Source organism: Acartia tonsa, chromosome 5 (genome assembly GCF_053477335.1).
Source record: "Acartia tonsa isolate MP-2025a chromosome 5, ASM5347733v1, whole genome shotgun sequence".
In the NCBI taxonomy this organism is placed as follows: Eukaryota; Metazoa; Arthropoda; class Copepoda; order Calanoida; family Acartiidae; genus Acartia; species Acartia tonsa.
In genome coordinates, this window is record NC_137264.1 from 7451630 (window position 1) to 7720363 (window position 268734).

Consider the following 268734-nt stretch of genomic DNA (forward strand, 5'->3'; position numbering starts at 1 on the left):
TTTTTTATTCTTACTGTATTGTACTTTGCTGTTAGATTTTCATCGAAAATTGCGGGGTTTTTTACCATGGATATAAGTTTCCTTTTTGTACTTGATATTTTATATTGTGTTTTTAATACAAAAAAAGATATTTCACATTGGTTATTTATATTACATTAGTGGTCTTTTTAAAGCCATCATAAGCAAAAAAAAATTGTCATGGAAACGCAATTTGCTAATTCGCCTTTTTTATAGAGTAATATTTAGCCTAAAAATTGCTTGAAATTTTTTAGGATTTTCATATTTTTTATTAGTATATGTTTACAATACAAACTACAATATTATACATTATATGCTATTTAGTGTTACAAAAAATATAATATATGAATATTTGTTATTGTTCATAAGTTGAAAGGTTTTATAAGAAATAAGAGAATGACAACATTCAGTATAACAAAAAATAAGTGTGGGGGATTTTCTAGGCTTCTTTAGTTGTATATAACTTTCAATCGGACTTAAATTGGATGTTAGGACGTTTTTTCTTTAAGTTTTTCCGTTCCTCAAATTGCAATACAGACCTAAAAGTCCCTATTATCCTAATATTATGACGGACTGGCGCGCGAATTTTTATTATAGAAAAGCATGGCTTATAAAACAATGTTGACGTAGGTAAGAGTATCTAAATGTGTTTTTGTTTGTAATTTACCTAATTTTATCTACAGAAACAAATAAAGAGGGGGGGGGGATAATGCAACCATTCCGTAATCAGTGCACAAATGAATTTTCTTCAATTTATGGAAAATAGATTTACCAAGGATTACTCATGCCAAGTTTCATAACAATATTCGGATTCTAAGTGCCATTTGTGCACTGATTACGAGATGGTTGGATTAACTCTCCTCTCCCCCTCTTTATGTTTGATGATTTATATTCTTGTTAAACAAGTGTTTTCGACAAAGCTTAGCTTTTCTTAATCTGTATGTGTTTTTGAACCTCTAGTTATATTGATTCTCGGGATTTTCTCAGCTGCTAGTTTAGATATACAGCTGAAATATTTTAATGAAAATTCCTAGAATACAGTATATAATTTATTTGGTCCGTTTATTGTATAGTAGCGAAGCTACTCTATAATTTTCTTTCTTTGTCCGTAACTCTAGGGGGAAAATGCGAGTTTCTCATTTGCTTTTTAAGATAGACAACATAAATTTTTGAGAATATTACCTGTTTCAATAAACATTAGTGCATATAGAAAAGGTGATAAATTTTAAAACTTTTGGTCGAAAAATCCCGAATTACGTCATATTATAATAATGGACTATTATAATATGACCTCATTTTTTATAGGGACTGTAAAGAACTTCTGTTTGTAGAAAACAAAATGTCTGGAACTGAAATAACACTGCACAGAGATAAACCTGGACCCTGGGGGTTTAGGCTCCAGGTATAGTTGCATAGATAAATAGATAGATATTCTGAAATAACACTGCACAGAGATAAACCTGGACCCTGGGGGTTTAGGCTCCAGGTATAGTTGCATAGATAGATAGATAGATATTCTGAAATAACACTGCACAGAGATAAACCTGGAGCCTAGGGGTTTAGGCTCCAGGTATAGTTGCATAGATAGATATTCTGAAATAACACTGCACAGAGATAAACCTGGACCCTGGAGGGTTTAGGCTCCAGGTAGAGTTGCATAGATAGATAGATAGATAGATAGATAGATAGATAGATATTCTGAAATAACACTGCACAGAGATAAACCTGGAGCCTGGGGGTTTAGGCTCCAGGTATAGTTGCATAGATAGATAGATAGATATTCTGAAATAACACTGCACAGAGATAAACCTGGACCCTGGGGGTTTAGGCTCCAGGTATAGTTGCATAGATAGATAGATAGATAGATATTCTAAAATAACACTGCACAGAGATAAACCTGGACCCTGGGGGTTTAGGCTCCAGGTATAGTTGCATAGATAGATAGATAGATATTCTGAAATAACACTGCATAGAGATAAACCTGGACCCTGGGGGTTTAGGCTCCAGGTAGAGTTGCATAGATATATATTCTGAAGTAACACTGCACAGAGATAAACCTGGACCCTGGGGGTTTAGGCTCCAGGTATAGTTGCATAAATAGATAGACAGACAGACAGATAGAAATAGATAGATAAATAGAAATAAATAGATAGATAGATACATAAACATAACTTTCTACTGCGGATTTACTTTTTGCTTAAAAAACTATTAACATAGAAATTTTTGTTGTAAGTTTTATAGACACATTTTTTGTATAGAAATGTTGAAATTTACAGAAAACAATAATTCATTTTTAAAAAAAGTCATATAAAACAAACATTTTTTGAGATTGTCTTATGGCCAAAAATACCAATATATTATTTTTACATCTCGAGAAAAGAATTTACACTTAAAGGTTGAAAATAACGATGCACGTATTTAGAAATTATTTAGATTTGCCTGTGTTTGAGGAAATATTATTAAAATTTTAAATAATTAACTTAGATCTGAAGCTAAAGATATCGAAAGTTGCTGGTCCGAAAGGGTCGTACTTTTCTAGGAAGCTACATAAATGTTCTCTGATGGATTTAGGCTATAATTCTGACCTACCTCGCCTTCCCCTATAGGCTAAGGCCAAATCAACTAGTATATAAAAATGTGTGGTTTACCTATTTAGGTGCTAAATGAACTAGTAAATGAAAATTACCAGTGGCTTAGCCCCTAGTATGGATGTTGTCATCCTTGATTTTTAATTGGTGGGGATAGGGGGGGTGGGTTACGAGATATAATTGAACACACACACCCTGAAATATAACTTTACTGCAAAATATTCCTTACTTTTAAAGGGACTGTGAACGTAAATTTTTCTCATCTTAATATCAAATCTTAACATTATCTCATTCATAATATCTCACAGATAGAGCAAAGCGCGCTTTTGTTTGCTTAAAAAACGGCTTTTTCCAACGATTTTTATAAGGTAAAGGGAAAGGAAGAAATTTTCCGTATTATATAAAATGTGCATTAAATTGCTTTTTTCTCCCATTATAGCTAAAATTAAACTTTTTCACATAGTTCTTGATTTTTCCTAACGGTTAAGCTGACTTTTAACATAATCCTTGCTTTAAACCAATGTATACTTAGTTAGAAATTGATAAAATAAGCAATATTTTTTATTGAAAACCAAATACAATAACAAAGCTAGAAACAGGTTTTTTAATTAGTATACAATTAACTTTAGATGGCCCATCTCTCGCCCACCTTTAATTACAAATTTGTAAATAATAAAGACGCAATATTTTTTTATAAACAGTCTGATAAAAGTGTAAACTAATTCTCCAAAGTGGGTTATTTATTGTCCAACACAATAAAAAAGAATATTATTATTTTAAATAACCTATGAGATTCAAGCCTTTGTAGACAGTGAGGTATTTTTTTGTCAATAATATGAATTTAAAATAGGTGTTTATTACCTAATTACTACGTTATAAAAAAACTAATTGGCAATTTTATATCATAAAATAAATCCTTAACAGTAAGTAAATTGTTTCAACTATATATGACAAGTTAAATATCCCTACAAACATTATAAGAAACAAAAACGTTCAGATTTTCCCTGTTTTTTCCTTTTTCCCTTCCAAAATACCATAAAATCAAGGCATTATTCCTGGATATTTTTGTTAATAGGACGTTTTTGGTTGATCAGTGTAGTGAAATGTGCTTAGAAAATGTTAAGATTTGATAATCAGATGAGAAATTTTTACGTTCACACTCCCTTTAAGAAGACATTGCCTTTTCTGTGTTATATACAAAATATGTTAAAATTAAAAAATGAAACACTTTATATTGTATTCAAATAGAAATAATATGTTTGAATAATATGTGTTGATCACTCACAGTGCGATCTTTTGGCAAAAAAACGGGACATTAAGAGCAGACAAAAGTAAACTTCAATAAATAAGCTTGTATTTGAAGAAATGATGTAATTTTTTTGCTTTAACTCGGAAATAACTTAAATTTTGCCTCTGTTAACTTCCAATCTGCAATTGGTATGTACTACCTTTTTAAAAATGGCATAAATCCGCCAAAAATTAATAATTTTAAAAAAAATTCTTTTCTAGCTGTCTACTTACAGCCATTATTAATTCCTAGGATAGATTAAAGTCGATTTTAAATTTCTTGGATGTCCCACTAGATCGCACTGTGTCACTCTATGATGTTATAGTAACATATCCTTGTTGTAGAATGAGCGTCATTGTTTTGCTCTTATCTATTGTTGTGTTTTTGCAACTGTAATTACATCCACGGAAAAACAGATATATTTATTTTTGTTTTTTTTTAATACTTCCAAAATAATTTACAATATAGCTACGCCCTTAGCATAAGAACTGTACCCCTACAATAAAGTAAAATGATCTCTGTCTGTCTGCCTGTTAAATTGTCTGTCTGTACCAGAGGATCTCGCCAACCACTGAACCGATATGGTTCTCCTTTACAGTGTAGCTTCTCATATGTTCTGGAAAGGTTTATAGCTATTTTGAGGGAGGGTACCACCATCCTCTCAAGAGAAATCGTCCAAACTGCATATTAATGTAATAGAAACAAGGATGACAACATCCATAAAAGCAAAACCATGAAACGGTAGGACAAACGAACATCAACACTTGTAGAGTGTCATAACTGATTAAGCAGAATATTAATGCATAAGTCTAAACAAAATTTTAAGGAAATTTGTTGCAAAAGTTCTAAAATACAGAATACGATTATAGAGTTGCCAAGCTAATGAAATCGTTTCCCAATTGTTATAGGAATCAACATGCAAAGTTTGAAATTGATAGGATAATAATATGAAATTAATTTTTGATAAATATAGCATTAAGAACGAACAACCGTTTGATTTAACGATTCTTGTCGGGATGTCCTAACTGACCCCCCTTATTTTTAATTTATTTCAAAAATAAAAGGGAGTGTCAAGTGCTTCATAAATCTTTGAGAGATTTTTGTATCTATATATCCCTGATTAACACAATAAAAGGGGAAATGAGTGTGCACCCAGGGATCTAAAGGGATAAGACATTGGCCAATAAATTAATGTATATCCCCAATGATGATGCACAAAATTACTCCTTCTGTACAATTAGTGGTTAAAACGTTTGAACACTAAACTAAATGAACTAACTAATCAAACTTTAATAAGGTTGTTAAGACTACGAATATGAAAACGTTATTATAAAACTTTGGGGACCAGTGTGATTTAATGTCCAATGACCTCTCCCTCCCTGGTCTGCACCACATTTACTTATCATTCGCATTATGATACCATAGATAGATAGATAAGTAGATAGATAGATAAGTAGATATATTTATAAGTAGATAGATAGATAAGTAGAAAGATAGATAAGTAGAAAGATAGATAAGTAGATAGATAGATAAACAGATAGAAACAAGGATGACAACATCCATAAAAGCGAAGATCTGAAATAAAAGTACAAACGAACATTAACACATGTTGAGTGTCAGAACTTAATAAACTGAATATTAAGACATATTACTATACAAAATTGTCAGTAAATTTGTTGCAAAACTGATTAAATACATGTTACTGTACATACATACTGACCTTTTAAGGACTTGATTATAGAGATGCTTTGCTTATAACACTATACCTTGTTTTAATATTAATCAGTATTTAAAAAATCAGATGAATAGGATGATTTTAACATTCAAAAATTTGTTGTCTAAAAAAGGAAAAAACTGGCATGTTTACGGACTTTCTGGTAACGATAATAGAGTTGCGGCGCTTTCTAAGTCGTACCTAACTGTTATAGGAAACAGCATGCAAAGTTTGAAATCGATAGGAGAATTCTAACCTGTTTCAGTTAACGTGCCAGATGTAGTGTAATAGGGGTGAAGCATGAGGGGGGAGAGGCAACCCCTTTTCCCCGCTGGCGGCTGGCAGTTTTCACCGTGCTAATCTGTCGGTCAACAATAGAAAGGGTTGCTGAGGAATTTCTTGGGAGGAGATTAAACACCTGATATCTTATCAAGAGTGGCTAGGAGCAAAGCATGCTCTAGGAAGCGACAGTCTGTCGGACTACCACAATAGCAGCAGTATGCACCATATTTAACGTCTCTTGTATGACAAGGTGCGGACTTCAACACGACACCTCCGGCCCGACAGCAATACAATAGAAACATAGTATTAATTAATGAAACTTTGACTTTAACAAAACCTTTGATTTATAGAAAGTGGAAAAATAGATAGATAGATAATAAAGTAACAGGATGTTTGTCTGTTTGTCTGTGTGTTTGTACTTAAAGATCTCGCTAGCCGATCGGGTTCTCCTTAACAGGGTAGCTTCTCATAGGTCCCAGGAAGGTTTATAACTATTTTGGGGGAGGGTACCACCATATTCTCTTTTTCTCCCTGCGGTAGTCATTTATTTCCCTGAGGTAACATTTATTTTCCTGAGGTATCATTTATTTCCTGAGGTATCATTTATTTCCCTGAGGTATCATTTATTTCCCTGAGGTATCATTTATTTCCCTGAGGTAACATTTATTTTCCTGAGGTATCATTTATTTCCCGAGGTATCATTTATTTCCCTGATGTATCATTTATTCCCCTGAGGTATCATTTATTTCCCTGAGGTAACATTTATTTTCCTGAGGTATCATTTATTTCCCGAGGTATCATTTATTTCCCTGATGTATCATTTATTCCCCTGAGGTATCATTTATTTCCCTGAGGTAGTCATTTTTATCATCCCGAGCATCGCAACCGGTGAACAGAATCTTGGTGAATAAATGATGAGCTATCGCTCCATCATTTATTCCCTCGGGCAAAAAATATTCATTCCTAAACAAAAAAACTGGTTAGGGATACCCCATTTTTGCAATTAAGAACATAACTGACACCATCAATCGGCGAATAAAATAATTTTGGTAAATTGCTGATTTTAAAATAGATTTAAATGAAACAATTTTACGTGTTCCTAGAGGCCTCTAGGGTCGTAGCCGCTAGTACTATTAGATAGAAAGAAAGATAGATATATAGAATTAAAGGAAAATAAAGTTATATTTACATAGATAGATAACTAGTAGGGTGACTAAGCATGTAATAAGATATATGGAAAGATAAATGGATAGATAGATAGATTATGTTCCTAGAGGCCTCTAGGGTCGTAGCCGCTAGTACTATTAGATAGAAAGAAAGATAGATGTATAGAATTAAAGGAAATACAGTTATATTTACATAGATAGATAACTAGTAGGGTGACTAAACTTGTAATAAGATATATAGAAAGATAAATGGATAGATAGATAGATAGAATTAAAGAAAAAATAGATATATGTACATAGATAGATAACTAGTAGGGTGACTAAACTTGTAATAAGATATATAGAAAGATAAATGGATAGATAGATAGATAGAATTAAAGGAAATATAGATATATGTACATAGATAGATAACTAGTAGGGTGACTAAACATGTAATAAGATATATAGAAAGATAAATGGATAGATAGATAGATAGAATTAAAGAAAAAATAGATATATGTACATAGATAGATAACTAGTAGAGTGAATAAACATGTAATAAGATATATAGAAAGATAAATGGATAGATAGATAGATAGAATTAAAGGAAATACAGTTATATTTACATAGATAGATAACTAGTAGAGTGACTAAACATGTAATAAGATATATAGAAAGATAAATGGATAGATAGATAGATAGAATTAAAGGAAATATAGATATATGTACATAGATAGATAACTAGTAGGGTGACTAAACATGTAATAAGATATATAGAAAGATAAATGGATAGATAGATCATATATTGATAGAATTAAAGAAAAAACAGATATATGTACAATGTACATAACATATATAACTAAATAGGTGACTGGACAATGAGCATGGGCAAGGGATCTAAAGGGATAAGACAATGGCCGATAAATTGGTTTACATTCCAAATAATGATACACAAAATAACCCCTTCTGTAGATTACAATTGGTTGAACATACCAATATAAATTCAATAAAGTCACCAAAGTTATTAAGTCATCGAATAAGAAAACGTTATTATAAAACTTTGGAGACTAGTGTAATAAACAGCCCATTGTCCCCTCTCTCACTGTGGGCAAGCAAACAAAGGATTATTTCTTAGGCTAAAATATGTTTTTGCTCTTAACATATATGTTTTGTCATATTATGTGTATTTATAAATAACTTACTTTAACAGAAAATAGCAGGTGCGACCCTAGCATCTAGGGGCTCTGTATTCGAAAGGTTAAGGAAGGAAAGAAAAATAGCCTAAAAGCACATTAGGATTAAGATCTAAATACAAAATAGCCTAAAACCTCCCCGGGACATTTGTAAATCCTACTTAACTTGGAACCCTAAATCTAATCTGTATTTATTGAGATCTTAAGCTTAAAAAAAAACTCTTTTTACTTTATATAATAGAAAATTTAGGGTAAAAATAACTTTTTCCTAATAAATACAGAAGTTACAGACGGACAGACAATGACATAATTTTTAATTTTTTTTTAATACTTTTGCTTTTTTAGGGAGGTGTTGACTTTGAGAAAGCTTTGACTGTTGTTTTTGTAAATGAAGGATCTTTTAGCTATAACTCTGGCCTCAGGGTAAGTCAGTTTTTAGGAGCGAAGCTACTCCAAAATTCGAAATTCCGTTGATACATTGATGTACATCCCCAATGATGATACACAAAATTACCTCCTTCTGTACATAAAAATACTTTGAAATTAATCACTAACGTCCCCTAAGTTATTAAGCCAACGAATAAAAAAAAGTTATTTTAATAAATAAAAATAAACAGCCTCTCTCTCTGGTTCGTCTGAAAGAAACGGTTAGGCGGAAACGTAAATTACCCGGCTTCTATTTAAGATAGACTGCTGCAATTTTTTTAAAGATTCCCTATACCAATAAGCAGTGTTTCGGAGCCGGAGCCGGGAGCTGTGGAGCCGCCATATTTTGCTGGAGCCGGAGCCGTAATTTTTGTTAAAAAACGGCTCCGGTTCCGGACTATATAAATTATAATTTGGTAACTCTGTTTTGTCATGTGCAAATGCCCCTATTAAGTTTTTCAAGTACATTTTTATCAAAAATTGAACTTTTAAAACAATCAAAAGTCAAAAATAGACGTGGGAAAAAAATATGTCGAGTTTTTTCTTGATTTTAGGTCGGAGCCGTTGCCGGAGCCGCCATCATCACAGACGGCTCCGCGGAGCCGGAGCCAGAGCCGCACCAAAATCAAACGGCTCCGAAACGCTGCCAATAAGCATCCAGTATATGACTTACTTAGTCCGTCGGTCCCTCAGTCATGCTACAAAAGACCAATGCATATTTTATGCCAAAAAAGGTTCGGGTTTTATTACGATTATACCTGCATTTTAACTGACTTTGTCCGTTTGTCCAGACAATTTTTGTGCTTCGCCACTTGGCAGCTCGGCAGCCGCGCATTAGCTTTAAATTTAAAACCGCTTGTGTGTAAATAAAATTATGAACGGATGGATTGTCTGTTTAGAAACAGGTTGTTCACTTGCAGCTGAATTTTTATAATAATATGACGAGTGACTGCCGATCTCTGGTTAACATTGATGTGCTTTAATAAATTAGTTACTGACAAATTTTAATAGACCGACATTTTACCATCTTCTATATTAATAATAATTATAATATTTTCAGCTTTTATTGAATCCTTTATAAAAAAAAACAAATCTGGGAGATATTTTTGCACCATTTAACCTATTTTTTTCCTAAAAGTTTTTTTCCTTCAAAGATTTAGATCTAGATCGGAAAATTTTTTCAATTGTTATGAGGAATTCGAAATGTTTTGTAGTTGAGATTTTTAGGAAAATTTATCTTTTTAAGCGAAGCTTTTCTACAATCAGGATGTGTTTGAATGTACGGACAGACATAATAGCATGACAGATGCTATTTGGCATGATAAAATATTTATTTATTCAAACTATGGATGAGCATTCCTGTAGGGATAAGGTGCTACTATGTAATTTTTTTTCAGGAAATTTGTTCGAAGCCATTTTGAAATTGTAATTGAAAATCACATAAAAAATCTACAAAATTCAATAAAATCATAGAATGGTTATTATCATACGATTCTATTTAATTTTTGGTAGATTTTTTATGTGATTTTGGAGGATTTTTTCATAAAACATTTTTTTTAAGAATCTTCCTCTGTATTAAAATAATTTTCAACAGATATAGATTAATTTTTGTTCAGACTTCTGAAGGTTTACAAAATTAAAAGCCCATTTTCTTTTTAATTTTTTGTTTATATGATTGTCTTATAACATGTTACGCCTAATTTGTTCTTGTGTATGTTGTCATCCTTGTTTTCTCCTTAGATCCTAACTAACAAAGTTCATTTATATAAAATATTTTCCGCCATTGAGAAAAACAAGATTTTTTTCCAGGCACAAATAGTATTTTTATTGTATAAGGTAAACAAGGACAATTGGGTTCAGTTGCAGCTTTATGAGAAATAGAAAGAAAGAAAGAATAGAACTCTTGTTCTGTGCCGTTATAACTAATTGCACGAAAGAAGGAACAAACAGGCACATGCAGTTATAGATTACCATTGCTTCTTAAGTTTTCGCTTTGAAATTGTTAACAAAAAAGGGCTTTCCTTTAGAAGTGAATTCTTGAAAAATTAGACAAATGCATTATCAAAAGTTCTTGATCTAACAGAACAAAAGTTTCAAAGAAAAATCAAAATATAAAAAAATCTTTTAACTGGCAATTTCCTTTCCAGTATGGCTTCGAAACAGATTGATACCCGCTATGTTAGAACAGTAATACTGAAAAAACCTGTATAGCATCGTACTACAGACAATTTTGCACAAATATTGAATAAATCATAAAATCAATACTAGTTTTGTTAGCCCGGGCATTTTAATATCCGAGGAAAGCTGTCTATAATATGATGCGATAAATAACAATACTCATTTTTATCTGGTATTTTGCTTCGCACATATGGCTGTTTCATCCTTGTTTTATACTCTAGTAATATACATAAGTATATTCCTATATAACAAAATATTTTTTTTCTTTTGGTTCATTTCATTTATAAAACTTTTTTTGTGTTTTTTTGTGCAAAAGAATTCTACACAAACAATCTCTCACAAACATTCATTTCTGTTTGTTTTTTGAAGCCAAGCTACTCTATGATTAACTTTGTCTGTACGTCAGTCAGTCAGTCTGTCAGTCTGTAACGCTATGGGGGAAACTTGATTTTTCCGCTCCTATAGAAGATAGATAGCTGAAATTTTTAGTGTAAATTCCTATGACATATGCTCATCAAATCTATACCTAGATTTTTACATTTTTGTAATTTTCTTGACTGCGTTTCAAGATAGACGAACATTCTACTTATTTTCACCAAGTTTCATTAAGATTTATACATTAATTGGGGTGCTAGATCGATTCCTAGATTTAAGTTTTCATGATATTTTTTAACCCTATTCATGATAAACAAGATTGCATAAGTTTACACTCTATATATTTCCATCAAGTTGTATTAAGACATGCTAATTTGTTGGGCGGCTATTTCGATTCCTAGATTTTCACATTTTCCTTATTAGCTTAATGCTTTAAAAGACCATTGTACATTCTTAAAAGATTTCGTAATTTTATTCTATTTTATTTTTTATGACATACTCTATAGATTATTTATTCTGGATGTCCATCCATAACTTTCCAGCTTCGTTACTTATGGATGTTGTCATCCTTGTTAACATCCAAAGCATGTTCTATTAAACTTATATTCCCTCGTTTTGTCAGTAATTATGTAACACTAGGCTATATATATCATTCTACTCTTTGTAGTTACTTATTTAAACCTTTGTCTATTCTACACAACTATTTGTGACAATCTTTTAATGTTTCATATATTAAATATGATATAAAAATAAATTTTTAACATGTTGGGAGATTTTAATATCCTCAACTACAGAAGTTACATGTAATTACTATTTTTAAGTGTGAAGTTTCTATTCTTATATGAAAGCTTCTTATAGTTCATTTCATGTTTTTAAATAGATTGTTATAAGCATACCAGGAATAAGGTATAGCCAACAAGGATAACTTGAATGAAAGTGGAAAACAAAACTTTATCCTATTATAAAGTTATAGAATAGATAGACAGAGAGTCATATGTTCCCAGAACTTATTGAACCTCTAGTATTTAATGTAAGAATTAGCATCTTACAATAACATATACCCTTGACTTAGTTAGCATAACACTCCTGCTCGTGTAGGTGCTAGGTTTGTATATTTGCATAATAACATGTTGAATTTTTCCTACTTCTACAATGTCAGTTGCACGACATTACTAGTTAGAGAAGATGGGAATGCCTTGGCCCAAAACAGGCGCAAAACATTATCATTAACAGCTAGAAATATTTCGTAAAACAAATTTTGGGAATAGTGTAAATCTTCTGTTAAGAGGTTTCAGGTTAGGGTCTGGATTTCCCTGATTACCCAGCTAAAATTAACTCATATTTTCAGACAGGTGATGTCATACTGAAGGTTGCAGATTTAGAAGGGGCACTTCTCACCCACAAAGAGGTTAACAATTTTATTTATTTTGTTGATGATATCAAAGTTATTCTATAATTAGGCTCACTAGATAATTACGCCATCGGACAAGTAAAATGCAGTCGTCTAAAGGGCTAGGACAATGGGTAATGATTATACACAAAATAACCCTATCTGTAGATTTCAATTAGTGGTTAAAACGGATATCCGGCATTTTTCTAATGTCAGATATCACGTTATCCGGCCGGATATCTGAAAATTTCCGGATATCCGGCGTTGACCAGATTTCCGGCCAGATACCGGATATCCGGCATTATAAATCAGCCAGATATCCTAGTTTCGTGTATTTTGATGTCATCCCTCTCCTAGATATTAGATATAGAGAGCTTCCCTATTATGGATGTTTCTATCCAAGTTTAATTAGATTTTGTCTATTTGTATTAAAAGTGTTCTTGTATTTTACAGGTAAACCTAATATTTTCCTTATTCTTAATCATATAGGGTAATTAGATTATGTGTCTGTCTGTGTGTACGTAATTCGATATTTACTGGACCGATATTGCTCTCATTAAAAGTGTAGCTCCAAGTTAGAAGTGGGCACTTCAACCATAAATAAAAATTGCCCTAAAACATTTACGGGTATAAACTCTTTTGTAATAATGTTTCTTAAAGGGCAATTTTTCGTATTTTTACAGTAGCTTTTGGTAGGTTTTTTTTATGTTGGGTTAGATTACGTTAGGTTAGGTGATTGCCCCGCAGGGTTTGGCAATTGGCCTGCAGTGTTAGAGCCCCCCGCAGGGACTAGAAATAGAGGAAAAGCTACTTCAAAAATACAAAAAAATGCCCCTTTAGAGGCATTGTCACGAAAGGGACTATACCCAAATTTACTTCTTATGTTAATACTAAAAATTATGGATTGAGTGGGTGAACCCCTTCCCCTATTTGATGTGACTCTAGAAGCAACTAAATTACACATCATACAATGCAAATGACCAATGTTAGGTCAATACACAGACTAAATTACCAATGGTAGGCCAGTATACATTTTAATTGACCAATGGTATGCGAGTCTGAGTCATTTTTTAGGAGCACCATAAAAAGCTTCCACTAGGTGCTTATTAGCTAGGGGAAAAAATTACTTCAAACTATTTTTCTATGATCCACGCAATGTTTATTCTAACTAAATGACCTATGTAAAATCATACATACATTGATATTCTAATGTATTTTTCTTTGATTTAGGCCCAAGATGAAATTATTGCCCAGGGGAACAATGTGAGAATAACAATCAAGGAAAACATTTAACATGATTACATGAATCCAGGGCTCGCTACCCTATGATTACATGAATCCAGGGCTCGGCAGCCTATGTAACCAGCGACCAGAGTCATAATACGTAACGCATCTACTCGTCGTCGGAAAGATTCTAATCACGGTCCAAAACTGCGTCATAACTAAAGAGGTTGAAAGGGTCCCTACTGCTGCTATGTCAGATGCGAGACATGTAGAGTTCGGGAAATGTCTTGACCAAAAACAGACGCAACCAGGGAGCAAGGGAGGGGACAATGGATCAAATATTCAATTTTTAGGAGTCTCAGACTTTGGGTACTGGCTTAAAGGGAATGTGCAAGAATTTAGCAGGTTCTGCCTGACTTTGGGTACTAGTGCATCAATGCCCCGCTAACTAGCTGAGTTAGTTTTGAATATAGCAGACAGAAAAATTTGTTATTAGATGGCTGGTTTTAACAAATATTTTTCCCATGAAAATGTCATTTCATGTATAGAAACACTATTGTGATATTTATGTATTAAACAATCTAAGAACCCCTTGAATTTAGGTGGCATTTAAAAATATATGAGAAGGGTTAATGAAGTTCTAAACAAGATTTTTCTAGTGATTAATTACAGAATATTACTAGATTGTGATGTACTGGTAATTCAATTTTCAAGTAAATGATTTTTATCTTAGAACTAATTTTGTTCTAAATTATATTACCATGATCCCTTTACAATTTAGGTCAAATTTTCTGGATAAATCTGGTTTTCATTGCTTTTCAGCGAAAACTCTTATATTGAATTAATTGCCTATTGTCCCCTCCCTAACTCTCTGAGACGCAACTCCTTACCATGCAAAGTTAGGACTTCCAAGAAAAAAGTTGTGCAATCAAAGGGTTGGTTGTCTGATGGGTGTTACCCTAGGCGATTGAGCGCGTTACTCTGCAATTCAAAAATACAGAGTATGCTCAAAGGTGACGTGGAGAGGACTTGTACCCGAAGCGTCACCAAGCCCCCTAGTCATCCAACAGATTTAGTACTGCTCGGCTGATTTTTTTTTTAAGTACGGTTTGACTGGCACTTCAAATTGTTAAAATATTTTTAAAGTGTGGCGGCGATTAACTGCCATTTTCAGGTTTGGACGTGGCTAAAATATATGCAGCTGCTGCTTTTTAGCTGCTTTTTGTGGTTCCTGCAGCTGAAGGTTGTCTGGAAAATTTGGCTCTAGTGTTGGAAGTGCCTAAAAATGACGTCATACACTAAAAATGACTAATTATAGGCCAGTATACAGTTTACCATTGGTCAATAAAAATGTATACTGGCCTATCATTGGTCATTTGTATTTTATGACGTATTTTTTTTTTTTTGAGGCACTATAAGCTGCTTTTCAATGTTGAGCCCTGTCTGAAATTGTAAAAACTATTTCATTAATCCTATTCCTTTTACGTGATTAGAAACTCAATGTTGAAATAATAGTAACAAGAATGAATTCTTTTTAAGAAAAAAATTAAAGATTTAATAGGCCTATAATATTTTTAAGCTTCATTTCCTTGTTATAAAATTACTTAGAATGTTTTCATCCGTCCGTTATTTGTCTTGGTGAAAACTTGGTAAGTTGATAAAGGGAGGAGTAGGATGTGCTAAAAATCCATAAAGGTTGTAAGTTTTAAGTTAAAAAACAGTAGTAGTACGATAAAAAATTGTCTATAGTTCTTTTGAATAAGAGATACACATATTTAGTGAATATTATCGTTCTACTACTATTTTAAAGCCTTAAAACTCACACCTTTACGAATTTTTAGCACAACCTACTCCTCCCTTTCTTCTTTTTGTTGCTACATCGTTATACCCTAGCATAGAATATAACTATCACCATCTTCTAGAAAAGGCAATTCAATTAAATGATGTTTTTTTTAAAAATAATTAAGAATCGTTTTCTTCAACACAATTGTATAGATTTTTAAATTCAAGATTTAATTTAGACTTCCAACAAATTATAGATTACAATCAGCTAGGCGCTTAGAGGTCCTTAGGGGAACTTGAGAATTGAGGGGGGCGGGCTGCCCTCCAATTTCGATTTAAGTATTTAAAAGAAAAGGGGCGATTTTCTGGGAGGTTGGAGCTATTTTCTTTAATAAAGTAATAAACCCTGGACCTAGGTATGAATAAGAAGCTTCACTGTAAAGTCCAAACATATCGGTTCAGCGTTAAGCATGATCCTTAACTACAGACAGGCAGACATCCTACTACATATGGACTAGAAGAATATATTATCCTTTTTAGATATGCAACAATAATCTTACAGGCTAAAATGCAATCAGCGTCTAATGATAAATACACAAATACAAGCTGATTAGGATAATGGAATATAGTATAATCTTTTAAGATCTAAATTATAAAGAAATTCTGCCTTAAAAAGCGTATAATCATTATAAGTATTAGGTTAAAATTATCTTTAGGAGATCCTCTCCCTCCTTAACACCCTGATAATAAATAATTGATTGATAATTTACCCAATGAATAAGTAATCAAGATTCAGGTATGTAGAGGGATAAAACAAAGGTCCATAAATTAATGTACATTGTACATCCCCAATGATGATACAAAATCATGATGATTTAACTCCCCATTAAAGACAATGGCCGATTAATTGATGTACACCCCCAATAATGATACACAAGATCATCCCTTCTGTAGATTACAATTATTTGTTGAACTAATTTGAAACTCAACTTGATGAATCAACCAATCAAAAGACTGTAAAATTGTTTAGCAAACGAAAAAGAAAGCTTTGTTAAAAACTTTTGGGGCTAGTGTAATAAACATCCCATTGTCCTCTCTCTCTCTCTCTCTCTCTCTCTCTCTCTGATAAGGATTAGTTTCATAACAATCAAAGATGAAAGTAAATAGCCAGGATGTAGGGATAACCTCTAGTGGGAAGTTCACCTACAGATCTGATTTAAAGCTCTTTATAGTACCTATAAAAAAGGTGACAAATACAAGAGCTTTTGGCCGAAATATTCCGAATGACGTCATATTACAATAGTCAAATAATATAATATTTTTTTAATTTATCTCCTTTTTATAGGCTTAATCTGATTTTAGTGAATATCAATCAAATCTTTTTATGGTTTACTGGTAATCAACCATGGATAGGGTTAATAATCAACCCCCTTAAGTTTTTAGAGGCAATAAATTAAAAAACTTCTGGTCGAAAAATCCCGAATAACGTCATATTAGAATAATAGACTATTCTAATATGACGTCATTTTTTATATTCACTATAAGAGATTTCAACAACTACCCTAATATTAGATGTTATCGTCCTTTTTCCTTGTAACAAATGCGATTAATTTTTAGGGAGGGAGGGGACATTGAGCTGTTTATAACAAAATTCTCCAAAGTTTTATTCATCGGCTTAACAACTCTGGGGACTTTTACTGAATTTTGATTGGTTGGTTTATTAAGTTGAGTTTTAAAACGTTTCAACCACTAATTTTAATCTACAGTAGTGGTAAATTTGTGTATCATCATAGAGGATGTTAACGATTTATCGGCCGTTGTCATATCCCTTTAGATCTCTGGATTGATTTTCTCAATGTCCACGTGTAAATGGAGGAAAATTTATTGCCAAAAAATATTTGTCAATATTAAAATTGACAAATTAAAAATCTTTGAAAAGAAAAAACATTTATATTAAGATTTGTAATATTCTTGAATTGGGGGGATAATCCCAGATTACCTTTTTATAAAACTTTTAATATTTTTTCTCGTATTCATTCGAATCCGGTGGATAGGAATCGGTTCTCATCCATACGAAAAAACTATGTCTAGCATCGAATTATATCCAGCTTTCTACGAATATAAAAATGTACAATCATAAGATTAAAACCAGTTTTTTTTAGCCCGTGCCTTCGGCACCTCGGGGCTAAATAACTGGTTTTAATCTTATAATTGTACATTCTATATCCGCGTAAAGCCGTTTATAATACAATGAAAGAAATAACTATTCCAGTATAGCATCGAAACCGATTAATATCCAATGGATTTAAAACGGTTCTGAATCATACTGACAAATCATTTATCGTGTCGCATTACAAACACTACGAATTGTAAAATATAAATCATAAGGGCCAACATAACTCGAATAATTCGAAATTTTTCATTTTACTAACAGCGGAAAGTTGTTTATAATACAATAACTATTATTTAAATACCTTTTAATGGTTAGATTATCATGATATTTCATAGGTTTAGTTAAACAAGGAAAATCATTAATAGCGCAGCGACAACAAATTAGACAATAAAGGTTCATTAGTTAAAGTTTTAGCTTTTGTGTTATTTTCATGTATCTAAATGATGATAAATAATTTAACCCCTTTATACAATTTTCGGTTGAAAAGGTTGACTATAAACCTTTCTGAACTGACCAATTAGAATTCCAAAAAGTAGCCAAAGGTTTTAAGCCTCACTTGGGGTACCAACAGTCTAATATCCCCAACCCTCTCTAGTTATTTCAAAAGTAATTGTATTGGGGAGAATAAATTGAATAATTAGAATTTATAAAACTTACTGCCTTACTGCCAAATGTAGTTCAATTAAAGTGATGAATACAAAACTTTTAGATGAAAAGTACCTGGGTAATTTATTTAAGTTTGTCTTTATTCTTAAATTGCTAATTATCTCAATATACGAAATTATGAACCTCGTAAAAGTGTCGAACTATGACGTCAGAAAAAATTAACACTTAACCAATGAGAAGCCAGTATTCACTGTAATTGACCAATGGTAAAATATATAGCGGTCTCTCATTGGTTAATTGTTAATTTTTTCTGACGTCATAGTTCGACACTTTCACAAGGTTCCGAAATTATTAATATTTACAGTGATAGAGGTAATATTTAACTTTAAATTACACGACGAAGCCCAATCTGTACAACTTTTGCACCACTTTTGATGTCATATTCTCAATCTCTTTTTTAGGGGTTTCCTTTCCCACTTCTCCTCTCATCTCCCTCATTTTATGACGTCACAGGAATCAAAAGTGGTGCAAAAGTGATACAGATTGGGCTTCGTTAATTATACTGGTACCCAAAATTGTAAATCCAAATTAAATCATATGATTAGTTGGATCCAAATAAGTAGAGAACAAAAATTTTAACCAATAATTTTAATGTAAAGAAGGGGTAACTTTGTTTATCATTATTGGTGATATTTCGTCCATTGTCTTATCCTTATGATTCTAGACATATATTAGAAAATGTCTATGGTGGGCCTTAAAGAAGATTTTTAACATGGCATGGTAGAGGGAGAAAGTCACTCTCAAAAACCATTCACGTGACGTCAAAAAATGAAGGATTATCCATCACATTTTTAGGGGTTTTTTTCCCACTTCTCCTCTCACCTCCCTCATTTTTATGACGTCACATGGATGGATTTTGAGTAACTCTCTCCCCGTACATGGAATGTAAATGTTTAAATGACCACCAGAGACAAAATGGAGAGCCCGTACTTCCACCTCCCGGAGCTTGGAAACCATCAGTACAGGTATAGATAGATAGATAAGTATAACAATTACAAGAAACTTAACTTAAATAACAAAATGTTCTTACTTCTTATATTAGAGTAAAACAATAGAGGGGGAAGGGGATAAATAACTGTATATCCCTACCCCGAGGACCCTGTGACGATTTTTAATTGAATCTCGAAAAATCCACCCATTGCGTGGGGTATATTAACACAGCCAAGTCGCTACAAAAGAGATGGAAGCAATTTGCAGAAAGCACAGGAAATAGATCCCTAATAGAGGGGGGTTCAGTTAGTTGTCTGTTAATATATCTTTTTAAAAGCGAAGCTTTTCTATAATTAGGGTCGGTCCGTCCGTCCGTCCGTACGTCCGTCACGGATAGCTTTTTTCGTTAATTTAGACATGTTAGAATTGTCCTATCGATTTCAAATTTTGCATGGTGGTTCCTTTAGTAGTTAGGTACGATGTAGAAAGCGTAGCAACTCTATAATCATTACCAAAATGTCCGTACGTCCATTTTAAACATGTTGATTTTTTTACTTTTTTAAATAGCTTTTTTTTGTTAATTTAGGCATGTTAGAATTGTCCTATCGATTTCAAATTTTGCATGGTGATTTCTGTAATAGTTAGGTACGAGTTAGAAAGCGTAGCAACTCTTTAATCATTACCAGAATGTCCATACGTCCATTTTAAACATGTTGATTTTTTTACATTTTTAACAACAAATTTGTATGTGACCTAATTATCCGATTGGTCTGATTTTTGGTATACTGATTCCTGGGACAACAAAGTACAATATTATAAGCGAAGCAACTCTATAATCAAGTCCTAAAAATGTAAGTATGTCCATAATCATTATCCTGTATCAAGCAGTTTTTCAACAAATTTACTTACAATTTTGCTTTAACTCTTATACATTCGCATTTTGATTATTCAGTTCTGACATTATACAAGTGTCAATGTCCGTTTGTCCTACCGTTGCAGAGCTTCGCTTTTATGGATGTTGTCATCCTTGTTTATAGATTTATTCTTCATATAATTTTATTTATTTAGATAGTTGGTGGACCCGCTACAGTTCCCACTAGTGAACCACAAGTTTATACTAAAACATCATTGGCTGTTCAACCTCAATTTGAGGTAGGTTTGTAGTATAGATAGATAGGTAGATAGATAGTGGACCCGCTACAGTTCCAACTAGCGAACCTCAAGTTTATACTAAAACATCATTGGCTGTTCAACCTCAATTTGAGGTTGAACAGTAGTATAGATAGATAGTTAGATAGATAGTGGACCCGCTACAGTTCCAACTAGTGAACCTCAAGTTTATACTAAAACATCCTTGGCTGTTCAACCTCAATTTGAGGTAGGTTTTTAGTATAGATAGATAGGTAGATAGATAGTGGACCCACCACAGTTCCCACTAGTGAACCTCAAGTTTATACTATAACATCCTTGGCTGTTCAACCTCAATTTGAGGTAGGTTTGTAGTATAGATAGATAGTGGCCCCACCACAGTTCCCACTAGTGAACCTCAAGTCTATACTATAACATCCTTGGCTGTACAACCTCAATTTGAGGTAGGTTTGTAGTTTAGATAGATAGGTAGATAGATAGTGGACCCACCACAGTTCCCACTAGTGAACCTCAAGTCTATACTAAAACATAATTGGCAGTACAACCTCAATTTGAGGTAGGTTTGTAGTATAGATAGATAGGTAGATAGATAGTGGACCCACCACAGTTCCAACTAGTGAACCACAAGTCTATACTATAACATCCTTGGCTGTACAACCTCAATTTGAGGTAGGTTTGTAGTATATATAGATAGGTAGATAGATATATAGATAGATAGTGGACCCACCACAGTTCCCACTAGTGAACCACAAGTCTATACTATAACATCCTTGGCTGTACAACCTCAATTTGAGGTAGGTTTGTAGTATAGATAGATAGGTAGATAGATAGTGGACCCACCACAGTTCCCACTAGTGAACCTCAAGTCTATACTATAACATAATTGGCAGTACAACCTCAATTTGAGGTAGGTTTGTAGTATAGATAGATAGGTAGATAGATATATAAATAGATAGTGGACCCACCACAGTTCCCACTAGTGAACCACAAGTCTATACTATAACATCCTTGGCTGTACAACCTCAATTTGAGGTAGGTTTGTAGTATAGATAGATAGTTAGATAGATAGTGGACCCACCACAGTTCCCACTAGTGAACCTCAAGTCTATACTAAAACATCCTTGGCTGTTCAACCTCAATTTGAGGTAGGTTTGTAGTATAGATAGATAGGTAGATGATAGGTAGATAGATAGGTAGATAGATAGGTAGATAGATAGGAAGATAGATAGTGGACCCGCTACAGTTCCCACTAGTGAATTTCAAGTTTATACTAAAACATCATTGGCTGTTCAACCTCAATTTGAGGTAGGTTTTTAGTATAGATAGATAGGTAGATAGATAGTTGACCCGCCACAGTTCCCACCATTGAACCACAAGTTTATACTAAAACATCCTTGGCTGTTCAACCTAAATTTGAGGTAGGTTTGTAGTATAGATAGATAGTGGACCCGCCACAGTTCCAACTAGTGAACCTCAAGTTTATACTAAAACATCCTTGGCTGTACAACCTCAATTTGAGGTAGGTTTGTAGTATAGATAGATAGGTAGATAGATAGTGGACCCGCCAAAGTTTCAACTAGTGAACCTCAGGTTTATACTAAAACATCATTGGCTGTTCAACCTCAATTTGAGGTAGGTTTTTAGTATAGATAGATAGGTAGATAGATAGTTGACCCGCCACAGTTCCCACCATTGAACCACAAGTTTATACTAAAACATCCTTGGCTGTTCAACCTAAATTTGAGGTAGGTTTTTAGTATAGATAGATAGTGGACCCGCCACAGTTCCAACTAGTGAACCTCAAGTTTATACTAAAACATCCTTGGCTGTACAACCTCAATTTGAGGTAGGTTTGTAGTATAGATAGATTGGTAGATAGATAGTGGACCCGCCACAGTTTCAACTAGTGAACCTCAGGTTTATACTAAAACATCATTGGCTGTTCAACCTCAATTTGAGGTAGGTTTGTAGTATAGATAGATAGGTAGAAAGATAGTGGACCCGCCACAGTTCTAACTAGTAAACTACAAGTTTTTACTAAAACATCATTGGGTGTTCAACCTCAATTTGAGTTAGGTCTTAAGTAACACCTATTCCAGACTTTTCTTTTGTTTATTACACTAGTCCCAAAAGTTTAATAATAACATTTTCTTATTCGTTGGTTAAACTACAATGGGTAGTTTCATTGAATTTTGATTCTTTGTTTCATTATGTTCAATGTCCAAACGTTTCAACCATTAATTATGATCTACAGAGGGGGTAATTTTGTGTATTGTCATTGGAAATGTACATCAATTTATCGGCCATTGTCTTAACACTTTAGATGATGGATGCTTTGCTATTAATAAACGGCTACAACTTTTACTTACTTTTAAGTTCTTACTTTCCTGATATTCAATAAACTGATTTTATTCTATTTACTACAGGAGGAACATTTTGATGTGAAGCACAATGTGACCGCCAAGGGATTCCAGCCCGGGGCCCCTGCCAGCCAGATCAGATCTGTGGCCGCTCCTGTAACCAAGCCAGGTAAATTTATAGATAGATAGACAGATATACCGCCAAAGGATTCCAAAGGGGCCGCTGCCAGCCAGATCAGATCTGTGGCCGCTTCTGTATCCAAGCCAGGTAAATTTATACATAGATAGATAGACCGCCAAAGGATTCCAGCCCGGGGCTTCAGCCAGCTAGATTAGGTCTGTAGCCGCTCCTGTCACTAAGCCAGGTATATAGACTATATTCCAGCCTTGGGCTTCAGCCAGCCAGATCAGATCTGTGGCCGCTCCTGTCACTAAGCTAGATATATAGACTATATTCCAGCCTAGGGCTTCAGCCAGCTAGATTAGGTCTGTCGCAGCTCCTGTCACTAAGCCAGGTATATAGACTATATTCCAGCCTTGGGCTTCAGCCAGCCAGATCAGATCTGTGGCCGCTCCTGTCACTAAGCCAGGTAAACTAATACAACATACTATACCTGCTTAATTAATATAGAACTACATCTGATAGATTAATTTTAAAGATCTAGGTAAGATAGAGTTGTATTTAATAATTCTTGGACAAATATTGCTAACATTGGAAGGGTGAATACTTGGTTAGCTGAGCAAATAAACTGGAGGGGCAGGGTGCCTAGTTGAGCACACTCCTACCCTTATTTTAAAATAATTGATAGTAGAAGGGGGTTGCATTTTTTTTTAGTTTTTACTTTAGTTCAGATTAGATAAGGTTATGGTTTTTTTTAAAATAAGGAGCGGGGGTTTCTGTGTTTATTAGGTACTGTAAGTGAATAAGCAGCTTTGGTTGATCCTGACCAAACATATAGAAAGAGGCTGCGAGCCCTGTTACAATGTTCTTATTTAATATTTGCTAATTTTTAGGTCAAGAAGGAGGTGCAGGTCCAGCTATCAATGGATTCCGGTCAGTTGGAGCACCTGTACCTAATCCAAGTAAGTCAAGAAAATGACATCATACATTACAAATGACAAATGATAGGCCAAACACAGACTAAATTACCAATGGCAGGCAGTATACATTTTAATTGACTAATTGTAGGCCAGTATGATGTCATTTTTATAGGCAACTTTAAAATTTTAATTGAGAGATAATTAACCTATTGATTGCATGACCTTTGTCTGTAAAACATTTTTAAACAAGTTGGCCGAGATTAGAACCAATTAAGGAGATTTATACAATTTTATAAATCACAAATTATTTACACTTTTTACTAGACTTTTAAATAAGCATCAAATTTTTTCTTACTATAAATCATGCTTTTAAAATATTTTTTTAATGATACATTTATTTCGCGAATCATATTAAATAAGAAAGATGATGGTTTGATATTATATATTAATTCAAAAATATTTATATATGAGTATGGTTTTTCAGGTGGTAGTTTTGCCCCTCATCAGCCCCCAGTATGCTGGGTATGTTCTCAACCTATTTCTGGAGTTTTCCTTCAAGCTAAAGGTAAAATATATCATGGATCTAAAGGGATAAGACTATGGCCGATAATTTGATGTATATCCCTAATGATGATACATAAAGTTACCTCTTCTGTAGATTTCAATTAGTGGTTGAAACTTTTGGACACTCAACTAAATGAATCAACTAATCAAATTCAACAAAAGCCCCCAAGGTTTTCAAGCCAACGATAAAGACATCATTTTGTAAAACTTTGTGGACTAGTGTAATAAACAGCCCAATGTCCCCTGCCTCCCTGAAAATGTAAAGAAGCGGCGCCCTAGTCAATGGTAAAATATACCTGGAACCAACATAAAGGGGAGGGGGTGGGGTGTTTTTTAGTCTGCTTGTTTATTACATTCGGTAATGGCATGAAGGTTTATAATCCCCGCAGGGGTCAGGCAATAAAACTACACCCCTATTTATCAATTTTCTCTTAATGGGCACTTATTAGGATGGCACAAAAGGGTGATAAGAAAAGAAACATTAATGAGTTAACTACATCAATTTTAAATCTAAGCCATTTTAAAATACACTATACAATTATTGTTTATATTTTGTCATTCATGTTTAACGATTTTTTTAGGTCAACCACTGCATGCCGATTGTTTCAGCTGTACCACGTGCAAGTCATCACTCAGAAATGTCGGCCATTTTGTTATTGGCGGTCAGCTGTTCTGCCAAACCCATGCCCGGGACGCGCAGAATGCGTTGCAAGGTATGTGGTCTTAGAACTTTATAAAAAGATATGTTTGCACAAAAAGTTCGAGAGTCAATCACTACAAGAACGAAAGTTAAATTGTATGTGTTTTCCTTTATAGGGCTAGGTTTCAAGAAAAAACAACAACCCCTACTTAATTATTTTCAACAAAGGAGAGGGGGGATTCTTTGATCAATGGGCACTTTGTGAGAAACCACCGAAAAAAACATTTAAAAATTAGAATCTAGTCTACTGTTAATCATCTAATTTCTAATTGGCCAATTAGAATGTATACTGGCCTGCTATTGGTAATTTAGTCTGTGTATTAACCTATTATTGGTCCTTTATTTATAGGCAGTAAAAGAGCTTCTCTAATTCATTGCATAGCAATTTTTCTATTCTAACAAAAGTACATGTAACATTTTTTCGTTAATTGATTTCGGATATTAGGATTTTATTTTTAAATATCTAGGAATGAAATATTAACAATTTTAGATAACTATATAATTAACATATAATGTTTGGTATTTTTTTTGTACATAATTAAAATATCTAATGGATTTTTTCACAAAATTTTTTAATAATTTATGTAAAAGCTTTCAATTTAATAGAAATTCATTAATCTCTCATTTTAAACAGATAATATACAACTAGGGTCTGTCCATAAGTTAATACGTCAAAGATTTAAACTAATAAATTGATTTTAAACATTAAAATCATTACTGAATAAGCTAATAAATATGCAATATTTAGGAATTTCTTTACAGTACATTCATTTATATTTCTGATTATCCAGAAGCTCTTTATAGTGCCAATAAAAAAGAGGATAGATTTGAAAACTATTGGCTAAATTATCCCCAATGACTTCATGTTAGAATAATAGATTATTCTAATATGACGTCATTTAGGCCAAAAGTTTTCAAATATATCCCCTTTTCTATAGGCACTATAAAGAGCTTCAATAATCCATCTATCCCAACAATTTCAAAGTATGGAATGATAAAAAATTTCGGGTATAGTCCCTTTCGTGGCAACGCCCCTTAAGGGGCGATTCTTCGTATTTTCACAGTAGCTTTTTTCCTATTTCTAGCCCCTGCGGGGAGCTCTAAACCAGCGGGGCCAATTACCTAACCCTGCGGGGCAATCACCTAACCCAATATAACCTAAAATAACCTATTAAAAGCCGTTTTAAAACTACGCCGAATCGCCCCTTAAGGGGCGTTGCCACGAAAGGGACTATACCCAAAATTTCTATTGGTGCATTAATGCACTTGGAAGATCCTCTATTTTAAATTGTCAATTGTCTTATCCCTTTAGATTCCTGGTGCTTCCCATGTGTATGCCTGTCCTCGTTAATCATGTTTTACAAAACAATTTCATAATTTCTAAGAATAACAAGGATGACAACATCCATAAAAGCTAAGCACTGAAACGGTAGGACAAACAGACATTAACACTTGTATAGTGTCAGAACTGAATAATCAGAATATATATGTATAAGAGTCGAAGCAAATTTGTTGAAAAACTGCTTAACGAATAAAAGCTATCTATCTCGGACGGACGGACGGACCAACCTAATTATAGAAAAGCTTCGCTTTTAAAAACATTTTAATTCTAAAATATTTTACTTTTAAAAATTTTATTAATTTTTTTTTCAATGAAACATATTTGAATTAGTACCAAGAAAAATCTAATTAAAAATATTTTGTCCTAAGACCAAGGTAGAATGTGAGATAAGTTGGTTAGAACTTTTTTTGAGTGAGTAAGATCCTATCCTATTTGAGATAGATGGCTGAATTTTTTGCGACGAATTACAAACCATTATACATGTTATATATATTCTATTTATTGAACATATCATCTCTACCTTACCTTGAATCCATTATTTTTTAGGTTCTGCTACTTCTGTAGTAATTGAAACTGTTTATAGTGCCTATAAAAAATGACATCATACAATAAAAATACAACAATACAAAGACTAAATTAAAAATGCCTATAAAAAATGACATCATACAATAAAATGACCATATATAGGTCAATACCAATTACCAATTACCAATGTGAGGCCAGTATATATTTCAATTGACCAATTGTAGGTAGTATGATGTCATTTTTATCTGCTTATTAAAAGCTTCAATATTAACATAGTTATTTATCTTTCTCGTATTCATTTGAATCCGGTGGATAGGAACCGGTTCTCATGAATACGAAAAAACTATGTCTAGCATCGTATTATATCCAGTTTTCTACGAATATAGAAATGTACAATCATAAGATTAAAACTAGTTTTTTTAGCCGGTGCCTTCGGCACCACGGGGCTAAAAAAACTAGTTTTAATCTTATAATTGTACATTCTATATCCGCGGAAAGACGTTTATAATACGATACGAGAAATAACTATTCTGTGATGTTTAGGTAAAGGTGTTGATTCTAGTGACCCTAGGCCAGGGGGCAGCGGTCAAATGCCGCAGGGATTAGCCGCCAACCTTGCCCGCCTCTCAATTAGGCCTCAAGGTCAACAACCAAGGGTAAGTCGTTAAAAAAAAACAATTTTATGTCAATCCTATAAATGTACAAAGATGTTTGTCTGCAAATTGGTGGACCAATGTTACTCTCCTTTTCAGCGAAGGCTATTAGGACCATAGCTACTAAAGCAGACACAATTCATGACCCATTAAACTAAAATTTTCAAGAAAAAAAATAATTTTTCTTCAAGTATATTTTTGTAGGACATTAATCGCCTTCTGCAGATAGAGATTGTCTATAATACGATACGATACATGATTTTTAAGTGTGGCTTAGAATCGGTTCTAATAAAGTGGATATTAATCGGTTTCACAGCTATACTGGAAATGTTTTTCTACAAATTTATTTTGAGTTTTAGTTGTCAGATTGAAAACATTTTGAATGCAATTATAATACCTAGCTACTTTTCTAAATTATAGTTTTTTTTATTAAACATTAGTTAACTTTAACGTACATCCCCTTACTTGTCGCTTCTTCATGTTTAACAAATTGTAAATTTTTAGCCTGTTGGTCCTCCCCCACCAATGACAGCAGCCGCCGTCCAAGGCCAGCCATCTAACGATTGGAGTAACAGGTATACATAGTTTCAAGTGTGGCTTCGAAACGGATAAATATCTGCTGGATTAGAACCGATTCTCAGCCATATTAAAAAATCGTATATAGCATCGTATTACAGACATTTTCCACTAATATTAAAATAAAAATTGTGAAATTAACTTTTCATTTCAATATCCGCAGAAAGCTGTCTATAATACGATGCGATAAATAACTATTCTTAACATTATTACCAACAATCTATAATACAAAGTAGCTTGATGTCTTTCCGTCCGTCCGTCTGAAGCTTAAGATCTTGGTAACCACTGAACAAATTGGATTCTACTCTTCAGGGTATATACCTATTGGTCCTGTGGTGGTTTTAAGCTATTTTCTTGGGGGGTGGGACACCCCCAACCCTTCCAAAAATGAAAATTTCCCCCCCAAAAAAAAAAATTTTCATATTTTTTTCTAATTTTAATGTTTTTTATGTTTTTATATATTTTTATTAATTTTTATATTTTTTTATACTTTTTTATATTTTCAATTATTTTTCTTCTTTTTAAATTTCTTTTCTTCTTTTAAACTTTGTTTTATCAAATTCAAAAAGATTGTGAAAACTTCCTTCTCCTGTGGGGGAGAAGCCCCAAAAAGACTAATGGCAAAGAAATTTTAAAAAACAATAAAAAAAAGAAAAATTTCAAAGGTTTTAAATAATATAAATCAATATAAAAAGTTATAAAGGGTTATAAAATGTTATAAAATGTTATAAAGAGTTATAAAATGATATAAAGAGTAATAAAATGTTATAAAATACAAAAAATATCTAAAAATATGTAAACAAAATTTTTAAAATTCTTCCCTGAACCTTCAGAAATAAAGCCCCTAGAGGCTAGGGGCGAAGCCACTAGTTAGAAATATGATAATAAAAACTGCATCTAATTATCTTATTTTGATGCAGTAGTCAGGGTGAGGGGACATTGGGCTGTTTATTACACTAGTCCCTATTTTTATAATATCGTTTTCTTATTCGTTAGACTAACAACTTTGGGGACGTTCATCGAATTTGAATTGTTGGTTTATAAAGTTTAGTGTCCAAACGTTTCTACCACCAATTGTCATATACAAGTAGGGTAATTTTTTGCATCATCATTGGGGATGTACACTGTACAGTACATCAATTTATCGTTCATTGTCTTATCCTTTTAGATTCCTGTGAAGCAGTAGTAGGATGAAAATGATATAGATATAATTTCCCCCGTTTCTTGAAATAATTATACAGATGGATGCACACGTATATAGAAATAAAAAGCAGTCATCTAAAGGGATAAGACAATGGCTGATAGATTGATCTACTTCCTCAAAAATAATACTCAAAATTAACCCTTTTGTAGATTACAGTTAGTAGTTGACACGTTTGGACACTCAACTAAATGGACCAGCCAATTAAAATTTGATAAAAGTCTCCAAGGTTGTTAAGCAAACAAATAAGAAAACGTTATTATAATATTTTGGGGACTAGTGTAATAAACAGCCCAATGTTCCCTCCCTTCCTGAGAAATGAGAAGACAATGGGAAAGACTGCAGCGTGTCAAGGGGAAACTAAATAACACCCCCTAAACAATAAATGGACCCCCTGCAAAACTTCGTGTGATATAAAGGCACTAGCCAACAAAAAAAGGGATTAATCATATAAATTTTTTTTTCGTGGAAAATTCTTCTTCATGTTATACGATACATGATTTTTCTGTATGGCTTATAACTAGCTAAAATAAATCTGATTCTATTAATAATACTGGAAAATAAAAGAAAAAATTTAACTTTCTTAAATAGGCTAATTGCCAAAATTTGCATTAAATCGATAATACGAATGTAATAATAAGCTAAAACTCTGAGGGTAATTTATATAACTTAACAGTGCCGAATATATGCAAAATTAAATTTACTGTAGATACAGGTTTTAAGAAAAGTTATTATTATTGATTTGATACTATACAGGCCCCCATCACTAACCCCCCCCCCCCCCTTTCTCATATTTATAGAAGGTAGTTTAACAGAGATCTAAAGGATTAGGACAATGGCCTATAAAATGATATAATTACCAATGATGATACACAAAATTACCCCTTCAATAGATTACAATTAGAGTAGAGGAAGGGTTAAATAACTGTATTTCCCTTGACCTTGTTTCGACTCTCAATTGAGTCAACAAAAATCAACCAATGGTGTCGGGAATATTAACACAGCCAAGTAGCAGAAAACAATTTGCTAGCAGACGAGAAATGTCATTGAAAAAGGGGGGAGGTAGTTATCTGTATATACATCTATACTAGATATCTGTTGGCCACTTAACTTAATTAACCAACCAATCAAAGTCCCCAAAGTTGCTAAGCTAACGAATAAGAGAAATTTGAAGCTTTGGGGACTAGTGTAATAAAGATCACACTGACCCTCTCTCTCTCTGTAGTTTAAGGGTTGTCCAAGAAAGATTGTAAGGATATTACCAGAAATTGTAATCAACAAATTAGTATTAGTATCATATATGCATCTGCTCAAGGAGAGCAGGGAATTAGAAATAATGAAACAGCGTATAGTGTCCTTTAAAAATGACGTCATACAATACAAATGACCAGTGATAGGCCAGTAGTATACAATTTACCATTGGTCAATTAAAATGTCCAAAAACACTTACTTTTAGAGAAATAATAGATAAAATGCTTTTTTTGTATTGGCAAAAGTATTTTTTGACTCCATTCTTGATTCAAATTGTTTTAGATGCAAAATTAATAAAAAACTAATAATTTGACTTCCTAAAAAAAACTTCTTTTATCTTATTAGTGACTAACTTAACATTGATTGTACATTTCAAATTGATAAAAATATTTACTAGCTGCTGCGCCCCTTGCGTCCAGGGGATCTGTTTTAAAAGTGGCTACAAATATAACTTATACTACCCCAAGTCTTAAATCTAAAACTATCATGGGACCTATTTGAAGCCTACCTAAAATAAAGAACCCAATCTGTTATTAAGTAGTTATTAAGATCCTAGGCTTCAGACAAAAAAAACTTACTCTTTTATTTAATACTAGCGGCTACGCCCCTAGAGGCCTCTAGGATTACCTGAGGAGGGGAGAGTCAAATTTGATAACCAAATTTCTTAATTTAGATTTTAAAAGTAAAAAATAATTTTTTGGGGGGAAGGGAAGTTTTTTTTTAGGAGGGGGGGAGGTAATTTTTTTCTAGGGGCGATTTCTCTTGGGAGGGTGGTGGTACCCTCCCCAAAAATAGTTATAAACCTTTCCGGGACCTATGGGAAGCTACCCTGTTAAGGAGAACCCCACGGTTTAGCGGTTACCGAGATCCTTTGGTACAAACATACAAAAACACAGACAAACATACAGAAAAACGCTCAGACAAACACACAGACAAACATCCTGTTACTTTATTATAAGGATGATAAGAATATTAAAAATGTAGATTGGTATTACTTTTTATTTCTGAAGATATATATGTATGTATTGTATATATTGTACAATCATACAAGCACAAATTACAATACAATATATGCAATATTACATGCATACTTAGTGGTTCTCAAACCTATATGATTTTTTGGATTGATTTCTTAATGTAATTGTGTTCTTCTAGCTAGGTCAGATTTTACTATAACAGTTAAGATATATTATATGCACCTTCACCTTAGCAAAACATTTAACATAAAAATGTATATTTTAGGTTGAATGCTAACAATGCAGGAATGGCCGCAAATGCTGAAGATTTTACAAAGGTTTGTCATTATTAAAATCATCTCCAGTATGGCTTAGAAACCGATTAATATCCGTTGCGTAGGACTAACTATCCTACCTATAAAACCAAAAAGTTCAAGAAAACACCCACAGAACCTCAAACACTAATGGCTTTCACACAGCCAGAGGTGTGCATGAAACAAGAACCGTTGGAACTGATGCTCAGTTTACTGAGAATATGAAAGATGATGGTGAAATCCGAAAGGAAGCTATCAACTTGATGACAGGACCAATAAGTTCTAAGCAAAGCTGTAAGATAGGAACCTGGAATGTTAGAACAATGTATGAGTCAACTAAAACAGCCCAAGTAGTTAAAGAAATGACAAGTTACAATATTGCAATACTTGGAATTGCGGAATGTAGATGGACAGGACAAGGACAAACTACAACCAAAGATGGCCACCTAATACTTTATTCTGGTCATGAAAGCCAACATATGTATGGTGTTGCTATAATTATTCAAAAACGACATGTCAATTCACTAATAGACTGGAAACCTATATCAGACAGAATAATTAAGGCTAGATTCCAATTAAGGCACTGCAAGTTGACCATTATCCAATGCTTTGCCCCAACAAATGACAAAGATGAAGAAGTAAAACAAGAGTTTTATGATCAACTGCAATCAATCAGAAACTCAGTACCAAACATGACATGTGCCTAGTTCTTGGAGATATGAATGCTAAAATAGGAACTGACAGGACTGGAGTGGAGAATGCAATGGGACACTTTGGCATGGGTACAAGAAATGAAAATGGAGAACTTTTACTTGAATTCTGTTTAAATAATGATATGGTTGTAGGAGGTACATTATTCCAACACAAAAACATTCACAAATATACCTGGACAACACCTGATGGACAAACAAGAAACATGATTGACCACATCATGATCAATAGAAAATGGGTCAAATCAATGCAAGACTGTAGGAGCTATAGAGGAGCCGACATATTTAGTGACCATGAACTAGTTGTCAGTAAGATTAAATTAAAGCTGAAGCGTACTGGCCATGATAAAAAGAGTGAGATGGGTAGACAATATGATTCTTCAAGATTAAAGGACCCTGTGATAAAGAATGAATTTGTCTTAAAACTCAGAAATAGATTTCAAGTCTTAGAGGACCTAAATGACGAGACTGAGATCACATGGACTTCAATTAAAGAAAACTTTCAATCTACTGCTAAGGAAATCCTAGGACACAAGAAACCAGAGAAAAAGGACTGGATCTCTGAAGAAACATGGATCAAAATAGAAGAGAGAAAGAAGCTCAAAAACAAAATCCATAATGCTCAACATTTGGCTGACATGAGCAATTTAAAAGCTGAATATACTGCTAAAGACAAAGAAGTCAAAAAGTGCACAAGGAAAGACAAGAGAGATTACATTGACAATCTGGCTGAAAAGGCCCAGAGAGCAGCTGACTTTGGTAACATGAAAACAGTATACAACATAACCAAGCAATTAAGTGGCAAATATAGCAAAAAGAGTGGTGAAACTATCAAGGCTAAAGATGGTAAATTACTCACTACAGAAAAAGAAATTGCTGAAAGGTGGAAATCACATTTTGAAGAATTGTTGAACAGACCTGAACCAGAAATTACTGCTGAACCAGAACCAGGACATGAAATAAACATAGATATAAGACCACCAACTATTCAAGAAGTTAAAGCTGCTATACATAGCCTAAAGAATGACAAAGCACCAGGACCTGACTTGATAACTGCCGAAATGCTTAAGGCAGACATAGATCTTTCTGCTAGGACTCTAACTGATCTTTTTGATAAAATTTGGAGGCAAGAAAAGATACCAACGGACTGGTCTAAAGGTATAATCATAAAACTACCTAAGAAGGGAGATTTGAACAATTGTGATAATTGGAGAGGAATTATGCTGCTTTCTATCCCAAGCAAGGTCCTATGTAAAGTTATTTTAAACAGAATTGATGAGAAAATTGACAATAAACTGAGAGAAGAACAAGCTGGATTCCGTGCTGGAAGGGGCTGTGTTGACCAAATTTTCACCCTTAGGACAGTTATTGAACAATGTGTTGAATTTAACAAGCCACTTCACGTAAATTTTGTTGATTTCTCTAAGGCCTTTGACTCCATACACAGACAAACACTCTGGAAAATACTAAGAAGTTATGGTATACCAGAAAAGATGATAATTATGATAACTAAATTTTATGACAACTTCCAAGCCTGTGTTTCAGTTGGAAACAATAAGACATCTGATTTCTTTAAAATAAGCACTGGAGTTAGACAGGGATGCATTTTATCACCTATTCTATTTATATTGGTCATTGACTGGGTGATGAAGAAAACCACAGATGACAAAAAACGTGGTCTCCAGCTGGGCATACTAGGACACCTAGAAGATCTGGACTTTGCTGATGACCTGGCACTGATTTCAGAAACAATTAAACATCTACAAGCTAAGACAGATAGACTAGTCAAATATGCAGGACAAGTCGGGCTCTTTGTTAATGTCAAGAAGACTGAAATTATGAATATACCTACAGACCCTGATCAAACTATAACAATAAATGGTGAACAATTGAAACAAAGCAACAAATTCACCTATCTGGGGAGTGTTATCAGCAGTGAAAATGGCTCAAAAGCTGATATTAAAACCAGGATTGATAAGGCTAGGGTTGCTTTCAACAGTCTACACAACGTTTGGAATTCAAAGAAACTTGCTCTGAAAACAAATATCAGACTTTACAACAGTAATGTGAAATCAGTTCTTCTCTATGGAGCGGAATGCTGGAGAACTGTGAAAACTGAAACAAATCAACTTAATGCATTTCACAATAGCTGCCTAAGAAGAATTTGCAAAATATTCTGGCCAAACTAAATATCAAACCTTGAGCTGTATGCTAAGACCAAGTGCAATAGTTTTGAAGCAGAAGTAAAATATAAAAGACTAAGGTGGCTAGGACATGTGCTCAGAATGGAACAAAATAGGTTTCCAAAAAAGTGCTTAAAATGGAACCCCACCACTGGTAAACGTAATCGGGGACAACCTAAAATGACCTGGAGGCGGAGCACTGAAAAGGACCTCTTTAATTTGGAATTAACATGGGGAGAAGCTGAGAAACTTGCCAAAGACAGCAGGAATTCATGGAGGAACAAGGTGTCCGTATTCTCTGGCCTTCACAGTCAAATAGAGATATGCGTCTGATGATGATGATGAATATCCGTTGTATTAGAACCGGTTCTCAACCGTACTGAAAAATTATGTATCATATGGTATTGAAGACAATTTCTACAAATAGTAAAATCGTAAGATTAATATTAGTTTTGTTAGCCCGTGCCTTCGGCTTGTGTTTTTTTCATTTTAATGTCCGCAAAAAACTGTCTAAAAAATGATACTATAAATAACTATTCTAAATTTTAAGCATTTTAATCTGTGACTACTTTTAAAAAGATTAAATTTGCTAATTGTATATTGTTAAAAAATTTGGTTTCATAAAAGTTACTAAATTTATTCTATTCAGCATTTCTTGAAAACTATCAAAAGATGCTCTTTTGATAAAAAAACTTTATAAATTGATGCTTTGGCAAAATTTGGTAGATGCAAAACTTTTCCATGTAAAAGATATATCCGCATGTCAAGCATTTTTATTTATAAAATCTAGGGGCTCAGATGTTAATTCTATGATATAAAGAAGTAAAATATTATCTCGTCTGTTGCGAAGGATCTCGTTTCTTCTTTATAGTGTAACTTCTCATAGGTCCTGGGAGGGGTTATAGTTATTTTGGCGGAGGGTCGAGTGATTTCGAGATTATTTTCATCCAAATTGAAATGATTCACTACATTGATAACATGACCAAAAAAAGCTGCGAAAATTGTCATCCTTGTTAGTATAATTATACTTTTTATGTAATATTTATGTAACTCTAGTTTAGTAATCATAATTTATAGTATGGCTTCCAAACCGATTAATGTCCCTTGGATTAGAACCATACTGAAAAATTATGTATAGCATCGTATTACAGACAATTTTCTACGAATATTAAAATAAACATTATGAAATTAATACAAGTGTTGTTAGCCCGGGCCTTCGGCGCCTTTTGGCTAACAGAACTGGTTTTAATTAGGGTTGGACCGGATACTTTTTTGAACGGATACCGGATACCAGATATCCGGCTGATTTCTAATGCCGGATATCCGGTTCCGGCCGGAAATCTGGCCAACGTTCGATATCCGGCAAATTACCGGATAACCGGATATCCGGTGTCAAAAATCAGCCGGATATTATGTAACCGGATAGTTTTAACATCCGGTATCCGGCCGGATATTGAAAATTACCGGATATCCGGCCGGATAACCGGCCAGACCGGATATCCGGCCCAACCCTAGTTTTAATCTTATAAATATTCCTTTTTGATATCCGCGGAAAGTTGTCTATAATACGATGCGATAAATAACTTTTATTTGTTCAGGAGTTTATGAAAGAGCTGACAGGAGGAACCGGAGTTTAGTTCATCTCAAAAATATAGCAGAACTAAAACCAAAGAAATATTAGAACCCAATTTTTATTAAAAAACTACTTAAGAATTTTCTATCCATATATAATACATGTTCATTTTAATTTCATCTGTTCTTTTATATATTATTATAAAATAATTCTAATATAAAAAATTGTATCTACATTTTGTTAATTACTTATGGTATTTAAAATTGAAATTTTGTAATAAAGAATTTAATAACCTGTATTAGTTAATAAATAAATTTTAATAAAAATTTTGGGTATAGTACCTTTCGTGACAACGCCTCTTAAGGGGCAATTCATTATATTTTCACAGTAGCTTTTTATGTCATTTTAGGTGATTTCCCGGCAGGGTTAGGCAATTGGCCCCGCAGGGTTAGACCCCCCCCCCCGCATGTGCTAGAAATAACGGGAAAAGCTACTGTGAAAATATGACGAATCGCCCATCAAGAGGCATTGTCACGAAGGGACTATACCAGAAAATTGTCGTATCTTTAGAAATAATAATTTGTCTACAAGTAGCAAAATAAAATAAAAATAATATCCAATTGAATTCATCTTTTTTGTTTATGGACCTGTTTAAAATAAGAGTTATAGTCTTTACAATCATTAAAATATTAATAACAACTTCAAGACATCAATTTTTCAACTAAAAGCTGTTCTTTTTCCGCTTTTGCTTGTTTTTGCTGCTCTATTTATGGATTAAACTGTCCTTGTTTTTACTCATTTTTACTTTACTTGATGAAATGAAATTTTGTTTTTCTAAAGTTTATAAACCTTTTAAATGCAATGAAAGAAAAACAACAGATATTTGTTTGCAGAAAAATCCTTTTAATAGAATCACAATTCTTTTTAAAGCAGGGCTTAACAGCCGCAATTACAGACGAGACGCTGCGTAGACTACTTCCCAGGAAGGGAGGGTACATTGAAATATAAATTATATTGGTACTCAAAGTTTTTTTATAACCACGTTCTCTTATTCGTTTATTCAAGAATTCCGCTGGTTGGTTAAACAATCAATGATTTGAACCCACAGAAAGGAAAGTTTTGTTTATCATCATACATGATGTACTTTAATTCATTGTATTATTAGGTACACCAATTATTATATATGTAGGCTTTTTGTCTGAAGTGAAGGATCTCGCTAACCGCTGAACCGACATTGTTCTCTTTTACAGTGAAGCTTCTTTTAGGTCCTGAGATGGTTTTCAACTATTTTATTCTTATAAATGGTTTTTGGCTATTTTTTTGCCCTTCCATATCCCTCTGAATATTGAGACCCTAGATACTAGGGGCGAATCCGCTGGTATTTTAATAAAATAATATACCTTTAACATTTTCATTACAAAGTCAATGCTTTTTTTAAAATTTGGAGTAAAACATTTATATTTAACCTGCTATTTAGTATTTACCATTCCCTATTACCTTAATAAGTTGAAAATAAATGTATTTTTTTGCTGTTTTGAAAAAATGAGGTAAAAAATCATGAAAATCATGAAAACTGACAAAAAGTTTTTCTTTATCTTTTTAAAAATCACATAACTCTGCCAAAAATATTTTTTTCTCGAAATTCCTTTTCTGGCTGCCTACTGGCAGCCATTATTAATTGCTGGGATAGATAAAAGTTGATTTAAATTTTTTTGGATATCCCGATATTTGTCAAAAGATCTCACTGTGCCTGTCTCCTATAATTTTTTATTGCAACTGTTCCAACTTTGAAGGAAAATTGGGAATGACGGCCAATATCAAGTTTGAAAGAGAGGCGTGTACAGGGGGTGGTACAGACAACAAGTTAGGTTTATTTTATTGTCAAGGGGTTGGCTACATAAATATCAGGGATTTTGAAGGATAAGACAATGGACGATCAATTTATGTACATTCCCCTTGATGATGATACAAAAAATTACCCCCTCTGTAGATTACATTTATGGTGTTTAAACTTATGGACACTCAACTTAATGAACCAATCAATATTCAATAAAAGTACCCAAAGTTGTTAAGGCAACGTTTAAGAAAACGTTATGATAAAACTTTGGGGACTAGTGTAATAAAAAGCCAATGTCCCCTCCCTTTCTGATATGTAGTGCTTTGCAAACTCTAACTCTTAAAGTAAATGCAGTTTTATAATGGACATGCGGACATACTCTTGTTATAGAGTAGCTGGAATAACGTGGTAAGTTAAGAAAATTGACATAGAATCTACAGATTGTCCAACTGACCAAAATATTCATCAAAAACTGTTGATTATATTTTATTATATACGAGATACAGGCGATGAAATTTGAGACGAATCTATTCGATGATATCATTTTTACAAAGCTAACTTTATTTTAAAAAAATTATAACTCACTTAATATATGTTTTGTCATATTCTTTATATGCTTCATATTATAGGAAAGAAGAAATTTTTACACGAATCCTTTTACCTAGCAAAAGCTTAATCCTGAGATATGCGACAATTTATAGCTGACTCATAATGGAAACAAAATGAGAAAAAATGTCCTTACGTACCAAGATCTATAAAATGTTTCGGGTATAGTCCTTTCCACGACATCCCTCCATAAGGGGCGATTAGTCGTATTTTTAAAATGGCTTTTTATAGGTTATTTTAGGTTAGGTTAGGTTATATTGTGTTAGGTGATTGCCCCACAGGGTTAGGTAATTGGCCCCGCAGGGTTAGAGCCCCCCGCAGGGGCTAGAAATAGGAGAAAAGCTACTGTGAAAAATACGAAGAATCGCCCCTTATGGAGGGATGTCGTGGAAAGGACTATACCCAATGTTTCAACCAATGAGATCTCTTGTATGTTCCGTCAGTATTCTCCTATTGGCCCACTTAGACAATATGTCTCTAGAGTAACTCAATTGTTAAGAAGTCACTTGAGAACAATGACATATCACTTTCAACTATATTATTGCTTTCTTAAATGTGCTGCCAGTGTTTAATCAAAACAGAGAAAAAAAATTGATAGAGAGATCATTATTTTAGGCTGCTAGAAGGTTCCCTATATTAAAGAACATGAAAATTTGTTGTAAGATCCAGTCAATAATAAATCCATTATCCTATTATATAAGGAAGTAAGCGTTTTTTTGTCTGTCCCAAAGGATCTCACTAACCGCTGAACCGATATTGTTCTCCTTTACAGTGAAGCTTCTTATAGGTCCTGGGAAGGTTTTAAACTATTTTTGGGGAGGGTGTCTTAACCCCATTCCCCCAAAAAATTTTTTTTACTCTTTTAAAACTCTAATTTAAAATGGGATGAGGTCGACTTTTCTTCCTCAATTGCCCCTAGAGGCTTCTAGGGGCTTAGCCGCTAGTTGAAAATTAAAGTACTATCGTGGCCTTTTTAGTTAAACTAAAGCAGCCATGCTATTAAAAAAATTTGTATACTCTCCAACATATATTTTGAAATATCCAGGAAAGGAGGGAACATTGGGCTGTTTATATTACTAGTCCCTAAAGTCTTGTAATAGCGTTTTCTTAGTCGTTCACTTAACAACCTTGGGGACTTTTGTTGAATTTTGATTGGTTGGGTCATTTTGTTGAGTGTCCAAACATTTCAACCATTAATCTTGATCTAAGAAAGGGATAATTTTGTGTATCTTCATTAGGGATGTACATAAATTTATCGGCCATTTTCTTATCCCTTCAGATCCCTGAAAATATCTCAAGTGGAAAGAATTTTTAGATAAAAGCCAATATTGTTGTTCAAATTTGAGATGGTATTTGTGTATTGACAGACACAAAGCCAAGTATTCAAATAAACTTATGTAAAAAATATCAGGGGGGTAAGGATATTGTATAATACTGGTACCCAAAATTTTATCACTTTTATCTAAAAAGAAGTGTCCAAACTTTTCAACCAATAACCTTAATTTGCAGAAGAGGTAATTGTGTTTCTTTTTATTAGGATATACATCAAGACCAATTTATCGTCCATTGTCTTACTCCCTAAGATCACTGAAAAGTACAAACCTCTGAAATTTGATAAGTCAGTAAAATTTTAAAATCAATAAAGTTATAAAATTAACCCCACCGGGACTCAACCCCCAGAATTCAGCACACACAGGATTCAACAAAATAAATATATAAAGTTCTAAATTTTTTTTTAATTGTAGAAATTTTTTTTACTTTAATAAAAATTGTAGAATTTGGGTTGAATCTTGAGTTGGATGAATTCCGTGTGGGCTGAATTCCATAGGCTGATCCCTATGATGCTGGCTGACTATCGTGGGTTGAATCCTGTGTGGGCTGAATTACGTTGGTTGAATCTCATATGGGCTGTATCCCGTGTGGTCTGAATTCCAATGGAACCATTTTACATGTTGTGTCTATTTATCAAAAAAAATACTTTTCTTTTAATTTGTGTCATCAAATTTTATTCATTTGTCACGATTTCTCATGATCATTCAGGCTGAAACATTTATAAATCTACAGGGATTAGACAATGGCCGATAAATTAAGGAACATCCTCAGTTATGAAACACAAAATTAACCCATTTGTAGATTAGAATTAGTAGTTGAAACGTTTGGACACTCAACTTAATGAACCTACCCATCAAAATTCAAAACAAAAGTCCCCAAAGTTGTTAAACCAACGAATAAGAAAATTTTATTATAAAACTTTGGGGACTAGAGCAATAAACAGCCCAATAGACCCTTCCTCCCTGCCTAAAACAACACATTATTAAATTATTAAGATCAGGCAGACAAACAAATTGAATTACAGAGTAGATGCTCATTAGCCAGAGGTTTTAAGGTCCTTTAAATTTTAATTGTACACCGTTTCCTCGGTGTTTCCTCATCATATCTCAATATTTACTACTAGCTAAAAAAACTTCAAACTTTCCAAAATAAATCTAAATTTGAATGTATGAACGATTTATACATTAAATTTTTTTTAGAAGTTTGAAGCTTTTTTAGCTAACAGGAAATATTGAGATAGGATGGGGAAACACCGAGAAAACTGTGTACACATTTGGCAATTAAAATTCAACTGACCGGTTTTAATCATTCAAAATTTTAGACTATTCCTCAGACCGACGGACTAAGTTTGTTATGCACCGGGTACTTACTGGTATGGGTAAAGTTCACAAAGAAATTCAGATTTTGAATCAGGGAGCTAAAGGGATAAGATAATGGCCAAGAATATATGTACATCCCCAATGAGTTTCCACAAAATTATCCCTTCTGTAGCTTAGACTAGTGGTTTAAACGTTTGACACTCAATTTAATGAACCTACCAATCATAGTTGTTAAGCCAACGAATAAGAAAATTACTATCCGGTGGATTTGAACCGGTTCACAGCCATACTGAAAAATAAAGTATAGCACCATATTATATCCAGTTTTCTACGAATAAAAAAATGCACATTCATTAGATCAAAACCAGTCTTTTTAGCCCGTGCCTTTGGCAATAAATAGTACTACAAAATAAAAAATATCTTAATTGACTGTCTTTATGTTATTCTTGTTTACCTAATTAACTGTTTACGTTATCAGTGCATAGATTACAATATATGTATATCTAATGCGTACAATATATACATGAGAGTGTTCCAAAATCAATAACTTCCTAAAAAATCTGTGAATATTTTTGTTTCTCTAAATAATGTGAATATTTTTGTTTCTCTAAATAATAACAATCCTATTTAATTTTGGAGCAATTTTTTAGGTATAGCTTAAGATTTCGGCAACCGATTGAGTTCTTAATTTTATAAAGGCTTCACATGGGTCACAGAATGGTTTTGGGATATTTCGCTAACCGGTGAACCGATATGATTCTTTTTTACAGTGAAGCTTTTATAGGTCCTGAGATAGTTTTAGGCTATTTTATATTTATAAATAGGTCTTGGTTTGGTTTTAGGCTATTTTTCTGCCCTTCTTTATCCTTCGAATATAGAGCCCCTAAATGCTAGGGGGCGCATCCGCTATTTATGATATAAAAGATGTAGCTAAATCACTGCGTTCAGACAATTTCCTAGCCTAGTACTTGTTGCGCCCCTAGCATCTATTCTTATAGGCATGGAAGAGCAGAATAATAGCCTAAATCCATTTCAAGTCTTCAATTTAATATTATAATATACTAAAAGCAACCCTTTGCGAAAATGGAGAACTCAATCGGCTCAGTATTAATCGCAATCTTAGTTAAAATTGTTTTATATTTGTAGTTGAATTATAGAAATAAGTTTTGTCAAAAATTATTTCAGAAATCTTGAAATTATGAAAATTTGAAACTGTCTACCACACAAAGATATGTATTTGTTGTATAAATGTTGCCAATCTACGTGAATCCTAATATTGATGTTACATTCTTACTTACAGGGTCTTGTAACAATAGTTAGAAAATTAATGCATATGCACAGTGCCTTCGAAGGTGCTTTGACTTTTGTGTCAGAACCTAAATTGGGACATAGTGCATTTCATTACCCTAGGTTAGGTAACTTCATTTCACTTTTTAATAAAATCTAAAATGCAGCGGTTTTTGATAAAATTAGATTTAAAAATTTCAAGTTTAATTTTCACCCACTAGGAGTTACCGCATAATCATAACAAGAAAAGCAAAGATTATTTATTTAAAATTTTGAACAACTTTGCTTTTATAAAGTCAGTCATAAAACCTCTCTATATATGATTTATTTAAGGCTGAATTTCCGTGACCTTAGCAAAGCAATTGATAAAAATGGGCCATTAATTAACTCACTTCAGGAGTGGTTTTATGAAGAACTTTATGAAAGCAAAGTTGTTCAAAATTTTAAATAAATAATCTTTGCTTTTCTTGTCATGATTATGCGGTAACTCCTAGTGGGTGAAAATTGAACTTGAAATTTTCAAATTTAATTTTCTGAAAAACCGCTGCATTTTAGATTTTATTGAAAAGTGAAATGAAGTAACCTAACCTAGGGTAATGAAATGCACTATGTCCCAATTTAGGTTCTGACACAAAAGTCAAAGCACCTTCATTTGCACTGTGTATGATATGTAACAAGGATGACAACATCCATATAAGCGAAGCTCTGAAACGGAAGGACAAATGAACATTAACACTTGTAGAATAATTAGAATATAAATATATACAGGGCGACCACTCCAAAACAAAAAAAATATAGTATTTTTATAGTATATTTTTAAAATCCATATAGTATATATAGTATATTTTTTTGAACACATATAGTATGATATAGTATCGGACTTAGAATTATTTAGTAATACATAGTATATACATCATCATTAATAACTCAAAGCAAAGCTGTTATCAAAGCAATTTCACAAATAAGGGGCTTACTCTGTGATTATTAGGCTAGGTATTAATGTGAGACTATAGGTTATTTAGGATAAAAGTTTACTTTTGGTTAGTATTTCACATATATTTAATCATTTTTTGGATAGGTCTCAGGTTAAGGTGCTACAGGCTAGCTGGAAGGTGGTTTCTGGACAAGTAAAAAAATTAAAATTTCTGTTTGAAGGGTTAGAGATAAACTTATAAAACAAAATATGCATCTTTTTGGATGTTATTAACGTAAATGAAGAAAAAATTTAAATAGGCCTCCAAGTTTTGGTCTTACAGGCCTGCAGGTCCACTCTGGACAGGTTATACATAATTTTTTTAGTTGAAGAGTTAGAGGCCAACTTAAAAAACAGAATATGCATCTTTTTGAATGTTATTTACATATCTGAAGAAATCTAAAATCGGCCTCCAAGTTCTGGTCCTGTAGGCCTCTAGTTCCACTCTGTGGACAGGTAAAAAATTCAAATTTCTTTTTTAAAGAGCTATAGGTCAACTTATAAAACAGAATATGCATCTTTTTGGATGTTATTAACATAACTGAAGAAAAAAAAATCGACCTCAAAGTTCTGGTCCTGCAGACTCTGCATGGAGAGTTGAACAACAAACTTCCCTTAATTGAACAGTTAATGGTATATATTTGTAAACAAAATGAGCTTATATTTGGATGTTATTAATATATTTGAAGAAAAAATAAAATTGGCCTTCAGGTTTAGGTGCTGCAGGCCTCCAGGTGGACTCTGGACACGAATAAAATAAAAATTTTAAATTTAAGGAGTTGGAGGTTAATTCATTAAACAACATAAGCATCTTTATAGATGCTATTTATATGAAAAAATGACAATCGACCTCCAGGTTTTGATGCTGCAGGCCTCCAGGTGGACTCTGGACAGGTAAAAATTTAAATTTCTTATTTATAGAGTTAGAGGTAAGTTTATAAAACACCATAAGCATCTTTTTAGATGTTATTTAAATATCTGGAGAAAAAATACAATTGACCTCCAGGTCCAGGTGCTGCAGGCCTCCATGTAGACTCTGTCCAGGGAAGACCTAAAATTGATGGCAGATTTTAATTTTTTCTTCAGATATGTTAATAACATCCAAATAGATGCATATTCTGTTTTTAAGTTGACCTCTAACTTTTCAAATTATAAATTTGAATCTTTTACCTGTCCTGAATGAACCTGATCTTGGATCCCGATATGTTAATATTATCCAAATAAATGCATATTCTGTTATATAAATAGACCTCTAACTCTTCATCTAAGAAATTTTATTGTTTACCTGTTCAGAGTGGACCTAAAGGCCTGCAGGACCTGAACTTGGAGGCCTATTCAATATTCATATTGTATTTTCTTCAGATATGTTAATAATCCAAAATAATACATATTCTGTTTCATAAGTTGACCTCAAAAATAAGAAATTTGATTTTTTACCTGTCCAGAGGGGACCTGGAGGCCTGCAGGGCTTGACCCTGGTTGCTAATTTTCAATTTTTTTCAGATATGTTAATAAAATCCAAAAAAGATGCATATTCTGTTTTATAGGTTGACCTCTAACTCTTCAAACAAAAAAATTGAATTTTTACCTGTCCTAAGTGGACCTGGTGGCCTGTAAGACCAATAATTGGAGGCCAATTTTTAATTTTTTCTTCAGATAAGTTAATAACATCATAAAAGATGCATATTCTGTTTAATAAGTTGTTCTCTAAATTAAACAATTTTTCTACCTGTCCAGAAACCACCTTTTAGCCTGCAGCACCTGGACCTGGAGACTTATCAAAAAAATTATTAAATATAAGAGAACTACTACCCAAAAGTAAACTATTATCCCAAATAACCTATAGTCTCACATTAATACCTAGCCTAATAATCACAGAGTAAGCGAAAGTGGCAAAACTCCCCCCTCACCCTTAATTTAATTCAATGAAAAATAACTGATATTTATATAATAATCACAAACAAAAATATATTTTAAAGGATTTTCTTCATCTCTTTCTTACTGTAGAGCTTTATGCATTTTTGTCGTATCACAGTATATAATAAGCCCCCCGCAGGGGCTAGAAATAGGAGAAAACCTACTGTGAATATTAGACAAAACGCTCCTTAAGAGGCGTTGTCGAAAAACTGACAATATTCGTTTTTGTTATATAAATGTAATATTATATAGTATATATAGTAAATTTTGTTCAAATAAAGGTAATAATATATAGTATATATAGTAATTTTTTGTCATATAGTATGATATAGTATCCAAATTCATCCTATATAGTATAAATAGTATATATAGTATGCAGTGGTCTCCCTGTATATAAAAGTCGAGAGAAAAAAATTATAAATAAATTTGTTGAAAAAGTGCCTAAATACAGGATACTGTTTAGAAAAATACTTAAATTTCTAGTACTTGATATTAGAAATGCTTAGCTAATAACATTGTATCTTGTTATCCTAAAAATCATTATTTCAAAATCAAATAAATAGAATATTTGTATTATTTGACAAAATTGTTGTTAAAAAAGCTTTAAAATCATGTTCTAATTGGACTTTCTGGGCAACAATTATGGAGTTGCTACGCTTTCTTAAATATGTCTTACTCTTACAGGAATCTTTATAAAAAGTTTTAAATTGATAGAACAATTCAAATATTCCTGATAAAAGATAAGAGCTACTCGTTAAGGACGGACGTACAAACAAATCGTAAATGTATAAAAGCATTACTTTTAAAATCCTTAAACAACAAACAAACGTTTTGCTAAATTCAAACTTTCTAAAATAGACAGAGACCCCAGTAAGGAAGAGTTGTTTTTTTTACACTACTCCCTAAATTTTATACTAACATTTTCTTATTCGTTGTAATCTACAGAAGGAGTAATTTTGGGGATTTACATCAATTTATCAGCCATTGTCTAATCCCTTTGGAGACCCAGTATTATTGATGCGTCTTCAATATTGGCACTTGGGGTAAAAGGCATGACAATGGTTAGATTGATTTATCTATCTATTTACATACGGATAAATGGAGATTCAATAGTATGAAGAATTTGGATAGACTGTGCAGTTTGCAACCTATATGTTGATGATTAGAGTAAAACACTAGAAAGGGTTAACCCTTTTTTCAATCTCATTTTTTTTGTAGGTAAGATGGAGAGCTGTGACTTCATGACTTTTTAAGTTTAGTAATTATACGTCGACAAGAGTTGATTTTATTAGGATATCTGGTCTGTGTCGTGGTGTCCGGTCAAAGTCGGTTGGGTAGCACCAAAATTAGGAAAAATTCTAAATAAATCTTAATTTCTACATTATGACTTTTGTATAATTTAGAAACCTAAATTTTTTTGGTGAATACTTAGATATCAATGACCTTGTGAGAAAAGTGATAAGGTGGGAATTGGGGCCAGATCTGTAAGGGTTAAATAACTGTATCTCGCCATGGCACTGTCCTTGTGCCGTTTTTTCATTGAAAATCAACCAATTGTGTGCTGTGTATTATCACAGCCAAGTAGCAGGAAATAATTTGGTAGCAGACGAATAACTTGATTGAAAAAGAAAGGGGGGTAGTTATCTATTTATACTATAAATCTGTTTGTTGACGAAATCAATTCTTTAAACAAAACTAATAATTTTATACAGGTGATTTTTCGCGCATTTAATTCCGCTGCGAAATAAATGTACATTGTAGAGTACTGAATTTTAAGATTATTTGTAGATCTTGTACTAGTTGAAACAATGTGTTAAAACTTTAAATCGCCGTTTTCTCCGAAATTTGTTTTGCTTTTTCTCGCCAAATTAGACAATTTTAAATCATCTGAGATAAACTTTTTTTAAAAAGAATTTCCCTCCTACTTTCACTTCACACTTGTAATATATGAAACTTGCGATTATTTTTAATATTAACATGTTTGAAATGTTTGAAGTGAAAATATAAGGCAAATTTTTTGAAAAAAAAGCTTATCTCAGATGATTGAAAATTGTCTAATTTTGCGAAAAAAGGTTAGGAAAATTTCGGCGGGAGCGGCGGTTCCGCCACCGTTTAATATTGTACCTCTCTAAAGCAATTTCCATGCCAAATCTCAGAGCTGGAACTCTTTTTTCAGTTTAGTTCCTTTGACTTTTAGTTTTGGTTTCAAAAGTGTCACTTCCGCCTCCCCCCTCTTACTCTGCATTAATCTACTGTTTTGATTGATTGATTAGTTTCACCAAATGTGTTAAGCATACGTACCAAACCCTTTCTCCCTAGTTTACATATCTGTATGACAATGGGTAAGATTGATCTAATCATTGTCAGCTAGCTATTTTTATCAGGGATGGGATTTTGGACGAGAACACAATACTCTCCCAGAGTTTTGGTAAAGCTTTAAATGTTTTATGTTGTATGGGAGTATTTAAAAGTTTCTTTGCATTTGGCCTTTTCAGGGCTTCGCCCTTACAGGGGAAGATAAGTTTCCCAATCTTTTTTAAATTAATAAAAAGGTTTAAGAAAAGGAGGTACAAAGCAATGGTGACCATAATTCTCACAAAATTCGTAATAATCAATGCTACATAAGAATCACTAGCGGATTCGTCTCTAGCCGTTTTCTCTCCACAGGGGGAGCATAGGCCACTGCATAGTTCAGCCCCGGCTTATACCAATAACGAAATTAATTCGGAAAAAAATCACGAAACCTATACGTGTTTTTCAGCTGTCGTTGGGGGGCAACACATCGTAAAATTGACGACCTCTCCATTTGCCCCCCATATATTATTTTATATTTATTTGGCTTATTGGTTATACCTTATACCTGGGTCAGCCCTAAGCCCTATGATTTCGGTGTAAAGCGTCCATTTGTCCATCAGACAACCAACCCTTTGGTTGCACGACCTTTGTCTGAGGAGTCCTAACTATGCATGGTAGTGAGTTGCGCCTGTTTTGGGCCAAGGCATATCCCCCTACTCTAACTATTTATGTCTCGCACCTGACATTACAGCAGTAGGAACCATTTTTAACGTCTTTAGTTATGACGCAGTGTCGGGCCGATATTCGCACCGATCACCTTCCCGACGACGAGCGGACGAGCTACATGTTGAGTCCACGGTCGAAGGTTTTGCCCCAAGAGGTTATTGCAAAAAAATTTTGGTACTTAAAAAAAGGGGGGGGGGGAATAAGGAACCACAGGGCCAGTATGTGTATTCCCTGAAGAATAGAGCCCAATCCTTCTACTTCATATTATAGATGATGATAATAATAATAATCATGAAAAAAATATAAAAAAATGTAATAGCTGTTATGTTTATTAAATTTTCACAAATTAAAAAAAGAATGCTTATAAAAATAAAAACATTTTAGTAATAAAACTACATTATATGACTTTTAGAATTTATAAAAAAGATTTAAAAGTAGGCATTTTTTAAATATAAAAAAATATTGAGATTCCAATTTAAGTTTAAAATGCCATTAGTTGCTGTCAAAAATTATAAAAAGTAATAAAATACAAATTTCAAAAGTTAAAAAAATGTGAATTCATAAAATAATACAAAATTAATGTCAAAATAATCCCATAACATTTAAAGAAAATTGCAAAGCAAAAAATCCATGAAATTTTAATGTCATGAAATATCAAATCAAATAATAAAATACATTTTTACGTTTTAATTTATTAATTTTGTGTATCGATTTCGATAAACTTTTGATTTAAAAGAAGTTTAATTTGTCTTTTGATGTTCAAAAAGTAGCTCGTTTTTTTTCATTAACCGTTTGATCTGATTGCAGGGGTGTACACATTCTGCACAAGATTCATTTTTTCCCCGTCTGCAAAATATTTTATTCCCCCCCCCCCCCCCCACCCCCAGTTTTTTCCCTAAGAAGGGTGAAAAATAAAAAAATATATTTAGTATTCTTATTCATTAGTTTATCCATCCAACGAATGTTCAAGTTTTTCCCCCAAACATATTTTTTATCCCCCAATCCCTTTTAGCTTGGGATCCCATGCAAAATATACACCCCTGTCTGAAGGTCATTACAAATGACCCTTTTCGTCTGGTGTGACCGCTCAGATATCGCTGTGACCTGGCAGCCTGAAGTTGATCGCAAACTGTTCAACTTTGTTACGCAGGGCATCCACTTGGCTGCTGAATTCTTCCTCCTTCAACTTCACCTGAAATATTAATAAATTAGTATTTTCAGCCTTTGCAATGGCCAACCCAGAACCAAACTATGCATCATAATTATGTAAACATGTGTAATATTATTATTTTCTTGTATGTTTATGTTGAAATAAATATCTATCTATGTTGACATAAGGTTTTAATAAGCAAAGAAACGAGCTACTGTAGCGGGACAGACCGACTTTTAGAGTTGCTATACTACCACTGATAATAATGTGCTTGTATATAATTTGCTTAAATTCGCTATGCTTACTTAATGTAATCTATTTTTGTATTTTACCTTTTCTTCCCCTTAAATATATTAAGGAGAAGAAATCATGATAATTCTATTTAACCCATCCTAATATTTAAATCAGTATCATTTTGCCTAAGCCTGTCAATAAACTTGTATATAGTGACGACTCTATGTTTTTTTGGATTGAAGCGAAGCTTCTCTACAATTTATACATCAGGGAATACTTCCGTCGTGCCCGCCGCTCTGTGAGCTAGACTATAACCCATGGAGAGAGCGGACATGGGACTGTAAATCATACTAATACCCAACCCTTTATAAGGGGGGGGGGGGGTAATACAACCATCTCGTAATCAATGATTAAATGGCACTTAGAATTCAAATTTCGATCTGAAATTTTTCATGAGTAATCCTTGGTAGGTCTATTTTCCCTAAATGGAACAAAAAGTTGGAAAAATAACGGCTGGCGGCTCAGCCGTTTAGCCGTTTTTGCCTCTTTTCAGGGCAAAATCATCATTAATTACGTAGGAATCAACTTTTTAAAACATATTTTTGGTTTAATTCATGTTAAATGATAGTAATAACTATATGTTAAATTTCTAGTACCAACAGCTACCGGCTAGAACCGTTTGATAAGGTTTTTGAGCGAAAAAAAGTATTATGTGGAGATAGGTTTCGTGACTAATTTGCTATTAAGTTAAGGTAGCCCAAAAATGGCAAAACGGCTGAGCCGCCAGCCGTTAGCCGTTACTTTTCCAACTGTTTGTTCGATTTAGGGAAAATAGACCTAACAAGGATTATTGATGCAAAATTTCAGATCGAAATTCGAATTCTAAGTGCCATTTAATCATTGATTACGAGATGGTTGCATTAAACCCCTCCCCCCCCCCTCTTATGTTCTCTCATTTGTAGCCTTAGAAAATTTTGGCACTATGAATTAATCTTGATTGTGTGCTTTAAACTAGCACTGTATATAATTTTTCAGCAACAATTAAAATCTTCAGAAGGGATGATTTTGTTTATCATGATTAAGGGTGCATATAAGTTTATCCCGTCGCTACAAACCTCGTCCTGATATCTTGCATGGTTATGAGTATCGCCCTCATTAGGCAGTTGTTGTCACTCTAGTCTTATCATTAGACTGAGCAAGAGCCTGACAAAGTATCAGTAGGAACCGCTGTAGCTATGTCTCAGAAAATACAAATGTTACAATTTACCTTGAAATCCACTAGCTTAGGCCCAGAGGCCGCCTGAATCTTGACAGCAATCTCCAGGGCGCCGTGGATAAACTCAATCACCTTTGCCATGTCCCCTTCCTTAAGACCTCTGAAATAATAAAATATTAAGCACCAAGGAGAATAATATCCATAACAATTCAACGGTTGTAGGATAAAACATTTTGATAAAAAGAAACCAGAAATATCAGCTTTATGCACTTAGGGCTAACTGATTAAAAAAAAGTTTAGGATCTACCATATCCAGGTCTTAACAAAAAAATAGTTGAGATTTTAAACCATCAAATACGTTGTGGACACTTACCTTGTAGTTAGAGAGGGAGATCCTAGCCTGATACCACTTGTATTCATAGTGGACACTTACCTTGTAGGTAGAGATGGAGATCCTAGCCTGATACCACTTGGATTCATAGTGGACACTTACCTTCTAGTTAGAGATGGAGATCCTAGCCTGATACCACTTGGATTCATAATGGACACTTACCTTGTAGTTAGAGAGGGAGATCCTAGCCTGATACCACTTGGATTCATAGTGGACACTTACCTTGTAGTTAGAGATGGAGATCCTAGCCTGATACCACTTGTATTCATAGTGGACACTTACCTTGTAGTTAGAGATGGAGATCCTAGCCTGATACCAGATTCATAGTGGACACTTACCTTGTAGTTAGAGAGGGAGATCCTAGCCTGATACTACTTGTATTCATAGTGGACACTTACCTTGTAGTTAGAGAGGGAGATCCTAGCCTGATACCACTTGGATTCATAGTGGACACTTACCTTGTAGTTAGAGAGGGAGATCCTAGCCTGATACCACTTGGATTCTTAGTGGACACTTACCTTGTAGTTAGAGATGGAGATCCTAGCCTGATACCACTTGGATTCATAGTGGACACTTACCTTGTAGTTAGAGATGGAGATCCTAGCCTGATACCCCTTGGATTCATAGTGGACACTTACCTTGTAGTTAGAGATGGAGATCCTAGCCTGATACCACTTGGATTCATGGCGGACACTTACCTTGTAGTTAGAGAGGGAGATCCTAGCCTGATACCACTTGGATTCATAGTGGACACTTACCTTGTAGTTAGAGATGGAGATCCTAGCCTGATACCACTTGGATTCATAGTGGACACTTACCTTGTAGTTAGAGAGGGAGATCCTAGCCTGATACCACTTGGATTCATAGTGGACACTTACCTTGTAGTTAGAGAGGGAGATCCTAGCCTGATACCACTTGGATTCATGGCGGACACTTACCTTGTAGTTAGAGAGGGAGATCCTAGCCTGATACCACTTGGATTCATAGTGGACACTTACCTTGTAGTTAGAGAGGGAGATCCTAGCCTGATACCACTTGGATTCATAGTGGACACTTACCTTGTAGTTAGAGATGAATATCCTAGCCTGATACCACTTGGATTCATAGTGGACACTTACCTTGTAGTTAGAGAGGGAGATCCTAGCCTGATACCACTTGGATTCTTAGTGGACACTTACCTTGTAGTTAGAGATGGAGATCCTAGCCTGATACCACTTGGATTCATAGTGGACACTTACCTTGTAGTTAGAGATGGAGATCCTAGCCTGATACCCCTTGGATTCATAGTGGACACTTACCTTGTAGTTAGAGATGGAGATCCTAGCCTGATACCACTTGGATTCATAGTGGACACTTACCTTGTAGTTAGAGATGGAGATCCTAGCCTGATACCACTTGGATTCATAGTGGACACTTACCTTCTAGTTAGAGATGGAGATCCTAGCCTGATACCACTTGGATTCATAGTGGACACTTACCTTGTAGTTAGAGATGGAGATCCTAGCCTGATACCACTTGGATTCATAGTGGACACTTACCTTGTAGTTAGAGAGGGAGATCCTAGCCTGATACCACTTGGATTCATGGCGGACACTTACCTTGTAGTTAGAGAGGGAGATCCTAGCCTGATACCACTTGGATTCATAGTGGACACTTACCTTGTAGTTAGAGAGGGAGATCCTAGCCTGATACCACTTGGATTCATAGTGGACACTTACCTTGTAGTTAGAGATGAATATCCTAGCCTGATACCACTTGGATTCATAGTGGACACTTACCTTGTAGTTAGAGAGGGAGATCCTAGCCTGATACCACTTGGATTCTTAGTGGACACTTACCTTGTAGTTAGAGATGGAGATCCTAGCCTGATACCACTTGGATTCATAGTGGACACTTACCTTGTAGTTAGAGATGGAGATCCTAGCCTGATACCCCTTGGATTCATAGTGGACACTTACCTTGTAGTTAGAGATGGAGATCCTAGCCTGATACCAGATTCATAGTGGACACTTACCTTGTAGTTAGAGATGGAGATCCTAGCCTGATACCACTTGGATTCATAGTGGACACTTACCTTCTAGTTAGAGATGGAGATCCTAGCCTGATACCACTTGGATTCATAGTGGACACTTACCTTGTAGTTAGAGATGGAGATCCTAGCCTGATACCACTTGGATTCATAGTGGACACTTACCTTGTAGTTAGAGAGGGAGATCCTAGCCTGATACCACTTGGATTCATAGTGGACACTTACCTTGTAGTTAGAGATGGAGATCCTAGCCTGATACCACTTGGATTCATGGCGGACACTTACCTTGTAGTTAGAGAGGGAGATCCTAGCCTGATACCACTTGGATTCATAGTGGACACTTACCTTGTAGTTAGAGAGGGAGATCCTAGCCTGATACCACTTGGATTCTTAGTGGACACTTACCTTGTAGTTAGAGATGGAGATCCTAGCCTGATACCACTTGGATTCATAGTGGACACTTACCTTGTAGTTAGAGATGGAGATCCTAGCCTGATACCCCTTGGATTCATAGTGGACACTTACCTTGTAGTTAGAGATGGAGATCCTAGCCTGATACCAGATTCATAGTGGACACTTACCTTGTAGTTAGAGATGGAGATCCTAGCCTGATACCACTTGGATTCATAGTGGACACTTACCTTCTAGTTAGAGATGGAGATCCTAGCCTGATACCACTTGGATTCATAGTGGACACTTACCTTCTAGTTAGAGATGGAGATCCTAGCCTGATACCACTTGGATTCATAGTGGACACTTACCTTGTAGTTAGAGAGGGAGATCCTAGCCTGATACCACTTGGATTCATAGTGGACACTTACCTTGTAGTTAGAGATGGAGATCCTAGCCTGATACCACTTGGATTCATAGTGGACACTTACCTTGTAGTTAGAGATGGAGATCCTAGCCTGATACCACTTGGATTCATAGTGGACACTTACCTTGTAGTTAGAGAGGGAGATCCTAGCCTGATACCACTTGGATTCATAGTGGACACTTACCTTGTAGTTAGAGATGGAGATCCTAGCCTGATACCACTTGGATTCATAGTGGACACTTACCTTGTAGTTAGAGATGGAGATCCTAGCCTGATACCCCTTGGATTCATAGTGGACACTTACCTTGTAGTTAGAGATGGAGATCCTAGCCTGATACCAGATTCATAGTGGACACTTACCTTGTAGTTAGGGAGGGAGATCCTAGCCTAATACTACTTGTATTCATAGTGGACACTTACCTTGTAGTTAGAGATGGAGATCCTAGCCTGATACCACTTGGATTCATAGTGGACACTTACCTTGTAGTTAGAGAGGGAGATCCTAGCCTGATACCACTTGGATTCATAGTGGACACTTACCTTGTAGTTAGAGAGGGAGATCCTAGCCTGATACCACTTGTATTCATAGTGGACACTTACCTTGTAGTTAGAGATGGAGATCCTAGCCTGATACCACTTGGATTCATAGTGGACACTTACCTTGTAGTTAGAGATGGAGATCCTAGCCTGATACCACTTGTATTCATAGTGGACACTTACCTTGTAGTTAGAGATGGAGATCCTAGCCTGATACCACTTGGATTCATAGTGGACACTTACCTTGTAGTTAGAGATGGAGATCCTAGCCTGATACCCCTTGGATTCATAGTGGACACTTACCTTGTAGTTAGAGATGGAGATCCTAGCCTGATACCAGATTCATAGTGGACACTTACCTTGTAGTTAGAGAGGGAGATCCTAGCCTGATACCACTTGGATTCATAGTGGACACTTACCTTGTAGTTAGAGATGGAGATCCTAGCCTGATACCACTTGTATTCATAGTGGACACTTACCTTGTAGTTAGAGATGGAGATCCTAGCCTGATACCACTTGGATTCATAGTGGACACTTACCTTGTAGGTAGAGATGGAGATCCTAGCCTGATACCACTTGGATTCATAGTGGACACTTACCTTGTAGTTAGAGAGGGAGATCCTAGCCTGATACCACTTGGATTCATAGTGGACACTTACCTTGTAGTTAGAGATGGAGATCCTAGCCTGATACCACTTGGATTCATAGTGGACACTTACCTTGTAGTTAGAGATGGAGATCCTAGCCTGATACTACTTGGATTCATAGTGGACACTTACCTTGTAGTAAGAGAGGGAGATCCTAGCCTGATACCACTTGGATTCATAGTGGACACTTACCTTGTAGTTAGAGATGGAGATCCTAGCCTGATACCAGATTCATAGTGGACACTTACCTTGTAGTTAGAGATGGAGATCCTAGCCTGATACCCCTTGGATTCATAGTGGACACTTACCTTGTAGTTAGAGATGGAGATCCTAGCCTGATACCAGATTTATAGTGGACACTTACCTTGTAGTTAGAGAGGGAGATCCTAGCCTGATACTACTTGGATTCATAGTGGACACTTACCTTCTAGTTAGAGATGGAGATCCTAGCCTGATACCACTTGGATTCATAGTGGACACTTACCTTGTAGTTAGAGAGGGAGATCCTAGCCTGATACCACTTGGATTCATAGTGGACACTTACCTTGTAGTTAGAGATGGAGATCCTAGCCTGATACCAGATTCATAGTGGACACTTACCTTGTAGTTAGAGATGGAGATCCTAGCCTGATACCACTTGTATTCATAGTGGACACTTACCTTCTAGTTAGAGATGGAGATCCTAGCCTGATACCACTTGGATTCAGAGTGGACACTTACCTTGCACAGTTAAGGAATCTCGACCACAAAGATTTTTTTATCCAATCTTGACATGTGAGGTATTTTTAGAAAGAGGAATATACATAGAAAACGCCTATGTAAATTAGAAAATCCGCAGAAATCATATTTGCAAGTTATTTGCAAAAATCTGCAATGTTGATTTGCAAAATTAATTTCTTGCCTTCAATGACTTATTTATGAATAAATCTTTTATGAAATATGTTTATTTATAAGTATAGAACATACTTAAGGCAAAAAAAATTTCTTTAGTGTTACTTTTTTCACCCTATATATGAAAAAAGCAGTTTCTCACAATTTATGATAAAAAGAGGTATAGGAACAAAAAATGTGTTTTTCCTTGATGTAAACACAATAATTGGCATAAAATCTATCATCCTAAACGTAAAAATCAGATATAGAATCCTTTTTAGAGGAAATATAGTGCAAAAAGTAACCAAGACATTTTTGCAAAGTATAAAATTCTAAAGAAAATAGTCCTTTTTGATTTTGATATACATATCAGATAAATGGATATAAAATTAGTGATCAAAAACTATAAAACAAGTTATAACTTTTTTAACCCTATCATTGATTAAAATGCACTTTTAGGATTACTCATTACCAAAGTTGCACATAAAACTCTTTTTATTAAGTTATTAAACAAAATAAATTCAAATCAACAATTAGGCGTTTTTTATAATGCAGTAGACCATTGTGTAGTTGGTTTTTTGGCATTTATTTTGTTTGATTACTTCATAAAAAGAGTTTTTATGCACTACTTTGGTAATTCTTAAACCTAAAAGTGCAATTTAATCAATGACAGTGTTGAAAAAACTTATAACATGTTTTATAGTTTTTGATCACTAATTCAATATACATTAATCTGATATGTATATCAAAAGCAAAAAGAACTATTTTCTTTAGATTTTCATACTTTGCAAAAATGTCTTAGTTACTTTTTGCACTATATTTCCTCTAAAAAGGATTCTATATCTGATTTTTATATTTAGGATGATAGATTATATGCCATTTATTGTGTTTACATCAAGAAAAAACATATTTTTTGTTCCTATTCCTTTTTTTATCATAAAATGTGAGAAACTGCTTTTTTTCAGATATAGGGTGAAAAAAGTAACACTAAAGAAAATTGTTTTGCCTTAATTATGTTCTAAACTTATAAATAAACATGTTTCATAAAAAGATTTTTTCTAAATCTGTCATTTAAGGCATGAAATTAATTTTGCAAATTAACATTGCAGATTTTTGCAAATAACTTGCAAATATGATTTCTGCGGATTTTCTAATTTACATAGGTGTTTTCTATATATATTCCTCATTCCAAACATACCTCTTTTGTCAAGATTGGATAAAAAAATCTTTGTGGTCGAGATTCCATAACTGTGCTTGTAGTTAGAGATGGAGATCCTAGCCTGATACCACTTGGATTCATAGTGGACACTTACCTTGTAGGTAGAGATGGAGATCCTAGCCTGATACCACTTGGATTCATAGTGGACACTTACCTTGTATTTAGAGAGGGAGATCCTAGCCTGATACCACTTGGATTCATAGTGGACACTTACCTTGTAGTTAGAGATGGAGATCCTAGCCTGATACCAGATTCATAGTGGACACTTACCTTGTAGTTAGAGATGGAGATCCTAGCCTGATACCACTTGTATTCATAGTGGACACTTACCTTCTAGTTAGAGATGGAGATCCTAGCCTGATACCACTTGGATTCATAGTGGACACTTACCTTGTAGTTAGAGATGGAGATCCTAGCCTGATACTACTTGTATTCATAGTGGACACTTACCTTCTAGTTAGAGAGGGAGATCCTAGCCTGATACCCCTTGGATTCATAGTGGACACTTACTTTGTAGTTAGAGATGGAGATCCTAGCCTGATACCAGATTCATAGTGGACACTTACCTTGTAGTTAGAGATGGAGATCCTAGCCTGATACTACTTGTATTCATAGTGGACACTTACCTTGTAGTTAGAGAGGGAGATCCTAGCCTGATACCCCTTGGATTCATAGTGGACACTTACTTTGTAGTTAGAGATGGAGATCCTAGCCTGATACCAGATTCATAGTGGACACTTACCTTGTAGTTAGAGAGGGAGATCCTAGCCTGATACCACTTGGATTCATAGTGGACACTTACCTTGTAGTTAGAGATGGAGATCCTAGCCTGATACCCCTTGGATTCATAGTGGACACTTACTTTGTAGTTAGAGATGGAGATCCTAGCCTGATACCAGATTCATAGTGGACACTTACCTTGTAGTTAGAGAGGGAGATCCTAGCCTGATACCACTTGGATTCATAGTGGACACTTACCTTGTAGTTAGAGATGGAGATCCTAGCCTGATACCACTTGGATTCATAGTGGACACTTACCTTGTAGTTAGAGATGGAGATCCTAGCCTGATACCACTTGGATTCATAGTGGACACTTACCTTGTAGTTAGAGATGGAGATCCTAGCCTGATACCCCTTGGATTCATAGTGGACACTTACTTTGTAGTTAGAGATGGAGATCCTAGCCTGATACCAGATTCATAGTGGACACTTACCTTGTAGTTAGAGAGGGAGATCCTAGCCTGATACCCCTTGGATTCATAGTGGACACTTACCTTGTAGTTAGAGATGGAGATCCTAGCCTGATACCACTTGGATTCATAGTGGACACTTACCTTGTAGTTAGAGATGGAGATCCTAGCCTGATACCACTTGGATTCATAGTGGACACTTACCTTGTAGGTAGAGATGGAGATCCTAGCCTGATACCCCTTGGATTCATAGTGGACACTTACTTTGTAGTTAGAGATGGAGATCCTAGCCTGATACCCCTTGGATTCATAGTGGACACTTACTTTGTAGTTAGAGATGGAGATCCTAGCCTGATACCACTTGGATTCATAGTGGACACTTACCTTGTAGTTAGAGATGGAGATCCTAGCCTGATACCACTTGGATTCTTAGTGGACACTTACCTTGTAGTTAGAGATGGAGATCCTAGCCTGATACCACTTGGATTCATAGTGGACACTTACCTTGTAGTTAGAGATGGAGATCCTAGCCTGATACCCCTTGGATTCATAGTGGACACTTACTTTGTAGTTAGAGATGGAGATCCTAGCCTGATACCAGATTCATAGTGGACACTTACCTTGTAGTTAGAGAGGGAGATCCTAGCCTGATACCCCTTGGATTCATAGTGGACACTTACCTTGTAGTTAGAGATGGAGATCCTAGCCTGATACCACTTGGATTCATAGTGGACACTTACCTTGTAGTTAGAGATGGAGATCCTAGCCTGATACCACTTGGATTCATAGTGGACACTTACCTTGTAGGTAGAGATGGAGATCCTAGCCTGATACCCCTTGGATTCATAGTGGACACTTACTTTGTAGTTAGAGATGGAGATCCTAGCCTGATACCAGATTCATAGTGGACACTTACCTTGTAGTTAGAGAGGGAGATCCTAGCCTGATACCACTTGGATTCATAGTGGACACTTACCTTGTAGTTAGAGATGGAGATCCTAGCCTGATACCACTTGGATTCATAGTGGACACTTACCTTGTAGTTAGAGATGGAGATCCTAGCCTGATACCACTTGGATTCATAGTGGACACTTACCTTGTAGTTAGAGATGGAGATCCTAGCCTGATACCCCTTGGATTCATAGTGGACACTTACTTTGTAGTTAGAGATGGAGATCCTAGCCTGATACCAGATTCATAGTGGACACTTACCTTGTAGTTAGAGAGGGAGATCCTAGCCTGATACCCCTTGGATTCATAGTGGACACTTACCTTGTAGTTAGAGATGGAGATCCTAGCCTGATACCACTTGGATTCATAGTGGACACTTACCTTGTAGTTAGAGATGGAGATCCTAGCCTGATACCACTTGGATTCATAGTGGACACTTACCTTGTAGGTAGAGATGGAGATCCTAGCCTGATACCACTTGGATTCATAGTGGACACTTACCTTGTAGTTAGAGATGGAGATCCTAGCCTGATACCACTTGGATTCATAGTGGACACTTACCTTGTAGTTAGAGAGGGAGATCCTAGCCTGATACTACTTGGATTCATAGTGGACACTTACCTTGTAGTTAGAGATGGAGATCCTAGCCTGATACCACTTGGATTCATAGTGGACACTTACCTTGTAGTTAGAGAGGGAGATCCTAGCCTGATACTACTTGTATTCATAGTGGACACTTACCTTCTAGTTAGAGATGGAGATCCTAGCCTGATACCACTTGGATTCATAGTGGACACTTACCTTGTAGTTAGAGAGGGAGATCCTAGCCTGATACCACTTGGATTCATAGTGGACACTTACCTTCTAGTTAGAGATGGAGATCCTAGCCTGATACCACTTGGATTCATAGTGGACACTTACCTTCTAGTTAGAGATGGAGATCCTAGCCTGATACCACTTGGATTCATAGTGGACACTTACCTTGTAGTTAGAGATGGAGATCCTAGCCTGATACCACTTGGATTCATAGTGGACACTTACCTTGTAGTTAGAGAGGGAGATCCTAGCCTGATACCACTTGGATTCATAGTGGACACTTACCTTGTAGTTAGAGATGGAGATCCTAGCCTGATACCACTTGGATTCATAGTGGACACTTACCTTGTAGTTAGAGATGAATATCCTAGCCTGATACCACTTGGATTCATAGTGGACACTTACCTTGTAGTAAGAGAGGGAGATCCTAGCCTGATACCACTTGGATTCATGGCGGATACGTCGCCAGGTACGGTGTTCTTGTTGCAGGAGATGTTAACGGCCTCCAGGATTAATTCACCCTACAGAAAGAGTATTGGTAAAAAAAGATAGAACAATACACGGCACTAGTGTTTAGAAGACTATCATCAAAAAAACGCACAGCTTAAAAGTAGGAATAAATTTCGATCATTTACTTCTAATCCTTGTCAACCTTCACAAAATTTATTAATTTCATATATTTATAATAAAGTCAGATATATACTTTTTAAAAAATAGCTTAATTTAAAGTAAAGAAACAACAAACTGGTAAAAAGTGTTTAACAATACTAAAAAAATTTGATGTTTTATATTAAAGATGATTGGCACTGAATCAGTATATAACTCTTTCTATCCCTAATTATGAGTATTCAAAGCAGAATATTATGTTAATGGAACGACTACAAATTAAGAATGATAATGATATTGAGCATTTAGAAATCTAGCACGAAATTTTTTTATTTAATAAGAAAAAAAATTTGGGGGAAAATTTTTTTTTTTGAGGGGGGCTGATATCTCTTTAAGGGTTGAAGTATCCTCCCCCAAAATAGTTATAAACCTTCCCAGGATATCTGAGAAGCTGCCCTGTAAAGGAGAACCATATCGGTTCAGCTGTTAGCGAGATCCTTAGGAACAGAAAGACATCCTGTTACTTTCTTATAATAATTGATGGAAAAATATTACAAAAAGTTAAAATATCAAGCTTATAATTTACATGTGAAGGTTAAAAGAAGCACAAACAAGTTTTCATTGCCAAGGAAAACATGCAGGGATCTAAAGGGATAAGACAATGGCCGGTAAATTGGTGTACATCCCCAATGACTATAAACAAAATTATATAAACTTATCGGTTGAAACGTGAGAACACTAACCATTCAAAATTTACTAAAGCCCCCAAAGTTGTTAAGCCAACGAATAAGAAGACGTTATCATAAAACTTTGGGGGACAAGTGTAATTACAGCCCATTGTCCCCTCTCTCTCGCTGAAAAATGTCAAGTGCTGATTGAACTAGAGATATAAGAAATATTTGTGCTAGATTTTTTTTATATTATCTATTAGTTGCCCTAAATAATAAAAAAAATCAAGGCCAATATTTTTCTGGTAAATAATCAAGGAAATCTAAGTTTCTTTTTATTTGGAATTTTAGGTGGGGGGTTGAATTTACGAGGGGTTAATTACTATCCCTAAAATAGTGGAAGGGGTAGGAAGAGTAAAACGCTCATTACTGTGTATGAAATATTAAAAATACTGAAATGATTGGTAAACAAAATGTTATTCTTATTATTTGCCAGATTAGACTAGGTAAAACCTTTTTATTATTAGTAGCGAAGCTACTCTATAATTCACTTGGTCCGTCCGTCCGTCCGTCCGTAACGCTATGGGGGAAATGGGATTTACTCAGCTCCTATTATTAGATCCTATAAATGAAATAAACTTAAATAATTAAAATATTTTACCTAGCGCATTTTGGGTAAAAAAACCTTATGAAACCTTAATGTGTATTAATAGTTATTTATCGCATCGTATTATAGACAGCTTTTCGTTGATATTTAACTGAAAATTGTACCATTAAAAACAGTTTTGTTATTCCTGACGGGCAGAAAAACCGGCCTAACAAAACTGGTATAAATTTTTATTTTTAATATTCGGAGAAAATTGTCTGTAATTTGATGCAATTTATGATTTTTCCGTATGGCTAGTTCTAATCCACCAGATATTAATCGGTTTCGAAGCCATACTGGAAAAGATGTGCTTACCTTTGCACCACTGAGTTTACCAGGAGAAGATCTAAGGTCAACATGGACAATATGGTTATCTGTACCTCCTAAATAACAATAATAGTTTTCACCAAAACTTAAGCCTTTTTGAAATGAAAAAAAGAAAACTGTAAAGTTTAGTGGCTCTATTAGCATAATAAACTCACACAAACGTACAAACTTTTTGGGTACGATCAATTTGGAAGTCCCCAAAGCCATATTTATGACTAGAATGTTTTTTTTTAATTTATGGAAGAAGTAAACACTACATGCCTTTTTCCAAAAGATATAAAAAAAACAATTGGTGGTTTTACTCAAAGTGACGAATCAAACACAGAATCCCCAGCCCCTGATTATTTGAAATAAAATGAAAATAAAGGGGAGAAGGGAAGTTTTTATTACTTTATTTCAGGTAAGACTATATTGGGTATTGGGTCCCCGCTTGGTTTCTGAGTTAAATTTCTTTCTTACGTTTTTGTGCTTTACTATATCATCAACTAGCGGCTTCGCCCCTAGCCTCTAGGGGCTTTGCTCCATGAGGTAATTTTAAAAAATAAATGAAAAAAAAATTTGAAACATTTTTTTTTGGGGAGGGGGAATTTTCATTTTTGGGGGGTAGTGGGGTTGTCCCCCCCCTCCCCCAAGAAAATAGCTTAAAACCACCACAGGACCAATAGGTATATACCCTGAAGAGTAGAATCCGATCGGTTCAGTGGTTACCGAGATCTTAAGGGACAGACGGACGGACAGACAGACATAGTTCTACTTTGTATTATAGACTAGCTGATGCGCACCTAGCAGATGAGTAGGGAATACAGAAAAATGGCCAAAAACCATCCCAGGACCTATTAAAAGCTTCCCTAAAAAGAGAACCAAATCTTTTCTGTAGTTAGCGAAATCCTAACCTTCATACAAAAAACCTTAATACTTTATATAATAGGATAATAAAATATAACATAATGACCTGTAACAATTTTGTATCCAAGTTCTGACAATCCTTTCGCCAGAGCCTAAAAGATTCATATAATACATAGAAAGTAAATAAAAATAATTAAAAGTGTATAAAAAATACATGTTGAAAGGCATCTGCCCATAAAAGAAAATAACAAATAGCTTTGTCTCTGTTCTGCCATGGCAAATAATATTTAAAAATCATTAGAAAATTATATTTACGTTTCCCTGGACAGTTTTCAAAATCCCTGAAAATTCATTATTAAATACCCAGGGATCAAAAGGGACAAGACAATGGCCGATATATTTATGTACATTCCCAAAAATTATACACAAATTTACCCCTTCTATAGATTACAATTAGTGGTTGAAAGGTTTTGACATTCAAATTAATAAACCAACCTATCATAGTTAAATAAAAGACCCCAAAATTGTTAAAAAAAGTTTATTATAAAACTTTGGAAACTAGCATAATAAACAGGCCTATGTCCCCGCTCTCCCAAGTAAATACTATCTATTTGTCTATTTTAAAAGTAGGGTTGGGCCGTATATCCGGTCTGGCCGGTTATCCGGCCGGATATCCGGCCATTTTCAATATCCGGCCGGATACCTGATATTAAAACTATCCGGTTGCATGATATCCGGCTGATTTTTGGCGCCGGATATCCGGTTATCCGGCCGGATACCCGGTAATTTGCCGGATATCGAACGTTGGCCAGATATCCGGCCGGAACCGGATATCCGGCATTAGAAATCAGCCGGATATCCGGTATCCGGTATCCGGCCAAAAAAGTATCCGGCCCAACCCTATTTAAAAGTTTACCTGGGCATTCTGAACAACTTGTCGTTGATAATGTTTAAACTCTTGGGAAGTGGCGTGCTTCATAGCAACAGCTATACCAGCAATGGCATGATTATGTGGACCTCCCTAATTAATAAATTTATTATTTTGGAACACCCTAATGCTGGATAAATTTCATAACAGAATTAACATTGTGTCTCAAATTGTGTCTAATTTAATAATACATTAATTTGGGACACTCTAATGCTAGATATTTTTCATAGCAACAGCAATACCAACAAAAGCATGATTAAGTGGACCTCTCTAATTAATAAAGGGAGGGGGCGAAGTGCCACTTTTTGAAACCAAAAGTAAAACGCGCATGATCTCAGCCCATAAAGTTACAGCTCTAAAATTCGACACAGCAGTTGTTTTTGAGAAGAACAATATAGAACTGTGAAGAAACGGCGACGGAACCACCGCTCACACCGAAAACCGCCGTTTCCCGCCGAATTTTTTTTTTTACCTTTTTTCACCAAATAATACAGTTCTCAATCATCTGAGATAAATTTTTTTTCTCATAAAAATTTCCTTTAAATTTTCACGTGACACTTGCAAGTGTAAAATCTTTTAAGTGTCAAGTGAAAATATTAGGGAAATTTTTATGAAAAAAAAGTTTATCTCACATTACCTATTGAAAATTGTCTATTATGGCGAGAAGAGACAAAAAAATCTCGACAGGAAACGGCGGTTCCGCCGCCATTTCTTCACAGTTCCATATTGTTCTCCACAAAAACAACTGCTGTGCCGAATTTTAGAGCTGTAACCTTTTTATGGGCTGAGATCATGCACGTTTTACTTTTGGTTTCAAAAAGTGGCACATCCGCCTCCCCCCATTTATTATTTTGGGACACCCTAGTGTAATATTTGTTTAATGGTAACAGCAATACCATAATTTTTTTTACATCCCCAATGATAATACACAAAATTATCCCTTCTGTAATTACAATTAGTGGTTGAAAAGTTTGGACACTCAACTGAATGAAACAACCAATTAAAATTAAATTAAATGTCTCCAAAATTGTTAAGCCAACGAATAGGAAAATGTTACTATACAACGTTGGGGACTAGTGTGTTATAAACAGTCCAATGTCCCCTCCCTCCCTGATTATACCTGAAGTCCCGGGAACACGGCCATATTTATTTTGTTCTCAAAGTCATACAGAACTTCCTTGCCATTTCTGTCCACCTCTTTCACTCCACGCCTAGATGATATTTAATCCTTATTTAAAAGTAACAGGGTGTCTGTCTTTGTGTCTATCTGTCTGTCGCTAACCGCTAAACCGATGTGGTTCTCCTTTCCAATGTAGCTTCTCATCGGTCCAGGGAAAGTTTATAACTATTTTAGGCGAGGGCCGCTACAAAAAAAAATTTATTGATAAAAACTATATTTAAACTAGATGCATCTTGGGGACGTGGCTGCTAGTTTTAAGTGACATATGTCTATGATAAAGTGGAGAAGAAAAAAATTTGGGTTATATTCTCTTTCGTGGCAACGCCTCATAAGGGGCGTTCGTCGTATTTTCTTAGTAGCTTTTGATAGGTTTTTAAAATTAGGTTAGTTAAAAAAAAAAAAAATTGCAGAACAAAAAGGGTAAAACCGGTTTGAACATCAATCTTACCTGAAGAAAATAATTCCAGCCCTGGGTCCTCTGAGGGTCTTGTGAACTGTAGATGTGACAATATCACAGTATTGGAAAGGTGATGGTACCTCCCCAGCAGCCACTAGCCCACTAAATATTTATGTATATATTATAATTGGCGTTTTTCCTAAAAGTGCCCTGTTGATCATCAAACCCCTTTACCTCTCATTTTGAAAGATTTTTATTTGTCAATTCGTTTAGGTCAGGTTAGCAAACTTGTTTGTCCCGCAGTGGATAGGTAATAAATATTTACCCTACCCCTAATTTTCAAGTAATTTAAAAATTAATGGTAACAAAGTATAATAAAGTAACAGGATGTCTATGTGTCTGTGGTTTTGTATGTTTGTACCGAAGGATCTCGCTAACCGCTGAACCGATCGGGCTCTCCTTAACAGGGTAGCTTCTCATAGGTCCTGGGAAGGTTTATAAATATTTTGGGAGAGGGTACCTCCACCCTCCCAAGAGAAATCATACAAAAAATATTCACGCTTTTACGTAGTGACTTGAACGCAACTTGGACATAATTGAAATAAAAAACAAACATTTAAAGTGCCACTAGAGACCTCTAGGGGCTTAGCCGCTCATATAATATAAAGGTTTATTGTCTGAAGAGTTTCGCTAAGGGCTGCAATGATTGTGTTCTCCATATCATGGAAGTAATCTTGATTTAGAAGGTAATAAAATTTAAGATGCCCCTAGAGACTAGGGGCGCAGCCGCTAGTATACTGTAAATTTCTAGGGATGTAAAGACAATTGCTAATAAATTTATGTACATCCTCAATGATGATATTAATATTACTCCTTCTTTAGATTACAATTAGTGGTTGAAACGTATGGCCACTCAACTTAATGAACAAACAAACGAATGAAAATTCAAAAAAAGTCCCCAAACTTTTGGGCTCAGTGGAATAAACAGCCCAATATCCCCTCCCTCCCTGGTTAAATTCACTTTTAGTAGGTAACAATTTAGTAGAGAAAAATATAATAATATTTCTTTTGATCTGGTATTTGAATAACCCATACACCAGAAAAAGTTTTATTAATAAGTATTTAAAAATAAGACTAAGAACATTTAAAACTGATACATTGAAAAATGAATGAACAGGGATCTTAAGGGATAAGACAATGTCCGATAAATTGATGTACACTCCCAATAATAATACTTAATATTTCCTTTTCTGCAGATTACAATTAATTGTTTAGACGCTCAACTTTATAAATCAACAAATAAAAATTCATTAAAAGTCCCTAAAGTTGTTTAGCCAACGTATAAGAAAACGTCATTAAAACTTTGGGGACTAGTATAATAAACAGCCAATTGTCCCCTACCTTGCTGGATATCATTAAAATACCAATAATGCACATTCATCCAATAATATATTTAGATAAAAAATTTTAGACAGCAATATTTTTTATTTAATTTTTTTAAAGAATCATTTAAGTTCAATATTTTTAAAATTCTTTTGTTAAAATGTTTTTTTTACTCCTAACCACTGAACCGATTGCCCCTGAGAGAAAAAGGGGATTTAATCAGAAGCGGATGGGACATTGGGCTGTCTATTATATTGGATAGCTTACCAACTTAGGGGACTTTCGATGAATTTCGATTGGTTGGTAAAAAAGTTAAGTACTGTGTCCATATGTTTCAACAACTAATTGAAATCTAGAGAAGGGGTAATTTTGTACAACATCATTGGGGATGTACATCAGCCATTGTCTTATACCTTTAGATTCTTGGGATTTAATAGGTACAAACAAACATATTTAGATCATTATAGATTGATTTTTTTGAGACTAGGGGGGGGGGTGTGGTGCTACTTTACGGGGGTTACTAAAGATAAGAGCCCAAGATCTAAAAGCTTCAAAGCGAATCCTATCAAAATATCTACACAATGTATGTGCGAAGTCTTACTGAGTAAACAAACGGACAGACTTCCAATTAATGATTACCTCATACGGGCAAAGCTGCTGCTGACCATGACATTTTAACGTCAGGTTCAACAAACATGATAACTAAGGGAAGCCAAATCTCTCCTTTTCTGAAATATAGCAGCAGTAGGAGTTATGTAGCTAATGACAAAATAGATTTACCTGACATGGGCCATATCCGCCATAAGCAGAGAACCATTCTTGTCAGCTATTTGACGGAACCTGAACAAAAATAAAATATTAAAAATATTTTTAATACTTTTAAGCCTATGTTTTTAACATCTAATCATCATATCGTAAAAGTTAGGACAATAAAAGAATATAGGGGGAGGGCTGGTGTGGCACCATAAGAAACCAAAAGTCAAGGAACTCAACTAGAAAGAGGAGGAAAGCACTGAAATTTGACATGGCAGTTGCTGTATAGGTGCTATGTGGATTTGTGAAGGAAATGCGGCAACACTGCCGCTCTCGCCGAAATTCTTTTCACATTTTATCGCAATATTAGACTATTTTTAAAGTAATATTTCAAACATGTCACTATTAAAAACAAGAACCAGTTTTCATGAGAAATATTCTCTTTTTTTAAATGAAAAAAATTACTATCCTTTCGTGTAAAGACATCCAACCTTAAACATATGATATTATTTAGAAGTTATATTGCCCTCTAACCCCACCTCAAAATAAATAAAAACTAATTTAGACGGTAGATCGGACAGACATACGGATTACGGACATACAATGTCCAAATGCAGACGCCATAGTGTCCTAGATTAATTACGATAGGTTATAGGATTTTACCTGGCATAATCCAGGTTTCTGGCATAACAGGATACTCCAGCAATAATCAGCTTAGGCTTGAACAGGTTGGCAGACTTTTCCAGGGCGTCATAGTCTATCAAACCGGTTGCTGGGTCAACCTAGAATTAAAGGAATTGTTATTTATCGCATCGTATAAACGACAGCTTTCCGCGGACATTAAAATGAAAATCATAAGCACGAGGGGCCGAGGGCCAAGAATAACAAAAATGGTATTAATCTTGTGATTTTTATTTTGATATTTGTGGAAAATTGTCTGGAATACAATGTTATACATAGTTTTTCAGTATGGCTGAAAACCGGTTCTAATCCAGCGGGTATTAATCGGTTACGAAGCCGTATAATATGTTCCTTATAAGACGTTGCGTGAAAAAATCATAAATATTTTGAAATTAGATAGATTTACATGGATATAATAAAATAGGTACAAAAAATCTGTGACGTCATACTTCTTGCTTTTAAACCCTTTAAAAGCAGGAAATTAAAAAGTTTAAAATGTTGATAAAAAAGTATAGTACTTAAAAATAGAAAAACAAGAAAAGAAATCTTCCAAATATTCGTAGTTAAACATGTTAACAATATGAAAATCCAAGGGGCTGCGCCCCTAGCATCTTGGAGCTCTATATTGAAAGGTATAAGAAAGGACAGAAAATTGCCTAAAATCAAACCCAGGCTAATTTATAAAAAATAAAATAGCCTAAAAACATCTGAGGACCTATAAGAAGCTTCACTGTAACAGCGAACTATATCAGTTCAGCAGTTATCGATGTCCTTTGCTACAGCCAAAAAAAGCTAACTACTTTATATAATAGGACTTAACCCGCGACCGTGGCTCAACACGTAGCGCATCCGCTCGTCGTCGGGAAGGTGATAGGTTCGAATCTCGGGCCGACACCGCGTCATAACTAAAGACGTTAAAAATGGTTCCTACTGCTGCTATGTCAGATGCGCGACATAAATAGTTAGAGTAGGGGGAATGCCTTGGCCCAAAACAGGCGCAACTCGTTACCATGCACAGTTGGGACTTCTCAGACAAAGGTCGTGCATCACAGAGAGTTGGTTGTCTGATGGATGTTACTTAGCCTAATATCCTTGGGTGTTTGGACAGAGAAGGGTGCGTTAGTCATCCTTAGTTCTCCTGGATTGCTGGACCAGGACCTGGACAGTACATCAAGTCGATAAGGTCCGGTACTGCAATCCCGCCCGTACGAGGTAATGTAGGTAGGTAATAATAGGACTAGCGGATACGCCCCCTAGAGGCCTCTAAGGGCACTTGAGGAGGGGAAAGTCGAATTTGATAACCCAATTTCTTATTTTTAAAAGCGAATAGTAGCTTTCACAATATTGCATAGAGTTATGAGAAAGGTTCCAGTCAAAGGCGCTTATTAAGTCTAGCTGTTCTTTATGTTGACAAAACGCATCAGTCCAATTTAGGCGCGTCTCTCTATTTGACTATGTAGTCCAGAGAATACGGCCACCCTGTTCCTCCATGATGTCCTGTCCTTGGCATGTGCTTCAGCTTCTACATAAAGCATAGTATAATTTAACGCATATCTAAAAACAGTTTGACCTAATAAGCGCCTTTGACTGGAATCTTACTCACAACTTTACGCAATGTTGTGAAAGCTACTATTATTTTAACCTACCTTGTAAGGCATAGATTCAAAGAAGATTGAAGTGGCGGAAATCTTGGCTAAAAAAAGTAAAATAGTTAAGTTGAAAAGGGGACTATCCACGAACGAGAACAAGTGATTCTAAGCACTTTCCAGCATTGATCCATAGTATTTTTTAGTAAATATACTAGGTTTATGTCTAATATCTATTTGGTTTATCGACAAAGTATATTATTTTGATAAAAAATGTATATTTAGAAAAAGGGTTGGTAACTTGTAATATTGTAAACAGTTTAATTTACAGCATTTGATGCTTTTCTGCGGTATTATTTTATTTTGTCCTTTGAACTCAACAAAGTGTTTGATGATATTGCATAAAAAAATGCTTTACATTTCTAAGTTTATTTAATATAAAACCATGGTAAAACCAAACTTTTTAGTCGATAAACCAAGTATTAAACATAAACCTAGTATATTTACTAAAAAAAAATATGGATCAATGCTGGAAGGTACTTAGAATCACTTGCTCTCGTTCGTGGATAGTCCCCTTTTAAAAGAGAAAAGGTAAAGTGCCCTGAAAGATAATAAATAATTTCATGACTGTCGATAATTAGTTAATAGTCTCTTTAAATGTTCCATATGTAAATGTACATAAGGCCTAACATAGATATGGTATACAAGAAAATATTTAGTAACATTTAAAGTTAAGGGGGGGGGCACATCTGACACTTTTGCGTAAACAGGGATTATGGGCTTTGTCTTAGGAGTTATAGGATAGGTTATTTGGGGAAAAAGTTTAGTTTTTGGGTGTATTTTCCTTATATTTAAAAAAAATTTTGAGAGGTCTCCAGGTTCAGGTGCTGCAGGCTGGAAGGTCACTTCTGGACAGGTATAAATGAAAAAAAAATTTTGTTTGAAGAGTTAGAGATCAACTTATTAAACCAAATATGCATCTTTTGGGATGTTATGAGCATATATGAAGAAAAAATAAAAATCAGCCTCCAGGTTCAGGTCCTGCAGGCCTCCAGGTGAATTCTGGACAGGTAAAAACTGAAATTTTTTACTTTTGAAGTTAGAACAAAACTTATTTAACAAAAGTTGCTACTTTATGGATGGTATGAACTAATTTGAAGAAAAATTTGCAATCGGGCTCCAGGTTCAGGTACTGCAGGCTTCCAGGTAAATTCTGGACAGGTAAAAATTGAAAAAAATTTAATTTTATAGTTATAACAAAACTTATTTTACAAAAGTTGCTACTTTATGTATGGTATGAACTAATTTGAAGAAAAATTTGAAATCGGGCTCCAGGTTCAGGTACTGCAGGCCTCCAGGTAAATCCTGGACAGGTAAAAACTAAAAATTTTCACTTTTAAAGTTAGAGCATAACTTATTTAACAAAAGTTGCTACTTTATGGATAGTATTAACCAATTTGAAGAAAAATTTGAAATCGGGCTCCAGGTACAGGTACTGCAGGCCTCCAGGTAAATTCTGGACAGGTAAAAACTGAAATTTTTACTATTGAAGTTAGAACTTATTGAACAAAAGTTGCTTCTTCATGGATGGTATTAACATATTTGAAATAAAGATTTTAGTTTGGAATACACTTTTTTAACTCTCTTCTTTAAGATAATTTAGAATGGTTTAATATTTTCCATCAAATACAAATTGTCAGGAAATGTAATAATTTCTAAGTGTATCTGAAATTTGGCTGATATACAAAATAATATTTATCAATTGTGTAGCTCACCTTCTGTGTCTGACTGTCCATTACTTAATTGCTATCACAATAAATAGTTGAATTATCTGTAAACATTCTACTTTTTATTTCTTCAATCCTTACGTTAGTCTTCTGTTCTCTTAATTTCCAATTATTTTTATTTAATCTTTTTCAGTAACATCCTTCCACAACTTGTTTTCTTACCTCCTGGGTATGGATAATTTATATTTGTTTTATCTTCTTAGGAATTTTTTACTTTATGTAAATAGTTATTGGTTACCTTTGTTGAATAAGATCTGAAAGAAATGGCCCCATCTACCGTTGATTTTCTTCAAATTAGTTCCTACCATCCATAAAGAATCAACTTTTGTTAAATAAGTTTTGTTCTAACTTCAATAGTAAAAAATTTAAGTTTTACCTGTCCAGAATTTACCTGGAGGCCTGCAATACCTGTGCCTGGATCCCGATTTCAAATTTTTCTTCAAATTGGTTAATACAATCCAAAAAGTAGCAACTTTTGTTCAATAAGTTTTGTTCTAACTTCAATAGTAAAAATTTCAGTTTTTACCTGTCCAGAATTTACCTGGAGGCCTGCAGTACCTGTACCTGGAGCCCGATTTCAAATTTTTCTTCAAATTGGTTAATACCATCCATAAAGAAGCAACTTTTGTTCAATAAGTTTTGTTCTAACTTCAATAGTAAAAAATTTCAGTTTTTACCTGTCCAGAATTTACCTGGAGGCCTGCAGTACCTGTACCTGGAGTCCGATTTCAAATTTTTCTTCAAATTGGTTAATACTATCCATAAAGTAGCAACTTTTGTTAAATAAGTTATGCTCTAACTTTAAAAGTGAAAATTTTTAGTTTTTTACCTGTCCAGGATCCACCTGGAGGCCTGCAGTACCTGAACCTGGAGCCCGATTTCAAATTTTTCTTCAAATTAGTTCATACCATCCATAAAGTAGCAACTTTTGTTAAATAAGTTTTGTTCTAACTTCAAAAGTAAAAAATTTCAGTTTTTACCTGTCCAGAATTCACCTGGAGGCCTGCAGGACCTGAACCTGGAGGCTGATTTTTATTTTTTCTTCATATATGCTCATAACATCCCAAAAGATGCATATTTGGTTTAATAAGTTGATCTCTAACTCTTCAAATTAGTTCATACCATACATAAAGTAGCAACTTTTGTAAAATAAGTTTTGTTCTAACTATAAAATTAAAATTTTTCAATTTTTACCTGTCCAGAATTTACCTGGAAGCCTGCAGTACCTGAACCTGGAGCCCGATTGCAAATTTTTCTTCAAATTAGTTCATACCATCCATAAAGTAGCAACTTTTGTTGAATAAGTTTTGTTCTAACTTCAAAAGTAAAAAATTCAGTTTTTACCTGTCCAGAATTTACCTGGAGGCCTGCAGTACCTATACCTGGAGCCCGATTTCAAATTTTTCTTCAAATTAGTTCATACCATCCATAAAGTAGCAACTTTTGTAAAATAAGTTTTGTTCTAACTATAAAATTTAAAATTTTCAGTTTTTACCTGTCCAGAATTCACCTGGAGGCCTGCAGGACCTGAACCTAGAGGCTGATTTTTATTTTTTCTTCATATATGCTCATAACATCCCAAAAGATGCATATTTGGTTTAATAAGTTGATCTCTAACTCTTCAAACAAAATTTTTTTTTCATTTATACCTGTCCAGAAGTGACCTTCCAGCCTGCAGCACCTGAACCTGGAGACCTATCAAATTTTTTTTTAAATATAAGGAAAATACACCCAAAAACTAAACTTTTTCCCCAAATAACCTATCCTATAACTCCTAAGACAAAGCCCATAATCCGTGTTTACGCAAAAGTGTCAGATGTGCCCCCCCCCTTATTTATGGATATTTTGTGTCTACAGAAATTGCAATTTTAGAAAGGGCATAAACAATAAGCTACATGAGTAGTATGTGCCATTAGTATTTTATCAATAAAAACAAGTCCCGGATCATAGAAAGAAAATGAAGTAGCGGTTTTTGTGGTGTTTTCACAGAATCTTCTCCTATTTCTAGCGACTGCAGGGAGCTCTAGCCCTGCGAGGTTATCATTAACATTCAACTAGCCTAAAATAACCTATCAAAGCTATTGTGAAAATACGACGAAACCCGCTATTTCGTTTTCTTTATGTGGTCCCAAGTTTCTTTTACATTTAAAAATAAAAAAATGAATAAGTATAATAAAAAAAAGAATTGGAAGGTTCAATTCCAAAATCTGTTTATCACATACCTTTAGGAGTGAAGAATCCATGGGTGAGATGACCCCCGTCGGGTAGGTCCAGGCCCATAATACGCCCGTGGGGCTCCACAAGAGCGGTGTACACTGCAAAGTTGGCCTGAATAGAAAGTTTGATGGATAGATTATGATTTTGATGACCTTTTGGGGACGTAACACCCACCAGACAACCAACCTTTGTCTGCAAGTGCTAACGGTGCATTTTAATGAGTTGCGAATGTTTTGGGCCAAGGCATTTTCCCACTCTAAGATTAATGTCGCGCATCTGACATAGCAGCGGTAGGAACAATTTTTAAAATGTTTTAATTATACGTGCGGACTTTCTGGCTTTCTAATCAGACCTAATTGTTATAGGAATAATAATACAAAGTTTGAAATCGATAGGATAATTCTAAAATGTCTAAGGAAGAGAGCTAACCGTTACGGACGGACGATCCTAGTTATAGAAAAGCTTTTCTTTTAACAATAAATAGGTACCAACTCTAGTGCGAAAAAAAAGTTAATCAAATAAATTAACAAGAAACAACTTTCTAGACCTACTTTATCAATTAAAGCTAGTAGATTTATTTTGAGTGTTAAGAATTTTTTTAAACATCTTTTTTGTCATTTTTATTTTTTAGGTAAGGTGTTAAGAGATAAGAAAATATGCGATAAATTCTTCGGGGTAGTTGGTATAAAGGTGGTCGCTTTGGATTTTCAAAAGGTATAGTATAACGAAATGCATTTAAACTTGAATTTAGTGAACTGCATATTTTTTCCAGTTCTATGTTTTAAACTACATTTATAGGGCATATATTTATAAGAATTTCAATTTTCTACCATGTAGTTTTAAAATTAAAAATAACTTCTTGTGATATATGCAATATATGATATATCTGGCTGATTTTCACAAAAACAGCATGACGACTAATTAAGTGATGTCTAATTGTATGTTATTTATATTAATATAAAGTTATGTATTTGTGATGATATACTTGTAACTTATGCTTGAAATAATATTTCTGAAATGCACTTCATGCAACTATGCCTTTGAGTTACTTTACTTAAAATAAGAAAATAGGAAACTTACTGGAGAACCGCTGTATGGCTGAACATTAACTCCCCACTCTGAAGGACTCAAACCATAGGCCTAGGAACAAAAATTATTTCAAAATCAAAATATTTATTTCAGTCAACATAACAAAACACAATGATAGGATCAGAATATTTACACATAGATATATGGTTTACCTATATGGATTTTTTTCATTTTAATTACTTTAATACCGAAGAAAATTTTATTTTATATATGAATGTTGCCAAGGCAAAAACATTGTGCAATTTTTTTAGTACAAAGTTTTTTATTAAATAATAACACAGTTTATATAGCCATAGTTGTTAGTGTTTGGACCTAATTAGTCATGAAGGATGTCAATCTTATATTCAACCAGATGGATTCTAATATCTAGATAGTAGATACCCTAATTGTAGTCTTAATAGTGTTGTATGGATCTTAAACTTCAAGACTTGTTGAATATTTGGTGATGTCATTGTTTAGTCGATAAGAAACTAAGTAGAAGTCAAAACTTTGATTTATTTCTAACCATTTTTTTCAATTAAATCATTTTGTTAAAAAATGTTCCTACCTCAAGAGAACGTTTCTGAGCCAACAATTCAATTTGATCAATGTATTCATTTCCACCATAGTATCTAAAAAAATAATAAAATACTTTAGCTGAAAAGGAGGTTGATAAAAATATTTCAGAATAGGTACATTAATCCACCAAATTTATCTGCCTGTAAACTACTGACCGAGTCGTTAGTGGCCGTGCAGTTAAAATGCGGGTAGCTGCCAATAAACTACACAATAAGATGCATCTAACATAATCTGTATATCCCTCCAGGTGTATACCTGAAACCATGTTAATCCTCCCTGAAGGCAGCAGGCCATAAATTCCAGAAAACTTTGTAATCCTTTATGGTGCATGTCCTTTCTTATATATATGTATAACCCTCGCTATACTTATTTACCCTGGTTGGTATATATCTATACTAGAGGATATGCAGCACCTAGAGGCCTCTAACGACACTTGATGGAATGGAAGGTTCAAAGTTGACCATTTCCATTCAAGTTTAGTTTTAAAAAGAAAGAAAAAATGCTTAGTCTTTTTATGGGGGGGGGGGGGGATTTCTACTATGTAAGATTTCTTTTGGGATAATGAAGAAACCCTTCCAAAAATGGTTATAAACCTTCCCTGGACCAATGAGAAGCTTCGCTGTAAAGGAGGACGATATCGGTTCAGTGTATAGTGAGATTTTAATCTACATACAAAAAACTTTACTACTTTATATAATAGGATGTATACCTGGCACCAGGCTGACCCTCGCTGTACTTATTATGGAGACAGCTACCCATACATTCCAGAACAGGCAAGGAGGTGAAGTTTTCAGAGGCAATCATTTCAAGTCCCTTCAGCTGTCGCTTCTTTTCATTACAAATCATCCCATAAATCTAAAATGAAAAAGAATGTTATATAAAAGTAACAGGATCTCTGTCTGTACCGGAGGGTCTCGCTAACAACCGAACCGATATGTGGTGGTTTTCTTTTACAGTGTAGCTTCTCATAAGGCCTGGGAAGGTGTATAGCAATTTTGGAGGAGGTTGCCAGCTCCCTCCCAAGAATAATCGCAAAAAAATATAGCTATCCCCCAAATAATTTTTTTTGGTTTACAGCAGATCCTAATATAGATTGAACAGAAACGATTTTACGTGCCCCTAGAGGCCTATAGGGACGTAGCCTCTTGAAATAAATAACACAGCCTTAGATATAATTTTCATGACCAGCCAACTTCTTGTTTTTTTTTATTTCTTTCTAGAGTATGTGTCTTTCATTCAGTTTATTTGTGTCCCTATCTATCTATTATGCACCTCAGGGTCTGCCTCCTTCAGATGCTGATTCAGAGTCCAAACGTCGTCTTCGCCATGACCATTGGCGCTAATTCCGCCATTTTCTGTATGAGGAGCCATTTTGATTTTTTTCTGAAAATGATAATTTATCTAGGTTTTCAAAAAAGTACTTTCAAATTTACTGTACATTTAAAATCTAAATTAGAAGTATGTACCTTAGGGGATTTTTTTTTCCCGGCTTTTTTTGAAATTCAAGTAGTGCCGTTGCAATTATTATGCCTTTTGGTGAAAAAACACTTGTGTAAAAATTTTAACCATTTTGGACAAGTATTATGCCCAGTAATTTCACTTTGAAATTTTGACGCCCCCCTTATGGGGGTCAAAAAATCATTGCATCAGAACTATGACTTCATGATGCTCCCTGAATAGGTCTTGAGGAGTAGAATCAGGAATTTTTGAAATTTTGAAAATATCTCGTTCCTAGACTGAGAAAAGTTCAAAAAACCCCTAAAAAACGCCATTTTTGAAAATTGGCCAATTTTTATAGGTTTTTTGAACTTTTCTCAGGCTAGGAACGAGATATTTTCAAATTTTCAAAAATTCCTGATTCTACTCCTCAAGACCTATTCAGGGAGCACCATGAAGCCATAGTTCTGATGCAATGATTTTTTGACCCCCATAAGGGGGGCGTCAAAATTTCAAAGTGAAATTACTGGGCATAATATTTGTCCAAAATGATTAAAATTTTTACACAAGTGTTTTTTCACCAAAAGGCATAATAATTGCAACGGCACTACTTGAATTTCAAAAAAAGCCGGGAAAAAAAAATCCCCTAATGTACCTTCATGAGGTAAAATTTTTAACTTAGAATCATTATCAGGAAATTCAAAGTTCAAAAAGTTTTTATTCATACATAAAAACTTTTGTTGTGCATTCTAGGCCACATATGCGCGCGGTTTTTCATGTGTGCAAGAAGGCTTGAAAGTAAGTACAAAATATTGGATCTTGAATAAAAAGAGTAATACAAAGCAGAGATAGAGAGAGGAGACAATGGGCTGTTTATTACACTAGTCCCCAAATTTTTATAATAATGTTTTCTTCGTTGGCTTAACAACTTAGGGGAATTTATCAAATTTCAATTGTTTTTTTTTTCAATACGTAAATGTTTAAACGTTTCAGCCATTAAATTCTATCATCATTGGGAATGCTCATTAATTTATCGACACTATACCTTATCTCTGAATATAAAGTGTGCTGTTGAAATTAAAGCAGTTTTGATGATTTGATTATGTTACATGTGCGGAAGGGAATGCACAACCAAATTTCTTCATTCTAAAAATAGTAACATACACACACGTCAACAATCTTAAGATGCATTAATTGAAATTTCACTAAATTATTGGGTAGCGGACAGACTAACTTATCGAGTAGCTATGCTCCCACTAATAATAATCTTCTTGTATATAATTTGATTGAATTATTCATCTATTTTTTATTTGCCATTCCTTCACCCATAATATGCAAAGGGAAGAAATCAATGTTATTCTGTTTAACCCATCCTAATATGAAAATATTAAATTCAGTATTGTTTGGTTTGTGTATTATTAAACTTGTATATAGAGATTCGGTGTTATTTGGGATTAAAGCGAAGCTTCTCTACAATTAAAACTTAGTGAAAGCCGTCCGTCGTGTCCGCCGCTCTCTGTACGCAATAATTGCACCATTGCTCAATGGAAACCTCTCCCTTCGAAAAAAGCAAAATCTTCTTTAAAAACTGAAATTAAAAGTAAATTGTCGACCCTCCCCTCCCCTTTTCCCTCAAGATATCTTCGTAACCGAAAGTATTATGTAAAGCATTAACAAGTTACAAAAAAGTTGCATTACTTTTAAAATACTACCTTTTTGTAGATCTAAATGGTCATGCATTAATGATAATATATTTTTTAGACTCACGTGATTAAAGAGACAATAATAACTTGATTACAAAAAAAATCCATTGAACAATTTTTTAAAAACTTGATTTTTTCATGGACCCGACAAAAATTTTCCATTTTTCATTAAGTACATCTGTTACTTCAATATATAGTCTGAGTGTGTTTAACCCGTTATTTGACATCCCATAAAGACTAAAGTAAAACGCCCCTAGATACCTTCAGGGGTAATTGAGAGGGAAGGAAGTCAACCATCGACTTCATATTCTGATTTAAAAGAGAAAGTTTTTTAAAAATTAATTTTTCCAGGTACTATTTCTCTTGTGAGGGTGGAGGTACCCTTCCACAAAATAGATACAAACCTTCCTTGGACCTATAAAAAGCTTCACTGTGTTGGTCAAGAGGTAAGAGAGACCTTTTGGTACAAACACATAGACAGAAAGACATTCTGTTTCTTTTACGTAAGGATTTTTGTGTTAAGACTTTTTTTTATACATATGTTACTAATTATATATAACTACTGTATAAAAGTAGATATTAAAAATCCAATATTTTTTTAGTTTAAATTTTGGGACTTTCCTTCTAGGGGCTAATGGGGCCCAGCCCCCCCCCCCAAAAAAAAAAAACACAAAAATTTTAAGTTCTGCGCTTACTTTTTAAAATATCGAGCTGATTTTTTAAATGGAACCTTTTATTGCATAAATGAGTTAATTAGCCACCCCATATTTCATTTTTGCACTTTACTTCTAGGGACTTCTAGACTCAAAACTTATAAATTTTGTATTGGGGGGGGGGGGGGGGTTGTTTTATCCCAAAAGCCCCTAGAAGGATAGAGCGTAAATAAAATTTTTAAATTCGATATCTTTAAAAATAAGTTCAGCACTTAAAATTTTGGTATTTCGAGGGGTCTTTTGTCCCACTAGCCCCTAGACGGAAAGTCCCAAAATTCAATTTTCAAAGTTTTACAGACCAGATCCAATCATATAAGAGAGTTTAAAAAAAGAATTAGGTTGATAACTATAAATAACAAGCCCAACGGCCAGGCCAAAATTTGATACTGAATTTTCATTTCCTATAAGTGTACAAACTCCCCCTCCCCCTTATCATAAAGGAAACTAGCTGCTGTGCCCATAGCATCTAGGAGCTCTACATTCGAAGGGCCAGAAAAAAATATACTAAAACCATTCCAGGACCTTAGTAAAGATTTCCTAAACTGAAGACCTCAATCGGTTCTGTGTTAAGCAGACAGAAAAAGAGAGGATTAGTTATTTTGCAAAATAACTGATTTTACTAAAAATCAAAGTACGTATTAGGGTAGTTATTCGTTACGTTTCAATTGATTTGTTCTTGTATAAAAAATCCATATCACATTGATTACAGAAACACGTAAGACACTGCTAAGTGAAATTGAAACTACGCTTTTTTAGTAAATAAGAGGCTCGGCCACATATCATTATTTCAAGTTTTTAATTGGATATGTTTTATATGAATAAAACATTTCAAAATAACATTTAACATGTTTTAATGTGTAAAAAAAAACTTAAAATTGAAATTAATAATAAATACATCATCCAAATAAATTGAGCAAAATTTCTATTGATAGATTTATGAGAATAAAAATAGTTTCTCGTATTTATTTAAAACCGATTAATATCCGGTGGATTAGAACCGTTTCTCAGCTATACTGAATAATTATGTATAGCATCGTATTATATCCATTTAAAAACAAAGCAAAAAGCTTTTATAATATGATGCTGAAAATAACTATTCCCAATTAAAAATACAATTTTGAGATACTTTATCCAGCTAGATATATAAAAATGTTAAAATTAGATAAAAACAGGAAATCTTGAAACGCAACATATTTTATATGTATCTAATAATTCAAGAAAGACAACGTCCATAAAAGCGAATCTGAACAAATGAAACAGTCAAAAATTAAAATACATAGATCTACCTACTTTTAATGATAAAGTAAAAGAATCCTATTTTATTAAAAAGTAAGGTTTTATGTCTGATGCTAAAGATCTCGAAAATTGCTGGTCCCAATTCAATTGTTTGTGCATTTTTGTTAAGCTTTATACATATCTTGGGTTGGTTTTAATCTATTTTGCTAACATCCCTAGCCTAAATTACTGTTATAATATAGAGGAACAGTCGTCTGGACAAAAAACATTCGCATAATTTCTTATGAAAGTACATAAGACAGTGAATATTTTTAAAGATCTGTTAAAGGTTGGAAGTTTTTCCTAGGGATGGATTTATCAGGGATAAATTGATGTACATTCCCACCGATGATACACAAAATTCCGTCTTCTATAGATTACTATTATTGGTTGAAACGTTTGGATACTCAACTTAATGAATCAACCAATCAAAATTCAGTTAAAGCCCCCAAAGAAGTCGAGCAAACCAACAAGTAAACGTTATAAAAAACTTTGGGGACTAGCGTAACATGCAGCCCATTGTCCCCTTCCTTCCTGTGGATTTACGGACATGTTATATTTATAGAGCAGCTACCTTACTTTAAATAAAACAAGATATCATCATTAGTGTCAATATTCAAGGACTTGCAAACAACTATTATTCAGATATTGTTTATTTGTGTACATTTTTACATTTACAATTTTTGGTGTTTTTTTCTAAAAATGGCTAGCGATCACAAAAAGCCTCAACTCCCTTACTTAATGCTTAACCCCTGTGGGTGGCCCTTACCCTGCTGTGCCCTAACTCAACTGTACATAAAACACACCCTAACCTAAGGTACTAATAAACAGCGGAAAATCAAACCCCTCTCACTAAATTTCAAGTTATATAAACAAGACGGGGGAGGGGGGATTCTATGCTTGTCTAGGCACTCTAAGGGAAATCGCCCAATTTTTTTTTCTTAATGAAACATTGTTATCATTTACAAAATAGGCAAATTTCGAAATGAATTTATTCGGAAAATAAAATTTTATTTGCTATTTGAAAATTCTTTTTTCACCCTATGTCCTAAATCTGGATATCCACCAAATTGAATAGATGAACATAAACCCCTTTGATTTAAGCATCAGAAAAAGGGGGGCAGGACATTTCTCGCCCTATTGGTCAACATTTGTCATGTGCAGTGCAGTCGTTAAAAGATATAATAGTTATTTCTCGCATCGTATTATAAACGGCTTTCCGCGGATTTAGAATGTACAATTATAAGATTAAAACCAGTTTTTTAACCCGAGGTGCCGAAGGCACGAGCTAAAAAACTGGTCTTATGATTGTACATTTTTATATTCGTAGAAAGCTGGATATAATACGATGCAAGACATAGTTTTTTCGTATGGATGAGAACCAGTTCCTATCCACCAATGCAAAATTTATCTTATTCAAGTTCTTAAATTGATATTATCATAAGTTTATATTGATAATATTTTCTCATGCATGTATAATTTCTACATTTATTTAATTTAATTGTTGTTTACGCAATTTTTGCTTTATAAAAATCTTTATGTAGGTATAGAACATAAATAAAATATGAAAAATAAAAATTACAATAATTCCTTACAATTTCGAACATACAAAATAGAAGTTTCCGAGATTGTAATAACCACATACACATACATTAAGATATTTTACTTAATAAGATTTAAACAGATATCTACGTAAAACACTTTTTAAGAAGAAAAAAATAAATATCTGTATAATAATAGGACTAGGTTAAAAGTCATTGATCACTCATCATGAATTAAAAAGAATATAATCCAGATTTCACGTTTACAATGCGACGGTCACTTAGTAACTGAGTGTTAATTAAAGAGAAGTAAGTTTGAGTTCTACTCTTTTGGTCAAAAGAGATAATAGGGTTGGGATACAAAAAGCCCTGGAGGGACGGTAACATTGGTCTGAAAATTATTATGATATTCAACAGAGATGGGAAAAAAACCAGGTTTTTTTTTAAAAAGAACAAACCAGTTTGTTTTTTATGGTTTAAACCAGGTTTTTTTTGTTTTTTTAAAAATAAAAACCAGTTTTTTTTTTGTTTTTTTTAATAATATCCAAATTATAGGCCTGCCCCCCCCTCTTTTTTTTACCCCCTCCCCCTTTTTCTCACCCCCGAAACGGGGGGGGGGGGTGCCCAAAAGGACACGAAAAAGGGCAGCCCAAAACTGCCCTCCCGATTTGACAACCCTGACTGACAGTTATTTTCTGTATTATTTACGTTATGAAAAGATATAACTGGAAAGATAGGCCTTTGTATTAATATTTAAAAAAAAACATTTAAACCATTCCACCTTGTTTTTTTTGTTTTTTTTTACGCTTTTTTTTTGGTTTAAACCACTTGATTTAAACCATGTGGTTTTTATTATGCCATCTCTGATATTCAATATTTTAAGAAAACTTTCTCTCATTCGCTGGTTTAAAAAATTGGGAACTTGTCAACTAATGATTTTAATCTATTGATTGCATTATTTTGTTCATCATCATTAAAAAATGTTCATCATCCATTGTCTTATCTAGTGTTGTTTTTTCACACAGATTTCAGACCCAACCCGCAAAAAAATGGAGTTTTACACGTATCATTCAATCTTAATATTAGTTATTTTGTTAACAAGAACAATTATGTGCCCTTGATTCTGTAATTTTTCGGTAATACGGATGAACAATGTTAAAGAATAGCTGAGCTGGATCTTTAAATCATTTTAGTGGTTAGCCAGATCGGGGTAAGCCAACTTTCCACCAATGAGAGCACAGCATTTTATAAAATGCTGCGCAGTGATTGGCTGAAATTCTGCGCACCCCGATCTGGCTCACCACTAAAATGATTTAAAGATCCAGCTCTGATTTAATTATAATTAAAACTTACAAAGGTGGATCACTAATATATAAGCATATTATAACTTTTCCAGGAGACTATAAAACAGTAGTGAAAGCTTTTCCGCTATTTTGTAACACCATTCTAAACCCAACACACAAGCCAAAGAATAACCCTTTCCCTCCCTCGCCCCCCCCCCCTCCGAATGAACGCGCGCCATTTTTAAAAATGTTTCATAATCTTGGTGCTTGCGTACGCGTTTTTCACGTGTATGGCTTTCACGCGCGCCGCTTAAGAAATCAAGTTTAAAAACTTAAGATGTATTCAAAGGAAATGGCATAAAAATGATCCCAGACAAATTCTCATGTTTTTTTTTGGTGGGGGGGAGGGAGGGGGGGGGGGAAGAGAGAACAATTGTAGATAAATAAATTTTGTTCCAAATATTTTAGAACCCAGGAAAGCCAAATATCAACGAAGGGATTTATCTTAGTTCTTCCAGTATGTCTTCGTAACCGATTAATATCCGCTGGATTAGAACCAGTTTTCAGCCATACTGAAAAATCAGGTATAAATTCGTATTACAGACAATTTCAACAAACAATAAAAAACAAGGATGACAACATCCATAAGTAGCGAAGCACAAAATTTCGTGGATGGGACTGACGGTCATTGTTGTTTTCTTCAAACGACGGGAAATTTAATTTTGATATCTTTAACTGAAAAAAATTGAAAATCGATTAATAAACACCAAAGATATGGAGGAAAATGTAAAAAATATAAAAATAGCCAAAAACCTGCAAAAAGGCAGTCTGACCGTCATTGTTGTTTTCTTCCAACGATGGGAAATTTAATTTTGATATCTTTAACTGAAAAAAGTTTGAAAATCGAACCATAAACACCAAAGATATGGGGGAAAATGTAAAAATATAAAAATAGCCAAAAACCTGCAAAAAGGCAGTCTGACCGTCATTGTTGGTTCTCCAAACGACGGAAAATTTAATTTTGATATATCTAACTGAAAAGATTTTGAAAATCGGACCATAAACACCAAAGATATGAGGAAAAATGTGGAAAATAAAAAAAAGCCTAAAACCTGCTAAAAAGCCGTCCGACCGCCATTGATGTTTTATGGTTAATTGTGCTCCTTAATGATGGGAATGTTGTCAAAAAATTTCAGCTTTCTATCTTTTATAGGAGCTGAGTAAATCCCATTTCCCCCATAGCGTTACGGACGGACTGACTGACGGACAAAGTGCATTATAGAGTAGCTTCGCTACTAAAAATAATAAAATCAATACCAATTTTGTTATCAATGGACTTCGACCCCTGAATGCGATAAATAACTATTATCATCTTGGACAAAAAACAAGTAGTTTATGAGATCTTATTAGCCCTGCATATAGACAGACAGACATCCCTCTACTTTAGAATAAAGATTAATGAATTTGCGAATACCAATTCATTTTTAACCACATCCAATTAACTGACCAATATTTACTTGTAACTCTTTTTGCTTTTGACATTTTGTATTTCTTCATCTTTTTCGTACTTAGTAATCATTTTTATAGAATTAAAATAGATTTTTATATAGAAAATAAATAAGGTGGGTAATCATTTCTATGATTCATATTTACAACATACAGAAAAAAAACAGACGTTAAAATGACGTACACCGTACACACCCAATTATGATAAATAAAATGACCTTTTCTGTACGTTATGATTGGAAGTTTACGAATATTTTGTAACAACCAATGAAAGAATAAAGGTACTCTAAGTTTTTATGTCAACGAATGAGAATACGTTACTTTAAAACTTTGGATACAAGCATAATTTGCAGACCAATGCCTACACCTCCTTCATATATGCCTCCCCTCTTTTCATCCTCCTTGGCAATTTCATGTGCACGCTGATTGGTTGTAATTCTTGATAATTCTCGCTTCCTTACCCGCAACAATAGAATTCAAAAAAGGTTGGGGACAAAAGTGGGAGGGGATGGGTAAGGATAAAAGAGGGGTAGGGTTGGGGTTGACCGCTGTATGAGGAAATACACAGACAGGTCTAATCCTGATTTACCTATTGCGTATTCCAAAAAGCACACATGGTTTGGGTCAAATTTAGGATATTTAGGGATACATCATAAATAATATTCTTCGCCAAATTTTGAGATCTTTCCTTACTCAGAGCGGGTAGATGAAAATAAGAAAAATGGATATTTTTTAATTTTCATTTGTCTTTCTCCTCCCTGGAAATTATTAATTTTGAAGGAGGACAGGGATCTAAAGGGATAAGACATGTGCGATAAATTGATGTACATCCCCAATAAAGATCTACAAAATTACCACTTCTGTAGATTAAAATTGGTGGTTGAAACGTTTGAACACTCATCTTAGTGAATCAACCAATCAAAATTCTTAAGTCCCAAAAGTTGTTGGGCCAACGAATAACAAAACGTTGGGGACTGGTGTAATAAACAGCCCATTGTTCCCTTTCTCTCTGGAAGATTAAGAGGAAGAAAAGTAAATGGGATTCGGTATTCGATGGTAAATGGGCTGACCGATAAAAGAGGAAATAAATTTTGTCATATCGCAGGGAACTTAAGGGATAAGACAATGGAGATAATTTAACAAAGTAGCCAACGAAAAAAATAAATTAGTTTTGCAACTTTGGATACCAGTGGATATTACAGTCCAATGTCCTTTCCCTACCTAGTGCAAGTCTTGGCAAAAAATAAGACGCAGATTTTCTTTCAACATTATAGCATCGCTAAAATTTCAGATTTAATCAAATTGTAATAGATTTAAAAGCAATTAAACTAAAATGCCTAAATTAACACCAATGGCAGTCTTTTGCGGTCAACCCGAAATATGGAAAAGCAACGCTTTAAAAATTTTACTTTCATTTCCTTTTCTATAAATGTTTAAATGTAGCGAATATTTATACCATGATTTCATGGACATACGGCTTTCTGGTAATGATAATGTTGCTTTCAACAACAGTATAATTAATCGGCATAAGAATCTGCATGCAAGGTATAAAATTAATTTAACGAATGGAAGGACAATTACAAAAGTAGTTGCTTACCTCATTACCTCATTTACCTCATACGGGCGGGATTGCAGTTAAGGACCTTATCGACTTGATGTACTGTCCAGGTCCTGGTCCAGCAATCCAGGAGAACTAAGGGTGACTGGTACGCACCCTTTTCTGTCCAAACACCCAAGGATATTAGGTTAAGTAACATCCAACAGACAACCAACTCTCTGTGATGCACGACCTTTGTCTGAGAAGTCCCAACTGTGCATGGTAACGAGTTGCGCCTGTTTTGGGCCAAGGCATTCCCCCTACTCTAACTATTTATGTCGCGCATCTGACATAGCAGCAGTAGGAACCATTTTTAACGTCTTTAGTTATGACGCGGTGTTGGTCCGAGATTCGAACCTATCACCCTCCCGACAACGAGCGGATGCGCTACGTGTTGAGCCACGGTCGCGGGTTTTAGGTAGTTGCTTTATTAAGTTTTTAAAAATCCTCTTGTCTTTTAATTGGGTCTTAAGAAATATTTATAAATACAGCTAAAGAACTTACTTAAATACCAAAGTAGGTATTCTTAATAGAAATGAAAATCAAGTCTAATTCTTGAAAGTCGCTCTGTCTGATATATATTCCCAGGGATCTAAAAGGATAGGACAATGGCCGATAAATTGATATTCATTCCCAATGATGATATATAAAACTACCCCTTCTGTAGATTACAATTGGTAGTTAAAACGTTTGGACACCCAATTAAAGAAACAACAAATAAAAATTAAAAAAAGTCCCCAAAGTTATTAAGCCAACTAATGAGAAAACGTTATTATAAACTTTGGGGACTAATGTAATAAACAGCCCAATGTCCCCTTCCTCCATGTCCTATAGTCTATTTTTAAAGACGCTCCTTCTGCTTGATATTTCTTTGAAATGAACGGATTATTGGGTCTACTTGACAATCTATGGAAGGTAATAAATCTTTTTTGTGAAAGTAAAAACTCGTAGTTAAAATATCACATGACTAATTCATTCGTTTAGTAACAGTAAAAAAGGATTCTAATATCCATGAGTAGCAAAGCTCAGAAATATACACTTTAATAATTTCGTTTCCGCTATCTTTAATAGTTTGTCCGTCCGTCTGAAGCTTAAGATCTCAGTACCCAATATAACCTAACATAACATCGGTCAAGTTTATTATTTGTCGTACTATCGAACATACATAATTGTATTACAGATAAGCTTCGCTAAAAGAATTGCAAGAAAAAGTAAAGATAAAGAACCATTCCCCGACTGCATGCATGTCATAAACTAATTAGTTCTTTTATTTTTATCATGCCCATTACGAGTGGTCAGTTTATCATTAACGAAGCTACTCTATAATTCAAAATGTCCGCCTGTCAGTCATTTTGTTAGAAACGGTTCTCGGCTGCTATTCAAGATTCTCTAAACCTATGAGCATCCAAGATATAATAATGGATTTATTATTACTTGGATCTTGCACCAGATTATTATGTACTCTAATAAAGTGAAACTTTTAGCAGATATATCAACGATCCACTCCCCTCTTACTGGATGAATCAACAAATAATGTCAATGTTAGCAACATAAATTCTCAACAATTTTATTCCTCTTATAATATCCACGTTTATTCTATATTCTTTTATATCATTATTATTGTCCGAAGAGTTTTTTTTACCAATAGAAATATTTTTTTTTTATATATTCAATTGAAATTTAAGAACATTAGATCATCTGAAACAAAAACAGCGTAAAAAGGTCTTTTGACTAACAAATACGTTAAAATATTATCAGATAAAAGGAAAATGTAAAAATACTTTTTTGTGCTGGCTCTAATCTAAAACTATTGTTCACAATTACCATGGATATAAAGGGATAAGACAATGGTCTGTAAAATGATGTACATCCCTAATGATACACAAAATTACCCCTTCTGAAGATTACAATTAGTGGTTGAAAACTACCTTAATGAACCAACCAATCAAAATTCATTAAAAGTCCCCAAAATTTTTACTCCAACGAGTAAAAAAACGTTATTATAAAACTTTAGGGACCAATATAATAAACAACCCAATGTCCCCTACCTCCATGATTGTTCACACATTTTTGTTGTTGTCTGAAATAAATCTGAAACAGGAAATAAACAAATTGAACAAAATAATCTCTCTCTGTCCATTTATATATTTTCTTTCAGTAAGAATTTCATACATTTTTACGAAAAGGTATTTTTAGATTGTTAAAAAATGAACAATATTTGTAAATCAATCACATAGTTTTTTGTTATTGTGATGTCAATGGCATTTAACAAACAGAAAAGTTTTTTAATCGCATCGTATCATAAACAGCTTTCCGCGGATATAGAAATATAAAATTGTAAGATTGAAACCAGTTTTTAGCCCCGAGATGCCAAAGTAACTGGCTAGCAAAACTGGTTTTAATATTATGATTGTACATTTTTATATTCCTAGAAAACTGATACATGATTTTCCAATATGACTTAAAACCGGTTATAATCCAGCGGATATTAATCGGTCTCGAAGCCATACTGGACAATGTGAAAACTCCACCAGGTATTGTCCACCAGCGGCCACCAGATTTTACATTTTCTGTACAGGTTTGAGGCCAAGGATATGGAAGCAGGATGCCAGAACGTTGGCAGTTGCCTCACACAGCAACAGTCGGTCATAATTCACCTAAAATACAATGTTTTTATTTAAAAATCAAATAAAAAGTAAATGATTATCACACCTACTTTTTTGTCTTTTAGTTTTGCAAAAGTACAATTTTTGTGCTATTTGAAGTTTAGCAGCTACGTTCAGAAAGGTTTAAAGTTTTAGGTCAGTTAGGACATTTTACCACTAAACTATACGTAGCAAAGGAATGGTTCTTATATAATATCCAAAAACTAAAGCTTATGACGGTTCTATCGATGTGCATAGAAATTTTCTGCTATGAATACAAATATGAACTTTCAAAAGATTTTTAACGCATCCTTTAATCTACAATAAACGGCGTTTCTCGTGGCATGACTTAATTGGCAAATAAGGAAAAAAAAACTCGAGGATTTTTGTTTAACTGACATGTTCCATTGTCACTTATGTAAAATACACCTCATGAATTAAGACTCATCCTATTTTTAAAAAAGTCTACTAAGGTGTAATATCGTTAATTAAATATAAACAAATTTTCTATATTTTGAAGACATATTTATCTAAAAACTTTGTTAATACAGAGATTACAAAGTTTAATGTTAAAATCCAGTTTACCAAATTATTTTCTTTTACAAAAAAAAAGTTTAACAGAAAAATTTACAGGGTAAAAGAATAGGCAAATGATTTTAGTAGTTAAGTAAGTACAGACTTCAGTTTTAGTCACTGCGTTCTATAAAAACAAGGATGACAAAATTCATAAAAGCGAAGATCTGAAATGGTATGAAAAACTAACATCAACATTTGTAGAGTGTCAGAACTAAAAACAGAATATGAATGTTTAAGTCGAAACACAAGTGTAAGTAAATTTGTTGCTTTAATACAGGATAATATTTACATTTTTTATGACTTGTTAATAGAGATTCTTCGATTTTAATACTGTACCTAAATGTAATAGGAATCAGTATTCCAAAAATCAGATGAATAGGATAATCTAATCACATAAAAAAATGTTGTAATAAATGTTAAAATCAACATGTTGTAAATGGACGTACGGACATTATGGTAGCGATTATAGAGTTGCTACGCCTCCTAAATAATACCTAACTGTTACAAGAATCATCATGCAAAGTTTGAAATCGATAGGACAATTTTACCATGTCTAAATTACCGATAAGAGCTACCTGTGCCGAACGAAACTAACCTAATTATAGATAAAAGCGTCACACATAAATTAGTTTTTAAAGTAAGCTTGAAAAGAACAAATTAATTGAAAAATCGTATGATTACTTAAAATATAGAAGGCAAAATAATTTTTTAATGTAGATTGTCAATTCCGTTCTTTGTGGAAAAAACTTCTTAAAACTTTTAATCTCCATAAGCTTTGTTTTTTCAACAACTCTTTACGTAAAAATTTTTGAGAACAAGGCTTACGACATCCATAAAAGCAAAACTCCGAAATGATAGGACAAACGAAAATTAACATTTATTTTGTCAAAACTGTATAAGCAGAATTTAAATTAAACATTATTTTACTTAATTTCGTTGAAAAACTGCAAAAATTAAATACAGAATACTGTTTGAAATCGATAGGGCAATTTTAACATGTCTAAATTAACGAAGGGAGCTAACCGTGACGGACGGCCGAACGGCCTAATTAAAGATAAGCTTCGCTTTTATCAAGGATAACAACCTAAGACGTCCAAGGGTGGGGGTAAATCGGTGTTTAACCCCCCCCCCCCCTCCATCCCATTAACTTCAAAACCTCTAATTTTACGAAAATATGCAGGTATTGTCAATAAACTAACCTTAACAATCTCTCCAGAAGAATTCTTCTCCACACAATAGCAACTCTCATAAAACTCTAAATAGAAATTAATTACGTGCAAAAGTAGCGAATCTACTTCAGTAAAAAAACAGTTTTAAGAAAAACTCTTGAGCACCTTAGAAACGCTCCAAACAGCCGCCCGATAGTCATCAAGATATGTGCAATGCATTTGTATCTCATTATCGATCTATTATAGTCGAATACCTATTAATTTATTACTACAGCACAATTTATCCAAGAATAAGGGAAATAAATCTGAAGTAATACTTGGGGGGCAGAAAAAAAGATCGTCTTTGCTACGAAGGGTTGACCTAAAATAACGAAAAAGTCAGCTGAAATTAACCAATAAGGGGGGGGGGGGAGTTTGTACAGTTATAGGAAATGAAAATTCGGTACCAAATTTTGCCCTGGCCGTTTGGGCTTGTTTTTATAGTTATCAACCTAATTCTTTTTGTAAGCTCTCTTATATGATTGGATCTACCTGTAAAATTTTGAAAATTGAATTTTGGGACTTTCCCTCTAGGGGCTAGTGGGGCAAAAGACCCCCCGAAACACTAAAATTTTAAGTTAAGAGCTTATTTTTAAAGATATCGAGCTGATTTTTTAAATGGAACCTTTTATTACATAGATGAATGGATTAGCCACCCCATATTTCATTTTTGCACTTTACTTCTAGGGGCTTTTGGAGTAAAACAACCCCCCCAAATACAAAATTTATAAGTTTTGAGCTTACATGCCTCTAGAGGTAAGGTGCAAAAATGAAATATGGGATGGATAATCAACTAATTTATACAATAAAAGCTGCCATTTAAAAAATCAGCTCGATATCTTTAAAAATAAGCTCATAACTTAAAATTTTAGTGTTTGGGGGGGTCTTTTGCACCACTAGCCCCTAAAAGGAAAGTCCCAAAATTCAATTTTTAAAGTTTTACAGGTAGATCCAATCATAAAAGAGAGTTTACAAAAAGAATTAGGTTGATAACTATAAAAACAAGCCCAAACGGCCAGGCCAAAATTTGATACTGAATTTTCATTTCCTATAACTGTACAAACTCCCCCCCCCCCTTATTCAAATTATCCCGTTGTTAAATCAAACACACAGAAAAAAAAGACTGTCTAGGAAAAATTTCACAAGCAATACTACAATAAAGTTTTATGCCCGATCATCAACGTTGCCAGGAGGTTCAAGGTTTTTAGTCCTAACCGAACCGATCCATAACTGAAGATGTTAAGAATGGTTTTTATTCAGCTATTTGAGATGTGTGATGTAATAGTAATAGACAGGGGAATTCGTTGGTCCATAAACAGTTGAAACCCATAACCATTGACTGTTTGAAGTGCTTTCGATCCTTATAGATAATCATCTACTATTATTAAATATTGTTAAAAAGAAAATTCTTGTCATTCATTCAAATATTTTGTTCATTTGGTCAAAAAATATAAAAGTAATAATTTAATAACAAGGATGACAACATCCATAAGTAGCGAAGCAAAAAATGTATTATGAAATAGACAAACGGTCAAAGTGTGTTCAAGAGCAGATTATCTGTTATCATAACAAAGAATAGGAAAAGAAGGAATATGCAAAAACTAAAATCACGAAACTATAAAAAAATATGGTTTATGTCTTGGAAAGTTGTAAAAAGCAAAGCAGCTTAAAAGCTGCCTAAAAGCAGTCAGACTATATTTTTATTTTTTAAAACCTAATTATAATGCCTAATGAAGGGAAAATTGGCCCGTCCATCTTTTACATGAGCCGAGAAAATCAGTTGTGAAAAATAAATGCGGCTACAAAGCTGCTTAGAAGCAGTCCGTTCGCTATGGATGTTTACTTAATTTTGCTCCATATTGATGGAAATATTGACATGAAGTTTCAGCCTTCTAACTTTTATAGGGTCTGAGGAAATCACGTTTCCCACAATTCATTAACTACGGACAGACGGACGAACGGACATTTGGAATTATATAGTAGCTTCGCTACTAATAATCTTTGTCTTAAAGGTGCAAAATAATTCTGGTTTTATCAAGTTATAATTGGTTAAAATTTTTTTAATTAAAGTAAAAGGCAGAGATTGGGACATTTATTGAGTAATCTATAATACAAAGTATCTTGATGTTTGTCTGTCTGTCTGCCTGCCTGTTCATCCGTCCGTCTTTCCCTTAAGATCTCGGTAACCACTGAACCGATCGGATTCTACTCTTTAGGGAGTATACCTTCTGGTCCTGTGGTGGTTTTAGGCAATTTTCTTGGGGGGTTGGTCATCACTAACCCCCCAAAAACTGAGAAGAATCCCCCATTTAAAAAAAATGTGGTGGTTGTTGCATCAGCATCAGTGGTAATTAACTTTTATTTTTTTAATGTGGTTGTTGTTGCACCAGATTAATCACCTCTTGGGGCAAAGCCCGTAGAGGCAAGGGATGAAACCGCTAGTTTTATTATATTTAATTAGTCCACTTTCATCCAATCTCTTCATCCAAATTAGTACCTACTTGTTTCTAACCCTTTCTATGTTATCATATAGGGGCTCTGTATTCAAAAGGGCAATGGAGCAGAAAAATAGCCTAAAACCATCCCAAGGGTTCAATTTTAAAGTAATATAGCATTAAGCGATCTCTCGGGATCTATACAAAGCTTCCCTAATATGGTGAACACAATCAGTTCAGTAGTTATTGAAATCTTAAGCTTTTAGTACTATTCATACTGCTGATGATTTATGATTACATTAGAGTAAAACACTAGAGAGAAAGGGTTAAATAACAGTATCTCCCTATCGTAACCACCTTGTGCAGTGCAACCTTTCTATTGGGTCATTGAAAATTAACCAATGGTGTCGCTTATATTAACACAGTCAAGTAGCAGAAAATAATTTAGAAGCAGATGAAAGAGGTCTTTGAAAAAGGAAGGGAGGTAGTTGTCTGTATCTTTAGATCTGTTATGATTACTTTATTAAAATCTTAATTTCGGCAGACTTCTTGTTGAAAAATGTCCCCTCCCCCCTTCTTGCAGGAATCCAATAAATATGTAAATGAAAAGAAGAAGGTATGAAAAATTTTAATTTAATGGAATGTAAAAAATTCACTTAGCGAAATCAACAATATTGAAAACTTAATAATTCCGGATTTTATCTAAATATTAAAAGCGAAGCTTTTCTATAATCAAGGTCGGTCAGTCCGTCCGAGACGGATAGCTTTTTTCGTTAATTTAGGCATGTTAGAAATGTCCTATCGATGTCAAACTTTTCATGATGATTCCTGTGGTAGTTAGGTGAATCATTTTTATAATCATGTCCTAAAAAGTAAGTATGTCCTTAAACAATATCCTGTATTTAAGCAGGTTTTCATCGGATCTATTTACAATTTTGTTTCGTTCGACTTTACATTTATATTCTGAGTATTCAGTTCTGACACTATACAAGAGTTAATGTTCGTTTGTCCTAACTATTCAGAGCTTCGCTTTTATGGATGTTGTCTTCCTTATTTTTAATTATATATAGAAACTCTTCAATAAATTAAAACTCTTTGTTTTGTCATCCTTATTTTTAATTATATATATAGAAACTCTTCAATAAATTAAAATTCTTTGTTTTGTGAAGCAAACTATTTTAACAAAAGAACGATAGAAATTTTATTTACAAGTTAAAATCCTTTTTTGTAGAAATAAAATTATATCATAGTTCTCAAAAAGAAATATTACTGTGCCGCTTTCATTTCTGCCAGCCAAAAAAATGATAATCCCATTAATAAAGTTGTAATAAAGTTTTTTTTTGTCTGAGGCTAAAGATCTCAGAAATTACTAGTACGAATGGGTTTTACTTTTTAGGGAAACTTTAAAATGTTTATAAGTGGCTTTAGGCTATTTGTCTGACTTATCCAGACCTCCCCTAGAGGCTATAGCACAGTGAGCCCAGGAATCCAACTTTGTGGAAAAAATTATTTTGGCCCAAAAATCGAACTTTAGAAAATCAATTATTTTTAAAGTCTATGTTAATATTCATCATATTAGAGGAATATTGCACTTTTAAATCAATGAAAAATATAAAAAATTAAAGTTTTTATGGCCTTCTGAAGTTGTTACCCTGGAATTCACGGAATTTAGATACAAAAATCTTCCAAAAAAATGTTTATTTTTTATTTTTTTGTTTTACCTGCCATTTAATCAAATATTAACTTAGAACGTAATGTAATGCCATTTTAGAATCGTTGTGCAATTATCTAACGCTGGATAACAAGAAACAAAATAGTTTTGTATAAAAAAACCTTTTAAATCCATATTAAAGAAAGTCAGTGAAATTGCAAGAATAAGAACATTGAATATTTTTTTATGCTCTAATTCAAATACCTTGATCTTTTTAGCAACGAGATGAAAACTTTTAGGATTGAGTTCTAGCATTATTTAGGCAATAAATAAGAAGATCCCATTGGTCTTATTAACTTTCACTTAGTTGCTTAAGCTCTATAGACATTTTTGTAAAGGTCATACGCAACCTTATTAAGCTAAATTTAGCGTATAATCCTTATATAAAAGAAACAGAAGGATCTTGCTAATCACTGAACTGATATGGTTCTTCTTTAAATAGGTTCATATAAGTCCTGCAAAGGTTAATAACTATTTTGGAGGAGGGTACTACCACCCTCTAAAGAGAAATCGCCCCAAGAAAAAAAATTGCCCCATTCCAAAATAAAAAAAAATATTCTTCAATTTTTCTTCTTATAAATAAAATTTAGACTGAATGTTTGTTTACTCAACCCCCCCCCCCCAAAAAAAAAAATATAGGATATGTAAATATGCCAACCCCCCCCCCCCCTCTTTCTTGTTCTTCTTGTGGTTCATCCTCCGCAATTTTGATTTGGAAACAAATATGGTTACAAAACTCAGTATTCTCATTATCATTTTTAGGTTTCTTTTCAATAATTTTATGTTTTTCTACAATCTAGTTTCTAATTTGATTTCTAAACTTCTTTTCTTCACTCGTATCAAGGTTTTTAATGTTTAAATCAGACAGTATCTTTGGCAGAACTATACTTGCTTTGTCTTTGCTCATCCAAGGTTCTTTATCAAGGTAATCTATGACATGTCTATTAGTAATGCTAAATGTCAAAAGCATGTTGACTGATCAATTAATTATAATTGACTAATTGATTAAAACGCGGGAAATGTGTAGCATATAATTGATTGTCTGTCTGTATTTGTCTCTCTGTTTAACTGTAGGATCTTAATGGCTTCCAAGAAAATACAGGACGCCAAATCATTTATGGCATAATTTGGCTCAATAATTTTATTTAATACATTGTAAAACTAAAAAAAAAATATATATAAATGATACTAAAATTATTTCTTTGTAAAAATTTTAATTATAAAAACATCGATTGACTATTACATAGTTAGACAAAATTTGGCAACCTAATTTAACAGTTTTTTTATACCATCTAGCCAGCAGCTAGCCTGTCATTCCCTTTTTCCTACACCCTTTGGTTATACCCCAAGTGCAAGCTTCAGCTCTTGTCATCCTATAAGTCAATTCAAACCCCCTTTAAAATCCGCCAGTAATCGAATTGATCAACTTTAAATTTAGTAAGATCTAAATTTTTTTGTAAATGTTTGCTTTTGGCCAGCCAGCCCGGAAACAAAAAATTATGGGGGGGGGGGCGGATAATTTGTGGGGGAGGGAGGGCAGCCCAGACCAGCCTAGCCTAAATTTTCACAAAAATATAAATAAGGTAGTTCATTTAATTTAAGGCAGGGGATGAGGGGTTCTAGGCTGACCTGGCCCTGCCCCTGCCCCCCCCCCCCAGGCCCTTTTAACAGAACAAAAAGGAGGGGCCGGGGGGGGGGGGGGGGGCAGAGGAGAATAAAATACAAAATCTTTTCATCAGCTAGTTAAAATATTTAATTTTAAATTAAGTAAAAAGTATCAAAATTTTAAATTTTTTTCAGCGGGGGGGGGGGAGATGTTTTGCCTCACTCGTCGCCCCTGGGGATGAGGGGGGTGACTTTTAGGTTAAAGGAATTTTTCTTATATATATATATATATATCAAAGTACATTTTGTTGTTGTTGTTGTATTGGCTGTTCTTTGTCCGTTTCCCGTCCGGGTTGTCATCAGAAGGATTGTGAGGGGGGGGGGGGGGCTTATGGTAGGGGCTCTGGAGGGGGGCGTAGAAGGGGAGGAAGACTAGTGAAACTTGGATGGGTGGAGAGGAAGGCAGCTACATTTTTGTTGAAATAGATTTAAAAATAAGCGAATTAGAAGAAAAATATCTTATTTTTTCCCTTTTGGGGGGTGAATTTGAACCCCTCCCCAGTAGCCCCAGTGGGGGTTTAGGGTAAATTTTGTATCTAATACAGAATACTCTAAATACCTTTCAAATAAAAAAAAAGAATTGAATTTGATGGAAAAAATGAGATAAGAATTATGAATATTATTCACTTTGGGAGGGATATCTTGGCCCCCCAATCATCTTAGGAGGGGGGGAGGGTGTAATTATGTTAATTCTGTAAAAGGTACTATAAAAACCTTCCAATTAAAAAAAAGATTGTTCGATTTGGTTAAAAAATAAGGAAGTTATTAATTTTTTCCACAAAATTGGATTCCTGGGCTCACTGTGTATAGGCGAAGCAACTAGTACCTTCTATAACAAGTGTTTTCCTTTAAGTGCATATATCAAGAGGTTGTATTCTTAATTAACTTAATTTACACTCGTCATGAGAACAGCACTAGACAAAAAAAATAGAGAGTACTCATTGAGGGGAAAAATATGCGAGAGGGGTAAAAAGTTAATAATAGTTATTTCTCGCGTCGTATTATAAACAGCATTCCGCGGATGTAGAATGTACAATTTGAATTATGACTGGATATAATACGATGCTAGACATATTTTTTGTATGGATAAGAACCGGTTCCTATCCACCGGATTCGAATGAATACGAGAAAAAACAATTGAAAACATTTTTCCATTTTACCCACTCCTTGGGGGAAAAACTATGGGGTGGGGTGGGGGATAGATAAATCGCAGTGTAAAGCGTCCATACGCCCTATAGACAACCAACTCTTTGATTGCAAGACCTTTGTCTTAAAAGTCCCAAATGTGCCTGTTAATGAGATTCGCCTTTTCCACCTACTTTATTTATTTATTTCGCGCACATGTTTAAACATTTTTTAATGTCTTTAGTTATAACGCGGTGCCGGGCCGAGATTCGAACCTAACACCACCCCGAAGATGGGCAGAGGCGCTACGCGTTGCGCCACGGTCGCGGATTTCACAAAACGTCGATACTAGTACCTGTGAACACATTGGCCACCTCGTACATGAACTCGCAGAGGCTGTGCAGAAGGAGATCCTCGGTCATACGATGAATAACCTCCGGGAGTCTCAGCAACAATTTACCTGGATTAAATACAAACATAACTGGAGGACCACAGGAAGGAGAGGACATTGGGCTGCATATCACACTAGTCTCAAAAGATTTATAATAACGTTTTCTCATTCGTTTGCTCAACAACTTTGGGAACTTATATTGAATTAATAAGTTGGTTTATTAAGTGGAGTGTTCAAACGTTTCGACCACTAAATGTATTCTACAGAAGGGTGACATATACAAGTTTATCGGTCATTGCCTTATCCCTTTAGATCCCTGGGAAAGATTGGTTAAAATGCAGACAATTGTCTTATATAATAAGATTGAATCGGATCCTTTAGGTACAATATAAAATACACAAAGTCTTAAAAGAAATAAAACTTTTCTTGCCGTTTGAGAGACAAAAAGTAGCACAATTATATATAGATATATCTAGAGAAATTAAAAAGTGTTGCTTGTTTACCTAGTTTCAACTCTTTCTCGTGCTTCAGAGACACAGACAGATTCTTTTCCTTCCGAATCCTAAAAAAAGAACAAAGGGATAGTTGCATGAAGTGCATTTGAACTTTAATAGTTTGAACTAAATCTATAGGAAATTTATTTGAAAGAATTTTAATTTTCCACCAGGTAGTTATAAAAATATCAAGACTTGAAAATCCTATTTTTTGGATATATGCAACATAAATGGCTCTCCTGTTTTTACAAAAACAGCATAATGTCTATTATGGTGGTGCCTAATTGATTGCTATTTATTGTATTTCAAAATGATATATGTTAGATGATCTTGTAACTTATGCTTGCGATCAAACTTACATAGAAAATATACACCCCTTAAAGACAGTAGGGTTGGCAATTCGAATCCGGAATCCGCTAAATTTTTGGACCAAAAATACAAAAAATATTTTATTGTTTCTGAACTACAAGTAGAATGGTGGGTAGCACTAAAAGTTTTTTTTGTATTTTATTTCACAGTAGCTTTTTATGCTTATTTTAGGTTAGGTTCTTAAGGGGTTTAAAATTGGCCGCTGTAAATAAAAAATATTGTTAGAATCCGCAATTTACAATCCGAAAATCCGCAAAAAAAACAATAATTCACAATCCACGGATTAATCCCCTTTTTTGGAGCGGATTTTTGTAGGAATCCGAATCCGGCCAAAAAAATTGGGCGGATTACCAACCATAATATGATAATAGACAGACCAATTATTAATAAAATCTTACTTTGCTAACTGTTCATCACTGACTTGGGCTGTTCTAGCAATGGAACGAATCCTGAAAAATATAATTGGTACAATTAAAAAATAAATATTTCGTATTTTTAAAACTATCCAATCTATATGAATTAAAGCAAAAAAGTTTTCGTATTTATTCCATTGTAATTAATGATCGATTTGCCCTAAAAAATGGCTACGACTGAGCCGCCAGCCTTTACTTTTCTAACTTTTTGTTCAATTTAAGAAAAAAAGGATCTACCAAGGATTACTCATGCCAAGTTTCATAGCGAAATTCGAATCTAAGTGCCATTTTCATGAAAAAAAAAACACTTAGAATTAGCGAAATATTTTATAAAAATCCACCAGTGCGAAGATTCTCTACTCTATATTAAAATTTCTGTCGATCGACCGTCTATTACAATAAATTAATACTAGCGGCTACGCCCCAAGAGGCCTCTAGTGGCACTTTTTTTTGTTCCAGTCTCTTCGATACCTACTAATGTTGCATTCAAGTCTCTCAAATATTTTTTAAAAATTTCGATTTTTCATGATTTCTCATGGCAGGGTGGTGGTACCCTCCCCAAAAATAGTTATAAACGTTCCCGGGACTTATAAGAAGCTACCCTGTTAAGGAGAGCCCGATCGGTTCAGCGGTTAGCAAACCTTCGCTACAGACAAAAAAAGCTTAATACTTTATATAATAGGATTACAATTACCTAGTATATGCATAGAGCATATAAACAGCTGTGTTTCCTCTATCTTCCAGCATCTTGTCAAAAGAGAACACATACCTAAACAAGATAAATAACAACATTTTAAAAAATTGTCTAAAAAATATGATTTATTAGTTTCTAAAATAATTTTGGAACAATCTGCGATTTTAATAAAGTATGTGTCAAAATTAATTCTTTATTTAAAAGACATTGCACCTAATGAAAGAATAATTCTATTCCAACCGTAACCTCATTGAAAAAAAGCAGATATAATTTTATTGTTTTAATTATTGATAATAATAAAAGATTGCTCAAATAAAATAAATAAATGAATAATTTCAATAGATATTTTTTGAGGGTTAAGGTTTTAATTACTTACTCATGGTTTCTATTGTGGCACAGATCAGAGTACTTGATGCATCCATAGGCAACACTTTCTTGGGCTGCCTTCAATTCTTCCGCACTCAAAACCTGACAACAACAAAAATGATATTATTTTTTAAATGAAATAGTGGCAGCAGTTACAGTTTGGAAGAAAATAGTAGCTTTCACAATATTGTGTAAAGTTGTTAGATTCAAGTCAAATGCGATTTTTAGGTCAAACTGTTTTCAAATAAGCGTTCAATTATACTATACTATGCGTTTGGTCAACATTAAGAACAGTTAGACTTAATAAGCGCCTTTAACTGGAATCTTACTCATTAACTGTGCGCAATATTGTAAAAGTTACTATTATATTTCTAAAATAATGCTAATATTTTGATTTTTAAGATAAGTAAGAGGGGTGGTGGGGGTAGGAAGAGCGGTAGTTTTTTTTCCTGTGGTCATATCTCTCATATCTAAAACTGTCCGGCTGCTTTAAGATAGATTGCTGATTTTTTGTGAAGATACTCATTCAGGGGCGCCCAAGATTTTTCAATTGGATGTGGGGGGGGGGGGGAGATAATCCTTACATATAGGCAAGGACGTCCAAAAAAAGCTTTGAACTCATTTCCAATAAACATTCAGTATACAACTTTGTTTGTATTTTTATCCCCTTCTTTCTCCTTTTTTCCTCTCTTTTTGATGACCACTAAACATTTGCTCTGTAATTAACTTTGTTCGTTTGTCAATCCATGATTTTTCGCTTTAATCATCCTCTTTAGTTTAAGTTTTTTTCAAATAAATTGAGTGAAGATTTTCTAAAGTTTTCTCCTCTGACTCAGAAATTGCCGTAAAGTTCAGTGTTTAAAAGACTTTAAAATATGATGAAAGGCAAAAAGGGGTAGTTGCACGAGATGCATTTGAACCTGAATTCAGTGAACTGCACATGTTTTCCTGTTCAATGGTTTAAACTACATTTTTAGGGCAGTTTTTTGAAAGAATTTTAATTTTCTACCATGTAGTTTTAAAAATATCAATACTTGAAAATCGTATTTTTGTGAAATATGCAATTTTTATAGTTGGCTATTTTCATTAAAATAGCATGACGACTAATTTAGTGATGTCTAATTGCTTGTTATTTATAGCAATACAAAATTAAATATTTTTGATAGTATATTTTAACTAATGCTTGATATCATTTTTCTAAAATGAACTTCATGCTACTATCCCATTGGCAAGTCAGTTGCTTTGATGGGGTATAATGTAAAGAAGTGGTGGCCGAACCTTGCGTCCACTCTAATGAGTATAAGGTAACTCATTCCTTTATGTTACCGAAAATATTAGAACCATATCTTATAACATTAATAAAAAATTTCTGCAAATATTTATCCTTGTTTTTTGAGGATAACCAATAAAAAAATTATATTTAAGGAATACATTTCTAGAAAAATTACCTTTTCTCTCTCCTTTTCTTTCAGCTTATCTAAACTTCTCTTTAATCCTAAAAAGAGTGGAAAATTTATGTAAAATAAACCTTTGATCATTTTACAGAAATGAGTTAATCTTTGAATTTAGATTTCAAGAATTTTCTTATTTAACAAATATATAATTCTCCTTTTAAGGTTTATAAAATAAGTTCTACTCAGTTCTAATGGCCGATAAATCTATGTATAATGCAATGGTGATTCACAAATTACCCCTCCTGTAGATTACAATAAATGGTTCAAGCGTTATTGTAAAACTTTTGGGACGGGTGCAATAAAAAGCCCAATGTCCCCAAACTCCAGGAGGGCTACCAGTCTGTGTCTTCTCTTTGAACTTCTTTTTGAAAACAGTTTTTTCCAGAGCAATTCTATCTAGGTATTTATCTGTGTATTCTTCTACCTGTCTATATCTATCTATCTATCAATCCATCTACTAATATCTGATATCCATTTAGTAGTTCTACAAGTCTAAACTTTGAACTATTTTTAGCAACAATTCTCCGCACAACAAAGACATATCTGTCTATTCAACTATCTATCTACATTAGGATATATAAGTTGGAAGGAATTTTAATGTTAGAGGGAGATTTGAAATCTGCATCAAATTTTAAGGATTTTTTTTATTTTATAGTTTTTATTCAAAAGCGGAAATACAATTTAAGTTAATTAATTTTGACATCTGTGATTGGTGGATTTAAAACTAACTGCGCTCTGATTGGAGAAGCCTAAATGTCGTACATCATTCAACCAATTAGAGCGCAAGTAGTTTCCAATCCACCTCTCGTATTGGTCAAAATTAATTAACTTAAATTGTATTTCCGCTTTTAGATAAAGAATTATACAAAAAACAAATTTTATAAAAAATCCTTAAAATTTGATGCTGATTTCAAATCTCCCTCTAACATTAAAATTCTTTCCAACTTATATATCTTAATCTACATATTAATCCAACTATCTATCCATCCATTCATCTACTAAGTACTTACCTTCATCTAGAAGTTCTACGAGTCTCACTGTATCTCCACTTCTGGTTTTGAACTTCTTTTTGTCCTCGCCAAGAACAACTCCGAATCCGACGTGGTCAAGTCGAACTTTGGCTGGGTTATAGAAACCTTAACAAATGTTTTATCAAAAAAAATTTAAATGAAGATTAGAGTTCTAATCCGGTTTTAAAGTCCTAGAACAACTTTCTTTATGAGTACTTATGTGTGTGTGTGTGTAGCCATTTCATCGGTCTGGTTCAGGGTTGCCATCTAGCTGTAGAAATCTTGCTACTTTTCTCGGTTTTTTTCCAAAGGTCGATAGGATTCAGATCTGTAGGGTTGGAGTTGCAGTTGAAAAGGTGGGGGACATCATGAGGGGAAACTTGACAAGCTGGGCATTTGTTGTCAATTTCTTCGTTGATACGGTGATTGTAGTCATTCACTTTAGTGCTAAAACCAGATCTGAGTTGGGACAAAGAACAGCGGGCCTTTCTAGTTAGTGTGTTCTCTGATTTACTAATTTCTGGGGGTTTGAAGTTGAGGACTCTGTTGTTCTTATATTTGCTTTTAACAGTTGCAACGGTTTTTGTGTGCAGAGATTTAAGGCCTTTTTTTAACTCTGGTTTATTTGTAATAGGAGTAATGCGTCTAATTTCGTTTCTATATTGGAGGGCAGTTTTTACTGAGTACTTAGAATTAAATTGGCTAATCTCCCTTTACTACAATACAGCTTTCAGAAGTTAATTAACAAGTTATTAATACTTAACAATTTGAATATTTCTTTGCTACGAAAGTATATCTGAATCAAAAGCATAAGTGGAGTAATCCCCTCCCCCCAATATTTGAAAAAGTATAAAAAAAGGGGGTTCAGTTTTACTGTGACCAGGGGGAAGCCCTTAACCAGCAGGGCTACCCAGAACACAATATAACTTAACCTAAAGTAATAAACAAACGAAAACCTACCCTCTACCCTTACAGTACTTAAACTTTGTGTGATAGAGCAAAAGATTAATCCGCCCCATGTAGAGCGACCCCTATCAATAAAGAGAGGGATAGGTTTCTGGTAGAATCCGTAAAGGTGTGTGTTTTAAGGCTTAAAAATAGTAGTAGAACGATATTATTCACTAAATCTGTGTATTTCTTATTGAAAAGAACACAATTTTTTTTTTTAAGTTAACATAAATTTTTATCGTTCTACTACTGTTTTTTACTTATAACACATAACCTTTACGGATTTTACCAGAAACCTACCCCTCTCTTAATAAAGATCAGCCGTGCTGCAATCATCATTTACTTACCAGCCTTTTGAGCACAGGCGAATACAATCTGGAAGTGAGTGGACTGACCGGCGTCTGTCAGGTAAACAATCCAATCTGCGCCCTCTTCCTCTATCCTTTGTCTTAATAATAAAATGGCGGTTTAAAAATAAAGTCAATAAGATTTTCGTGTTTTTGAAGATCTCTAAAACGGCTCAATCCCTCCCCCCCCCCCCCCTGTTGAACGACTTAAGAAAACTATCATTGAGACTGCCATCTATAATACAAAGTAGCTTGATGTCTGTCCGTCCGTCTGAAGCGTAAGATCTTGGTAACCACTGAACCGATCGGATTCTACTCTTCAGGGAATATACCTACTGGTCCTGTGGTGGTTTTAGGCTATTTTCTTGGGGGGTGGGACAACCCCCAACCACCCCCAAAAACAAAAAAAATCCTTCCCCCATTTTTTTTGTAGTAGATTTCCTTGGTCCTTATTTTTTTTTTTTTTTACGAATTTCACCTTAACTTTTTTTTTCATCTCTTGGGGCAAAGCACCTAGAGGTTAGGGGAGAAGCCGCTAGTAATACTATAAATTAACTTGGCCATGTGATTACCCTTTTTAAAAATTGTTAATCTTACGAGGAGGCTTTAATACATACAATTAAAACATTAATTCATCCAATTTAGAGTTCAAATGACTTTAAACTAAATAACCCTTCAATAGATCATTAAAAGCTATTGGTTCGGGGGAAGGGAGGGGCAGGGGGTATAGGTTTTTATCTGGAGTCACTTGACTAACCGTGAAGATATTTGGACCATTAAGCAAATAAGTCCAAAATATCTGTCAGGTTCATCAGGTGGTTCAATAAGAGGTGTATATTCTGCATAGGATCCCCTGCTTGATGGGGGGTAAGGGAATAAAAAATATGTGGGAGGGGGTAAAAAATGAAAAAATAAAAAGTTCTAAAATATTCTTTCATTTTTCCCTACTTTAAAAAATTAATAAAATAAAAAACTAGTTTTTCTCCCTCCTTAGGGAAGAAACTAGAGGGGAATATAAATGAAATATTTTGTAGCTGGGGGACAAAAATTAATCTTTTGCAAAAAATACACCCAAGCCCCCCCCCCCCCCCCACACAGATCCAAAAGGCTTCAGTTGCTTCCTCCTTTAGCAAAGATGCTTACTTTAAAGCCGCCATATCACTGGTATCATAGGTATAACCCCCATCAGATTTAACTACAGTTAGTGGTACATCAACACCAGGACCAAACATCACTTTTCTACCTTCGTCCTCCTGAATAGAAGAAGGTGGTAATTTTTTTGCGTTTTTTCCGTGTTTAGTCAAACTGTTCTTTATTGTGACCTAACTTCGACCTCCTGAATAAAAACTCAAAAATTCATATAGACGTGGGTTCTTAAATAAATTCGGATGAGAATCGGCTCTTAGGTAGCAGGGTTGTTAAAATCAAAACTTAGAACCCAGAACATAGCCGCAAAAAACGGGTCTTAAATATAGGCTTTGAAAAATTTCAAGATTCTTTTATTTGGTGATTTTTTGCCGAGATTATTGGGCATAAATAGAATGGGTTCTAAGCACCCAAAGCCACTTCCAACGCCTTTAAAAGAGTCAGTGGGCTTTACTGTAAAATATAAAAAATCTATTAATATAATGAAAATATCTTCCGCTAGGCGTCCAAAACCACTTTCAAAGCTAAGTTATGGCTTCCAAAATTTACCTTAATATTTTTACAAAAAAAATAAATTCCAAGATGATAATAACTATTTCAAGAGTTGTCTGCAGATACGTAGATATGGGAATCAAAATACTATATACAAAATGAGTAAAATCCGTTTAATAAAGTAAAAGTATCTTTGTCTCTGTGTCTATCTGTGTGTTTGTTTGTACCGAGGGGTCTCGCTAACCACTGAACCGATATTGTTCTCCTTTACAGGGTAGCTTCTAATAGGTCCAGGAAAGGTTTATATCTATTTTCGGGGAGGATATCACCACCCTTCTAAGAGAAATTGCAAAAAAATAGGTAACTAACCCAAGCGGCGAAAAAAATATTTTTTTGGTAATCAGCTGAGCCTAACATAGATTAAAAAGGAAACATTTACGTTCCCCTAGAGGCTTCTAGGGGTGAAGCCGATAGTTAAAATTATTTCAATTTCAACACAAATAAAATGTAAATACCTCTAGGTGATTAGCTTTCTGTAACTCCTCAACAATCTTAACCATGCGGTCTTGGTAAAAACTTTCTCCTCGTTCCTATACAAAATTATTTCATTTTATTAATAAACTGCGAACCAAAAAAATAGGCAAATCTGAATTTGCAGAATAGCAGCTTTAATATTCATTTAGGATGATTTTACTGTAAATATAATATGTAGATTCATCTTTTGGTTACAAGTTTCCACCGTTATTTTTTATTAATCAGCACCAATGAAGCACAAGATCTCAAAAACAGCATTTTGGGTAAAAACTGGTGAACCAAAAAGATAGCAAATCCAAAACAAATCAATGGGAAAAAAAGAAATTCGTCCCCTATCACTTTAGAGGACAGTTGCTGACCTCCAGTCTTATGGATGAAGCTAAATACATATCAAAAATAATAATTACTCCCATAAGTATACAAAAATGATTTTTAATGTGTTAAAAAAATCCATTTTAAAATCTTGATTTTGAGGATTATGGCCTTTAAGATGCTCCTATGGGTAGTGATGGTGAGCCAAATGTTATCAAAGTGCATGACCATGATGACAACTTATATATTGAACTATGGTCCAATTTTGTATTCAAAGCAGCCTCCAGCCAAGCAGTATTAAAAAAGAAAAAAATTGCAATTTTAATACTCCAATGCATAAGGTAAATACTGTCATTTTTAGAAGATGTTTATATTTCTTGTCGGCAGGCTCCATTGGAGATTGCTATGACTACAAAAAATGGTACATAGTTTGATAGACAAGTTGTTGTAATGGGCATGTACTTAGATAACATTTGGCTCACCATAATTACCAATAGGAGCATCTGAAAGGACATCATCCTCAAAATCAAGATTTTAAAATGTTATTTTTTTAACACATTAAAAAGCATTTTTGTAAACTTTTCAGGGTAATTTTTATCTTTAACATGTATTAGGCTGCATCCATTAAACTGGAGGTCAGCAGCTGACCTCTAAAGTGATAGGGGTTGAATTTCTTTTTTTTCTAATATTTCTTATTTTAAAAAATCATTAATTTCTACCTTATACTACATTTCATAATAATTAATGCATAAATCTCTTTAAAAATTGTGAATTTATCAGAATTAATCTTTAAAACAGAAGAAAAGTGCAAAAAAATCGTTTTTCCATTGATTTGTTTTGGATTTGCATATCTTTTTGGTTCACCAGTTTTTACCCAAAATGCTGTTTTTGAGATCTTGTGCTTCATTGGTGCAGATTAATAAAAAATCAACGGTGGAAACTTGTAACAAAAAGATGCATCTACAATCTACATATCATATTTACAGTAAATTCGTCCAAAATGAATAATGAAGCTGCCATTCTGAAAATTCAGACTTGCCTATTTTTTTGGTACGAAGTTTAGTTATTTATAACATAGTATTATAAACAGCTTTCCGCGGATATGAAAATGAAAAATTATGAGATTAGAACCAGTATTGTTAGATCCGAGAGGACGAAAGTCTGGTCTAACAAAACTGGTATTAGTCTTTTTTTTTTTTTTTAATATTCGTGGAAAATTGTCGTAGTATGATGCTTTACATGATTTTTCAGTAAGTATATGAACCGATTTGAATTCTTAAGTTAATTCTTGGTTGTTTGGTCCTAACTTGGTTTTTCCAAATTTCTCCACCAATGATTTTAATCAACAGAAGGGGTAATTTTGTATATCACAATAAAGGAGGTGTACAAAAATATATCTGTACCTGGATGACAACATCCAAGCGGTCATAAACCTTCTGGAATTCTTTCCTGGACACATCACAGATCAGGTTCCAGGCTTTGATATAGTCAGGTTCGTGGGCCTAAAAAGAATTAAATACAGGGGTGTATTATATTAAATACAGGAGTGTATATTCTCCATAGGATCCCCGGCTAAAGAGGAGAAATACGGGGATGAAAAAGAAGTACAAGGGGAAAAAATGAAAAGTGTAATAAAAACATTAACTGATACTATTATCCAGAAAATTTTTAAAAATTACGACTTAAAACACGCAAGATATGGGGAAATATTTGAAAAAACAGAAAAAAAGCTACTTGTTCTCTAATCTACATAATGATAGGAATTTTTATAAAATAACCCAAATACTTTAGGTATGAATCCTAAATTTTAAAAAGAATCTAAATGAAGATTTAAACTTTTTATAAAAGCTTTATTTGATAGATCTTATTTTTACATGAATATTGTATGTTAGAAGACACAATTCTGAGTTCATATCTATTAAATTATAGATTATCGAAAATCATTAAAACACTAAAAAATGGAGAATTGAAAGTTTAACATGTGTTAAAAAACGAAGACCTTATTTATTATGATGTATTGATACTTTAATAAGAGAGCAGGGTTTATGTAATGCGATATTAAAAAGTCTGTTACTTTTTATGACCAGTTTGATGGCAGGGGTGTATATTCTGCAAATGACTAATTTTTTTCCCCTGCTGCAATTTTTTTATATTTTTTTCCCTCCTAGTTCTTTTCCTGCAAGGAAGGGGAAAAAATGGAAAAATATTTTCAGAACACTTTATTTTATTCATATTATTACCCCTCCCACGTAGGTATTCTTTTATTTTATCATCAAGGAGGGGAGAAAAAAGAAAAACATGTTTTTAGTTTTTTTTTAATTTTTAAATTTTTCCCCCTCCAACCACATATATTTTTTTATCCCCCCCCCCCCCTTTAGCAGGGTCAACCGTGCAAAATATACAATACACCCTTGTTTGATGGTTAGATTTTTTAAAAGCGGTTTTAAAAAATAATATCATTTATACTTGAATTGCGTGTAATCATTGTCTGTTATAGAAGCGTCGCGATTTTTAATTGGTCTGAAATTTTTAACAATGCTTGGATTAAAAAAGATCTCTACATAACACAGAGAGAGAGAAAGAGGGGGCAATGGCTGTTAGTGTTAGTAAATTATTTTGATAGGTTGGTTCATTAAGTTGAGCATTAAAATGTCACTAATCTTAATCTACAGAGGGGTATTTTTGTGTATCTTCATTGGGTATGTACTGTACTTCAATTTTCAGTCATTGTCTTTTACCTCCTCCCCGAATATTTATACCTGTAGTTTAACAACACATTGATATGCTCTAGCCTTGAAGGCTTCGTCCGCATCAAACCTGGCCTTGGACTGCTTGTAGAAAGCCATCAGGTCGGAAATAGGCGGAGATTCGGTCACAAAGTTTGGGAACTCGTCTTGAAGGTGGGCAATTAACATACCAAACTAATAAAGAATTAGAATAGGCATCATGTTAAATATGAAACAAGAAATAAAAACAGGAAATAAATAATCAACTAAAAAGTGGCGGAGATTTGAATTTATTCGTTAAAAGATATTCTCTAGATTAACAACATTGTAAAGAAAGAGATAAAAAAATTCATTGGGTAACAGACAACTTATATAAATACTAGCTTTGCCCCAAGAGGTGATAACAAATTTTTTTTTGGCGAAATTCGTAAAAGGACCAAGGAAATCTTCAACAACAAAAAAATGGGAGTTTTTTTTTGTTTTTTGGGGGGTTGTCCCACACCCCAAGAAAATAGCCTAAAACCACCACAGGACCAGTATAGGTATATTCCCTGAAGAGTAGAATCCGATCTGTTCAGTTGTTACCGAGATCTTAAGGGACGGACAGACAGACAGACGGACGGACGGACAGACATCATTCTACTTTGTATTATAGATAAGAAAGATAATAACGGCCTCTAGGGGCAACATCAAATAGGGGAGTGGGGTTTAGGATTATATCTCTCGGCAGGGTGTTGGACGATATCCTTTCCCAAAATAGTTATAAACCTTCCCGGTACCTATGAGAAGCTATATTGTAAAGGAGAATCATATCTGTTCATCGATTAGCGAGATCGTATCCTACAGTACACAGACAGACAGACCTTATGTTGCTTTTACAAAAAATATACATTTAATTCAACAGAAAAGCTTCGATGGGCGGAGTCTTTTAATAAATTGTAATTACCTGGGTGCCCCAGTCTCCAATATGGTTCAACCTAACCACATCATGACCCAAGAATTCTAACAACCTAAATAAAACGACGTTATTATAAAACTTTTTGGGCTAGTGTAATAAACAGCCTATATCCCTTCCCTCCCTGGTTTATATCTATAAATATATATAAAATGGTTCAAAGTTGGTTTATAATACTTTTACAGTATGGCTCGAAATCGATTGATAACCGCTGGATTAGAACCAGTTCTTAACCGCAATGAAAAATCGATTATAGCATCGTATTACGGACAAATCTCTATGAATATTAAAATAAAAATCACAAAATTAATAACAGTTTTGTTAGTCTGGGCCTAAAACTGGTTTTAATTTCATAATTTTTCATTTTAATATCCGCGGAAAGCTGTCTATAATACGATGCGATGAGCAACTATTTTACCTGCACACAGAATCGCCAATAATGGTTGATCTCAAGTGTCCAACATGCATCTCTTTAGCTATGTTGGGGGAGGAGAAATCCACTACAACACGTTTGCGTGAGTCTGAAAATTAAACAGGAATGAAATTTTTCATGAAACATACCTAAATGATGAAAGATTTTTTCAAATAGTTTAGTAAAAAATAATAATTCATAATAACTATAAAGTCCAGGTATCGAAAGGGATAAGACAATTGCCGATATATTGATGTACATCCCCAATAATGATACACAAAATTATCCCTTCTGTAAATTACAATTAGTGATTAAAAAGTTTGAACACTTATATTAAATGAACCTACCAATCAGAATTCAGTAAAGGTCCCCAAGGTTGTTAAGCCAACGAATATGACTTTGGGGACGAGTGCAAAAAACAGCACAATGTCCCCTCCCTTCCTGATTTAAGTACGCTTCCTTGCAGGTAAATCACCCATGCCCCTAATTATTTTCAGAATTAACATATGCATTCAATAAAAGGGGGGGGGGGGGTAATGCAACCATCTCGTAATCGGTGCACAAATGGCAATTAGTATCCGGATTTCGATATGAAACTTAGCATGAGTTGAGTAATCCTTGGTAGGTCTTTAATGAAATTCGGATTTTAGTGCAATTTGCACACTGATTACGAGATGGTTGCATTACCCCCTCCCCCCTTTCCAATATAAAAGTGCATAGTACCTGATTTAGGGGGTCTAATTCCTCTGTCCACCAGTAAATCTATTTCCTCTTGAATAAACTCCTTCCTGTAACATAGATATTAGAATGAAATGAACCTCTTTAGTTTTCGTGTAAAAATTACTATAGGTTAATTACGATACTATAATATTATTATTATTACTAAATCAGCTTTAGGATCCAGGGATCAAAAGGGATAAGGCAATAGCTGATAAATTCATGTACATTCCCAATGATCTCAAAAAATGCGCGGCTAGAGCTAACTACACAGTAAGAACACACTTCTTTGTAGAAAATATATTTCGCTTTATTCAAGCCTTCTCAATTCTCATTGTTTGAGAGTTTATGTACGATGATGATTCACAAAATTACCCCTTCTGTAGATTAAAGGGGGGGGGGGGGCGAAAGTGACACTTTTTGAAACCAAAACTAAAAGTCAAAGGAACTCAACTAAAAAAAGAGTTACAGGTCTGACATTTTGCATGGCAGTTGCTTTATAGGGGTACAATATGGAACTGTGAAGAAACGGCGGCGCAACCGCCGAAAACCGCCGAGAAAAGGCAACAAAAATTACGGCGGGAAACGGCGGTTTTCGGCGGTTGCGCCGCCGTTTCTTCACAGTTCCATATTGTACCCCTATAAAGCAACTGCCATGCAAAATCTCAGACCTGTAACCCTTTTTTTAGTTGAGTTCCTTTGTTGACTCTTAGTTTTGGTTTCAAAAAGTGTCACTTTCGCCCCCCCCCCTTTAGTGGTTGAAACGTTAGAATATTCAGCTTAATGAAACAACCAATTAAAAATTGAAGTCTTTAACGTTGTTAAGCTATCGAATAATACGTTATTAAAAAACTTTGGGGACTAGTGTAATAATTTAATAAACAGCTCATTGTTCCCCCTCTATCTGGTTATAATACAAACTTACTAACCTAATAAAAATGTTGACGAAGCCAGGACCAGCAACCTCAAGCTTTTCAATGAGGTCATTGGTGGGAATGTTCTCGACAATCTTGTTAGCAATGTCTCTAGGGGCCATCTTTACTCCGGATGCCTAGATGTTTTTATAGTTAGATTGGGTAATTTAGCAATTAACATAGACTAGGTATGGTAAGGGTAGTTAAGTTTTTAAGATGCTATCAGCTAACTAACTACTACTTCCGCTAGACTAGAAACTGTTCTGAGCCATACAAAAAAACAATGCACCGTATTGTAATACAAACAATTTTTCAGTTGTGTTGGTAAAGGCATTACCTTTCAGTGGGTTACAATTAGTGGATAAAACGTTTGTACACTTAATGAACCAACCAATCGAAATGTAATAAAAGTCCCCAATGTAGTTGAGAATGAGCAAATGAATAACAAAACGTTGTTAAATAATAAAACTTTGAGGACGGACTAGTGTAATAAACAGCACAATGTTTCCTAACTCCCTGGATTAATATTACCTTCATCAGACCAGAGATAGGCATAGCTCCATTAAACTGGTAATCCCCCCCTCGGGTGGAGGGCAGGAGTGGGCAGGGTGGGTCAACAAGGTCGGGAAAAGCAGCATGCATACCAGCTTGGAACAAGGATACCAACATTCTAAAATATAATTTGGAGAATAAAATATACCTACTTATGGTTAGTTTTATTTAGGGCTCGGCAGCCGCGCGTAAGCCACATGTAAGCTTAATTGAAATCGTCCTATCATAACGTAGTTGCACGAAATGCATTTAAACTTGAATTTAGTGAACTACATATTTTTTCCTGTTCAATGGTTTAATATATATAATCTATATGTAATAGATATATTTGAAAGAATATTAATTTTCTACCAAGTAATTTTAAAATATCATGTCTTGAAAATCATATTCTTATGATATATGCAACTGTCTTATTTTCACAAAGACAGCATGTCCGCTATTTTAGTAATGCCTAATTGTTTAATTTTTATTGTTATAGAAAATACATATGTTAAACGGTATTCTTGTAACTTTTGCTTTCTGAAATGTACTTTGTGCAATTATCCCTTTAGCTTGATGTCAAATCCTAATCCTAAACAAACAGACTACCTATCCATCTTTTCGGATTTTTTTATCTGCGCACAAGCAGGCTTATGCGCAGCTGCCGAGCCCATGTTTTATCAATATATCCAGAAATCTTCCTGTCTATCTTAAGCTTGACCAAAAAAAGAATAAAAATAATATTTTGATAAGAAGAAATTAGCCTGTACATTGTACAAAGACTTTCTCTTTTTAATTCTTAGCTTAATTATGGTTTGAAATTACATAGGTATATTTTCTAATTTTCAAATGATTTCTGTACCTGCTGACATTTGTCATATATTCCTGGCTGCGTGTCTCAACGACCGGCGGCGGCTTTTTGACCTTGGCAGCTGATTGGCCGCCGCCTGCCTCTTTCTCAACAGCACGCTTCAGGATGTTTAAACGATACTTCAACCTGAAATGGGTAGAAACAAATTAGAACAAAATATTGTTTGGAAAACTTAAAAACATCCTTGAATATTTCATTCTAATTAAAAATGGAATAATAGTTATTTATTATTTAATGCATCGTATCATAGACACTTTCCGCGGATATTAAAAAGAATTATAAAATCAGTTTTACTATCCCCGGGGGCCGGAGCCGAAGGCCTGTCTAACAAAAAAGGTATAGATCTTATAGGTTTTATTCTAATAGTCGTGGAAGATTGTCTGAAAACGATGCTATTAATAATAATTTCAGTGTAACTGAGAACCGGTTCTAATTCACCGGATATTAATCTATTTCAAAATTATACTGAAAAACACATTATTTTGATGATTTCATCTTAATAATAATGAATAAATTCATCCCTGTTAAAAAAAAACTGTACCTAGCAACTTCTTTAACACAGTATACTGTTTAAGGATATACTTACATATTAGGACTTTATTATAGGGGTTCTTTGCTTATAACATTGCACTTTGTGTTAATAGGAATCATATCAGTATTTCAAAAATCATATGTGAAGAGGATAATTATAACATACAAAAAGGGAGAAGTAGGTTGTGCTAAAATTCCATAAAAGTGTGAGTAAGCTTCCAGTCAAAAGCGATTATTAAGTCCAACTTCGCCTTTAAAAACTGTACCTAGCATTTTCTGCCTTCAATTTGGCGACCTCTTCCTCATCTGCCGGACTCTGTGCAGGAGGACTCGAGTTTGAGGCCCCTGATCCGGTTTTTAGACCTTCCAGCTCCTATATAAACATTTATTAAAATACTAGGGAACATTATTAGGTATTCTGAAATTGGATACCTAAGGAAAACATTTCAAATACATTTTTAGATCCAGATTTTCTTTGAAAAAAATACTACATCTTAACTTTTTAGGTACTTTTTCATTTTGAATCTAAAATGACAAAAATTGAATTGTCAAAATCAACCCCCTCCCCTTCTAGTGCCCCAAGAGGCATTTAAGGGGCGTAGCTGCTATTATAATACAAAGTACAATGATGTCTGTCTGCCTCAAGCTTAAGATCTCAGTAACCACTGAACCGATTTTGCTCTTATCTTCAGGGTCTATACAATAGATATTGGTCCTGCGATAAGTTTAAGCTGTTTTGATGAAAAATTACCTACCTACCCAAAATATTTTTTCAAATTTTTAAATTTTTTTTCTGTTAGCTAATCAAATAACCTTGCGTTTTGGTTTATAATTTCAGTAAAACAAGTTTTTATTAGGATTTTTAGAGTTAAACAGAATACCATAAATAAGAGTTTAAAAAATGATAGTATCACCGTAATTTAAATAACCAATCCCTGGTGACCCCTAAAATGGTGGGTCCACGCATTACGTGCATGACAGATATCTCGAGTTTTTTCCGTCTTAATTTCTTACGACTTTTTATACAGTTTTGTATTGTGGGAGGCGTAGTTAGACAAATTAGTTGGGGGGGAAAGTACCAATTCAACGGTGGGCGTTCATTTCCGCATGCTATCACTTCAGCATATTGTTTCATCAATACACAAAAGCAAATTAAATTAGAAGGGGTATACAGTAGTGGGTAAAATGGATCTAAAGGGATAATGATAATAAGACAATGGCCGATAAATTAATATATACCCCAATGATGATACTTACTACTTAGAATAACCCCTTCAGTAGATTAAAATTTGTGGTTGAAAAGTGTGAACACTCAACCTAATGAAGCAACCAATTTAAATTGACCCAATCCCCAAAATTGTTAAGCCAACTAATGAAAAAACGTTATTTTAAAACTTTGGGGACTATTGTCATTAGAAAATATTTTTTTTCATGAAATAAAAGAAATAGGTATATTTTTTTCATTAAATAAAACAAATATATTTTATGTATCAAAATATTGTAGATCCTAAATAAATTGAGTTGATTAATTTAACACATCGTATTATAGACATCTTTCCGTGGATAATAAGTGAAAACAAGGTTCCAAATGCCTGAGCTAACAAAACTGGCGCTAATCTTATGATATTTACTTTAATACTCATGTAAAATTTCTGTAATATTAATAGTAATAGAGTAGCCCCGCTACTAGAAATCATTTTGTTTTTTACCAACTAAGAACTTACGGCAAATTTTCAGATATTTAAATTAATTTGTTTTAAAGAAATAATAGTTGATTATTAAAATCTCTTCTTTTCCAACTTTGTTTCAAAAATTAATTTAAATACTAAGAAGAAAAAAATAATTAATCTTGTGTACTTTCTTTAAGAGAAATAATTCTTTAATTTATACATGGGAACGTTTTATGGGGGCGGTTCAAAAAAGTGGTTTATTCACCACCAATAATTAAGATTTAAAAAAAATAAAAATCTATATAATAATGTATTTTATATATGTTATAAATTTAATTCCTTAGTAACGTTTATTTGAGCAGTTACAAGCAACTTTAGATTAAGTATCTATTAATTTGAATTCGTTCGCATGTGTTCAAATAAGTTCGTATAAAAGTGAATTATGTTTACAGGAATAAATTTAGTTGAAATATGGATCTTGAAATTGTTAAAAGTTTATCTATAATTTGAAATGTCTGTCAGCTTGTCAATGTAACTTTTTTTCTGCTTTTATTTTTAATTTTTATATTTTTTTGTATTTTCCTCAGAGCTTTTGAAACAGAGTGACAGATTAACAGGTAGAAAAACAAAGTGAGTTACAGAGTAGATTTGCTTTAAAAAATGTGTTTATCTGCCAACATTTTAATTTTGTTAGTGAGTGAATAAATATTAGTTTTTTAAAAGCAAAGATTTTCTATAATTAGGGTCTGTCCGTCTGTATGTGAGTTTATCATTATGGGACAGTTAGCTATTCTGGTCAATTTATTTGAAATATAGGTGTTCAAGTCAATTTCAGGCTCCAGGTATGATTCTGCAGGTCCTGATCCTCCAGGTCTCCAGAATGATTTAAAAGCCTCCTGTGACCGCAATTTTTAACATAGAGCCTTCAAATTTTAAACTTAAGCTTTTCTTACACGCCTACATAACGTATCAAAATTTTATTAAGATCCACCGTTTTCCCGCTGACCGCCGACTGCGGTGGCTGGCAGGTGCCAAGTACAGCTGCGGCCGCAGAAATTTATGTTTTGAGATTTCTAATATAAAATTTATATAAATATAAACATTTTCTGAAAAAAATATTTTTCTAGCTTCAAAGATAAAAAATGAAAATTTTAATTAGAAAAGGACTTAAAAACAAAGGTTGTTAAATAAAAGGGTGAAGAAAGCGAAAATTGACTTAGGTTCAGTTATAGTCGGAAATTCATTATCCAACAAGGGCCATGCACTGAGATAATAGAGAAGATAACCGATAAATGTGCGGCAAGGGGCTCCAGGTTCAGGTGCTGCAGGCTGGAAGGTAACTTCTGGACAGGTATAAATGAAAAAAAAATTTAGTTTTAAGAGTTAGAGATCAACTTATTCAACCAAATATGCATCTTTTGGGATGTCATGAGCATATATAAAGAAAAAATAAAAATCAGCCTCCAGGTTCAAGTCCTGCAGTTCTCCAGGTGAATTCTGGACAGGTAAAAACTGAAAATTTTTAATTTTATAGTTAGAACAGAACTTATTTAACAAAAGTTTCTACTTTATTGATGGTATGAACTAATTTGAAGAAAAACTTGAAATCAGGCTCCAGGTTCAGGTCCTACAGGCCTCCAGATAAATTCTCGACAGGTAAAAACTGAAAATTTTTATTTTTGAAGTTAGAACAAAACTTATTTAACAAAAGTTGCTACTTTATGGATAGTGTTAACATATTTGAAGAAAAATTTTAAATCGGGCTCCAGGTTCAGGTCCTACAGGCCTCCAGATAAATTCTCGACAGGTAAAAACTGAAAATTTTAACTTTTAAAGTTAGAGTATAACTTATTAATCAAAAGTTGCTACAATATAACTAGTATTAACCAATTTGAAGAAAAATTTTAAATCAGGCTCCAGGTTCAGGTACTGCAGGCCTCCAGGTGAATTCTGGACGGGTTAAAAACTGAAAATTTTTACTTTTGAAGTTAGAACATAACTCATAAAATTAAAGTTGCTACTTTATGGATAGTATTAACATATTTGAAGAAAAATTTGAAATCGGACTCCAGGTTCAGGTACTGCAGGCCTCCAGGTGTATCCTGGACAGGTAAAAACTAAAAATTTTAACTTTTAAGGTTAGGGCATAACTTATTTAACAAAAGTTGCTACTTTATGGATAGTATTAACTCATCTGAAGAAAAATTGGAAATCAGGCTCCAGGTTCAGGTGCTGCAGGCCTCCAAGTGGATCCTGGACAGGTAAAAACTAAAAATTTTTAATTTGAAGTTAGAGCATAACTTATTAATTTAACGTTGCTACAAGATGACTAGTATTAACCAATTTGAAGAAAAATTTTAAATCGGGCTCCAGGTTCAGGTACTGCAGGCCTCCAGGTGAATTCTGGACAGGTAAAAACTGAAAATTTTTACTTTTAAATTTAGAACATAACTTATTAAATCAAAGTTGCTACTTTATGAATAGTATTAACATATTTGAAGAAAAATTTGAAATTGGGCTCCAGGTTCAGGTATTGCAGGCCTCCAGGTGGATCCTGGACAGGTAAAAACTAAAAATTTCACTTTTAAAATTAGGGAATAATTCATTTAATAAAAGTTGCTACTTTATGGATAGTATTAACTCATTAAATTAGGGGTATTGTGTCTACTTGTTGGAATTTTACCACAGTTAGAGCAGTGTATTTCCTGCAGGCTTCCTTTAGTGACTGACCTGTTGACAATATGTTTTTTTTTATTTTAGTCAATTGATATTATTTTTTTTGCAGATATAATTCAAAATGTAACAAAATGGTTGGATTTAACTTGAACCTTGAGCCCGATTTAAAATTTCTCTTTGAATTAGTTAAATAGATATAGTTCTAACTCTTAAGTTAAATATTTTAATTTTTACATGTCCAGAATACACCTGGAGGCATACAGTATATGAACTTTGAGCTCGATTTCAAATTTTTCTTCAAACAAGTTAATACTATCCATAAAGTAGCAACTTTTGTTAAATAAGTTTTAACTTAAAAAATATAAATTTTCAGTTTTTACCTGTCCAGAATTCACCTGGAGGCCCCGCAGTACCTGAACCTGGAGCCCGATTTCAAATTTTTCTTCAAATATGTTAATACTATCCATAAAGTAGCAACTTTCTTTAATAAGTTATGCTCTAACTTTAAAAGTGAAAATTTTTAGTTTTTACCTATCCAGGGTCCACCTGGAGGCCTGCATTACCTGAACCTTGAGCAAGATTTCAAATTTTTCTTCAAATGAGTTAATACTATCCATAAAGTAGCAACTTTCTTTAATAAGTTATGCTCTAACTTTAAAAGTAAAAAATTTTTAGTTTCCCCTATCCAGGATCCACATGGAGGTCTGCATTACCTGAACCTTGAGCCAGATTTCAAATTTTTCTTCAAATGAGTTAATACTATCCATAAAGTAGCAACTTTTGCTAGATAAGTTATGCTCTAACTTTAAAGGGAAAATTTTTATTTTCTACCTATCCAGGATCCCCCTGGAGGCCTGCAGTACCTGAACCTATCCATAAAGTAGCAAATTTTGTTAAAGAAGTTATGCTCTAACTTTAAAAGTGAAAATTTTTAGTTTTACCTGTCCAGGATCCACCTGGAGTCGTGCAGTACCTGAACCTGGAGCCCGATTTAAAATTTTTCTTCAAATTAGTTAATACTATCCATTAAGTAGCAACTTTTGTTAAAGAAGTTTTGCTCAAACTTTAAAAGTTAAAATTTTTATTTTTTACCTGTCCAGGATCCACCTGGAGGCATGCAGTACCTGAACCTGGAGCCCGATTTAAAATTTTTCTTCAAATTAGTTAATACTATCCATTAAGAAGCAACTTTTGTTAAAGAAGTTATGCTCTAACTTTAAAAGTGAAAATTTTTATTTTTTACCTGTCCAGGATTCACCTGGAGGCCTGCAGGACCTGAACCTGGAGGCTGATTTTTTTTTGTCTTCATATATGCTCATAACATCCCAAAAGATGCATATTTGGTTTAGTAAGTTTATCTCTAACTCTTCAAACTAGTTTTTTTCATTTATACCTGTCCAGAAGTGACCTTCCAGCCTGCAGCACCTGAACCTGGAGACCTATCAAAAAAATTTTGAATATAAGGAAAATACACCCCAAAACTAAACTTTTTTCCCAAATAACCTATCCTCTCACTCCTAAGACAAGGCCTATACTCCCTGTTAACGCAAAAGTGTCAGATCCGCCCCCCCCCCCCCCCCACATATCAATCAAACAACAAACCTTTTGATTTCATGAACTTTTTTTTGTAAGGCCCTTGTGACCGCAATTTTCGACTTAGAGACTTGAAATTTTAAACCTAAGCTGTTCTAACATGTATACATGACATATTTAAATTTCATAAAAATCCAGCGCCGTTTTCTTACCGACTTTTGTCTGCAGCGTCCGGAAACTACCAAGTACAGCTGCCGCCGCCGAAATTTATATTTGGGATTTCTAATATTATCCTATTATATAAAGTAGTAAGCGTTTTTTGTCTGTCCTGAAGGATCTCGCTAACTGCTAAACCGATATTGTTCTCCTTTACTGTGAAGCTTCTTATAGGTCCTGGGAAGGTTTTGAACTATTTTTGGAGAGGGTTTCTTTACCCCCCTCCCCCCAAAAATATTTTTTAACTCTTTTTAAACGCAAATTTAAAATGAGATAAGGTCGACTTTTCCCCCTCCTACCAGTGCCCCTAGAGGCTTCTAGGGGTGTAGCCGCTAGTATATACATAAAGGTAAACATTTTCTGAAAAAAATTCTTCTTCTAGCTTTAAGCGTACAGAAATTACAGCCTTTTGAAATTTCTAAGTAAAAACGGCCCTAAAAAAAACAAGGTTGTTCAATAAAAAAGTAAAAATTACTTTGATCCACTTATTGTCGGAAATTTAATATCAAACAGGGGACTTGCACAAAAATTTCTAGCCGTCTAGCTCTAGTAGAAACCGAGATAACAGAGTGAACGTTCAATCCCCCCCCCCCTCCCCTCGACCTATTAAGGTCAATAAAGGGGACCAACCGATAAAGGTAAAACATAGAGTAAATTCGCTACTAAAAATAAACTGTAAAGTCATCCTAGAATTAATCAAAATTTTTACTTAGTTTCTTGCGAAAAAATCTGCGATACCGTCGCTAATTCTTAAAATTATTATCTATGCTTTTGTCATACAAAATTTAATTCTTTAATAATTTGTATTAAAGAGGACTATCCACGAACAAGAGCACGTGATTCTAAGTACCTTCCAGCATTGATCCTGAGTATTTTCTTTCAGAATATAATAGGTCACTATCAATAAATAATATATTGACGAGAAAATTTATGTTTCACCACTTCAAGTTGAAGAAAAGTAACAAAATGTCCACCATTTTTCGTTAAATTTCTATCAAACGTTTTGTTGAGTTCGGGGTGTCTTTAATTGTCCATGTTGTCAAATAATAAATATAAAAAAAAGTCAAAAGCACATTTACTATATCTCATATGTATGTTTAAATTAATGCTAATATGGATTAATTTACAATCTATATAACACGAGTATTCGCATATGTATCATCAAATATCCATTTTATTAAAAGAATTAGCTTCATAAAATTTTTCAAAGTCAATTAAAATACCTAAAAAAACATGGTGAAACATAAATTTTCTCGTCAATATATTAATAATATATGGTGTCCTATTATATTCTGAAAGAAAATACTTAGGATCAATGCTGGAAGGTACTTAGAATCATGTGCTCTCGTTCGTGGATAGTCCTCTTTAAATATGGAATGTAAATATCATAAGTAGAAATTATTTGTTTCTATCAATGCGTTGCAAAATTTTAAGTTCGCCAAATTTAGGATATGTCAGAGAGCCAGACCCACCATTTTAGAAGTCACCCAATCCCTATACTATTGTGCTTACAGAAAAAAAATTCCCAGGAATTTAAAGGAATAAGACAATGGCCGATAATGTACATTCTGATGATTTTGCACACAATTACCCCTTTTGTAGATTAAAATTATCGGTTGAAACGTTTGTACACTAAACTAAATGTCCAAAATTAAATGAACTAATCAAGTTATAATAAAAGTCCCCAAGGTTGTTAAGCAACGAATAAGTAAACGTTATTATAAGACTTTGGGGACTAGGGTAATGAACAGCCCAATATGATTATCTCCTCCCTCCCTGCTAAATACCTACCTTTATCAACAGTTCAATTTGTTGTTCCGCCTGGTTAGCCCTATCCGTATACTCATCCAACTTTCCGCTCATTTCAGCCATCACATATATATAAGTGATTGATTGATTGGGGATTCAACCAAGCTTCTGTAATGTCATATAAAAAAATATCCGTGAATATTATTAACTCTTATGGGGCTAAAAAGCATTTAAAAAAGCACAAATTAGGTACGAATTAAAAAAGCTCAAAATTATTTCTTTTTTAGTATTGTTACTATTTGCTACACGTTGTATTAATAAAAACATATGTTTTATGATAAAAATTGATGATTCAAACAAAATAAATAAAAAAGTAAAAACATTTATTTATTATCACATGCCTTTAAATTTGTAGATTTTCTTATAATGTAGCTTTAATAACAAATGTAATCGAAAATTGAGGAAATTTTGTGGTTTATCAGATAAGGAGTGTTGAACGTTTTAGAGATCTCGTAATCAACTGATTTGCTTTTTCAAAATAATTAGTCGAAAAATTGTATTTATTGTTTAAAATATTTTTTTTTATAAATAAGCTAAGTATGAAACTAAGTATGGGACATTGGACTGTTTTTTTTTATTTTACTAGTCCCCAAAATTTTCTTATTCTTTGACTAAACAACTTTGGGGACGTTCATTTTATATTTAGGAAAAGGAAAAAAATAAAACAAAAGTACAAATAGAAAGTAATATACATCATACATAAAAATTTCTGCAAGCTACACGTAAAAAAATCTACCAAAAAAAATTATTAAAATGATCAAGAATCTTGTTGATAGTTTTCAACTTTCATATCGTTGATGCCCAGATCATCATTCTGCTCAAATGTTCTCTCATACTCTTCAATCTAAACAATTAAAAAATAACTTCATGTTTATAGAAATAGTTAGTGGGGAAAGGGAAGGGGGGGGGGGGCTGGGTGGCGTTTTTACTTCTAAAAAAATCTTGTCTCCCTTCCTCTTATAAGAATACCACATCAAATACATATAAACAAATACGTTAAAAATGGATCCTACTGTAGTTATGCCATGTACGTGACCAATTTAAGAATAGGAGAAATGCTTTGGCCAAAAACAGGCGCAACTCTTTAACATATGCTTATGCACCAAACAAGACCTTGTGATGTATCCCGTTCTCTATAGGAAATCCAATCCACTGCAGGGTAAAAGAATACTTACCAGCATACCAGGATCAGGATCTGGAGCGTATAAATTTTGCAGGTAAGAATTTCCAGCAGGATCATCCAGAACAAGGGTAAACTCCAGGTCCCCTTCAATACATTCTTTCAGTTTCGCCTAATAATAATATCAGAAATTTACATCCTTTAAGAAAAACATTGATAAAAATGATAGATTATGGTAAGTAAGTTAGGGTTAGGAGATGCCTACAGTGACAGGAATGGTCCGGCCTGATATGGTTTTACTGTGCAGTTTTGGCCGCCTATTATTAAACCATTTGGGCAGTATTGGACACTCAATGAACCCACCAATCAAAATTCAATAAAAAATTCCCTAAAATTGTTAAGCCAGCAAATTAGAAAACGATATTAAAAGACTCTGGAGACTAGTGTAATAAACGGTCCAATGTCCCTTCCCTCCTTGCTAACTAACACTTAATTTACCTTAAATTTCTTCATTTTTTCTGCCACATCTGGGGCTGCCCCGTCTCCACCTCCCCAGAAAGAATTTTGTTCTATTTCATCCAACATGTTGTTTAACAAGCCCTCCAGAGTTGTGAACCTAGTAAATGTGCAAAGACTTTATTATCTACTAGCGGTTCTAGACGCCAAGGCGGGGGTGAAACCCTCTCCCAGAACAGTTTTAAACCTTCCCAGGACCTATGAGAAGTTATCCTTTAAAGGAGAATGATATTAGTTGAGCGGTTAGCGAGATCCTTCGGTAAACACACACAGACAGAGAACCATTTACTTTAAAATAAGGATTTCTTCTACAGTAGGTATAAAATTATTGGTGGGAAATACATAATATGTTGTTTGTACCAACCAATCAAGATTTAGACTTTAAAGTCAACAAATGAGTGAACGTGTTTGAGTACCAAAATAAATGACAGTTCAATGACCCTACCTCCCTGACAAATGCATCTGATTTAAATATTTGCATAAGCAGTATACATAACAAAAAGAATCCATATTTTTAACCTCATTATTTAACCATTTTATTTTTCATTATTAAAAATAAATTCTGACAGAAGAATTTAAGAAACTAGTTTCAAAATTAAAAACAGCTGATCATACGCATACCTTCCTCCCAAAGCAGCGCCGCCCATTTCAAACTCCAATTCTGGAATCTTGAGGTCACAGGTCTCAGACTTGAGTACATCTCTGTTGAGATCGGACTTGTCTGTCACTGTTAGGGTGATCCTCTTCCCCTTAGGCTCTATACCTCCTCCAGATTTCACCTTAAAAGGGTTATAGGTTCAAATAATAATATTTAAATATGTTCAGCAAAATTCAGCTGTTTTAAATTCCTAATCGGTCCAACAACAGTAAAGCTTCAGGCGGACAGAGACTGCGTATTTTCTTTTATTCTTTAACCAGAAGTAAAACACTAGCAGCTGCTTTAATGGGGTAAAACGTGGATTTGGAAAAACGTTGTTGAACCGACACTTCTGCCAATTTTTTTCCTCTCGCGCTAAACTAAACAATTTTGAATTATTTGAGACAAACTTTTTTTAAAAATTTCCCTTAGGTATTTACTTACCTCTTTCTGTCCGGTTTCATTTTGAGTTATTTTTTAGTCACATTCTAAGATGTGATTATATTAATATTTTGTTTTGAGCATAATTATCTTGAAATAAAACCAGGGTGGGCATACAAAAAACCTACCCAGGGTTTTTTTTAAAAAACCCAATAAAACCCCCATAAAAACCCTTAAAACCCTGGGTTTTTTAAGGGTTTTTGGGTTGGGTTGGGCTGGGCTTTTTAAAAAAACCCTGGGTTTTTCCCCACCCTGAATAAAACAGGGGTGTATATTCTACACAATATTTTTTTTTTCCCCTGCTACAAAATTTTTTATTTTTTTTCCCCCCCCTAGTTTTTTCTCACCAAGTAGGGGGGAAAATGGAAAAATATTTATAGAACTCTATATTTTATTTATTTTATCCCTCCTACCACACATTTTTTGGTTTTTTTCACCAAGGAGGGGGTGAAAATGGAAAAAATGTTTTTAGTTTTCTTAATTTTTACATTTTTTTCCCTCCAACCACTTATTTTTTATTTTCCCCCCCCCCCCCTGAGCAGGGGATCCCATGTAGAATATACACCCCTGAAATAAAATGTAAAAATAAAACCATACCTCATTAGTTTTAACATCACAGGTATCACATACAGTGGCCATAATAACAACCTCTTTAAAGAAGGGTATGTTGGTAATCTACTCATTATTATCAATCAATCAATCAATTTATCGAGTAACTAGTAAAGGTAGGTTGTAAAAGAAATACCTAGTCTTTTCTTTAATCTTAATTATTTTATCGCTCATTTCAAAGAAGATTAGATAATTCAAATGGAAACTTTGTTAAAAGAATTTGCCTAGAATTAGCAAGGACGATTGTGTCCAAAAGTAGCAAAGATTTTGAAAAAGGAATACAAAGTATAAACAATTCATTATTTAGGTAAAATATGCCATAATATTAGCAAGACGAGAAATCTAGAAAATACATATTCATAAAATTATATTACATATTAGCAGACATACTGATACAAATAACGTGTAGTTTGGCATCGCAGGGATCTAAAGGGACATGACAATGGCCAATAAATTGATGTAGATCTCCAATGATGATATTCAAAACTACCCCTTCTGTAGATTAAAACTAGTGGTTGAAACATTTGAACAATTAACTTAGTAAACCAACCAATTAAATTCACTGAAATCCCCGAGCCAACTAATAAGAAAATGTTAATGTAAAACTTTGAGGACTAGTGTAATTAACAGAACATTGTAATCTCTTTGATAGCATCGTTAATTGATTGATAGATTCCTTTCCTTCATATTGGTTTGGGCAGGTGCGCCACAACTGGGACAATTCGTTGCAAAATGCAAAACTTCCTGATTAAAAGAAAAGAAAATATTTTTATCCATTAAATCAAAATATGACTTTACGTGAATAAGACTTTTTTTTATTAATTCAATATCGCCTACGCCCCTAGAGGCCTCTAGGGGGCACAAAAAATATTTTCTCTTCAATCTTTGTAAAGATCAAGTATCAACCAAAAAAATATCCGCAAGGCGGTGCTATTTCTATTTTTTTTGGTACCCTCCCCAAAATAGTTATAAACTTTCCCAGGACCCTAAGTAGCTTGATTGTAAAGGAGAACCATATCAGTTCATTAGTTTTCAAGTAAGGGGCGTCGTAGCTCAGTGGTAACGCACTGAGTTACAGTAGTGAGAGTTCGAGTTCAAGTCCCCATGTGGCAAGAGAGAGCGTCATTCATTACGATGACTTAGTTTGGGACACCTGCCATACTCGGCTAAAGTGAGGTAATAAAGAGTAGCTCCCTTGAGACAGCGGGTCAGGTCATGATGTACTTGAGCGTGGAGCTTGATCTGGTCCTAGTGGCTATACAAAAGTATCTCGTCCTTCTCCATGACTACTTATTTATCTTTTTTTGTGACAGAATTTTGACTAAAAGTATAATTTCTTAGTTCCTGTTCTAACTTTTCTGCAGTTAATTCATCATTGTCCTCAATTGGTTGGTCACTATTTATCTCTTCTTCAGTATATATTCCTAAATACATAGGAACGTGTAGTTTAAGATCTTCAAAACAGAATCAATATCATATAATAAAAAAAACTAAATTCGCTTAGTAAATCAAAAATTCGTCCCAATTTGAACACCAACCCTTATTTTAAATCTAAACAAGAATGGTTTTCAAAGAAGTTAAACTATGCTATTTAAAATGAAAAAAGGAATCCGTCCATTCATATATATCCTACTACATCATGAAGCAGCTAAGATAATAAACATGTCTTTAAGATAGACAAAATAATGAAGAACTTCTTAAGACACAAAAACTTCCTTCTAAGAAACGGTGTTGCAATACTTGCTATGTAGACTTTTTCCAAGAAAATCTAATACAAAATTATTCGTCTATGTTATTATTTGAACTCTATATGTATAATTTGTCTATGGTTTTGAATGCCGCGTATTGCGCTAAGTACAAATGTACGGCGCCAAATTTTATACAACTCATCAATTTAGTTCAAGTATTTGAAGTGATCACAACAAATATTTAATTTTTATTTTATATAAGTGAATTTGATTTAATTTTTTACTATCGGTTTATTTAATTTAATAATCCTGATTTATTTTACTTTTCTGTTGCTTTAATTATCATTTATTTAGATACAAAGATGTAATATTAAAGCACAATGTTATCGTATATTCTATAAACCCTAGTTTTAAGTGCTATTCAATAAATACTTGAAAAGAAGCCTAGCTAGTGATATTTATTTACGATACAATCGTCGCTTTAGATTCACAAAAAGTATCCTAAAGAAGTGTTTAAATTTAAAGTACAGTTTAAGTACTTTACAAACGGAAAGGGCATTGCTTCGTCCCAACAGTGTTCTCAAGAACCTTACTTAACCTAAAATGACCGAGGACATAAAAAGATTAAGTTAATTTATAGAAAATTTATTTAGTATTTACCTAGCTTGTGATTTTGAGCATTAGTTCTCTGATAGTGTTTCTCCATTCTTCCGGGATCTAGTTACCAGGAGTGTAGTTTTAAAATCAAGTTCAACACTTAAAAGATGTATTGTAACCTGCAAGTTTAGCTATTCGTACCTTTAAAGAAAAAAAAAAATTAACCAAATTAGCATATGGACTACGAAAAATTTTTAGGAAACAACGTACTTACATCTTTATTTTATTTTTAGGCAGGGGTGTATATTCTGCGCGAGATGCAAGGAAACGAATAAAATGAAAAAATATTTTCAGAACTCTATTTTATTTTATTTATTTCCACCAAAGAGGGGAGAAAAATGTTTTCCGTTCTCTTAATTTTTAAATTTTTCTCCTCCAACCACATATTTTTATTCCCCCCCCCCCCCTTTTATCAGGGTCAAATTTGCAGAAAGTTTGGCTACCCTGTAGGTATAGGGCCCCACATATGGCTAGATATATGTATCTTTCAGAAATAAAAAGAGGGGGGGGGGGAGAGGGAATTATGTGCTAGGTTTGGGTGAAAGCACCTCAAACACTAAATTCAAAGTAATCCATTTATCCTACCATAACTAACGCACAAAGCTATATCATTTTTTAAAACTATATACATCCCTGCAGCTGGCAAATGTGGATTTTCAATGTGGCTATTGCCACTTGGGTCATCGATTATCAGTTTGAAGTCTTTCTCTAGCTTCAATAAACTCTGGATCTCAGCTAAGAAAAATTAAGTTCTAATTCATAACAAGCTTAGTTCTTCAGATAATTAACGCATTTACATAGACTAATTGAAACTGGAATATTTATCGCATCGTATTATAGACAACACAAAATAGTAAAACAAAATAAATTTCAGTTTCGTTATCCCCGAGGGTAACTAGCTAACAAAGCTGGTATTCATTAATCTTATGATCTTTTTATATCATTCGTGAAAAATTTCTTTAATACGATGCGATACGTGATTTTTCAGATTAGCTTAAGCAGATATTTATCAGTTTAATCGGAACCGGTACTGGCATATAAATTCTATTAGGCTTAGATACATAAAAAAGACATTATAGAAAAATAGATAGGTTAAATGTCCATTTTGTTTTCTCGACCCTAAAAATATAAAACATTAGACCTTCTACTTTTAAATTTTATAAGACCTTTTTAGAAGAAACACCTTCACTTATTCCTATATCCCTGATAATTCCTGTATGACAGTTAGCTGTTTACTTTAACAATACTTACCCATGAATTTTTCAATTTTTTCATAACCATCAGGATCCATGTGTTTCCTGACAGCCTGGTCTTGTCCCAGACCTGCCATGGTTCTGCTTAAAATGCCTAAAAATAGTTATTTATCGTATCGTATTATAGACAGCTTTCCGCGGATATTAAAATGGAAAAATATAAGATTAAAACTAGTTTTTTTAGCCCCTAACTAAACTGGTGTTAATTTTATGATTATCATTTTAATATTCGTGGAAAATTTTCTATCATACGATGCTATAGTATACATAACCCGACATAACAAATATACGTATATTTTAACTTATCTTCCTTTTACCTATAGGAACTATTAATGAATCTTAAACTATTTAGTATTTTTCTAAAAAATATATACGACAATAAGTTTTACCATAAATGAGCAACTCCTTTATTAACAATGGCAGCGAAGTAGTTAAAATGATAATCTAAAGTTAAGGGGCGTCGTAGTTCAGTGGTAACGCACTGAGTTACGGTGGTGAGAGTTCGAGTTCAAGTCCCCATGTGGAAACTCGAATTTCACAGTCGCAATTCATTCACACAACTTCCCCTTGGTTGTGTAAGAAGGGTGATAATTGGGTAGTTTGGATACTCAATGGTCAAGTACATAATATCAGTACAACCCTTACCCAAGCTCCTCTATGGAGAGCGTCATTCTTTACGGTGACTTAATTTGGGACACCTGCCATACTCGGCGAGGGTGAGGTAATAAAGAGTAGGTCCCTTGAGACAGCAGGTCAAGTACTTGTACTTGAGCGTGGACCTTGAGCTGGCCCTGGTGCTAGCATACAAAAGTGTCTCGTCCTACTCCATGACTACTTAGGTCCAAACACTAAGAAACTATGGCTACACACACACACACATAATCTGAAGTTAGGGGCATACATTGTGAGACAGAAGAAAAGAAAGATTAAGTAAATAGATTTCGGCTGCTCATATAGTTTCTGTTAAACAGAAATTTCATATAAATGAGAATCGGCTCTAATAAATCCCTTCTTAATCTGTTTATTCGGATTATTTTGTTCTATATTTTTAGGCGTCACTGCTTTATGAATGTTATCATTGTTTTGTTTGTATATGATGTCAATATACCACGTGACTTACCTTCAACTGTAGTAATTTCTCCTTTCTGTGATAGGCAAGGTATCTCCAGATCAATTTCAGGTACAGTTATGCTCGCATAGTCAGACTTTACAACCTGACGGGACAGATCTCTCTCTGTGGTCAGGTGCACTTCAATTATAATACCTTTCTCCTACAAAAAATGAGGTAATAATTCCACTACTAACAAAACTATTGATACGGCTACGCACGTGGCTTCGATTTTTTAACCCTTGGGTTTAATGTTATCAATATTTTTTTTTTGTTAGTAATGGAAACATTAACAACTTGTGTTTTCAATGAAAAACATTGAAAAGAAAATCCTGCAATATTTCTACAGGGGTGTATATATTTTCTGCACAGATTCATTTTTTTTCTCCTGCTACAAAATTATTCATTTTTTCCCCTCCTAGTTTTTTTTCCAGCAAGGAAGGAAATAAAATGGAAAAATATTTTCAAAACTCTTTATATTATTCATATTATCCCCACTCCCACATATTCTTTTAGTTTTTTTTTAACCAAAAAGGTGAGAAAAATGGAAAAAAAATGCTTTCAGTTCTCTTAATTTTTACATTTTTTCCCCCCAACCATATATATTTTATTTTTTATCCCCCCCCCCCCCCCTCAGCAGGGTCAAATTTGAAAATATACACCCCTGTATTTCTATCCAAACATCTTATTCGGATAAAACCAATAAGAGGCTTTATCAAAAGAGATTGATTCGTAAGTATTTACGTCTTCAGAAATAAAATACCTCACATATGTAGACATCATTTCAATCTTTTTATGATCATGTCAATTTCAAACATGACTTAAAAAATATTTATGCAATGGAATTTAAAATCACTGTAATACTCCTCGAAACAATGTAAGCACATGTAAAAATATTTTTTTTCTTATGTTTTAGCATATTAGAGACTGTCACTATCCTTGAGGAATTTTTTTACATTTGTATAAGTAAAAATATTCTTAAAAATAAATAATATTATTGAAGTATTGTCTTTACATTATAAATTGACTAGCGGCTTCGCCCCTAGCCTCTAGGGGCTTTGCCCCAAGAGGTTTTAAAAAACTAATTTTTCGTGTTTTAGATTTTTAAAAAATATAAATTTTTTTTATTTTTTTTGAGGAGGGGGGGTATTTTAATTTTTTTGGGGGGGTTAGGGGTGTCCCATCCCCCAAGAAAATAGTTATAAACCTTCCCGGGACCTATGAGAAGCTACCCTGTAAAGGAGAACCCGGTCGGTTCAGCGGTTAGCGAGATCCTTCGCTTCAAACAAACAGAGGGACAGACAAACAAACATTGTTCTACTTTGTATTATAATATAGATAAACCTGTTATTGCTGCGCTATCTATGGATCTATTTATTATTGTTGCAAAGTATTTGTATACCTGGATTTGTCCACCAGATTGTATTTCATTGTTCTGATATCCGCAGTCTTCACAATTAAAACTCATCAGAATAACCTCCTGAAAAGGATCGGGAAGCAATCTTAGACATACAGTAAGCTAAATGTTTAGTACATTGAGAAAATTTCTAGAATGCTAAACAAATCCAAAATTAAAAGAATGTTTTGCTTCCTCTAAACTGTAAACAGGAAACAAAAAAATTATTTTGACCAAATGTAAGTTAAAACCAAACCAAAAATACGAACTTAAAAGTTAATTTCAACTGGTCTTCCTGATTGTAGGAAGCTGTATGTAAGTTTTTAGTTTTCTGAAGTGTTTCTAAACCCTTTTTTTACAGGATCTTGATAGATCCCCCTTCCATTTAAATCAATCATGTTTTCTAAAGAAATACTTAATCTAATGTATGCTTGTATGCAAGTTAAGTAAGATCTCGTAAACTGCTTGAAGGATCATGACCTTATTTTTCATGAAGGCATCCTGGATATGTTTTGGGTTATGTAATTGTAGAACTAGGACTAGTTATAAATCATCCCTGTATTATTAAGTAGGTAAAAATTAAGTCAACCAAATGAAATCAATTCTAACCTTGTAGTGAGGAATCCTTGTGAGTAGAATTCTGGTGATTCCATTTTTACCACAGTTTGTGCAAAGACTTTCAATTTCCTGCAATTTTAACATTGATTTTGTACAGAATCAAATTGTGTCTTTAAAATGGAAGGGAAATAGGGAACTGGGGGGGGGGGGGGGGGGTGTTAGTATATCCATAAATTGTTTACGGACAAAATCCTATAATAAATAATAAGCATTTTTATGTTTGTCCATTAACGTCTCACTAATGTCTAGATCAATCAGGTTAACTTTATATAGGTCCAAGACATATCAATAGTGATTTTTTCTTACATAAAATATGAGATAGGGAAACGGACATTAGTATTTTGAACCACAAATAATTTTGAAACTTATCAAATGTTCTAAGATTAATCTGATTTGTGACCTACTCATAGAGACAAGGGACAACGGACTGTTTATTACACAAGTCCCAAAAGTTTTATATAACAACTTTGGGGACTTACGTGAATTTAATTGGTCGGTATATTAAGTTGAGTGTAAAAACGTTTCGAACACTAATTGTATTCTCCATATGAAGTAATTTTGTGTATAATTGGGGATGTACATTAATTTATCGGCCATTGTCTTATCCCTTTAGATCCCTGGACCTACCTGAGGTTTCTGATAATCATCACCAGAAATGTCTGAAAACAAAATCTCTCCTCTCTCTTCCATTATTGAAATCTGAAACTTTTATGAATACAACTAAATTATATCATTATCTAAATCAGTTGTATAAAAGCTATTAAAATATAAATAAGTACAAATAATTGCTATCACAATTTTGGGAGTAAGTATGTAATTTTTCCACAACCATATTATGTTGATATACATTATACATAGTAAAATGTAAATTTTTTTAAAAACAATGTTATATCACAGAACGTGAAGTACTTTTTGACATCTTAAAAATGTATTCTTAAATATTTGCCTTTTAGTTTAAAAAATTGGTGCTAACAAAATTTATTTTCATATTTTAATTTTTCTGGCGTGAACTTTAAATAGGTATACACTATACATAGTTAATAACTTGTTTTTTTTTCTAAATGATCATTACAGCAAACTATCTATTTCATTGCATTTCATAACTGAATGAAAAGCTTTATTAGGATATATAGACAGGTTTAATGCTAGCAATATCTTGTCTACAAACTGGACACCGATTGTCAGTTCTTCTTATTCTGAAAAAAAAACATTTTTAAGTTGGCTTTTATTCATTAAATAGAAGTAAAATAAGTCTTTATTTATCTACCACTGCGAACTAGGCTTCATGAACAAGGGATTATAACTGACATACTTTCTTAAGAAGTTATATCTATTAATCGGTTCATAGATTATTTTCATGTATAGAGTGAGTTGAGCATTGTGAGAATCAGTTAATTCAAGGAGATAAGAAGAATAATAAATACTGCCGGTTATTAGTATTACAATTTTCAATTCTTTAATATGATGGTGCTAGCAAACCTTAAGGATATTGAATCCCCCAATTGTTCATCAAATCTATTCAATTAATGGTTTCAGATAAAAGTATTATTTCTCCAACCCACCATAGATTAAACTCGAAGAAGTTTGTACCTGGCCGTGCAGTCAGAACAAGCACAAACATGTCCACAGTCTTGATACATTATCTCACGTGGGTTATCCAAACAAACTGTACACCTTAAGTAACAATAAAGGTACATCAAAACTGACCAGAGGTAAATAATCTGTATGAACCATTGAACATAAGAAAAAATTAATAGTAAGAGAAGTGGCAGTACAACAATCTGTTTTGCCTTAAACTTTTCAATTGGCAAAAAGTAATAGGTCCTAGTCAATCTTTTTTGTCTTTGGCGCTAACTGATTGATGCTGTCGACTTAAATTCAGAAAAAAATACTTAAATTCTTTCAGGGGTGTATATTCTACATGGGATCCCCTGCTCAGGGGGGGGGGGGGGGGAAATAAAAAATATGTGGTTGGAGGGAAAAAAAAATGAAAAAATTAAGAAAACTGAAAACATTTTTTACATTTCCCCCCCTCCTTGGTGAAAAAAACTTTTAAAAATGTGTGGTAGGAGGGATAAAATAAATAAAATATAGAGTTCTTTAAATATTTTTCCATTTTCTCCCTTCTTGGTGAGAAAAAACTAGGGGGGGGAAGAAAAATAAAAAATTTTGTAGCAGGGAAAAAAAAATAAATCTTGTGCAGAATATACACCCCTGAATTCTTTTTACCAGAAAAAAAGTTTTAGGTCTTTTTACCTAGGTATACATTTCATTTGTAATAGTAGAGGTACCAATTAAAAGATAAGAAAACAAGAACACAAAATTATGGATGGACAAGGTGAGATATAGAACAGATGTTCAGTTTTCATTAAAACGAAGATGAAAGGGAAACAGTGTGCAAGAATAAGTTCTAGAAAATCACGAGACCTTACAAAAAATAAAATATGGCCGACTGAACTAACTGATGAACTAAGTAAGTTGTATCCTCTACAATACACTGTACAGGTATCTTCACCATAAATATTAACAGTCTTAATACTTAAATAACAGCTGAGAAAATCACAATTTTCCCTTAACGTTACAGACTACTGGCAAAGTAGAGAAGCTTAGTTACTTAAAAAAGACTCCAAGCACAGTAAAGCTTCGCTACAATATATAAATTTTCTTTTACCATTACCTTGCAAGGGCGGGATTCTCCTTCAATTTAAGGGATCATCTAGAGAATCGAGAGCATTATCCACGTGCAATGGGATGCGATATTCTAACACCCAAGGATATTAGGTTAAGTAACATCCATCAGACAACCAACCCCTTGATTGCACCTCCCCGGCGACGAGCAGATGCGCTACGTGTTGAGCCTCGGTTGCCGGTTATATATATAAATTTTCTTACCTAGTTCCGGAATTATCACCTCCCCCACTGTCAGCTTTAGCTCTTCTCAATTCAGATCTTAATATACTATTTTCCTCATTCGCCTACAAAATAAATACCTATTATGAATTCTAGAAAAATGTATTGCATTGAATTAAACCTTTTCATAATGTCTACAAAATTCAATTTTGTTTAGGTGTTTTATGAAAAGCAAAAAATCTGTAAACTAGCACGCCCATAAAAAATTCAAATCATAGATTTAATGAGTGATGGAACAGGATTCTTGAAGGTTAAATAAGTATTTCTTCTTAGTGAAGAATATAAAACATTTGCACTATAAAATAGTTATAATCACCTTTTTCGCTGAATCCCAACTAAAAAGAACCAAAATAGCAGAAAACAGCATAAATAAAAGTTCAAAAAATCTTTTAATTGTGCTCTGAGCAGCTGGCTGTTTCACAACAGTTTCAACTGTTTTCTGTTTTTCACTCATCTTAAAAAATTAAATTTTCAACTTATTTTTTTTTCTATAAATGCAACATTTTAATATCTGAAACAAAGTTTAAAATAAAATTACAATGAATAATTAGCTTAGAACAGCCATTGATTTTATCTATTAAAATAACATTGAATACCTATATATTAAGTATAGAAATTTAATTTGCGAAAATTTAATACGTAATAGAATTCAAATGTTGCAATGGTTTACGGTTTCATGAACTTAAACATTTTCAATAAGCAAAAAGTAATTGAAATTTAATTAACTGATTAATATACAATACATGATTAATATTAATAATAAAAATGTTAAACTTATAAACCAAAAAACGTGGGAACGCCAGGCCGTAGTTTTTCGTCCTTCCCAACGCTACTATTAAATATTTTCTGTGCTTTTTTCACTTCGTCTTTACTCTCTTGTACTTCTTTATCCTAAAAGTAAAAGCTTTAACTTTAACTGAATAAAAATCTAACAGATACAAAATATAATAAGAAATGAGGATATATGTTTGAACAATAAAATAAAGATATTAATTACCCGTTAGGTAAATTAAATAGTTTTCGGTATCATGGAAAGAAAACGAACCTTTTCTCCTATTCTAGCCCCTGCTGCGGTTGATATTTACCTTATCTAATCTAAAATAATCTAACAAAAGCTACAGTGAAAATACGACGAAACTTTGTTTTCTTTCCATGATCAATTTTTTTATTATTTTAAGGTTGGAATCTGACTAGAGCAATGAAACATTCTTAACTTTCTTAAAATTATACCTAGCTCATTTATTTACAGAAAAAAAATCTAATCATTAGAAAAAGTGTTACTTACGTCTATTTTAAGATCCGGCCACTCAAATGTTTGTCCCTCTCCCAAAGTAACAAATGCAATCTTATAATCATCTTCTTTTGTAAGACTTCCTTGCATAAATTGGTTTCGGTAAACTTTGCCCATCATATTTCTAAATCAAGTTTTGTGTCATTGTTGATCAGTTTTGCTCTTCTGTGGGGAAGGGGAGATAATTTAAGTACGTACCTAACCATTACCTGAGGGGAAAGTTATAAACTTTCAATTAAAACCACAAGATCATTGTAACGGCAGGACTAAAATAAGTTAACCTATTTTAGAAATCTTAGATGGGTATTTTTTAAATTGGGGGATTCAATTTTAACTCATGATATATAAATATCAAGATATCAAACTGTCCTTAAATAACGAACAATTTATACCAAAAAACATGACAACAACTTTCCTAGTTTTAACAGAATCAACAGGCACTTTATAAATCTTCTCTAAATAATTTTTCACATCATATCTTGTCATTTCTTGAGAGACAATAAAATGTACTTTATTGCTTGGAGCTTCGATCTTCTCTAATTTGACTAGTTTCATCCAGAAATTTGGTAGGAAAACTCGTAATTGTGGATTGCCTCGCTGGTAGATTGGGTACCATCGTGTCGACATTCTTTAATCTAAAAAATTTTATATTGAAACAGGAATATGAAGATCGATTAGAAATATTTAAAATGAGTTACAACCATTGCTATTAACGTACAATAAGTTTTGATGTGTATATATAATATATATATACACTAAAAAATAGCCAGTAACTTTATACTTCAATAGTTTTGATTGAACCGCCTAGCAGTGTCCAAACATATCAATCAATAACTTAATACTAATAGTTGGGTAATTTTCTTCTTTGTGGTTGAAAGATCAATTTTATCGTTATTTGTCATATCACTTAGATAATTGGGCCGGATGTACGACTAAGGTCTAATATCTTATAAGATCCCTGAAAATAACAAACTAGCTGTCAGGTGCGTGTATATCCATTAATAAAATTAAAAAGTAGATATTTGAATAAAATGGGTACGTCAAAACCGGCATTAATTAAAATATATAAAACGTTTAATTTTCCCAGAAAAAAAATAATCATTGACTTCTTATAGGGTAAGTTAATTAAACAATAAACATATATAATTTAACATCTATAAATTATTTTAAGATTTGAAGGCAAATTTAATTAATGTAGAAAAATAAAATAAACTGACTGATGCAATTTTAAACCATTCTGGAATATTTTGGTTTGACTTTAGTTGCATGTGTACATAAGTTGCCAACTTAATATTCTATTATTATGCCAAACTTCCATAGCTATTTACATTTTCAAATATAATTATTATTTAATTTCTTTTTATTTTATTTAATCAATTTAAGAATATATTGAAATAAAATTTGGTAAATTTTACTTTTTTCGATGAAGTAATTATAAATTGGTATAACTTAGAAAAGGTTGGACAAAAAATGCGCAAATATATAGATTTACCGCGTATTTTTCTTTGAAAAATAATGTCGTCGTTGATTTGAATCAGCTGTTGCTTATTTACCCCTTCCCCTGATTGACTATGCCCTTCATACACCCTTTACATTCTCTTTTTTTGGCGCATTTTCTAGCAGACGAAATTTTTCCCTTTTTGACCCTTACTCTTATTTGCCCAAAACATAGTCCCCTTTCTCTCTATTGTTGTAATCTATGAAGGACTAAATTTCGATAAACATAAGTTCCCCTAAAATCAATGAATAATTTCTAAACTCTTTGAACAACATATTCTTAGATTAAACCAACACTTTTCCATTTTTATGAGATTATGTTTGTTAACCTTAAAAATAATTTTCATTGCATATTTTCAGATAAAAACAATGAAAAATTAGGGAAAATATTGCATGAGAATAATTATCTCTAAATTATTAACTGTGTGGTAGACTAACTAGCAGTAAAAGACAATCACTCGAGTGCCTAACAAATGCTGATGATTATGTTAAGTTTTAAGAAAATACATACTATTTTCTGAAATAAACTGTTATAAAAAAGTAAAATCTGTGAAATTGTGTTATTTTATTCGTAAATCATTCAAAAGGGTTAGATTAATTATGTGAACCAAAGTAATAAGTGAAAAAAATTGCAGCTTCAAAAGCAGAAGTTTACATGAATAATGATCGATCGAGCAGACAATATTAATACAGTAATTAAAAACAAGTTAGGCGTTAGCTATCTCATTTTTATGGCCATATTTGAATAGGATATAATACAAAAACAGGCCTTTTTTGTTCTTTTCATGTTCATTTTTACCCAAAAATGAAAGGTTAGGTGTTTTGTTCTTATTCTATATAATGATCAACCTAGCTTTGTAATATTTTACATTATCTACAAAATTAAATATTATTAAAGTTTGGCAAATATTTCCAAATTCCACATAAAATTTTATTACTATACGTATTATTACGACCACCTGGAGGCCTGGAGCTCCAGAATCTGGAGGCCTATTAAAAGAATCTTAATAAAACTTGGGAAAATTCATCATATAAGAATGATTTTATCCCTAATACCTATCCTCTTAGTCCAAAGATAAAGCCTATATACCAGGTTTACGCAAATGTGTCAGAACTCCCCCCCCCCTTAATAATTTTGCAAATGATAGCTAAAATTTAAAAAGAACGATATATTGACCCTATCTTCCTTCAGGATCCAGTATTTTTAAGAGAAAAGTAATGGATATACACATTGGCTACTTTCTTTATTGTGAAATGTTGGTCAAATTCAATGTATAAACATATAAATTGTTAGTATTTTGGAAAGTATTATTTATTAGCGAGATTTCAAGCAAAAAATCACTTCTTATCAGAAAAAGATGTTAAAATTAGTTGTATCTCGATGAGTGTGCCTGATTACAACGCAAACTTGCACTACGTAGTTGGTGCGGCCAGACAAATATCTGGAGTTGCCAGAGTACCTGTGGCCGCCAGTCGGATCATGGAGCCGGCCCCAGGATCTGAAAATCCAGCCTATCAACATTTACAAAAGTTAAAGGTATTAGTAGAATATAATTCTGGATTTTTACGTACCAGCTTCATGCATTCCTATTTGAATTTGATTAACATCAGAATGATATTTCTTGCATTCTTAGAATCGGCTCTTAAGATCACAAATATAAATACCTTATTTTTTAGTTGTTTAACAAACAACCAATCATAATTCAGCAACAGTCGCTAAAGTTGTTAGGCCAACAAATAAAAAAACGTTATTATTAAATATTGGGGACTAGAGTAATTAACAGCCCATTGTCCCCTCTCTCCTTGGTCCTATCGTCAGAGCATTTAAATTATGAAATTCGTATAATAAGTGCCTTTCTCTGCATCAACTCCTAGGTGATTTTTTATATAACTTCCATTTCTATTTACAATATTTTGTATATAATGTTTAAATGTTTATTTTTTCTATCGGCTATGCTCCAAGAGGCACCAAGGGGCAATTTCGGCTGGAGGATTTATACCCTCCCAAATAGTTTTAAACCTTCCTAAAAACCTATAAGAAGCTTTACTGTATATAAAGCATAACCTTATCAGTTCAGTTAGCGGTTAGCGAGATTTTAAGCTACACAAAGACAGATAGACACCTTGTTAGTTTTAGGAGGATTACCAAAATGACATATAAACAAATGTATATACCTAAACACAGGGTGTCGAAGCCGTTTAATTTTGATGCGGATCCGGCTCCGCGGAGCCGTATCTGGAAATACGGCTCCGGCTCCTACCTTAAAATTAATATATCAATTTTTTTTTTCATTATTTAATTTGATAAAATAAAATAAATATTATAAAATATTTTGCTTTTATTTGTTTAAAGTTATATAAAAGTAGAAGGATGTGTGTCTATTTGTTAAGTAACAATAGTTTTTCAGTTTATTATATGGAAATAGACCGTTGCCAAATTATAATATTACTTAAAAAAATAATTTTTAGCTAATCTGGAGCTGGAGCCGTTTTTAACGAAAAATACGGCTCCAGCTCCACCAAAAAATGTTGCTTCTCCCGGCTCCGGCTCCGAAACACTGCCTAAATATTTAGATATAGAAAACGTTTTGAATAAAATTTGACAAGGCCCCAATCTGCAAAAAAAAAGTTTTGATTTAAGCGTAATAATAATATTGTTTAAATCGATAGTTCTTTCTTTCCACTAAATGACGCTTTAAACGGTATATTCCCTCTTTTATTTAAAGGGAAACTCTTTATATTTATTTTATTTTTATTAATATTCCTTTAACCAACCTGTGGACTAATATTACCAAGGATGGAAGGGGACAATGGGCTGTTTATTGCAATAGTCCCCAAAGTTTTATAATAACGTTTTCTTATTCGTTGGCTTAACAACTTTAAGGACTTTTATTAAATTTTGATTTGATAGTTAATTAAGGTTCAACCACTAATTGCAATATAAAGAGGTTGTTAATTTATTTTTAAGCATATAAAATAAATTAGTATTATTTCCTTTTAAGCCTTTCGGTATTGAAATGTTTACATTCTACAAAGACAGAGAAAAAGGAAAGAAAATGTCGAACAAAACATTGGGACAACGTTTATGCAAAACAGTACAACAAATATTATGAAAAGATGTTAGCTAATGGAAACATACATATATACATATGTCATAAGATTTTAGCAAAGTGCTATTTCTTGTTCTTTTCTATGCCTAGAAATTTCTCTAATCCAATGCATTAGGTCTAATTAAATCAGAAAATCCAGCAAGTTTCTTTTTTTTGCATTTACTGAATTTTAGTTAATATTAATGTACTGCTTTAAATGAATATTAAGCTACTCAATGCAATTTATTCAAACATTAACTTTTATTTAATGCATTATTTGAACATTGTTCATGGGAGATCTTTAATCATTTCAAAGGGGTAGTTTCACGAAATGCATTTGAACTGAATTTAGTGAACCGCATATTTTATCCTGGTTAAATGGTTAAACTACATTTATATGTCATATATTTGAAAGAATTTAAATTTTCCACCACGTAGTTTTTAAAATATCAAGCCTTGAAAATTGTCTTTTTAAATTGCATATATCACAAAAAAGACATTTCAAGTGTTGATATTTTAAAAACTACGTGGTAAAAAAATGAATTTATTTCAAATATATGCTATATAAATGTATTTTAACCCATTAACTAGGAAAAAATATGCGGTTCACTAAATTAAGTTAAAATGCATTTCGTGAAACTACCCCTTTGCATTTAACTTATCTTTAATACAAAATAATATAATGCCTCTTTGAAAGATCTCAGTACCGATAAACCCACGAGGTTATGCTTCTCAGAAATATACTTACTGGTCCTGTGATGGTTTTGGACTGTTTTCATGGGCGTTTGTAACACCCTCCAGATTTTTAAAATTATTTTTTTTGTTTTCAAAATGAAAATAAAAACCCTTTATTTACCCTATTTAACCCTTTTGAGGCTATGTCAATTGTGACTAGAGGTAAAACTTTTTTATTATTTTGTAGAAAAATATAAAAACCAAGCAATAACATATTTGAACGATTTTCCAATCAATAAAAATCGCACTTAACAATCTCAATTTTGGAAAACCACAAAAACAATTAGGAATACTTTTATCAAGAATTCAGGGAATAGGGATATTTTATTTATAAAAAATACACAAAATATATACTCTAACTCTATATAGCATCTGTGCAATTTAAAATCTTAAGTATTTACGCATCCTATCTGGACGCTTTAGCTTGTCAATGCTGAGCTTATAATCATTATATATGTTTTCTTTATGTATTCTATAAAAGTTGTACTAGTACCTCAAAAACAAGAAAATTACAGCAGTTTAAAATAGTAAAAAAGGACCTAAACACAAAAGTTGTTAGTGCAGAATGAAGCAAAATATCACTTTGGGTGACTTATAGACGGAATACAGTGGACATGCACAAGTTTTTTAGCCCTCTAGCTCTAATAGGGGTTTAGAACATCCCCCCCCCCCCCGGAAATAGGGTTCGACTTTTAAGGGACATGCAAAGAAATTTTTAGTTTAAACGTTTTCATGCAGCATTTAACTTTGAGTTCATTATATTGTCAGTTTTATTGATTTATATTTCAGAATACTTTTTATTTCCCCATCATATTAAGTGATTTATAGTTATAAATTATGTATTGTAAGGAATATTTATTTATATGTGGTACGAGCATATCATAAATAGCGTAGCTTTTCTATATTATATGTATTAAAGGGCAGTTTTTTTTTAAAGTCCCCAAAGGTTTACAATCACGTTTTCTCATTCGTTGGCGTAACAACTTTGGGGACTTTTATTGAATTTTTATTGGTTAGTTTATTAAGTTGAGTGTTCAAACGTTTTAACCACTAATTTCAATCTACAGAAGGGGTAATTTTATGTGTCATCATTGGGGATGTACATCTATTTATCGGCTCTTAGATTTCCTGATAGACATAACACCTCTTATATAATCCTCTTATGAATTATAACATTGTTATATTCTATTTATTTTTTTTTTTGTTAATTTAGATAATTTTTTAGTTTTGCTAATATGAATATTGTCATATTTGTTTATATAAACATAATTTCAAATGAGTCATAACTTGTTATTTCTTTGGGTACATACGTGACTCATATATCCTTAGGGTGGAAGGGTACAGGGTAAATAATAATAGTCCCCAAAGTTTTATAAATATGTTCTCTCCATGCTTATTAAAGATAAGACAATGCACAATATAGAATTTACATCTCCACTGATGAAAAGCAATATATTACCCCTTTTTTTAAGATTAAAACTATTGGTTTAAAAGATTGGTCACTACTATTTTAAATCCAATCAATGTTTGTGCTCCGCTTCTTATGGACAATTTAGTTCTTGTCATTTTTTTAGTGTTTTAGAAAATACATTTTCTTCTGCTGCTTTTAAATATACATCCTACCTATACAATATTTAATCAGAGAGGGAGTGGATATTGGGCTCTTTATTATACTAGTCCCCAAAGTTTATAGTAATGTTTTCTTATTCATTGGCTGAACAACTTTGATTAGTTGACTCATTTAGATGAGTGTCTAAACGTTTCAACCACCAAGTGTAATCTACAGAAGTGGTTATTTTGTGTATCATGATTCTGGGGATGTTCATAAATTTAAAGTTCATAGTCAAAATCCTTTGATTCCTGATATTTAATGTTAATTTTTATTTTAGGAAAAAGTTCGGTTGCTAGAAGAGGACAATGCTATATGTCTACAAACATGTCAAGACCAAGAATATGCTTTAGATATCGACCAGGTAATAGATAATATATAGATAGATGTATGGATAGATAGTTAGATTGATATATAGTTTGTTAGCTATATGACTGTATGGCTAAATAGGAAGGTAACACTGTTTTAGGACTTTTAAATCAAAATATTGGTGGGTGGTAGTTTTTTTTGTTTGTTTATTATTTTAGACCAGGTTTGGTTAGGTTATATCATATTGGGTTTCACCGCAGGGGTTAGTCATTTAAAAAGACTATCCCTTCTCTTATTTTCGATTTATTTTAAAAATAGGGGTGGGGGGAGTGAGTCAGTGCTTGAAAGTTCCTTTTTGGGAAAGCACCAGCAAATATATATACACATAAGGTTTAATAGAAATGAAAGGAAAAGAAATAAGAATAGATTTCTCTAACTTAAATTGAAGTTGGTATCTAAAGTCAAGTTTGATTTAAGTTTTGTTCTAGTATACACGCTAAACAAACATTGGGGAAGGAAAAAGTTTGAGGTATAGCAAACTGAAAATCTTTTTAGAATAAGAGTAAGTTTCATTTTGAACTAAAAAATCTAAAGTACTGGGTCTTGTGTGTGTTCAGTAAAATCTCGTAAACCATTGTAAAGATTGGTTTCAAGTTTTTTCCCATGATGACCATTGAGCTTTTTTTGCCATATTATGACTAATAAATGGGTATAAGAGTATTCCAAAAAGAAAAAAAACATTCACCCAGGAATCTAATGGGATAGTACAATGGCCGAAAAATGTATGTACTCTACATCCCCAATGATGATACACAAAATTACCCCTTCTGTAAATTACATTTAGTGGTTTAAATGTTTGGATACTCAACTTAATTAACCAACCAATCAAAATACAATTAAAGTCCCCAAAGTTGTTGAGCCTACGAATAAGGAAACATAATTATCAATCTTTGGGGCCTGGTTGAATAAACAGCCAAATGTTTTGAAATTGAATATGAAGTTGGAAAGATATTCCCCCCACGCTAAATTTTTAAAATAAATTAAAGATAAGGGGATGAGGACCCCTGCAGTGGACCATATGCTGTAAATCTGCAGTGCTTTACCTCTACGGGGCTACCCGGTAATCAATAAAACCTAACATAACCTGCCCTATAGTAATGAACAAACAAGTAAAACTAATCCTTTTTTTTATTTATTTCTAAAAATAGTTTAGGGTGTTGAGCGCTCATTAGGTACTTCAAGGGAAATCGCCGATTATCCACGGCCAACCCAACACTTCAATTTTTTTCTACTTCATTATGAAAGTAAATATTAAGATGTATACATGAGACTTAAGGCGCAACCTTTCGTGTACATTTTATAAATTAAGATTAAGTAAGAAGTAAGTACACAGTATTGAGTAAGTCTATAATTAAAATTAATGTCCCTTTTCACCTCAGTTTATCCTAGATTATTTATATTATCCTAATGTTTATTGGGGAACAAGCATTTATTTCTTACAACAAAATATCTTATAACAGGAGGGGTGGGGATGGAGTATACTACCCCATTTAAAATAGTCTAAAACTTTTCCAGAACAAATACTACGAAAGCTTCTGCCGTTTTCGTGATCTTAATGAACTTACCACTAGAAATAAATTCTATCATCCTTTTATATAAAATAGTAGGTTTTTTTTGTCAGTAGAAAAATATTTCGATAACTACAGAGCTGATAGAGTTCTCCATATTAGGGATGCTTTACATAGGCTCCTGGATGGTTTTAGGCTTTTTCTCTTTCCTTCCCTAACCTTTTTTATTCAGATCCCCTAAATGCTATGGGCGCAGTTATCCCTATAAAGAAGTGAGTTTTTATTGTCTGTAGCTTAAGAAATCGAGATCTACTGAATTGATTATGTTCTCCATTTTAGGAAGGCGTCAAAGAGGTCACTGTATAGTATTAGGCTATTTGATATTTAAGTCTTAAGATGGCTTTTAGGCTATTTTCTGTCCTATCCTACCACTTCAAATACATAGCTACTGGAAGCTAAGTGCGCAGCCGCTTGTTCCATAATATAAAAGTAATATATCTAGATATGCAGAAAATAGTTATAGTTGATATTAATATTTTATTAAGAAATAGCGGCTACGCCCCCAAGAGGCCTCTAGGGGCACATGAGGAGGGGGGAGTCGAATTTGATAACACAATTTCTTATTTTAGATTTTAAAAGAAAAAGTAAAAAAAAAAATTTTTTTGGGGGGGTATTTTTCATTTTGGGGGGGGGGTGTCCCACCCCCTGAGAAAATAGTTATAAACCTTTCCGGGAAGCTACCCTGTAATGGGGAACCCGATTGGTTCCTACAAACAGACAGACATCGTTCTACTTTGTATTATAGATTAAAAGTATAGAAACAAATTCTTTGGCTGATTATTTTTTGTGTTTGATATAGAGAATGAAGAAAATCCTATTATATACAGAAGTAAGGGTTTTTGTCTGAAGCATAGGATCTCAATAACTACTAAACCGATTGATGTCTCTAGTTTAGGTACGCTTCACAATCACATAGGTCCTAGGTTTTCGGCTATTTTATTTTCAGATTTTGGTCTTGGGATAATTTTAAGATATTTATCTAGCCAGTACATACTTTTTCGAATAGAGAGCCCCAAAATGCTAGGGGCGTCATAGTCACCAATGGAAAATATAGAAGTAACATTGAAATATCTCTCTCTGCTCTTAATATCTGTATTACTGTAGGGTATTAATATTTAAATAGTTAGCTGGAGAGAAAGTGAGATAAATGATAAACATATAACAAAACATTGTTTACAAAGAGAAAGAGGTGTCCCAACACTTACGCATAAGAAAACATTGTTTACAAAGAGAAAGAGGTGTGACTACACTTCTGCATATCTATTAAAAATAGGAGGACTTAAAATTATTAGCACGACACAACTGCTTATTTGATCTTTATACTTATATAATATATTTTTACATGATGTCTTTTTGATAATACAATGGACTACATTTGCCCTTAAGTAAGGTGGGCACTAAAAAGAAAATTTAAATAAAAAAAAAATATTTATGTGGATGTGCATTTTTTTCTAGGGGCGATTTCTCTTAGTAGGGTGTTAGTACACTCCCCCAAAATTGTTATAAAGCTTCCCTGGATCTATGAGAAGCTTCATTACAAAGGACAAAAAGATAGACATCCTGCAATAAAGAGCTACGTACAATGGTATTGTTACTCAACTTAAAGTTGTCTACAGAAACATAAATAAAACCAAAATGATTAATAATTTTTATTATTTACGTAACTGCGATCAACTTTACAAGAATTTAATATTTAACAAATACTTTTTACCAGAGAGAGGGGACAATTGGTTATTTATTAAAATAAGTCCCCAAAGTTTTCTACCTAATCACTTTTTCTTTTTTGTTGGTTTGACAACTTTGTAGACATTTTTGATTGTTTGGATCATTAAGTTGAATGTAACTAAAAACACCTCTAATTATTTATCCCTCTCTCCCTGACTCTCAGCATGTAACTAAAAACACCTCTAATTATTTATCCCTCTCTCCCTGACTCTCAGCATGTAACTAAAAACACCTCCAATTATTTATCCCTCTCTCCCTGACTCTCAGCATGTAACTAAAAACACCTGTACATGATTCAATAAAAAAAGATGTACACAAGGTCAAAATAAAACAAAAGATGGTATTCCTACGAAATTACAAAAATTCTTTTTACTTCTTTTTACAAATATGTAAATAATATAACCTAATGACTTTTCTTTGCAATAAAAAGAGGTTGGCCTCCACATTTGATATCCACAGGAATATAGCTTAAAACCATCGAAGTACTAATAGGGATTTTCTTTAATATAGAGAACTTTCAGTCGACGGATATTTTTATGTTTGAATATTATTGGCTTAAATGTGTAAAGGTCAATTTTATTTATTATTTATTTCTTATTTGATAACAACGTACAATGAAATGAAATTTTATCACCGTTTATAATTTGCAATTTACTAGTGGCTGCAACCTTAAACTCTAGTTTCTTTGTATAAGGAATTTATTCTTAAATAAATATGGAGAGGGGAGGATTCTTTTTAGTGGGGTAGGGGGAGCCTTCAACACCCCTGAAGGCGAAATCCTAAAAGCTGGGGACAAAGCAGCTGGTAGGATAATACAGTAAATATTTTGATTGTAGGCGTAGTATAATAAGAAATGGCTTAAAGATACAAAAAGTTGGAATTTGATAGTTATAAAAACCATAGAACAGTAAGAAAAGTTGGATCATGGAAAGAAAACAAGGTACGGGTTTCGTCATATTTTCACAGTATCTTTTCTCCTATTTTTAGCCCCCTGTTGGGGGCTCTTAACCTACAGGGACCATTTCCTAGCCCTGCGGGGCAATCATTAACATTTACCTAACTTAAAATAAAAAGCTGCTGTGAAAATACGACTAAATCCGCTACTTGGTTTTCTTTCTATGATCAGAAAATTTTCTGTGTTTTTAAAAGGAGCACATACAAAACCCATTACTTTTTAAAAGCGAAGCTTTTCTATAATTAGGGTCCGTCCGTCCGAGAAAGATAGCTTTTATTCGTTAATTTAGGCATGTTAGAATTGTCCTATCGATTTCAAACTTTGCATGGTGATTTCTGTAGTAGTTAGGTACGATTTAGAAAGCGTAGCAACTCTATAATCATTACCAGAATGTCCGTACGTCCATTTTAAACATGTTGATTTCTACTTTTTTAAAAACAAATTTTTATGTGATCTAATTATCCGTTTTATCTGAATTTTGGTATATTGATTCCTGGGACAACAAAGAACAATATTTAAGCGAAGCAACTCTATAATCATGTCTTAAAAAATGTAAGTACGTCCATAAACATTATCCTGTATCAAGCAGTTTTTCAACAAATTTACTTACAATTTTGCTTCGACTCTTATACTTTTATATTCTGTTTATTTAGTTCAGACACTTTACAAGTGACAATGTCCGCTTGTCCTAACGTTTCAGTGCTACGCTTTTATGGATGTTGTCATCCTTGTTTTGTAAGCTTATTTGAGAATCACACCTTACACTTGATTTATTAAAAAAAATAGATAAATTAGAGGGGTGTATTATGGCCTGATTTTATTACAAAATATGCAATTCTCCCTTAAAATAGATCAAGCTCTAACAAAGAATTTAATGAAGAATATAAAGAATATTGCTACACAACAAAAGCTATTAGCGAACTTTTTTTATGAAACATTATTTGGTTATATTACCATTCCTTTTAAAACTCTCTGATGAAGATAAAGGAAGAAAATAATATGAAGGATCGTGTTTTTAAAAGCGAAGCTTTTCTATAATTAGGGTCGGTCCGTCCGTCCGTCCGTCCGTCCGTCCGTACGTCCGTCCGTCCGAGATAGATAGCTTTTATTCGTTTATTTAGGCATGTTAGAATTGTCCTATCGATTTCAAACTTTGCATGATGATTCCTGTAGTAGTTGGGTACGATTTAGAAAGCGTAGCAACTCTATAAGCATTACCAGAATGTCCGTACGTCCATTTTAAACATGTTGATTTTTCTACTTTTTTAACAACAAATTTTCAAGTGTTTTAATTATCCGTTTGATCTGATTTTTGGTATATTGATTCCTGGGACAACAAAGAACAATATTATAATCGAAGCAACTCTATAATCAAGTCCAAAAATGTAGGTATGTCCATAAACATTATCCTGTTTTTAAGCAGTTTTTCAACAAATTTACCTACAATTTTGATTCGACATTTATATATTTATGTTCCGATTTTTCAGTTTAGATACTATACAAATGTTAATGTCCGTTTGTCCTACCGTTTCAGTGCTTCGCTTTTATGGATGTTGTCATCCTTGTTGTATTTATATATGTGAGTGTACTTATCTTTTGTTTTCCAAATATTTTCATCAAATATCAAATAATGTTATTATGTTTTGAGACTTCATTAGAAAAATACTCAATATGAAATCAATCCTTATCTATAATACAAAGTAGAATGATGTCTGTCCGTCTGTCTGTCTGTCCGTCCCTTAAGATCTCGGTAACCACTGAACCGATCGGATTCTACTCTTTAGGGTATATACCTATTGGTCCTGTGGGGGTTTTAAGCTATTTTCTTGGGGGGTGGAACTCCCCAAACCCCCCCAAAAAATAAAAATCCCCCCCCCTCCAATTTTTTTTTTTTTTTTTGCAGGAGATTTCCTTGGTCCTTTTTGTTTTTGCTGAAGATTTCCTTGGTCCTTTTTGTTTTTTTTTTGATGAAGATTTCCTTGGTCCTTTTACGAATTTCGCCAAAAAAAATTTTTGATCACCTCTTGGGGCAAAGCCCCTAGAGGCTAGGGGCGAAGCCGCTAGTATAATATAAAAGTAATAGGATCTCTATCAGTCTGTCTGTACTAAAGGATCTCTAACTGTGAACCGATATGGTTCTGCTTTACAGGGTAGCTTCTCATAGGTCCTAGGAAGGTTTATAACTATTTTGGGGGAGGGTACTACTACCCGCCCCCCAAAAAAAAAAAAAATAAATAGGTGGGGGGAGTCGGATTCAAGGATTTAAAAAATATATAATCCTGCAGGGCATAACCCTACGGGACTGTGTTTTTTCTACAGTACCTGACTTTAGAAAAGCATGGTATCCTGTACTTTTTCACAGACCTAGGCTATGGGTGAAGCCACTAGAATATTTGACTAATAAGAAGCAGAAATATAAAGATAATAAATCAGATTATGAATATTATTTATAAATAAAGAAAGTCATTTGCTAGTCACTCAGTATTCAATATTATACATAACAAGTAGCTAAGGATAGGTCAATAGATACAGAAATTGTTTAGAAACATAGAGAGGAAGGATAAAGGGATTCTTCTCAAACATTTCTGCCTTAGGAGGACAGGTCCCATCCATATATGGATGATTTTATCATCCCTTAATTTAATGTGGATGTTTTAGTAGTATAAAACCACATTCAGGGTTCTACAAATATAAAGATGCATATTTTTTCTCTAGTATGCTTTTCACAACTAGGAATTATTTGGGTTCTTATTCCAAATTTCCACAATCCTCTTTGTCTCCGTCAGATAATGAAATTTCATGTATAAGAATTAAGAATGTTTTTATTATCTTCAACAGCAAACAATCTGGCCTCTTTTTGTGTACAACAAAAATTTATAGAATAGTGATATAAAAAAATCAATATTTACCTCCTTTTTTGAAGATTTTAATGCATGTCTGACAACAATTAGAGTATTTAAGCTGAAAACAAAAAATGTATTAAGCTAATTATTGTGGTATAATATAAAACATTTCTCTATTTCTCATGGGAATCGTATGTAATAGCTTAAAATCTATAAAAGGATTCCTTGTCAAAATTTTGTATTCTCGAAATTCAGATTGTAAATGCATGTAATAAGTAGGTACAAGATAGCTCAATTTGCAGATTATGTCTTATCGGCACAGTTACTACCATACAGGGCTAAATCAGTGCGGTCATTAATTCCCTAGATGTAAAAACTCAAGAGATTTTTCTTTCAGGTTGAGATGCCAGAAATGATGCGAAACCGATTGTCCAGTCAACGGCCAGAGGAACAGCCAAACCTGGACCAGCAACCTGATAACCTGGACATATCACGTGACCAGCTGGATAACAACCTAGACCATCCAACAGGAGTAAGATCCAAGTTGTCCACCACCACCAATAACCTCCAAGCCACGCCTCTTAGACAAGGTATTTTTAATAGCGCAGCTACGTCGTTATAACTAAGGCATGTCTGCTGCACATCATTCAAATAAGATTTCTGTCTGTCTGTCTGTACCGAAGGATCTCACTAACTGCTGTTCCGATATGGTTCTACTTTATAGGGTTTCTTCTCATAGGTCCTATGAAGGTTAAAAATATTTTGGGGGGAAGGTACCAACAACCTCCCAAGAGAAATAGCCTTCAGAAATTTTGTTGTTGTAATATTTGTTTTTAAAACTTAAATTAAAATGGGAGGTGAAGGCCTAGCTGCTAGTAGCTTTATATCTGATTAAATAATACTAATAGATTTTTTCTTGTATTTCAGTAGGTACCATTTAGGTATTGTTTTCTACGGGAATGCTGTTTCTGTATTATGGATACTTAAACTTTTTATTCATTAAGTTTTAAGGAACTATATTTGCCAGCATTTCCAGAGATATTGACTTTTAGTAGCGATTCTACTCTATAATTCACTTTGTCTGTTTACCAGTTCGTCCGTCCGTTTCGTTACGGGAGAAATGCGATTTTCTCGGCTGCTATTAAAGATAGCGAATATTTCCTTTATCAATGAGCATCAAGTGTATATTTTACTTAGCCCGTCAGTCTTTTGGTTATGCATAAAAGCAGTGTTGCGGATCCGCATTGATTGTATGCGGATCCGGATCCTCCAAATTTGGTCAGTGCGGATCCGGATCCGGATCCTTGACAATAAAAATAAAATCACCAAATTTTCAAAAAATATTTGTTCCTTAATCTAGAAGTCAAAAATACTTTTTTAAGTCTGAACCTAAACCTTAAAGATTGGCTCTCATCACGAGAATGTCTTTGTGTATGTGACTAATTTTATATAAATTTAGGTAGATTTTTCCATTTTTTCCGCATTTTTTTTAGTCCAAGGATCCGGATCCTTGGACTCAAAAAAATTCGGATCCTTGCGGATCCGGATCCACAACTCTGCATAAAATGATAAAAGACATTGAAAACATTCCAGAAAGGTTTCGTGATTTATTGCACATTAATCAACTACCTAAACATAAACATCTATAATGCATTTTGTATGTTTGTCCTTCGAAGGATTTTTAATGCTTCGCTACCTATAGATGTTGTCATCCTTGTTTTACTATTTTAGACCTTCTTGATCTGGACCTGATAGACGTGGATGGCCTAGAGGGAGATGAAGACAATTGGCTCACAGGACCTGAAAACAAGGTAAACAAAAAGATGGTTGATTTTAATACTGGTCGAAAAAAACACTCAAAGACGTTAAAGATTGTATTCACTACTGCTAGAAAAATACGCGGCCTTAATAAGAAAAAATGTCTTAGCCTTAAACCAAAACCGACTCAACAAAGAAAGTTAAGACTTCTAGACAAAAGGTCCTAAAACAGATCAAGTCTCTCAATTTTGTATGTTTAATTCTGCTTAATTGATGTACCTGATGTTATTATTTTATATGCTATTCTCCCCTCCATAAAAATGTTGTTTTTTATTTAGGAGAAAGAGGAAGAGGATTGTTTAGAATGGTTAAGGTAAACTTTTCTTTGTTAATGTAAGGCAAACAGAACGCATTATCCGATGGAAAATTTAGTTTGTTTTTTATTATTCACTAGAGGCTGCGCCCTTAGCTTCTAGGGGCTCTGTATTCAGAGGGGAAGGGATGGGCATTGAAATAGCCTGAAACCATACCAAATTTTTATAGTCTGAAACCATCACGGGACCTCTTTGAAACTTCCATAGAATCTAGAAATCAATCGGTTTATTAGTTATTGAAATCTTAAGACACAGACAAAAACGTTAAGTAATAGGATTAGAACCAATACAATGTAAATAATTAACAAATACAAAGGGGTAGTTGCACGAAATGCATTTAAACTTGAACTTAGTAAACTGCATATAGTTTTAAAAATATCAAGACATGAAAATCATATTTTTAATCTGTTTTCACAAAAATATTTTGGTGGTGCCAAATTGATTACCATTTATTGAAATACAAAATTATATTTGTTAGATGGTATTATTGTAACTTATGCTTACAATCAAACTTGTTAAATCCACTTCTATTCTATTTCTTTTCAAACAAATACAGATTTAGATCCTTAAGACTCTTTTTAAGTTGAGACCAACCTTTTATTATGCCAAAAAGTTTCATTTAATTTTCCACTAAAAGGTTCGTTTTTCTCTATTTTTAATATTTTCTTATTTACACACTGCGGTAAAGATAATAATAGAAGTTTCTATTATTAAATAGTCTATAAAAAGGTTCTTAGTATGGTAATACAATTTATAGAATGATGAATGCTTACCTAATAGAATATTATAAAAAAGGAAGGGGCTGTTAACAGGGATCTAAAGTGATAAGACAATGGCAGATAAATTGATGATTATCTCCAATGATGCTACCCAAAATTTCACCTTCTGTAGATTACTATTAGTGAGTGGAAACTCGACTTAATGGAAGTCCCCAAAGTTGTTAAGACAACCAGCAAGTAAAAACTATTCCATAACTTTGGGGACCTGTGGAATAAACAGCCAAATGTCCCCTCCCTCCCCGGGCTGTTTATTGTAGAAAATTCGCAAACCAAGTTATAAAAGTTAAAAATATCACAAAAATATTAAACTATACAACTTCAAAGAAAAAGATATCACAAGCCACACATTATTTATGATAGGAACAATTGGCCGTTGTAGCTAAAGTATTTCCTTACTGTTATCATGCACCTGACATAACAGCATAAGTTTGTATATCTTAGTTAAGATTTTGCTTATGTTAAGAATAGAACCCACGCCCCGCCCTCCCAGACCACAAGTGGATGTAAAATATTTTAAGTTTATATGTTCTATCATCCCTGTTAGCTCTGTCCGACACATAAGGTTTTTTTTGTCAGAAGCTTACCATTATGGAAAATGATGGTCCAAATTGGTCTTATTGGGTTGGCTTTATAAATATCTTGGGGGTGTTTTTAAGCTATTTTCCTGACATCCCTGGCTCTCCCCTAGAGGCTAAGGGTGAAGCAACTAGTTAATAAAAAAATGTTAACTCCACCCCTATAAACCACACTCATAAAGGAGTGATGGTGGGGGGGGGAATGGGGGCTTTGAACTCATTTTTGATGTGTTTAATTAAGTGGGGAGCAAAGATTATCCATTCCATTTACCCTAACTGGAATGCATTTAATAACAGTATCTTTTATAATCTAATTGATATAAGACCAAGCCCCCCCACCCCCTTAACCCCCACTGCGAATTGTTTTTGAAAATGCTATTTTTGGTGCTTTTTAGGGTCAATAATTTTATACAGAGCTCCATGCAGGTTTTATTACCTGTTTAAGAATCCCAAGAAATTGGGAGGGGGGGGGGGGGGAGAAATGGGAAACTGAGTCAATATTATAATATTCTACCCAATGATTAAATGGACAGGATCTTAAAAGTAGTATTATATCTATGATGTAAGGCAGCACGTAGTGCAGATTATGGTTTACTTCTTAAGGATGCATTATACTGATATTTTGGAAAAATTAAGGGTACTTTTGACTCTAAATCATCCTCTAAAAATGGAAACTAAAAAGAAATAGAATTTTTGGCATATTCTGTAACACCTACTTTTCGCCTTTCAGGATAGCTTTTAACTTAGTATATGAGTAAAGAATATTTCTTTGAGAAGTGTTTTATATTTATCTATCCAACTTTATTAGATCTAATAGTTGCAGGGAAGTTTCTTTCAATTTTCCCTTTAATGTTAGCCACTACATTTACCCTAAACCATAGAGTACAAATTAATCAAATATATATATATCAAAGAGTACATATTAAAGAGTTAAATTAATTACTAGTTTTAAGGGTGTTATTGTAGATTTTTAAAAGCGAAGCTTTTCTATAATTAGGGTCGGTCCGTCCGTACGTCCGTACGTCTGTCCGTAACGGATAGCTTTTTTCATTAATTTAGGCATGTTAGAATTGTCCTATCGATTTCAAGTTTTGCATGGTGATTCCTTTAGTAGTTAGGTACGATTTAGAAAGCGTAGCAACTCTATAATCATTACCAAAATGTCTGTACGTCCATTTTAAACATGTTGATTTTTTTACTTTTTTAACAACAAATTTTTATGTGAACTAATCATCTGATTGATCTGATTTTTGATATATTGATTCCTGGGACAACAAAGTATAATGTAATAAGCGAAGCCACTCTATAATTAAGTCCTTAAAATGTAAGTATGTCCATAAACATTATCCTGTATCAAGCAGTTTTTCAACAAATTTACTTACAATTTTGCTTTGACCCTTATGAATTTATATTATGATTATTCAGTTCTGACACTATTCAAGTGTTAATGTCCGTTTGTCCTACCGTTTCAGTGCTTCGCTTTTATGGATGTTGTCATCCTTGTTTTTTCATGTACAGATAATGATTCTCGTTCTGACCGTCAATCCGTCCGTTACTTGGTAAGTATACACTCTTCTGGACGGTTTACATAATACTAGTAGCTGCGCCCCCAGCATCTTGGAGCTGTCTATTCAAATAACAGTAACAGTAACAAGCCCTTTTCACTCCACAGGGGGAGCATAGGCCGCTGCCAATTTGTCAGTGTTTCTGTGACAATGTGGCTTTTTATGGATATGGGATAGGGTTGTCAGCCCTAAGCCCTGTGATTGCGGTGTAAAGCGTCCATTTGCCCATTTGTCTATTCAAATGAATAGGAAATAAATATAAAACCATCTTAAGGCTGATATCTAAAACTAAAATATCCTTAAACCATCCCAGAACCAATTTGATACTTGCCTGAAAATAAAAAATTTAGTTCAGTAGTTGAAATCACAAGCTTAAGCTTAAAAAATAAAAACCTTAACTACATATTGAATTTTCATTGTACCAAGGGCAGAGAACCTTGTACAGCAACTAACGGACATTTTAAGTTGTAAGGTAGCATCGCTACTAAAAATCAGAAAACTTTGAAAACCTAGGATTTCTTGATATTGTAAAAGTTGCAGACAAGAACTAGAATAATATCCAATCCAAACTCCATAGGTTCAAAGGAAAATCGTTGTTTAGAATTTGAATTGAATTGTTACAATTTCAAATCTTCCTTTTCCTCTTTAGTTAAATCTTCCTACTTTACTTAATACTAGCGGCTTCGCCCCTAGCCTCTAGGGGCTTTGCCCCAAGAGGTGATCAAAAAAATTAAGGTGAAATTCGTAATAGGACCAGGGAAATCTCCTGCCAAAAAAAATGGGGGGGGGATTTTTGTTTTTTTTGGGGGGGTTGGGGGTGTCCCACCCCCCAAGAAAATAGCCTAAAACCACCACAGGACCAGTAGGTATATACCCTGAAGAGTAGAATCCGATCGGTTCAGTGGTTACCGAGATCTTAAGGGACAGACAGACAGACACACGGACGGACGAACAGACAGACATCGTTCTACTTTGTATTATAGATATCCTTTTATTTGTAGCACAGCTGCTTTACAATTAGTGTAGGTATGTCCGTTGTTACCGTCGGTATATTACAGTTAAGCAAAGTTTCTATAATTTTCCTATTAGTTTCGTAGAGCCATAGCTATCCAGTGGTTAGTTAATTTGACATAGGAATTGACATGCGTTGTATTATCATAATGACATCATATAGAAACATCATATAAAATTGACATAGGATTGGCTTTACTTAGAATTCAGGCAAAAGCTCCAATACTGCAAAGAGCTCTCTCACACATACACACACATATATACTCACACACAAGTACACACTCACACACACACACTCACACATATATAAACTTACACACACTGTCACACACACACACACACACATACACACATGCAATACTTAAATCTTGAATTTATCTTTCAACTTTTCCAATATCAACCGCAGATTAATCTAAATCCAAATAAAATACAAAACTTTTCATTCATTCGCAAGATATTTTAGAAATATTATATAAATTTTATAATAAATTTTATAAATATTTAAAAGCGTATAGAAAAGATGTTATCTTTGTTTACAAAAAATATAATTGATATTAAAATAGATTTTTGAAAAGCAAGCTATGTGTACTTTTAAAAAACTATTTGGATTCAGCCATACTGAAATATCATGTATAGCATCGTATTGTAGATAATTTTCTGTTAGCCAGATTTGTTAGCCCTGGCCTACGGCCTTTCGGGGCTAACAAAATGGTCTTGATCTTAAAATTTTTCATTTTAATATCCGCGGAAAGCTGTCTATAATACGATGCGAAAATAGTTATTTCTCGAATCCGGTGGATAGCCCGTGCCTTCGGCACCTAGGTGCTAAAAAAAACTGGTTTTAATCTTACAATTGTACATTCTATATCCGCGGAAAGCTGTTTATAATACGATGCTAGACATAGTTTTTTCGTATGTATGAGAACCGGTTCCAACGGATTCGAATTAATACGAGAAAAAACTATTATTTGTGTTATTTTCGAGCTTCTCGGAAAAGTAAAGCCATAATGTTCCAGTGGTTAGGAATATCTTGTGGTATAGACATACAAACAGACATTCAATAGGTATTATGTTTTTTTGACAAGGTTAATGTTTCAGGAAGGAATAGGACAATTACACTAGTTTTATTATTCGTTGGCTGAACAACTTTTAATGAATTTTGATTGGTTGATTCCACGTTTCAACCAATAAGTGTAATCTACAGAGGGAATTTTATCATCATTGAGGATATACATCAATTTATTGGGCATTGTCTTTGCAAGCTTCGCAATTTCGGTCATGTTCAAACTTTTTTTTTAATAGAAGTCAAATGTTTTGTGTAGCTTTAAAACTTATTTCTTTGTAGTAACAAATGCATTTACATTAAAGTACAATAAAACAAGGATTTAAACATCCATAAAGTGAAGCTTTACAATCAGACTAAGAACTTTTTGGATATATGCAACATAAATGGCTGTCCTATTTTCACAAAAAACAGCATGATGACTATTTTTGTGGTGCCAAATTGATTGCTATTTATTAAAATACAAAATTATATGTGTTAGATGGTATTCTTGTAAATAATGCTTTCAATCATACTTGTTAAATGTACTTCATGCAACTATCCCTCATTAATAGGTCATAGGATTGCGTAGAATGCAGTATGCTTCTTATAAACACAAATAGAGATTTAAAAACTTGTTACAATTTACAGGATGTAATTTATTGTTAAATGAATATAGATTAGAGGTTTCAATTTAATAGTACGGTTCTAACATGCTTAAATTAACGATTACTACAATTAGCTACGGCGGACATATTGTAGAAAAGAAAAGCTTGGATATGAAATTAATGCAAAGTTTTTTTGTTTTCAAACTAAGTTGGTACAAAATAAATAAAATTGTTTAAAGCTTTGTAGTAAAAGTAAAATTATTTTTTAACTTGATTATAATCTTATCTTAATATATTTACAAATATAGAACAATGATTTATAAAATTGGGTAATTTATATTTAAACACGTTAAAACTTTCTTAACTTTTTATATAAATTTTTACCTAATGTTAATAAAATTGATTTCGGTCGATTTTGCGGTAAGCCAGCTGTAATCATAAAACGAAGAAAAATATATTTAGGGGTCAAATGTGACTATGGTTTGAAACCCTCTGTTTCGGAGCGGGGGTTTGTCTAAGTAAGGATATAATGATAGCAACATAAAAGTTAAGAATAAATAACAGCTATTTTTGCCTTATTCTGCCACTTAAAATATCTTACCCTCAACTCTTATATCTATTTATATTATTTGTTCGCTATGCCTTATTCCTGGCACTTTTATAAACACTCTAAATATAATGAGAGGTAGATTAAAATGGAATAAAACAGTATAAAATGGTTCCATAAAAACATTGATGCTTTAGGCCATATAGAAAAAAGCTTTTATTATGAAACCAATTTCTTTATACCAGTAATTCCTTGCGATCTTTAGCTTTAGACGAAATAAACCTTACTACTTTATTAAATTTATAGTTCTTTTTGTTTATAGATCTGATATGGAGAAGAACAAGGACAGTTTATTGGAAGGAAGAATATTTCATAAAATATCATTCAATAGTAGCTTTAACTCTTCGGCTTTATCAGGTATAAAAATGGAGGATCTACTGCAGTTCACGGTAAAATATTGCTGGTACCGAATATTGCCAAAAATCCATGAATTTTAAAGACTGCTAGCTGCCAAACGGCTGAACGTACAGATCATGCCCGCACACTGTTTTAAGCAGCATAAGAAGGCCTACAAATAATCTGGAATAGCCATAAATCAATAATGCATAATTATCTCGCAGTGCAGAGAAATGCGCGAAAAAGGCCTATTTTACGCGTTTTTTCTTCAGTGAAGCTTTCCCTGTGCATCATTGGATCTTGGCTATTCCAGATTATTTGTAGGCCTTCTTATACCTCTTAAAATAATGTGCGGGCATGATCTGTACGTTCAGCCATTTGGCAGCTAGCAGCCATTTAAATTCATAGATTTTTGGCAATATTCGTTACTAGCAATATTTTACCGTGAACTGCAGTAGACCCAAAATGGATATAGAATACGTGGATATTGTGACAAGGGGAATGATTGTCGTCAATTTAGGTTGCTAATATACTCCTCAGATATTGATCAATACGTTTTTTCCATGGCCAGGAGATGGGATGGGTAAAGTCACAAGGGGCTGGGTTGGAATCTTTATATTAGTTAGTTGGAAGAAATATTTTATCAGGGTATGCGAGAATCTCTCACAGCATCCACGTATTATACAAATAGGTATTGAGATAAATCATATTTTAACTTAAAGCTATTCTACTTGTTGTTATGGTGAATTTGAGACCGTATATTTTACCGTTTGGCAATTAATCTTAGTTTATCCTGTTTAATCCTTATATAAAAGTAACAGGATGTCTGTGTGTTTCTGTCTGTCTGTACCGAAGGATCTCGCTAATTGATGCAGCGTTATAATTATTAATGAACCATCAAAAAAGAATTCACCAATGTCCCAAAAGTTGTTAAGCCAATGAATAAGAAAATGTTGTTTTAAACTTTGGGGACATAGTGTAATCAACAGCACATTGTCCCATCTATCTCTTGTCATGAAACGCAATGAATGAAACTTTATTATTTAATTGGATTCACGTTATTTAATAATCTTTTTGCATATCTTTACACTGTTATTTCCTTTTCCGTGTTAATTTTTCATCAAATGAAGTAGGGCATGTTGTAATCTTAACTTAGTTGTCATGTCCGATTTTTGAAAAAACATACGAATATTACAAAGTAGGGTTGGGCCGGGTACCGGATATCCGATATCCGGCCAGATTTCTGGCCAAATTTCGATATCCGACAAATTACCGAATATCCTGTATCCGGATAAATTCGATATCCAGTATCCGGCCGGATATCCGACCCATCCCTATTAAAAAGCCACAGTTTTAAATCTTGAATTAAACTTTGTTTCATCCAGTGCAGTGATGTGCAGAAGATTTTGCCTGGGGGTGCCCCTTTTACCCCCCTCCCCCCCGTCCTTTTGATTTTTAACAACTTTTTGAACCAAAATCGAGGGGGGGGGGGGGCGTGGATGATGTGAGCTCTGAGGTGGGCTGTATTACCCTCCCCCCCTCATTGCGCCCTTCCACCCTCTTAAAAGTAAAAAAAGTGTCTCTAAATTTTTTAATTGACACGCGAAGTACGCAATGTTTTTTAACGCCCTCTGAAGTTTTGGAGTATGTGACTTTTTCTACCCTGAGTATTTTTAGCATGGTGCAAGTTTTGTCGCCTTGATTTCCTTAGATACTTTTAATGCTAAGAGTGTCTTAAACTTATATTTCAAATCAATTCTTTCTGCGTTTTTTTTTCAATAATCCGCAGTTGGTTGTTCTTTCATTAAACGACTGCTACTACAGATACTTGCTTAAAAGAACTAAAACAATGTTAAATAAAATTGCAAATTAATTTAATAGTGCAACTCCTTTCATGATCTTTTTTCATGCATTCTAACAATTTAGGACAGTGCGTATAAAATTAATCAAAATGGCGTAGCCTACATTGTAATATTCGGCAGAGACAGGTGACAATGGGTTGTTTATTACAATGGTCCCTAAAGTTTTATAATTGCGTTTTCTTATTCGTTGGTTTAACATTTTGGGAGACTTCAGTGAATTTTGATTGGTTGGCTCATTAAATTGAGTGTTCAAATGTTTTCAACCACTAGTTTTAATCTACAGATGGGGTAATTTTATGTGTCATTATTGGGGATGTATATCAGTTTATAAGCCATTGTTTTATCCTTTTAGATCCCTGAATATAAAATATGATGAGAAAATAATCTTTCCTGATTTACCCCAAATTTTATTTTGTGTGTTTTACAGTTTAGAAATGCATTTACGAGTTTACTCTAGTCTTAAACTAATATTGTATTTTACATAAATAGCTGATGTTCTAAGTGACATTCTGGAAAGAAGTTGTATCAACTTTTTTTTTTATAGCTAGCCGGTTCTTTTAGTAAGTAGTAGATGTAAAATTTTTCATAGAATTCAAATATGCAATCGGTTTTTTTGTAGACCTCTTATTTTTTAAGTAATTTAAGTTTTTAAAAAAAATAATTAAGTCGGTTTTAAGGTACTAAAACGCAACAAAATAAAAGAAGAAAATGGTCAGTAAGAACAAAAATAGTAAGATCTTTAATTTGACACCTTACTTTTAAAATTCTGTTGAGTAATTATTGAAAAAATCAATTTTTTTAACCTCGGTATAATAAAAACTTTAGACCTAAATATTTTCTCAAACAGACATAAAAAACATGGGTTCATATATACCATTAGAATCAGAAAAATATTACGAATCCATTGTAAGCAAAATTGAAAAAAATTAAAAAATTAAAAAATTACAGAAATGGCCAATTATTTTTTTTGTTCAGACAACACTATTGTCTTCCCTTTTTTACCCCCTCTTTACCCCCTTCCCATTTTTATACTCAATTGAAGAATTAAGACGTTGCCTGTACAACATAATATGATATTTTCATATAATTCCTTTTATTGTAGTTTATATACTATATTGTAAACTTTTTTTTTCAATTTTGCTTACAATGGATTCGTAATATTTTTCTGATTCTAATGGTATATATGAACCCATATTTTTTTATTTGTGAAATAATGAAATTAAGTTCAAAGTTTTTATTCTCGTGGGTTTAAAAAAATCGATTTTTTCAATAATTACCTGACAGAATTGAAAAAGTAAGGTGGCAAATTAAAGATCTTACTATTTTTGTTCATAATGACCATTTTCTTTCTTTTTTTTGTTGCATTTTAGTACCTTAAAATCGACTTAATTTTTTTTTTTTTAAACTTAAATTACTTAAAAAATAAGAGGTCTACAAAAAAACCGATTGCATATCTGAATTCTATGAAAAATTTTACATCTACTACTTACTAAAAGAACCGGCTAGCTATAAAAAAAATAGTTGATACACCTTCTTTAAAAAGAAAATTTTGACCTTAAATTCCATTTGTGGCACAAAATTATGAGCAGCTCTGCTCCAGTTCAGGAAAAGAATAGACAACAGAACTCAGAGATCTAAAGGGATAATGCAATAGCTGAAAAATTAATGTACATCTCCAATGATGATACACAAACTTACCACTTCCGTAGTTAACAATTAGCGGTGGAAACGTTTTGAGACTTAACTTCTAGAACCAACAAATTAAAACTACCCAACGTTGTTTAGCAAACGAATAAGAAAACGTTGTTATAAAACTTTGGGGACTATTGTAATAAAAAGCCCAATGTCCCCTTCCTCCCTGACAGAACTTGCCTTCACTGCGTCTTTTCTAACAAATTAAAAATGTAACAAAATGATGTAATTTAAATCCATTTGTTGCGCAACCTGATTCAATTAAATCATCACAAATACGGATATACGGCAGGGAGGGAGGGGACATTGGACTGTTAATTAAACTAGTCCTAAAGTTTTATAATAATGTTTTCATATTCATTCGCTTGTCAACTTTGGGCACTTTATTTCAATTTCATTAAGTTGAGTGTCCAAATTTTTCAACCTCTAATTCAACCATCATTGGGTATCATATGTAGTATGTACATGAACTTATCGGCCATTGTCTTATCCCTAAATATCCCTGGATCTAAGACTAGGCTGCTTTTTGGAACAGATAGTTTAAATTCTAGGGGTAAGGGTATTATCTATTTGAATTAGAATATTCCAGGGTTCTTATGGGATAAAACAATGTTCGATGAATTTACATGCATTCCCAATGATAAATGACAAAATTACCCTTTCTGCAGATTAAAATTATGGTTCAAAGAATCAAAAGTATGGACACGCGACTAATTTGGAACCAACCAATCAAATTACAATATAATTACCCTAGTTTTTGAGCCAACCATTAAGTTAACGTATTGATAAAACTTTGGGTGACATCTTAATTTGCAGTCCAAGGTTCCATCACTCACTGAGGAAATTTAAAAAGGGTTGTTATGTTGTACATTGTTTAAAGATGTTAAAAATATATTCCGATGTATAATTTCACTCCCCCCCTGATCAAAAGGGATCTAAAGAGATAAGACTATGCCTATTAATTGATTTACATCTCTAATGATGACACACAAAACTATTAATTAAATTAGTGGTTGAAACGTTTTAAAACTCAACATAATAAATTAACCAATCAAAATTCAGTAGAAGTCTCTCCATAGTTGTTTAGCCAACTAATAAGAAAAGGTTATTATAAAACTTTGGGGACTATTTTAATAAACAGCCCATTGTCCCCCCCCCCCTCTCTCAGGCCAATCCCCCTTTTGCAGAACATATTTTATCCTTAATCTGTTTTGTGATATTAGTGCAAAACCATTATGAATTATGTAACTATATTCCTATTAAATAGACCTCTTAACTCAACAATAAATTTACTTTTATACTTAGTTAAGTTGATAGTAAAAGTATTCTTTTATATAATGACTAGCGGTTACGCCACTAGAGGCTTTTAGGGGCACATAAAATGGGGGGAGGGGGTACACCCCTCTCATTTTCAATTTAAAAAGAAAAAGTCTAATAGTAGCGCTGCCTAGTAACTGATTTACACTAAAAAATAACCTATAATCTATATATATATATTTAGGGTGTAGTAGAAACAGTAGTTAGATAGGGTCTCCCGAAACCACTAGTACACCCTATAATCTATATATATTTAGGGTGCAGTAGAAACAGTAGTAAGATAGGGTCTCCAGAAACCACCAGTACACCCTATAATCTATATATATTTAGGGTGTAGTAGAAACAGTAGAAAGATAAGGTCTCAAGAAACCACTAGTACACCCTATAATCTATATATATTTAGGGTGTAGTAGAAACAGTAGTAAGATAGGGTCTCCAGAAACTACTAGTACACCCTTTAATCTATATATATTTAGGGTGTAGTAGAAACAGTAGTAAGATAGGGTCTCCAGAAACTACTAGTACACCCTTTAATCTATATATATTTAGGGTGTAGTAGAAACAGTAGTAAGATAGGGTCTCCAGAAACTACCAGTACACCGTCCAAACCTTTCAGAGGATGCGATTCCAGGTGATTTTTTTTTTTGTGTGTTAGACCTAGAGGGAAAAGATGACCAGGGATCTAAAGGGAAAAGACGATTTACATCTCCAATGATGATACAAAAAATTACCCCTGCTTTAGATTAAAATTAGTGGTTGAAACGTTTGAATACTTAACTTACTTAACCTTCCGATCAAATTCATAGAAATCCCCAAAGTTTTTAAGCCAACGGATAATAAAACGTTATTATAAAACTTAAGGGACTAGTGTAATAGACAGCCCATTGTCCCCACTTTCTCTGTAAATTGACATACATAAAATATCTCAATTCCATCTACAAGAAATCTCGCCCCTAGAAATTAGGCACTGTGTTCGAGGGAGGAAGAGAGGGGAAGAAAGTTAGCCCAACAACATCCTAAGACTAATTTAAAATTGATATAGTCTAGAACCCTCTCTGGATCTATATAAAGCTACCCTAAAATTGACGGACAGACATGAAAACTTTACTACTGTAATCGGATTTTTTATGTCTTATTGAAAAAAGCCATCAAAAAGGCATCTAGTTTTCGGATCTTCCCCCCTAAAATATTTCAATGCTTTCTCGTCATTTCTATGGCCTTGGGGACTTATTTCATATAGGTACCCAATAAGTTAATCGTTTGTGTGCCTGTATCTGCGTTATCATATAATCTTTGGTTACAGCAATAGATTTTCTCAACTGCTATTTTAGATAGACATCTTCAATTTTTAGTCAAGATTCCTATTATTTATGCGCATTTGTTCCATACTTTTTTGTCCGCCTGACTATCGGTCATGCTTTAGAAGACAAAAATCTTATTATTTCAGTTGAAAAAGGCATCTGTTTTCATGATAACTATTCTTGTTTCTCTCAAGTTGTCAACCTACTTGAGAATGATTTACTATGATGGATATTGAGTGATATTGGGCTGTGTTGAGGAATATTAAATATAAGTATTGGCACAGAGAAAGGGGACAATAGGCTGTTTTTTACTCTAGTCCTCTAAGTTTGATAATAACGTTTATTTATTCGTTGGCTTAACAACTTTGGGGACTTTAGTTAATTTTGATTGGTTGATTAATTAAGATGATTGTGTTTAAACGTTTCAACTAATAATTGTAAGCTCTAGAAGGAGTAATTTTGTGTATAATCATTTGGGATGTACTTCAATTTGTCGGCCATTGTCTTATCCCTTTAAATCCCTGAAATATTGGGCTCAGTGTAAAAATAACAAGTGTGAATCAGTGCAACACAAGTTAATGCAGTTTTTAGCTGCACTGCTACTATACAACGGGGATACTGCACGGGTTGTTAAAAACCTGGGTTTTTTTAATCAATACCTAAAACCCAGACTAATCTGCAAAAAAGATGGGTTTTATTGATTTAACCCGTTTTTTGTGGGTTTATTACAAATCCTTATAATAAAGCAACAGGGTGTTTGTTTGTTTGTATGTACCGAAGGATCTCGCTAACCGCTGAAGCGATCAGATTCTCCTTAACAGGTTAGCTTCTCATAGGTCCTGGGTAGATTTATAACTATTTTGGTGTAGGGTAACACCACCCTCCATATAAAAATCGCCAAAAATAATAAAAATAAAAAAAACACCGCTCTGTGTTCATTTTTGTATTTAGCTAAAAACATAACTAACACCATTTATCGGCAAAAAATAGCTGATTTTAAAATAGATTGAAAAGAAACAATTTTACGTGTCCCTTGAGGCCTCTAGGGGCGTAGCCGCTAGTGTTAATTAAAAGGCTTTAAAATAAACTAAATATCAAAAGATTAAAAAAGAAAAAGAGAATGATAGAGGACAAGAGGATGCGTCAAGATAATTGTGCTAGACATTAAAAATTAAAGAGAGAAGAGTGGGAGAATAGTCTACCTATGTTTCTCAACAACAGCAAAAGGAATAGTTGCCTGAACTTCATTTCAGAAAAATTATTCCAAGCATAAGTAAAAAGAATACCGTCTAACACATGTAATATTGTATTGCAATTATTATTTAACAATTAAGCACCACTAAAATAGCCGGCCTTCTGTTTTTTTGTGTGAAATAAAACAGAAATATAAGTTGAATACCTATATCATAAAAAGAAACGATTTTCAAGTCTTGATATTTTTAAAACAACGTGGTAGAAAGTTGAAATTCTTTCAAATATGTGGCCTATAGATGTAGTTTAAACTATTGAACAGGAAAAAATATATAGTTCACTAAATTAAAGTTTAAATGCATTTCGTGCAACTACACCTTTATTGCAACATAATTCAGATATCCATAAATCCAAATCATATATTAAAATACTTTAATTATATTAGATTGGTAGATTTATTTCTTCAAAATATCTTAATTGATATATTTATTGTTTCTTTATTGCAAGAAATGAGCTTATTTAAATAAATTAATCGAAAGCAAATAAGAAGTTGTATTTTTTTAACTGGCCCAATTCTTGTATTTAAATATATATCTAGATTACTATAAAAACAACAAAAATGTGATTTGTATGAACACTCTACGAACAGTGTGTGTGAGTAAAGGGCAGATGTATTTAATTACCCTTGGGAACACCTTATTGCATAATGGAGGCCTCTAAATTAATACTCTCTAAACAAACCTTTCCTATAATCTTACAAAGCATACAGTTTTTAGTAGCGAGGCTACTCCATATGTCACTTTGTCTGTCCGCCCATCAGTCCGTCAGTAAGTCCGTAACGCTACAGGGGAAATATAATTTTCTCGACTGCTTTTAAAGAAAGACAGCTGAAATTCCTATAACATATGCATATTTTTTATATTTAATGTTTTGACTGTCTGTCTGTCGATCATGATTAAAAAATGTATACGTTATTTTTGAAAGTTTTCTGATTTTCTTGAAATTTTTGCATCTTTTGTTATTGCTCTGTTTTTGTCCATTCATTGATGTTTTTATGCTTACCTAGATGTTGTCAACCTTGTTTCTATAATCATTATTATAAAAATATTTCTAGCTGCTACGCCCCCTTCCCCCACAGAAGCCTCTAAAAGCATAAAACTTGTGTACATAATACCATACATTGCTGTTCATTTTAATAATAAGCTGGATATTTATGGGCTATTTATCCATGCCCCTTGCTTGGCTGTATTATTGGTACACTTAAACTCCCAGGATAGCAATTAAAAGGAGGATGTGCTTAAGGACCATTTGGGCAGGGGGGGGGGTTTACTCGAGAACCCTTAGAGCTAGAGGGAGCTAATTTTGGATTTAAGCTTCTATGGGGCCAAAGTTACTTTTAAAATTATCGTCGACCCCCCACCCCCCCCCCCAAAAAAAAATTTTTTGGGGGGGGGGTAAAAAATTTTTTTATTGCATTTCTCGCCGAATTAGGCAATTTGGAATCATTTGAGACCATGTTATTTTTTCAAAAATTTTTCCCCTAACAAGCAACCCTGCGGGGGGGACTTAGTCATTTTTTTCAAATTCTCGTTTATGAAGGTATATCTTAAATACAGTATGCTACTCTCTTAGTTTTAGAGATAATTGGATGAAATCTTTTGGGCTGGGTCACTAATTACCCCAACTATTGGTATCTTTAAAAAAAACGGCGGCGGGACCGCCGCTCCCGCCGCCTTTTCCGCCGCCACCAAAAAATTTTTTTTATTATATTTCTCGCCGAATTAGGCAATTTGGAATCATTTGAGTTCATGTTATTTTTTTCAAAAATTTTTCCCCTTACAACCAACCCTGCGGGGGGACTTGGTTATTTTTTTCAAATTCTCGTTTATAAAGGTATATCTTAAATACAGTATGCTACTCCCTTAGTTTTAGAGATAATTGGATGAAATCTTTTTGATTGTGTCACTTATTACCCCAAGTTTTGGTATCTTAAAAAAAAAAACGGCGGCGAGAACGCCGCTCCCGCCGTCCGCCGCCGTTTTCCGTTTTGAAAAAAATAACATGGTCTCAAATGATTCCAAATTGCCCAATTCGGCAAGAAATGCAATAAAAAAGAATTTTTTGGTGGCGGACGGCGGGAGCGGCAGGGTTGCTTGTAAGGCGAAAAATTTTTGAAAAAATAACATGGTCTCAAATGATTCCAAATTGCCTAATTCGGCGAGAAATGCAATAAAAAATTTCTTTTTTGGTGGCGGCGGAAAACGGCGGCGGACGGCGGGAGCGGCGGTCCCGCCGCCGTTTTTTTTAAAGATACCAAAACTTGGGGTAATTAGTGACACAATCAAAAAGATTTCATCCAATTATCTTTAAAACTAAGAGAGTAGCATACTGTATTTAAGATATACCTTCATAAACGAGAATTTGAAAAAAATGACTAAGTCCCCCCGCAGGGTTGCTTGTAAGGCGAAAAATTTTGGAAAAAAATAACATGGTCTCAAATGATTCCAAATTGCCTAATTCGGCGAGAAATGCAATAAAAAAAATTTTTACCCCCCCCAAAAAAAAAAATTTTGGGGGGGGTGGGGGGTCGACGATAATTTTAAAAGTAACTTTGGCCCCATAGAAGCTTAAATCCAAAATTAGCTCCCTCTAGCTCTAAGGGTTCTCGAGTAAACCCCCCCCCCCTGCCCAAATGGTCCTTAAGCACATCCTCCTTTATCCAAGAATTATTTGTGGGGTTATACAAAAATGATAAGTATGGTTCAAGGATTTTCACAATATATCAGACTATAATAATTAGCATCCGTAATATAAAACGTTTTTTTTCTTACCTGTTTTATGGAGTTACCTCGTACTAAGCCTCGTACTAGGTCTTATCCTCAGGAAGGAAGGAGACAATGGTCTGTTTATTACTCAAGTCCCCAAAGTTTATAATAACGTTTTCTTATTTTTTGTCTAAACATCTATGGGGACTTTTAATAAATTTTGATTGGTTGGTTCATTTAGTTAAGTGTCCCAACCTTTTAACTTCTAATTGTAATCTACAGAAGGGGTAATTTGGAAGGTACATCAATTTATCGACCAATGTCTTATCCCTTCCTTTAGATCCCTGAAGCCAATAGGTCTTATCCTACTTAGTCTTTAATACAAGAAGAAGAATGGATATTCATTAATGTCAGAAAGTAAGGAAAAAGTAAACGGCAAATTGTCAATTGTCCAAACGATTTAATTAAGTCAAATTGCTTCAAATAAACAAGTCTGGCATACGAAATGAATATTTTTTCAATAAAATTACAGTATTTCAATTTGTCGACTTTAGAAATAAAACTTTCTTCTTGTAAAAGAGATTTAATCAGTATAAAATGTGCAAAATCAAGCATTCAGTACTTCTATTTATATTTTAAACTATAATGTTTCTTTAGTTTTTAACCCTTTTACTTAACCTCATATATCAGGGATCTAAAGGGATAGACAATGGCCGATAGATTAATATACATCCTCAATGATGTCACACAAAACTAACCCCTTCTGTAGATTAAAATTAGTGGTTGAAACTTTTGGACCCTCAACTAAAAGAACCAGCCAATCAAAGTCAAATAAAAGTCCCCCAAAGTAGTTAGGCCAACGTATAAGTAAACGTTATTACAAAACTTTGGGGTCTATGATAATAAACAGCCCAATGTCCCCTCCCTCCCTATACACTACATGTGATTAATAAACATGGATATAAAACAGGATAAAGCAGATGTCAAATTAATCCTTATCCTATAATAATCTTCTCCAGAATATATTAAACATAAAACAATTGAGGAGGGATAGCATTCAGAAAAAAAGAATATTACAATTCCAAATCATTCGTATTCTATTGATTTTTCTAAATGGGATGCTCATTAATTTTATTTAGTTGTAAAGATATTGCCTAAAAAAGCTTAATATATAAAGTGATTTGGTTGCATTTAAAAGCAAAAAATCTTCCTTACATCTGTAAAATCTTTATCAGAAACAAACAAAGAAAATTAAATGATTAATCGCTTAATTGCACCAATAATAACAAAGTGTAGGAACAATTCGACTATATTATTAGTTAGAAGGCGAACACATTTTGGTGATTTTTTTCTTATATTACATGAAAGTATTATGGGCAATTACAATAATAATATCGATGTTCAATTCTTGATCGCTTTACTTGTAACTTTTTGCCTTGCTACCTAGATTACGAGATATATACATGTGTAATAACCTCTAACCCCCTTCCCCCCCCCCCCTTAAGTTAAAATAATTTTTGTTGGCAGGTAGTCAAAGAGTCACACTGTTTCAGAGAGAGAGAGGGGACAATAGGCTGTTTATTACACTAGTCCCCAAAGTTTTACAGTAACGTTTTCATATTCGCTGGCTTCATAATTTTGATAGTGTAATGAATTTTGATTGGCTAGATCATTAAGTTGAGTGTCCAAACGTTTAACCACCATTTTATTTTACTCAAGGAGTAATTTTGTATAAAATCATTGGGGATGTATATCAATATATCGACAATTGTCTTATCCCTTTAGATCTTTGCATTTTTTTTCACTAAAAATACGCAATAAAAACAAATTTGCACAAAAACTTTACTACAAACATTTATTTGTCAATGGGAAAAACAATATAGTAAGCAACAAGTAACAAATATTCCCAAGTAAGATAGGATCAATAAATACTTAATCTGTTCTTCGGTTTGAAGCAAAAGATCTCTGCAACCACTGGATTGATTAGATTTATCTTTTAATAAAATCTTCCCACAACTCAGAATAAAAGAGATTATTCGGTCCATTTAAACCTATAAAATGCTATCCTATTATATAATTACTAGCGGCTTCGCCCCTAGCCTCTAGGGGCTTTGCCCAAGAGGTGATAAAAAAAAATTATTGCGAGAGACCATAAAGGACCATGGAAACTCCTTCAAAAAAAAAAAAAAAAAAAAAAAAAAAAATGGGGGGGGATTTTTTGGTTTTTGGGGGGGTTGGGGGTGTCCCACCCCCCGAGAAAATAGCTTAAAACCACCACAGGACCAATAGGTAGATACCCTGAAGAGTAGAATCCGATTGGTTCAGTGGTTACCGAGATCTTAAGGGACAGACAGACAGACGGACGGACAGACGGTCAGACGGACAGACAGACATCGTTCTACTTTGTATTATAGATAAAGTACATATAGTGATCAGCACAGTTTATTTAAACATGTTATTCCAAGTAGTAAGATTTTTTTGTCTGAAGCTTAAGATGTCAATAACTATTGAACTAAATAAGCTTTACTGTTTAGATAAGCTTCATGTTTATACTTTGATGGTTTTAGGCTATTTTTGATGGTAGGGGCTCAGTCTGTAGTAAATAATATAAATACCTAATAACTTTCTTTTGTGATTCTGGATTATCGTAAAATTAGGTAAACAGTTTGATAAATCTTATCACAGACAGCTTTTTGTTTTATATTGAAATAAAAGATGGCAGACAGGCGGCAGAGTAAATTATAGAGAAGCTGTAGAGTGAAGAATAGAAAAGAATTTAGTGTTACATTCCTAGAATACTAGTTGGGTGTTGGAAATAGAAAAACTATCTTGGTAGCAATCAGTGATGCGGGGCCGTTTGATTTTGTTGCGGCTCCTGCTCCTACATAAAATCAAGAAATTCCTAGTCTATTTTTGACTAATTGAAGGCTTTAAAAGTTCAATTTTTGAGAAAAATGAACTTGAAACAATAAAAGGGGGGAGGCGGATGTGCCACTTTTTGAAACCAAAAGTAAAAGTCAACAAAGGAACTCAACTAAAAAAAGAGTTACAGGTCTGAGATTTTGCATGGCAGTTGCTTTATAGGGGTACAATATGGAACTGTGAAGAAACGGCGGCGCAACCGCCGAAAACCGCCGTTTTCCGCCGAAATTTTTTTGCCTTTTCTCGGCGGTTTTCGGCGGTTGTGCCACCGTTTCTTCACAGTTCCATAGTGTACGCCTATAAAGCAAATGCCATGCAAAATGTCAGACCTGTAACTCTTTTTTTAGTTGAGTTCCTTTGACTTTTAGTTTTGGTTTCAAAAAGTGGCACATCCGCCTCCCCCCTTTAAACATAAAGTCTAATCAAGGCGTAAAAATTTTTCTCGTATTCATTTGAATCCGGTGGATAGGAACCGGTTCTCATGAATACGAAAAAACTATGTCTAGCATCGTATTATATCCAGTTTTCTACGAATATAGAAATGTACAATCATAAGATTAAAACCAGTTTTTTTAGCCGGTGCCTCCGGCACCTAGGGGCTAAAAAAACTTGTTTTAATCTTATAATTATACTTTCTATATCCGCGGAAAGCCGTTTATAATACGATACGAGAAATAACTATTCTTTTTCCCTAGATATTTATTAGCAAATTACCACCTCCCAACCCCCCGAGTCCGAGCCGCTTTCAAAATAACGGCTACAGCTCTGGCTCCACAACGCTGGTAGCAATACTTGTTTTTATTTTCTTAAAGGGATAGTCTATCTTTTATTATCCATGAGTAATTATCTAATAAGTTTGACAAGGAAAAGTAAAGTAATGTGGCACTATAACCAGGGATCTAAAAGGATAAGACAATAGGCGATTTATTAATGTACATCCCCAACAAAATTACCCCATCAGTAGAGTAAAATTAGTGGTTGAAATGTTTGGATACTCAACTTAACGAACTAACCAATCAAATTGAATAAAAATCCCCAAAGTTGTTAAGCCAACGTTATTATAAAACTTTGGGGACAAGTGTAATAAACAGCCCAATGTCCCCTCCCTCCCTGAAAGTGATGTGACACCATCACCTGGGATAAATGGATAAATTAAGTCTATGATGCTCTAACTAATATTGCTTGATTCACTTCTACTAGAGAATACTGAAGATGCTTAATTTAGGTATAACTGTAATATAATTTAATGAATAGCAGATTGTTTGACTTTTAATAAGCATAAACATTGGTCTAACCTTTCCTTGGTCAATGTATAGCTTTTTAAATTGGATTGTAATCAGTTAGGGAGAGGACATTGGTCTGTTTATTTCAATAGTGCCCAATGTTTTATAATAACGTTTTCTTAATTGTTGGCTCAACAACATTAGGGACTTTTCTTGAATTTTTCATTGTTTAGTCATTAAGTTTGTGTCCAAACGTTTCTTCAACAACTAATTATAATCTACAAAAGGGATAATTTTGTGTACCATTATTGGGGATATGCAGTAATTTATCAGCAATTGTCTTATCCCTTTAGATCCCTTAAGCATAATACATCATATTAAATTCAATAATAATCCCTTAATTTCTTTACTGTGACAGGTTGTGTCACCCTATTCATTCATTTCATGGATCTAAGAACACAATGGACAGACATGTTGTGTCATCCTATTCATTCATTTAATGGATCTAAGAACACAATGGACAGACATGTTGTGTCACCCTATTCATTCATTTAATGGATCTAAGAACACAATGGACAGACATGTTGTGTCACCCTATTCATTCATTTAATGGATCTAAGAACACAATGGAAAGACATGTTGTGTCATCCTATTCATTCATTTAATGGATCTAAGAACACAATGGACAGACATGTTGTCTCACCCTATACATTCATTTAATGGATCTAAGAACACAATGGACAGACATGTTGTCTCACCCTATGCATTCATTTAATGGATCTAAGAACACAATGGAAAGACATGTTGTGTCACCCTATTCATTCATTTAATGGATCTAAGAACACAATGGACAGACATGTTGTGTCACCCTATTCATTCATTTAATGGATCTAAGAACACAATGGACAGACATGTTGTCTCACCCAATGCATTCATTTAATGGATCTAAGAACACAATAGATAGATATTTGTGACAATTAAAAGCACTAAAAAACCTTGGAAAGGCAAACAGACAAAATGAAATATAGAGAAGATATTCAGTTGTTAAATGTACAATAATCCTTAGAAATTACAAAACCTTTCTGAAATATAAATAAGAAAATATAAAATATCTTTTAGGTATGACCGACAGACTGACAGACAAAGTAAACTTGATGCTCATTGATAATTAACGGACTAATTTAAGATAACAGGAAAACAAAAAATAGTTTTCCTTTTTAGAATGTTATTAGTTGGACATTAAAGCAAACAGTGCAAAACATGTGTCACTCTTAGTCTTAATTATTCAACTTTCTTGACGAGAGTCTTATAAAAGTGTCTTCTTTTATCTTATACTTGCGGCTACGCCCCTTGAAACCTCCCTTCACTTTCAATTGTAGTTTTTAAAAGAAACTTTTCTTAAAAATTTGGAGGGAGAGAACTTTTTGGGGGTTGTAATATCCTCCCCCCAAATAGTTATAAACCTTCCCAGTATCTATGTAAAGCTAACCTGTAAAGTAAACCATATAGGTTCAATTAATAGCGATATTCTTTGATACACACTTACAGACAAGGATCCTTTAACTTATAAGGATACAGAAGCATTAGGGTGTCAAATTATCAATGTTTGTTTTTTATAATAGTTTAGAGAAAGCTTTGTATGGATTCAGGGCAGGTTTTAGACCATTTTCTTAATAATTGGATCAATTGGCCCAAGATAGTTTAGAAAAAATTGCCACCACCCTAAAATTAAAGATGATTGACAGATATGATTAAAGTAATCCTTTCTGTAGATTTATTAAGAAATACAGGGATACATGAATGGGCGAAAACTTTTTCTTCTTTCCAAGTCTTTTTGTAGCTTTAATTATTAAAATAAGAAAGGGGTTTATATTAAATAAATTTCATTGTCCTCTTATTCCCTGAGGATTATTACATTTTCTCAGATGTGCATCTATCAAGCTCAAGGGGACTTTTACAACTACTTTGTAATCACTTTTTTTTCTCAAATTATGAAAAAAGATTAAAAGTACAAGAAAAATATGTAACGTTATATTTATATAAAAGTAATAGAATGTCTGTCTCTGTGTCCCGAAAGATCTCTGTAACTGCTGACTCAAAATATTTCTCCTTTACAATGTAGCTTTTGATAGGTCCTGGGAAGGTTTATAACTATTTGGGGGGGGGGGGGGGGGGTACCACCTCCCTCCCAAGAGAAATCGCCCCTAGAAATAAAATCCTTCCCATTACAGCCATCTAATTTCTAATTCCTGACGTTATTAAATTAGCTATATCATGGTATTTACTGTGCTATTGGATTCGCCCAAATACAAATGAAAGGTTCTGGAATTTTAGGGAAAATATTTTCACTTGTCATATCTTCAATGTGTGGGGAACGTGTCGTAACCGTCCATTCGACCTAAAATAGCCGGATTTACTGCATTTACGGTAAAATATTCCTGGTAACGAATATTTCCAGAAATCTATGAATTTTAAAGGCTAAACGGCTGAACGTACAGATCATACCCGAACACCGTTTTAAGCGGCATAAGAAGGCCTAAAAGTAATCTGGAATAGTAATAAATCAATAATGCACAATTATCTCGCATGGTAGAGAAATGCGCAAAAAAAGTGAAGCTTTCCCTGTGCATCATTGGATCTTGGCTATTCCAGATTATTTGTAGGGCTTCTTATGCCGCTTAAAACGGTGTGCGGGCATGATCTGTACGTTCAGTCGTTTAGCCTTTAAGATTCATAGATTAGTGGAAATATTCGTTACCAGGAATATTTTACCGTCAACTGCAGTTGATCCAAATAGCCTAAAGAAATAAAGGGGTTTTAGATTTTTAAACAGGGACAAAGGGAACATTATGTGGTTTGTTTATTACATTATTCCCCATATTTTTAAAATACTTTTTTTATTTTATTCGTTAGCTGAACAGCTTTGGGAACTGTTATTGAATTTTGATTAACTGGTTCATAAAGTTTTTTGTCTAATCGTTTTAACTATTTATTGTAATCTACAGAAGAAGGGGTAATTTTTTGTATCATCATTTAAGATGTGCATCGGCCATTGTCTTATCCTTTTAGATCCCTGAGTATTAACTGAAAATATTGGGCGATTTATAAATAAATGTCTGCTTGTTTCAGATCGATAACCGGGCCCGGGGATACTGGTACCTTCAGAATCTCCAGAAATACAGGTTACCACAGGTAAAATACACAGTTTATTCATTAGCAGCGCAGCTACTCTATAATTTTGGTATATCCGTCCGTCGTTTGTTACTTAAAATATGTAAAATTATCTAGTAACGAGTTTGAAATAATAAAAAAATTAAGATTTTTTGATTGTTTCTAGTCTAAAGCTATAGTAATGAAATTCTGAAGTTCTACAACAATTAAGGTAGATAAATAGTTAAAAAATATTTTCCATAAAGGGCATTTGTGTGACTCAACTTACACACACTCATAACGTTTGATTACTACTGAACGACATTTTAGGTTTTATACATTTTTAAAAAATGTTTGAATATTCTATGGCTGTTTTCCTTCACATTGTAAACAAGGATGAAAACAATAATAAGTAGCGAAGCACAAAAAATAGTAGATAAAAATACGGATTTGTTAAAAACGTTAAACACAAAAGAACTGGGGAAATATGTAAAAATCTAAAAAAGCAAACTGTCCTTTTATCCCTTAGAACAACGGGAAATTTAAATTTTTAAAAATCGTGCAAAAACACCAAAGATACCTACCGGGAAATATGTGAAAAATGTATAAGTAACTAGCTAAAAAGCAGTCCGACCGCCATTAATGTTTTAGTCTTAATTAGGCTCTAAATTAATAGGAGAGCTGACAAGAAGTTTCAGCCGTCTATCTTTTATAGGAGCTGGAAAAATCTCATTTCCCCAAAAACGTTTCATTCGGACAGACGGACATTTCGTACTATAGAGGAGCTTCTTTAAAAAGTCATACAATAGCTGCAAAATATATCCATGTATTTTGAATAATTTGAAAAGAAAAATGCATATTCTGAATAGATACCTACTGCTTCAAATATTTATTCGTCTTTCAAAATATTTTTTGTTGTTGAAAAACATTGTAGTACCAGGAAGGGAGGGGACAATGGGCTGTTTATTGCACTAGTACCCAAAGAGTTATCATAGCGTTTTCTTATTCGTTGGCTCCACAACTTTTGGGACTATTTTGATTGGTTAGTTCTTCAAGTTGAGTGTCCAAACGTTTTCACCACAAGGGTTAATTTTGCATATCATCATTGGAGGTAATCACTAATTTATCGGCCATTGATTTATCCCTCATCCCAGTTTAAAATGAAAAAAAAAAGTTATTTAAAACTAGAATCAAATGGTTTAAATAAAAAATTAAGTACTTAGGCTTTTGGCTTTTCATAAGGGTTTGTTCGTTTGTCTGTTGCTCCAACCGTCAGTTTTTTTTTATCGAAAAGTTAAGTATTATTAATTTTAAAACATTCCTTTTAAACATTATTTTCTCTGTATAATACAATTGTATTCTTTTTAGTAGCGAAGCTACTCTATAATTCACTTTATCTGTCCGTCCGTAACGTTATAGGGGGACTGCTATTGAAATTATTTGTGAAGATTCCCTGTATAATTTACTTTGTCCGTCAGTCTGTCGGTCATGCATAAAAGACATTAAAATTAATTTTTTATAATATTTCAGCAAGGCTTCGTGATTTCTAAGAGTTATTGCACATTTATCAACTGAACATCTTCTAAATACTTGATTTAATCTGTGTGTCCTTCCATGAAATTTTATTTCTTCGCTACTTATGGATGTTACTCACATACTTTACTATTGATGTGTTTAGATTGGCTTACAACGGAGGAGTAGAAGAACTAAACAGAACAATTGAGTTTGGTAAGTGGTATTTGTAGCACAGCTACTCTTTCACACATTTCTCTAACTGCTAGTCCATTAATTAAGAAAAAATCGGAAAATGCTTTCGGCTACATGGAAGTCATAAGGAAGAAATAACTTATTTCATTTAAAGTATGTTTTTTTTTAATATTTTTGCTTGTAAATAATATAAAATTTGGTATGAAATAGTTTTTAATTAATTTTAGTGTAATATTATTTTACCATTGAACAATTTCCTGCTAGAAACAATGCGGGAAAAGACAATAAATGATAAAATAAAATTGAATTAGTCGTCCCTTTTTCATATCTGTACATATACAAAACTTACATTGTACTTAACTCCTGTAATAATTCATTAAATTATTGTCTGTCCTGTTTTAATATTTAATTGTGAATACAAATCATTATCTGCAGTTCTTTAAACAAATCAGAGATTTTTTTTTCTCTACAAAAATTTTGTTGCAGTTAGTAAATTGTAAGTAGCGTAGCTACTCTATAACATGACTGTGTGTATGTTCGTCACTGAAAATGACAATAAAATTCCCCGTATCCCTTCGAAACCGATTAATTCCCGGTGGATTAGAACCGGTTCTTTGCCATACTAAAAAATTATGTCAAGCATCGTATTATAACCAGTTTTCTGCGAATATGAATATGTACTACCATAAGATAACACCAGTTCTTTAGACCGTGCCTTAGGCATCTCGGGGCTAAAATCTGGTTTAATTTAACAATTTTTCACTTTGATATCTGCGGAAAGCTGTGTATAATACGATACAATGAATAACTATTATGTCCGTGATTCAAATTATTAATTTTGCCTCCTTAAGAATGGTTTTTAAAAAGTCAAAACCCTCTAAAGAAACCCCCAAAGGTTATGGTTTAATGACAATACCTTTAAAAGTTTAATATACCCCTGAGATAACATAAATTATCTTTTTATTATAATGTTTTTGCTGCGCTACTTAAGGACATAATTATCCTTGTTTTTTTTTATTTCTTTAGGCAATTCCCACCAAATAAACCCTTTCAAAACAAGATAATAATGATCTTCTTTAATTAAGTAAAAACATTACTAGCACAAAATTGTTGTTAGTTTAACTTTTTCAACTCTCATTTGATTAAATTAATTAATTAAGAAGGATACGAAGAAAGTTCACTATTTTGATAAGGACTTCTTTAATTGATTGAAGGAAATTACATTTTTATAGCTTAGTTTTTTTCAGTATCTACGGGGAGGGGCGGGAGGGGACACTTGTAAAATTATGTCTTGGGGCCGGGGATGGATGATTCTATTAATGATATCGATACAATTCTTTTTTAAGTGGTGAAGCTACTCTATAATTCACTTTGTCTGTCCGTCCGTCTGTCAGTCAGTCAGATGGTAACGCTATGGGACAAATTTTATTATTTGTAGGAAATTGCCTGTAATATAATACGATACATGAATTTTCAGCATTCCTAAGAACCGATATTTTTTAGGCGAAGAGAGAAAACCCGGTGGACTTAACACAACCTTTCCTCACGTGGGCAACCAAATATCAGACCCAACCACCTCAACAAGGACGCCGCCGCTTCTGGGCGGCGGCATCCCAGCCAACCTTAATGACCGGGTAGCGGCATTGGGTGGGTTAGGCGGCATGGGCTTGATGGCGGTGCCAGCGGAAAGTACGCCGATGCCGGAAAAGACTCGGCGGTTGTCTAATGTTAATACAGCTACCATGACGAGACCAAGGTAAAACTTTGTTCATTTGATGGGAGGAAGGTTGCCTCTAATTATTTTCTATGCTGGGGGTGGGGAGGGAGGCTGACAAACTGACATTTCATTCAGGGAGGGAGGGGACACTGGGCTGATTATTACAATAGTCCCAAAAGTTTATAATAACGGTTTTTATCCTTCGACTTAAAAACTTTAGGGACTATTATGAAATTTGATTGGTTAATAAACCATTAAATTGAATGTGCAAACGTTTCAACCACTTATTGTTATCTTTAAAAGATTAATGTTGTGAATCATTATTGAGGATTTATATCAATTTATCGGTCATTGTCTTATCCCTTTAGATCCCTGCGAAAAAAAGCTTCTAACCAAGGAAAGAGGAGAAAAGCTACTGTAAAAACACGACTATACTCGAAAGGGAACTACCCATGAACGAGAGCAAGTGATTCTAAGCACCTTCCAGCATTGATCCATAGTATTTTTTTAGTAAATATAATAGGTTTATGTTTAATACTTGGTTTATCGACTAAAAAGTTAGGTTTCGCCATGGTTTTATATGAAATAAACTTTAAAATGTAAAGCATATTTTGATGCAATATCATCAAACGCTTTGTTGAGTTCAACGTACAAAATAAAATAACATGGCAGAAAAGCAGCACATGCTGTAAATTGCAAAAGTACATTAATTAAACTGTTTACAATATTACAAGTTACCAACCCTTTTTCTAAATATACGTTTTTAATCAAAATAATATACTTTTGCATTCATCTTTTAAACAACAGTTTGCACTCATCAAAACATATGATGATATTGCACCAAAAAAATGCTTAACATTTCAAAGTTTTTTTTATTATAAAACCATGGCGAAACCTAACTTTTTAGTCGATAAACCAAATATTAAACATTAACCTAGTATATTTATTAAAAAATACTATGGATCAATGCTGGAAGGTGCTTAGAATCACTTGCTCTCGTTCGTGGATAGTCCCCTTTGTATTGAATCTTATTGATATTCTAAAATTTATTAAGGGGTATGAAAACTGTGATACGAACCAATGACTTTGCGGCCAACATGGAGGATGTGATAGCTGCCAACACACCTGAAATTGACAGTGTTGATTCTCTGGGTACGCCGGATCTGAGCCTCGTTTCTGCTAATACACCAGGAACTTATATTAACCTTTTTTATGCGTCGGTTTAAATCAAATTCTTAAAGTAATTTTTCTATTAGTTATCAACCGAAATAAGTACGAACGGACGGATGTGCCCCTGTTTGAAATCTTACGGGATAGGACAATGAAACAATGAATTTAATAATGATTAAAACCTTTTCTGTAATTTAAATTTATTGGTTGAATAATGCGGACATTGTTAGTTTTAACCTTTCAATCAAGATTTAATGAAAGTACCCAAAGATTTTAATCCATCAAATGAGAGAAACTGTTTACAAAACTTTGGGAGACAGTATAACTTACAGTCCCCTCCCTCCCTGGTATTTCTGTGCAAATATTTTTTACAATATTCTTCTAGTATGAACGTCTTATTAGAATAAATTTTATGGGGAGTAAAAATTTTTTTAATATTTTGTTCTTTGCCTGAATATCCTCTAGAAATCTTTGATTGGACATACTTTGTTTTTTAGTTACAAACTATGCATGGCATTTGTTCCTATTTATATACATTTCATTTAAAATATTCTAACAGAGTCATGCAGCTGACATATCAGAAGCATTCTAGATTTTGTTGATATAAGAAATTGTTGCCAGATTTAAGCCTGGTGGGTATTGAACCTGGCGAACTGGACTTGGATGAACCTCTCACCCTCCAGGAATCATATTATCCATTATATTTATAATGATCAATTCTTCAACTGATAATTGATAAAACTAACCTAGGAGTTAGATATTGTTTTAGTAGATAAATTGGCCTCATTAATTTTCAGACAAGCAGCTTCATAGATTGCACGTTAGTTTTTGTTTGAAATTTCAAAATTCGCAAGTTAATACCTATTTTTAGACTATGACTTCCGCCTTGACTTAGTTTTCGTGTCGCACATTTTATTAAGGTCGAGATTATAGCCCTACACTGTGACCTCTCAGCAATTGAAGTGTATTGCATTTATTTGTGGCAGGATTTAGGCTATTAAGACATAAAATAGGTCCCCACCGAAAAAATCTTTCTCTTAGCAATACAAAATGTAAATCTATGTATGGACTTAAAGTCAAACTACCCCTTTTTTAAGAATTAAAAAATCTAAAATGGATATTGTTATTTATAGGATCTTTCCATCACCAATTCAGCTCAACAATGCAGAGACAGAGATGTTTGTGATACAACTTTTGACAAAGAACTGGCAGGGAATCGAACTTACGACCAGGTTAACATATTTTCTTCATCCTATAATATAAAGAATTGTACTAATGATAGTTTGATCCACAATGAATTCTAAAGTAAGATTTTATTTTAACAGCATATTATTCTCTAAGTCTACAACCTTATTCTAATCTATTGTTTTTTTGTCATAATGAATTATATGACTAATATTAGAGTAAAACACTAGAGGTAGAAGAGGTTATATAAATGTATGTCCCCATCCCAAAGTCCTTGTTCCGACTCTCAATTGGGTCTTTGAAAATCAACCAATTGTGTCGATAATATTAACACAGCCAAATAGCAGAAAACAATTTGCTAGCAGACGAGAAAGGTCCTTAACAGGGAGATCCAGGTATTTGTCTGACTATACATCAATACTATAGATTTATTTGATGAATAATTATCCTTTTTTGTGTAGGATGATTCCCAAGGAAATCGAACTTATGACCAGGAGCCAAAGACCTTAGGAGAAGCCCCGAACCTGAAGCCTCAGCGGCCATCACAAAATATGGCTAACAGGACATATGATAGCAGGAAAGTTTCTTGTTATAATTCCCTTGTAATACAGCTAGTGAATTAATCAGACTTTTATTATATCTTCTAATATTTATATTTTATAGTATAAATAAAAGACCGACGGACAAAGTAAATTACATATTTGATGATCATTATTGGTATGGGGGATCTTCTATCTTGAATAGCAGCTGAGAAAATCAAATTTCCATCATATCGTAACAGGCTGACTGACTAATAGACGGACAGCCAAATGTAATTATTGATTAGCTTCGCTACTAAAAAATGATAGGTACTTTTTTAACACGAAACTTTACCTCAGTCCTCCACAACTCCACCAAAACAACCGCACTTTTGAGCAACCACCTGACAACAACCGAACTTACGAGCATCCTGCTGGCGGCAACAACACATTTAACCAACCATGCCCCAACAACCGGACGTTTGACGGGCAACCGCAGCAGTCACATCTAGCTGCTAACCGAACATTTGAGCAGCCCGGTAATCGAACCTTTGACGGCCAGAACCGTACGTTTGATAACAAATCAAGATCGCCGCCGAACAGCAATAGAACGTTTGACGGTGCCAACCGGACGTTTGACAGCAGTCAACTGCCGGGCAACCGAACGTACGACGGTAATTCACCGCCCTCTGCGGTCAACCGAACATTTGACGGTGGTCAGACTACAGTCGGCGGCAACCGGACATTTGACGGTAATAATCGTACGTATGATGGCAATAATTCTAGCGGTAACCGTACTTTCGATGGCAATAATTCCGGCGGCAACCGGACGTTTGATGGACCTGGAAACCGGAAAATGTCGGAGGATCGAAACAGCTCTGGAAATTCTAGTCAGCACATGTCGAGGGAATCCAGTAATGATGGTCTGTTAGAGGTACAGTAGACTTTATATTTACACAGGAAGGAAGGGGACATTGGGCTGTTTATTACACTAGTTTTATAATAACATTTTTAAATTTGTTAGTTTAGGTTAGGTGACCTTTGGTAAGTTTTAATTGGTTGGTTTCTTTAAGTAGAGTGCCCAAACGTTTCTGCCCTACTTCTTGTTGTATCCTAGTTACTCCCTACTACCTAACTCTAGTCTTACTATGGCAGTTGTCATACCTTTCTGGTTTCTTAATGTTGAATTTTTGGAAGGATCTAGAAATGTTTTGAATTTCAGGATATGGATGTACTTTCTGGAGAAATGGACAGATTATCAACGGCCTCTGGCCTCTCTGAATCAAGCACCAGTCACAGGAATGGATATTATATATGCACAGCAAATTATAGAAATGAAATAATGTGTATAGCGACATTTAAAATGTTTTCTGTGGCAGCGATTTCTATTGGGAGGGTGGTTGGTGGTACCCTACCAAAATAGTTTTAAAAAACCTTCCCAGGACAAATGAGAAGCTACATTGTAAAGGAGAACCATGTCAGTTAAGGGGACACAAATAGTCATACACAGACAGATAATGTTACATTATTATAAGAATAGAGTATGATTCACTGCTCTGCTGTCATACAATGCTAAGGTGAATGTACTGTACGTACATTGTTAAAATTTGGTGGTTGTTTACCAAATAAAAACAACTTTTATAGCATAGAAAAACGTCAAACTATCAAAGGACCAACGCCTATGGTAATATTAATAATATTGTCACCTGTGTACCTTATAATATCCATATTTTTATCAGATTAAACGATGTACAGGACGTACAAGACATTGCAAGAATACAGGAAGAAAGTAAGTGCCATTTTTATGCCATAATGCTTTCTAAAATTTTGTTTCTGTCATAATAATTCTCTAAAATTTTGTTTCTGTTTGTTTCTCTTGATTTTTTTGTGCCTACTAAAATGTTTTATGGTCAAAAAAATTTTGAAATGATATCAAGATATTTTTTCATAATTTTAACGTTTTTTTTAGGTTTGCGGAACCCTCAAAGCTACCAGTTAAGATCAGGTAGGACCTTTTATCTATATTTTTGTATGAAGCATTTAACAAAAGTTTAGAATGGATTCAAACTATATCTTTGAAATTGTTGGTTAGATTTGAATTGTTGATTTATCGAATTAGTGAGAAAAAATATCTTGCATATAAAATCTTACTAAAAATGTCAATTTTATCCAAGAATATTCGTTTTTCTAATAGCTTTAATATATTAAAATGCCCCTAAAAAAAAATTTTGTTAATCCCGTTTAAGCACATTGTCATCCGATTTTACTGTAGTACCCAGGAAGGGATGGGGGGGGGGGGCATTTCAATTTCCATTAGTTAATTACTTTTCAAAGAATCACAATAGTTTTTTTTTCATGTTTGGAAATATACCTACTCATCTCAAGATTGAATTGAATATATATTTTGTCTTTGAATTTTTTGTCTTCATTAAAAAAGAGAGGGTCAATTTAATTACCTATATTTTTTCTTGAGATTTTGATACATTTATCTAAGTTTCAAAGGTTTGGTAGAATTGTAGAAATTGGGTCATCTAAATATTCTGAATTACCAAATTTGTTACTTTTGGATATAAGATTGGTGTGTTGGGGGAGGGATTTTTAGGTGGTCCACTTGATAAAAATTAAATTTTGATATTGATTTATTGCGCACTTGATTTTATAGGATTATTTTGATGTTTACATAACATGAAAATTAAAATTCAACTGTATTGTATATTGAATTACTTTTGATATTGTCCTAGTATAATATTACTGGTTACGCCTCCAATATTGGCCTATGCGGTGAAGGAAAAATTCTATTTGGTGTATCTGCAAAACCACCATTGATGCATTTTGTACGCCTCAAAATTAAGATAAATATTGATGAGTAAATAAAGTAAGGGGGGGGGGGTTAGGTTGTGTTAAAATCCGTAAAAGCTTTAGTAAGCTTCCAATCAAAAGCGATTATTAAGTTTAACTGTTATAAAATATGCGTTTAATTATACTACGAGGTTTGGCAATATTAAGTCAATTAGACTTAATAATCGCTTTTGACTGGACGCTTGCTCACACTTTTACGGATTTTTAACACAACCTACCTCCCCCTTAATGAGTAATAACGCAATCGACGGAGATCTCTATTATTGAGAGGCTTCGCATAAATCTTGGATGGTTTTAGGCTTCTTTCTTTCACCTTCCTTGTCCTTCGCTTTTCGAATACAGAATCCCCAAAGACTAAGGGTGCAGCTGCAAGTAATAAAATGAAAACGTCCGTTTGTATGTTTATCGCTTACCATTATTCTATTCTGCTCGTACAATGGTTTTAGGTAATTAAAAAAATCAAGTCCCCATCCCTTTCCCACATCACAAAGTTACCTTGTATATTGGGGGAGGTAGGAATTTTCCTTGGCCTATATGAAATATTTGTCATTGCTTTTTTCGTGTAAACACCCACAGATTTTATTTGGTGCAATTTTCCTACACCCTGTGCTGCCTTCTACTACTCCCGTGATCTATCTACCCTCTGCATTGATTGGAACAAGGACAACTTACTCATGCTGAGAGAGAGAGAGGGGACAATGGGCTGTTTATTACACTAGTCCCCAAAGTTTTATAATAACGCTTTCTAATTCGTTGGCTTAACAATTTTGCATACTTGTCATTAATTTTGTTTGGTTTGTTCATTAGGTTGTCCAAACGTTTCAACTACTTATTGTATTCAACCGAAGGGGTAATTTTGTCTGTGATTATTGCGGATATACATTATCGGGCATTGTCTTATCCTGGCTAAATAGCAAAAATTTTTAGAGTCGTGTATTAAGAATATAAAGTACTGTACATATATTTACTAGAATTTTAAAGTCCATTAAAACTTTTAAGTGTTCCACCAATGATTTTAATCTACAAAGGGGATAATTTTGTTTATCATAATTTGAAATTTTACTTCGTTCTTCTATTGTCTTATCCCTTAAGATCCCTGGGAATCAGCGTTTCGGAGCCGTTTGATTTTGGTGCGGCTCCGGCTCATAGACGTCCAAGGGGGGGGGTAAAGGGGTGATTACCCCCCCCCCCCCAAATGAATTTTGGATTTTCAATTTTTACCCCCTTCCCCCCCAAATAAAAAAATGCCTCTATGAAATAAAAATTACCCCCCCCCCCCTAAAAAAATGAGCTTGGGAGTGCCGTAGGCACCCCTACAATTTTTATTTTCAAAATTTTACCCCCCCCAAAAAAAATAAAAAAGCTTGGACGCCCCTGCTCCGGCTCCGACCTAAAATCAAGAAAAACTCATATTTTTTCCCCATAAATTTATTTTTTATTTTTTACTTTTGAAGGTTTTAAAAGTTCAATTTTTGATAAAAATGGACTTGAAAAACTTCAAAAGGGCATTTGCACATGACAAAACAGAGTTACCAAATTATAATTTATAAAAAATCTCTTCATTTATCTAGTCCGGAGCTGGAGCCGTTTTTTAACGAAAGTTACGGCTCCGGCTCCAGCAAAATATGACGGATCCCGGCTCCGGCTCCGAAACACTGCTGGGAATAATACAAAATCCAAACATTCATAAAATATTACAGTAGAGTTGTACAGGGAGGGAGGGGATATTGGACTGTTTATTACACTAGTCCCCAAAGTCTTTTAATAATTCTTATTCGCAGGCTTAACAACTTTGGGGACTTTAGTAAGTTTTGATTTGTTGATTCATGTAGTATAGTGTCCAAACGAGTCAACCTCGAATTGTAATCTACAGAAGGGGTAATTTTGTATATCATCATTGGGTATGTACATTGATTTGACGGCCATTGTGTTATCCCTTCAGATCCCTGAGATTTGTAGGTGCAATTAAGTGTTTTCTAATCTAAATCTAAATTATTTCTTTTAATTTTTGTTTTATTTTGGTTATTTTTAAATTAAGACTGGGATATTTTTCTTACAATATGCAATATTGGCTATTTTTTTCGAATTTCAAATTCCCTCTTACCTACGTTTTCAGCATTTACAATTTTAAAGACTTAGTAAAATTTATATTTTTATTATAAATACAATTGAAATAACTTTTCAATTTATTTAAACAACGTGATGAATTACTAAGGCTTTAGTTTTTGAAATATTTATAATTCTGTATTTAAACAAAAATATGCATATTAATCCGTCTAATTCTTTAGAATAGAATAACGTGGATTTATAACTAACACCAACGATTAAATTCGGCTTATACCTACTAGAAATATATTGTAAATATTGATTTTATGCATTTTCTGTGGCAAGGTGTTGTGTTGTATTGGTCACTGGGTTTGCGCATTTTTAAAAGCCAAGCTTTTCTATAATTAGTGTTGGTCTGTCCGTCCGGGATAGTTAGCTCTTTTCGTTAATCTAAAAAGGTTAGAATTGGCCTATCGATAACAGACTCGATTTTAGTGATGTAGTTTTAAAAAGCCCGTTATTTACTTCTTCAACATTTGACATCTAAAAGACACCAAAAAAAGAGTATCTTCAATAAATATAATATAATGTATATTCGGCGACAGTCGTAATTAATTCTAATTTCTCTCTTCTACGAATATACCATAGCAAAATAATAGAAATACACTAGAGTGTTCAAATTTTATTCTAAATTTTTGTCACCTTTTGAAATTTTTAATATCTGCTTTTTATGTTTTTAAGCTAATTTGATCTAAAATTCTATAAAGGAATATTCTCAATTCTTATAAAATCGGCCGTGTTTTCACCTTTAAAAAAATTATAGATGAAAAACAACCCCACCCCCACAACTTTTCTAATTATAATTTATTTTTAAAATAAGGGGGGGGGGATTCAGTACTGAACAAAGTAATTTGTGAAAGCCAGACAGACAAGCTTTATCTTTCTTAGAGAGATGCAGCTTGCTTAATATCAAGGGATCTAAAGGGATGAGACAATGGCCGATAAATAGATGTACTGTACATCCCCAATGAAGATACACAAAGTTATCCCTTCTGTAGATTACAATTAGTTGTTGAAACGTTTAGATACTCACTAAATAAACCAACAAATTCAAATACAATTAAAGTCTCCAAGGTTGTGAAGCTAACAATTAAAAAAGCGTTATTATAAAACTTTGGGGACTAGTGTAATAACCAGCCCAATGTACCCCCCCCCCCCCTCCCTGTTAATATGAATGTCTTGTGTTTGTGGTATTGTATTTCTTAGGATTAACACAAATTAGAATAAATTCATTACGAATATAACAAGAATAATTTGGATTATAAGTAGCGGAGCATATTAAACACATCTCCCTAATAGGCAGGAAGGGAGGGGACAATAGGCTGTTAATTAAACTGGTCTCCAAATTTTTATATAGAAAGTATTATTATTCGTTGGCGTAACAACTTTGGGGACATTTATTGAATTCTGATTGGTTAAGTTGAGTGTCCAAACGTTTCAACCACTAAATGTAATCTACAGCTGGGGTATTTTTGTATTTTTATGTAACATCAATTTATCGGTCATTGTCTTATTATTCTTTTAGACCCCTACCTTAAATGACATTTTTCCCACTAGGTATACATTCAGGATTTTAATTTAAAAACTTAATGATATTGAAAATATACTTTGTTGTGCAAATGCTCTCTCTATATTGTTTCCAAATTGTATTGGAAATGCCATTAAAGTTTCTATTATTGGTTTTTCTACTCTTTCCTTCTAAATACACCAGTTTAAGATATAAAGCAACACTTTAATTTTTCATACTCTTAACATTTAACTCACTTTTTCCGTTGTTTTTGCTTTATTGTTGGCAATTATCGCATCGTAATATTTTCGACTTTCCGCGGATATTAAAATGATTTTTATTTTAATATTCGTGCAAAAATTGTCTGATGCTACACATGATTTTTTAGTATAGCTGAGAACCGGTTCTCATCTAGCGGATATTAAACTGTTTCGAAGCCATCCATCCTTAACTGATATTATTTCCTTTTTTCCTTCAATGTACAGAAAACAGAACATAACAAAAATGGAGTTACCTTACCTATGTTGTATTTTTGGTTTTTAGTAATTTAAGATTTTTTAATTTAATTTAATTTTTCACTTTACATTCCCATTGGTTTTAATATTATTTAAATTTTTTTCTGTGTTTTAGCTACCCTATCACCAAATTCTGAAGCGAGTTTATCGAGTCCACAAACTGAAGACGTTGGTGGAGGCTACCAATCTGAGGTTAGATTATAGGGATAGGACAATAGATGATAAATATCATCATGGTTACCAATCTGAGGTTAGATTATAGGGATAGGACAATGGATGATAAATATCATCATGGTTACCAATCTGAGGTTAGATTATAGGGATAGGACAATGGATGATAAATATCATCATGGTTACCAATCTGAGGTTGGATTATAGGGATAGGACCAGTGTTGTGGAGCCGCTTAATTTTGTTGTGGTTCCGGGTCCATTTTCTGGATGGGGTTAGGCTATTTTCCTTAATCCTTCGAATAAAGAGCTCCTAGATGCTAAGTACAGCCGCTAGTTTTTTTTTGAAACGTACAACCACGATTTTCTTACTGTATCTTACTCGTTTTACTAAACTTTAAGCAGTTGCCATTAGTGGAATACAACGATTGGAAACCATAGTAGAAATAGAAGAAGGAATTTTAAGTTGACTCGAGAATAGAATTTTTGGATGATGGAAAGAAAACGAAGTAGCGGGTTTCGTCGTATTTTCACAGTAGCTCTTCTCCTATTTCTAGCCCCTGCGGGACAATCATTAACATTTTCCTAACCTAACATAAAACAACCGATTAAAAGCTACTGTGAAAATTCGACGAAACCATCTACATTGCATGATCCTAACAAGATTTTATTTTAGGAGTCCTGTAATTCTGAAAGTGGTGGTACCCTGACCGCCCGGCCAGCCAGAAACAACAAGGCGGTGAACCCAGCTTACATTCACAATAACAGAAAATATTCGAACAGGTATGGTAGCGAGAATGAAACTATGGATGGTAGAAACTTTGAAAGAGGACTATCCACGAACCAGAGCAAGTGATTCTAAGCATCTTCCAGCATTGACCCATAGTATTTTTTTAGTAAATACTAAATATACTAGGTTTATGTTTAATATTTGCTTTATCGACTAAAAATTTAGGTTTCACCATGGTTTTATATGAAAAAACTTTGAAATGTTAAGCATTGTTTGGTGCAATATCATCGAATGTTTTGATTAGTTCAAACTGTTGTTTAAAAGCTTTGACACAAAAGTATATTATTGTGATTAAAAATGTATATTTAGAAAAAGGGTTGGTAACTTGTAAACAGTTTAATTAATGTACTTTTGCAATTTACAATATTGATGCTTTTCTGCAGTGTTATTTTATTTCGTCCTTTGAACTCAACAAAGCATTTGATGATAATGCTTTAAAAATTGCTTTACATTTCAAAGTTTTTTTCATATAAAACCATGGTGAAACCTAACTTTTTAGTCGATAAAGCAAATATTAAACATAAACCTAGTATATTTAGTATTTACTAAAAAAATACTATGGGTCAATGCTGGAAGATGCTTAGAATCACTTGCTCTGGTTCGTGGATAATCCTCTTTCTTCCTTAGATTATTATTAATGGAATACAATTTTGAGTTTTATATTCTCCCCTAACATTATGCCAATCCTCCTCAATATTTTTAAGTTAATGAAAATAAAAACCAGGATGACAACATCAAAAAGTAGCGAAGCACTAAAAATTAAGTGGGTTATAGAGCAAAACAATGAAAAAAAAAGAGAATATGCAAGAACTCCAAGAAAATCACAAAACCTAAAACATAACGTTTACATTTTTAGAGCATGCCCAACAGACAGACGGACAAAACAATTTAAATATTATATGCGTATATTTCAAAGAAATCTTCACTAAAATAATCAGCTGTCTAGCTTTCATAGCAGCCGAGAAAATCACATTTACCTACAGCATTACGGACTGACTAACTGACGGACAGACAAAGTGAATTATAGTTTGGGAGGGAGGGGGCGATTTTATTCTTAGTCCTTTATCCCCTTTTTCAAGTTTGTGAAAGATACCCAGTAAGGGAGGGGACATTGAGCTGATTATTACACTAGTCCCCAAAGTCTTATAATAACTTTTTCTTATTCGTTGGCTTAACAACCTTGGAGACTTCAATTGAATTTTGATTGGATGGGTCATATAGTTGATTGCCCAAACATTTCAATCATTAATTGTACTTTACAGAAGGGATAATTCTATGTATCATCATTGGAGATGTACTACATCTACATATTTATCGTCCATTGTCCTATCTTTTCAGATTTCTGATGATACCACTACTTTTAATTTGAAGTTTCCCATATGGAACTATATTTCTAATTAATTTAATAAAAAGTTTGCTGGATGCACTTTATCTGTTTTGGTTTGGATTAATCTTGTACAACATGGCTCATAAATTAAAACAATACTCCCCTATACCTCACTCATACTTGGTACCAGGGTGCAGAGGATAAATAAATTAAAACAATGCTCCCCTATACCTCACACATACTTGGTACCAGGGTGCAGAGGATAAATAAATTAAAACAATGCTCCCCTATACCTCACACATACTTGGTATCAGGGTGCAGAGGATAAATAAATTAAAACAATACTCCCCTATACCTCACACAAACTTGGTATCAGGGTGCAGAGTATAAATAAATTAAAACTGTGTGGGAATGATTTTTCTTGTATTCCCTGGCAAGTTTGAACCCATTAATTCCCTTTTCCTTACACCAGAGAATGAGTGTGTTACGCGGCATTCCTAACTATCTCCGCGCGTCGCTTGTAAACAAACAAAAAGACGCGCATTTTTCCTTTGATGATTCCCATGTGAAGAGCTACGTGAATGAAAATAATGTATTGGTTGAATATACATGCGCTCTAATCCGTGGAAGATCTCAAATAAGCCTTCCTGCTTAGTTTGACATCATATGTGGTAAGAATTTATCTTTAATTCTTAATAATAAGCGTAGGATGGTATATTTTTACGAAGAAATTTAAAACATTAATTTTTCAACAAATAGACCATTTAACTGCTAACTTTTGACATACGAATATTTTCCTTAATTTTATTGATCATTTGAATCTAAAATTATCAATTTCTGATGCTATTTAATATGTTTCGTGCCAATTTAAAGTTTTTTAGAAATTTTATATTTTTAATTAAATTGAAATCACGCAACCTCGATCTTACAAAAATAATAAACCATTAATATTATGTAATTAATTTTTATATTTTTGTTTTAGACTCACTGTTTTCATGGTAATAAATACACATTTGTAAACTTCGCTATGTTGGTCATTCGGAGGGCTTGGAGATAAGATTTCGAGAACGGCAAGGCATGCGTTCCGAAACAATGAAAACAAGACAGAACAGATGCGGCTAAGAAAATATCTGTGAAGTTTTGTGAATGTGTTGGTTGTGATACCTTACCACGCATTATTATAATCGTAATCAGTACAGTTAATTTTTGTGACAATCATGGGTCCTAAAAAGAATAAAGGCGCTCAACTGGGATTGCGGCTGCGCCCAGCCGTCGAGGCCCTAACCAGTGAACTAAATAAAGTGATGAAGTTGGTCAGTGAATCTTCAGAGCTTGATGTTAGACATTTCACTAAGGAGTCAATCCTTGTCCATGACAAGTTCGAGACATTCGATAGCATCATGGTCGGTTTTAGCAAGCTTGGTGTGAGAATCCAAGAGCTTGAGGAGTTTAGTGACATTTATTCTAATATAATTACTGTGCAAAAGGATTATAACGCTCTGAAAGATGCTCTAGATGCTATGGAAGAGCTTAGTGACATTCAAAGTGTTGTTGATTTAGTTGGTGATAATTTGCCTGACCATAAGGCTGAACTATATGATCGATGCTTAAAGATTGTGAAAGTTATTAAAGGGTCATACTTTCCCTTACCAGAACCAATTATAAACACTTTGTCTGCTTTGATGAAACGGCTGGCTGAGGTTAAGCTTGAACCTGTGAAGCCGCCCACAACGACGGCGGGTGCCTCGACAGCATCGCCATTTGTGTCACCATTTGGCACACCACAGTTCGGCACCGGTTCTATATTCACGCCAGGATATATGAATCGTGTCGATGAACGCCTTCTTCCAAGCTTTGACGGCTCAGAGGCAGCCTACGTAAGTTTCCAGGACAATTTTAAAAAGCTTACCGTAGGACAGGACCCGTCATATTTACAGTTATTGTTGAGCAGTGAAAAGGTCTGCAAAAATAAAGAGTTGAGACTTCAGTTAATTCAGATTCAATCGCATGAATCTGAATGGGCTTACCTTGATGCACGTTTTAAGTCCAAAACACGTCAGATGCTCTGCCTTTTCAACCAATGGGAGAAGAAGCCTAAACCGTCGGACTCCAACCAGATTGTGACAGTCTTAGCAGAGTTTGGTGGTGCAGTTAGCCAGCTCGAGCAGCTGACTAAAGATGATGATGATGAGGAAGTCACCACAAGCCAGTGGTTGACCGTGATCCTTCTGGAGATGTTATCCAATAAGTTGCCACGTGATTTTCAAGACAAGCTCAACCTAGCGTTGGGCTCGATGGATACCCCAAATATTCCTAAGCTGTTGAAGATTATAGAGGAACAGAGGGGCGCCATTTTGATGCGGTGTTCAATTGATGTAGACACCCCCTCCAAGAAGAAAGGTAATCCTGTGGCCGCAGCTACAGCCGTTGGTAAACCTGGGTCTCCAGCTAAGACCAAGAAGAAACAGCCTTGCCCGTCGGAAGGTTGTAGTTCTGATCACCTGTTGTTTAAGTGCTCCAAGTTTAGGGATATGTCTGTTCCTGAACGTAAAGTCTTCATCAAGAAGATAGGCGCCTGTTTGCTCTGCTTACAAAAAGGGCATCGGGTGGCCGATTGTCCCAGAGCCGATAAACTTGGCAGCTGTACCATAAACAGCTGCAACCAGCCTCATAATTCATTGTTACACGAATCTGTTGCTGGTGGACAAGTTGCGGCAGTGTATGAATCACAATTGTTTAGCAAGAACAATTTTATGCTGATGTTGCAGCAGCTCCCGGCATTGGCGGCTGACAAACGTCAAGTCACTGTCAATGCCATGTGGGACTCTGGAGCAAATTTGACGTTGATTTCTAGAAGTATTGCCAAGAAGTTAGAGTTGCCATCAACTGGTCGCACAGCTACTATTTCTCTGGCAGATGGAAAGAGCCAAGCATGTCCTACAGTCAAGATTTGTTTGGTTGACCGCAACCGGAATTCACATATTCTGGAGGCGGCGGTAGTGCCCAGCATTGGTACTGAAGAAGGGTTGCGTTCTATTGATCCTGCAGCCGCCGCCGACATTTTCAACATGAAGCCTGATAATTTTTCTATGGTCGACGGTAAGATTGATATTCTTATCGGCCATTTAACACCAGCTATGTTCCCGTGTGCAGATAAAATGGTTGGTGATTCTAGACTGTACAGAAGCTTATTTGGTACAGGCTATTTAGTTGTGTCTGCAGATGGCAGGACTGTTGCTAATCCTGTTGCCTGTAAAGCTGTTAAGTTGGAGGTCAGCAAGATGGAGTTCCTGAGTACAGAAAGTTTGGGGATACAGCCGCCATCAATGTGCAGCGGTTGTAAGAACTGCCGTCATTGCGCCGCCATTGCCGCCGGGCAGTCCGCCTTGGACGTGCGTAAGCGGCAGCTGATTGAAGAAGGTTTGACGTTGGATCTTGAGAACCGTATCTGGACGGCCTCATATCCTTACAAGCAGCCGCCAAGTGTGTTGTTTGATAATTCTGAGCAGGCGTACAAAATCTGCTTACGTGACCGGCAGAGGATGGTCAAAAAAGGTGAATATGACACCTTCTGTCAGGTGTTCCAAGAAGCTGTGTCTCGTGGAGTGTATCAGAAAGCTTCGCCAGAAGATCTAGCTTATACTAAGCCCGTGTATTATTCGAGCCTAGTCTGCGCATATAAAGAGTCTATTTCCACGCCGTTGAGGATATGCGCCAATTCTAGCCTCTGCTGCAAGGGGCTAAGCCTCAATAGTATTATGATGGACGGGCCAGTTCCATTATATACTCTGATGCACAATCTTATTCGGTTCAGAAGTTATAAGTGTGCATTCGTGGCTGATATTCAGAAGTTCTACAATTCATTGTTAGCTACCTATGAAGATTCTCAGCTGAAACGTGTTTTTTTCGCTGATACAGTTGATGGAGAGCCGGAGGTCTACCTCACCAAAACCATCAACTTTGGTGAGGCCTTGGCCGGCGATATGGCCGTGACCGCCCTCAGACTCACTGGTCGTATTTTTGGTGGACGTTCCCAGCAGGATGTTCAAGATGTTTATGGATCTGAGAAGATTAGAGGTTGTGACGTTGTAGCCCAGCAGGATGTGTGGAGAGATGTTCAGCAACCACTCAGTTCTGAATTTATTTTGTATCAAGATCCTCCTTCGGTCAAATTGGAGACTTGTACTTATGTGGATGACTGTTTGAGCGGTCATAACAGTAAACCTGAAGCTGTCCAGCTGGTCCAAGAGCTGGAAGATATGATTGCACCTGGCAATTTCAAGTTTAAATCTGTTGTTTATTCTGGAGATGATGTTGACAGTGTAAAAGTTCTGGGCCTTGTTTGGGACCCTAAACAGGATAAGTTGTTCCTACCTGTCAGAGCCAATCACGGCGAGAAGATTAAGGGTAGAAAGTTACTAGAGGATCTGGACCTGGAGGATCTCTGGAGAAGTCTACCTGAGTTGATAACTAAACGTGAAGTTTGGAGAATTGTGCAACAATTGTATGACCCAATGGGTCTAGCAGCGCCATTGCTGCTTAAATCCAAGCTTTGTCTGCGCTCAGTTTGCATACATGGATGCAACTGGGATGATGCCATACCTGGAGAGTTGAGGTCGGAGCTCGTGTCCAGCCTCCAGGACCGTTCGGCACTTGGAAATGTGTCGTTCAGACGTTCGATGGTTCCTGATAAGCCGTTGGGGCTTCCAATGGTTGTTGGATTTTGTGATGCATCTAACCAGGCCTATGCAGCCATCACCTACCTGAGATGGCCAGTTCCTGGAGGATATGATGTAGTTTTGTGTTGCGCCAAGTCACGTGTCGCACCAGTGAAGATAGAGTCTATACCAAGGTTAGAAATGCTTAGTTGTCTAATTTTGGCAAGGCTTGTGGATACTGTTGTCAGAGCCCTACCTTTCAACATTTCTGGCAAAGTATTTTTTAGTGATAGCAGCTGTGCCCTGGCTCAATTATCCAGTGACAGTGTCATGCTAAATGTTTTCAACAGTCATCGTGTTTCCGAGATACAACAGTTGACGAGCCCTGAAGATTGGAGATGGGTTCCAACCCAACACAACATCGCCGACCTGGCGACGCGTGGTTTGTGTACGATTGAGGATGTACAACCTGGATCTACATACCAAGAAGGTCCAAGCTGGTTGCGCCTGGAACAGGACCAGTGGCCCGTTAAGACGGCGGGTGAGGTAAATGCATCCATTCCCGAGAGCGAGCTAAATCCCAAGATGGCGAAGCTCAAGGTAATGTTCACACAGGTGGTGGACAATGATTTCTGGAGGTCCCTGGCAAGAAGGACTTACAGGCAGGCAAGGAGGACTGTGGCCGCAGTTCTTAAGGCTGCCAACTGCTTTAAAATGCTGCTTGTCAAGAAACGTGGCGTTGCAACAATTGAGGATGGTGTTAGCAACAATGATAGTTCTAGGTATTATGAGAACTATACTTTCACAAATACATACATGGATTCTGTTTGTGACTTGTTTTTGACTTCCTTCAACCAAGAGAAGGAGATGACCATGGACGCCGAGGGGAAATTTGACTCCCTTCAACCCTATCATCACAAGGTCCAGGTTTGTTGGCCCATAGTGGGTCATGATGGATGTTTTCCCCTTAGGTCATTTACAATATTGAAAATGGCCGGGAGGGGAGATGAGGCTCTTGAGGCCGCTGCTGGAGGCCCCAGGAAGATTATGAAGGACAGCCCAGGTGTTGTCTTGCTCAGCCGCCACAACAGGCTGGCGCGGCTCATCCTTCAGCAGTCCCACGATGAATTGGGGCATGGAGGCCATCGTAAAACGTTGGCGCAAAGCCGCAGGTATGCATGGATCACACATGGCCGCATGGAGGCTATGAAAGTGGTCAAGAGTTGTGCTGCATGTTCCATTGAATATGCCAAGCGTTCGAGTCCCGCAATTGCTAATATTCTGCCAGATCGTGTTGAGCCCTCAATGCCCTTCAAGGAGGTGCATATGGACCTTGCGGGGCCGATTGAAGTTGTGAAGCCTGGCGTTGGCACCAGGAGTTCCAAGACTAAGTACAAAGTCTGGTTGTTGATTGTGGCCTGTAGATTCACACAGGCTGTGTTTGTTGACGTGTTGACCGATTATTCAACTGAAGCCGTGCTGGTCGGCTTGAGGAAACTTCAGGCGTTTTACAATATGCCTAGAAGGGTTACTACAGACAGAGGCACCAATATGGCTGGTGCCAAACGAATTATGGATGAACTTTTGAAGGATACCAGGATGCATTTTGAATGGCATCTTGTGCCCACTGCAGCACACTCGTTCGTAGGTACTGTGGAGAGGCAGGTTGGGCTGGTCAAGCGTGTGTTGAACAAGAAGTTGGCTGGTGCTACTGTAACCTTCAATGATTTATTGGTGTTGTGTGCTGAGACTGCAAGAGTCTTGAATTCTAAGCCATTGACCTATGCCACCCAAGGAGATGACGTCAATTGCTGGAGAATAATTTCACCTGCTGATCTGTTAGGCGGCAGGACCAATGATGCAATCTGCACCTTCGAGACAGGTTGCAAGGAGCCCATCACCAGGAGGCTGGAGAACTTGGAGGAGTTGACCCGTCAGTTCCATCAGGTGTACAAGGAGCAGCTCATGCCTGAGCTACTCAAGTCCGTCAAGTGGCGCCGCAACGAGGTGCTGCTCGAGCCAGGAGACGTGGTGCTAATCGACGATAGCACAAGTTTGATGAAGAAGTTCAGATTGGGGCGTGTGGAAGAAGTGCGCCCAGGCAGGAGGACCGTGGTTTGCAAGTACAAATTATCAGATGACGCAGCCGCTACGAGTAACGAGACTTCCGCAAGACGTCTGCTCAAGATCAATCTACCCAAAGTTTAGTATAAGTATCGTTCTTGTTTAACTTTGAATTTTATTTTTACGGTAGATTTATAAGATTTTTTTTCGAAAGACAAAAAACGCAAATTTCAACGCAATTTCGTTTAAACTTTCAAATCGACGCAAGATTTTTTTCATTTGAAATGCAAACTTAAGTTCTATATACGTTTACGCAAGTTTTTTCAATGATTTAAGTCTTTCCGGGACCAGGGATTTTTTTCGCGGAAATTTTCCTAGGTACCTACGCAAATACAAACAATTTTATCCTTGTTTGATTGAAATTCGATATGATAAAAAAGTAACACAATGAGATTTTTTACATCATACAAATATTTCTTTAAGATTTATTATAATCACATAAATAATTTAATATTACATACATATTAAAATTATTACTATTTACCTTTTAACCGATGTACCTAAAGAAAAATGCAGATTTTTTTCGCCTTGAATTAAGTAGATTCTTTGAGTTCGAAGATTTAAGCTTAATAAGACCGCTCTATAGTGTATCTTAGCTCTGTTTCCTCGGCCAGACATACTACAGAACGGCAAAACTAAAGCATAAGATAATTTTATTCTGATTGCTTTGATTGATGATTCTAAAGTTTCTTGAATTATTCATGATTCTTTTAATTTTTGATTTGATTTAAACATCACTAATTATGTTTATTTTCAGTTGATGGAGCCCTGCGCCAGAAATCCTGTCGGAAATTATGCAGTATCAAAAAATTGTGATGGAAAGACATAACGTCCGTCAGGATAGCTGGAACATGGCATTATTAATATTTGAAAGATTGGTTAGTTTGTATCTTGAGGGGTTCATTCTAACTGAGGCCCCAAATTGCCTTAATTTTGACTGTATGAATATGTACAAGTTGCTTTCTTCTTAAAACAGAGAGAAATTGCAAACTCAGCATTTAGAGAAGTTCTTTTCTTATAATTGAGCTTTTGTTTTATTTTGGTAATTTAATTTGCATATTTCAATTGCAATTTTATTTTACGCAATTTTGATTCACGAAGATTTAAAATTATGAAATTTTAATTTTCCGATGTTTGATGATTTTTTTTACAGTCATATTTTATTTAGATTTAAGTATCTATTTTATTAAAACATGTTAGATTTAAGGATCTTACCTATCTTATCTAAGAAATGTCTAGATGTAAGCCCGAGTATTTTTCCGCTGGAGAAAATGCTAATTTTTGAGAAGTTTTTTATGAAATTTTACTTTTCTTTTCTAGCAAAAAGATTTAGTAGAAAAAATGTCATTATTTAATCTTTCTTTCTTTTGATTTAAAAGTTTGAGTTGATTATTTAATTATTGATGCGATTTTTAATATAAAAATCATTTGCCTATTATTATGTAGGTACCTAATCAAAGTTTAGGTACTATTGATTATTAATTCATGTATTCGCAATTACATGGTCTGTAATTCTAACTTTAATTGAGATTATGAGGCCATGATATAATGAGATGTGTGAGTGGTAAATGTGCATTTCATGAATGTTGAATGCTTTTCCCATTCCTTATTCCTATCCTTATGTGGTAGTGGAGTCGGTTTGAGTTATTGTGGTGTTCGTAAGTTACCATAATTAATTTTAGGCCTGATGGCCATGCCATTTTAAACTCTTGTAATTTATGCGTTATGAGATTTTGATTTTGTGGACACTGTCTGCACGCATGATGCTAAGATGAGTTATTGTGTTCGATTCCCAGTGACTAGACGGGTGTGTGTTGGAATGATTTTTCTTGTATTCCCTGGCAAGTTCGAACCCATTAATTCCCTTTTCCTTACACCAGAGAATGAGTGTGTTACGCGGCATTCCTAACTATCTCCGCGCGTCGCTTGTAAACAAACAAAAAGACGCGCATTTTTCCTTTGATGATTCCCATGTGAAGAGCTACGTGAATGAAAATAATGTATTGGTTGAATATACATGCGCTCTAATCCGTGGAAGATCTCAAATAAGCCTTCCTGCTTAGTTTGACATCATATGTGGTAAGAATTTATCTTTAATTCTTAATAATAAGCGTAGGATGGTATATTTTTACGAAGAAATTTAAAACATTAATTTTTCAACAAATAGACCATTTAACTGCTAACTTTTGACATACGAATATTTTCCTTAATTTTATTGATCATTTGAATCTAAAATTATCAATTTCTGATGCTATTTAATATGTTTCGTGCCAATTTAAAGTTTTTTAGAAATTTTATATTTTTAATTAAATTGAAATCACGCAACCTCGATCTTACAAAAATAATAAACCATTAATATTATGTAATTAATTTTTATATTTTTGTTTTAGACTCACTGTTTTCATGGTAATAAATACACATTTGTAAACTTCGCTATGTTGGTCATTCGGAGGGCTTGGAGATAAGATTTCGAGAACGGCAAGGCATGCGTTCCGAAACAAAAACAATGCTCCCCCATACCTCACACATACTTGATATCAGGGTGCAGAGGATAAATAAATTAAAACAATGCTCCCCTATACCTCACACATACTTGGTATCAGGGTGCAGAGGAAAAATAAATTAAAACAATGCTCCCCTATACCTCACACATACTTGGTATCAGGGTTAGAGGATAAACAAATTAAATTTAAAACAATGCTCCCCTATACCTCACACATACTTGGTATCAGGGTGCAGAGGATCAATAAATTAAAACAATGCTCCCCTATACCTCACACATACTTGGTATCAGGGTGCAGAGGTTAAATAAATTAAAACAATGCTCCCCTATACCTCACACATACTTGGTATCAGGGTGCAGAGGATCAATAAATTAAAACAATGCTCCCCTATACCTCACACATACTTGGTATCAGGGTGCAGAGGATCAATAAATTAAAACAATGCTCCCCTATACCTCACACATACTTGGTATCAGGGTGCAGAGGATCAATAAATTAAAACAATGCTCCCCTATACCTCACACATACTTGGTATCAGGGTGCAGAGGATAATTAAATTAAAACAATGCTCCCCTATACCTCACACATACTTGGTATCAGGGTGCAGAGGATAAATAAATTAAAACAATGCTCCCCCATACCTCACACATACTTGGTATCAGGGTGCAGAGGATAAATAAATTAAAACAATGCTTCCCTATACCTCACACATACTTGATATCAGTGTGCAGAGGATAAATAAATTAAAACAATGCTCCCCTATACCTCACACATACTTGGTATCAGGGTGCAGAGGATCAATAAATTAAAACAATGCTCCCCTATACCTCACACATACTTGGTATCAGGGTGCAGAGGATAAATAAATTAAAACAATGCTCCCCTATACCTCACACATACTTGGTATCAGGGTGCAGAGGATCAATAAATTAAAACAATGCTCCCCTATACCTCACACATACTTGGTATCAGGGTGCAGAGGATCAATAAATTAAAACAATGCTCCCCTATACCTCACACATACTTGGTATCAGGGTGCAGAGGATCAATAAATTAAAACAATGCTCCCCTATACCTCACACATACTTGGTATCAGGGTGCAGAGGATAATTAAATTAAAACAATGCTCCCCTATACCTCACACATACTTGGTATCAGGGTGCAGAGGATAAATAAATTAAAACAATGCTCCCCCATACCTCACACATACTTGGTATCAGGGTGCAGAGGATAAATAAATTAAAACAATGCTCCCCTATACCTCACACATACTTGATATCAGTGTGCAGAGGATAAATAAATTAAAACAATGCTCCCCTATACCTCACACATACTTGGTATCAGGGTGCAGAGGATCAATAAATTAAAACAATGCTCCCCTATACCTCACTCATACTTGGTATCAGGGTGCAGAGAATAAATAAATTAAAACAATGCTCCCCCATACCTCACACATACTTGGTACCAGGGTGCAGAGGATAAATAAATTAAAACAATGCTTCCCTATACCTCACACATACTTGGTACCAGGGTGCAGAGGATAAATAAATTAAAACAATGCTTCCCTATACCTCACACATACTTGGTACCAGGGTGCAGAGGATAAATAAATTAAAACAATGCTCCCCCATACCTCACACATACTTGGTATCAGGGTGCAGAGAATAAACTTAAGAAGAAGATAAAGCAATACAATCTAAAGGGATAAATAATGGCCGATAAATGGATGTACATCCCTAATTAATATACACAAATTTCCGCAGATTATAGTTAGTGGTTGAAACGTTTGGACATTCAACTTAATGAACCAACCAATCAAGATTTAATAAAAGTTCCTTAAGTTTGGGGACTAGTGTAAAAAAACAGTCCAATGTCCCATCTCTTCCTGAGTAAAATACTTTTTTGTTATAGTCAAACACCTTTTTAAAGTCTGAATATCTTAAAGTAATGGAAATTATCAATGGGATAGAATCCTGTAACTTTCAACTACAATGGGAGTGAATTATTTTCTCCTATTACCCCCCCCCCCCCTATATACTGTAATAGTAAGACTATACAAATTAAAATAAACTATAGTTTTATAATGTTAGTTTAAATGCCTTTTTTTTATTCTAACCTTTTTCCTTTTATAATTATTACTTTATCCATTTATTCAAGTAAACTTGCAACTTTAGATTGCAGTTGTTTAGTTGCAGAGGCGCTGTTGCAATAGTTCTAACAACTTCAGTTGTTTAGTTGCAGAGGTGCTGTTGCAATAGTTCTAACAACTTCAGTTGTGTATTTGTATTAAGCTATTTCATTGATACAAACAACTCCAGTTATTATTTTATTAGATTAAACAACTGAAAGCTTAGAGGCTCTATAAGAATAGATCTATTAAAGAAGGGTGCAGTTGCATTAGTTCAAACAGCATCTTGTGTTCAGATGAACATAAGCAGATAATAGTCGTTTAGTTGTAGAGGTGCGATGAGATTAGGTCAAACAATCGATTTTATTTTAGATTAAAGTTATTAAATTTAATGCGGTAGTACCCGTACTTGAGAGTATGTGTTTCTGACTCATAGTTAACCAATTTATCTTAAATATTGAAATAATGTATGAGATCCTAAGATTCATTAGATATTAAACTCAGCAAAACAAATTATGATCACATCTCAATCATTTCTGACTATCTTATCTTACTCATGTGATCAAATGACATCAAAACTAGTTAAAAACAGATCATTTGAAATTCAGGTTGCTTATTTATACACTTATGTAAACTCATAAATATATAAAAATAGCCAAAAACCTGACTAAAAAATGGTAATTTTAAATTGTAAAATATTGGATCTTTTGTATAAATTCTTTTTGGTTTAGCTTACACCTTAGGTATATTGAGTAAAGATATATGAGCTAGGGGGTAAGTTGGATACAAGTAATTGTCATGGATATAGGATATTCCAATGCAGGATAAAATTATCTTCCCCTAATTGTGTAAGGTAGTTTATTATTATTTTACGTTGAAAGTAAAAGCAATAGATTAAGTTGTCCTTAGTAAGTGAATATTTTTATGATATTGGAAGTATAAGTATACGAATTATAAAACATAATTAAAAACTATTTGAGGCATGAATTTGTAAACTTATATGCAGTGTAGCAAATTTTTGGCAACATTTTTTTTATGGATATATTATTTTTCTTATTATGGTTCTCATTTACAGTGCAGCTTCTCAAAGGTCCGGAAAGGTTTATAGCTATATAGGGGAAGGTACCACCACGCTTCCAAAAGATATCGAAAAACATTTAATTAACCCCATATAGCGGCGAAAAAAACATTTTTGGTAAACAGCCGATCTTAACATAGATTGAAAAGAAAACATTTTACGGTACCCAAGAGGCCTGTAGAATTACAAAATTATTAATCGTTTTAAAAATAAAAATGTCACTTTATTCCTGAAAACTGTAGGTACTGAAACAATACCAATTACAACTTACATTAAGGTTTCAACTTAGATGTTCAACTTTTTAGTAATTAAATAGAAATGCTTCTCCTTAGATTAAATTACTTTAGAAAACTTTATTTAGAACAATTCTACACTAGTGTTTATTTTCCAGTATGGCTACGAATCCGATTGATATACCCGGGATTAGAACCAGTTCTCAGCCATGCTGAAAAATTATGTATAGTGTCGTATAACAGACAATTTTCTACAAATATTAAAATTAAAATCTTAAAATTAATAGGTACCTTGTTGGCCCGGGCACTTGACCCCTCTGGATTCACTGCAAGAATTTGATTTCAAAATATATTTTAAGATAAGATAATTACAAAGAGGGGGGTAGGTTTCTGGTAAAATCCGTAAAGGTTATGTGTTATAAGTTAAAAACAGTAGTAGAACGATAAAAATTTATGTTAACTTAAAAAAAAAAAAAATTTGGCTATAGTTCTTTTTAATAAGAAATACACATATTTAGTGAATATTATCGTTCTATTACTATTGTTAAGCCTTAAAACACATACCTTTACGGATTCTACCAGAAACCTACCCCTCTCTTTTTACAGTATGGCTTCGAAATCTCTTAGTCATACTGAAATATTATGTATAGCATCAAGTTACAGACAATTTTACATGAATATTAAGATATAAATCATAAAATTACTATTACTTTATACTTCAATTTTCGTTTTAATATCCACGGAAAGCTGTCTATGATACTATAAATAACTATTATATGATTTCAGAGGGCCTACATCCTGTTACAGTAGTGAAGATTCCTTGCCTGATTCACCATACAGCTCACAATCTCTGGATACCCGTACATATCCAGATCCAGGTAAACCATACAGCTCATAATCTCTGGATACCCGCACATATCCAGATCCAGGTAAACCATACAGATCATAATCTCTGGATACCTGCACATATCCAGATCCAGGTAAACCATACAGCACACAATCTCTGGATACCTGCACATATCCAGATCCAGGTAAACCATACAGATCATAATCTCTGAATACACGCACATATCCAGATCTAGGTAAACCATACAGCTCATAATCTCTGGATACCTGCACATATCCAGATCTAGGTAAACCATACAGCTCACAATCTCTGGATACCCGCACATATCCAGATCCAGGTAAACCCTACAGCTCATAATCTCTGGATACCTGCACATATCCAGATCTAGGTAAACCATACAGCTCATAATCTCTGGATACCTGCACATATCCAGATCTAGGTAAACCATACAGTTCACAATCTCTGGATACCCGCACATATCCAGATCTAGGTAAACCATACAGGACACAATCTCTGGATACCCTCACATATCCAGATCCAGGTAAACCATACAGATCATAATCTCTGGATACCTGCACATATCCAGATCTAGGTAAACCCTACAGCTCATAATCTCTGGATACCTGCACATATCCAGATCTAGGTAAACCATACAGCTCATAATCTCTGGATACCTGCACATATCCAGATCTAGGTAAACCCTACAGCTCATAATCTCTGGATACCTGCACATATCCAGATCTAGGTAAACCATACAGCTCATAATCTCTGGATACCCGCACATATCCAGATCCAGGTAAACTATACAGCTCATGATCTCTGGATACTAGCACATATCCAGATCCCTGCGGGTTTCTGCTATTGATCTAAAGGGATAAGACAATGGTTGAAACGATTGAACACTTAACTAAATGAACCAACCAATTATATTTTAATAAAAGTCCTCAAAGTTGATACACCAACGAATAAAAAAGCATAAAACTTTGGGGACCTGTGTCCATTGTCCTATCTCTTTCTGGTTTTAGCTGAAAATGAAACTTTGTGTGGTAGTATGTTTTGCCTAGTTGTATAAAAGTGACTTATTTCATCCAGTTTCAAAGTTGCAAATTTTTCAGAAACTTTTAGGTTTCTTTGCTTAGTAAAGCTCAATCCATAAATTAAATCGTTTTATGTCTATATTCAAGCAAGGGACATTGGACTATGAGATATGGTGGTACCCAATGTTTCATGCAAGTCATTCTTTCATTTGTTGACTTAAAAATTTGGGTACTTTGTTGGTTCAATCTAGAAGTGTCATAACTTTTTAACCAATAATCTACAGAAATGGGAAAATTTGTGCTGGTACCCAAAGTTTTACATTCTTTCAATTTAGAAACTTGGTTTGTTCAAACTAGCAGTGTCAAAACTTTTAAACCAATAACCTACAGAAAAGGGTAAATTAGCTTATTATCAATTTATCATTATCCTTTATGTTTAAGGTATTCACTATATTAAATTTTTGGACAGTTTTTATCCAGGGAGGGAGGTGACATTTGGCTGTTTATTACACTAGTCCCAAAGTTTTATAATAACGTTTTCTAATTTGTAGGCTTAACAATTTTTGGACTTATATTGAAGTTTGTTTGGTTGGTCTATTGAGTTGAATGTCAAAACCCTTCAACCACTAATTGTTAATGGGATAATTTTGTGCATCATCAATGGGGATTTACATCAATTTATCAGCTATTGTCTTATCTCTTTAGATATCTGGTTTCAAAAATTTTTAAGCATTGGTCATTGATGGAAAAGATGCACGCGATGTGTAATTTGTAAATGGAAACATTCATTTATTATTCACTTTTTATACACACACTCACACACACCCTCATATACACCAAACACACACATACAAACCAAACACACACACACCATGGAAACTAATTTATCTAAGCTAATTGGATTAAAAACTAAGCTTACATATATTTGTTCTACCTAATAAATTAGTTTTTGTAAATTTTTCTTCGGCGGCTGATGTACTACCATTTTTATTTTTCAAGGGAACCAAATTTTTATGGTACTAGCGTTGGTAGCGCATCTAGCATCTAGGGACTCTGTATTCAAAGAGATAAGAAGATGGTAGAAAAAAAGCCTCAACATTTAAATCTAAAAAAAGAAATGGCCTAACTCCAGTCTTTGACCTATGCATTTTTTTACCTTAAAAAGAAAACTCAGTGGTGTCTATATTTACAGACAAAAATATTTTTACTTCTTTATATAGTAGTATTATCCAATGAAATATTAAACAAAATATTAATTTTTAATTATTTTTTTGTATTGGTAGACAATTGTTTAAAAATACAAATATAGTTATTTATTGCATGGTATTAAAGACAGATTTCCGCGGATATTAAATTGAAAAATTATAAGATTATAATAAGTCACGTGCTAATTTTTATGATTTTTCATCTTACTATTTGTTGAAAATCGTTTATAATACAATACGATACATGCTTTTTCAGTATGGCTTAGAACCGATTCTAATCCAGCGGATATTAATATGTTGTGACGCCATACTGGAAATATTTTTTTAATTCAGATACCTGTCGTTCCATGCCAAACCTGAACAGATTTGGAGGCAGACCAACAAACAGAAGTCAGCCTAAACCAGGTAAACAGAGACATTAATGGATGCCTTTATAGGTGTAAATGGTAAAAAAAAACAAATGCTTCTCGGTTTGTCATGTCATGCATCAATGTTTGATTGGTCTGTCGTTTGATGCCAAATTGAAAAGGATTGAGTTAGAAATCTGGTTGAGGTATCTATAGAAAGGTATTCACATGCCCCATCACAAACTATTAAGTTTTTAAGTACTTAGGATGGTTTAAATTAAAAGCGATTGTGGGCTTTTTTCAACACCCTTTAGGTAAATTTAGAACATATCATGGAACACAAAAGGTTTATAGATTAAAATGACAGAGAAGTTGTTTTGATATTAAAATATTGACATATTAAACAATTTAATGGTGTTGTAACTGAACAGTAACACAATCAAAAAAGTAGGTCTGATATCTCAATTGATAAGAATCAAAGTGGATATTAGGTCAGGAGAAAAGTTGTCAATTTTGGTTGTTATTTCCCCCGTTATTTATTCGTTTATCTTGAGGCGGGGAGGGGATGGGAGAATGGAGGTATATTTTAGCCTTCTACAAGATTCACTTTATTTGAGAAAATGAAGATCTGTTGTAAGATCCAAGCAATAATAAATCCCATGTACTATATTATGTGTATTTAACGAAGATCATATTTAATGCTTTCTAATGATTGTTTCTGATCCTTGTAGGAATTGGTCAAGGCTACGGACTAGGAGGAAACCAACAGCACAGCTCTGAGGGCAGGCTACAACAACCCAGGTTACAATATCCAGGTAAATATCTGATGGTAGGATACAACAACCCAGGTTACAATATCCAGGTAAATATCTGAGGGTAGGATACAACAACCTAGGTTACAATATCCAGGTAAATATCTGAGGGTAGGATACAACAACCCAGGTTACAATATCCAGGTAAATATCTGATGGTAGGATACAACAACCCAGGTTACAATATCCAGGTAAATATCTGAGGGTAGGATACAACAACCCAGGTTACAATATCCAGGTAAATATCTGAGGGTAGGATACAACAACCCAGGACACAATATCCAGGTAAATATCCGAGGGTAGGATACAACAACCCAGGTTACAATATCCAGGTAAATATCTGAGGGTAGGATACAACAACCCAGGTTACAATATCCAGGTAAATATCTGAGGGAAGGATACAATAACCAAGGTTACAATATCCAGTTAATATCTGAGGGTAGGATACAACAACCCAGGTTACAATATCCAGGTAAATATCTGAGGATAGGATACAACAACCCAGGTTACAATATCCAGGTAAATATCTGATGGAAGGATACAACAACCCAGGTTACAATATCCAGGTAAATATCTGAGGGTAGGATACAACAACCCAGGTTACAATATTCAGGTAAATATCTGAGGGTAGGATACAACAACCCAGGTTACAACATCCAGGTAAATATCTGAAAGTTTAAGCTGAGAGTTATTATTTCTATATCATATTGATGTAAATAGAGGCTTGGGGCGAACATAAATAGCATTGAAAACCAAAAAAGCTCCAAATTTCTTTAAATGTATAAATTACTGTAGGAAACCGAATTCGGCCTCCCGGCGTGAGCAGTAGCACCACAGCTCTTACCCAGCATCACACAACCCTCCACCAGAACCCTCAACCAACCAACAACCTCCAACAACAAAAACAACATCATTCACAGCTTCAACAGCCTTCTTCAACGGGAAGCGGAGAACACCAGTTCACAAAACCTGTGCAGCCGCTGAGAAAGTTCAGCGGCATTGCGCGGCCCTCCGGTCCGTCAAGGATTGCCGCGCCGACTGCAGGCAGTGGTCGGGTGTCTGTTTCTGGGCCAGGGGCAGCACCAGCGGCTGCCAGTACGCGGTTACCAGCTCCAGGTTCCAGGTAAATTATTAAATAAAGTTATCTAAGTACCTACCTAAATAATTTTTTTTTTTTAATAACATTGATATAAATTGGAAATAAAGAAATAATGTGCTTTATTTTAGAAAACAAGGAAACGTGATTATTTTTTCACTTAATACAAAAATACCCATTTTTATGATCAACTTTTATATTGGTTAGATGGTATTTGACTTATCTATGAATTTCAGGTTAAGAGCGCCATCCAGGGATAGAGAGAGGCGGGCAGGGTCTGTATCCAGGTTACCTGGAGCACCTGGAGGTATCCAGCAGTCATATCAGAATAGAAACCAATACTGACACAGTCCCCCCCTGCTTCCTTCTAAGTGGAAGGTAATATAAATCTATTTTCCACAATTAATATTTGAAGAATTATATTAATAACATACATTTATGACTTTAAAGTTATTATATTTAAAAATTATGGTAAAATTTCTTTATGATACCTATAGGTTACTAATATATATTTTTTTCATTGAAAGATGCCTATTTTTATATTAAACTTCTTTCATTTCCATTTTTCTCTCCATATTTTACAATAAACAAGGATGACAACATCCATAAATGCGAAGCACTGAAACTGTAGGACAAACGAACATTAACACTTGTATAGTGTCTGAACTGAATAATCAGAATATAAAAGTATCGAAAGAGTCGAAGCAAAATTTAAGTAAATTTGTTGGAAGACTGCTTGATACAGGATAATGTTTATGGACATACTTACATTTTCAGGAGTTGATTATAGAGTTGATTCGCATATACTATTGTTCTTTGTTGTCCCAGGAATCAATATACCAAAAATCAGATCAAACGGATAATTAGATCACATAAAAATTTGTTGTTAAAAAAGTAGAAAAATCAACATGTTTAAAATGGACGTACGGACATTCTGGTAATGATTATAGAGTTGCTACGGTTTCTAAATCGTAGCTAACTACTACAGGAATCATCATGCAAAATTTGAAACCGATAGGACAATTCTAACATGCCTAAATTAACGAATAAAAGCTATCTATCTCGGACGGACGGACGGACCCTAATTATAGAAAAGCTTCGCTTTTAATAAGGAAAATAACCTCCAAATAAGCGAAGCATATCCAATCACACAAACAAACCCTACCTAATGAATATAAAGAGTTTTAATATTTTACTATGTCATATAAATAAATTTTATACGTTAAAATAGACATACTGACTTTCTGATAATAATTATAGAGATGCTTAAGAATACGAATTTAATGTAGAAGAGCTTCACTTTTATATAGTCAAATGTATTTCCACTATGGCTTCGAATCCGATTAATATCCGCTTGATTAGAACCGGTTCTCAGCCAAACTTATGTAAAGCATCGAATTACAGATACTTTTCCACGAATATTAAAATAAAAATCATAAAAATTACTACCAGTTTTGTTAGCTCGTGCCTTTTGCCCCTCGATGGTAAGAAAACTTGTTTTAATGTTATCATATTTAATTTTAATATCCGCGGATATCTGTCTATAATACGATACACTAATAAAATATTATTTTTATTTCAGATTGAAAGTTACAAACCTTAGAAGACGACATATAAAACCAGAAATAATACAACAGAAAATTTAAACAAAAAAACAACAAATAGAATATTTCAGAATAAAAACAAATGTAGAGAAAATCTTCAAATTATACGTAAAAAAAATCTTCTAATATCAATCAATTTTTACCCTAGATTAATAACCAATAATTATCTATCAATCAATAATGTAATAGAAATTAAACACTTAATTATGAGTATTTTAAAAAAATAGTTATAAAGGCCTAAAAGTTGAAACAACAAAGTGGTCAAATATTCGGGTGATACGAAAACATAGCTACAGTAAAGGGAGTGGTAGGTTGTGCTAAAATTCCGTAAATGTATGAGTTTTAAGGCTTAAAAACAGTAGTAGTAGAACGATAAGATTTATGTTAACGTTTAAAAAGTTTTTTTTTTTGTCTATAATTCTTGTCAATAAGGAGTACACATATTTAGTGAATATTATCGTTATACTACTGTTTTTAAGCCTTAAAACTTACACCTTTACGGAATTTTAGCACACCCTACCTCCCCCTTAATTATTACAATTATGATTAGATTTAAAGGTATGTGGAATTCAATAGCTGATATTAATTTTTTCAAAAATACTTTTAAGCTAAAATTATAAATTCATTTGAATTAGATTTTAGTTTTTAATAAAAAATTATCCCTTTCTCAACAACTATAAATAAAAATCATTTAATCTACTGTGGTCATATCCTTAAACAATCATTAGTTGAAATATTATATAATATAGAATTCTAGTTGTTCATAAAGTCATTTTATTCCATAATAGATAGAAAATCATTTAAAATCATTATCTTATGTAAAAAAAATATTTTTTAATAAATTACGATTTTTGCAATATTTTTATTAATTCTGACAAATTCAGAAATTTGATTTCCAGTATGGCTTCAAAACTGAATAATATCAGCTGGATTAGAACCGGTTCTTAGCCATACTGAAAAACCATGTATAGAATCGTATTACAGACAATTTTCTACCAATATAAAAACTTATTAAATGATAGAATTTCTACAAGTCTTTTACCTTCTCGGGTTAATAAAACTGGTTTCATCTTATGATTTTTCATGTTAATTTCCGCGGAAAGCTGTCTATAATACGATCCAAACAACTATTCTTATTTTGTAACCTATTTATATTTTTAGCACTTTTATGTCTTTCTTTTCAGAGCCAAATTAAATTGACTTTTTACTGTTTTACTTCCGTTGTGCCTTTCTATCACTGTTTATTTATTAACAATTATATACCTAGCTTAAAGTGTGATAATTATAATGTATTTAAGTTAGTATGAATTAACTCTTAATTTCTTGTAAATTTGGTTTATTTTAGATTATTAAAAATTTAAAAAACTTTTTTCTCCGTTAAAAATTTCCATTCATTTTATATTTTTTGACGTATTGATTTTATACCTAAAAGGGCATTCCAACGTAATATTTAACAAGTTTATATAAAAGATATTATTTAAATATTCCTTTTGGTTAAGTTAATGAAGATAGTAAGTATAGAATGCCACTCGGTTTTGGAGTAAACCAATTATAAATCTCTAACCGATTATAGATATGACACTCGATTTAACATTATTCTTTACTAAACTTTTAAAAATCTTGATTAGAAATGTTTCTTCCCCCTAACATGTCTCCTGTGTTTGATTTGGGTAAAGATCTTATTAATGTTGAAAGTTTTAGGAAATATGCTTCTTTATAAGGGATCTAAAGGGAAAAGACAACATGCGATAAATTACTATACATCGCCAATGATGATAAACAAAATTATCTCTTCTGTAGATTTAAATTATTAATTTAAAAGTTTGGGGACTGCTAGTTTTGAACCAACCAATAAAATAAAGTATTTGAGCCAACTATTAAGATAACGTGGTTATAAAAAGAGTACCAGTGTTATATTGTATACAGCTCAATGTCCCCTCTCCCTAATTAGTATACAAACTCGTGAAAGGAGTCGTATAGGTATAACAAGCAATTAAATTATATTTATTTTATGTATCAATTCCATATTACAAATTAATTGAGTAGCTGTAGAAGGGTATAAGAACAATTTATAACCTGTGTCATATCTCTCCCTTTCTGAAAATTAGAGTTGGCAATCCGAATTTGGAATCTGAACTGTTAGGCTAAAATTAGGGTCTTGAGTTTTTTCTTTCAACCCCCCCTCCCCCCTCTTTAAATGCGAAGATCACCCCATCTCTCCCCACCTACACCACGAAGTAGAAATATGAAAAAAACGCAGCTTTAGATTTTTCTCAGTACCCGGTAAAATTTAATCCCTAAATTTATTTTTTATAAAAGCCTTGTAAAATAGTACTAGAATCCGGAATCCGTCAAAAAAATCCGTTTTATTTTTGGACGGATTCTTGTAAGAATCTGAATCCGGTCCAAAATTTAGACGGATTGCCAACCCTACAGTGAAAATATTTCTAGTTATTTTTTTTACATCTTTCCTATTTATTAAGATTTATATTTAAGATTTTAATATTTATACTAACCAGATTTGACAGGAATTTTAAGAGGCTAAAACATACTACTTTTTAGAGGACAAGTACAAATATTCTGATAAATAATTTTATGTTTTAGGATCAATTGAATTGAGTGTTTATTAATTCTAAAGCATTTTTACCTAACACTAAGATCAAATTAGGAAATAGAATAGGTAATGTTTGTTTTGTTTTTTTTAGGGGGGAGACTTTTTTTAATTTTAGTTTTAAAAAAATAATTGGAGGGGTGATTTCTTTTGGTTAGGTGGTAGTACCCTCCCCCAAAATATTTATAAACTTTCCTAGGACCTTTAAGAAGCTACCCTGTAAAGGAGAACCCTATCGGTTCAGCGGTTAGCGAGATACTTCGGTACAGACAAACTTTTATACGAGGATTATTTTTCAGCATAATTGTCCTTGTCCCTTCTTCATCTTAACGTACTTTGGCTTTAATATCTTATCTATATTTTCACCTTTTTCCTACAGATGCATTTTGTCAAAGTTATTCAGAATCAAGTTAGTAAAATACGCATTGCGCTCACTTGCAAAAAAAAATCGCGGAAATATTAGTCATTTCTGCGCATTTTTTGGGTGATGGGATATAGTGGTGCAATTTAATTAAAGGATCATAGAACACAGCTAGCTTAAGCCAGGTACAGGTTTACCTGAGCACGCCAAAGAAACTAACTAGCAGGGGTGTTCTAGGAAGGTATTGGGAGTTCATAACCACTCTTACTTAAATCGTAGCTGTAGCTTCCCTACTATGATTTTTTTCAAAATACATTTTCTTGGCTGCTGGGTTTCAATTTTTCTTTCTACTATTATTCTGAAATGAATTGTTTGTTTCAGCGAGCTAGTTTACAAAGTTTAAAGAGCAAATCTAACTGTTAACTGGATATTTCAATCATATAATCCAATCCACCAATGAAAAGTAATAAAAAAACATATTCTTTTATTACTTATAAAATTTTAAATTAGATACTTCAAAGTTATATAATCTTCATTTAGGCTAATAAACCATCCTTTATTTGATTTGATTGATGGAAGCAATGATACAAGCATGGTGAATCAATATCAGATTGTCTCAGAATATTTCTGAGACAAATCTGAAACACCTAGTCTATTTTTCATTTCTCTACTGCAAATTATATCTTTGTCAAAGATAAATAAGATTATTTTAAACTAAATCATATGTCTGTAATAAGTGAACTGAAATAATCCTTACACTAACATTCAAATATGGCATGGGCTGTGTCAATTGTGGTAAAAAAGATAAGGAGAGTAGGCGATACTGAAATAGCTTACATAGTATATTTAATTCTCAAAAAACGCGCAGTTACAGCTATACTACTTAGTTGAAATATATTTCACTTTATTCAAGCCTTTTCAATTTTAATCATTTGAGAGTTTCTGTATATTTAATGAATGTGAACTATAACATTAACAATCCTGTGTTTCCAACTGGCACATGCAGTACATGTTGAAATGTCTTAAGTAGTGCCAAAAAAATACTAGTAATTTAACTAAATTACTTGCTATGCTTAATTATGAAGATCTTATTCTGCAAAGAAATACATGTTCAGGATGATAAAACAGAGCAGAAATGCAATTGTAATATTTGTTTGACTGCAAGATCCTAAAGATTAAAAATAAAATACAGGTCTGTATAGATCATCTGAATTAGTATATCAGTTTCTAAATAATAAAACACCTTAAAAACAGAAGAGACCTTCTTGTATAATTTGTGCAACAAACAATAAATAGGTTCTGGTATCAATTATCAATGTAATTTGAGTCAATTATCTGATCATATTGTTAAACATGTACTGATATTACCTGTCAGAAACTCTCAAATGATTAAAATTGAGAAGGCTTGAATAAAACAAAATATAATTTCTACTAAGAAGTTTGTTCTTGTGTAGTATAGCTCTAACCGCGCTTTTTTTTGAGAATTAAATACACTTTGTAAACTATTTCAGTATCACCTACTCTCCTTATATTTTTTGCCACAATGGACACAGACATTGTCATATTTACCTGTTAAAGTAAGGATTATTTCAGTTTTCTTGTTTCAGACATATTATAGTATAGATAATTAAGTTTAAAATAATCTTATTTATCTTTGACTTCAAAGATATAATTTGCAGTAGAGAAATGAAAAATAGGTGTTTTGTCTCAGAAATATTCTGGGACAATCTGATACAGATTCACTAGGCTTTTATCATTGCTTTCATCAATCAAATTAAAGATAAGGATGGTTTATTAGTCTAAATGTAGATTATATAACTTTGAAAGTATCTACTTTAAAATTTCATAATTGGTAAAAGAATATGAGTTTTTTTTAGATATTTTTCATTGGTGGATTGGATTATATGATTGAAATATCCAGTTAACAGTTAGATTTGCTCTTTGTAAACTAGCGTGCTGAAACAAACAATTCATTTCATAATTATAGTAGAAAGAAAAATTGAAACCCAGCAGCCAAGAAAATGTATTTTGAAAAAAATCATAGTAGGGAAGCTACAGCTACGATTTAAGTAAGAGTGGTTATGAACTCCCAATACATTCCTAGAACACCCCTGCTAGTTAGTTTCTATGGCATGCTCAGGTAAACCTGTACCTGGCTTAAGCTAGCTGTGAGAATGTGCCTTTAATTACTTATTTTTTAATGTTTTCTAGTATGGCTGTGAAGCGGATTAGAACCGGTTTTTAGCCATACTGAAAAACATGTATCGTATCGAATTATATCCAGTTTTCTACGAATCTAATAGTGTACAATCATAAGATTAAAACTGGTTTTGATCTTATGCACGTACATTTTTATATCCGCGGACAGCTGTTTATAATACGATGCGATACAGAACTATTTTTTGCAAGTAGAGACAGGACTTTTTAAAGAGAAATTGTATGTCTAAAAAGTCTTATTGTTCCTATTAACTTGTATATTAATTTTGTGTTTCTGACGTTAGAAAAATGTTTGATAATGGAAGCGTATTGTCATTATTTTTTGTATTATTAATTAAATAATTGGTATCTTTATGTATAATTAAATTAATTAATTATTATTTTTATGTATAATTAATTAACGACCGCAAATCTTGATTTGAATAAATATTAAATAATAAATAATTTTGTTTTAGTCCTGAAAGTGGAGGGATGTTTTTAGACATTTAATGCAAATTCTCAAGAGATAAGACAATTGCTGATAAATTGTTATACATCTCCAACGATGATGCACAAATATTACTCCTTCTGTAGATTTCAATTTTTGGTTGAAACGTTTGGACAGAAAGTCCCAACTTAATGAACCAACCAATCAAAATTCAATAAAATTCCCTCTGTGCAACCACAAATTTTTTTCAACATATCAGATATATGTACAGTTTATCACAAGTCTATCATTTATAAATACTTTGGAATTTGTACCTAGTCAAAATTTTGGATGGAAGATACTGCTATTAAAAACACATCACTTAAAATTATTTGCAGACAACAATATAAAGGATTATTCCAATAAGAAAATATACATGTAAAAACAAGGACGTTAAAAATATTAGTTGCAAACCTTTTTGAAATGATAAGCTAAATACAATGGCATAATATTTTAAGATTTTTGATATTTATATCTACAAATTATTTTAATATAGTTAAAATAAGTATAGATGTATGACCCAGACAACTACTTGGATCCAGTGTTTGGGACCTTTTTCGTCTGCTAGTGATTTACTTTCCGGTCTTTGGTAGAGACTTGGCTGTGATAATATAATTGACGCTATTGGCTGATATTCAAAGACCCAATTGAAAGTGGTTGCAGGGTCATCGGGGTGGGGACAAACAGTTATTTTACTCCTTCCGCCTCTATTGTTTTACTTAAATGTTTAATAATTATTTCTTGCATCGTATTATAAACGGCTTTCTGCGGATATAGAAAGTACAATTATGAGATTAAAACTAGTTTTTTTAGCCCCGAGGTGCTGAAGGCACCGGCTAAAAAACTGGTTTTAATCTTATGATTGTACATTTCTATATTCGTAGAAAGCTGGATATAATACGATGCTAGACATAGTTTTTTCGTATGGATGAGAACCGGTTCCTATCCACCGGATTCGAATGAATACGAGAAAAGTAATTGTGTATTCCTTATCCATAACTCAAGCTATCTAGCGTACAAGAATGCACATAAAATTTTCGTTTATACTTTTGCGCTAGAGCCAGAAAATTATAGTCGCATATCTACTCGTATGATTATAGTATTTGTCAGAGAGGATTTCGGACTCAGAGATGTGTTTAGAATATCATTACAAGGAGGGGGGGGGGGGGATTTTTATTTCACTGGCCCCTATAGTTTTATGATAACGTTTTCTCATTCGTTGGTCTAACAACATTAGGGACTTTAGTGAATTGTGATTGGTTGGTTTATTAATTTTAGTTTTTATATGTTTCAACCACTGAATTAACGCTGCAGAAGGGGTTATTTTGGGGATGTCATTTATTTATCAGCCATCGTCTCATCCCTTTAGATCTCTGAGTCTTTATTCTAAGTTTGTAATAAGTTTCTTGTTCATTGATGGATTTAAAAAAGAAATAATATTTGAAGTCTCTCATATATTTAGATACATAACATTAGTAAAAATTTTCAATTGATTTTACTACTAAATAAAATTATTTTAGTTTATTAACCACTAGTGGCTGCCCCCCTAGCATCAAGAGGCTGTAAATTTGAAGGGATATGGAAGGGCAGAAAAAATACTTAAAACCATCTCAAAACATAGAAGAAGCTTCACTATAATAAAGGAGAACCATATGGACTCAGCGGTCAACAAGATCCTTTGCTATAGTAAAAAAGCTTACTTCTTAATATAATAGGATTTTCAACGCTGTGCCACTAAAGTACAGAATTGTCCTTGCTATATTATCAACCATAGGAGTTTACATTATGGCTGCGAATTCGTTATTTAAACGAGAAAATGTTTTCCTGCTGGGTAGGTGCGAAAATTTGCGATCCGTTCTGCTGGGTAAGTAATAGAAGATGTAATTATACCTCTTGGGGCACAGCCCCTAGAGGCTAGGGGCGAAGCCGCTAGTATAAAATATTGTACTGACACGGCTAAAGTTATAAAGTTGTACCGGCGTGGATCGGACCGCGCCAAAAATCTTTTAAAATCAATGTTTTTTAGCAGTGGCTGTAGCGCACTGTCGGCCCACCTCTGGATCGCCCTGATCTGGCGCACCACTAGAATGATTTAAAGATCCAGCTCTGTTCTATTATTATAATGTTGTAATGTATGGACATATAACACATAAATTTCATTATTAAGAATAAAATTGGGACAGACATTCAGGTGTTTAATTATATATTGAACAAAGGGATATAAAGAGATAAGACCATTGTAGATAAATTGATGTACATACCCAATGATGACACACAAAATTACTCCTTTTGTAGATTAAAATTAGTGGTTGAAACGTTTGAACACGCAAAGACAAAACTGACAAAGTATTTTGCAGATTAGTTTTATAAAAAGACTTATTTAGCATTGTTTTGTTACATCTATATCCTTATACTAAAGTAACAGGATGTTTGTGTGTATATCTGTGTGTCTGTACCGAAGGATCTCGCTAACCGCTGAACCGATCGGGTTCTCCGTAACAGGGTAGCTTCTCATAGGTCCTGGGAAGGTTTATAACTATTTTGGGGGAGGGTACCACCACCCTCCCAAGATAAATCACAATAAAATCAAAAATATTAAATATTTCCGCCGCATAGTGTCGCTAGCATAGTTGCGCTACGTAGTCGCGCTGCGTAGACGCATGAATTTAACAATTCTTAACATAGACAAGTTATTTCTCAAATTAGATATTTAAAAAAAAAATAAAAATTTAAAGGCCACTAGAGGCCTCTAGGGGCGTAGCCGCTAGTAATTAATAAAGTAACATGATCTGTTTGTGTCTGTCTGTCTGTACCAAATTATCTCGTTAACCGCTAAACTGATATGGTTCTCCATTATAGTGAAGCTTCTCATATGTCCTGGGAAGGTTTATACCTATTTTGGGTTGTCGAATTTAACCCCTCTATCTCAAGTGCCCCTAGAGGCCTTTAGGGGGCATGGCCACTTGTATAATATAAAGTGATATTAAAAATGATTAAATCTGTCCATGTCTATGCAAGGAGGAAAATTATTCGCATAATTGAGTTTGTACTCTGTGTACTTTCATTTTTATGATGCTAGGCCCTCTAGGATCAGAAATGGACACTAAATTAATGTATTTTTATGATGTATAGACCCCCTATGATCAGAAATAAACACTAAATTATTGTATTTTTATGATGTATAGACCCCCTATGATCAGAAATAAACACTAAATTATTGTATTTTTATGATGTATAGACCCCTATGATCAGAAAAAAACACTAAATTATTGTATTTTTATGATGTATAGACCCCCTATGATCAGAAATAAACACTAAATTATTGTATCTTTATGATGTATAGACCCTCTATGATCAGAAATGGACACTAAATTATTGTATTTTTATGATGTATAGACCCTCTATGATCAGAAATGGACACTAAATTATTGTATTTTTATGATGTTTAGACCCCCTATGATCAGAAATAAACACTAAATTATTGTATTTTTATGATGTATAGACCCCCTATGATCAGAAAAAAACACTAAATTATTGTATTTTTATGATGTATAGACCCCCTATGATCAGAAATAAACACTAAATTATTGTATCTTTATGATGTATAGACCCTCTATGATCAGAAATGGACACTAAATTAATGTAATTTTATGATGTATAGACCCCCTATGATCAGAAATCGACACTTAATTATTGTATTTTTATGATGTATAGACCCTCTATGATCAGAAATAAACACTAAATTAATGTAATTTTATGATGTATAGACCCTCTATGATCAGAAATAAACACTAAATTAATATATTTTTTATGATGTATAGCCCCTCTATGACCAGAAATAAACTAAATTATTGTATTTTTATGATGTATAGACCCTCTATGATCAGAAATAAACACTAAATTATTGTATTTTTATGATGTATAGACCCTCTAGGATCAGAAATGGACACTAAATTAATGTATTTTTATGATGTATAGGCCCTCTATGATCAGAAATAAACACTAAATTATTGTATTTTTATGATGTATAGACCCCTCTATGATCAGAAATGAACACTAAATTATTGTATTTTTATGATATTTAGACCCTCTATGATCAGACCTGGACACTAAATTATTGTATGTTTGTGAGTTCACTAATAGTATAATGCTTTGTTACTATTGTAATTGCAAAGAGGGAGGGGACATTGGGCTGTTAATTACACTAGTTCCCAAAGTTTTATAATCGCTTTTTCTTATTCATTGACTGAACAACTTTGGGGACTTTTTAATTTGATCGGTCTGTTTATTAAGTTGCGTGTCCAAACGTTTCATCCACTTATTGTAATCTACAGATAGGGTAATTTTTTTTTATATTATTGGGGATAAACAATGAACATCAATTTTACGACCATTGTCTTATCCCTTTAGATCCCTGTTGTCATTGTCATACTTTTGTTATCTCAATAATAAACTTTTGTTATCTCAATAATAAATCTATAGTATAGATGTATATACAGACAGCTACCTCCCTTCTTTTTTCAAAGACCTCTTTTCGTCTGCTTCTAAATTATTTTCTGCTACTTGGCTGTGTAGTGTGTATAAGCGACACAATTGGTTGATTTTAATGACCCAATAGAAAGGTTGCACGAGGCGGTTGCGATGGGGAGATGAATCTGCATGAATTTTGACGGTTCATCCTATATTGTTTATGTAACAAAGATTGTGCTTACTTTGGAGGGTAGGTTAAGAAGGTTATAGACTCGCAGATCCACCTGGCTAGAGAAATTAAATGCTGAAAATGTTTAGAACATTATTGTGAGCAAAATTATCCTATAAAAAATAAGTTAAAATTATCATTAAGTTCAAAAAATGTAAACTTATCATTGAGTTAAAAACAGTCAAAGCTTATCACAAATGATGTATTTATTACATTAAAAAAGTCATGTTTTGTATCTAAGAGAGGAGCTATTTTTTAATTCAACTTAGGTTATCATTGAAATATAAGGCGCTATTTAGCATATTTTAACGTATTACAACTACCCCTTTGATTGTAGAAACTTGAAATATTGTACCTTGTTAAAATAGGAATCAATATTCCAAAATTCGCATAAATAGGATAATTATAGCAGTAAAAAATTTGTTGTAAGAAAAGTAAAAATCAGCATGCTTTAAATGTACGTATGTACTATCTGGTAACGATTATAGAGTTGCTACGCTTCCTAAAGCGTAACTAACTATTGTAAGCATCATCATGCAGAGTTTGAAATCGATTGGACAATTCTAACTTGCAAATTAACCAAAAGAGCTACTAAACCGGACGGACGGACTGACCGACCCTAATTATAGAAAAGCTTCGCTTTTGATAACAATTTTATATTTTACTTCTGATCATTTTGGAAACTTTGGTTAAATTTATAACTATTCCACAACTGTAGTATGTCCGTCGGCATTTAAGAATTATGAAAGACAGTTAAATACCTAAGAGTAAGGGGTTTTTAATCCAAATATAACAGTAACAGGATGGCTATGTGTGTCTGTCTGTACAAAAAAATCTCCCTAACCGCTGAACCGATATGATTCTCCTTTACAGTGTCGCTTTTCATAGGTCCTGAGATTCTATTTTGTACTGTATGACTTCGAACCAGTTCTAAGCCATACTGAAAACTCATGTCTAGCTTCGTATTACAAACAATTTTCCACGAAAACTAAAATAAATATGAAAAAAATTAATACCAGTTTCGTTAGCACGGGACTTTGGCCCCCTCAGAGCTAACAAAACCGGTTCTAATCTTACTATTTTTCATTTTAATATCCGCGGAAAGTAGTTGTCTATAAAACTATAGGATAAATAACTATTAAAAAGTGTAAACTATATTTACAACATAAAGGTAGAAACCTAGGAGAATACAAATATATACAATATGTATAGAAAAGTAAGGAGAGAGAAAAACAAGGATGACATCGTCCATAGGTAAAGGGGCAGATAATTACAACAGAAATCGAATAATTTAACAAAAAGGCGGTAAGGCAGGGGACAGTGGGCTTTCTATTACACTAGTCCCTAAAGTTTTATAATAACGTTTGCTTTATTCGTAGGCTCAACAACTTTGGAGACTTTTAGTTAATTTTGATTGGTTAGAATATTAAATTGAGTGTCCAAACGTTTAAACCACTAATTGTAATCTACAGAAGGGGTATTAACATTGAGGATGTGCATCAATTTATCGGCCATTGTCTTCTCATTTTAGATCCCTGCAAAAAAGGTGAATAGATTGACAAAGTGAGCAATATAATAAATGCAAATGAAAATCTTAAAATAAATTAGTTATCTACCTTAAATATCAGCCAAGAAAATTACGTTTTTTTCCAGAGAATTTCCTTATTTGAACATCTTAATTGACGGATAAATTATATATAGAGAATTTGCAATTGTTTATTGGAGTCTTTGCAAAACTTTTTGCAATTTATCTTACACAAATATTTTGAAAATCACGTTTTTCCTTAAACTTTCGGACGGACAATATGAATAAAAGACTAGCTTTGCTCTTTAAAAAAGAGGTTTATAAGAATAAAAAGAAAAAAGGGAATGTTGCGGGGGCATTTTTCCTTCATAATAAAGAGACGTGGGGGCTGAAGTGGCAAGGGAAGTGGGGGAGCATGCAAAGAGAAGTAATGGGGGCTGAGTATTGAGGGGACGTGGGGTTGAGACAGTCTGGATGTCTGAGTCGAGTTCATTGACCCTGGCAAAATCTGTTGTGCGGAGACCCCTTTTTTTTCAAAAACTTTCCCTTTTTAGCACGCCCCGCCCCCCTCCCCACGCTTTGCAAGCTTTCTCCGTCCCCTCCTCTTTTATCACCATCCCCACCTCCCCTCTGCGTTCCTTCTCATCTTATCCCTTATAATAGCCTTCCCTTTTTGGTGGGTACTCAGTCCTGTGTTCCTCCTTCTCTTTACTAACTTTGCAATTTGCCTCTACACACTTCTCTGCAAATTTGTCAAGAGAAACCTTTTACATAGCAACATTAATCCGGTTATATAAAATAATAGGATCTCCGTTTGCGTGAGAATCTCGCTAACCAATGAACCAATATGGTTCTCCTTTACAGTATAGCTTCTCATAGGTCCTGGGAAGGTTTATAACTATTTTGGGGGAGGTTACCACCACACTCCCAAGAGAAATCGCCCTATCAAATTTTTTTATATAGGCATATTTTTCCTTTCTAAAATTACAATTAAATTTGGGGGTACCTTCAAGGGTTCGAATCTTCGCCAAATACAAAAGATGGTAATATTACACCGACTGCTGCAATTTCAGACGCTTGACGATGAATATAGAGAGAGTAAAGGAAATGCCTTGGCCTCTTATTGGTTTTACCTACAAAACTTATCCAAAGTATTCATGATGATTCCTGTAAAAGTTAGGTAGAATATAGAATTGTAAGTATGTCTAATTTCCATATAAAACATCCTGTTTGTTGAGTAGCTTCGCTTTGATGGTACTCAAATTATAAATCATATTAGAAGCCTATTCTCTTTGAGAAATAAGTCCCCAAAGTTTTATAATAACTTTTTCTTATTCAATTGCATAACAATTTTAAGGACTTTAGTGAATTTTGATTGGTTGGCTAATTAAGTTAAGTGTTTAAAAATTTCAACCACTAATTTTTCCTACAGAAAGGGGGAATTGAAATGTGTTATCATTTTGGTTGTACATCCATTTATCGGCCATTGTCTTATCCCTTTATATCCCTGTTCAAATTACATAAACTACTATGATACTTTTCTCTCTAAAAATCATGTTTCGTAAATCTCTTGTGGGTGGCTGGGAGTGCCGTGTGCAAATTTTGCCAACGATTCGCAATGATCTGTTTGTTGTCCCGTTCCTTCCCTGTTGTTACCTCCTTACTGTGTGTGTGTGTGTGTGTGTATGTGTGTGTGTGTGTGTGTGTGTGTGTGTGTGTCTGTGTGTCTGTGTGTCTGTGTGGCTCTCCTGAATGATGGGGGAGGACACTGTGTTGAGGTGGATGGATGGAGAAAAGTAGTTTAAGCCTGGATACTGTCAGACGTACATACTAACTGAAAATTTGCACATTTATAAATATCTGCAAGGATACTCGAACCCAGCACCGCCGTGTCCAAACAAATTACGACAACATGTTTAGTTTTTTTCATATTGATTTTTATGTTTTATAGTGATGTAACTGATATTTATGCCTTAAAATGCTTGTTGAAAGATCATGTTTTTCCATATTCGTACTTTGCACATATAAGGATTTGTATGCGAATTTTTTATGATTTGTACTTAATGTTTTTTAATAATGTGTTTATTAACTAGATAGTGATGTCAAATAAGTTATATTTTGGTGTTTTCATCAGGTATTATTTGTCATTTCAAGTCTTTTCAATACACGTCTACCATTAAATGGAGAAAATTGTGTGTGTGGATTTTTCGCGAATTCTACAAAAGGTCGTTGAACTCTGGATAAATATATATATATGTAGATATAGGAAAAAGGAGAGGAAATATTTTAGAAGGGGGGGGGGTAGGTAGGAGGCTGTTCTAATAATGAAGGGGGGGGGTAAGGATTCCAAGGATAACTGTCTAGCAAGAGGAGGAGGTGGGGGGGGGGGGGGGAGGGAATCTAGGTCAGCTTCGACAAGACAAGCTAAAATTTCTTGCAAAAAATACCTTGTGTGTGTGTGTTTATGTGTGTGTGACTGTTATACATACAAAAATCTGCACACTTTAAAAATAGCAAGCTAAGTTTTTAACATACTTAAACAAGGTCACTCAAGTTTTTTAAATTCAATTAATTTAAATCTATATTATAAAAGCATAAAACTTTTAAAAGTGAAATTATTTCCAAAAAAAAAATTAATACTTTGTATATACTTTTAGAATCATATTTTATTAGTGAAGCCTATAATCAATGAATTGTTGAAAAATTTCGGTCATGTTGCCTGTTTTAAAGCCAAACCATTACTTTCAATGTTTGTTTTTTTGCTTGCAAAAATCGAAAGTTGTCCGTTAAGAAACTGGTTTTGAAGTGCTAATTGTCTATAGTGGTAGGACCTTTTGGTAACATTGTTTTTGTGTTAGTCATACCCCAAGCTGTTCTGACCTATTTAAAACATTTGAATTCGCATCGTATTATAGACAGCTTTGCGCGGATATCAAAATAAAAAATTATAAAATTAAAACCAGTTTTGTTATCCCAGGGGGGGGGGGGGGCGGAAGGCCCGGGCTAACAAAACGGGGTTTAATTATATGATTTTTATTTTAATTTATGTGGAAACAATGATATACATGATTTTTCAGTATGGCTGAGAACAGGTTCTAATCCAGCGGATATTAATCGGTTTCGAAGCCATACTGGAATAATATGTAAGCAGTAAAAAAAACCACTATATTTGTAACAATTAAAATTGGAACCCTTTAAACTTTTATTCTTAATGTTTTTTTTAAATCCTAGGTATTTAATAAGTACCAATGTTTTGTTTGTTCTATAAGATTTCACTAACTACTGAACCAATCGAGTTCTCAATTTCAGGGAAGCTACAATAAAAATAGGTCCCATATTCAGTTTGTTGCTATTTATTTTAAGATTTTAAGCCTTTTGGATTGTTTTATGCTATTTTACTGCCCTCCTTTCTTTAGATGCTAGGTTGGGGGGGGGGGGGGTTTAGGGCAACTGCTAGAATTTTATATTTTTAGATATCTAACAAGGACATTATACTTATACAAAGGAACGTTAAAAATTCAATATTAACATGAGATAACATTATTTTGCAATGAACAATTCTGGGCACTAAAAATACATTTTAAAATATTATTTTTATATCAAGGCTTAATGTGCAGATTTTTTGAAATTATTGCAAAAAATGGACAATAAATTGGTTTGCTTTGTTGGTCTCCAGATTTTTCAAGTGTGGCAACGTGAAATTGTGTAGGTAGGCTAATATGACAAGGATAACAACATCCATAAAAGCAAAGCTCAGAAACGGTAGGACAAACAAACATTAACACTTGTAAAGCAGAATATACATCGGAACATGATAGTAAGTAAATTTTTTTGCAAAACTGCTTAAATACAGGTTACTGTTTAAGGACATAATTACATTTTTAGGACTTGATCATAGAGATGCTTTGCTTAAAACAGTGTACCTTTTTGTAGTAGGAATCAGTGTTGGACAAGAAAGTTATGATTGATTAGGTATAGGGTAGGTATTTTAAAGATTGGCACTAAATAGTGAAGTTTTATAGATAGAAAAACATAGTAAAGTTTAATACAGTAATATTATGAAGTAAAATGGTCAGTGAAGCTTTTACAGTTGTGCGATTTACCATTACTGGATGAAGGTAGGTCATGCACTAGAAATAGAGTAGCTGCGACATTTAAACATCTTATTTTTCTTTTATTTAGACTAGACAGACAAAGGACAGGAGAAAAAATTGTCGTAAATTTTGGTTGCTATTTCCACATTAATTGGTCAGTTCGTTCACTAATTAGAAGGGAAGGGGATGGGGGAGATCGTAATTATAGTCCGCTACAAGTTTCACTTTATTAGAGTACACGATAGTCTGGTGTAAGATCCAAGTAATAATGAATCCATTTACAGGACATTTGGATAGGGTTAATAGGAGACGAGTAAACTTTGGTACAACAGTAACTTTCGACTATAACTTAGAATTAATAAATTTTTGGTTCTTTGTAATCTTGTTATTGGTGTACTACTTATGGATAAGGGTCTCCTTGATTTCTTATTAAACCATGATTTCCATGGAAGTGGGGGACATTGGTCTGTTTATTATACTAGTGCCAAAAGTTTTATAATAACGTTTTCTTATTCATTGGCCTAACAAAATTGGGGACTTTCATTGAATTGTGATTGGTTGGTTCAATAAGTTGAGTGTCGAAACGTTTCAACCACAAATTGTAATCTATAGATAGGGTAATTTTGTGTGTCATCAATGGGTTTGTACATTAATCTAGTGGAAATTGTCTTATCCCCTTAGATCCCTGTTGAATTCTAAACCAAATGTTGATAATAACCTTAGATTTTCCTCTTTATAACTATATGCTTTTTCAGAAGAGTGATTTTATTAGATTAAACTTTGTGTGTGTGTTTGTGTGTGTGTGTGTGTGTGTGAATGTATTATTCGTACTTTGTGGTGAGGGAGGAGAAATCAGGCGGTTACTAGTCCCCAAATTTTCTTATTCGTTGGCTTAACAACTTTGGGGACTTTTTTGAAATTTGATTGGTTGGGTCATTAAAAAGAGTGTTCAAACGTTACAACCATTAAATGTAATATGCAGAAGGGGTAATTTTGTGAATCATCATTAGGGATGTACATCAATATATCGGCCATTGTCTTATCCCTTTTTTATCCATGGACAGGAAACCTCCCCCAGAATATCAGGGAGCTAAAGGGATAAGACAATGGCCGATTAATTGATGTACATCTCCAATGGTTACCCATTCTTTAGATTACAATAAGAAGTTGAAACGTTTGGACACTAAACTTAATGAACCAACAAACCACAATTCAATAAAAGTCCTTACTGTTGTTAAGCTAACGAATAAGAAAATATTATAGTAAAACTTTGTGGACTAGTGTAATAAACAGCTCAGTGTCCCCTTCCTCCCTGCCAAAATATACTTTTTTTTGTAAATATAAAATTATTAACTTTTATAACAGCCACAAAATCAATTACTTAAACGTTAAAAAATCAATATTTCTTTTTAAAAATAATGATATTTTTTCTCTCAAAATTGATTGCTCTTAAAACTACATAAAACTCGTACTTTGCTTGATATTGCGCATCCAAGATATGATATTATTTATCGCTCTTAATCCTTCTGTCGTACTTTTATTTCAACCTCTTTTTTTTCCAGCGTAGCTTCTCTATAACAAGCATTTGTATGTACGCCTCAATTTTGTAGGTCGGTACAATTAATTATGTCTATTGAATGTTAATTATCCGTGGCTAGAAAGCCTAAAAATTGAATCCATTCGGATGCTTTGAATATTTCTTTTGAAAAGCGATGCTTTTCTATAATTAGGGTAGGTCCGTCCGTCCGTCCGTCCGTAACGGATAGCTTTTTTGTTGTTGTTAATTTAGGCATGTTAGAATTGTCCTATCGATTTCAAACTTTGCATGGTGATTCCCTTAATAGTTAGGTATGATTTAGAAAGCGTAGCAACTCTATAATCATCACCAATATGTCCGTACGTCCATTTTAAACATGTTGATGTTTAACTTTTATAACAACAAATTTTTGTGTGATACAAGGATTACAACATCCATAAAAGCGAAGCACTGAAACGGTAGGAAAAACGGACATTAACACTTGTATAGTGTCAGAACTGAATAATCAGAATATAGTATAAAAGATTTGAAGCAAAATTGTAAGTAAATTTGATGAAAAACTACTTGATACAGGATAATGTTTATGGACATACTTACATTTTTAGGACTTGATTATAGAGTTGCTTCGCTTAATTAGATCCCATAAAAATTTGTTGTTAAAATTTTTTAAAAATCAACATGTTTAAAATGAACGTACGGACATTCTGGTAATGATTATAGAGTTGCTACGCTTTCTAAATCATACCTAACTACGAAAGGAATCACCATGCAAAGTTTGAAATCGATAGGACAATTCTAACATGCCTAAATTAACGAAAAAAGCTATCCGTTACGGACGGACGGACGTATGGACGGACAGCCGACCCTAATTATAGAAAAGCTTCGCTTTTAAAAATTGTCCGATTGGTCTGTTCAATTTAATTAAGGGATAGGACAATGGACTATTAATAGATTATTAATTCTGGAAATAGTAAGCGTTAAAAATTAATAGAACCAGCAGGTATGTTACCCGATTAGCAGAACCTAAAACGACAAACAGTTACCAAGATCCTAATTGTTTCAGAAAAACAGACGTACGTAGACATTAATCTACTGTTAATACAAATAGACTAAAAATTTGCAAATTTCTATAAATAAAATAATTTGCGCTAAAACTACTGCAAATCAATTAAAATGAATCATTTTTACATGATTAATCATACAAGTGATTAATTTACCAGTTTATTAAAATCTAAAATTACTTTTCGGCTGGATTTTTTTAGTCAGTAAAAATGTACAATCTTTCTATCATTTTAGTAATAAGAAAAACATCCTCATTAATTTATAGAAATTTAATTCTAAATAATTCTAAATATAAATTGGTTTTATTTTGAATAGCAATAAGTATTAAATATAATACCGCTTTAAAAGCCGCTTCTTTATACATTTTTAAAAGCGACGCTTTTCTATTATTAAAATAGGCCCGTATGCCCGACCGTAACGGTTAGTTCTTTTCGTTAATTTAGACATGTTAGAATTGTCTTATCGATTTTAAACTTGGAATGATTATTCCTTTAACATTAAGGTATGATTTTGAAAGTATAGGAACTCTATAATCGATAACAAAATGACCGTACGGCCATTTAAAACATGCTGATTTTTCACCATTTAGACAGCATTTTTATATGATATAATTATCCTATTCATCTGATTTTTTAATACTGATTTTTATTTCAACAATTTTATAAGCGAAGCATCTCTATAATCAAGTTCTAAAAATGTAAGTATGTCCTTAAACAATATCCTGTAATTAAGCAATTTGCATTAAATTTACTTACAATTTTGTTTATACCTTTTTACAGTTTTTTAATTGTTCGATTGTCCTTCTATGTCCTTCGCTTTTATGGAGATTGTCATCCTTGTTTAGTATCAATTTACCTGACCCTGACCCTGCCCTTGTAGCCAAGGTAAAGAAAGCAATATTAATAATAACAATAATATCTTAATTATATATTTCTTACAAGTTGCAAAAAATGGGTTCTTGAACGAAAAAGTAATTAAATTTGGTTGGCCCTAGTTTTTACTATACTTACTTTCGTTTTTCTTAATAGTGGAGATACTATACATGATCGTCTGTATGTTTGTCTACCTGTAAAGCACTTGCCTGTTAACATTTAGATAATTAATATGATAGCAATTAGTTTTTAAAAGCTAAGCTTTTATATAATTAGGGTCGTTCCATCCATCCGTCCATAACGGTTAGCTCTTTTCGTTTATGTTGAATTGTGTTATCGATTTCAAAATTTGCATGATGATTCATATAACAGTTTGGTACGATTTAGAAAGCGTATCAACTCTATAATCGTTACCATAATGACCGTCTGTTCATTTAAATCATGTATCAGTATCCTGTATTTAACAGTTTTGCAATAAATTTGCGTAAAAATTTGTTATTTATATATTCATATTCCGCTTTTTCAGTTTTGACACTCTAATAGAGTTAATGTTCGTTTATCCTACCGTTTCAGATCTTAGCTTTTATGGATGTTGTCATCCTTGTTTAACATAATTTTCGAATCTATGAATTTAGTAAAAGCATAATTTCAGTCATTTATTGCTGCGCTATACTAAGAACTTTTAATACTTTTTTTGAACTATCGTTTATGCTCCCTAGAAGCCTCTAGGGGCATTTAAGTTGGGAGGGGTAAAATTGAACCACACCCCTCCCAATTTTCAATTTGGGTTTTAAAAGAAATTGGGGAGGGAGGGGGCATTTTTTATTGCAGAGGTGAAGACAAAATATAGTTAAAAACCTTCCCTGGACCTATAAGAAGCTTCACTGTAACAGAAGAACTATATCGATTCAGTGGTTAGCAAGATCCTTTGCTACAGACAAATATAGCTTACTTATACTTTATATAATAGGAAACATAAGTATTATCGAAATGTATGCAATGAAGTTATTTTTTAAGAGACAGTGCACTTAAACCAACAAAAATGGCTTCCTTTATTCATTTTTCTCTTACTCACTCACGACCGTTTTTTTCCCTCGAGTTTTCCTCAATAAATTTTCCTTTTTATTATCCCCCTCAACCCCCGTCCCCATTCTACCTCCTTTCCCCACAGGGGTAATGTGCAAAAATTTGGTCCAATAGGAAGAGAGTTGCACTTTCTGTCTGGCCAATAGCGATACAGATATCTATATCCTGCTAATAACAATGGATGTAGTATATTCTTTATTAAAAAAAATATTTTATTTGGCCTTAAAAGAAAAATAAAGGCTAAAATAGCTTTTAGATTATAGTTAAGTTTGTAGTATTTCAAGCATTTTTCTATGAAGTAAATGAATATATAGAAATAAAAGCAGATTGCAAAGAATTTATTTAAGTTTAGAAAATTACTTATAGCTCATAAAGATAATTAAAACGAATTTACTTTCTAAATTATATTAATAATTTATAAATAATTATTGATTTACAAGAAAAATAATAACGATTAAGTGTCAATGATTTACACTTTTAAGTTCATCTTTTTGATGCAGTATAAAAGTATTTCTTTACAAAGCCCCTAAATTTACCACATCAATTGGCCTTGCAAAAATATTTCGCGTGCAGATTTTTGTTTTGTTTGGTTGTGTATGTATACTAGTATATAGTGAATGAGTTGAGACAATAAAAATTTAGCAGAACAAAAAAAAGAAACTACAAAATTTGTTGTTCTTGTGTGTTTCTGCAAAAATGTGGTAAAAGCTTCAATTTAGTCCACAGTAAACTATAACACAGCAATATTTTGCAAATCATCAAGAAATGGTGGGGGGGGGGACATTCGACTGTGAATTATATTAGTCCCCAAAGTTTTATAAACACTATCTCTTATTGAATGGCTCGAAACTTTGGGACAGGATCCAAAACTAGCAATTAATAATATTCATCTAAAATGGGGTAATTTTGTTTTGGAATACAATCAATTTGTCGTCCTTAATCTTATCCCTAAAAATCATAAAATCAGTAAAAAAAATAATAAACAGGTAGTGGGACAAAGCGACTCAAAAAACAGCCATGTGACGTTATAAAAATGAGGGAAATGAGTGGAGAAGGGGGATTTTGATTTTTGAGTCTTTTTGTACCACTACGTAAACAAAAATACAGTATTAATATATATTTTTCTTATGGGATATTTAGTTAATTCCAATCGGCCAATCAATTCCGTTTGCAATTCCGACAATTAAGAGTAGAGTTGGCGTAAAACTTGTTGTTTTTGTCTGATGTAGTAGATAAAGAGAAGTGGGTAAGAAGGGGGAGAAATAAGGGAAGAAGGTTGTGGGAAAATTTTCAAATAGAGTTGTTTGTCTGAATCACATTCCCTAGTCCCTGCTTCATTCAAATAGAGTTGTTTGTCTGAATCACATTCCCTAGTCCCTGCTTCATTCAAATAGAGTTGTTTGTCTGAATCACATTCCCTAATCCCTGCTTCATATAAATAGAGTTGTTTGTCTGAGTCACATTCCCTAATCCCTGCTTCATACAAATAAGAGTTGTTTGTCTGAATCACATTCCCTAATCCCTGCTTCATACAAATAAGAGTTGTTTGTCTGAGTCACATTCCCTAATCCCTGCTTCATACAAATAGAGTTGTTTGTCTGAATCACATTCCCTAATCCCTGCTTCATACAAATAGAGTTGTTTGTCTGAATCACATTCCCTAATCCCTGCTTCATACAAAACAGACAATGCTTATGTTAGCAACATTTTGTTATTTCATATTTTTAGGTTATTAATATTGAGCTATTGTAATCAACTTCAATTTTGATATTTGTGTGAAGTAAATGTTCATTGTTCAAGCTATGTATATATATAAATATATATATTTAAAAAAAAAACTATTAAATTATATTTTGTTTTATTACCTAATAAAAATTGTTTTACTGCTAATTCCTTTTTTTATTTTTGTATATTTATTAGCTTATCAACAGTAATGTTTTATTTGTAATATGTGTTTAATTATTTATCGCATCGTATTATAGACAACTTGTTAAAATTAAAAATTATTAGACTAAAACAAATTTGTTAGACACGGGGGGGGGGGGGGCAAAGGCCTTGTCTATCAAAACTGGTATTATTTTATGATTTTTATTTTAATTTTCGTGGAAAATTGTTTGTAATACGATGCTATACATGATTTTTCAGTATGGTTGAGAACCAGTTCTAATTCAGCGAATATTAATCGGTTTCGAATCTATGCTTTTGGTTTAAATTTAGTAATTAATTAAGAAAAAACAATCTACAAAAATTAGAATCTACAAATTGTTTAAAAAACAAGAACAAGAACAGAAGACGAACAAAAGAAACGAAAATGAAGACAGCAGCGTAGCTAAACAGACTTAGGTATAGGGGCGAGACTAAAGACTTGACTGTTATTATGTCAGTCAGTCTTTTTCTCTCTCCTGTAGCAAACAGTCATTTCATCGCACAACATTTATTCCAAAGTTACAGCAAGAAATTATCCAACAAGAAAAAAAAGAATTTTAAAGAAACAAAATGTGTTTCACATCCCATCATTTTTTTGTAGCAAAGCTACTCTATAATTAGAAATGTCCAACTGTACGTCCGCAGGGGAAAAAGGTGATTTTCTCGGCTTTAATTAAAGATAAACAGCTGAGACTTTGTGTCAACATTCCATCATTAAGGAGCATAATCAACTATAATACATCAATGGTTGTTGGACAACTTTTTGAAGCGTTTTTGGATTTTTTTTATATAAATATTTAATCTATAATACAAAGTAGAACGATGTCTGTCTGTTTGTCTGTCTGTTTGTTTGTAGCGAAGGATCTCGCTTACCGCTGAACTGATCGGGTTCTCCTTAACAGGGTAGCTTCTCATAAGTCCTGGGAAGGTTTATAACTATTTTGGGGGAGGGTACCACCACCCTATCAGGAGAAATCGCCCCTAGAAAAAAATTACCCCTCCCGAAAAAGAGACTCCAACGAAACATAAACCAATTATTTCTGTAATTAGATATTTTAAATAAAAAAAACATTCAAAGTGCCACTAGAGGCCTCTAGGGGCGTAGCCGCTAGTAATATATATAAGAATATAAAATAATATGAAAGGTTTCGTGGTTTTGAATAAATTATTGATTTTAACAAATGTTCTTAAAATCTCCTTGTCCATATTCTATGCATATATTTTGTTTGCGCTTGGCTACTTATGGATGTTGTCATCTTTGTTTAATGCATTTTTTGAAAAAAAATGTTTACATTTTTCACGCCTTACACAAATTCAATTTTCCAAAGTGCTTTCTCATTATTTGTAAAAAAAAAATTAAACAACAGCCACAGTAACTATACACCACTTGCATTAGAGAAGCCTGATTAACCAACAACGAAATTAATTCGAAAATCACGAAACCTACATATTATTTCAGCTGTCGTTGGGGGTTAACACATTTAACGACCTTTACATCTGCCCCTCAAATATTATTTTATATTTATTTCGCTTTGTTATACCTTATTCCTGTTGATTAATTAGACGTGCGGCTATTAACGTCACCCAATCAGCCATTAGCGTCTTAGCAAAGCGTTTTTTTTTAAATTTACTCAGTAAGCCTAAGCTACCCGAGAGAGAGGAGACAATGGGCTGTTTATTACACTAGTCCCCAAAGTTTTATGATAACGTTTTCTTATTCGTTGACCGAACGACTTTGTGGACTAAAGTGAATTTGATTGGTTGATTCATTAAGTTTAGTGTTCAAACGTTTCAACCACTAGTTTTAATCTACAGAAGGGGTAAGTTTAAGTATCATCATAGGGAATTTACATCCTTTATTGGCCATTGTCTTATTGCTACCTCCCCCAGTAACGCGGCTTTTTAGAAACTGGATCCGCAGCCGAACTCAGTCATTCATCCTAAACAAAACTGCAGTTGCAGCCGCAACAAAAAAAAACGTTCAGATACGGAATAGCTGGTTGGCTTTGAGGATAATCAGCTATTAACTAATTGAGATTTGATTCTCCTTCGATTTCAAGTGATCATCTAGAGAACTCAAGAGCATCATCCGCTTGTAATGGGATGCAATACTCTAACGCCCACTGGTGGATATTAAGTTAACTAACATGCAACGGACAACCGATCCTTTGCATGCACAACATTTATCTAAGAAGTCCTAACTGTGCATGGTAATGAGTTGCGCCTATTTATGTACTAAGGGCATTCACCATTTTCTAACAATTTGTGTCGCCCACCTGACATAGCAGCAGTAGGAACTATCTTTATCTATAACATCTTTATTTATGACGTCATGTCGGACTGAGATTCGAACCTATCAACTCTCCGACCACTAGCGGATGCACTACATGTTGAGCCATGATAGCGGGTTAAAGAAAACCATCACCCAGGGGTAGCTATTCTAACAATCAATTCTAAAAAAAAAATCACGAAACCTTTAAAAGTAAGTATATTTTGTTTTTTTTCATGTAATTGAAAATTCCCTTTTTCCTGCATATCACCAGTCTCAGTCACTCCTAGCCTCAGCCAACCCCAACTTCAGCCACACAACTAACCACAGCAAGCATCAGCCTTAGTTGCAAATTTGTATTCAGCTACAATCACTCCCACCCAGAGGCATGCAAGAGGGAGGTTTAGGGGGCTGTATAATTCCCCTAGAAAATTTAAGGGGGTGGATACTGGTTACACCTATCTAGATGTTAGATGTTCAACACCCCTTGGCAACAGTCTGCGGATTGAATGTGAGCAGGCTTTTTTTCTAGGGAATTATTGTTAGCCCCACCCAAGCCCCCTGAACTGGGGGGGAATTAACCAGAATTGAGTCTGGCATCTATCCTAGAACCTTTCAAGCTCAGTAGGACTCTTCTGGTGTAGCTCCTGGGATCATTGATGCACGGCGCAGGATAAACGGCGTTCACGTATCTTAGGTGAATTCTTAAAAAACGATGATTGTCCGAACGTTTCAACCGCTGATCTTAATCTTCATAAGATGGAATTTTGTGCTTTATAATTGGGGAGGTACATCAATTTATCGGCTTTTGTCTTATCTCTTTAGATCCCTGAAAGCTTTGTTAGTTTTTGATTACTTTGATGTATTTCCCAAATGACGGACGCGCTGACGTTGTGTAAATTTTTACTCTTTTAAATTTTCACAAAACATTTTAGAATTACTTCTAATTTTAAAAAGTTCAATATGGATGACGACTTTTTGTATGGACTTCAATTTTCTGTTTTATTATGAAAATAGACTCTAATGGTTATAAATATTTGACAATAGTTACGGAAATTTTATCTTAAAACTTGAAGAAAAAAACTAATTATATTTATGAAATTTGAGCCAGAACTTGTAAAACTAATAAAAATTTAATTTAGGAAAAAATCTTTTATAATTGTAAGGTCAAACCTTACCATAGGCTTTAGTAACAGAAAACCGATCCTTGATTTCACGTCCTTTGTGTCGTAAGTGGATGGTAATGAGTTGCGCCTGAAAATGGGCCAAGGAATGCCTCCGAGAGATGGCTGACGCGTTCCTTACCAAATACGCTAATGCCGCGGAAATTAGACAGAGGTGTTGGGGTGTCAGGAGTTGTCTTGATTTTGTCTTTAGGCTTTTAATATTATTGAGTAGCTTTACTAATAATAAAAAGGCTATTTGAAAATATATATGTACAATGTACATATATTATAAAATAAAAATAATTTACTAATTTTAATAATAAAATCACGAAACCTTATTTCTGAAAAAAGGCAACTAATTGTTTTTTTTTTTTTTGTTGAAATGATTTATTCGTTTTACAGAAATAATCATACATCATATAATAAGTAAAATAAGAAAAAAATAATAAATTAGATACGTGTTAGTAAGTTAAGGGTTATGAAATATTTATAACTAACATAAAAAAAACTAACTACACAATTAAAATGATAATGTTTGAATTGGTTTGGTGTTTGTGTTTCAGTTTGTTAAGAGTTGATTGGTTTCATTGATAGCAAGCATTTTGGGCAGGAGTAGACTGTGGAGTGGGAGGTTTCCAGTTTAAGCTTACTGGGCATTTTTCGGGACTTACAAAATTGAGGAAAGGTCAAAATTGTAAGGTAGCCTACAAAAAAGGCTACAAAAGTTCTTGCCATGGATTTCTAAATTTCACTTGACGTGTACCGCTCCAAAGCCAGGCGGGTGAAGTTTACCCCATAAAAAATGGGGGAGGCTGCAACAGAATAAAAGGGAAACTTATTCCCTTTTCACACACACCAACTAGATATAATTAAGCACAATGATTTTAAGCGGGAATTCAAACCTCAGGCGTATATGTGGGAAGGTGAGGGATGGGGTTGAAGGCAGGCAGAAGTTTGTAGGGGAGAGAGGTGGTGAGACTGTCATATTGGTGATGAGGGTGGGGGGCATTTTGGCGGGCAGAATAGGTTGGAGTCAAATTTCCAAACAATAAAGCAGACAAAGGAAATTAAATGACTCGAAAAAGCTTGAATTGATGAAGCAGGAAAAAAAGCAGGCAGACAGAAAAATGTTTCTTCTAATCTTCTCCAGTGATGGCAGGAATCGTCTGTGCCCAATTACCAACATTTTCTTCACAGCACCTATCGGAAAACTGCGAAGATTTTATTATGCACTCATAACAAAGAATATTGACACAATTAGCGCGCGTAGGGGATAGAGCGCCACACATGCGTGTTGCTCTCTCCGCATCCTAAAGCAGACTGAGGCAACTAATTGTAAATTGAGCTGTTTATTACACTAGTCACCGAAGTAAAGGGTGAGCAAAAAAAAATGCGTAGATTTTTAAAATTCAAATTGCGCGGCTTGTGTTAATAGTAGAAAAATGTTACGCATACCACTAGAACCGCTATGAAGTCTATTTAATATAAGAACGATTCCTCTGCTACGTATAGTTAGGGAGCTACGTGTTAAAATGTCCCAACTGACTTAAAACTTGACTTGCGAGTATATTAGTAAATATTAGACAATAATTCTTGCAAAAAAACGTGCGTACATTTTTAAAATTCAAATTGCGCGGCTTGTGTTAATGGTAGAAAAACGTTACGCATACCGTAAGAACCGCTATGAACTGTATTTATTGGAAATATAAGAACGGGTCCTGTGCTACAAATAATCTAGGAGCTAGGTGGTAAAATGTCCCAAAATTTACTCGCAAGTCAAGTTTTAAGTCAGTTGGGACATTTTAACATGTAGCTCCCTAACTATACGTAGCAGAGGAATTGTTCTTATATTTCCAAAAAATAGACCTCTTATCGGTTCTAATGGTATGCGTAACATTTTTCTACTATGAACACAAGCCGCGCAATTTGAATTTTAAAAATCTACGCATTTTTTTTTGCTCACCCTTTATAATAACGCTTTCTTATTCGTTGGTTTAAAAACCTTTATTAAATTTCGATTGGTTGGTTCATTTAGTTGAGTGTTCAAACGTTTCAACTACTAGTAGTGTTATATTGGAATTCTGCCTTTGATAACTGGTAAATTTCTTTTGCGTGGAAAGAAGGTAATGTAAATCAATTTAAACAAAACAACATTGTCTCCTTCCTCCCTCCCCCCCCTGGGGTTGTAAGCAAGGAACTAAAGGGTGAAGATAATGGCCGATAAACGAATTATTTTTAAACTTTGAGGACTAGTGTAATAAACAGCCTATTATCACATCCCTCCCTTGGGTTGTATTTATGCAGGGATCTAATGGGATATGACAATGGCATAAAATTACCTTCTTTAGATTTTGGTTGAAATGTTTGGACACTCAATTTAATTAACCAATCAATAAAAATTCAATAACAATCCCCAACGTTGTTAAGCTAACGAATAATAAAACACTATTTTAAAACTTTGGGGACTAGTGTAATATTGTCCCATCCATGGGATTAAACAATGGCCGAAAATTCTTTAGATTTCAATTATTAGTTGAAATGTTTGGACACACAACCTTATTAACCAACCAATAAAAGTTCAATAATAGTCTCCAAAGTTGTTGAGCCAACGAATAATAAAACATTATTTTAATACTTTGAGGACTAGTGTAATAAACAGCCTATTGTCCCATCCATGGAATAAGACAATAGCAGAAAATTACCTTATTTAATTTCAATTATTGGTTGAAATGTTTGGACACACAACCTGATTAACCAACCAATAAAAGTTCATTAATAGTTTCCAAAGTTGTTAAACCAACAAATAATAAAACATTATTTTAAAACTTTGAGGACTAGTGTAATAAACAGCCTATTGTTCCATCCATGGGATAAGACAATGGCCGAAAATTACCTTATCTAATTTCAATTATTGGTTGAAATGTTTGGACACACAACCTAATTGATTAACCATTGCCAACCAATGATAGTCTCCAAAGTTGTTAAACCAACGAATAATGAAACGTTATCTAAAAAATTTGGAGACTACTGTAATAAATAGTCCAATGTCCCCTCCCTGTCTGGGGTAGTATGAAAATTTTCTTAAATAAAGCCATAGCAAATTTGACCTTTCTTTTGTCCTTTAGTTTTCCTTAGAAAATCTGCCCACGTAGTTAAACTAGATTTTATTCACTAGAAAGCTTAAACCCTTTTCTGTTTCATAAACTAGCCACTGCGAAGAAGTATCTTTTCCATCATAAATGATCAGGTAGGGAGAGGACATTGGGCTGTTAGTTACACTATCCCCCAAGATTTATAAATACGTTTTCTTATCCGTTGGATCATAAGGAAAAAGGATAAGAGGATGAATACTCACCCCTTTTTCATAATAAAATACTACTTCCCCATCCCTAAATTTAGAAGCAGACGAAAATCAAAAGCCGCCCAGGGCTTTTTGTAAGTCAATCATAAATAATAATGTGAATAAAAAGAAAAGCGATATTTAGCAAACAGCCGTGGGTGGTCAGAATCAGCTAATTGTTCATTTTGAAAAAAATTTCCCCCTTTTTAGAAATAGAAGGATTCATCTTACATGAACAAATTTTTTAAAATAAAAATAAAATTCTATGTAATTTTTAATTAAAACATTAAAACGAAAATATCTAATCTAATATTCTTGCCCTAAATATGGAAATAGTAAAAAGTAAAAAAATATTTTTTTAATAATTTTTAATCCTCCCATTTGAAAAGTAGTGGAATAGCAATAAATTTTAGCGCGGCAACAGCGCTGAGTAGGCCTCTAGGCCCACTGCCTATTTTCGTCTTTTAGTTGCTTCGATTCCTCTCTTTTATTTTTTAAAAGTGAAGCTTTTCTATAATTAGGGTCGGTCCGTCCGTCCGTCCGTCCGTCCGTAACGGATAGCTTTTTTCGTTAATTTAGACACGTTAGAATTGTCCTATCGATTTAAAATTTTGCATGGTGATTCCTTTAGTAGTTAGGTACAATTTAGAAAGCGTAGCAACTCTATAATCATTACCAAAATGTCCGTACGTCCATTTTAAACATGTTGATTTTTATACAGTTTTAACAACAAATTTGTATGTGACCTAATTATCTGATTGGTCTGATTTTTGGTATACTGATTCCTAGGACAACAAAGTACAATATTAAAAGCGAAGCAACTCTATAATCAAGTCCTAAAAATGTAAGTATGTCCATAATCATTATCCTGTATCAAGCAGTTTTTCAACAAATTTACTTACAATTTTGCTTTGACTCTTATACATTCGCATTCTGATTATTCAGTTCTGACATTATACAAGTCTTAATGTCCGTTTGTCCTTCCATTTCAGAGCTTCGCTTTTATGGATGTTGTCATCCTTGTTTCTCTATGCGTTGGATCAAGAACTTTGGTGACTTTTTATTGAATTTTGATTAGTTGGTTCATTAATTTGAGTGTCCAAACGTTTCAACCACTAATTACGTAATCTACAGAAGGGACCCGCGAACGTTGCTCAACACGTAGCGCATCTCAGGCGCAACTCGTTACCATGCGCAACTCGTTACCATGCACAGTTAGGACTTCTCAGACAAAGGTCGTGCATCTCAGAGAGTTGGTTGTCTGATGGGTGAATGGACGCTTTACACCGCAATCATAAGCGGAGTATGTTTCAAGGGTTATAATGTTGTGCATAAATAGGGGATGCAAATTAATTTATCGGCAATTGTCTTATCCCTTTAGACCCCTAAATTATAATAGTTTTCGAAAGGAGTAGTTTTCATAATGATGAATAAAGGGCAGGGGTTAATTTTCCTCTAAGATCCAATCCCTCCCTGATTAGAGGGATCTTTTGGCGGGAGGAATGGAGGGAAAGCAAGGGGTTTATACAATATATTCTGGCAACAATATTAGCTTCATAACATATCTATAGTATAGATGTATATACAGACAACTACCTCCCTTCCTTATTCAACGGCCTTTTTCGTCTGCTTCTAATTTTTTTCTGCTACTTGGCTGTTTTGATATAAGCGATACCATTGGTTGATTTTCAATGACCCAATAAAAAGCATGCACATGGTTAATGCGATGGGGAGATACAGTTATTTAACCCTTTCTCCCTCTAGTGTTTTATTTTATAATGGTTTTTATATACTAGCGGATACGCCCCATAGAGGTCTCTAGGGGCACTTCAGGTGGTTAGGGTATGATTTCGACCCACCCCCCATTTTATTTTTGTTTTTTAAAAAGTTATGGGTGGGGGGAAGCGACCACTAAACATTTTTGATTTTAGTTTTAGAAAGAAAAATTTATATTGATTTAAAATTCCGTTTTCTCTTGGTATGGTGGTGGTTCCCTCCCACCAAATATTTTTAAAATTCCCAGGATCAATGAGAAGCTACATTGTAAAGGAGAACCATATTTGTTCAAAGTTTCGCTACAGACAAAAAATCTTACTACTCTATGAAATAGGATATTCATTCTTGAGGCTTGTAAGAAACCTTCCCTGGACCTACAAGAAGCTTCACTGTAAAGAAGAGATAATACGACATATTTAGTTAGAAAAATAAAGACAGACCAAAAGACAGAAATACTGTTTTTTTTATAAAAAATATTTGAAAATTATATACCAGCGGCTACGTTCCTAGAGGCCTCTAAGGGAGTTTAATTTCAATTATTATAAAAGAAAAGAAAAAAATGTTGGTGTTTTTTTTTGGGGGGGAGGGGGCGATTTCTCTTGGAAGGGTGGAAACACCTTTCTTGAAAATAAGATATAATCTTACCTGAACCTTTTTATGTTAAGGAGAACCAAATCGGTTCAGCGGTTAGTGAGATACTTCGTTACAGACAAAAAATACTTTAAATAATAATTTGTGGTTTTGTGGGACTCATTTTCAAGGGAAAGGCAGAAAGCCGTTTTTTGTATCTTTTCCTTTTGTTTGTCTGTTCAGACAGAGAAAGATATTACCAAAAAGAAAATATTTGAACATTATAAACTAAGTATAAAAAGGGAGGAGTAGATTGCGCTAAAAATCCGTAAAAATTGTGATAAAAATTTATCTTAACTTAAAAAAAATTTCTATGGTTCTTTTCAATAAGAAATACACATATTTAGTGAATATTATCGTTCTACTACTATTTTTAGCCCTTAAAACTCACACTTTTACGGATTTTTAGCCCTTTGTCCAAAACAACGAATATAGATTTAAAGAAAATTCTTTTTAAAGCATGCAATACACATTTGTTTTCATAAAATGTATACCTGTAAAAGAAGCGTCTATATATATCTATATTATGTATCTATCTATCTGTATAAGTATCTGTGTATCTATCTATCTGTATAAGTATCTGTGTATCTATCTATCTGTATAAGTATCTGTGTATCTATCTATCTGTATAAGTATCTGTGTATCTATCTATCTGTATAAGTATCTGTGTATCTATCTATCTGTATAAGTATCTGTGTATCTATCTATCTGTATAAGTATCTGGGTATCTATCTATGTATGGTATATACTCTCTAGAGCCCCGTGTCCCACCGTTGGGCCTCCGAATTTGGTGTGGCAAGAAATTAGCCATTTTTTCCCTGTTGAACTATTTTAATATTAGCGCTGCTGTTCTTAAAATAGTTAATGAATGTATGTCTGACGGCCACTTAAAGATTGTAAAAGAGTCTTTATTTTGAAAATGTCATATTTTGGGATTTATTGGCAAAAATTTTGTTGGCTTGTTATTACTGTTGTCAACTTCCTCCCCCTTCCCCATTTACCCCTTCTCATTTATTATGCATGAAGTTCTGCATGTTGTAACTATTCAGGGGGATAAAAGGTTGTAGATTTTGGAGATTGTTAAAAGCTATCATTATGTTATATCTGTTGTAGTTGATTTACCCCTAGCCTCTGGGGGAGGGCGGTGAAGGTTAGGAAAATAGACTAAAACCATCCCAAGATATTTACAAAGCTTCACTGAAAAGTATTTTCTGAGATCTTAAGAATTAGACAAAAATCTTATTACTGTATATTTTAGGAAAAATGAAAATATGTTAAAAATTTATGGCAAAATATTTAGAGACTTTCAACTAGCCGCACCCCAAATTCGCAGTGTCGTTTCTGTATTCCCGTCACATTCGAACCTTGAACTCCTGAGTTGTCTGCTATACTCTGCACTTGCATGCCTGGCACAACTTTCTTCACTTGTCCTGTGATTTATCCATCTAAAATGGTTCAGTTTAAGAAATTTTTCGTTATAAATTGGAAGATTTATTGTTTGTTAAACTTTCAAAAAAAATTTCATTTGTTATGTTGTTCTAAAAATAGAACCATAAAGTGATACGGTGACGTAATAAGCTAAAGTTTGTATATTTTTGTCCAATGGATCAGTTTTAAACTGGTTCGATTCAGTGAAACGGAAAACCAGGTTAAAATTTGTATTTTCTATGATAAGTAATACATTAATAATTTTAAACTTTTAAAGATTTGTTTTAGTCAGTTTAAATTAAATACGTCATTTAGGCGTGGTTTTTAATAAATTTTCATTTAAACAAATGAAACTCTATAACTGGAGTCTGTCCTATTGTTCCGAATAAATTAGAATGATTGCATGTATCTTCCTATGTATTTAAAAAAATATAAAAAGCCAAAAAGTAACAGCAGCATAGATAAAGAAAGCAAGTTTTAAAAGCACGCTCTTTCATTTGTTGACTTAAAAATTCTGGATGTTTTTGATAAACTTTGATTGATTGGTTTAAACAAACATTGTCCAAACTTTAGGAATAGTCCATTTCGTGGCAACGCCCCTTAAGGGGCGATTCGTCTTATTTTTTAAATGGCTTTTATAGGTTATTTTAGGATATATTTTGTTAGGTGATTGCCCCTCAGAGTGTGGCAATTGGCTATGCAGGGTTAGAGCCCCCCCCCGCAGGAGCTAGAAATAGAAGAAATGCTACTGTGAAAAATACGTAGAATCGCCCCTTAAGGTGCGTTGCCACAAAAGGGACTATACCCCAAACTTTTTAGTCAGTAATTCTAATCTTGAGAGGAGGTAAATGTTTGATCAATATATGTAAAGTCCTATTGTCTTATGCCCAAAGATTCCTGCACAATTATGTTAGTTTAAGGGCTGTAATTATTATTTATAATATTTAATTTGATACAGGGAGGGAGTTCGGGACAATGCAATATTCCCCAAAGTTTTATAATAACGTTTTCTTATTCGTTGGACACACAACTTTGGGGACTGTTTTGATTAGTTAGTTGAAGTTCATTAAGTTGAGTGTTCAAACGTTTCAACTACTAATTGTAATTTACAGCTGGGGTAATTTTATGTATCACAACTTGGGTATGTAAACAAATTTATCAGCAATTGTCTTATCCCTTTAGATCTCTGCCTATTACCATTTTTAATATGTTAGAATCGTTTTTCCAAATATTAATATCCTTGTTAAAAGCGAAGCGTACGTTCGTCTGTCCGTTCGGAGCGATTAGCTCTTATCGTTAACTTAAACATGTTAGAATTGTCCTAGCTATTTCAAACTTTGCATGGTGATTCCTGGAACAAATAGGTGCGATATAGGAAGCGTAGATAATCCGTACATCCATTTAAAACATGCAGATTTTTTACTTTTTTGACAACTGCTTATTCAGTCCTCACACTCTATAGGTGTTCATGTTCGTGTATCCTACCGTTTCAGAGCTTCGTTTTTATGGATGTTGTTATCCTTGTTTAATTGAAGCTGATGTATTTACTATTTACATCTTTCACGCAATTTGGAGTAAGCGAAAAAAGATATCTCCACAATCTTGTGTTTTTAAAAAATTGGAAAAAATATCAAAAAGCAACTTTTCTATTGGGATATAAATGCATAAGCCAATAGCTTATAAATTGATGTATATCCCCAATGATGATACGCAAAATTGCCCTTCTGTAGATAATCAGTTAGTCATTGAGAAACGTTTAGACACTCACCTTAATGACCAACCAATCAAAATTCAGTAGAGTCCCCAAAGTTGTCAAGCTAACGAACAAGAAAACATTATTGTAAAACTTTGGGGACTAGTGTAATAAACAGCCCTTTGTCCCCTTTCTCTCTGACATCTTTTGCTTTTCATTATAATAATACATGTGGTTTTGTTTGAACAATTACCTCCTCTAAAGAAATTTATAATATCCTAATTGATATAATAATAAAAACTGATTAAAACCTGAATACAAAATTGATGGCTTGGCAGTCGCGCTTAAGGTGCCTATTTAAAACTCTATAGGTGCTTTAAAATATTACTAAGAACCTCTTGATAAAAAAATTATGACGTCATATAATACGAATGATAGGACAATACTAAGTTACCAATGGCAGGCCAGTATACATTTTATTTGACCAAAGGTAGGTCAATATGACATTATTTCTTGACAGATTGCTATCTTTAGACATTTAATTCAGATTATTCGCTTTTATAAGTGGATTAGGCGCTGCTGCCGAGCCCTTAATCATATGCCTCATTAATGGGCTTAGAAGCTTAATATACAAACTACCCAAAACATGAAATAATGCAATATAATAATAGATTCAGGGAGGGAGGGGACAATGGGTTGTTTATTACCCAAAGTGTTATAATAAAGTTTTCTTATTTCTTGGCTTCACAACTTTGGGGACTTTTATTGAATTTTAATTGGTTGATACTTAAAGTTGACTGTCCAAACGTTTCAACTATTAATTATAATCTAATAAGTGGTTATTTTGTGTATCATCATCGGGGATGTACATCCATTTATCGGACATTGTCTTATCCCTTAGGATCCCTGTAACAAATGACTCAACTTTGAATTACTAAATTAAATATTTGCCGCTAAAATTAACCAATAGCGCATCTGCTTGGCAAAATACATCCAATAATACGCTGTTATTTTGATAAGAAATTATGTAATTGGTTCATTTTAGCAGTAAAATAACGAGCATGAAGCCTGGGATCTGGCCTATAAATTGATGTGTATCTCCAATAATGACAAACAAAATTACCCCTTCTGTAGATTAATGTGAATGGTGAAACGTTTGAACACTGAACTTAATGAACCGACCAATCAAAATTAATGAAAAGTTGATATGCTAAACGAATAAGAAAACGTTAATATAAAACTTTGGGGACTAGTGTAATAAACAGCCCAATGTCCTCTCCCTCCCTGTCAATTGATCGTGTTATTTATGGGGAAACGATGGACCACCGCATGTCGATGAACTCTGCTAAATTACATAATCATATTAACATGGCAAAGACAAGAGATAATGCTGAACAAAAAAATGTTTTACGTCAATATCGCTTTAAAACTGATTAATTTACGGTGGATTAGAACCGGTTCTCAGCCATACGGAAAAAATATGTATAGCATAGTTTGATATCCAGTTTATTTTATGAATATAAAAATGTACAATCATAAGATAAAACCAGTTTTTTAGCCCGCGCCTTCGGTATCTTAACTGGTTTTAATCTTATAATTTTACTTTTTATATCCCCGGAAAACTGTTTATAATTCGATGCGATAGATAACTATTTTTGTTGTTGTTGAGATAATATATCTCTTGTTTCTGATCAACAGCAATAAATCTTGAGCTGTTAAATGAAATACATACAAGTTAAAGAGATCAGTAACTGAGTTCAAAGGGATAGTTGCATAAAGTGCATTTCTGAAAAAAATATTTTAAGCAAAAATTAATAATATACCATCAAACATCTTTAATTTTGTATTACAATTAATAATAAGCAATTAGACATCACTAAATTAGTATTCATGCTGTTTTTGTGAAAATAAGCTAGCTGTATCAATTGCATATACCATAAAAATACGATTTTAAGTCTTAATATTTTACAAACTACGTGGTAGAAAGTTGAATTTCTTTCAAAAATATGCCATTGTGGTATTCACCATCCAAGTTTATGTATCTCCATCCCTGTCCACATTCCTATACTTCTCTGGCTGAGTCAGACCTCCACTTGTAACCGCCACTATACTCCATCCTGCTGTGTTGAGGGCTAGTTGATTTGATGCAGGCCTTGTGAGAACATCTCTCCCTCAGCTTGCACTTGGTAGACTGTATACCTATATGCTAGGTTGTCGACAGTCTTAGTCCCATATTCCCGTGCACGTGGTTTTCTGTCCTGTACAGAAAACGATACGTCCAAGCCTTTAATTGATATCATATTAAATATATCCTATAATAATAATCCCATTAATCTGCCTATTCTAACCAGTTTAATTGCTTAATAAATGTTGTATTTTTTAGAAATACCTTTGTTATATTATTGATATTTAATTGTATCGAAGCTACTCTATACTCGTATTCCGGTCTGTCTGTACATCCCCTCATACGTCATTTTGGCGCAGTCTCGTCTACCACTCAATTTTTGAGGGGGGAAGGTATAGATAATTATTAACGTACAGACAATTAAATTGTAAAGTAGCTTCGATTGCAAAGTGAAATTAATATTTTCCTGATAACTAAGTTTATTCACGGAAGCAGTTTATAGTAACAATTTGTTACAGAATATTTCTAATAATTATTTCGTGGCAAACTGCCAAATAAAGATAAAAAGGAACCCGCCTTTTATTTTCACACTAGTATTTAATTTCACACATTTCCATATTTTCTCCCTAAAACAGGAAGAAAGGGATATTTCCAAGTTCTTAAAAAAGTTCGTGGTAGACAAAGCAGTGTTAACGAACACTACACTCCAGCACCATGACCGATAATGCCAAGAAAGGGGATGATAAAACCAAAAATCCGCCGCCTCCGCCGGCTCCGGCCGTCCCTGGTACCTCGCAGCAGCAGTCAGACCCGCTTTCCCCTGAAAAAATCAAAGAACTCATAACGGAAGCGTTAAATGTTAAGTTAAACGAATACTCGTCACATTATAGAGATATAATAAAACAAGAATCCGAGATTATGAAGCTTGAAATAGAAACAAAATGGGCAGGGTTTAAGGACACGGAATCACATCGCAGATTATTAGCCGACACCGACATCTTAGACCTAAAACGTAGAGTATCAAAACTCCCAGCGGACGGAAATCTTGGCCCATTGTTTGCGGAAAAAACGTTAAACGAAAGTCTTAACACGACTCATTTTAACACCATAGGTGATGATTCAATTAATGCCACTTTTTATGACCGGCTATCGGTCCAGCAAAAGATAAACGTGATCGAATGGGTCGCCAAGGATAGAATTACAGCCCCAGGTTGTATGGCCTATTCAATTGTAGGCTTTATAGGTCCGGCGGATAATGACAATTGGATGAATGTAAGAGAAACTTCCCTAACGGAATATGAAAAAACCTTATTAGAAAGGTTTCCCTTTATCCCTGATAGGATTAAGTCGTTAGAGCCCCTCCGTAGACCTACACGGTCTGCACCCAATGTAGCAACAAGACCCTCTACAAGAAACACACCAAACACAGGCACATCCGCGACGGCAACAACTAGCGCCGCCGACGATGATTTTATTAAAGAATGTTTTATTAAAGGACAAAAATGGGATTCTGATTTTGCGAGGGATGCCCCTAGGTGGGACGGCAGGGCCGACTTTGATAATTTCTTTTCTAATTTGTGGAGGGTTGCAAAGACATACAGAATCTGCGACCCAATCCTTTTTAAGGATATTTTATACCAGCGAATTTATGACTCTAGAGGGGAACGATTAGGAGACCTAATTACGCCTGAAAGAAATCAGGCCTTATCTGCCTTAAGTTATTACCTGATGATTAGGAGGCTGGTCACTCCTTTCTCGGATCCAGAAGTAGCCTCGCAGTACTTCTACAACCTAAAACAGGAGACTAATCAACCCCTTGACACCTATTTTGAAAACAAACTTAGGGTGTTCAAACTTATGAATCCTGGCCTCATACCTAAAAAGAAGTGGAAAGAATTCTATCTTAACGTTAGCAAAAATCTGCTGTATACCAACCTTGCCATGGACATGGCCAATTACGTTGAGAGTATGCAATTTTTGGACGATTACAACGCTTACTTAAATAAACTTATTAACCTCGGACAAAGATACGTTAATTGGGATGGGTCTGGCCATATTAGCAAGGAAAACCTTTCGGCTTGCTATTCCCAAGCCATGGAAATGTTCCTACCTAAAAATTCTGCGGAAACGAAAAAACAACCCATAATCAGCATTATCGAAGATAATACCCCCACTAACACGGCAATGTATAAGGAAAACTTAACCGAAGAACCTGACGAGGTTCCCTCTTGGGTAGATCATGAGGATGATCCTATTGCTTGGGATCAAATCGAGGGCGTTATAGGAGCCTTTAATGGGAGGAGTAAAAATATTAAATGCTGGCATTGTAATATCCCTGGCCATGTAGTGCAGAATTGCAACAAAAAAAAAGCTGGGGAGCCCCCACATCCTGAGTCCCGCTTTGGTAAAACACGGAGTAAATTCACACCACCTAGAAAAGCTCCAGGTAATAGTAATAAAATACCTGAGCAGTATGCACGTAAAACTATCAACCAAATGGATCAGGAAGCCAGCGAGGAATCTGAAATAGATAAATATGTACAAGCGATTGTTAAAAATCACGTCCATTAGATGTAAAAAATAAGTGGATATATGCGATATTAATTGTCCCTATCCCAGAAAATAAAAATTTGCTGAATGAATTTCATATTTTGATATGAAAGATAAACAAAATATCCCATGCCAAGCTAAACTTGCAAATTCCTTAATATCAAATATCCCTTGCCAAGCAATGCTTTGGCGCGAAAAAATAAAACAAATTGTTATTATTAAGTCTGACTAAGCAACACAAAATAAACTCCTTCCCCTCCTTTCCCTATCCAAATGTAGCTGATACAGGAAATTGGGGGAAATAGGGAGGTAACCTGAGGAGCATTTCACATGCACTTAATATTTCCATTTTTTAAAAATCTAATAGTCTTTATAAAGAAGCATATTAAAGATATTTAATTGTATCGAAGCTACTCTATACTCGTATTCCGGTCTGTCTGTACATCCCCTCATACGTCACCATATAGATTTAGTTTAAAGCATTGACCAGGAAAAAATATGCAGTTCACTGAATTAAGTTCAAATACATTTCGTGCATTTTGTCATAAAAAAGCAAAGCTTCACTATAAATAAGGAGTGTTTTCTTAGATGATTGGAATAATAATTTATGGACCTATCTACTACTTTTATTACTGTTTTTTTAAACTCTCTATTATGAGGGGCGGGGGGATTTTTTCTTATGCATGTCAATATGCCCCAGTCTTAGAGACAAACATATTGACACACATCCTGTTTCTTTGGTACAAAGGAATTATTAATTTAAATAACTGAATATTCTAGAATCACTAATGTATATCTTAAGGGATAAGACAAAGATGATACATAAAATTATCCCTTCTGTAGATCACAATTATTGGTTAAAACGTATGGACACTCAACTTAATGAACAAACCAATGGAAATTTAATAAAAGTCCCCAAAGTAATTAAGCCAAGGAATAAGAAAACGTTATTATAAAACTATGGGGTTGGGGACTACCATAATAAACAGCCCAATGTCCTCTCCCTCTCTTCCTGTATGTATGTTATTATTCAATCCTAAAGTACAAAATGTTTATTTATTTTTCCCTTTATTTGATATACATAAAATGAAATGGATAATTTGTCAAGTACAAATACATATAATCATACAATATTTAGCCCTACTCCAGGGAGTAAGGGAGGGGACAATGGATCGAATATTCAATTTTTAGGAGTCTCAGACTGTGGGTATTGGCTTAAAGGGAATGTGCAAGAATTTAGAAGGTTCTGAGTGACTTTGGGTACTAGAGCATCATTGCCGCTAACAAGCTGAGTTAGTTTTGAATATAGCAGACAGAAAAATTTGTTCTGAGATGGCTGGTTTTTCTCCAAAAAATATCATTTCATAGATAAAAACTTTATTGTGATATTTGTGTAATAAACAATCTAAGAATCCTTAACTTAATTTAATTCTTGTATATAATGGCATTTTAAAATTTTGGAATATAGGGTGAACAAGTTCCAGGGACAATTTTTCTAGTAATTAATTACAGAATGGTTACGCCAGTCTGATGTTCTGGTAATCTAATTTTCAAAGGAATGTTTTGTTTCTTAGAACCTTTTAATTATTTAATAGTTTTCAAAAATTAATTGCCTGTTGTCCCTCTCTTACTCCCTGTATAGAAGTAGTGCAGATACTTTATAGTTCACATTTGAAAAGTACATCATACAGGATAAAAGGGAGGGGCCGTATGACAGTAAGTTACTGAATCCAAAGTTTATTAAAAATGTTTTACCATTAGTTAATTTAATTAAAAATTAAGGTCAAATTAACACTGGTATATACAAATCGAATGTATCCAAAATTTTTTACGTATAATTTAACCAATAAGGTAATTTTGTTTATCATAATTGAGGGTAAAAGCAGTACGACAAGAATATTTAATTTCTATACATACATAAGCTCCTGGTTGGGGCATTGGCCTTTCTTATTTATTTTCATTTTTAACGAATTATTACTGTTGCCATACATTTTGTCATCCTTGTTTCTTTTTAAATTTTGCCCTTTAAATCAACCCAGAAAAAAGTGAATAAATTGTTTGATGCTTAGTAATTTATATTTTAATAGCGGCTTCGCCCCTAGCTTCTAGGGGCTATGCCCCAAGAGGTTTGCTCAACCTATTTTTGTGTTATTTAGATTTATAAAGAGATTTTTTGGGGGGAGGTATTTTTCATTTTTTGTGTTCCAGGACCAGTAGGTATATTCCCTGAAGAGTAGAGCCCAATCGATTCAGTGGTTACGGAGATCTTAAGCTTCAGACAGACAGACAGCGTACTACTTTGTATTATAGATAGAGATCTCGAGGATAAGATTTAAATCATATTGGTTGAAAAGTTTAAACACTACAGGTTTGACATGTATATTTGACATGAGTTAAGATTTCGCAGATGTATTTTTGACAGCATACTTTTTAAATTGCACTGGCGAAAATAAATCTACTGTACTTTTGGATGAGTAAATGGTAGTCATTTACTTCTGCACTTTGGGTAGTTTTTACATAGGTCCTCCTGGCATGGTTTTAGGATATCTAATTTTTAGATCTAGGTCTTGGGGATGGTTTTAGGCTATATAACAACCCCTTACTTATCCCTTGGAATAGAGAGCACCTAGATGCAATAGGGGCGCAAACGCTAGTTTATAATAAAAAATAACCAGTTTTAATATAAATTGTATTAATTTTTTATGTTCTTTTTTAAAGCGAAGCTTTTCTATAATTAGGGTAGGTCCGTCCGTACGTCCGTCCGTAACGGAAAGCTTTTTTTTGTTAATTTAGGCATGTTAGAATTGTCCTATCGATTTCAAACTTTGCATGGTGATTCCTTTAGTAGTTAGGTACAATTTAGAAAGCGTAGCAACTCTATAATCATTACCAAAATGTCCGTACGTTCATTTTAAGCATGTTGATTTTTTTTTACTTTTTTTAACAACTAATTTTTATGTGATCTAATCATCCGATTAATATGTTTTTTGGTATATTAATTCCTGGGACAACAAAGTATAATATTATAAGCAAAGCAACTTTATAATCAAGTCTTAAAAATGTAAGTAGGTCATTGTCCATAAACATTATCCTGTATCAACAAATTTACTTACAATTTTGCTTCGACTCTGTCCTACCGTTTCAGTGCTTCGCTTTTATGGATGTTGTCATCCTTGTTTTTACAGAATATTCTTAGATTTTTTACTGGGTTTCTTATGTACAAAAAAATAACTTAGACCCATTTTAAAACTTTTTCATTTATCTCTAAAGCTAAGAAGATTTAGCGTGTAAGGATATCTATTAAGGAAAAATGTATTAAATTGAATAATTTAACAACACTGTAATTTTCCAATCAAACGGGGGGGGGGGGGGTGCTATAACAGTGCGTACATTGAACTTGAATTGAGGAATAAATCCCTCTTCCATGGAAATTTCTGTTTCCGTTTTGAGCCAATAAATTGTATTCTGAGAGATAAATAGTTATTTATCGCATCGTATTGTAGACAGCTTTCTGCGGATATAGAAAAGAAAAATCAGAAGGCCCGGGCTAACAAATCTGGAATTATTTTTATGATTTATTTTAATATTTGTGGAGAGTTGGCCGTAGATTTTATTTTATTTTACTCATTTTCAAAATTAATCATAATAATTTTTAAAGTGGTGAAATTATTTTTTGAGATTAATTCAGGATTATTCAGTTAATCCCAAATTTTATTGCTTTAGGCAATTACAATAGTCGGATAAGGAACATTATTGTAAAAAGGAATAGTTATTTATCTCATCATATTATAAACAGATATAAAAATATATGTACAATTAAAAGTTTAAAACCAGTTTTATAAGAATTTTAATTAATTGGTTCATTGAGTCGAGTGTCCAAACGTTTCAACCACTAATTGTAATCTAAAGAAGGGGCAATTTTGTGCTTCTCCATTTGGGTATGTATATCAATTTATCGGCCATTGTCTTATCCCTTTAGATTCCTGAAAGAAATCCATAAATCCCAATAAATTCATTCAAAGATAATTATTAATTAATCATTTTTAATTCGAATAAAGTTTAATGAGATTTTTTCTATGAACTACTTCTAATATGAAAGTACTTTAAAACAAGGATGATAACATCCATGTGTAGATAAGGTAGAAAATATGTCTATTTATGCAGGGAGGGAGGGGACATTGGGCTGTTTATTACACTAGTACCCAAAGTTTAATAATAAGGTTTTCTCATTAGTTGGCCTTACAACTGTGGGGACTTTCATTGAATTTTGATTGGTTGGTTCATTATGATGAGTGTCCAAACGTTTCAACCATTAATTTCAATCTATAGAAGTGGTATTTTTGTGTATAATCATAAATTTATCGGCAATTGTCTTATCCCTCCAGATTCCTGATATTTATGAGTGTTTGTAAAATATCAGCGCTTCGGAGCCGTTTAATTTTGATGCGGCTCCGGCTCCAGCTCCGGCTTCGGCTCCTACCTTAAAATTAATATATCAATTTTTGTTCATGATTGAATTTGATAAAATAAAATAAGTAATATAAAATATTTTGCTTTTATTTGATTAAAGCTTTATAAAAGTAGAAGAATGTGTGCCTATTTGTTAAGTAACAATAGTTTTTCAGTTAATTATATGGAAATAGACCGTTGCCAAATTATAATATTACTTTAAAAAATCATTTTTAGCTAATCTGGAGCCGGAGCCGTTTTTAACGAAAAATACGGCTCCGGCTCCACCAAAAATGTTGCTGCTCCCGGCTCCGGCTCCGAAACGCTGGTAAAATTGCTTGCTTTTCTTGTTAAAACACAAAACAAACAAAAATTAAAAAATAAAATATAATAGCTAACTTTGATTGTGGAGTTGCTTCGCATCTAAAAACTATATTTACTATCAGTTCATTCATTATAAACTTACAATATTTTCCAGTATGGCTTCGAAACCGAATATACCCTCTGGATTAGAACCGGTTCTGAGCCATACTAAAAAATCATATATAGCATCGTATTACATACAATTTTCCACTTATATATATTTTGAAATATCATAAAATAATTACCAGTTTTGTTAGCCTGGGACTTCGGCAACTCGGGGTTTATAAAACTGGTTTAAAACTTAAAATGTCAATTTATTATCCGCGGAAAGCTGACTATAATACGACGCGATAAATAACTTTTGTATTTGATAACATTTTATCAATTTGTTTGTTTTAAAACCACATTCATTTTTATATCAAAATTTATATATAATGTTGCATTCCAAAGCCTTAAAAAAGACATCGCTTTATTTTTCTAGGGGCGATTTCTCTTGGGAGGGTTGTGGTACCTTCTACCAACATAATTTTAAACCTTCCCATGACCTGTGAGATGCTACCTTGTAAAGTAGAACCATATCGGTTCAGCGGTTACCAAGATCCTTTGGTACAAGCAAACAATCTTTTATTTAAGTCTATTTTTAATAATCAATAAAAGAATTTTTTTAAAATCAAGTGTTTTATAGAAGAGCTTTCCTCTAAATATGTATTTAATTTATATTATATTAGTCATTTACTATTACTTATTTTTTCCATTAATAGTAATCTTTTTAGTATAGTTTGAGTTACCATAGAAGCATAAGTGATCATTATGTGAAAACTAATAGAATTTTTGATTTATGAAGTTAATTTATTGTCATTGTCCAAAGTGGAATCATTTTATTAACATTTAATTTCAAAAGTTTAGGTCGACTATCCATATTTAAAGTAAAAGGATGTTTGCCTGTCTGTCTGTACAGAAGGTTCTCGCAAACCACTACACCGATATGGTTCTCCTTCATAGTGTTGCTTCTCATAGATCCTGAACATATCATAGATTGAAAAGAAAACATTTTACGTGCCCCTAGAGGCCTCTAAAGATAAAAGATAAAGATTTATTTTCAAATCGGTTTAGTTATGATAAAAATATTACAAATCATTTGTATTAAATGGGGCCTTCAGTGTTAGAGATAATTTAAGTATTTACATATTTAAAAAGTATTATGAAAATTAAAATGATGCATTAAAATAGGTGTTAAAAAATAACAAATAAGTTGATTATAATCCTAATCTAAGCTCTCTCACAAGCAGTGCTATATAAAATGGCTTTAATTTTTTGTTAAATAATAATTAAGATAGAAAATTCGAATTGAAAGGTGTAAGATAATCAAAACCATGGCTATGCTAAGTTTAAATATGATTATCAGGAAAGCATTCATTGCATACAGCCTTAGTACATACTGTTTCAACTTGAATCATTAAATAAGCTGTAAGGTTTTTAATAAACATTTTACGTGGTTGGTAAGAATTAAGAAGATCATTAAAGCAATTTCTATTCCAAAGGTCAGGAAAACAGAAGTATGGGAGTTTTTCAATGCTTTTGAATCTAATAAGAGGGATATAAAAATGATCACCTTGTTTTTTCTTTTCCATGTCTCCTGGAAGGAGAGTGGAAGTTTGTCATTTATATAATCATACATGAAAAGAAGTTTAGAGTAATCTGCTAATTGGGGGAGAGGCATAATATTTAATTTAGTAAACTTATCTGCTGTATGTGAGTTATATTTAGTGCCAGTAATTATTCTTATTGCTTTTTTCTGTAATTTAATCAATGGTTCAAGGTAAGATTTAGGACAGGATGACCAAATTGGTAAACAGTACAATAAATGAGAATGAATGAACGAATGATACAGGGTGGTTAATGATTCTTTGCAAAGAATTTTTTTTGCTCTATTTATCATATACAAAGAACTGGAGACTTTTTTTCTGATAAAATCTATATGATACTTGAAACTGAGATTTGAATCAATAAATACACCTAGAAATTTTATTGCAGGTACTTTACTTCTGCCATTAACAACACCAATCTTATTAATCAGCTCAGGGTTGTTTTCATTGTCATTATTAGAATCAATGAATACATTGATATCTTCCCAGTCTATTGTGTCTTCTCTTTTGTTAAAAATCATGATTTTTGTCTTTTCTGCATTCAAACATAATTTGTTTGCCCTAAACCAATTGTTGATTTTTTTAAGTTCATTATTTAGTTTAATAATAATATCATAAAGGTTATCTCCTGACACCACAAAGCTAGTATCATCTGCAAAAAGCATTGTAAATAAATCAGTAGCTCTGGGAAGATCATTTATGTAAATTAAAAACAAAATTGGGCCAAGTATCGATCCTTGTGGTACTCCTTTTGTTATCTCCAAATATTCTGATGTTTCATCCCCAATGACTACAAATTGTCTTCTTTGATTTAAGTAATTTAGGGACGTAGCCGCCAGCATTTTATAAAGTTTGTAACATATTATATTGAACATATATCAACATGCTAAAATCTTATTACTATTCAAGAAATATTGGGTAAATAACCAAGAGATGCTTATTATTAAGCTAGTGTTTAACGGAAAAAAAAAATCTCTATTTGTAAAGAAGCTGCATTTGAACTTGTAAAATTAATCCTTGAAAGCACCCCATCCAAAAAGTACCCCCCACCTAAGCTTAAAAATGCATTTATCAAGACTAAACAAAAATGATAAAAATGTTAAAATTACATAACCGAACAAGGTTTTGGGTTTCAAATTAACAGGGACAAATATTGTAAAAAATAAATAATAATACAAATTAGTTTTATTTGTTTGGTTGTTAAGAATTGCTAAGTTACGGGGTAGGAAACATTAAAAAAATATACAATCCAACCACCCGCCCCCCCCCCCCTCAAAAAAGATGATTTTTAAAATATTAAATTTATTTTGTTTTTTGGCACGCAAATCGTGTTTTATGAAGTTCGTTTTCCCTTACCCTGTTTCTATTTTCCCGAATGTCTAATGTCTGTCTGTCAGTTTATTGGAAATCTGTTTAAATATAATCGTTTAAAATATAGTTTTGGTCAGACTGTTTGTCTGTCTGTTTTAAGATCCTTCTGTCTGTATATCTGTATTTCTTTATTATCTACATTTGTAGAATTTTTTGAAGCTCTTTATAGCACAGTAAAAAAAATGACGTCATACAATACAAATGCCCAATGTTATGCCAATATGCCGTCATGTTTATAGGCACAATTCAAAGCTTGATTATCTACATTTGAAGAATTTACAAACAACTATATGTGGGGAATGGTGTTTAATTTTTGTTTTAACTCCTTTTTACTACATACTAGCGGCTACGCCCCTAGAAACATCTATGTTCAATATGTGTTAAGATCAGCTGTTTACAAAAAAAGATCTTCATTTTATTTTGGCGATTTCTCTTGAGAGAGTAGTAGTAACCTCCCCGCAAATAGCTATAAACCTTCCTGAGACCTATGAGAAGCTAAAATGTAAATTAGAACCATCTCCGTTCTTCTTTGGTACAGACAGACAGACAAAAAAAAACAGACAGAAATCCTTTACTTTTTAAATGGATAAGAACACACTCATTAGTAATTTAAAACAACAAAATTTTGTCGTTTCATGGAAAAACTTATTTTGCATCTCATCAGAGTGTTGAACCTAGTTAAAGTGTCTGCTCTGATTATGATGTAAAAAAATGAGCCAATGAGAGGCCACTATAAATACAATTAGTGGTTGAAACCTTTGAACACTCAACTTTATGAACCGACCAATCAAAATTCAATAAAAGTCCCCAAAATTGTTATGCCAACAAATAAGAAAACACTATTATAAAATTTTGGGGACCATTTTAATAAACAGCCCAATGTCTTCTCCCTCCTTTGCTTTCTCTACATGTAAAATAGTTGAAGGGACGGAACACCATAATTAGTAATTTTAAATAAAAATATTTTGTTATTTCCTGGAAACCCTTATTTTGCATCTCATCAGAGTGTTCTGAGAAAACTAATTGAAACAAATGAATTTCATCATAATTTACACTTTAAACATCTTCACTTCATAGTGAGGGTGGGGGACATTGGACTGTTTATTACACTAGTCCTCAATGTTTTATAGTAACCTTTTTCTTATTTGCTGGCTCAATAACTTTGGAGATTTTTAATGGTTTGTTCATTAAGTTAAGTGTCCACAAACTTCAACTACTAATTGTAATCGATAAAGTAGGGAAAATTTTGTGTATCTTCATAGGGTATGTACATAAGTTTATCGGCCATTGTCTTATCCCTTAAGATCCCTGATAATTTACACTTTAAACATTTTCACTTCGCAGAATAGAGGCATTATTATCTTTACAGGAAAGGTTACATTTATAGGCTTTAATAGCAATATTTAATTCTTCTTGTTCATAATTCTACTAATGGCTTCTCCCTAGCATCAACAGCTTTTTAATTGAGGAATGGGTTGAAATATAGCCTAAAACTATACCAAGGTTTTAATTTAGAAATATGAAAAATTAAACCAAATATTGAGTTAGATGAAGTGTTCCTAAAATGGAGGAATCAATCAGTGAGATCTTAATGGACAGGCATTTAAAAAACATTACTACCATGTATTATAGAAATAGGTAGTAAATTTGTTTACTCAAGAAAAAGCTTTGTTTTCCATGAAACAAAATTCTCATTTTTTCAGTTGAACTCTGATTTTAATTCTTGGTTTGACTTACAATTTTTGAGGAAATAAACTTGTTTCTAGCTCTAACCCTGTGGGAAACTTTTCCTACAAGTTAATATCCTTCCGGGAATCTTTTAACTCTTATTTAACCTAACCTAACCTAACCTTAAATAAGCATAAAAGTACATTAATTTAAAGATTGTTAATGGGAAATAATAACATTGTCGTCCTTTTTAACAATCAGTTGGCTAATGTTTTTAATTACAATTATGAATAGAGTAGCTTTGATTAAATTTTTTTTTATCAAATTAGGAAGTTGACTAAGTCAATAATATAAATGTAGGGCATTTACTTTTGCAGGGAGGGAGAGGACATAGAAAACTAATCTTTTGTTTACCCAATGTCTTCCAGCCACTGAGGGTAAAATTTCTCACCATATAATTAAGACGAATATTTATTAATTGATGCTGTTATTATAAAAAAATGACATCATACAATACAAATGACCAATAACAGTCCAATACACAGACTAAATTACCAATGGCTGGCCAGTATACATTTTAATTTACGATTGGTAGGCCAAAATAACATAATTTTTTAAGAGACACTATAAAAAGATTCTTATTTATGGTCCATTTTCTTTCATTATTATACACTTTAAATAGGGCAACTGCAATTTTTTTTGTGAATATTTCCCTAAGCATTTACATTATTGTTTACAAAAGAGTTTATAGTTGTTGCAAAGTTTATATCCTATAGTTTCCGAACCGAACATTAATAACTCTTGTAGAGGGTCAGAACTTAATAAGCAAGACATTAATTTGTATGTAATTTGCTGAAAAATTGCGTAAATGCACTTTACAGTTAAAGGACATGCTTTCAATTTTAGCATTTGATTATTTAGATGCCTCGCTTATAATATTGTATTTTGTTGTCCTAGGATTCATTATTTAAAAAATCAGACGAATAGGATAATTATTAAGAGATATAAGTTTTCCGGAATTTTAATGTAGGGAGTAGATTTGAAATCTGCATCAAATTTTAAGGATTTTTTATAAAATTCGTTTTTTGTAAAATTCTTTATCTAAAAGCGAAAATACATTTTAAGTTAATTAATTTTGACCAATAGGATAGGTGGATTTTAAACTACCTGCGCTCTAATTGGTTGAATGATGTACGACATCCAATCAGAGCGCAGATTTTTTAAATCCACCAATCACAGATGGCAAAATTAATTAACTTAATTTGTATTTCCGCTTTTAGATAAAGAATTATACAAAAAACGAATTTTATAAAAAAATCCTTAAAATTTGATGCAGATTCAAATCTACTCCCTACATTACAATTCCGGAAAACTTATATCTCTTAATAATTATATCATCCATTTATTTTTTATGCGCAAAATTCTACCTTTGGTAGCTGGTAAATAATATCGGAGGGAATAATTATGGAATAATTTCTCCATACTTTGGTATGACTCATGTGACAATAGAAAAATGTACTATTCCATTGCAATATATAATTAACTATACCTTTAAAGTATAGAATATTCTGTATATCTAGGGAATGTCCTTGTGTTTCTTTGTGTATTATACAATTTTAAAGTTACTCTCCCCTTTTCTTATTACCCATATCCCCAAAGTTTTATAATAACGTTTTCTTATTTGTTGTCTTAACAACTTTGGGGACTTTTAGTGATTTGGATTGGTTGGTTTATTCAGTTGAGTGTATAAGCGAATCAACCACTAATTGGAATCTGCAGAAGAGATAATTTTGTGCATCATCATTGGGGATGAACATCAATTTATCCACTATTGTCTTATCTCTTTTGATCCCTGACTTTTGCACAAACATATAATTTGATTAATAGATTATTCGACAGTAAAGGCATATTTGGTAATTTTCTTTTAAAAAGTTGTATTTTCGTTATGTCTGCGCTACTTTGGGAAATTCTTTGCCCTGTCTTATATTTATTTTAAGTAAATGCAATGACATTTATTAATTATTCAAAAGGATTTAACTGGTTTTGGGTGATTTATTTTTTCCTGAAAAAAAATTGTTAATATTTCATGTTGTGAGCAATGTATTTAATAGTCCTTAACAAGGATACATTTACATAAAGCACTAGAACTTGGTTTTTTTTTAACGATCCAAAAGAAATGAGTACATCACTATACAAAAGTAAAAGGATGTCTGTTTGTGTGTGTAGCAAAGGATCTTGCGAACTACTAGAGCGATATGGTTCTCTTTTACAGTGAAGCTTCTTATAGGTCCTGGGAAGGTCGCAACTATTTTGAGGGAGGGTACAACCACACTTCCAAGAGAAATCGCCCTTAAAAAATGACTCTCCTGCTTAACAATGAAGCTTCTTATAGTTCAAGGAAGGTTTTAACTATTTTGAGGGAGGGTACCCACTCTAGGGAAATTTTCCTGAACCCCAAACCCACTCCCTTAACCTTTTGAAGAAAAAAACGATATAGTAAGCACTATAAAGAGTAGCTTTGATTTTTAAAGCACATTAACTTTGATATTCGTTTTGACAATTGGCCTTGAAAATCTAACTTATTAATAAATGTATGAGCAGCTTTTTAGTATAAATATAATTAGGGTTTGTACTTCACTATACATGATATATTACCTAATAAGAACATATTTATAAAGTAAAGTAAAGTACATTTAACAATTGTTATTTAAGTTTAATTTATTATGTTCACATTATGATATAGAATTTAGGATTCTAAATCAAAATTTGTAGGACAGAAAATTTATTGATTAAAGTGCAGATACATTAATAATTTTAATAAAAAAATGTCCTAGTCGGATTGGTTTCCGTTGGAATATAAACGGTTCTGAACCCTGTTGAAAAAAAGAATCTTACAGTTTAAATTATCCACGAAAAGAAAAAAAACATAATTTTTCAAAATTGCTTAATATGCCTTATATTAAACCTTATATTCTACCCCTACCCTACCCTGTCCTTGATTACTTATCTTGTACTATGCACTTTTTAGCAGGGCTCGGCAGCCGTGACGAGGCCTCAAATTTTAACCTGTTTAGGTGCTTCAAAAAGTTTTAAAAAAAGGAATTACTACAAATTTGGGTCACATTCAGATTTCTAGCTGGTTGTTTAATTGTAAAAAGTTGATTTCCCTGAAGCTTTCAGGCAGCTGACGCGCAGTGGCCGAGCCCTGCTTTTTAGTATGTTGAAAGATTTTGCATTTGACACTTCAAATCATAGTTGTCAACTTAAAATTTGTTTTCATTATTAATTTTTAACCTTTTTGGCTTCTTTAAAGAATAATTGTTTTAGAAATTTGTCTTTGCCATTCAAAAATCTAAGAGCACTTATATTTAGGTATAAGGTATAACCAACAAGTGAAATGAATCTTAAATAATATTTTGGGGGCAAATGGAGAGGTCGTCAATTTTACGATATGCTTCCCCCCAACGACAGCTGAAAACCACGTATAAGTTTCCTGATTTTTCCCCCCGAATTAATAACGTTATTGGTATAAGCTGACTTATATTTATTAATATTAACTAACTTTTCTGTCTAACATATAGATTATTATTTTTAATATTTCTATGTTTTTAAAACAGTTAACCCCATTAAACACAATAAAAAGTGAATTTATATTCATTTTATTATAACAAAAAGTATAAAGGTTTATATGGGCATACATTAAGGTGATGAAAGATAGACGAGTGGAGTGGATTTTTTTGATAAAAGAACATAAAAGATGCTGTGAGTATTGGTGCAAAAAATATGACGTAACAAAAAAAATAGCCAATGAGAGGCCGTTATTGACCAATGGTAAAATTTATAGTGGACTCTCATTGGCTATTTTTTTTTGTTACGTCATATTTTTTGCACCAATACTCACAGCATCACATAAAAAATTACTTCACAATTGGTTTGGATTTTATAGTTGGAACTCAACAATGCATTTAAATATGACAATGAATTTAATTTGTCAACGCTGATAAAATATCGACAAGCCGCTATTATTTTTTGTCATCCTATTATATAAAGTTTTTTTTTGTCTGAAGCTTAAGGTCTTAAAAACTGTTGGTCCGAATGGGTTGTACTTTTCAGGAAAGCTTGAAAAATGACTTGGGTGGGTTTTAAGATATTTTCCTGAACTCCCATGTTCTCCTGTAGAGCCTAGGGGCGAGGCAACTAGTATTATAAAAAGTAGTAAGTTAAAACAAATACTTAACGATTTCAATTACAGACTGTTGAACCGTCTAGGTTTCCGTTTTGTTGAAGCTTCACATGGGTCCCAGTTATTTTCTTAGACAATTTAGATTTAAGTCTTGGTTTTAGGCTATTTCTCTGCTACTTCTCTACTAAGCTCGAAGATGCTAGGGGCGCATCTATTAGTCGACTATATAGTAATAAAAAAGGAACTTTTGTTAACAAATTATCAACAAGACATACGGCTACAATTTTATTATATTAATGATAGTATAACAGCATAAAGGTTTAATATGGGACCCCAAGTTTTATCCCATCAAAATGGTAAATTAAAAGAAATAAAGAAAAAATCCTAAATTTGTCTAAGAACTTGTCAACCGTGTCTTGAAAAAACTTTGTGAAGTCGGAGAGAGAGCTTAAAATTGTAATCTGTCGGAAACTTAATACATAGTCACACATATTTTAAGTTAAATGTAGGTTTTCTTTTAAGCTGTTTATGGTACCTATAAAAAATGACGTCATACTGGCCTACCATTGGTCAATTAAAATGTATATATAAAATGTAAAAAAAGGTTGATATATGGTTGTTTTTATTTATCATTATCAATAATACAATATTTTTAGAGGTTTAACAATCATTAGACATTACAAAAACAATTTATGACTAACATTAGGCAGTTTTGGAACTTTACTACATATTTTAGTAAATTTCATATCTATAATATTTTTGTTTTTTGCTTTCTCTAAAAAACATAAATTTTCTTGATCCAACGATAGTAAGTTAGCGTTTAAAGTCAATCTCTTACATGTTCCAGAAAATAAGCAATAAGCAAGAAAGGACATAAATTCTGTTCGAAGCCATGCTGTAAATATTATTACATCCACATTTTTTTTAACTTTGGAAAAATAATTTGATTTTCTAAAACATTGGCCAATTTTTGTGTGTATATCTTGTTATAGAAACTTAGTAACCCTCTTAAAACAAGGACATCTATGTAAGTAGTGTAGCAATATAAGTACAAATAATGATGTACCTACATAAAGGAAAGGTGAGAAAAGTGGGAAGTTAATGAAAGTGCAAAGTTTAATAATAACGTTTCCTTATTTGTTGGCCTATCAACGTTGGAGATCTTTATTGAATTTTGATTAGTTGCCTCATTAAGTTAGGTGTCCAAACGTTTCAACCACTATTTGTAATCTAAAGAAGAGGTAACTTTGTGTATAATCATGGGGGATGTACATTAATTTATAGGTCTCTTTAGATCCCTAGAATTATCATCACTTTTGATAAATATTTGACAGATGACAGACACGAACACTTATTAAGTAGCTTAACACTAAAGAGTAACATACAGACATATGGTTAGTCCTTAATTATAGAATAGCTGCGCTGCAAAAAATCTGAATCTAATTAACTTTTCTTTTCTGTTAGGCGAGTAGGCATAATGTTTCAAATCTTAGAGTTCCGAACCCCTTTTTACTTCGGTTGTCCACTCCCCGCTGAATATTCCTAATCATGCTATCCTTATAATTAAGTAATTATCTCTGTGTATCTGTGTGTCTGTACCGAAGGAACTTGATAACCACTGAACTGATATAGTTCTCCTTTACAATGTAGCTTCTCATAGGTCCTGGAAAGGTTTATAGCTATTTGAGGGGAGGGTACCACCACCTTTTCAAGTGAAATAGCAAAATAAAATTTAAAATATAAAGTGAATATATTTAGTAAACAGCTGATCTTAACATAGATTAAAAAGAAAAATTTTATATGTCCCTAGATGCCTCTAGGGGCGTATCCACTAATTTTAATTTAAACTAAATATGTTTAGACATCTCTCTAAGAGATTTGTAACCCTACTCCTCCCTTTAATCTTTCTAAGTATATTGTATGTATTTCCATTGTTATTAGGCCTAAGTTTGAAAGTTTGCTTTTGTTTCTATCCTTACCAGGGAGGGGGGGGGGGGGTAGAATAAAAAAATAATTAAATCAACACCCTTTTCCCTAAGGTATTAATAGCAGAATTTAACACTAATTTGGATTTGTGGGGAGTGATATTTTTACGTCCATTGTTCTATCCCTGTATCCCAAAATACTTTCACATGTATTCTCTTAACTTATAATGGGAATTTTCTCTTTCAAGAAAGCGTAGCTATTCTTTAATTCACTCTCTAAGATAGGATACAAAGTACTATGCATATTCTT

General features: G+C 33.6%; 7 protein-coding genes across 11 annotated transcripts; 2 read left to right on the forward strand and 5 right to left on the reverse strand.

The window, feature by feature from the left end:
• Positions 1-1353: 1353 nt before the first annotated feature.
• Positions 1354-36793, forward strand: LOC145318676 (PDZ and LIM domain protein 3-like). The gene is made up of 14 exons (XM_080160114.1): positions 1354-1420; positions 8574-8651; positions 12556-12615; positions 13828-13876; positions 19349-19407; positions 20441-20524; positions 22948-23050; positions 23896-23964; positions 24407-24487; positions 25068-25199; positions 27597-27709; positions 28211-28281; positions 31977-32028; positions 36496-36793. The coding sequence occupies exons 1-14, from the start codon at positions 1358-1360 to the stop codon at positions 36532-36534; spliced, it is 1053 nt and encodes a 350-aa protein (XP_080016240.1). The 5' UTR covers positions 1354-1357; the 3' UTR covers positions 36535-36793.
• A 12667-nt stretch (positions 36794-49460) lies between these two features.
• On the reverse strand, positions 49461-78693 carry LOC145318674 (serine hydroxymethyltransferase-like). The gene is made up of 17 exons (XM_080160110.1): positions 78574-78693; positions 77754-77947; positions 77191-77336; positions 76471-76534; positions 75915-75974; positions 74840-74945; positions 70891-70937; positions 69227-69345; positions 68591-68650; positions 66479-66589; positions 65971-66061; positions 64839-64943; positions 64029-64074; positions 63065-63132; positions 61235-61350; positions 51414-51522; positions 49461-49954 (listed from the first exon to the last, which is right to left on the reverse strand). Exons 2-17 carry the CDS (start codon positions 77850-77852, stop codon positions 49850-49852), a joined length of 1452 nt encoding a protein of 483 aa, XP_080016236.1. The 5' UTR covers positions 77853-77947; positions 78574-78693; the 3' UTR covers positions 49461-49849.
• Positions 78694-89663: 10970 nt separating this feature from the next.
• On the reverse strand, positions 89664-123569 carry ArgRS (arginine--tRNA ligase-like protein). The gene is made up of 22 exons (XM_080160109.1): positions 123415-123569; positions 115795-115901; positions 114989-115123; positions 114127-114265; positions 113611-113732; positions 112688-112752; positions 111971-112073; positions 111544-111607; positions 110631-110792; positions 109275-109373; positions 107541-107615; positions 106531-106640; positions 105388-105488; positions 104093-104218; positions 103077-103123; positions 101639-101730; positions 101263-101337; positions 100554-100604; positions 99796-99854; positions 99257-99361; positions 91957-92012; positions 89664-90193 (listed from the first exon to the last, which is right to left on the reverse strand). The coding sequence occupies exons 1-22, from the start codon at positions 123493-123495 to the stop codon at positions 90098-90100; spliced, it is 2070 nt and encodes a 689-aa protein (XP_080016235.1). The 5' UTR covers positions 123496-123569; the 3' UTR covers positions 89664-90097.
• A 171-nt stretch (positions 123570-123740) lies between these two features.
• On the reverse strand, positions 123741-134213 carry Zpr1 (zinc finger protein Zpr1). Of its 4 annotated transcripts, none has more exons than XR_013879446.1 (15): positions 134103-134213; positions 133467-133544; positions 132864-132941; positions 131474-131624; positions 130352-130447; positions 129734-129835; positions 129104-129160; positions 128097-128179; positions 127437-127496; positions 126744-126821; positions 125690-125847; positions 125051-125168; positions 124608-124724; positions 124125-124276; positions 123741-123773 (listed from the first exon to the last, which is right to left on the reverse strand). XR_013879446.1 is itself a non-coding variant. In XM_080160113.1 (15 exons), the coding sequence occupies exons 1-14, from the start codon at positions 134163-134165 to the stop codon at positions 124190-124192; spliced, it is 1326 nt and encodes a 441-aa protein (XP_080016239.1). In that variant the 5' UTR covers positions 134166-134213; the 3' UTR covers positions 123741-123773; positions 124153-124189. The 4 variants fall into 4 exon arrangements, 3 of the variants coding, with proteins under 3 accessions (XP_080016239.1, XP_080016238.1, XP_080016237.1); XM_080160113.1 differs by having other exon boundaries at positions 124153-124276; XM_080160112.1 differs by having other exon boundaries at positions 123741-123792; positions 124153-124276.
• A 336-nt stretch (positions 134214-134549) lies between these two features.
• On the reverse strand, positions 134550-136932 carry LOC145318677 (uncharacterized). The gene is made up of 4 exons (XM_080160115.1): positions 136702-136932; positions 136368-136450; positions 135066-135149; positions 134550-134671 (listed from the first exon to the last, which is right to left on the reverse strand). The coding sequence occupies exons 1-4, from the start codon at positions 136837-136839 to the stop codon at positions 134596-134598; spliced, it is 381 nt and encodes a 126-aa protein (XP_080016241.1). The 5' UTR covers positions 136840-136932; the 3' UTR covers positions 134550-134595.
• Positions 136933-137136: 204 nt separating this feature from the next.
• mRpL23 (mitochondrial ribosomal protein L23) lies at positions 137137-138308 on the reverse strand. The gene is made up of 3 exons (XM_080162318.1): positions 138056-138308; positions 137671-137800; positions 137137-137276 (listed from the first exon to the last, which is right to left on the reverse strand). Exons 1-3 carry the CDS (start codon positions 138301-138303, stop codon positions 137160-137162), a joined length of 495 nt encoding a protein of 164 aa, XP_080018444.1. The 5' UTR covers positions 138304-138308; the 3' UTR covers positions 137137-137159.
• Positions 138309-140321: 2013 nt separating this feature from the next.
• LOC145318654 (uncharacterized) lies at positions 140322-219016 on the forward strand. 2 transcript variants are annotated; one of them, XM_080160067.1, is made up of 28 exons: positions 140322-140710; positions 144887-144970; positions 152464-152656; positions 153798-153877; positions 154163-154197; positions 160648-160742; positions 166142-166223; positions 178124-178186; positions 179823-179872; positions 181355-181607; positions 182623-182755; positions 183356-183419; positions 183870-183970; positions 184385-184497; positions 184799-185375; positions 185664-185737; positions 186178-186230; positions 186411-186446; positions 191544-191620; positions 192273-192379; positions 207225-207316; positions 209861-209932; positions 210606-210689; positions 211482-211809; positions 212019-212160; positions 213365-214361; positions 214490-216406; positions 218768-219016. In XM_080160067.1, exons 1-25 carry the CDS (start codon positions 140555-140557, stop codon positions 212125-212127), a joined length of 3111 nt encoding a protein of 1036 aa, XP_080016193.1. In that variant the 5' UTR covers positions 140322-140554; the 3' UTR covers positions 212128-212160; positions 213365-214361; positions 214490-216406; positions 218768-219016. The 2 variants fall into 2 exon arrangements, with proteins under 2 accessions (XP_080016193.1, XP_080016194.1); XM_080160068.1 differs by having other exon boundaries at positions 218789-219016.
• The last annotated feature ends 49718 nt before the right edge of the window (positions 219017-268734 follow it).

Coding starts and splice junctions, on each gene's coding strand:
- LOC145318676 (XM_080160114.1), top strand. CDS start 1,358: ATGTCTGGAACTGAAATAACACTGCACAGAGATAAACCTGGACCCTGG. Junction 13,877..19,348: donor CAATGTGAGAATAACAATCA/AGGAAAACATTT, acceptor TAAATGACCACC/AGAGACAAAATGGAGAGCCC. Junction 27,710..28,210: donor CTCAAGGTCAACAACCAAGG/GTAAGTCGTTAA, acceptor GTAAATTTTTAG/CCTGTTGGTCCTCCCCCACC.
- LOC145318674 (XM_080160110.1), bottom strand. CDS start 77,852: ATGGCTCCTCATACAGAAAATGGCGGAATTAGCGCCAATGGTCATGGC. Junction 76,535..77,190: donor GAGGGTCAGCCTGGTGCCAG/GTATACATCCTA, acceptor TTATTTTTTTAG/ATACTATGGTGGAAATGAAT. Junction 74,946..75,914: donor AGCCATACAGCGGTTCTCCA/GTAAGTTTCCTA, acceptor CTTTCTATTCAG/GCCAACTTTGCAGTGTACAC.
- ArgRS (XM_080160109.1), bottom strand. CDS start 123,495: ATGGCTGAAATGAGCGGAAAGTTGGATGAGTATACGGATAGGGCTAAC. Junction 100,605..101,262: donor ATGCTCTATGCATATACTAG/GTAATTGTAATC, acceptor TATATTTTTCAG/GATTCGTTCCATTGCTAGAA. Junction 92,013..99,256: donor GGTGGCCAATGTGTTCACAG/GTACTAGTATCG, acceptor ATTTCTATTTAG/AGTTTTATGAGAGTTGCTAT.
- Zpr1 (XM_080160113.1), bottom strand. CDS start 134,165: ATGGAAGAGAGAGGAGAGATTTTGTTTTCAGACATTTCTGGTGATGAT. Junction 129,161..129,733: donor TCCACATTTGCCAGCTGCAG/GGATGTATATAG, acceptor CCTGGTAACTAG/ATCCCGGAAGAATGGAGAAA. Junction 126,822..127,436: donor CTGCCCAAACCAATATGAAG/GAAAGGAATCTA, acceptor AATAATGAGTAG/ATTACCAACATACCCTTCTT.
- LOC145318677 (XM_080160115.1), bottom strand. CDS start 136,839: ATGAGTGAAAAACAGAAAACAGTTGAAACTGTTGTGAAACAGCCAGCT. Junction 136,451..136,701: donor GTTGGGATTCAGCGAAAAAG/GTGATTATAACT, acceptor TTTATTTTGTAG/GCGAATGAGGAAAATAGTAT. Junction 134,672..135,065: donor TGTTCTGACTGCACGGCCAG/GTACAAACTTCT, acceptor TTTTTTTTTCAG/AATAAGAAGAACTGACAATC.
- mRpL23 (XM_080162318.1), bottom strand. CDS start 138,303: ATGTCGACACGATGGTACCCAATCTACCAGCGAGGCAATCCACAATTA. Junction 137,801..138,055: donor TTTTTTGGTATAAATTGTTC/GTTATTTAAGGA, acceptor AACTTGATTTAG/AAATATGATGGGCAAAGTTT. Junction 137,277..137,670: donor GGCCGGATCTTAAAATAGAC/GTAAGTAACACT, acceptor TTTTACTTTTAG/GATAAAGAAGTACAAGAGAG.
- LOC145318654 (XM_080160067.1), top strand. CDS start 140,555: ATGAGTGTGCCTGATTACAACGCAAACTTGCACTACGTAGTTGGTGCG. Junction 184,498..184,798: donor GCTAACAGGACATATGATAG/CAGGAAAGTTTC, acceptor GAAACTTTACCT/CAGTCCTCCACAACTCCACC. Junction 186,231..186,410: donor TGCAAGAATACAGGAAGAAA/GTAAGTGCCATT, acceptor CGTTTTTTTTAG/GTTTGCGGAACCCTCAAAGC.